Consider the following 280,613-nt stretch of genomic DNA (forward strand, 5'->3'; position numbering starts at 1 on the left):
CCACCTGTAGTAAAATGTACTTAAGGGATTTGCTTCCCTTAAGTAAGGTCTTACTTACCTTAACTGATAAGGGCAAGTTCCATTCTGAACTCTGAACATGATTTCTTTATGGACCAGGCTGTACACGCATATCCTGTTAAAATTGGCTGAAGCAGCAGATTGTGTTTTAGTACTGTATGCTGTGGCATAAGATTTAGCTCAACAGGACCTAAAGCTTAAACCATTTAAAACAGCACGGGACAACAAAAAAAAGCAAAAAAGCCACACAGCATACACTGTATTACAACAGTAAAAGTACATTTCTGTGTGTGTGTGTGTGTGTGTGTGTGTGTGTGTGTGTGTGTGTGTGTGTGTGTGTGTGGAGGGGGGGATTGGAGTGACCACAAGGTGGCAGTAGAACAGCATTCATTTCTTCTGCAGTCGAGCGAGTGACTCATCGAAGGAGAGAAGCTGCAGCCTCTCCGGCAGACAGAGGGGATAAAAACAACCAAACCTGCTGTATTGACCCCAGTCTCAGAGCAATATCTTATCTGCTAACCTTTCAGAATGGAAAGCACACAGTGGCTGCAGAGGCATCCAGATTTACTTGTTAAATATAAATAGAAGAGATCATGGGACGAAGCATCTCTAATAGAGGAGACGTAGAGGTCTGACATGCTGTCATGCTCTAAACCAGGCCAGCGGTCTATATCTTTGTTCAGACACTTTTTAGCTTGCCCTTGCTTCAAACCTTGCATCAAAGAAATCAATGATCTGATTTTGACTGACTTGTGAGAAGTGCACTGGTCAAGCCAGGCAATCCTTTGCTATAGCTGACAATTTTAAAAGCGGAAGAGATGCCCCCTTAACGATTTTGAACAAGCTCACTTACTGTGAGGTGGCTGGTGAGGTATAGTTATATAAGACTGCACATTCAAGGATGGGACAGAGTTATGTTTTAGAGGCAGTTTTTCAACTGCCTGTTCACTGTAGCAGAAATAATGTTCCACAAAGGGTCTTATAGGCTTATGAATGTCAGAAAATAAACAGAATTGTTGCATTATTTATTTCTGCTTTTATTAACTGGAAAAGCTACATTTTGATGAATATGAATCAAAGGTTGAAACTCATGCCCACTGCTATAAATGTGAGGACCCTAAATTACTATATTTATTCCCATGTTGCCAATGCAGTTTTTTATATTAACCTTTATCGGCAAATGTCAAACAATAACTCTTAATCTGTCCGTGTATGTGCACATGCTATATATCTGTGTGTCTGACTACCATGCGTGTGTGTGTGTGTTTGTGTGTGGGGGGTTATGTGGGTGGCACCTGAGAGCAATAGGACAGCCAGGTGAAACGAGTGTGTGCTGTCCAAACCCTGCAGGGGCAAGCTAATCCTGATTCCTGATGTTAATCTGAGTATTGAGCTTCTGTACGGGGGGGCCATGCTGACACCTGATGGCGTGGAGGTCAAAGCAGTGTGTGTGTGTGTGTGTGTGCGTGAGTAATGCTCCTCCTGCCCTTTCCAAATGTCACAGAAGGGCCAACTCCTGAGGAGCGGACCCATAATGTGTACCCACACCTTATGGGTTTGTGTGTGTGTCATGATAATCTCCACTATTAAGCCCTTCAAACGTATCACTGCCACTGAAGTTTGCGTATATCTGCAGACTAAAAAGGCCCGCGAACATGTTTGCTTTCCGCTTGTGTGTAACTCTTTCTTCTGCAGCCCATTCTCTATTCTCTTATTGCATCTTTAATACCCATCGTCCACAGCACAGTGCAATTCACAAACAAAGTCTTCAAAACAACATCTGCTTACCACAACATTTCAAATAGATTTTCATATATCTTTCCCCAGTGGTTTAGAGTTAACCATTGATTTATATTCATGAGCCACTCCTAAAGTTAGAAAAAAAAAAAGGTCAAAATATATTCTGTCTGGCTTTCAAGTACTTACTTTATCAAGTGAATTGACTTTTTCTTACAGTGCTGTGTAACCCTAACTGATTTTTTTCAGTGTTTTATGATGCAGAAGTGAGGCTGTTATGAAAAATTCAGTTTATACATGTGGAGTATTAAACACCGTCAGGTACTCAGAAATCCACAAGCCTGGCAAAGGATCATGAATTCCCATTAATGTTTTGATTAAGATGTATGCCTTCCCCATGTGACTAATGTGGGTGAAAAACAAAAATGAACGCTTCATGTTGGTGGATCCGGGCTAGCATTGTCCGCCTACAGTCTGTCACCAGTTGGTCCTCATTTATTTCTTGCTGCATTAAAAAAAAGCAAAGAAAGAAAAAAATAATAATTAACAGAGCTGCAGAGCTTTCTTGAGAATTGCTGACCATCACTGCCAATAAGAAACAGAAAATGTATGTGTCAAACTTTGCTTTACAATACTAACGTTTGGCTTGGACTTCTCAGCAGCATACCAATTTCGCCATCTGGGAGTGTTGAGACACAAACAATGAAAAACTGCAAGCAAACACTGGTTGACACATTCCTTCTTTGCTCTTCGTCGCTTTTTCTCATTTTTGTTCCTTCCCTTTATTTTTGCCTGTGCGAGAGAGAGAAAGAGTAAGAGTCGTTACAATCATTAAGCTGTCCAGAATTACAGGTATAATACAAGATTGATTTTTCCATTAGCTACCACACTAAAATACAGCTTTCACAAAATTGTCAGCGTCTCAAACTGAGCAGGACCTGAGGTGGGTTTTTGCAAAACAAAACAATTTGTACAATTTGGAAAACATTAGATAAAAAAGAAAACAATTTAAATGTCTCTAATGCTTCTACGGCACATGCCGTGTATGGGACATCCCGATAAAAAGGTTCATATTTACAGCTTTTAGAGCCAAACTCTGTGTGAGACTGTGACTGGCAGTGGCATTGATGGTAGGGGGCTGCACAAATAAAGCCAAAGTGCAGTTTATAAAACTGTTTCCATGACAATCACAACACGGCGGGCTGCCTTACCCTTTGAATTCCCACAATGACACAATACTGTAATTATTACAGCAACAAAAGTTCCACCTCAGGCAATTGCTACATTAGTATAAAAGAGGCTAAAACTTTTAGGCTTTACCAAGGGAGTAAAATGCCTTCAGAGTTATAATGTTACATAACCTAATGTGGTACTAATGGTTTATAAGTGCAGGTGGAAAGCAAATGGACTATGTTTCACTTGAAATATTCCAATGGTGGAACTGTTAAAGGATAAGGCTGGTGATGTTCTATATTTGTAGTAAATTAACACATTTAAAATAAACTATAACAAACTGATCCCGGCAACATTTGCAAACATATAAAGTTGAAACCTTTTTTTGTGCCATATCTTCTTCCTTTGTACCAGAGACATTTTTACATGTCACAGTCAAAAAAGCTGTAAATAGATGTAAGTGATTAAAGAAAACCCTCTTCCATCCATTTTCTTAACTGTTTATCCTGTTCAGAGTTGCTGAGCTATCGACTGAACCTATCCCAGCTGACTTTATGTAAGTGGCAGGGTACACCCTAGAGAGGTTGTCATTCAATCACAGGGGTAACACAGAGAGACAGTCAGATCTATGGCTAGTTTGGAATCACCAGTTAAGAATCACCAATTAACCTAACATGCATGACGCTTGACTGTCAGAGGAAGTCAGATTAAGCTGAAAACACAGAAAGACTCCACCCAACCAGCAGATTCAGAAAATAGATGGTGTAAAAGATGGCCATTGCTACTGCGACATCATCCATTGGTTTTCACCACAGCCAACCATCCATCCTCTTCCACTTATCCAATTCAGGGTCGTAGGGCCATCGCCAGCTTTGTTTAAAAAAAACCTATCCATCCATCATCTTCCACTTATCTAATTCCGAGTTGTGGGGTCACTGCCATCTTGCTTAAAAAACCCCTGTATGTTTAGAGAGTGTTTGCTTGAAATGATACCATCACTGGTTGCTAGGGAAATATGTGTATTCTCTGACTGGCTGGCAGAGGTTCCTGGAATTTGCTGGCTCATGCAGCACCAAAAAACTTCCTGATTACTTTGGTTGGTAGCAGATTGCCACACTTGCATGTTGTCTTTCTGCAAATACTAGCTAAGCAGTTGAACAACTTCAGAGAGGCATGTCACAATTTGCAAACAGAAGTTTAGCCTTCCGAGTAAAAGTTGTGCCTCAGAGCTGCAGCCAGCAAGTTTCACAAGGCGCAACTTTACTTTGAAGGCAAACGGTCTCCATTTCCTGTCTGCACTAGACTTTTCACTGTTTCTCTACTCTACAGAGAATAGCTGGACATTTTCTCTGACAAGGTCTTCACTTCCATTCAAACTGCGATGTAGTTTCTGTATGCGAACGTCTCTCAGTAGAATCTACCCTTTTGAATGAATTGACTTATACGTGATCCATGTTTTGAGGAGCGCTCATTTGGATCTCAGATGCAGGCTGAGGAGAAATGTTGATGTGTTTAGTTTGTTTTTTTGATAGATTCCCCTTTTTCCTGGTGTTTTCCCACTGCTTCTGCCTCACTTTTTGGCATTCAGTCAGTGAATGTAAACCATCAGGGAACATTCCAGACAGTTTTTAAGCTTGACCATCATCCTAATAAGCAAGTTGGTCCAAAATCACACACCAATCAACTTTGTCACACATTTTTAGCAATATGCTACCGATCAAAGTGATCCCAAGGAGGTTTTTGCCAACCAGTTGAGAAATGCATGCTTCTTCCTAGCCACCAGTGGCTGGCCTGTGGGACTGGGACTCCAACAACTACTCACATCTGGTTTGGGAATATGCATTTTTCCCTCATAACCAACAGCTACCAGATGGTTGCAGACTGCTCTCTAGGCCTGTGGGAGTGTGACCTTATTGACCTGATTCTACATTATTACTCTTATTGTTACATGTTCAAAATGATGATTTATTTCATGTTTAACAGCTTCTGGGTTGGTGTGATTTTACTGATCTGGAAGTTGTGTTCACCGTTATACTATTTGTCGCTCAAACCCACAACCTTTTTCTTTGTGGTCTTAGTGCTAACCACAGCACCACTGAGCCACCCACTAAGACTTTCTTAATTGTATTGAGCTGCTTCAGTTTCAGAGCTGTTAGACTCTGTAGGCTGCTTCAATGTCACAGAGTTGTGGGAGACAACACTGTGGCACTAACAGAAATGAGAGGTTGTGGTCAAATAGTTAAAAGTACCTTTCTACCTTTTCCTAAAAACTTTTTCTTAACCTCCATGGAAAACACCATAAGGTCACAGAAAGATGTGAAGGAGAATTCAGATGGACTGATGAAAAAAAAAAGCCTGTGGTGCACAGAGAAATCCAACTGCACTTGCACTAGGCTACTTAATTATGCAACAGCAGATGTTGTTTACGTGGGGCTGCTGTGGAAAAATAATGTTTCAAAGATGGACTACAAAAAATCACATCTTAGCGGTTTGCCCTGCGTGTTCTTACTGTGTCGTTTTGTGTAATTTATACAAAGTGGACAAGCATAGTTTCTCTATTTTCTCTTCCCGCTGACGAGATGATCCAGTTTGACATGTGCTTTTATTATAGCAACTAAAGCTTGTCAAACGTAAGTTGGACTACATTTTACAAGTGATAAATAGAACAGTAATTATCACGATGATATATATAACCCGTTAGCAATGATGATCATTGGGGTTTGTTTATGGTTGGGTGGTGTGTCACATTTTATGAGATAACATTACACAGATACACTGGATAGGTGGTCCATTCATGTGTCACAGCCGTGGTTGCATACCTTCTCCTCTCACCATTTGCTTTCCCTTTTCATTGTGACTCTTGTTTTCTTTACTTGTCTGTTTGAATGTCATAGGTGTAGCAAACCCTTCGTCTTCCCACAGCTCTGCTCCAATTAACATGCACAACTGTTGCCAATCAAACCAGCAGCATATCTATTGCTAGGCCTCCAGTCACTCTTATTCAGGTGTGTCTGTTTTGTGTTTTCTGCTTAGAAGTAATTTTATTTTCTTGTACTTGGACTACTCCACCTCTTCGACTCCCAGTCCAGCCAAGCTGCAACTTCTCTTCATCTGTCTGCCTGCTTCCTAGTCTTAACTTCTTCATTTGTGTACAGCTCTATTTACCTGCTTGCCATCAGCTACCAAATCAGTCCACCTGCAAGCTCTGCCAGCTGAGCCTACTGCTGTGCTTATTCACGCTCCAAAGAGCCATCTAATCTTCCTCTGATCTAGCTTGAGTGTAATTACAATAAAAACGTTTCCTAATTGACAACTTGTGTCTGCGTGTCTGGCTCGGTCCAGACGTTGTCATTCAGTTGTCACTTTTAACCTCACCTGCACCTAAAATGTGCTTGTTCACCTAATATTCAACTTACGCAAAAAAAAAAAAAAAGTAAAAGATACCCCCCCCCCCAAAAAAGCTTCCTGACAAAAGCTGGCTGCTATCTGTGATGTGCAGTTTTAAAGATGTACTGTACATCTTCATTACAACAACTAATGTGCTTGGTGCTGAGTGCCAAAAACTGGGTAGTGAAGTTGGCTTTTGGTTTTTATTGGATTTATTGATTATAGAGTAAAGGACACGAAGCAGCTGCAATATTAAAACCACCGACAGTTAAAGTGAATGACATTGATCGTCGTGTTACACCGCAATGCTCTGCTGGGAAAGATCGAGACCTGGCACTCATCTGGATGTTACTTTGACACGGACCATCCATGTAAACATTGCTAGAGACCACACACGTACACATTTATGCTTCCCGTGGCAACAGCACGCTCAGACATCAGGGCTTCCCCCATTAGGACCGCGTGCATCTCGGGAACAGCTTGAAGAACATGACAATGAGATTAAGGTGACCCAGCCTCCAAAACACCCCAGATCACAGGTCAAACATCCACAAGACCTCAAAGATCTGTTGCCAATTTCCCTGTGTCAGAGGTCCAATGTTCATGCCCTGACAGGCCAGAGGTATTAGTGGAAGGTGACCTCCACAATATTGGAAAGGCTGTTTTAATGTTATGATGAACTCATGCGAATAGAGAAGACCCACCCTGTTTTTATATTTTAAATGAGAGAAATTGGTATTTTATAAGCTAAGAGTGCCTGAGTCATCCATGGTATAAATATACTAAAAGTACTGCTAATCACTTGCTAATAAAACGACAAAAATGGCCCAGTCCCACTAAAGCCTCTCATATCCACTCATCTATTTCTGTTGTGTGCCAAACCACTACAATATTTTTGTGAAGTCCTCTTATGTTCTGGGGTGGGTCACTTTGGCTTTTCTACAACAACTAGCTGAACTCTGTTGTAACAGATGTCGTGGCAACACTAAGGGTCAGTCATTTGTGTATTTGTGATTGTGTGCGTGCTCGCATGTGTTTCTGTGCCTGTATGTCTGTGAGAGAAAGAGAGATTGTGTGCTTAATTTATTCAGGAATTCCCTGGATATCAGCTGGCACACATTACTTTCCCAGCCTCTCTCATAATCCTCTTCCCTTTTTATAAGTGTTTCCCAGACCAAAATGGAAAACCAATTGAATAATGAAGTATAATCTCATACAATACATCACATATTTTCCCTTTGCAAATGAGGCAAACAGAGCATCTTAACACACTGTTTAGTTGTGATATTAAGGTTAAAGAAAACAGTATAAAAACAGTAGAATAGGCACATTCATTTTCTAAACAATACCTTGCTATTTGCTTTATGCTTAAGAGTGGCTCTTTAGTTTAGTGGTTTGCACATTCGCTTTACAAGCATTAGATCCCTTCCTGACACAGTCCCTTTGGGGTTGTGTCAGTGTAAAAACTGCCATATCAAAACATGAGGCTGTGGTGACCCCTTGTGAATAAGAAAGCAGACAAAAATAGCTTTCTGTGTGCTCGTTAATAATTTTTGCTAAGAGCATAAAATGACTATAACATATACTGAATGTACAATTTAAAGTCATTTGGAGATATTTTCCATCCACCTGGTAAATGTGGGTCCAACAGTCATTCTCCTTTTATCTGTTTCCACCCACAAGTGAGAAAAAATAAATACTATACGTGTCATTACCCTCGATGCTCTCCTAAGTGGTTGCTAACATCTTGTCTCCTTGCAAGTAGCATCCATGGCTTTATCAAACCTTTGCGTGTGCCTGTGTGTGTTTTTGTGTGTGTGCGAAGACAAGTGCTTGCTGCTGCTTGAAACAAGGTTGATAAGCATTGGTGGGCTAAACAATTAGCTTAAGGAGGCTAAAAAAAGAAGCAGTGAAAGGAGCAGGTGAAACACTGAGCTGGTGATAATTACTGTATCTGTGAGGTTGTCACTGTGAGCGGCAGCCTCACATTACAAATGGGGCTATTCATTTGGTCAACTGCAAAATAGACAAATAAATAATTCAACACACTCTCTGCTCATTCGTAGTCAGAGTCATTACTAGAACGTTTCTAAAAATACTGACTGAGTAGTACCTAAAGTTATTTACATACTATAAAAAATATAAATTGCAGCCTGAGCAAAGCAATGAGATTTAGTTTATCTGATAGGTAGTTATAGAAACAAAGTTCATGCTGTTGCATAATGAATGCAGTCCTCAAAGAAGTTGGTGCTCCGGCCTTGGAGGCTGAATGCAAAGGATCAAGCTATCTTTGATTCTGGGTTAGATTTAAGAGTCATCGTGAGACGATGATTGCCTCTGTCCAGAGTTCCTAACTCCACCCACTCTCCCCTTCATCTCGCCCGGCTGAAGCCTCTGCGGGGCTGAGCACATGCAGCTGTAGATCATTCAGAAGACGATCCAGTAAATATTCATTTATACGCTCACAGCTGTGTATGCTTAAGCATCTAACCATGTCTCGATCTATGCATATATATGACGGATGACTTAGTGGCTTGGTGAAAGCAGTCTTTCCTCCATCTATCAAAAGATCTAAAAATCACCAAGATTGCTACAAACTGTTACCAGAGGTTTTGACATTGACATTAAAATAATGAAAAGACAACACAAAAAATGAGCAATGTTGGGTGTTGTTCATTCCCATGCTGATGCTACATTTAAGTCAAGCAGTTCATTTTTTATGTAATAATTATGAATGTCTCTGCTGCTTCACAGAATATCTGTTTTAAGATTTCATATCATTATTTTGCTTGATAATTATGAAATGATAAGGCCATTAATATCAGACAGTGCTTAGGATGACTATTGACATATGAGGGTGCTTGAATCATCCACCCTATAGTGAGTGTGAGCTGTTGCCCTCAGGCCATGTTTTCAGGGCATGTCTCATCCTAAGTGCTGCACTTAATGGTTTCACACTTGCACTTTTGCTCTTATCTACTTTTCTTGCATTACTTCTCTGATTTATTGTTGCTGTTGTTGCCCTTGTGTCTATAGTCTTCTGTTATGCAAACTCTTGCTGCAGATCAACTATTACCAAGTGGGACACTAACAATAACCTTGAACCTTTCCTAGTGACTTTGGTGTATTTGCCTCTTTGTTTTTCCCCTTTCCTTTACTAAATTCTTTTGTCCACCTACCTGCATTCTTGTGTTACTCCCTTCTCATCTCCTCTTTGCATCTTTCCTTCAGATGACTTTTTCAGAAAATTTGTTTCTTCACGTTCTGTATTTGGTCCTTCTTTGAAGCACACACAGCATAAACAAGGCCCCACACTAGTGGCCAGTTGAAATCCTATATCAAGCAAGAATGGGAAAACATTTCACTTTCAAAGCCGTGGCAATTCGTCTGCTTGGTTCCCAAACACTTACACAAGTGATGTAACGCTTGGTAAACATGCCCCTGCATCATCGCTTTGGAACGTTTTGCTGGCATCAAATCTAAACAGAGTTTCTATTTTTAAAAGGATAAAACGATCAGTTTAATAAACGAGTTGCATTTTGGGGGGTTTTCACCTTTAAAGAATGAGAAAATGGGGTTTCTCATGTGTGCATATCGTGTACACACATGGTTACACACAGCATCTAAAGTAGCAACGCAGCTGAGTTACAGCAAGGATTTTGGGATGCCTAGTTCTACATATCTGTTTAGACAACCAATAGTGACTTTAAAATGTACCCACAGGCCATCATAACAGCTTGAAAAGTACAATTTGGGAAATCACGGATGAATAAGATGTATTTCATTTCTTCATTATGTTGTTTAACACTGATGTTTAACTGCTTAGAATAACACACCGTTATTCTTTTATATTTTTATTCTTTTTTAATGTAGATCCAGTGTTTGGTTTGTGCTATTGACCCTAACTGAATAATGTTTTTAGATCAGTAAACACACTTATCAGCACACAGCTACAACCCAATATTTCAAATATAAAATAAGCCACACAAAACAAAAGTAAGACAAAGGTAAATCATTAAAGCAGAGATGTAACTGAAAAATATTTCAAGGACACACAGATGTACACATTTTCTGTATGGAGTAACATAATAGGGTATAACAGGAGCATCATAGACTGGCAGAGTTTCTCAGAAGTAAAAACGGGGAGGTTTTCAGCACTGTGTGAGAAACTGCAAATGCTTTAATAATTTAATAATAACTCTTCTCAGCCTCAAGTTGCAATGAATTTGGGAGTTTCATCATCTGTATTACATAATATCATTTAAAGATTGTGGGAATCTGGAATAACCTCTGTACACAAGAGACAAGACAGAAAACCACTTTTGTACAGACATGATCATCAGGCTTTCCTGCTGTACGGCATTAAAAACACACAGGATTGCGTGGTGGAAGTCACTGCATGCGAAACGCTTCTATATTTTAAGACACTGACAAGTAAATTTATATTGAGATTAAACTGAAACTTGTACAGTATGTTATTGGATATTTGTCTAAAGAAAATTCTTTACTTGTTTTTGAGTACTACTTAAATAAAAACATGCTTTACTCTTAATAGGAAACCAATAAAATTTCTATGTAGCTTTTTTCCCCTTTTCCAAAGTTTTTATTTTCATGTGACTGCATTGCCTTGAAGCGATGCCTGAACCCAGCTGAGCTGAACACAAACTCTGTACTTCAGACATATCAAATTCACAACTTCTGCCACCCAACCCTTCAATCATTGTCTCCTTTTAACTTCTGCTTTTTAATATCACTTTCACTTTTGCTATCCTCACACATCTCTTAACAGAACACTCTCTCACCCTCTCTCCTACACACACACACACACACACACACACACACACACACACACACACACACACACACACACACACACACTGTCTCATTTCCTCACACACAGAGCAATCTTTTCAAAATCACTTCTCACATCTTTGCCCTCCCCATTTATGAGCACTTTATTGAGAAGCGGAGAGGTGGCAGGAAAACAGACATAATTGCCTTGGGTGGTAAGTTATTGGAAAATGGATGAATTGCTTTCTTCAGGGAAGATCTGTGAGAGTGTCAGGAATAAAGAAGGCTCCCTAATAACACTGAAGGTCAGGTGCAGGGATGTTGGGAGTAAGGAGGATGAATACGCACACATAGGATTTTCTCTCTCTTCCTTTCTCCATAGACAATTTATCAGTGTGCGTTTTGATGACAATGTGTGCTTTTGTGGGGCACATGTGTATGGATAAGTGTTAAGGGTGGGGGATTTCAGCAGTTAAGGTAAGGTACCTTTTGAATGGGTCAATCAAGGTCACCCAGTGATAAATGGTGACCTGTCCAGTTAACCAGATAAGCTCCAGCCCCTTTGCAATCCTAAACTACAAAAACAGTTAGGTGGAAAGATGGATGGATGGATGGATGGATGGGTGGGTGGATGGATGGATGGATGGATATATCAAGATCTATATCTTGAATCTCCCACAATGAGATTCAGTTCCATGAAGTGTGCAGAGATACGGAAAAGAATCCTGCTGAGACAGACACACACTGTCGGCCTAATAAGAGTATCATTCTGTGGAGCTTTTATCACGTCTGCTTGCATGTTGTGTGTATTTTGTATCACTTTGTGACATATTCATTGTCTTATATCCAACTAAATCAAGTTTCGTATTAGCATTTGGGGAAGTACATCACATACCAAAGGTGAATAATTGAGTGCTGCATCTTAATAGGAGGAATGTCACATTGTTTACAAGGTTTCCGTATTGGTGTAGTTAAATGAAATGCCTCATTCTGCAGTCAGTGTTGTTTCCACATTTTGGTGCTGCCTGTGGCTGCAAAACAAAAATAAAAAGTTTTTTTGTATATTTGTTTTTTTTTTCTACTTCCAGTGGATTCTGTTCATTTCTTTTCAATAACTTATATTAGTGGTGATTTAATGAGCATATGGTCAAAACACTGTCAAAAGTAGAAATACTTCAGTCTCTAAATTGCATTTCTAAACCATGCTGGCTATTTTCCTTTACCAAGAGTTATTACCAGCCACTTGACATAGGATCAGATATTTGTTCCACCGCTACTGCTTATTGTATTATGTATATATGCTTACTGTATATACCGTAAGCATATATACCGCATACACACACAACAAGGTGGACGTGATGAATGATGAGAGTCATCTTCTGATTAAACTCAATTCACAGATGCAGTAAATATTAATAAACTTTTCTTTTTTCTTTTTAACGAGTGTGCTTTATTTTTCAAGAGTTCTCTGAAGGAACATAATACTAGTGATCATGTTCTCGATAATTAAGTCACAGGGATTATAGCCAAGTAGTAAGTGATTTCAAAGAAATCATATGCAACCTTATCCAAGAACCATACTTTATGTCACATTAAGGAGTTTCCAACCAAGATAAGTGCAGCTAAGGCAATAGGCATCTTGCTGAGATTTGTCTGATTGTTAACTGTTATTTTGAGCAAATGTTTACAAATCATTAACACTATTAAACTCACAGTATGCTCAAAACCAAAGCTGATTTCATGTAAAATATCAGGCTTTCTGCAACTGGTTCTCTTTGTGTCAAGTCCTGTCAAGATGGCACAAAAATCACTGAAATTCTGAAAAATGATACAAGGAAAGATTCTCTGCTATGCTAAGTGGCTGTCATTCTGTTACACTTAAAACATGACATGACCTCAGACTGCAGAGATCGCTTAAACCGACTTCAAACTCCAGCCCCCATCTAATCTCCAAATCAAGGTCCAAAAGCCAGGGACTGCATTTATGAAAATATTGATAAAAAATATATATACTTGAACTTGGAGTTAAAGCAATTTCCAGTAGCGCTTACTTCAAAAAAGGTGCTGAGAAGTCAAAGAATTAAGCACATATGATCTACTTAAATTGGTACCGCCTTGTGATTTCCCCTCATATAAGAGAACAAATAAGGGTTTAGTCAGGGATACCTGTGAATCGAAAGAGAAAAGGCGATGTTTTTTTAAGGGTGAGATCATAGTAATGTTAGCGAACATCCAAGCCAGGCAAGACATATTATTCACGAAGACTGAATATTGGGTTGCCAACAAAGCCAAACACACAACTTCAGAGTACTCTGAATTAAGGGAATATCTACAGCTTATACGTGGATAAGATATGAAAAAGTGAAAATGTGGCAAAAAAATTCACATATTTACCATGATTGAGATTGGTAGACCATATCTTTGTTAATGCAACAACAAGAATGTCTACACATATTTCAAACTTTGTGCATGCACCCAGGTATAGTTTAGTTGTAGGTGAATCATCTGAAAGCCTGTGGTCTTTTCTGTGTGTCCCCTGCATGACCAAACATGTCTTGAGAACATTCAAAAGATCTACTGCAAACACTCCTCCTTCTTAGATGCTCAGTCAAAGTCATTTTCATCATCATCAGCTCCTACTCTCAAATTAGTCAGTGATAACAGATGGATCCTTTATTTTTTTTAAAAATGTAAATATAACTCCATATCTCCACACCCAGCACATCCAGCAGTCCTGTGTCAGTAAGTACAATGTTTCCATAGCTAGATTTCCTGTGACCAATCAGTAAGCAGTGCTTGAGAGTGCAAGAATGCCAGAAAATGTTACAGCACCAAGCAAGCGTTTGGAGAAACAAAGCAGTCATACTAATTAAAGTGGCGCAAGGTTGGTTAGCACTGTTTTCTCAGAGCAAAAAGAAAACTGTGTTCGGTTATGAGTTCAAACCTGCAAGCTGGCTGGGGCCTTCCTGTGTCTCTGTTGTCACAGTGTGGTTTAACTCGGTATTCCAGCTCCATCCATCACTCCGGAGACAGGCATTTTAGTGATATGGTGATTCTAAAATGTCTGTAGGTGTAAAGGTGGCCCTGTGATGGACTGGTGGCCTGTCCATCCATCTGTCACTGACTCTTGCCTAATGGCAGATGGGAAAGAACAAGCATACAGGGTATATATAGAAATGGCAGTAATTCCCAAACAGTTAATAATGCTATACCTTTTTTGTAAAAAGCCTGTAATCATAGCTGAATATTGATGGTCTGGTTGATTTAAAATAAACTGTAACATACGGAGACAAAATTACAAAAAAAAAAGTAACAAATACTCAGATGTAACTGCAAAAAAGTGTGATTTTCTTTTTTAATGAGTTGGAAAAAGAAGATGGGTTTAAACTATGGAGGCTGAAGTTGAATTCACAGCATCTTAAATCCCAAGATCTCCAGCAAGACCTACAGTGGAATCTGGGATTATTTTTTCAATGGGGGTATTTTTCCCTTATGTGTGCAAACTGAAATAATAGTAATTTCCTAATCTCCTGAAAGTGAGGACAATGTATCAAGTCAAAGATTTTTCCTTGCTAATTAAAAATGAATGTTATCTTATTGACACCTGTGTCTTTATTCGATAGAGATATTGGAACGACTTGGGAATAACATTCAATAATGTCCTGTCATTTCCTTTGTCTGATATTACTGGTGTGAGATGTTTTAACTTGTCCAGGACACAGTAAAAAAGTTGGTACTACTTCCTACAAACTATATGAGAACACATGCAGGCAGGAACAAGTCGAGCTGTAAAGACCAGATGTGGCTTGAATTTAATTTTAATATTTTCTTTGAACGAGTGGTGTAACATATGGTTTCTAATTAGAGAATTTAGGTGTCATACCCCAAATATGGTGTTTAATTAGAGTCTAACTGTGTTTGCTTACCGTCTCCAGAAAAACATATTTCTAGTTTCTGTCAAATTTAATTTTAAAAAGTCCATCTTGTCACCCACTATAACTCATTTTACAATAATAGTGCTTTCTCTCTAATAGTCATATACATTCACACCCCAGTGAATACATCACAGAGCAACTCGGGGTTTATTCGGCCCAAGGACACAGAAGCAGCCGGGCATCAAACCAGCAACACTAAACTTATGAACAACAATAACATAAGTGAAGACAGTCAGCTACAAGACTTTTGACTTGCACATTATCACCCATTTCCATTCACGCTTTTCAACCCTACATCAGCTTATCGACACAAAAACCCAGAGTCACTCTAGAGCCCTTCTGGTAATTAAAAAGTGATTAGTGGTCAGAAGAGCAAATTGTGTAATCACTAGTTACCAGGAAGCTCCCCTCCTGTGTAAAGGCAGATCCCTGGTAACTAATACCTCCAGGAGCTTCGAGATGGTTTATTAGATGTATATTGTTCCCCCTAATCTAATGCATATTAGAGAAAAAAAGGGAGCTCTCACATTAACCTCACACAAACACATATCCTTGAGAGGAAAAAATCCTTAAAGGCAGAAAATGACTTCCATAAAGAAAAAAAAAATCTCTCTCTCTTAGACCCAACCTCTCTTTGTTGACATAACTAATGCTCGAAATCACAGAGTCAGTAACATTTTTTATTCCTCTAAAAGTCCAATCCCCAATACACAATGTTGAGTTATTTTGTTACCACATGTTCCTTTGTTACCTTGAACAGAAAGAATCCACTCTGTCGAGCAGCTGCCCCTCTCCAACAGGCTGACCCGAGCTTCAGCGAAACCATTCACCGTTAGATTCATCATGGCATCCTCACCATTACTGCAACCCACTGGCACATGAGTGCCTTCCATAAACTGATAACATGGTGCAAGTCTAATTTCTCCTCCTCGGCGAAATTGGATTTCACTAAATCCCAAATTTACCTCCTCAATTACTGGCTGCTTCAGGTAATGTTCAGCTTTTCTCCTCTGTTTAATTTAACACAATATTACAGTGTAATATTGTGTTTTCCTTTCTGACAATCACACTCCCAATTAGTGTGCTGATTCTTTGTGTTTCTTTTCATGCCTTGTGTCTGTCTGTGTGGTAGTTAGTGGTTAGATTTCCTTGTTAGATTGTAGAAATTAATATGTGGATATATAAAGTTCAAAACCAGAGCAGCTTATTTTTTTCATATTTAGTCTTTAAGTAGTTAAGATTGCTGCTTTTCATTTGCATACTTTCCCTAAAGACTCATTTATGAATCTCTCTGACAGGCCACCAGGAAGCGTTTCATCGCAGTTTATTACAAAAACCATATAAAACTATTTTGATGGAAAAATAGTCAGGTTATATAAGAATTCTGCATAATCAGTTATAAAACTATACAAATCTGATTTCCCTACAGGCTAGGTATGTTGAGAATATAGCAAGAGAGTAATGTGAGGAAGAGAAGCGTAAGTGAGGTAAAGAGATGCAGTGTCACAAGATGGGATTTGTAAGAGCTGAAACCTAATTGTAAGCCTAGACAGGCAATAAACAACAGCAGTGCTAATGTTCTGAGATTCTGTTTTTGTCTACAGGCAAAAGATGACACTTGCCTTCTATAATTGATCCCATGTGAACACACAACCTAACATTATTCGTAAACATCCATCTGTACCCATCTACACGTAGTAGTAGAAAGGTGGCATCTTTTCAATAGCTGATCGTCAAAAGGACAAAAAATAATCCTCAGAATAGTCAAACAGGATGATGCAATTTTAGACTATAAACAGCTCCTGATATGAAATTGTAATAACAAAGAAGCTGTAAAATTCATTCATCCTCTAAATCATCACTTGCCCTTTTTGCCCTCAGGTAGATGGTACAGTCTCCTCTGAAAGGGACAGCATTGCATAAAACAATTATTTCTCCTACATCGATTAAACCTGAAACTACAGGCATAGCAATATTTCTTTGAATTCCCTCAATCTGGCACTTAAAATTGTCCAAGGTTTTTCAAATCTTTTGCAGCTAATATGCTATATTTAAACATTTTCATTTTTTTGTAGGTAATATGGAGCTATTCGAATGTGTCTCCATACCAACATACACACCAAACAGACACACACATTTCCCTAAAAAATCTCTAAGAGTTTCTCAGTGGGAAATTGGGACAAACTGTTCTGGCAGGGGAAAACGTCTGTGCTCAGAGAGCAAAGCTAACTGTTTGGCAGCCAATGAAGCGAACGGGCAAGCTAGCATGTGCAATGAAGTGACCGCACACACACGTGTGTTCTAAAGTAGCAAGCCACAGTGGCAGATGTAAAATAAATGGGTGACATCTCACTGTAGCAGGTTCTTTCTGTGTGTTCATGCTGGTCCTATTCTCCTGAGAAATGGAGGGAGAAATGGCTAAATTTGGTAAACAACAAAAGGTAAACGAAATCTCTGTCATGAAGGAAGTTGTTATTATTACCTGAAGAGAAACAGTAACTCAATGTTTGGGAGAGAAGAGATAAGAGTTTAAAATCCAATAAAAAAAACAACAAGTTGAAAATAGGATGTTCAGGAATAAAGAAGACAAGATTTGAAAGAAAAAAAAGACATAAAAGTAGCTGGGAATAGTGAGGCAGAAAGGAGGCGAGAAGAGGAAGCATACAACAGGGGAGAGGAAGTAAAGGAAGAGAAAAGCAGAATAAAGGGATTTTTGCTTTTTGGGGGTTTTTTTTCTTACATTGGTTCAGTCTCTATTTCCCCCACTGCTCCTCTCATGGGAACTAAGTTCTGAGTTGCCTGAGCTTTTTTGGAGGTGTTGAGTGTTTACCAGTGTGTGTTTGTGTGTATGTTTGTGTCAGTCCATACATATGAGTGGGAGGTGGTAAGCTGAGCAGGTGTATGAGGAACAAAAGAGCAGGGATGATCAGTGACTCAGCTATCGCCATGCTGTGTGTGTTTGAGCACATTTGTGAAAGCATTTAAGTGTGTGTGCGCGCATGCACGCATGAGAAACAGAGAAGGAGTGTAATAAAGCAGTCCACCTGGGGGATTTGTCAGGGGAAGCAACACACTGCAAAACTCACTTAATGTACAAGTGAATATACACACTCTGAGTGAAAAACTTCAAACAAACACACACACGTGCGCACACTCGCTCTCACACACACATACAGTACTGGATTATGTTGATCTTTGTAAATTCCAGAAGGCACTCAGTAATGCAAATATGCTTCTGATTGTCTCTTAGTTTGAGGTGAAGAAGGTGTTGTTGACAAGCAGAACGTCTCCCAAAGCTTAGTTTCTATGTTTTGAACTTCAGCTTTCATGAATTGTCACTGTTGTTAAAATCAACACACACACACACCTCTCTCCTTGCCTCTTTACCTTGGCAACTAAATAACACAAGGATATGGGAGCACAGTTCAGTGTACAATGCAAACAGCAATCAAATCAAAAGCAGACTTACGCTTTCAGCACTCACGATCCCCTGATAGTAGAGATGACACTGTGTAGAAGGGAGATGAACCAAATCCTGTTCAATTCCAATTTCTCATAAAGCCACTAAGCACTGCTGTTTCACAGCGAAAACTACGGTTAACTAAATAAAAGAGAAATGAACCAGATTCAGAGCATCAGGAGACTTGAAAAAAATCCTAGAAATGTTCCTACTGCTTTTGAACTACTTGCTTGATCGCTGACGTCAGAATTTCCTACAAAGGTGAGATGCGCAGCTTGTTCTTTCAGCTTGTTAAACTGCAGTTATGCACCAAGGCTGCTGTCTGTGACATCCTCCAGTTAGAAAGCTTAGCAATGAAGGGTTTCTCTAAAAAAATTACAAGCACAATTTCATGTCTTTGTAATGATGGTACAGCTGCTGTATAGGGCTGACAGAGAGAAACAGCCACACCTTGATGAACATATCAACCCTAAACTCATTCACTGCATCATTCAAGAGGTAGTAGAACAGAGTCGGTAGAACTAGAGCCACATTATTTTCAAATATTTATTGACAAAAACTCCAAAAGGCTGCTACTAATCTCAGTAAATGCCTCCATGCAGATGACAAGCTGCAAGAAAGCAGAAAAAGTCCACCATGAAAGCGTTCTGATATTTAAGACTTCATTTTAGTAGAATATTTATTTGTCACTTCTTCAAACTCACAGCATTTTATTCTGTTGAAATATTGAAGTTGGAAAAATAGTACTGAGGACTCCTAAAAGTTACAAGTTCACTATTTAGTTATTTAATGTAACTGTGCGTGTGTGTGTGCGTACACACACACGCACACACACACACACACAATGCATGACAAACTTGTGTGTATATATTTCGTGAGTTCATGTTGAGCTTGTATCTGTTATCCTATGCCAGATTGGCTTTTGTGTGATATTCAAGATGTTTTGGAGGATACACAAATTGTAGGTAGGTGGTGTGTTGTGAGCTGGGTCATGGATATTTAAAGCTGCTATAGTCAAAAAAAACAACAAAAATAAATACCCGTAAGGAAATGCTGTCACGATCCTGGGTCTTAGGACCCAGTGTTTTGAGTTTTAGTTCATTTTGATGTTTATAGTATGTTTAGCTCATTAGGCCTCCTATGTTGATTTGCTTATTAGTTCCCCCTTGTGTTTCAACCCATGTTAAGTCTCCCCTGCCCTTCATGTCTCTCTGTGCCCCCTCTGTTCTGTTTATGGTGTGTCTTTGCATGTTTGAGTTTCTTGTTTTCTGTCACCCTGCATTGTGCATTATGTTCTCATGGTTGGTCTTTTGTTACTCCCTCTAGTCTAGTCTCTTGTGTTCAAAGCTGAGTATTTCCCTCTGTGTATTTTGGTTCTTAGACCTCTGCCTTATGGTTTGTCTCTGTTTCTTAGTTGCTGTCTCCACTGTGTCTAGTTCGCGTCTCTGTGTGATACTTCCTGTTTTACTTTGAAGGTCCATGCCTCATGTGAGTGTTTCTAGTTTTGCGTCTCTGTCTCGTCCAGTCCTGATTTCTCCCAGCTGTGCCCTCCTTCTGTGTCTCATTCCCTCGTTATCCCTCTGTGTATTTAAGCCCTGTGTGTCTTTGTCAGTGTCGTAGTCTCCACCATAGCTGTGTGATTTTTCCCTGTGGCTCCTTGTGCTTTAGTTTCCCCAGTTTAGTCTATTTTGTATTGTTTTTCGTGTCCCACTCCACGCCAGCAATAAAGCTGTGTTTTTTGAGTTTACCTTTTGTCTCTGTGAGTTTGCGTTTGGGTCCTACTTTTGCCTGCACACAGCCGTACTGTGACAGAAGACTACGACCATTACATGGACCCAGCAAACCGCTCTCAGCTGCGTGAGCGTCAGGATGCTGCCTTTGCTGAGCTAGAGGAGGAGCTCCACTTGAGGCCGTGGCGCACTCCTGACTATGGGCGGATTTTCCGAGGAACGCGGCTGGCTCTCGGTGGTCCCCGGAGCTGCCGAAAGCCCCCACCTGCCGCTTCACCTGCACCCAAGCCGCGGCCGCTTCAGGTGGGAATTCTCCGCGTCCCTTCAATTGCCCACGCTCCAGCCTCCGTGTCGCCGTTCTGCACGCCGGAGGCTCGGCTATTCTCTCCGCCCGCTTCCCCTCCCCGTAGGAAGCGGCGCACACGCCGCAATAAGATGGACCATGTTAAGCAACTCCCGGTGGTGAGTAACACTGATTATCCTTCTTCCGCTTCTCTGGACATTAAGAACAATAGACACACTCCTGATCCTGTCGATGTGTCCCTGATGGACGATGACATAGACTGGGAGAAGTTTTTTCATTTTGCTCCCTCTGAACAGGGAGAAATCACAGACAATAAGCACTCGCCAAAGGCTGTAAATGCTGTTAAAGGGAAAACTGTGAACCACTCTACCAGGTCAAACACACTCAGTTCCGGTTCCGTCTGTTCGGGTTTTGTCAGGTCCGGTTCAGTCATCCCCAAGTCAGCTCACTCTACAACTGTCAACCCAAGGATTTCAAAAACTATTAAAACAAGGACTGCTAATACTAAGACTGCAAAACATGAAGTGGACGGCGGGTTCATTTTTGATAGATCTGTTTTTGTCGACCCTGAGCCTGCTGTTTCTAAGACTGTTTTTTCTGAGCCTGCTCCTTTTCCTGCTCGTGTTTCTCCTCCCGGGGCAGCTCGGGCCCAGCGTACCTCTGCACCCGTACCAGTTCCTCGGGTGGGGGAGGCTGAGGCCCAGTTGGTCCCCGCTCTGGTTTCCAGGCCGGCTGAGGCTCTGTCCCTTTCTGCACCCGTACCAGCTCCTCGGGTGGGAAGGGCAGTTGCCCAGCCGTTGCCGGTGCCTGTTCCGGTCCCCAGGGTGAGGTCAGCCAGGATACAGCCCATCTCCGCACCCGTACCTACTCCTCGGGTGGAAGTGGCTAGTGTCCGGCATGTGCCTGCGCCCGTCCCTGTTTCTACTAAGGGCTCAGGAGAATTCGGTCTGCAATCCACACCGCCATCACTACTGCATGCCTTTCAGTCTTTAGCGCCGTTAGCCACCCAGTCCATAGTACACTTTCCCGTGCTTCCGTTAGCTCAGCCCTTAGCCCACTGTGCAGCTCAGCCAGCTCCCCATTGTTCAGCTCAGTCATCTGTTCCGTCACCCACTCAGCCTTCTGTTCAGCCGGTGGTCTCTGCACCTACTGGTCATGCCACGTCAGCTGGTGGTTCCGGAGAACCACACCAGCCTCATGCCTCGTCCGCTGGAGGGCCCGAGGAGCCCGTCCAGCCTCATGCCTCGTCCGCTGGAGGGCCCGAGGAGCCCGTCCAGCCTCATGCCTCGTCCGCTGGAGGGTCCAAGGGGCCCGTTCAGCCTCCTGTCTCCGCTGGAGGGTCCGAGGGGCCCGTTCAGCCTCCTGTCTCCGCTGGAGGGTCCGAGGGGCCTGTTCAGCCTCCTGTCTCCGCTGGAGGGCCCGAGGAGCCTGTCCAGCCGCCACCTGCGACCGCCTCGTCGTCGCCTGGTCCGGCTGCATCCGAGTCTTCGTCATCGCCTGGTCCGGCTGCATCCGAGTCTTCGTCAACGCCTGGGCCAGCCTCTGCCTGTGCTTCTGCTACGCCTGGGCCAGCCTCTGCCTGTGCTTCTGCTACGCCTGGGCCAGCCTCTGCCTCTGCTTCAGCGTCGCCTGGTCCTGTGCCCTCCAAGCCTCGGCCGGTACGCCTGACACTTGGGCGCTGCCGCTGCCTTCCGCGCGGCCAGCCCCCGGATCGCCATCGCCTGAGTCGCCGCCGTCGCCTTCCGCACGGCCGGCCCCCTGAACTGTTTCCACGCCGTCGCCTTCCGCACGGCCGGCCCCCTGAACTGTTTCCACGCCGTCGCCTTCCGCACGGCCGGCCCCCTGAACTGTTTCCACCCCGTCGCCTTCCGCACAGCCGGCCCCCTGACCTGTATCCACGTCACCGCCGTCGAGGTCGGCCCCCTGAACCGTTTCCGTGTCGTTGCCGTCCGCACGGACGGCCCCCTGATCAAATGAACTATGGACTTCTGGACCGTCACCCTCCGGCTCGGCCCCCTGAGGAGTTGTGAACTGTTCCCTGCGCTCCTGTGTTTTTGATGGACATTGTGTTTTTGTGGCTTTGTTTCTGGCCCTCCGTCCTGGACCCCCGCCGCCCGCCCTGGGTGGGTTGTTTTTGGTTTTGTTTTGTTTTTCCTGGTTTTGGGCGTCTGGAATCCGCCCTTGAAGGGGGGGCTCTGTCACGATCCTGGGTCTTAGGACCCAGTGTTTTGAGTTTTAGTTCATTTTGATGTTTATAGTATGTTTAGCTCATTAGGCCTCCTATGTTGATTTGCTTATTAGTTCCCCCTTGTGTTTCAACCCATGTTAAGTCTCCCCTGCCCTTCATGTCTCTCTGTGCCCCCTCTGTTCTGTTTATGGTGTGTCTTTGCATGTTTGAGTTTCTTGTTTTCTGTCACCCTGCATTGTGCATTATGTTCTCATGGTTGGTCTTTTGTTACTCCCTCTAGTCTAGTCTCTTGTGTTCAAAGCTGAGTATTTCCCTCTGTGTATTTTGCTTCTTAGACCTCTGCCTTATGGTTTGTCTCTGTTTCTTAGTTGCTGTCTCCACTGTGTCTAGTTCGCGTCTCTGTGTGATACTTCCTGTTTTACTTTGAAGGTCCATGCCTCATGTGAGTGTTTCTAGTTTTGCGTCTCTGTCTCGTCCAGTCCTGATTTCTCCCAGCTGTGCCCTCCTTCTGTGTCTCATTCCCTCGTTATCCCTCTGTGTATTTAAGCCCTGTGTTTCTTTGTCAGTGTCGTAGTCTCCACCATAGCTGTGTGATTTTTCCCTGTGGCTCCTTGTGCTTTAGTTTCCCCAGTTTAGTCTATTTTGTATTGTTTTTCGTGTCCCACTCCACGCCAGCAATAAAGCTGTGTTTTTTGAGTTTACCTTTTGTCTCTGTGAGTTTGCGTTTGGGTCCTACTTTTGCCTGCACACAGCCGTACTGTGACAAATGCAGACAAGTGGTTTAAAAAAATGTAATAAATAAAATGTTTTTTTTCTTAGCAGCAATTATTACTTATTACCATCTGCTTCTCTACTCTAACTTGTTGACACTCCAAACAAACAGTGGAGGAAGATTATTTATTTAATTGTTGATAATAAAAAAAAAGAAATGAAATGATTAATGACAATGTTTCATTTACATAAGCTGCCAAACAGCACTAAGCTTTAAATTAAAGTTTTCAACATGTTGGTGCAGTCTTAGATTCATATGTAAAAGATGAATATAGCAGTGTTCATGTCAGCTATTGGTTTGCGTCCCTGTTGGGATCTAAGTCTATTGAAAGCACATCTCCGGAGCAACAGAGGACAGTCCATGCTGATATGACAAAAATTGTAGGTGAGCCTGTTCTCAAGCATTCCCTGCTTTATTGTCTATTTTTGTCCTCATGAAAACATAATTTAAAAAACAACTGTAATTATGTACTCAAGAGGACTTTAAAAGATGCAACTAAATAGGGCCTGCATGTTGTTGCTGTTGTTTTATTAGTATATTTTAGGTTTTTAACCTTTATCATGATAGTGGAGAGAAGACAGGAAAACTGGACAAGGAGAACACAAGCTTTTTTTGTAGTTTTTTTAGTCATCTTAGCTTTTTGTATGATTTTTATAATATTTTGGTGATTTTTTTTTGGGGGGGAAAAAAAATAGGATATTCAAGTGATTGTTATTTATTTCTGATTGACTCATTCTTTAGGATTTGATGTAGTATGATCATACTGCATTTTCCTCACTAAGACTTCAAGACAGAAAAAAATAAACAGGATCAAGTAACCATCACAGTGCCAGAGTTGGACAGCACTCTCAACAAGAAACACCCAGAATGGCCAACTGAAGGCCTGATCCCCACAGATACCCAGAAGGGACCAGTCCCATCCAGCTACCAGTCAGGCATCATGGCAGCTAAGACGGGTGACACACCAGCTACTGGTAGATAAAGCAGTCACTTGATTGTCAGTCGAGATTGCAAGACCAGACTGGCCAACCTGTGCACTGCTTGGATTGGCTACAAGCCTATGACTCAATGGCCCACACATGGATCCTGGAAAGGCCTCGACCTGTACAATATCAACAGGACCCTTAGAGCCTTCATCAGGAACACAGTGGGATGTGGCGAACAACACTGGAGGCTAACACAAGTCATCATCAAGTGCAGAATCTACCGAGGAGATACCCTGTCACCACTGGTGTTCTGCATAGGTCTAAATTAAGGTTCTGGGAATCCAACAGGCAAATGAAAACCACAAAAAGGGTTCTAGGAAATCCACAACCATCAAATACCTGCAGAGGGCAAGCCAAGTTCTGAGGAGTCAGCTAAATGGGAAGCACAAAATCAATTTCTGCGCCTTGCCGATGATCAGGTTCCCTACTGGGATAATAAGCTGTCCAAAGGAGGAAATAGAAGCCACTGACATTAAGAGAAGGAAGCTCCTGACAATGTATGGAGGGTTTCATCCCAAACCCAGTATTCTGAGACTGTATGCTATGCGAATGTAATGAGGCTGAGGATTGGTAAGTGTTAGAACCACTGTCTAGAATGAGACAACTAATGTCCATGAGCACATCAGGAAGACTGTGTGTTTAGTGAATACCTCAGGCAGCAGAAACCCAACAAAGAAGAGGAGCAAGGAGAAGAACCATTATGGAAGGACAGGCCCCTGCACAGTATTTACCACCGGTGAATAGAGGAAGTGGCTGACATCCAGAAATCCTACCAGTGGCTGGAAAAAGCTGGAGTGAAACACATGTGCAGAGGCACTAATCATGGCAGCAAGGAACAAGCTCTAAGTACAAGATAGAGGCTGGAATCTAGCACACCAGGCAAGACCCCAGGTGCAGGCTGTGCAAAGATGCCTCTGAGACAATCCAGTGTAAAACAGCAGGGTGCAAGATGCTAGCACATGGATGGCCATAACCAAGTGGCTGGCATAGTATAAAGAAATATCTGTGCTGAGTATTGCCTGGGAGTCCTGGGGTCAGTGACAGATGTAGCTATGCAGAGTGACAGCAACATCAGGAAGAAGGAACATGAGAAGCTCGAGAAATACCAAGGGCTGAAAGACAAACTCGAGAAGATGTGGAGGGTGAAGGCAACAGTGGCCTCAATTGTAATCAGAGCTCTCGGTGCAGTGACCCCCAAGCTAGGTGAGTGGCTCCTGCAGATTCCAGAAACAACATCCAGGATCTCTGTCCAGAAGAGCTCAGTCCTAGAACAGCAAAGATACTGGGGCAGGATGCTTTTGCTCTGGTTGAGGACCCAAACTTGAAGGATAAAGACCGCCCACAGCAGCAAGAAGGGAATTTTTATATATTGCTTTCCCTGCTGTGCTAAAAATGTACTAAACTGTTACTGTGATTTTTTTATTTTTTTTTTGCAGTCATTGCATAACTTAGCTAGCTAGCTGTATAGATAAAGTGGCCGCTGTGACAGCAACAATGACAGCTACAGAAATGCTTTCATTATTAAACTGATAATGTGTATGCTGTGTCTTTGTGTGCGTGTGCCTGGTCATGGTGTAACAAAACTTTCCCTTCAAAGGATTATGAGAACTGTCATATCAAGAGAAAAATGTCATTATCGGTGTAAGGTTCTCATTTGACAGATGGGATGTGGGTGTCAATATCTCAGCCTGTGCCGATGCCGTTCTGTATGCATTTGCTGTAGGCGTTCAGTCCTTCTTACCTGCATCTCTCTCTTTCTCACGCTTTCTCTCTATGTTGTGTCATTCCTCCTTCTCTCTTTAACTATGCAGCAAATTTATGTGGTATAGTACCGAAAACTCTCAGTGGGTGGGAGAGTGTGGTACTGTGTGGGTGTCTTAGAATGAATAGAAAAGACGGCACAACAGAAAAGGAGAGGTAGAGAGTGAGAAACAGAGGCTGGACGAATGGACAGGGCGAGACAGACTTTCACATAGCCATCTGTGTAAATTATATCAAATTCTTTTGAGTAACTGTGTGTGTCTGTATCTTCTTTATAGCATATAAATAAGATAGACACAATGAACTTTATAGTTTATTGTGTATCCTTAATTAAATATACAGATACGAATGTTTATAATATAGGGTGTGTCTTGATGGAAGCCATGTGATTTGATTACAGGAGTTCAGCCCTCCACAACATTCCCAGTTTCTCATGTGGCCACTTCCCTTAATATTAGGTGTGACAGGAAGTCACATAAACATCTCCCATGCCTGCTGCTGAAACAAAGCATGTTCTTTTTGTTATATATTAAAAAAAAAAAAAAAAGATCTACATCTACTTTTTTCTGATGGCTGGTAGGGTATTGTCGTCATCCTGTCATCACACACAAGTTTGTGAATGTGACAACTCAGGAACAAGCCGATGTAAGATTTTGAAGGTGATACCATAGATGTGTCTACTAGACAGCTGAGGGGTTGCACTAAAATGATGACCTCACATCAGGTTCTTTTACTCATCAGTCACTTATATGCTGATCTGATTCTGCATTTCGATTTAGATTTTTAGTTCTTTTTCTTTCTTTTTTTTAACTTTTTTAATTTGAGACAGCTGTACCAGTTGTCTGAGAATCTTTTTTTTTTTTTAAATAGCCATCTGTTGGCCTTATAAATTATGAGTCTTGTCCATTTTTTCTCTGTGGCACTACTGACAAAGAGTAGGAGGTGGCAATGGTAAAGTTCAGTTTTACATTACCATTGTATAAATATATATATATATATTTTTTTTTTTTCTTAAATGCACATGTGCCTGCTGAGATCCATGGTGTCTGTAGGTGTGACTTTTTCAGGTCCAATGTGTTGTTTTGTTTGTTTGTGGACTCTCTGACTTAAAGTGTGACATGAAATGAATATGTGGGCAGACAACAATGTCTGGTGTTGGTAAAACTCTCGATTCAAATGCCATTTGTATTGCAATGGCCACCTGGACTGTTAAGCCTACTTTAACTTATATGTGACACAGACACAGCTATGAGCTATAGATTTACTGCTGTGGCTCATACTAGCTGCTGGTGCATGCTTTACCAAAACATCAGCATCTATTCCATTTTTAGTCAGGCTAAATGTGGACATGTTTTGAGTAGGATGTACATGCTGTTCACTACATATTGTTACTGTCCTGGTCTTTGGATTTGGCTGTCTGTTGTTTATCTTCCTGCCACTATTAATTCTTCTTTCTGTCTATAAACTCAAATCCAAAAAAGTTGGGATACTGTGTAAAATGTAAATAAAAACAGAATGCAATGATTTGAAAATCTTATAAAGCCATACTTTGTTAACAACAGAAAACAGAATACATCAACATCAAATGTTTAAACTGAGAGATTTTACTATTTCATCAAAAATGTTAGTTCATTTTGAATCCGAAGGCACCAACAGTTGAACAAAGGAGGAAAGAAGGCTGGAAAAGTCAGTGACACTAAAAAGAAACAGCTGGAGGAACATTTTGCAACTAATTAGTTCCACTGGCAACAGGTCAGTAACATGGCTGGGTATAAAAAGCGCATCTTAGTTTCTTAAAAGTAAAGATGCAACCAAACTGCATTTACATATCAAGGAACAATTTCAGAATAATGTTCCTCTATATAAAATTGTGAAGACTTTGAATATCTCATTATCTACTGTACATAATATCATCAAAAGATTCAGAGAGAATCTCTGTGTGCAGGGAACAAGGCCGAAAATCAATAGTGGATGCATATAATCTTTGGGCCCAAGGTAACACTGCAGTAAAACCCGCTACGATTCTTACACAGAAATCATGGCATGGGCTCAGAATGCTTTCAGGTTAAAGCGCTGTCATGCAATGAAGCTGTATGTCAAGATGATCAGAAGCACTGCAGTCTTAGCTAATTTAAAATGGACTGAGGCAAAGTGGAGAACTGTCCAATGGCTGCATAAATCGAAATTAGAAATTCTTTTTGGAAAACATGGACATCACGTCTTCCACACTAAAGGGGAGAGAGACCACCCAGCCTGTTATTAGCATTTATTTCAAAAGTCTGCACCTATATCAGACAATGATAGGGCAACATACTACACCTAAAGATTCAGCACCTGGTCTTGTTGATCCAGTCTTTTTCTCAAAATAGTACATTTTCTGTGATATGATGTGATTGATATGATTTCTATAATCTATTGTGAATATGATGTGGGTTTATGAAATTTTCAAATTGTTGCATTCTGTTTTTATTTACATTATGCACAGCATCCCAAAGGATTTTTTATTCATAGGACTTTATCCTGCATTTAGCCAAGTGTGTTTTCCTTTGTTTCTATCAGTTCTTTAATGTACACATGGTAGATTCAACAGTGCTTTGCATGCTTTACCCAAATTCAAATGGCTGCTTCACTCATTCATTCCTTCCTTCATTCATTTATTCTTCCTCATGGGGCCTGCTTCTCTTCATAAAATGCAACATCTCTGGTAGCTCTTGCTTCACAGTAGTCGACCTGACAGCTGTTCACCTTTTCCAGCACCTGAGTCAGCCAGCTACTGTCCTGCTAACGTCCCGGCTGTTTCTGCTCCTGAGTCAAATTTTAGTGAGCCTCAACCTGCTTCTGTGCTAACTAGCTTCTGCTTTGTTAGCTAGAAGCCTTACATTTATCGTATCCAGATTGCTAGCATATACCACAGGATCGCGCGTTCCTGAATACCAGACTGTTCTGCAGTCAGCTAGCACAAGTTGGGTTTCCTGTTTGATGATGCTCTGGAACCACCTACTTGATATCCCTACAGAAAGAGAGAAAATAAATAAATAATAATAATGGATTGGATTTATATAGCGCTTTTCAAGGCACCCAAAGCGCTTTACAATGCCACTATTCATTCACTCTCGCATTCACACACTGGTGGAGGCAGCTACAGTTGTAGCCACAGCTGCCCTGGGGCAGACTGACAGAAGCGAGGCTGCCATATCGCGCCATCGGCCCCTCTGGCCAACACCAGTAGGCAGTAGGGTAAAGTGTCTTGCCCAAGGACACAACGACCAGGACAGAGAGCCCGGGGATCGAACCGGCAAACTTCCGGTTATAGATGCGCTTCCCAACCCAGTTTCTTACTACTTTGCAGTGCTCCAGTTGATAGGCCTTGTTTCTGGAGGCCTACACCTCTTCTGGCTGAAACATCTTCCTAGCTGGGATGGTGAAAAGGGGGTCTGAAATTTAGCCTTTTCCCCAGTTGCTGATTTTTAAATCTGCTGGTGCCACCTCAGTCCACCAACTGTCTGCAAGGATCAGAGAGGCATGAGGGTCTGTGCAAACACCCTGCCAGTAATTTTTCACCTTAAAGAACACTACATGTTATAATTCTACAAAGCACCAACTATGCATGTGCCTTTAGGGCAGACTTCAAAGAAGTTTAACAGGAATGCTTAAAATTATGTTAGTTTGCCCAATTACATTTGAGCCTGTGACAATGGGAGACTTTGTATAAAAATGAATGATATTCCAAAATAGTTAATCCAATACTTTTGTTCAACTCCCTAAATTAAAGCTGAAAGTATGCACTTCAAACACAACTTGACTGTTTGTGTTGGTGTACAGTTACAAAAACATGTTGTTGTCGAAAAACGTATGTACCTAACTGTACTGTCCATATTCTATTAGAAAAGTACTGTGAGAAATTTGTACAAGTTCTTAAGAAAGTAAAACCGATTAAGAGGACACAGCGGTTATTCACAAGAATAAATAAATACATAAATAAATAAGAATTTCAGGCATGTGGTATCAGTGACAAATCAAGCTTGCCAGATTTAACTTGGCATGTTCTTGATAGGAGGCTCTACCATCCAAGGTCATATAATTTAGCCAGAAATAACAAAATACAAAGGGAAACATTTTAGTATAGTGGGTTAGTAATGAAGGAGACAGTTGACACAAAACACAATGCCAGGAAAATACAGGGTAAAATAAGTCATTGTCTTTAAATTTATTTCAAGTGGTAAGATTGATTAAATTTTATTTAGACAGCATTCATCCAGCTGACTGGTGGCCAGATGGACTCTGTAGTATGCAAAGCCAAACTCCACGTGATTTCAAAATTGTGAATTCATTTTCAGATTACATCTAAAGACAGTTTTTTTAAATTAAGAAAAACTTACTAATACACTGATGAGGATTAGTTTGCATCACCAACAATTCTAAATACTGGTCTGTTTTTGGTTGTTACTGACTTTGCATCCAATGATGTAAATGCGCTATATTTGCTTTGTGTCTATTCAGCCTTCTAAACAGACAGTAAAGAATGATTGAGATTGGAAAGAATCAGCCACAGTCTGAAAAACATCAACTTTTTTACTACTACTACTTAAGTAACTACTTTAGTTCTCTCTAAATAGTTATTCCTGTGGTTTATATTAACATAACAAATAAGCACGATGTTCCCCACAGTGATATTCCAAAAAATAAATAATTAAATAAAAATAACTTAAAACAAATTTCCATACAGAATTTGGTAACTGTTAAATCAAGTTCACCAGTTCTCATTTTAAATTTATCAGGTCAGCTTCACCATCTAATTGATGAACAGATATTAGATTTTAACATGTCCAATTCTTTACTTTCACATGGTGTCATTAGGAACAAAATGACTTTACAGTTACCTGTGAGTTCATGGGAAGGTAAAGACGAAAAAAGAGAACACAAGAGGCAGATCCGGATTTAAAGAAAGATTGTTAAAAAGATGTAAAGTGACATTTAGACCAAAGATTTATCTGCACATCTTCTACCAGCAGTCAGCAGATGTTGGCGCTACAGGTCGCGACCAGCATGGAGTCTCTAAAGCTGGCACTGCAGCAAACACACTAAATACCCCCATGCTAGGTGCATACAAGCTGATGATTAGAACACAATCTTTTATGTACAATTAAGTCCTTGACTTCTTGGACAAAGACACAATTTTTCTCTCTGTACACAATCACATTCAATTTTAAATCAAGTACAGTTTCAGATTTAATTTCAGACTTTCAAAATGCTTGCATTAACTGTTGGTACCGAGTTACAGCTATTTTTACTCACAATTCCCTTTATTCAGAAGCTCAAAATTAATTGGACAATTGACTGACATCTTGTTTCATTGCCAGGTGAGGCTAGTTCTCTTGTAATGACTCTTGTAGTTCTCTTCATGACTAATGAAATAGAAATGATAGCAGTGAATTTGAATGTTTATCTTATCAGTGTGATTTTAAACATGTGGTGCAAAGAGATGTTAGTGCAAGCGAGTTAGGCCATCATAGAGTGAAAATCCAAAACAAACCTATCAGAGAGACAGAAAATCTACTGTAATGTTTAAAAAGAATGAAAACCCTAACCCTAACCCCCATCCAAAAAAGGCCTGGAAGACCACATACAACAGCTAAAATTGATGATTGAAGAATTATATGCATGGTAAAAAAAAAAAAAAAAATCACTTCACAAGATCTAACCAAGCCAAGAACACTGTGAAGGAGGCCTTCGTGAATTAAATATAGAAGGCTTACAACAAGGTGCATACCACTGGTTACATTCAGAGAATTAGAAATCTAAAAAGAGCCAGTGTTGTTCACATTTCAGGTAACATGAAACCAAGATAAAATTGTATTAGAAGGATAGGAAGAGGGGCAGGGCGCTCATGTATGTACCGGCTCACTCCTGGTGGCTGATTGGCGGGGCCGGGCGCCTGTGGCCCGGCTGGGCTCCTTCCGGGGGGTGGGATGCCCTCAGGCCTCTGGGCCTGAAGCTCGGTCCTCTCTGGCACAGCTGGCTTCCGGCAGAGCCCACGGGCACGCCACTGCAACCCCCTCTGGCCTCTGCTCCGTAGCTGCGGGGTGACCTCTCCTTTGGGGCTCTACTCAGCTCTTCCCAGGAGGGTGGCACGGTTCCCCCCCTTTGGTGGTCCTCCTCGAGTCCTTGTACTCTGGGGCCTCTGGTTATCTGGGGCCTGGATCTCCTCCATACCTGCTTCATACCCTGGAGGATGGGGTTGTGGCTCCCCACACTCCCTAGCAGATCATTACATGGAGAAACATTCGGAATACAAGCGTGCTGATCCACACAGGTATGCACACAGGTGTACACACGGGTATTCACAGACGCGGACTACAGCTTTCTTGGCTGCTGCCTCAAAGCACATTGTGCGCTGTCTATCTTGCGTGCTGCTATCGTTTATTAATTAGTATCTACTGTTATCTACTGCTAGCTAGTTTATTGTAATGGTGCTGTTTTTTTTATTATGTTGCTCTTTGCTGTTTGCTTTCTCTTCTGTTTTTTTTCTCCATACAGGTGATCCAGGTGTTTTGTTTGTGTTTTTTTTTTCTTTCTCCCCCCCCCCCCTTCTCATTGTCTCTTCTCCCCTTTGGTTTTCTTTCTCTCCCTCTCTTTCTTTCATTCTTTCTCCCTGTCCTATCCCCCAGTCATGTCTGTCCCGTTTGTAGCAACTGAAAATAAAATAAATTCATAATTATAATAAAGGTCAATCAAATGGACCAATATGGCAAGGCCATGATGTTCCACTTGGTAAAATAAATCCGCTTGGCATCTTTCTTGGCCTTAAGACAACAATTCTGATGGCTAAAGATCCAAACGGGACACAAAAAAAAAAAAGAAAAAAAGAAAAAAAAAGAATGATAGGAAGAGAAAAGTCGGAAGAAGTGTGAGGAAAAACCCATGACAAGGACTATAACACGTTATCTGTTAAACACAGTGAAGTCACTGTTATGGCATTGGCATGGAAGGGTACCAGTGGAAACACACAAGTGTTTAGTGATTAAATTATTTCTATGACTGTAGTCGGATAATGCAGGGCTATAATCTATACTCCAATTTACCCAAATGCTGCAACAGTGATCGGACAGAGCTTCACACTGTAAATGGATAATAACCAAAAGCATACTGCAAAAGCAATCCAAGACTTTCTCAAGGCAACAAAATGGGATACTGTTCAATGGCCAAGTCTGTAACGTGATCTCCACCAAACAGAGCATGTTTTACAGTGACTGAAGACAAAACTGAATGCAGAGAGAGCCACAAGCAAGCAGCAGCTGAAGGCTGCTAAAATAAAGGCCAATAATGATTTGATATCCACTGTGCTAGTGTACAGAGGCAAAACTTCAAAAATTGTGTGACATACTTAAGTTAAATGTTCCTATAATTCAACAAACCTCAGTTATGAGGCCTCTTCTCAAATTAGGTTTGTAATCAACAAAAAAACCATGGGAAAGGCAAGAGTGGTCAGTGGTTCCTTCCATTTCTTCCAGCTATCAAAATATATATATATATTGAATGCACTCTGACCGCATTGCTCACTCAAAAATTCATCTGAACAAACAGAGGTTACATGTCAGAATCATTTACATGAAAAGCAAAGGAAGTATATTTACCAGTCTGCAGTTGGTGAGCTACTAAGCTTCATAAATACTGTCAGCAGAAAGACAAATCTCCTAAACAAAATACTAAAACTCTATAACTAAATATATCTAAATCATAGATACAAACAAACAGGATTTACTAACAAGCACATTCTAATAACTTCTTATATTACAAAATAAAAAGCATCATGAATAAAACTCATGAAGACCCTGACAGCTCATTGGGTGGTCTCAGCTTCCCTACAGTGCTCTAGCTTTAGCAGAGTAACCTCATTAAACTATCATATCAACAAACAGAAGTTATTTTGGATATGAGTTGGATCTGTTTTTTTAAAAATAATTTTAACCTGTAAACAACATTAAATAATGAGATGGTGAACAGTAATCTCTTTCATTCCCTTATTTAGCCACGTCTGAAAATAAACACTTGCTACTCTCTCTCTATATATATGTGTGTGTATGTATGTATGTATGTATGTATGTATGTATGTATGTATGTATATACAGATAAACCTGTAGAAACAAACTATCATGTTTCAGAGAACTCAGTCATGTGAGACAAAAAGACTTCATGTGTTAATGGGCTAATTTGTTTAACCTAGCACAGCAGATTGTACCCCTCCCTCTGACCCCACCTCTTGCCATCTCTCCTGTTAGACCAATCATTTGCATGCCCTCCTACAGTGTGGTCCTGACAGCTCCATCTTCAACATCCTTTGTCCAGTATATCCACCATTCCTCCTTTATACATGTTCAAACCATATACATCTTTGTCTTCTATGTTCTTTTCTCACCATATCTCACAACCTAAGCTATCTGTAGTGTTTAGAGTATTATTATAGAAAGTCAGCAGCTTCAGATGTTGTCTTGATAATCATAAAAACATAGCAACGAAAGTCAACACAAATGCACATGCACATACACACTCATGTTAGTAGGGGCACTGGGTCAATGAACACATGGCAGTAGATGAGAGACCACAAGTGTGTATGATAAATATTTGAAGCTTTGCACAGCAGATCTCTGAGCCATCAATCAATCTGTAGATTCCATGGTGATACTAAGTGTTTTTGATGGTAAGTGTGTGTGTGTGTGTGTGTGTGTGTGTGTGTGTGTGTGTGTGTGTGTGTGTGTGTGTGTGTGTGTGCGTAAATCTAGCAGTTTGTAAATGCATGTTTTTATAGATTCGTACACCATGATGGCAAATTTTCTATATACTCTTTATTCTTTCAGTCTTTTTTAAAGCTCTGAAGAGAAAATACCTCTAAAAGAGTCTTTCTGTTACAATACTAGCTTAATGATCCTTATGCCAAAAAGGGAACGTGTAGATCTTCTAACAAAGATGCTATAAGGCCAACAGGTCCACGGCTTGATCGATGTGATGTATTGGCTGTGTTTTTGGGTTTTATCTTAAGGCTACTGTCCGCCTACACAAGCTCATTAAAAACACAAACAGAAAGGTGATTCATATTCATGGGTGGAATAGTGGTTACACAATACACACTGCTACTGTGTGGTTTGTTTTTAATTGTTGCGATTATCTATTGCCATCTGAAAGTTCAAATTGATTTATGTAGCAGAAAATCATATCCCAACAGCCACTGCGCTTTCGTGCTTGTAAGTTTCCCACTCTGAAAAGAAAAGCCTTTCCAGAAATAAAACATCACACATTAGAAAAAAAAAAGCAGTAACAGGGAGTAAAATGGCTAAATGAGCATACCTTATGTAAAGCCTGACATTACAGCAACTGTAAGGTAGCATTGCACTGTGTTTTACCTGACATGCAGTTGCATGTGGTTGCTGAAAGTGAGACCAAAAAATGACAGAAATGGTGGTGTGATAAAAAAGAAGGCAAGTGATTTATTCTCCACCTTCATACACAGTTGTGCTGGCAGATGGTTTCCAAGCCTTTACAATATTGAAGAAGCGGTTACTAGTTCATTATGAGTCTACTGCTGGACTAATGTGAGGCTGCAATTAAGCAGAGCAATCTCTGACCAATATATATAATTTTATAATTAATAATTTTTCCAATGTTTAGTAATACTTTTTTTTGTTAGCATTTTCCTTAATATGTAGATTTTTGGTAACAAACAAGTTGCTTAAACAGATTTTCTGACTGTATTATAGTACTAGAAAAACAATGAGGGGCTCACCATTGTGATTACAATTTGGAGCAGGAGTTTAAAACATAAGGGTTGGGTAGGGCTGTTCGATATAACGATATATATCGGATGACGATATAAAAACGTCTATCGTTTCATTTTACGCTATCGTTTGTTTCGTGGTGTCGCAAAATAAACTGTTTACGGCAATATTTTTTCATCGTTTTGATGGTCACTGTAGTGGCTATATTAATTTCTTAAAGTTCTCTCTTTCTCTTATATTTAATATAACCACACTACTGACGGACAAGCGCCTGTTTTTATGAGTTGTGTTTAGCAACAAGGACGGTAACACCATCGCATGTCCGCTTGTTTATGTTCCACATAAGCCTTTCACAATAAAGCTCAAGATCCTGTTGAGACTTTTCAAAATAAACTGAATCACGTGAAAGAGCAGATTATTTACGGATGAGAAGTAAAAAAGAGCCGGCAGGTGCTAAAAAATAAACCTTAGACTCAAACGTTAGAACAGGCTTTTCCCCGCAGCACGCCGTGTAATAAATACTCACAAAGAAAAGCAGCCGTTACAACTTATGTCTAAAAATGTATAGTTTCACGCATCGATTAAAACACTCGACTCCAGCTACATGATGCGCAGCTGGAAACACTTCCCACAAGACGAGCTGCCCGAGATTCACAGAATTTACAGAAAATGTTACATTTTTGTGATTTAGATCATTATCGGACGATAGATGTCTTATATCAGGATATGAGATTTTGGTCCCTAGGGCTGGGGATCAGATCGGCCCTGTCAATTACAATTACAATTATAACAAAAAAAAATTATTTGTTTTATAATTACAGAACAGTCTGAGCAATAAGCTATCAGAAGAATTTTTCTCAAATTTTACACATTTATTTCTTACAATTTAAGAGTCATGCTGGCAGACCTCTTTCATTTACTAAGACAGCATTTCTTTATCATGTAGACAAACCGATACTATTCTTGAAAATACATTTCTTTTCCTTATATTAAAATGTCTCAGGGATTAAAAGGGCTGTTAAAGTTCTTTAACTGACAAAAAGGGACGTTTTGGTGGTCTGGCCCCCTTAAGATCAAACTGGGTTGCATGTGGTCCACAATATAAAATTAGAAACATGGATATCTGTAACTTCATTTGTGGCTGGTTGCCAAGAAATTTTCTCAACTCAAAAAAATGCTCAAATTAAATTGTCTTTGGGGAAGTAATGGGATAATCAAAGTCAGGCTTCATCCTCTGGGGGCACAGTTATCGTTACTGCATTTCCTTTTGAAATTATACTTGTCTAGATATTTAAGATGGACTGGCCAACCAGCCAATCAAGCTGATTAATGGGTCAGTGTGTGGCCAAACATGTTAGATGCCCCACCTGCCAAAATAAGAAAATAAAAGAAAAAAAGTTTAATAATTCCAAGAGAACACAGTGAGAATGGGGAACAGCAATTTATGGTCTCATATCAATCATGTAAAAAAAACAACAACTACACATTAAAAACACTTATTTGAACTGTTGAATTCATAAATGAATCACAGGCAAGTCAGCTATTCAGTTTAATGTACTGAATGGGGATCTAACAGATGTCTGTTCACATTCAGTACAGCAGTCTGAAATCAGGGTATCGGTACTCAGCCCAGTTCTGCTGCTCCTGTCTTGATGAGCTGAGAAGGCTGTCGAGTCACATGAGAGCTGGGATTCTTTGAGGATTTGATGATGGTGCAGTCCCCAGATTGCCGTCCTATGCCAGGCCCTGTGATTAGATAACCAAGCATGTATGTGTGTGCAAGTGTGACCTGAAAATAAAAGCTTTGCCCTTTGAAAACCTTTGATTTTTTTTTCTCATGCAGTTTCATTTCATATATTTTTCCATTAATTGTTTGCCTTCATTTCTAAATATTATAAAAATATAACATATACTATATACTCTAAGTTTCAGGCATTGACACGAGCATCATAAATGGTTATTTGGTTAGTTTTTAGTTTTGACAAAATAAACTTTGCTTAAATGACCTCTGAAAGAATATGAGTGGCAACAAACCTTGCATGAGAAAGCAAATTCCTCACTCTGTTAGACAGCACAACATATACACATGAGCTTAGCAAGATAATACAAGAGTCTTATCTCACTAAGCTCATGATATAAGGCGGAGTCAGGATGTTGGAGGGAGTTTTGTGGCAACCTGCACTCCTGTTAGAGGACCAGCACAATAGAATTTAAAATGTTACCCAAGATGCTTGTTAAATGGAAATAATTGGCAACCTTAACCTATCATATTTGTCCAGGTTGACATATCCTGCAACAATACGTTAATGATATGGGATGACTAATGCCAATCAGCTGAAGACTTCATTGCACAGCTTAAATTACGCTTTGCTTTACTTCACTCAGACACTTATGTCACATTACTTACTGGAAATGGTTATGCAGTTAAAGTAAGCAGGAAAGCCTCTGCTATTAGAGAGAGCTCTCAATGAATCCGATCAACGTCAACAGTTCTGCTGAGTGGGCTAATCCCCCAAAACAAAATTATTGCTTCCTGCTTATTAAGTATTAGCAAGGAACACTATAAAACCCCTGAAACAAAAGAGCCATTGTGATCAGCCATCCTGTATTTAAGCAGCAAGCATGTTGCTGAGGTTTCTCCCCCACTGGTAGACAGCCTATCCCACTTGAATGGCACCGAGAAAGATATGGCAATTTCCTTGGAACAAGATACTCCCATCACAAGGAATCTACACTGTTTAAATTGCTCAATAGATCTACAAGAAGATGGTGAATGGCACAATCGTGAAATGGAAGTCAAAATCACTGACAATTTGATGGCTGATTTAAAAAAAGAAATCACACCAAAATTCAGCATATTTTACACATAAATGTGCTGTACTTTACTAGTTATAGCAACAAGTACGTTGCTGTTTACTCTACATTCCTGTGTACCCCTTGTGCTTTAACAGATAGTGCATTAGTGTCATAACTAATGAAACCGGTGGGACTGAAGACGCAGACTCAGAGGATAAAAGTTAACTGAAGTTTACTTAAAATGTATTTACAATGCAGCAAAAGGCAAGGTTTGACAGGAGGATTTATAGTTAGTGGATCCAAGGCTCCAGTGCAGACAGGTCTACTGAATAATCTCTCAACTGGAATACTCTCTCAGTAACTCACTCACAATTGGTCCAGGAAACACGTACAGAGGAGAACAAACAGATAACAAACAGGTAAAGTGAGGGCAAAGAGGAGAAGCCTCAAAGTCAGAGAGAGAGAGAGAGAGAGAGAGAGAGAGAGAGAGAGAGAGAGAGAGAGAGAGAGAGAGAGAGAGAGAGAGCAAATGAGACAATGAGAAAATGCAGAGAAGATAGATATGGAGAGAATGGGTGAGCCAGCACAGGGGGACTGGAGGACCATGACAATTAGAGTATGTTCTCTTAACTTCTGAAATTCGGATTCTAATAGAGCATTTATCCTGTTAGCTGGAATATGAGATGCTTTCATATTGAAAACTCATATGATGAATTTACAAGTAAAGCAGCTCTTTAGTTTATTGATGAAAGACTTTATCATATCAACCATAGTTTAATTAACATGGGCCTATTACCTGCTTTCAAGACCACTGATGCCTCTTTCCTATGGCCAGATTAATAAAGTGCTTTGGGGTGGAGCTGATAATACTTTTGACCCTCCATCAATTAACCATTGTTATTAATTTATTTTTTAAAGCCTATGGAGCAATGGACCCATCTGTTTTATCAATGTAAAATTTTATTATTTTGAGCTAAGGAAAACTACAAAAATCTGTCATGCTACTCTAGTATATGTGCTTAAAAGCACTAAATGTGGCAGGAATAGCTCAGTAGGTAGAGTGGTCACCCCACAATGGGAAGGTCAGGGGTTTGAATCCACTGAATGACTACCCTCAGGTACCCCTGAGCAAGGTACCGTTGCCACACACTGCTCCCTGGGTGCTAGATTGGTGGCTGCCCACTGATTCACTAAGTGAATGGGTTAAATGCAGAGAGGAATTTCCCCACAGGGATCAATAAAGTATACCTTATTACACTAGAAAAAATGTCTATCCATCTGTCAGTCAGGCAAGTTCAAACTCCTTTTTGACACTGAAAAGAAGGTATATGCATCATCTACCTGCAACTTTATCAAAACAGCTATCCAAAATTCATATATATGGAGGTGAGATAAGTCACAGTTCATACTCTTCTATCTAATTCTCTGCTTTCATTATTTATGCATATATTTGTGGTAATTTCATCTGAACCAATAAAAGTCTATCTAGAGAAGCAATCTGAAAATGTACACCTTCATTCTCTTTTTTAATTACATCTGCCTCCCTCATGGCTCACTTTTCATACTTTTTTTTTTTGCCATTTTAATCAACTATAAGCCTTTTTAAATTCCGGCAACTTCAGACAGAATGTCCCCACAGCTACTTCTGAGAGTCCAGGACCTAGCTTTAAATGTAAGTACTGGAAGGATGGTGAATGGAGAAATCATGAAGGCCTTTTTCTTCTTCTAGTTTGCTTTTCAGATTGGAGACTGCAGAATGTCGCAGTCATGAGAAATTTTTGGAAGCACATACAATCTTGATAAAAGAAAAAAAAGCCCCTAAACTAAACAACTGAGTAAGTACTTCATAAAGCGAAAAAATTTGAGATTTTTTTAATGCTGTCGGACGTTTAGTAATTGTGACACGGGTTATTTCTTTTTTACTAAAGAAGTTGTGAGGAAGGAACAGACAGACTTAGGGTATCTCCTGCTGCAATCATGCAACCATTGGTAATTAGAAAATGTAAACACATTCACAGCAAAGTTAATAAGGATTACATGGTTACCCTGGAGCTTCTGAGATTCAGGATGACAAAAGCCAATTACTGGCTTCATAATTCTGCTGTGATGACATTCTGTCATCCAGACATATGTCTCATTTAGATTAACCCTCTCAGGCCCAAATTAAGTGTTTTGTTGCTAATGCACAACCAAGTCCTGCAGTGGTACTTCTGAGTAAAAAAAGACTCATAAAATATGTATGTGGGGGTAATCAGGTTGTTAGTTCTTAACTGTTGCAAATCTGCAACGTCTGCCTGGAGAGGGTTAATGACTTTCAGTGTTTCATGACAACATATCCACACCAGTGATACAACAATACAAATGTGATGTCATGTACTGTGGATGTGATTTGACACTACATTAAAGCTTGGCATGTTGGCTATATTTTGAAAGTTGCTTGAAAATTAGACATTTTACCTCTGGGCACACATGCAGGAGGTAGTGTTTATCTCAAAATTCTAAAACCGCTTATAAATTGTGACACTATGTGTCAGCCTACCCGCCTGAAGTAAAGTACATAAAGTTAGTTACGTATACCGGTAGATCCTGACTGACACTGTATCAGTGCCACTGATAATGTATAACAAATACTTACTAATCTTAGTGAAATTGATCTGTTTGACTTGATTGGAATGTCCCAAAAAAATCTGATTCTGTTCATCTGGATGTAACGTTTTCAGTGGGAGAAATGTTTCGTCACTCATCCAAGTGACTTCTTCAGTCTCAGCTGACTGCACGTTTCCCCAACCTTATAAACAGGACATTTGCATAATGACTGAAACCAGCACCATTGACTAACAATGGCCTGTGAGGTCAGTTTCATGATCATTAATATGCAAATTGTCATTCATACCATTCATAGAGAGTTGGGGAATGGCAGCAATCACAGCATTGTAAAATGGCGAAAGATGTACCCTTAGGCCCCCTCCTCAATTCAGAGATCGGGTTTCCTTTTTCACATAAATGGCCTCCTTGACTCCTCGCTCAAACCAGTGTTCCTCCCTCTCCAGGATATGTACATCCTCATAGCTGAAAGGGTGATTGCTGGCCTATTGGTGTAAATAGACTGTGAAGTCCTGGCCTAATGAGTTAACTCTACTGTGTTGCACCATCTGCTTAGACAGAGGTTGTTAACTTTCCTAGATGTATATATCATTGCAATCCTTCTGGCACTTAACAATGTACAGTGTGCTGGGGGACCGATCCTTGGGGTGGACCAGTTTTTGACGCAGCGTGTTTAAGAGTTTAAAAGACACGGTGCTTAGAGAAAATGTTTCTCAGCTGTTTCAATACTCCAGACACAAGGGATCACTAAAGGTCTTCTCTTAGACAGCAGTTGTCCTTCTCTCCTGGATCATCTGGAGCTTTCCTTTAGGTGCCTTCCCAGCTTGGAAAGCTCATGTGATGTGAAGCTGGGAAAACAACATTTCCTCAGGGCCTTCTTGATATGACGTTCCTCTGCTTCACTAGCCGCTGTTTCTGTGGGGATGGTGTTTACTCTGTGTTGTAGCATCCTAATGACACCCAGTTTGTGCTCCAGTGGATGATGACAGTCAAACCTTAAATACTGATCCGTATGTGATGGTTTATGGCACACGTCACCTTTTAAATATCTCACAGTTGATAATGGATTGGATTTATATAGCGCTTTTCAAGGCACCCAAAGCGCTTTACAATGCCACTATTCATTCACTCTCACATTCACACACTGGTGGAGGCAAGCTACGGTTGTAGCCACAGCTGCCCTGGGGCAGACTGACAGAAGCGAGGCTGCCATATCGCGCCATCGGCCCCTCTGGCCAACACCAGTAGGCAAGTAGGGTAAAGTGTCTTGCCCAAGGACACAACGACCAGGACAGAGAGCCCGGGGATCGAACCGGCGACCTTCCGGTTACAGATACGCTTCCCAACCCCCTGAGCCACGGTCGCCTGATCTCACAGTCTAAGGAAGTTAGCCTGTCACATCCTCCCTGGTGAATTTGATGTGTTTGTCCGCAGAGTTAATGGTATCAATGAACTGTGGTACATCCTAAGATTTGATTTTCATTCAGGCGTCATCCACATACCTGAACCAATAAATTGGTGGTATTCCAGGGTAGTATAGCAAAGCCCTCTTTTTCCACTTACTCAATATACAAGTTGGCCACAATGGGTGAAACTGGGGAACCCATGACATACCCATGTTACTGCCTGTAGTCCTGACCCTTGTATGTGAAATATGTGAAATGAAGCCACGAGAAGAGAAAACAAGAGAAAATAAACTTGGTCGGTGCTGAGAGTGCTCCTGTTGCTGAGGTTGGAGTCATCCAGTAATCTCTTATGAAGTACCACTCTACAAAAATAGAGAGAGATGTTACATCACAGGAGACCATCATTTCATCTGCCTCCATAATGACATCTCTCATCATCTCAACAAAATCCAAGTTGTTCTGGATGTGGTGTTTAGAGATGTCTATCAACGGGTTGAGGATCAAAGCCGGAAACTTTGTGATGTTATAGATGACTGAGTTGATCAAATAGACAAGAGGTCTTAAAGATACACCTTGGTAAACCATACAGATTTGGTTTAGCTTACCCCGGGTATACCCTGTGGTATCAGGTCAGGTCAATAGCGGACACAATATTCTCACGATAGTCTTAATAATAATAATAATAATAATAATGGATTGGATTTATATAGCGCTTTTCAAGGCACCCAAAGCGCTTTACAATGCCACTATTCATTCACTCTCACATTCACACACTGGTGGAGGCAGCTACAGTTGTAGCCACAGCTGCCCTGGGGCAGACTGACAGAAGCGAGGCTGCCATATTGCGCCATCGGCCCCTCTGGCCAACACCAGTAGGCGGTAGGGTAAAGTGTCTTGCCCAAGGACACAACGACCAGGACAGAGAGCCTGGGGATCGAACCGGCAACCGGCAATCTTACTGGTTTAGCAAACCTGAGCACCTACCCGATTCTGCTGGAAGGATGATGATGTTGTTGTCCTTACTCAGCAATGCGAGTGGCTTCCCCTCCTGCATGCTAATATTAGATGTGCGGTCCTTTGCATTGCTAAGATAGGCCAAAACTTTCACCGCCAGTTGCTCCGCTTCCACATCTGCAATGCTGTTGTTTCTAATTGCTGATTCTGTAGTTCTGTCTGTCAGACAAATTTTTCACCCACTTGTCCTTCTCTTATCTGTGTTTCAGACTTTATAATTATTTTCTTTGATTATTGTTATTCTTGGTTTTACTCTTCTTTAGTTCTCAGTGATCTTATTATCCCTCCCATTAGTATTTTTCTCAGCTTCTTTTTAGTCTCTGTTCCCATGTCTACTCTATGCTTTTCCTGTGTCCCACGTTTCATTTCACCCTCATTGCTATGTTCCCTGTCTCCCCAGTCACTGTGTTAAGCTTGCATGTCTTCAGTCTGTGTGTTTCCTGTTTTATTTTGATAGTCCTTGTCCTGCGTGCAGTGTGTCTAATCTTGCTTCCTCTTGCCTCCTTAGGTCTGATTTGTCCCAGCTGTGCTCCCACCTGTTCCCCATCCTCTCATTGTCCTGCTTGTGTATTTAAGCCATGTGTTTTTCCCTGTCTGTTCTTGCGTTGTCCTCTTACTATGCTGTGGTTTTCCCATCTGTGCTCCTAGTCAATTCCTAGCTCGCAGTTCCTGGTTTATAGTGGTTTAGTTTGGGTTTTGTCTTTCTAGTTTAGTTTTGTATTTGACATGAAGTTAATCCAGCAATAAAGCTGGCGTTTTGAGTTTATTCCTTCGTCTTGAGTCCTGCATATGGGTCCTCATCCTGCCTGCCACACAGCAAATCCATGACAAATATGAGCCACTATGTCCATCTTTTTATGACCACAGTGTAAGCATCTTCTGATTGATGCTTCCAACCATCTTCTGACACACCCTGCAACAGTAAAGTGGCTGGTCAGTGTATTTATTGTTGAGTTTTGTTGATCTGATTTGTCACAGATTCATCAGTGAACTGTAAAATTTAACCTAATAAAGATGTCAATGTGTAAAACTGGTGGAGCAAAAAACAGATGAGGGAAAACTCAGGTTTTTTTTTTTTAATGGATTTTGAGAGGCTTGCGTGCACCGCTGCCAAATAATAGCATGCAAACTGAGTTTCTGTGGACCAGTTACAATGCAAAAAATATTGAAACAGCCTTGTCTTCACCCTTTGCCCTATGTGCAATAAAAATGACTATTCACATAACATTTTTTTTAAATAAAAGAGTGGCTTTGAGGCTTTTGTGAGATTAGTTTGGGTATGGTGAAACAGACATGCAGTAGAAGAAATGTGCGTGGAGTCCTAATGTTTGTTTGCGCCTGTCTTTTAATGTGACCATGCGGTCAGCCTTGTGCCATGTTAAAAGAGACATAGTGACTTGGGAGTACTCTAAGTAACAGCAGCGGTCTGTAAAAGATGAAAAACTGGTGGTGGAGGCAGTTGGTACAAGAGTGAAAGCAGTCAAATTATGGCATTTGGTGGAGAGAAGTCTGGTGTTTGCTAGCAAATTGGCAACACTGCCTTGCAAGACTGAGCTGACATGCTAAAACCTTTACTGCACTGTCACAGGGTAAGAAATGGAAGACATTTTAATTAAAATGAAAGAGACACATGCACTGCTCATTACCAAACAACAACAACAACAGGAAAAATGTAGCAAAAAAAGTATGTTAGACAACAAAACTTGAATCACATGAGAAACATTTGTCAGTCTAAACCACAGGCAAAAAAAAGACAGATACACTGCTTTTACAACAACTCTGTGAATCAGAAAAACAGTATTGAATTGGCATGAGACAATTTGTACAAGAAGAACAGCGATGCTGCTCAGCTCATGCAGAAACAGCTTTAGCATTAGCATTTGTGTATGTCATGGCTGTAAGTTTCTAGAAACCCTTCAGTAACAATGGGTCTTGTTATGTTGTGTAGGCATGAGAGTAAACTCAACTCCTGAAGGCCAGTTGCTGGAAGCAATGTTCGGCATTGTTGCTTTTAATTAAAAAATTCCAGCACTAAAGTTCTCTCCATAAACTGGGTTCCCTTCAGTTTCTTTGTACTAATAGAGCTTTGTTACTTTTAATTTGTAAACTGGAGTTCTTAACATTTTTCAAATCAAAGCAGAGTAAAGCACAGTTAGTTTGTCAAGATCACTGGGAATTTTATGACAAGCTGTAGTCACTATTCTTTAGGAGTCTAAAGAACTGAATCTTTTTTAATTGCAATAAGGCTGATAATTGTTGTAAAAGGCAAATTACTTGCCCTTTCTAGTCTTTTTTTAATTTCTCACAGCATTGCTTTTTGATAAACCAGCCACTTCCATTCATTTCCTTATTGTCCTATAGGATGTTGTGGTACCATTTGTACAAAGCTATCCACAGTCAAAAGTTGACATGCAGATCTAAAGGTGAGAGTGCATGTGTGCGCGTGTGCCTGTGTGTACATGAGAATGAGGGGTAATTGAGGTGCTTTATCCCTGAGTTTTTACAAGGGGACTAATGGTGCATGTGGTTGCTGTGGAAACCTTTGTTTGAGTATAACAGCACAAGGACTTCCATTCCTCCACACAGTATGCATATATGCACCACCCGTGTGTACACATACACACACACACACACACACACACACACACACACACACACACAAACATTGCACCCTCCCTCTCTGTCATATGAGAGCATACTTTTTGCATCAGTGATTTAAAAAGAGGCAGCAGATACATAATAAGAGTCCTTGGATGCTACAGCAAGCAGCTAGCTTTTTAATCCGTTTTCTGCCTGTGAGGCTTGAATATCTACCAACACATAGAAGTGTCAGGGTTTTTGAATTTGGCCAGATCTCAGAATTGATGCTAAACAAGTGCAAGAAAAAGGCTTCAGTTCATCAAAACACACACAGTGATGTACACAATGTAACTCGCACACACTCACACATCTTCCCAGGTGACCTGTATTCATGCTGTGAGCGTGTTGGTAAATTGTTAATATTGCAAGGTGCATTGCAGCTTATACATTTGAATGGATCTTAAATTACATTTTAAATTTAGATGAGCTGTTTCAGTTAACTGACAAATGTGTTGTCCTGCTCGCCGAGGGAGGGCTCAGGGCATCTAGTTCCTGCAGAGGCAGTTCAGGAAGGAACAAGCAGCCAATCAAAATGCACTTCACTTCATTTTTGTGCGCTGCTCTCATGCTTGGTTTTGATAATCACACACCCTTTTCAGAGCGCTGAGAGGTGTATCATGCCTGTATGTGTGTTATACATTTTTTTTTATCCATAGCCTCTGCGAAAAATAATTAACTGTCTTTCAATCAAGCATATCCATTAAAGAAGATAATCATTCTAGCAGAAATGTAATCAGACTGAATGTTTGATGATGCTTCTGCAATTTCTTATGTAAACTTCAGCATTTACAGAACCCTCTTCTCACACAAAATACCTATTGGTTATTGTCAATAGTGTACTGTACCAACTCGGCTCTCCCACTGACTCTGTATAAATATCCATAATCTATGCAAATAATGACAAGCAGATACATGCTGCATGAAAGTATGAGCCTGTAAATGTTTGCACCCACTAGTCAACACACGAAATCCAGCCACGGAGGGGGCCACAAGCCAGTGCCAGTGGGGAGGGCTGCATCGAGAAGGCCGGAAACAAGATTTCCAGACTGGATTGGTCAGAACCCAGGTTGACGACAACTGCCTCGAGCGCTGTTGGCCTAGAAGGTGTCAGTGGAAACTGTGCCACTGTTTGCCCAAAACAAAGAAAAAATATAGGGTGAAGGCATGTTACACGACAATGGGAGTGAAGGAAAGGCAGGAAGGTGAGAGAAGGTGCATTAAATGTAGGGACTATGGCTAGTAAAGAGAAGGAGCTGGCTGAGACAATGGAGAAGAGGAAGGTAAATACACAATAATGCCAAAAGTATTCACTCGCTTCAGTTCAATTCAGTTTTATTTATATCGCACCAAATCACAACAATTGCCTCAAGGCACTTTATATTGTAAGGTAAAGACCCTGCAATAATACAAAACAACCGTAGAGAAAACCCCAACAATCATATGACCCCCTATGAACAAGCACTTTGGTGACAGTGGGAAGGAAAAAACTTCAAGAAACTTCAAGCAGAACCGGGCTCAGGGAGGGGTTGCCATCTGCCATGACCGGTTGGGGTGAGTGGATAAAGATAGGATAAAGACGATAGGATAAAGGAAGAGAGCCAGAGATTAATTATGATAATTAAATGCAGAGAGGTGTTTAACCCCCCCCCCCCCCCCCCAGCAGCCTAGATCTATTGCAACATAACTAATGGATGATTCGTGGCCACCTGATCAAAACCTAACTATAGAAAAGTAGAGACAATGTCTGTCTCCTGAATCCACATTGAAAGCTGGTGCCACAAAAGATGGGCCTGAAAGCTGAAAGCTCTGCCTCCCATTCTACTTTGAAATACTCTGGGAAGAAAAAGTTAGCCTGCAGTCTGAGCTTAAAAAATTTGTGATGATCTTTTAAAAATGAGAGCTGCTCCATCTAAAGTAGGATGGGTGCCGTCTCTTTTAACAAGACCAGGTTTTCCCCAGAGGGTTACCTAATTATCTGTAAAGCCCAGGTAATTGTTTGACATCACTCAGACAATTTAAGGAGACATGTGGCTAAACATGTCACGAGAGGACCAGAGAAAACTACAGAGTCTAATATTGGTTTGGCAAAGTTACACACTGAGCTTCATGGAATGGGTTTCCATGGCCGAGCACCTGCATTCCAAGGACAATGCAAAGTGTCAGATGCAGTGGTATAAAGCACGCTACCACTGGACTCTAAAGCATTGGAGACATGTTCTCTGGAGGGACGAATCGCGCTTCTCCTTCTGGCAATCCCATGGACAATTCTGGGTTTGGCGGTTGCAAGGAGAAAGGTACATGTCAGACTCCATTGTTTCAGTTGTTAAGTTAGGTGGAGGTGGGATTACGGTCTGGGGCTGTTTTTCTGGAGTTGGGCTCTGCCCCTTAGGTCCACTGCAAGGAACTGTTCATGCTTCAGCACTACCAGACATTTTTAAATGTTATGCTCCCAGCTTTGTGGGAACAGTTTGGGGATGGCCCTTTCCTGTTCCAACATGACTGTACACCAGTGCACAAAGCAAGGTCCATAAAGACATGGATGAGCGAGTTTTGTGTTGAAAAACTTGACTGGCCTGCACAAAGTGCAGAGAGTGATTGAACCCTATGGTTTAAGGAAATGTCACTCAAGTTTATATGCATGTCAAGGACAAGAAAATACTTTTGGGCTATACAGTGTATAATGTGTGCAGAGGAGAAGGGACCAAGGCCAGGAACATTGGAAGTGGATTCATAATATTCCATCACGCTAAAGTTACGAAGAGAAATTGAGTAGGAGTAATCTTGAAGTAAGAAGACTGGAGCAGACTTCAATAGATATATGGGTGAAAGCAACATAATGAGGAGGTATTGGGTAGGCATGGAGAGAAATTCACTAAGGCAGATGGTAGTGGCTTTTGCAAAAACAGTGGAAATAACTGTGGTGAACATGTAGGCAAGCTTTAAATGGTGGATAAGAACGAAGCATATTGGACAGAGTTCAGGGAGGAGTTGAGACAGGCTGCATGGTAGCAGTTACCAGATGACTTGTAAAGTGCTGCTGTAGTATTGAAGGGAACTGAAAATATCTGTTTTGTGTATCTGCTGGAAAGAGGAAAGAGGACAAGTAGACTTGGTAGTAGAATGAGGAAGTAAAGGATAACATTCATAGGAGGTTAGTAAAGACATAGGGAGTGACAAAGGGAGATGAAAGTAGACAGGAGTACTGGGAGGCTTAGACATACAGCAAAGAGAGAGGTGGCAAAGGTAAAGGCTTGTAGTGAGTTGTGTGTGACGCTGGACACTAAGGAAGGAGGAAAAAAACTTATCAATTGGCTAGATAGAGAGATCAAGCTGGAAAGGGAATGCAAGAGAGTCATTGAGGATAGAGATGGAAATATACTAATGAGGGTAGAGAGTGTGTTCAGAAGGTGTAAGGAGTACTCTGAGGAGCTGATGAATGTTGAAAATGAGAGAGAGAGAGAGAGGAGGACAGATGTAGAAAAGTTAATGAATCAGTGAGTATAGGGGATTTGTAAGGAAGAAGTGAGGACAGCTATAACAAGGATGAACAGTGGTCTAGTGACATATTTGTGGAGGTATGGAGATGTGTAGGAAAGATGGGAGTGTGTTGATGGAGAAGTACAGAGAAGGTCAGAAGGAGTTGCACTGTGTTTCTGTGGACGTAGAGAAAGCATTTGATAGGGTGCAATGAGAAAAACTGTGTTACTTCATGCAGGAATCAGGAGTGGCACATAAGTATGTGAGGGTAGTGCAGGACTTGTATGAGGACACCAAGACAGGTGAGGTTTGTGGCTGGAGTGATAGAATGGTCCGGCTGACAGATGAGGTCGGGCGGGAGTCTCCGTGGACTATGACATTCGCAGATGACATTGTGTTCTTTAGTGAGATTAGGGTGCATGTGAAAGAGAGCCTGGAGTGGTAGAGACTAGAGAGAAGAGAGGAATGAATGTAGAATCAAGACACAATACATCGGTGTGAATGACAGAGAGAGAGGTGTAACAATGAAGCTGGCTGCAAGGCGCAGAAGTAGTGAAGTGAACAAGTTTAAATACCTGGGCTCAATCATTCAATGCAATGGGCAATGCACAAGAGAGATGAAGAAGAACTTAAATGGTAAATGGACTGGTTCTTATATAGTGCTTTTCTACTCTAGCTGAGCACTAAAAACACTATATACAACATACCTTATTCACCCATTCATACAATCACTTTTTTCTATACTTAAGCACTTACTATCTAACATTCACACTCAGATAAATGCATTGGAGAGCCACTTGGGGTTAGTATTTTGGCAAGACCAGAGCAACCAGTGATCAAACCACCATACTTCCAGTTAATAAATGACCTGCACTACCTTCTGAGCTACAGCCACCCAATAATGGTCCTCCCTGCAGACAGGGTGGAGTGGGTGAGGACAAGTGTGGGGGTGATTTATAACAGGATAGCAGCAAGAGTGAATGGGAAGGTTTCCAAGACCTGCTGTGGTGTATAGTTTGGTGGCTCTGACACAAAGACAGGAGGTGGCAGAGCCTAAGATTCCAAGATTTTCACTAGGAGTGACCACAATGGACAAGATTAGAAATGAGTGCATGAGAGGGGTAGCTCAGGTTGAGCAGTTTGGAGACAAAGGTTCAGATAGAGATAGAGACATGGTTAAGATGGTTTGGACATATGCAGAGGAGAAATAGTTGATATACTGGACCAAGGATGCTGAAGATGGAGCTAGCAGGAGGAAAAGAGTTAGACCACAGAAGATTTATGGATATTGTGAAGGAGAACATGCAGAGGATGCTAGGAATAGGGTGAGATGGAGACAAATGATCCACTGTGGCGACCCCTAAAGGGACCAGATGAGAGAAGATTCAACCCACGTCCTTCATAAGCACTGCGCCCAAACTACTGAGGCAAATGCTGAGTTTTGTGTAGGCGTTCAGTTTGCATTCATTTGACTTCAGTGAACAAACTTCTCTTAAATCTCCTTAAAAATGACTCTATTCAGTCATTGTGCTGCCTGTATAAACAGTTTTCATTCAATCATAAAAAAAGCCAAAAAGCATTCTAATGTGCTTTCATAGCGAAATTTTCAAATATTTTAACCAAATGTGCAAACACTCTTTTCTAAATGCTACCTACTCATCACTCACTTGAGCCCTAACACCACAAATGTGTTAAAAACGGTTTATTCACCAGAAGCTAAATTGGACGGCATCGGTGGAAAAAGTGAAAGACAGACAAAATAAATAAGTCTCACTGGTCAAATTTATCTCACAAGGTGTCTCTCTGAACCACGATGTACTGTAGCCATAGCAACTGGCACCCAGCAACTCCTGAAGGGAATGAGAAAAGGATTCATGATTCATATCCAAACAACAACAGCCTGAGAATCCAAATATACTGAGGTAAACTGCCACCCCCAGACAGTCAGGCTGACAGCTGTGAGGAGGAGGGGCCAAGTAGAAAACAAATAAACAAAAACAATCACAATCATCCTCATTGTTTTCTGTTTGCCTCTTGTGGTTTCAGCCATGTTGACTTGTACTGACAAATCGCAAGATGGTAAAAAGTAATAACTTTTTCATGCCAGAAGGATGGAGAAAAGTAAGACTGGCAGCTTTGTTAGTGAGTCAGCTCCTGTGGATACACACCAAAGGACTTTCACCAGTCAAAAAAGTGTTTAAATTAAAAGGACAAAATCATGAGCTGCCTGTAGAAGAAGAGTCCTTGTTACCAAAAGGCATCTCCAGTGTTTCATATTCTCTAAGTACATGAAAATATTACATGCCGTTACACTTTTTTTTAGTCCACTTTCAGGCTTGCAACTGTCTATTTTTGCTCCAAAAGCATTTTCCAGGAAGCACAGCCACATTTACACCATTCATGGGAAGGAGGGAAGAATAAAAAGCCCACCACATACACTGCCAATGAAAACATAATAAGCAAGCCAGAACTACTTGTGGACCATATTTAGCAGAAGTGAAAACACTGTTCTGAATCATGATAACCAAGATTGGGATCTCTTCATTACCAAAAGTCCCCATTCTTGCACTTGCATCGCTATCCAGTAGCTTTTGCCACAATTTCCCTGCTTAAGTAAGCAGTAACAATCAAGGCCCTGCCTGCTGTGCCCACTATAAGGCAGCTGTGCCTCATTACCAATCAGAAGAAAAAGCAAGAAGGGGCCCCTGGGATACACTATTCTTGACTGTGGTGTTGTGTGTAGATAAACCACAGAGGATGCTTATCCTCTGTCCTGTTTGTCTCATGTTATCTGTGTCTACATGCCATTCACACCTTGCTTCTTTCGCTGCTTTGTTGCTAGGTAGCTTTGTTTCCTCTCATTCTTAGCGTTCTTTGTTTCTAGCTTTCTTTCTACAGACTTAACAATAAATTGTGGGTGAAAAACACCCACAATTGTAATTTTCTTTAACCCTTAGCGCTGTGAAATGTGTAAACTGAAAAATAAGTTTGCCTCTCGTGAAAAAAGAAAGTCACTTCTGTCTGCTCTATTGCAGATATGCCTACAACCCAATTATTGTTATGTCTCGGAATCATGCTGCTACTTATTCTTAATGTAATGCATCTTAGTGAATGTGAAAGGAACAGAGCCGTGGGTACTCATGCAGTATGCAGGTTTGTGGTGGTTATTTTGAAAACGACTTACTCAGACTGTATGACACACAGTGCATCTGGTTTTTAATTGCATCAGAAATCTTTTGATTGTACACATTTAATTACTTCTGTTTGTAACATCCTTTTACTTTCTTCGTGTCTAGCTTAATTATGTATATATATTTTTAGTTTGGAAAAATGCTTTTAGGAGGCTTGAGACAGAATTGCTTGGTGGAAACAATGGCTGACTAACATAAATGTGAATGTGTGCTGCAAAGCTGTATAGTTACATTTTTCATGTTAATGACTTGAACTTTGTTTAAAGGTTGGTGTTAGGCAAGTACTCTGGGAGTTATAACTGGAGTAAGTTTTCAGGAAATCTGTTTAAACTGTGGTCATGAAGAAACTCAAACAACAAATAATAATATAGGTTATAAGTTAGAGGTGGAGTTCTGTACAAAAATACTCTGGTTGTCAAACAATGAATACAAAGAAGTACTATTTTAAGAAATTCCAAATTATATTAAACATGAAAGCTCGGGTTATCAGTGTAACTTTGCTTTGTGTGCTGTATCTCTGCGCTACAAAATTACACAATACAGTCTAGAAGCAAAGCACATATTTCCTTTACTGATTCTTTTTGGAAGATCAACAACCTTTCATAATTGCTTGTTTGTGCACAGATAGCTCAATTATCCTTTCATAGTAAAACCAGAGCCACTTTTCTGTCCGGTGGAGAATTTCATTACAGCTTTAATGACTAATCTGTAGACAAGATCTAACGCTTGTAACTTAGTAACACATGCAATTACTGAGGATTGGGGTTCAAATGATACATATTATCTGTAATTTAATTTGATCATATGACGGATATTATTAGAGATTAGGACCAAGGTGAAAGCAGCACCTTGTGCCAGGCCACCGATTCCGTTTAGCATCCAGAGGAAATTATGAATTATTTTACTTTATTTTATATAGACAAGACACTGTATTTACACATTTTTCTTTACATTACAACCTGCTTCTCACAGCCTTCTGTGATAACTCCCATGAGCAGCACTCCCCCCCCCCCCCCTTTCATTTAGACTGTAACTAAGAAGGTACAAATATGCAGTTGAACATACAGATAATCTTTGCTAATGCAGGTTTACCAAGACAGATCTTACTTTGGTAAGACTGTACGTTATTACAAGAAGTCCACACTTTAGCTTTAAAATGCACTACAGTGCAAGAACATATTCATGGCTGTCATAAGGTTTAAAGGTACATCTTTGCACGGTTTTCTTCCTGTGGAAACGTGGGATTATTAATTGAATGTGATTCCTTTTTCAAACTGCTTTTTTTTTTTTAAATTTACAACAATTAGGTGTGATTTTTCCACATTTGGGGCAATCAGATCAGTTCTTTTCTTAGTGAATTGCGATTAGTTTGAAGAAGTAAATGAATCTTTTTTAGAAAGTAACTTGACATGAGTCTGGCCTACTGTACTAGCTCTCCACAAAAACACACTGGCAGTAATCCAGTGTCTGTCATATACACTGGTGACTAGCCTTCTCGCTTTCTCCGCCATCCCAGAGACTGTCTAAATGTCAGTGTTTTCTGTGCTCCTAATGTATTCCTAAAATAGTGTCTCCATTGCTGAGCCTCTGTGAAAAGGCACGCTGCAGAAAAGGCATAGTGAGTCTGACTCACAGCAGAGACAGCAGAAACACCATGCCATCCCAAAGCCAATTAAACATGCATGGGGGTGTACGTGACCTCAAAAAAGCCCGTGGATGGCCATTCTCTCCCCCATTCATTCCACTTTGTAGCTCACCCTCTGTCACTCTTCAGCTGAGGCTTGTCGTCTTCCCTTTTTACCAATTAAGTGAATTATTCAGGGCAGCCTATGTGTACCTGTTAAGTGTTTTTCTTCCAATGAGCACTCTCACAGAAAATTGAGGTGAGGAGAAGATGATCAAGAGCATGTATGCTGCCGCACACAGGCTGGGCAACTGAAGCAGATGAGTTGGCATAGGCATGCCCGCACCAGCATAGGTCAGTGGACGGACCCCTTTGCATTTTGATGTATTTCCAGAGGTCAGTGAGAGGCTAGTGATTCAGAAGTTAATATGATGTGACTTGGAGAAAGACTAATTAGCCTTCTATCACAGCTAGCCTCTAATAAACTAAAGAATGGCTACATAATGACAAATGAATCTGCGGATGACACAATTAAAAATGTGTAATTTAAGACCGTAAATTCCAGTGACATCTGAAATTCTGGAATGCGAGGTGATGTGCTTTATTTCATCAGAACCTCAACTAGATTCTAGTGTGGCTGGAAAATGTCCTGCTTGTGCTTAACAATGCAGAAGAAGGAAATGGGATGGAAACATTAAAATGTCATACCGTATATGGATGGGCTAAATTTCCATCTTTAATCAAATTCATATTCAGCTTTAAATGTCATAGTTGCTTAAATTAACAGACACCACAATGTAACACCAGTTTCACAGTGGACGCTGCTTGTTGCCATGCCATTCATTCACGTTTATTGATAACTGACTAAATTTCACTGAAATACTTGCTTCTACATAAATAAAATTAAAGATGATGATGGGCTAAATTATTATTATCTAATTTTGTCAGTAACCAGAAAAGAGGCACTCATAAAACTTTACAGCTGTTTAGCCAACATGAAACAATACATGTATCAAGGGCTAGCTTACACCATGGAGTCCTACTCTAAAATACTGTCATAGATTTAACACTGTCTGTGAACCTGGATTCATGAAATATATGTTTAAAGTTTCTAGAGCTTGTGTAAAGACGTCTTGTACCAATATAGAATATGACTACTGGTTTTGTTGGTTGGTGGCTGCTAATAGATTACACAATATGTTTATGTTAGCTAACTAGTGATAGTGATAACTCAGCAGAAAACAAGGTAACAAAAACTCTTAAAAGCAGTCTAAGGGAGTAACTTTTGTAAGGTGGCTGGTTTAAACAATAGAAAGTGGTTCCTTGTTGTTGATTAGCTTAACTGAAATGGGAATATCCACATGTTAGCATTACAGCTAACAGGTAGATTTTCCCATTTCTCAAGCACTTTATGCATGAGGACAGTGTAGAGAGAGAGCTTGTTTGTGTCAGGTCCACTGATGGAGTCAGATCAGGTCAGGTTGGGTGTACCGAGAGGCACATTCATAAACTTCTCTACAAACCCAAACATTACCGCTAACAGGTGGAATTTCCTGTTTCAGTTTAGCTAGCCAACAAGGAAGAGCCAGTTGCTGCTAAAGAAACAGAGAGTGAAAGTGAGCAGTACAATTAGTTTTCTCATTGTTGCAGAAAGCGGTAATACAAAAATGTCACCCTTGGACTGATTTTAAGTTTTCTTGTTTTCCACTGAGTTATTAGTTCAGTCACTGGTTAGCTAACATAAACTAATGTAAGTCTACTAGCACTAACCAACCAACCAAACAAGTGATAACACTTACACAAAAGATGACACTTAACATGCTCTAAAACAGGGGTGTCAAACTCAAATACACAGTAGGCCAAAATTCAAAACTGGAACAAAGTCGTGGGCTAACGTTAATATTTATTGAAATATATTTATTCCTCCAGATATAAGAATGAATCTTTTCTTATGGACTCAAACACGTTTTGCTGAAAAACTGAATATGGAACAAGCAAAGCTTAATACTAAACAATATATATATTAGCTGTATAATACCAGTAGGCCAGCTCTGATAGTAATTTGGTATGGCTTCGCGGGCCAAATGTAAGTAGGCTGCGGGCCAAAATTGGCCCGCGGGCCAGAGTTTGACACCTATGCTCTAAAACATGTAAACATTTATTTCTTAAATCAAGCTTCACAGGCAGAGTTAAACCTATGGCAGTTTTATAGAGTAGGGCTTCATTGTCTATGCTAGCCTAATGTTTCATGTTTCTACAGCTGTAAAGTTTTGAGTGCTTCTTTTGTGGTTATTGACAAAATTAGATGATAATGGTTAAGATGAAGCCATATTTCTTTCTTTTTTAATGTAGAAGTAACTTTGACTGGCTTACTTTTATTTATCTTTATTTATATATTTTATTTCAGTGGAAAGTCAGTTATGAATGAATGTGAATTTAAAGGTAGAGCTCAAAGATGGATATGACCGGTGTGTACTGAATAAAAAGTGACAGAAATGGATTGCTCTTCCCCTTATACGTCACTGTCCTATGGTCTTTTTGTTCTGTATGTATATGTAATGACAAAATTATTTATCTTGTGTACAAAACCTCCCCAAAACCCCTTTGATGATTTGTGTGGTGTGAGAATCCATTTGCTATGCAACTGGTGTGATCACATTACAGGATGGTTACACTTTATCCAGAATTATGTGGCACAGTGGCACAGCCTTTGAGCATGACTTCTAATTCTTTTTCTTTCTTTCTTTCTTTTGCCTTCTTACCTTATGTAATTTGAATTTTCATATTGCTGCATCTACAAATAGTCATAAAGAACTGAAAGAACATTTCTGAACATTTTTTCAAAAAATTCTATTTCAGCAACTATTTTAGGCTATAAGTATCTTTCCAGAAAGCATTAGTTATTCCACACTTTTCCCTCTCCTTTATTTATTTATTTTGGTAGTCTGTGCACTACAGTTGCCACATTTAGATTCCCTCAGCTTGCCAAAGACATTAATTAATCATAAACAAATACAATAAACAGAATGATTCCCTTTAATTTATATTCCTGCTCATCCTTGCTGTCTTATGCCTTTGGTGTGTGAGCTGAGTCTGAGAGACATGTCACCTTGTAAGACATACTGAATGCCTTCCCTTGAAGGAGGGAAACAGAGAGAGCAGGAAGATAACACAGCCAGGCAGCACTAACCGATCAGAGCACTCCAGCAGAGATATGACCCACATAGCCCAATACTCGTTTAATCAGTCTGCTACTGGCAGAGGAAAGAGGGAATCGGAGGGAGGAACAGGGGAAATTTGAGTGTTAGGTGGCTTTAGTTAGTTTTAAGGAAACTAAAATACATTTATAAAAAATTTATCTTTTCTCCATTCTACTTGTTCACACTTTCCTTTATTTTTGCTCCTTCCTTTATTGTTGGTCTCCCTACTTTTCTTATTTTTCAAATCCTGTTGCTGTATTATTTTCTTTTATTTCCTGCTCATGAACTGAATCTATGATCAAACTAGATAAAAGATGGCAAAAGTCTTAAATAATATAAAGATGCTGTGCAGAGATTGCACCCAACTGAGTAACAAGAAACATTTGTGGGGGCAGTGCCACAAATAAAAGGGCATGTAACCATTTCATTAAGCTTTTCATATCGTGGCCCAAGTGCATTTTTATTAAATTAAATAACTATTTTTTTATTATTATTACAAAAATAAGGGGACTCTATTGTAGGCCAATGCAGATTATTAACTGTTTGACATGTGACAAACAATTATTTTGTTTTTTTAAATTCCATATATTCGTAAAATGGTCTGTTTAGCTACACACCAAAGAACAAAGCTGATGTCAGTGTGAGCGAGATATTGTTAGTATAGGCTGGAATCTTTTTACACTAATTGCTGTTAGTTTTTCTTCACCATTGTAAATATACCCACATCATGGTGGTAGTTTGTTGTGGCTTCACAGGATTTGTTTAGTAATACTGAACCAAGAACACCCACCCTAACCAATTAGTAACCAACCGTTCTGCAATCTGAGCTGCAGCCATTTAGAAAATACAAATTTATTGCTGGCGAAGCACCTCCAGTGGTTTGAGTTTTTATCATCTTAAGTATACACAAGTGAAGAATAACAGTTTCAGATCTGTTTATGCAGTAAATTTTGCTCCAAAATGTTTCCTCTCATTGGAATAAAATAAACTGTACAGCTATGGTTATAAATTTGACTTAATATATGCAATAGACAGCTGTGATGTCTTTTTGCCAGGATGCATAAGGATGCCAAGATGCATAGCCTGTACAGTGACTATGGATGTGATACATGATGTGTCCAGCATGTCCAAATTAACACTGTCAGATTTGATTTCAACACTATTAAAGTGTCTATATGGGTCCACACCAGAGAGTGTTAATTTAACTCTTTTTGGACAGTTGGTACGTTAACTCTGATTTAGTGTTAAACACCAAATCTGTCTGGAGTTGATAATTTAACACTTGCTAATGCTAACTAGGTGTTAAGAGTTTATATATTAACTCTCAAAGAGTATTTTAGTTTAACTACATAAGAGTTATCTTCTAATTAATTCTAAAAAGCGGGAATTTTACTGTTCTGAACTTCTAGAAATTTCTTTTGGAAATAAACGTTTACTAAAAAGATGCAATGGTTTTTGAAAAACATTTATTCTGAACTGTGCACCACAATTTCAAAACATTTTCTGAAAGATGTAACAGTGTACATGTTCTCACTTTCATTAGAATTGTGTTTATCAAAAGGTCTGACATAGGTGAGCTGGTAAATGCAAATAACAGCATTCTCATCACTTATTTCTTCAATACAATATGCATGTCCTTCATTCATCACTTTGTGGAACTTCAACGCACTTCTGCTCTCCCCCATATTCCATCTTCACAAGCATATCCTATGTGGAGATTGAATAAAAATTAGTTGACACTAATTAATGGCACAAATCAATTGCTAACGTAGAACCCAGTCAGGACATCTTCTACTGCTGTTTGCTCGGATTTTTCTTTTTATGGGAGATAATTTTCAGGCTTCAAGTAGCACCATTATACCAACATTTCACATTCTAGACATTGTTTTAGGTGTATTTGACCAAAAGTTTGACTGAAAATTCACATGCAAGCTTTTTTTCAAGGCTGTGGTATTTGTCCACAAACAATACCTTTCAGCTAGCTAAAACAGAATATTATGCTATCACCGAGCAACATGGCTAATGCCTTTCACACAGCTTTGTCTCAACTCCAAAAAGCCACAGAAGTAAAAGCTAATAATAATAATTGAAACAATCTTTGAAAAAATGACTTACCAAGCATGGCAAACAACTCAAATATGTAGAGCAAAATGTTCTGAAACGGCTTCACTTCAGCTTCGACTGGAGCCTATGGTGCTGGGGGCGGAGTCTGTGAATTTACTCTATTGGTGTCATAGCCCCTGTAGGAGTTCAGAGTTAAGAGGTCAAGAGTTAATGTTTCCATTGTAACACCTCCAGATTTGACAGAGAAACACTCATTTTTAACACTCGATTTTAACTACTATCATTTTACACCTCAGAGTTACATTAAAAGAATGTGACTCTACTTAGAGTAAAATTAACTCTACTTTTGCAAGAAGACTACTAACACCAAAACATTTAACACTTTTGAATTTGCTGTGTAAGAGACACCATCAGTATGTGTTGCAATAATACGTTACATGATCTGCTGAGTTTGCAAGTTTGATCAGTTATAAAGAAACACATTACATAAAAGTTATAAATTGATTTGCATGTCCTTGAGTGAAAATAGCATTTGATCCACAAGTAAAACATGATGTTTCTTGTAGGTGGTCACCAGGTTTGCACACATCTCATCAGGGATTTTGGACCTTTGTCTTTACAGAAACACTCAAAATCATTTAGGTTTCTTGGCTGCTGCTTGGCAGCTCCAATGTTTCCATCTCCGTGCTTGACTGTGGGGATGGTGGTCATTGGGTCATACTCAGTATTGCGCTTCCTCAAGATATGGCAGGCTGCACGAATGCCAAAGAACTATGCTTTCATCTGATCACAGCAATTTTTGCCATGCCCTCTCTCAATAATTTATATGTTCACTGGCAAACTTTAAATTGGCCTCTGCATGTGGCTTCTTAAGGGGAGGACTTTGCAGATGCAGCAGGATTTCAGTCCATTACAGTGTAGTGTGTTACCAACTGTGTACTGTGGCTGGTTTTCCAACTGCCTTCCGATAACAAACAAGCTCTTCCCATGTATGTATGGGTTAATTTAACACCTTTCCCATAATCATCTTCACTCCATGAAGCAAGAACCTGCATTGAGCTCCAGACTGAAGGTGATTGATCGTCATTTAATATTTCTTCCACTTCTAAATAATCACACTGATAGTTGTCACCTTCTCGTCAAACTTCTTGCTAACACCCTTGTATCCCATTCAAGCAGATCTACCATGTTTTCCTTGATGTCCTTTGACAGCTCTTTGGTCTTGCTTATGGTGGTGGAGAGTTTGGAATAAAAGAAATTGATTCTGTGGACAGGTATGCTTTATACACATAATAAAGTTGATTGATTGATACATTTTTAATTCTGAGAGCCAGAATTCTAAGAGATCAAATACTTATATCACTCAATACAAATCAGTTTATAACTTGTGTGTAAAAAAAAAAAAAAGTAAGGAGAGAAACAATCAAAAGGACTGTAAGTGTGTGTGTGTGTGTGTGTGTGTGTGTGTGTGTGGAACAGCAGAACATAGCCAACAGGTTGTTTACAAATTAACTTCATACACACTCTTAGGCCTGTTGCCAAATTAGAGGATGTTGAAGCTTCTCACTCCTGCCCTCCAGAGACTACACTAGCTGGAGAAGGTAACTAGCCATTCCTCAGTGGGGTTTACCAAAGTCCACCCAGGGAATCATTAAGAATTTCTATTGCTGGGCAACACTAAGCACATGGGCCCTAAGGACAAGTTAGCAACTTCACCACATTAAGTGGGTGGAACTGTGTAAATGTAGAGGGAACAGACTACATGGAAAAAACTACATATACAAGTAGACCAACACAATTCTGGCTATGATGCAGCTACTGGGAAGGACCTTGACAATTGAGCAAAATCCAAAATGTAATGTGAAGACCTGAACTTTTACAAAGACAGGACTACGAACTTTAGTTTGCAAAAGACAAACAAGTAGTCTGTTTTTTTTTTATGGGAATCTTTGAATCCAGTGCCATTGCCACAGGCTTATAAAATTGAGCACTTAGCCATGCAGCCTACCTTTAAAAACATTTGTCTAGGAATAGATTGATCTAAGAGCACAATGAATTTGAGCGTGATATAATAAAAGGATGTCAGCAACTCAATAAGGAAAATTTTCCTTAAATATTAGATTTATTATTTTTTATATTAGATATTTTTCTAGATATTCTAAGATCAACTTTACTGGTATTTATACAAAGTGAAAGCTTTCAGAAACCATAGTTATTCAAACCCAAACTGGGTTTACTGAACAAATTAGGTTTTTTAGGTTTACTTGAGTCATTTGTGCTGTTTTAAGAAAACATAAAAATTAGATTTACTTTAAAAAGTTGTTGCACTCAAGTGTGTAAAGTAACTCTGAAGAAATTGGCTGTTTTGTACTCTAAAATGTTTGATTCAATGACAAGCCACTGAATTAACCTGAAAGAATAGAGAATTTTACTGAAATAACATCAAAGAAACTACAGAGGACTCTTTAAAACTGACAATGTAGAGAAATATTTTTTATGTGATTTGACAGGCTAATTCAATGACCTTGAGCGACAAAACAAAACAAACCTTTTTTTTCCAAACCTCCTTTGGCATTAACATCAGTACAAAAGCTGTGTGCTGGGAGCTTTGTGGCATCCAAGGCCAGGAAGCAACTGCAAGTGTATTGTGTATGTGATCCAGTACTTTTGTTTATATTGTGTATGGACTACAGATGGCACGATACCACTTTTTTATGTCCGATACCGATATCATAAATTTGGATATCTGCCGATACCGATATGAATCCGATATAGTGTTTTTTAATCAACAAAACTGTTTTTTTAAATATCTTGCTGCATTTTGTATAAGTTCATACTCAAGTTTAAAACAACAACTACACTAAAGCTATTCTGTTATACCTGTATGCAAAAAAAAAATTTCATAGTTCAGCAATACTGATCAATCTAATAAACTTAAACCTACACCATCCTCCCTATTCTGGTATTTTAAAGAGTACTTAGCGTAAATATTAAGCAACCTAACTAATAGGGTTCCAACTCCCAGCAACAACAAAAATAAATAAATAAAAAATAGGGAACCACCCCTCACGCTCCACCTCATGATGCTTAATCGACGTAATCAACCTTGATTTGATGCAGTGTGAAAAAAAATGCACAGAAATCAATTATTTTTCAAGAAATATTAAATAGATTCAACATCTTTCTTCAACAAATTGCAGACTGCACAGATGGTACCTTCCCAAAGGAAAAAGTACTATAGCTTACTAGGGTATATATATTAGACTTAATAGTCACTATATACAGTAATTGACTTCTATTCCTTTTACATCAAATTAAAACTTTGGGTGTCAGATAATTATTTATTAAAAGCTCGACATTTTAAATGAGAATAAGAAAGAAAAGTATGTCTTTGTGCCCCCTTTTCCCTGTTAATGCCCTATCAGCCCCCCTGGCTAAACTTTGCTAGATCCGCCCCTGCACAGTTACCAGCGTCAGCTACGTAGAAAAAGATCCTGGAGTAGAAAGTAATATTAAATACATTCTAACAACAGCTGATCAAACTTAAACGTGCTGCTGTTGTTCAGCCGCTGGTTTCCACTTTCTGGTGCAAAGTGGGCCAAAAACAAAGAAGCCGATCAGCTGATCATTAAGCAGTTTCATGATTGAAGTAGCAGCAAGAAGAGGCAGTCGCTTGTTAAGCTTAATGCAGGAATGCTTTACAAACATTCAGAGATGGACTTACACACTTGCTTTACTTCTCTCGGTGATAACTTTGTCGGAGATGAAATGCCAGGTTGCTAGCGAAGCTCCACATGCTATCCAGACCACCGACAGGTCCCGCATGCCACAGCCGCTCTATCACGTGATGCATACTGCTCCAACGTGCTAACGTTCTGAGGTGAGTTACGGCGTGTTGCAAGTTTTGTGAGGTGCTTTCGTGATATTTAATGGATCGGATTACATTTTTTATTTTTCTCCGATATCCGATCCAGTAATTTAGGTCAGTATCGGACCGATACCGATACGTAATATTGGATCGGTCCATCTCTAGTATGGACCGAATAAACTTGGAAGAAAGCCGGACCAATTTAAAATATTAACTGATTTCCACTTTGATAGACAGGGAGAGAAAATGTGCAGCAGTGAGTTTCTGCTGGTAGCGTGATCACCATGGGTTACTTGCAGAGGTTCATATCACACTTAGTTTTTGTGAAAGTAATTATTCACCAATCACATTACCCTTGAGGTTCAGTCCTTTATATGTATAGAATATGTAAATATATGTTAATCTCCAAACAATGGAGAACTAATGTATTCACTGACAGAAAGAAGTCTTCAAAAATAAATTGCCTAATATGATTCTGTAAACTTCCCACACACTCAGCTATGGCACGCAAAAGCTTTAACTGGCAGAAGCTGTTCTGACAGATCGAAAAAGCAGAATTTCACCTGAGAACCAGATCCAAATGCATGCAGCGAGATGTTTGCATACTCAGTCTCACCAAATGGTCAGAAACACACATCTGAAGTGAAAACAGTGATGGGTTTAACTCTGTGTTTGTGTTTAATTTCAGCATAATCACTGAAAACACTCAAGAGGCAGAAACCCGCAAAGCTATGTCAGTAATTTATTTGTTGGCAAACAACTTTCACTGTTACAACAAATATTAGTTATGAGATCATTCAACGTGGAACCCATACAAAAAGAATAAATAATTAGCAGTAATATTGTAATAATAATCAAGATCATAATAATTTAAAAAAAGAAATGAAAAACCCCAAAAATTAAAAAAATTAAAAAAAACAAACCCAGTGCCACTTTATTTACTCCTGCCAGCTTTCTTTCCTCTGAGCTTGTTTTGCTGTATTTAAACCAATAAACTGATAAATAAATAATTTCTCTCTTGGGGACATGGCGGGGTTTGTGGAATACATGTGCAAGCTACACTTCATACACTTATTCATTTTCCTGCTAAATAAGTAAACATTGGCTTTCCACATTGGACAGTGCTCTTGTGTGCAGATTTTTCACATTTTCAGTACACAAATATGGTGTAGCCATGATATTTCATTGGTAAGACTGACCCCTTTGTAAAATAGTAGATTCTCTGAGCATTTTTCTGTACAATAAGACCTCAAACAGCACTGTAAGTTATTATCAGTTGCTAGAATATTTGGCAGAGGATATGTTTTTAAAAACTATTTTTGTGCTACGTCTTAAATCTGGCGTCTTTGTAATTTTTCACACCGAGGCCCCTCGCGCAGGGACAAAATGAGATGAGATCCTCTTCCATCAAAAGTCTAAAATGTAGCATTTCCATAGTAATCGCTTCCTTCGTCTCTTAACTACTTCAGTTTCCTGCTTGGTTTAAATCTACACAAGTGGCAAAGTATATAGTAACAACTAATTTGCAAAATGTACGTGACAGTGGTGCTGCTATAAAAAGGACCAGGATGAAGTGTGCGTAGGGTATATGCGTATTAATTAAGGGGTGCTTGACCGCCTCTGCATTACGAGAGAGTGACATGAAAGATTGTTTCTTGCTCGTTCTGCAGTCCTCTCGTGAACAGAACATATCATTGCATTTCAGAACGTTTTCACACACAAAAGGTTTGCAACTTAGGATTATAAAATAAAAGACTTGGTCATATGCAACATTTGTATCTGTATCTGGATTCTGTACAATACATAGAAACAGTTTGTGATTTCTTCATAATCCTTTGATAACGGAAAACTTTTACAGAAGAAAGGAGAAGAAACAGAACTTTTTTTTTCACTTCAGTCTGTTGTAATATGATCTTCCTTCTTTGTTTTCAGTGAAATACACAGTAGCCACTGTCACTACGACTTGCAGGAATGTTACACCAGCCCAGACACAACTCCAGTTTAGCAGATACGAACAGGAAGAGAACTTCGAACATCAGTTTGATATGGTTACAGTTCAGCCGCCCAAATAATATCAGTGGTTCTTTTTCTTTTCTTTTCTTTTTTTTTTTTTTCTTTTTTTTGGGTGATTGTTAGTGAGGGCATATATCATACATCCTTCACTTGATTGGCAGGTAGCGGTGCTTCTTTGGGGCCAGTTTATGCTGTGAACACCAGAGTCTGACGTCCTGCTCTACCCTTTATTGTCGTGGAAACGTCATCCAATGTATGCGTCTTTAAGAGTTAGACAGACAGACAGACATACAGACAAACAGACAGGCAGCTCTTTTCACCCAGGGCTGGGGGGCCTGGGCCCTGTTGTGGTGGTAGTGGAGACTATATGCTATAATCTGCTAGAGGTCCATATTGGTAAACTTGTAGGGCTACGGTCAATCCGAAGATTCCAAATAAAAGTAACAGGTACGGTAAAATTACAGAATCCCTCCCCGTTCCTTTTCTGTTCTGAGTTCAAACATTCCATTCTGGCTTGATGTTCACAAAAAGTCTTTTAGAGCTGCCCTCTCAGTCTGCACCTTTTATGACAGTACATTCAATCCCTGCTTTTAACTGGCCAGTGATGTCTCAATCATATTGTCATGGGCCGCCGTTAATGTTACACACAGTACCTCAATCCAGGGTCGGGCCAGCTCAGTCTGTCAGTCAACAACACAGAATGTTTTCACTGAAAGGTTGAAAGTGTAAAGGTGGGCTGGGGAGGGACAGAAGTCTCGACTGCCTCTATAGACTGGTAACCAGGTGAGAAGGGTCTACAGGCGGCTCCTCGGGTGATGAATCGGACTCATCCTTGCTCCCAGAGACCATATATCCATCACTGCCACCACGGCCCATGTGGTAGTAGCTCTGCAGCTCGTGAAGGTGATTCCTGGAGCCCAAGTTTGGCATGCTCTTATAATAGACATCATCCAGTTCAGGAGCAGTAGCACTCTTACAGGGCTGTAGCTCCCCGGAGCTGTCTTCCTCTCCGTCTGTTAAACCATTCATCTGCCCATCTGGGAGGTCCGTCAGCACTGGCATGCTGGTGTAGAGTGAGTCTCTGTGGTTTGGTGAGTGCGTGTGCTCATCAGTGTGCTCGTTTGTCAGCAGGGGAAAAAAGCTCTCGCTGGTCTCTTGAGGAATGCGCCGTGGCCGGGAGAAACTGTGAGGTGGCGGTGGCGGCGGGGGGTGGCTGTCTGGCGGAGGAGGCCGTGGCGGCAGGAGAGGTGCATTGGACTCCTCTCTGATAATCTCCAAACCCAGGTTCTCCTCATGGGGGAAGGCTACAGAGTTGTCTAGTACCATGGGGCCATTGTCCTCTTTACTGCCTCCCACACATCCACCAACTCCACTGCTGCTGCTGCTGCTGCTGCCCCCTGCCAGGCTCCCTGGAAGAACCAGGCAAGAATCATATTACACCACACATCTCAACATGTTAGCCCACTGACGTTAAATCATTTTGAACAAAAAGCACTGCCACTGCTACCCAAGGCAGAAACTTTAGCATTACTAGTAAAACAAGTATTCAATTTTTTAAATTGTATACTTTATTGACCCCCGTGGGGAAATTCCTCTCTGCATTTAACCCATTCACTCTGTGAAGTTTAAAGTCCCCACTCTAATTTTCAGAAATTAACAACAGATTAAATTAGTCCTGCTATGTGACACCGGACCCAAAGAGAGCGATTTAAAGGATGTCAGCTCATTTGATGTCATTGTCCAGGTTGTCTTGCTTTCGAAATTACAGTTTTACTTGAGCTCACCACTTTCAACAGTGCAATTTTCGCCAGCATCATATGTCTGTTATCCAGTAAAAAAAACCAAAACCCCCCCCCCCAAAAAACTACTGTCTGCTAGATCTGCCCACTACCAAATGTCACACAGGCAAAGCAAAAGGAAAAAGGATCAACTTCAGGTAAATCTACGCTTCACAATAGCTGCCAAAAGTGTAAAAGTTTGGTATTGACATATCAGCTGTGATAATATGTCGCAGTTGTTTAAGCTGTCTGCGAACGGTTAGAAATAATAATTATTGTAGATTTTAATATGTTGCTCACCACTTCTATTGTGCTGTTTTGTTGAGTTCACCTGAACCCTCAGAAGGAAGGGTTACTGCAAATCATTATAAATGACAGGCTTTTGCTTAATTCAGTTTAATAATCACCTGTCTGCATAAATCATTGTAACCAGATAAAAACCCAGATTCTACTCATTCACCCACAGAAACAAATAAAAAGTGTTTACACGCATTTATAATTACTCTAAGACTATTTTTGTTGTAGTGAGTTAACAAGCAGTGCCACTTAATAAATCGAAATATTTACATCTGTTTATCAAAACCTTCAATTATATAAATGAAACCACATTCACCTCCATTGGCCATGCTGCTGTTCACCAGTTTGTTCATGAGGTTGTGATTGCGCTCCGTGGTTGCTCTCTCATGATTGTTGAGGTAAGATGGGATATAGTTGGACGTCAGCTCCTTGAGGATCTTCTTCTCTAGAGTTGTCTCCTTGTGGTTGCCGTGGGTGCCGTAGCCGGCGCTACGGTCGAGGATCTGGACACAGTCGCTCAAGTACTCACTGCTCGCCATGCTGTAGTTGTTGGCATGGTTACCATTAAGAGGGAGTGTATCCATAACACTGGAGTCTCTTGCGTTGTTCAGGATGCCCTCTGAGAAACAATTTTAAAAAGTGCTAATTATTAAGATGTAAGAAAAAAACAACTCCCAAGTGGTTTTTTTACAAATGAAAGATTTTAATTATTGTTTCACATCGTAGTGGGTGCTGTGAATTGAGGATTAAAAATTAGCAATGATAAATTTCTTGGAAAGAAAAATGCTTCAAGCGTCCATAATTCATTAAGGAGAATCTTCATAAGTACTCTTCTTTTTCAATTGCTGCTAGCACTACAACAATACAAAAAGAAAAGTTAAAATTTCACTGAAAAATGTTTTAAGTAGAACTTCTAGTAATTATACAGGAGTTATTATCACATCTCATCTCCCTGCTGGTCGACTAATACTATAGATACTGTATATCGACTGGAAAACTTTTTGGGGAAAAAAGGTTTTGCATAGGTTGGATTTAAAACATTAAATTGCTTTAAATTCAAGAAAATAATTATGTAGCTGAAGTAGTTTGAGTAATAATGTAGTCCATACTTGTGTCTCGGTATGGTGCTAATGGACAGCATGAGGGAGAGAGAGAGAGAAGAGAAACACAGATGTGAATTTAGACATTGACAGAAACACATTTCAGCCACCGTTACATCAACAATTGCTCAACAACTAAAGGCAAGTTGACAAATTTTAAACACAAAAATCTTACATAATCATTACAGAACAAAATATCTGTGCTTTGTTATAAAGACAGAGAAAGAAACAGCATAAGAATCATATTTAAAATGCTATAAATGTAGATATTAAGCTTATGCAGACACATGCTGTTGCACAAGCAACACAAGGCCAAAATGACACATGCATGTAAAAATAAAAATAAAAGTAAATCTAACATTCATATAAAATGTAATATATAAGAAATATTTCATGGTTCACAAGTAGCTTTTTTAAGATATAGCAAATCTGCAAATAGTAATTTAGATAGAGTTGTATGCATATATGTACAGTTCAGTGTCATTGATCATCTCACTTGGGAACCATAACATGCATGCATCAAAATAGAAAGCACCTTTTAAACTGAAAGAACCGTGCAAACTAAATCAATAAATAGATAAAATGAAGCAACTCTATGCTACATTTAAAAATGTTGTTCATAAATGGAACATCAGCCACACCTTGGGTGTTGTACATGCCCACAGCTGGGTTGTTATAGACTGCCGAGTCCCCCAGGAGCGTGTTATAAGGATTGTTAGTACCATGGGGACGAAGGAGAGCATTAGTTATAAGATGATTAGCCATGGCTCCTGGTACAGGCAGATAGAGAAAGAGAGAGGAAAAGCAATAGCCAAGTCGAGAGAGGAGGAGAGAGGAAAAGCAACAGCCAAGTCAAGAGAGAAAAAGAGAGAAGCACTCAGGAGAAAAAAAACAGAGTGGAGATAGAGGTTAAAGGAGAGAACATGTAGCCATTGCAGAGTGGAAGTAAGCAAGAAGGAAAAAAGAAGAAGGGAGAGCGAGATGGAGAGTGAGTGTGTGGAAGAAAGAGGGAGAGAAGAGGACAAGTAAATCAAACAGGCTAACAGTTCAGGGAGAAAGGCAAGAAAAAGCTTGACAAGTCATTCTTGCAGCCATTGCATACAGGCTGAGGGAGGGAAAGGGAGAAGGAGACAGAGAGAGAGAAAGAGAGACAAAGAGAGAGTGCCATAGCTTGGAGCAGACTGTGCTGCAGTTCAATACGCTTGAGCAGAGAAGCATGACTACAGGACAGTTAATGGACAAAGGGGCCACAGAAAGTGTTTTCAGTGCATTTTCTGAGAGACTGCTCATATACACATTAAGACAATGCAAAAAATACAGGCAACAAATGGGCACAACAGCTCTTATGCATTCATCCTCATGATGCTATTGACACTGTATGAAGCAGGCTGTGCTACTGCTGTCTGTGCATGTCATATAGCTTTAAAACAGAGAGGGGAAAAACAGGTTCAAATATCTCTGTGGTTTCAGCATAAACTCAAAGCAAAACATGATAAGAAATAATTATCTTTATCAGTTTTCTTTTCCTTTTAGTACCTTAGCAGCACCACTAATGAGGTGCAGAGATGGCATTATACATGACCAACCACTGTGTATGTGACGACCTAGTGGAGAGTCTGCATCATGCAGTTTTTCTTTTTGCTTTTCTTTTCTGCTCTTTCTAGCGGCTTCAAATGCAATCTTGCTAATATTATACAGTTGTCACTGACTGTGTGGGATCTGAACTTATGGTTATGTAAACTAGCTACATCTACGGATGCATCCCGTACCCAGTAAAATCATGTCTAAAGGCTAGTAAATCTATGAAAAATATAGGGGCACAGCAATTTTTTACTTCCCTAAGGCATTTTTTTTCTCATTTCTACACAATGTAAACTATAAACTTATGATTCCTATGCCATTATAACCCAGCATTTAAGAACTACATAAGTCATATATTGTCATAATATTCAAAAAAGGGGAATATATGCATTCTAGATCCTTTCAAATGTATGACTACACAAATTATTCATCAAAACTACAAATTACGGCGGCGTAAGAAATTGTAAGCTCTGACACATCAATCTGCTGCAAAATGGTAAAGGTGGAGGGAAATTTGTCATAGCTGGACACACTGAAATGAAAATCACGTTAAGGATCTGTTATCTTTAATTACTTGAACTGATCCCTCCTTTTCTCGGTGCTGCCAAAAGTCAGCCACCGCTACGTGAATGCATGAGTTATTTACTGGTTGATTATGTGACGTGACGTCATTAGTCTCAAGCTACTGGAACTATTGTTGATCTTAGTTTTGCGGATGTCATCTGTAGATTTCCAGAACGTGTGTGTGTGTATATATATATATATACACATGTACATGTGTGTATATATATATATATATATATATATATATATATATATATTGCCTTACTTTAACCTTCCTAGTTTCTGGCTTACGTAAGGTGTTTAGTTGGCCATGACAAAAAATTTAGGTTGCTTCTCCTAATGTTGTTACTGCACAAATGAACCAAAGAGAAAATGATTCCCTTTTTTTTCTCCTTCTGGTCAAGCCTCCAAACAATCAATGTGGCATGTAGCTCAGTGATGCGCCTGTTTTACAACAGACTCTGTGAAAGTGTTGCCACATACACTAAGTAATATAACTACACTGAAAAAAGGCCTTGTTGGATTTACTTAATTCAATAGTGGACACTGGTTGCACACAAATGTTTTGCTTTGGCAGAAACTTAAACAACTGAGTTAAATCAACACAACTTATTCATATTCAATAACCCTGTGCATTTTGTGTTGATACAACGCGATTGAAACATGTTTAGATGAAGTAAGTTAAAGCTCTTGGAATATTTTAATCCTTCACAATTTTGTCATTTTATTTTAACACTATTCAATAACTTTTACCCCAGTACTACTCGGTCACTTAAATACTACATGTTGTCTTCATATTACATAATGTTCAACAAAGTCTAGAGTCTGGTTACCATAAAAATTGAATGGATCTACAACAACTACCATCCTCCTATCTTTATCCTGGTTGCAGGGGGGCTGGGGCATGAAATCCTGTGCAGTGTCGCAAGATTTAACATTGCTATATTATTGACTTACTTCACTCGAACATGATATGAAGAATTTAATCTAGCCTCTCTGCATATAATGTAGTTTCTACACTATATAGTTACACTTAACTTTAAAGCACAAGGCAATTGTGTTAAATACACACAAGATGCTTACATAAATCCAAGAGATGGCCAATCAATTTTTTTCAGTGTACAGCTTCTTTAGTCTGACTCTGTTATTGTAAGCTGGTACTGTCAGAGTTTATTAAATACACATGTGAAAACAGTATTAGCTGATAGACAATTATCTTTTACTGCTAGGGTTCCAGATGAAGTGCATACCTTTGATTTGCAACCCACACCCCCCTTTTTTAAATCTTTTTTTACATTAAGTAACAGCTACATTTTGAATTAATTGAGAATATCATAGAGTGTTTGAGTTTCACTAAAATGAAAAACAGCCACATACTAACAACTGACTCCTCTATTCCTGAGCATACCACAGAACCTTTTTTTTTTGGGTCATTGCTGTGTAGGTCTCTCTTCTTCATTATAACTTAAATGACCTGGGCATAACAAGAAGTCGGTCTCTTATCTGACAATCCAATTTATTCCATTCCACCGTTATCCAATAAGTCAAAGTATGTAGTTATTTCAACATCTACTGGCTAAGTAGCTCCGTGTGGCATTCTTTAAAGTGTGAGGGAAGGAGGAGGTGCGGGAGTCTTAAGCCCTGCCTCACTAAGTGTGTGATAATTCAAGCGCTGACACGCACCATGTCTGCTTTAGTATCAATCTGTCATGCTAACAGCTTATTAGTGGCCTGAAGAAAGTGAGGGGCCACACCTCAGCTTAGAGTCTAACAAATGGCAGCATGTGTTCTCGTGTGTGTGTGTGTGTGTGTGTGTGTGTGTGTGTGTGTGTGTGTGTGTGTGTGTGTGTGCACGTATTTCAAACTGTGTGGCCATTTGGGTATCTATGCCCTCATTACCCTAGCCCTCGGATAGCCATACCCATTGAGTTCATTCCTACAGTCCATTACACTGTCCTACTCTGAAGGGACTGCAATACACAGCTCTAAATAAAGTAGGGATACACTGAACTGGGCTTATTCATTTAAAAGGTTTGAGACTACAATAGCATACAAATTCTCAGGTGCAAATCCTGCAAAGTTTCGCTCTACTTAAAATGAAACGGGATGCTATGTGATGAGTAATGCTGTGAATTCATCTAAAAATATAACATTAATTTGCATAGCACACTGTATTATAACAAAGGTGTTATGGTGTTTAGTTTAAGTCCTTAACACATACTAACTTAAAGGATTCAAACCTACAGCAGTTAAAGAAACATCTGTCCTTGCAAAAAGAAGATTGGTGCTACAGCACAGTTAGCGCTTCACTCTGTAGATTTAATATTGTGACAATAAAGTAGTTTCAGTTTTGACGGGAGCCTGCCCAGACCTCTCCTTCCTGCGAAAAAGCAGCTTTTGAAGCAGCAAAAATAAGTAAGCGATATTTACACTATCCTGCTAATCTTCCGATCTTCAAGAACAAAATACCATTATCGGTAGTCTGGACCGCAGCTACTTTGCTAAATGACAGCGTATGCTGCCTGTGCCTCCCGCTATTAATAAAGCAGATAGGGTGACAGTGATGAGGATGCAAATTGTAGGTATCCCGTGGTTACCTCTGTTGAGCGTAGCAGAGCTGTTGATGTCTCCAGTGATGAAGGAGGACTCCTGTTTCCTCACAGTGTCATTCCACATCCGCCTGATACGACTCTATACGCATGAGAAAAGAAGCGAGAAAGAAAGAAAAGGGTAGAGACGGTATGGGCAAATTTGTAGAGGGGAAACAATAAAATGCAAGGGAAAAGAAATCAAAGGAAGAGCCAGCAACAGATCAAGGGAGAAAGGACACGACAACAAAGAAGGGAGAGAAATATAGTGAGAAAGTTATAATATATGGGAGGCAATTGGCAAAAAAAAAAAGGATCAAATTAGTGCAGGAGAGGCAGTAAATGGGGAAAAAAACCCAAAGCAACATCCGACAAAAGAGAAACAGGTAGGGAAAAATAATCATACATCAGTGTTTTTTGTACTCCATATACATTTTTTAAGCAACATTGTCTGTCACAGTCAGGGTTTTGGATCTCACACTTTCAACAAAACATCCATATTTTAAGTAGAGATGCACTGAATGTAATTTTACTGGACTATTGCATTTTTCTTTACTATGCTATGTTTTCTAACCTTTCTTTCGTGGAGAATTTCCATTTTTGCTCATAATAAAACATAGAAAAGTTTTTGAAACAGTCAATGTTTTCCAATACGACATCAGGTTACTGAACCTACTATCACTCCCACTCCAACAAACCCATAATCGAGTGCTCCAGGTTACTGGACACAATATTGAGCTTCTTCATTTACTGGCAAACAGTGCCAACAACAGTATATGATGCCAACTGAGCTGGGCAGATCGTGTCAGAGTTGGAGCTAATAAATGCTAAACAAAAGTTACTCTGACTTTGCTCTTATTGCAGAAAAGAGAGTTCTGAAATTACTAATGGATTGGCAGAACTATGAAAAAGAGTACATGGCAGATGGCTACACTGGTAGATTACTGGCAACTGAGTTAGCAGTATGAGGAAGCCAGATACATTTACAGCTTATAAGATATTACATTTTGCTTCACAGAAGTAATATATCTGCACAGCAATTAAAGTTGTTTTTGTTGTCTAAGGTGCACTATCGGCTATACCCTTGATCGGATATACTAGCCGACTGATCGGTGCAGCTCTAATTTAAAGCCCCAAAATAAACCGAATGGCATTCCAACTTAAAGTCGCATTTAATGTGTTTGCCTAAAATATGAGACGAGTTGAAAGTGAACAGCGATGATCCAAAACCCTCATGGCGTTATCTGGCCTCACCTGAGAATCTGCTGTGCTGTAGCGTCCAGGTGTGCAGGCAGGTAAGCTCACCTGTGAGCCTGTGGAGTAGCGGCCCGGGGTCCGCGAGGTGGTGGTTTTACTGGAGGAGGATATAGAAGTCTCCACGCTCTTGCCGCTGCAGCAGTGGGTGCGCAGACATTTGCCGTACTCTTTACGCACCTGGGCCCCAGATGGTGGGAGGAGGAAAAAAGCGTCAGAAACTGTAAATGCACTCTCAGCCAGCGCGTACAAAAGAGGGGGAATTGATTGATGTTTTTGCTTTGACGTTGCACATAATGATGCATATTTTCAAGATGACAGGCCGAGAAAGAAAAGACAAACTCTTCTTCTACTCAACTTCCTTGTGCAAACACTAAACCCATAAATTTAGACATTAGAAGATTAGCTCCATAAACTTTCCCCCATCAACATCCTCCCCAAGCTGCCACATATTCATCTAAAATGGACATATTCCTTAGGGGGAGATGTGATGCACTTGTACACACAGAACATCTGCATTTAGATCCCAATCAAGTTAGAACAAATACGACTGTAATTGCTTTTTAACAAGCTCGTCGGACTGGCAGGCATATATTGCCACATGCTCTGTTTGAACAGCTGTGTGGTGAGTTGCTCCATGCATCTTGGGAGAAACCAAGTTGGGTCGCAGCCAAAGAAAACCTCATCATTGTTCTGAGGACATCTCTCTGGATACCTGATCCCGTGACCTAGCACATACCTAAGTATACTGTGCACACACACCACACTTGTTTACTGGTCATGCACTTGAAACTAAAAATTGTCTGTGGGATGGCAGCCAGATGAGAGTATTAAGCATTTGATGAATCTTCTTTCCATATCCTACTCCTCTTCTGGAGTCCCAGGCACTGACAGTGTGTGGGAGACTGTAAAAGTATCCCGGTGTGTGTAGGCTCTTCCTGGAAGCCACACATAACTCAAGTATAAAAAAAGTACACACATGTGCTCACAAATGCCAGTAATCCTTTAGGCCAAGGAAACCCAAAAAAATATACTGAAGAGTTTGTTTTGGGGTTTTTTTAAATTATAGAGGACTTGAAAGGCGAACCGTGTGTTAATGTGAGTCATAAAATCATAAAACTCACTTGAGGAAATTACTTCAAGTTTCAGGCAATTAGACTTCAAAACACTCATGCATGTCCTCTTCCTGGGTCCAATATTTAAAACAATTAGAGCTGAATATTATCAAAGTGTATAATATGCTATTTCAGGTGCGATGACCCTGCCTGATGATGGAAAACTTTCTTTGCTGCTGCTAGAAGAAGTAAGACAAGCAACTCAGTTTGTTACCTGCTGCCTCAAGGCAAGACAGACAGTGACAGCGAAAGAGAGTGTTAGGTAGCAAGAATGAAAAGGTGAGAGAATTGAGCAGTAGGGATACTGAATGACCAATCAAACCTCTGTGACAGCTCTGCAGATATTTTTGGTGTCCCTGTTGATCGTTTCTGGCTCGCATGTGTGCCTCTGTGTGTGTTTGTATGTGTCTGTCACACTGGCAGCTTCTGTCTAGCTTTGTGCCTCACCTTTTTCTGCAGTATGCAGTGGAAGATGAAGATAAACATGCCCTGCAGAGAGTTGAAGATGGTGAAAAGGTAGGCCATGATCACGGTGCTCTCGTTGATGTACATTAGCCCGAACGCCCAGGTCAGACCGAGCAGACACAGCAGAGCTATGGCCCCGATCACCCAGGACCTACAGGAGAAGACAAACAGTGAAAAATGAGAGATGCTCGTCCTGTTACTGTGTGTCATTATCAAATGAAATTCAAACATGAGAAGTTTGTCTTTTCCCCCCGTGGTGAAAAAACTAATCAGTCAAGGCTGACGCATGAGGGACCATGAGACGATAGAGGGGTTAGAAAGGGTTCATTATGAGCCCCAACACTGTAGGAGTAGACTGGAGGAAACAGCGGGAGTTTTGCTTAAAAGAATTAAAGCCTTATAAAAGGGTTTAGAGGAGGCAGTGCGAGTGGATCTTTTCATTTAGATCCAATCTCCAGAGAGCGAGGAGAGGTTATAAGCGAGCTGACGTCAGCCACGGGTATCACGAAGAAAAGCATTCTTCACCGAGCACACTTTTCCCAAGCTGCAGCCAAACTTTCTCAGTCAAAGTATATGACAGGAGGTAAAAAATCATTTTCAGGCAGAAGTAGGTCCTGAAGTCTGTTAGCGCACTTGTGACTATAACAGTTTAATGGGAGTAGATTTGATAAAAGTTTTTAAGGCTGCAAACCTTCATTTCAAATAAAGGCTATGAAGAAGTGAGTCATAAAGGCCAAATGTCAGAGAAACTTGGTCATGCGGAGGCATGTGTATGCATCGTAAGTCCTTGTCTGAGAATGTGTGTGTGCGCGCACGTGTGTGTGCATGCGTGTGCGTGCGTGTGTGTGTGTGCGTGCGCGCGTGTCCACGTGAGTGTCTTCATCGGGCAGTAAGCAGAGGGACATTACGGCCATTATAAATGACATTTCCCACTAAAGGTCATAGATTTGTGTCTGCCAGAGCCGAGATGATAGCTGTTAATTTGATTGGCTGACTGGGCAGTGATCACCTCTAACACAAGTGATAGAGACAAAGAAAACCGGCAAGGAAAGAGAGAGCAGGAATGGAGATAGAGAGAGTGAAAAAACGCAGCGGGAGAGATATTAGGAGAGTCATGAGGAAGGAAGACAGACAGAGGAGGAGAGTAAGTGAGTGAGACTAAGGTGATTGATTCGATGTTTCCCTCTGTGGCACCATTCAGGCGAGACAGAACCTCCAATAAAGCTCGTCTGACGACCCTCTTCAATAAAGGGTATGCTCATCTCTCTTTTCCATCCCACCATTTCACCTCTTCCTCCAGCGTTCCCTTGAGTCATGGTTTCTCTCTCAGCTCTGTTTCCATGAATTCACATCTCACCTTTATAATATTTCAATAGCACATTAGGTCTATAGGTCACAGGACCTCACAAATCACACACGAACAAGAAATCCATTTTACAAGACAGGTTCACGGTTAATTTAGGTGTGTGCATAGACTACAGGAAGACTCCACAGACACATGAATAACAAGCAAACCAAACAAAATGTCTCTAGGAAGACAACACTGATTGGAGAGTGGCCTTACCAGAGCCAATCCACAACAAAGATAACTTATGATGGCTTGGAGTTAGAGAGACAAAGAAAACAAAAGGAAGAAAAAAATAAGACAAAAAGAGCATGATGGTGATTAACGAATAAATGAACCACAATAAGACATGACTAATGAAGTGAAATAGATTAAAATCTAGACAGCCTTCAGTGTTCTCAGAAAGACTAAGGAAAGTCATTAAGAAGAGGGGGGAAAGATCCAAAGCATCGTGTTTTAAACGATTCTTTGATTTCCATCTTTCATCAGATTTTTTCTTATTAGAGTACTTTTTCCTGAACTGCACTAAAGCAAAGATCAGCTGGCTTCGCCTTTGCTTCTGAAACACTTCCTGCTTGAAGTCCTACTTAAAAACTGCCTCCATTGGCAGTAATATTTAAATCATATGAGAACCGAGTCATTTTTGGGATTTACATTATAAATTCTGAGCTCAGATACGCGTTGAACTCTGAGCCAAGGCATATTGTTTGAATTAGACTGAGCCTTTTTTGTCTTGAGCTGGACTCGAACAAGAAATGACACAATCCCGATTAGTTAGCTTGGTAGAAAGAGTTTCAGTATTTAATGGAAGTGAAGTCATATTTCAGTGGCACCCTCTAAGGGTCTCTTGAATAATAGGGACATGCCTGAGAATAATGATTTGAAGAATTTAGAGGGTAGCATCTCAAAATTATGTAAGATAAAGGTGAAAGGCGCTCCATGCGACAGGGTAGCATAAAAATGTAGAATTAATTGAATAGTTCGACTTTTTGGGAAATGTGCTCACTTTCTTGCAGAGATGAATGTGAAGATTGATGCCACTCTTGTGTTTGTGCAGCCATGATGAAGTCGGAGCCAGCAGCTAATGAGCTTAGTGTAAAAACAATACTCCTGGTTCTGTCCAAAGGTAACATTCTAATGCTCACTAATTAGCATGTTATAGCCTTTCGCTGACTCCATAAACAAAACAAACTGAAACCAACAATGCGATAAATTCAGAGATTGTGTCTCTCTTGCCTGAGAAATAGTATTGTACCTTACCTCCATAATTTGTGTTTATGCTTCCACTTATATATAAATGATACAAACAACAAAACATAAAGGCTTTAACTGAACTAAAGGTATCAACTTGTAGCTTTTGTTACCATTGGGCAGCGCCAGGCTTAGTGTTTCAACCCTATTCGAGTCTTATGTTAAGCTAAGCTAACCATCTGCAGCAAAAGTACTGCGCAAAAATTTAGAGTTATGCCTCATTTCTCTGTATTTTGCTAGGAAATAGGAAGAAGTTGAATAGTTGAAGTGATTTAATGAAACGTGTGCAAACACACATACAGTATAAAAGGCGAAAACGACGTTTGTACAAAGTGAAGTGAATATCCATTACGCCGACCTTTATTCTCTAACATAGCCTGAACTCTCTTATGCAAGTTTTAATTCTTTAATTAGTCTTCAGGAATAGTTCTCCAGACTTCTTGAATGACATTGAAGGCTCTTTGGATTTTGGCTCTTTTCTGTTCTCTGTCAAGATGATCACACACGGCTTCAATAACGTTGCGGTCCGGGCTCTGGGGAGGCCAATCCATCACTGACAGCATTCATTATGTTTTTCTCTATCCAGGTATACTTTTAATGCACTGCCAGTATCTTTGGGATCATTGTCATGGTGTAAACTGAAGCTGTTTCCTAACAGGAGTTTTCCAGATGGTGGATCAAAATCAGGTCATACTGTAGAAACACTGTTGTACTTTTCTGCGAACATCCTCAGAAAATATTGATAAAGATTAGAACAAAAAATGTGTAATTTTGATTCACCACACCTTAAGACCTGTTGCCACTGATTTTCTCTGTTTCCTTTCCTTATGACTTGCTTCTTGAAAACTATCCTTGCACCGAAACCATTTCTGATAAAGCTTTAAATAATAAACGACGGATCAAATGAACAGCCAGGTGTATTTTTGACTTGACTTTACTATTTATTTGCTGTAGATAGTTTTTCTAGGCCTGCTACTTCTTTTGTTCTGCCCTTGTCCAGTTTCCTGTTTCATGACGCACTGCACACCATTGGAAGTCTTTGGGAATCATCTTGAGAATGCCAGTTCATTCCTTGAATTAGTCTGTTTATGCTCAAATGACTCATAAGTCAATGTTAAAAAAAAACTAAACATTTAACTGAAAATGGTCAGGTACAAGGACTGGATTAAAAATGAGTGCAAAAGCATTGGAAGACCTTTGGAAAGCTTGGAGAACTATTGCTCAAGACCCCTTAAAAATGCCGAGAAAGTTTGGATTCTTAAAATATAAAGAAAAAAGGGCAGTTTCACAATACTGTTGTGTCTTTTTCACAATAATGCTTATAGATTGTACTGTACAGACATCTGTCTTCTATTAGTCCTCCCTTTTGCAAAAAAAAAAAAAAAAAGCACAGTTCCCAAATGTCAAACTATTCCTTCTGCTTTATTCACACAAGCATGCATAATCACAAATCAGATGCACAAGTGTAGTAGCAGGATTGAAGAACTTACTTGATGTTGTCCAGACACCCAGAGTCTGGTTTGAGAATGGCCGTATGATGGAACATCTTATAAAGAGCGATGCCGAGGAAGATTACATTCAGCTGAAACACACAGACATAAAATCACACAAGGTAATTTTCTGCAGCAAGTAGCCTAATTAAAGACACAATGTCACCACAGCACTCACACAAAGAGTGATTCTTTATTTGCCTCTTCAACAGTAATTGGCTTAGGGACACCCTATCAGGCCCTCAATCAACAAGCCTTTATGTTCTCAAAATACAGCAGCTTGAACATCAGGGAAAATTTCAGCAGTTCGGGATCATTGTAACAATGGTAACCCAATTCTCATAGATGTGTTCTGTTCTATTGGAGTACTAATGCATAAAGAGGGTGGTTTAATAATGACTGTCTGAAGCGATACACTGGGTCTCAGAGGCTGTATACATTACCACTAGGTGTGGTGTCATAACAGTGCAGTCCCACCTGAACTGCTCCCCACATGTACATCCTGCAAGATCTGTGATAGCCTGCCTGACATTTCAAAAATGAGTACAGTGGATTGGTTCACAGGCTACTGGGAATACGTCTCATTGCTTTAAATGTCTTTGTATGTGTGTCTGCTTGATCATCAAACTCTATTCCTGTTGTAGTTTACTTGTTCGAGATAGGATGCCTGTTCCTGCTTCTCTGAACATTTTGATGACTGATGAAACATCAATCATTGGCAAACTTCCCGGGAGACTCTGTTCTCCAGTTTAATGTTCAATTTGGTGGCAAAGCAATAAAACAGCTAGATCAGGAGGAAAAACAGCACACAAATGAGTGCCTAATAGCAACATAACCTTGCTGAGTTTTTATCATAATCTGTGTGACGCACGGCGGCTTGCTCTCCATATCCCCTTCGAAGATTTCCAGGTTGCAGGAGTACGTGCCCGCCTGAGAGTTAATCCATGAATGGGAGTTATTAAGTTGACATATAGAGTTGCTTCCACTTTTACTTGCACTTCTGAGGAGCTCAGGCAAGCCTTGTAGGAGATTAACAAATACCTTAATGTGAGCCATCACTGCTGCACGAACATCTATAGATCTACCTACTCATAGATGAAGTGCTAAGTCAAGGGTGTGTGAGTATCCACGTGTGTCCATCTCACCATAATGATGAGTGTAGCAGGGCCTATGAAGCTCCAGATAAAGTAAGTATCCAATCGCAGCCAGCACCTAGAGACAGGGAGAGACGGAGACAGAGAGAGACGTCACGCACGAGGGACGCTGGGAAGAATAAAGGGGTTAAAAAAACATGTTCTTTAGATGGATGTAGGGTAGCAATCAGAGGATAGGACATGCATCACGGTTTCACACATATAATCACTGACAGGACGCAAGCTGGAGGAAAAAAAAGGAGCACATTATGACACGCAGTATATCAAATGCATCACGACAGAGCGAGGACAAAACAGAACTGGGGTGGATGTAAAAAGTGAAAGAGATGAAGAACAGGAAGAAAGGTGTTGCAAGATGGAGGAAAATAGCCTATACACACACCTCGAACATACATCACACACAGAGGGGGGAGACAGCGAGGGATAAGCACCTGTGATAAATAAAGCTTTACTTCTCCCTAAGGGCACAGATATATGACATGGCCACATCCTGCAGTCGCAAAAATATGACATGACTGTGTTCATTTGAATACTGAGTTATGGATGCAGACCTCATACGAGGCTATTTATGGAGTCTGCGGATGGCTGTGTTGAGGTTAAAGGAGAAAGGAGGGACACAAGTGCATGCACATTCAGTGTGTATATGCACACAAGCACACTTTCAGAAGACACGCATGAACATATAACCACAAACACACACACACACATACAATCATTTTGGACCACAAGGTTAGGATTGGTTGTAAAAGATATACTGCTGTATGCAAAATTATATAACCCCAAAACACCTTGACTCATCAACTGCAGCAAGCAGGGGAAGGAGAAGAAGAAAAAAAAGAGTGCCCTCCACTGAGGTCAGACCCAACTAGTTGCCGAAAAAGAAAAACGGCTGGAGCAAAATGGCCAACTGATTCATGACCAGCTGCTTTTGAATTATTAATCTTTCAATTTCCACCACATTAGAGAACCCTCCATTATGGGTCCCTGACTGTGTCACAGTATCCTCCATTAGGGCTCCTTTGCTAACTCGTAGCCACCTTCATTACGGTACATGAATGAGACTCAGTGCCACTGGCTACTGTGAAGAAGAACAGTCTGTGTTATGTGACAAGGTGACACAGCAGGAATGGCAGATGATATTTTCAAAGGTTTTGTCTCAATGTGTTATGTCAAAAATGATACACAGTGTCATTTTCAAGCCTGGGCTGATAAATGGATCGTGTAAGTTCGTTTCTGCTTTTTAAAAATTTCCAATTTCATTTACTTTTCAGATCCACAAGGCCCATGGGGCACGAGGACATGACGAGCAAGAGCATTAATGGCCTGGATGCAACATTACAAAAGAAAATATTATATTCATGCATTTATTTTTGGTTATGTGCACCTTTTACATATAAGCTCTGCTTCATTGTCCCAAAATATTTCACATCATTTTGCATTTAAAGTCACAGCAGTTGTCTCAGGTCCTTTACGACACTCTGTTTGTGATTATTCACCCAAAGCTTGGCACTGAGACTCTCATGTTTTAATGATCATCAGGCAATGAAATATTGATCTAAGTGGCATGAGGACTGGTGTGGCTTGATGGTTAAACACTGCTAAATTCAACCCTTCCCTCGTCTTTCAGAGCTGGTCGAGTAGAGTGTAGCTTGTGGAAAGCTGCAATGTCAGAACGACAAAAGGTCCCCAAATGACCAGCGACTGGGAGCATTTTAGAAGGTGAATCATTTATATCTATAACCACACGTCATTTTTCACCCTCAACACGGAGCGACTCATTTATAAGCAGCTGAGGGATGAAACACCTCTAAAGCTGTAGCCTTTCAGTGCAAAGTCCACATTGTTAGTGTTTAGTCTTATGATTTGAATGGAGAACAGGTTATGAACATGACTGTGCCTTATATATATTATATATGCAATATACATTTCATATGCATATGTACTTAATAATTAGAATGTTGGCCTCTTTTCAGAGTCAAAGCATGAATGAAGTGTGCAGGTGAAACTCTTACGTTCACTCTCTTTGAATCTGTAGTTTGTGTATTAAGCCTGTAATGAGATGCTGCCTGTCCTTTCTTGGATTCATCCTTTTTCTAGGGTTATACAAGTCAAGCATGCACAAATACGTTACCTTGTGCTTTTAATGTATGTGCTTTTAATGTATGTGCTTATCTTCCACTACTCTTCTCCAGAGAAGCTGGTTTTATTTTAATGCGCAAGCGTAAGCCAGTGTGGATGTGTGAACATCCTGACACACAAATCCATCTTTTCCTATCCCATCCCTCCATTCTCACACTTAAAGCAGTTTTTTTTCTCCCTCGGCATACTCCACTGCACACCCCCTCCTTCTGCCCCGCCTGTTAAATCCTTCCATATTCACACATTGTTGCTGCCATGCTCATGCAGGCACTCTGTGGTGCATCCTCCCCCTGCGTGTCCCCAATACTTCTCTACCACTCTCCATCCTTCTTTGCCTCTCTCTCTCCACTCGTTCTCTCTGTATTGACTCTTCAGAAGTGCCACAGCTTGTTGAGTCCACTGTGGCAAACGCAGCCAAAATGACAGCAGGCACTCCAGCCTCCCTCCCTTTCCCTCCCTTGCCCCGTCATCCATCCTTCCTTCACGCATTCTTCAGCAGCATCCTTACACTCGGTCGGTGCCGTAGCTCCTATAGTCCACAGCAGCGGAGACGGCCACTATGACAGCAGGTACTCCATATCCTGCCAGGTAGAAGTACTTAGTCCTGGAGTGTTCGCTCTCAAACACCTCTACCAGCATGATGTAGAGCTGTACCCCTTCCAGGAACATCCAGGTGAACGCTGCCAAGAAGAAGAAATGGAGCAGGGCCGCAAAGACTGCGCAGACAATCTGGTGAGGCAAATAAAGGATTGAGAGGGTTTAAAAATACAGTAACATTAAACTCAGGAAATATTTATTGTGCTGGACACTTGCACTGATGAGGCAGAAAAATAAAGATGCAAACAGTACAGGCAGTAAGGGTATGAGTCAGATTTAGAAAGCAATAATGTATCATATTCAGTTAAGGAAGAAAACGTAAGTGATTAAATATTGGACAGCCACTGCTTGAACAGGTAAGGCAGGGGATAGAATAAGGCAACGTGAAATAGAAGTCACAATCATAGTGTACTATGACAGAAATTTCAGGTGGCAGAATGACAAAAAAAGTAAAAAATCACTTCAAAATAGCAATATTATTGGAGACCCCGCCTCGCACTTCACTCACAGTCTACAATCTACAAGTCGTCCAGGAAGATAAATGAGAAAATATAAGTGACATGTTAGCGCCGCAGCCCGTGCTGATTGACCACATTTCAAAGAGATGTAGCGAAGCACTTTCAAAGGGGGCTGACAATGAGTTGTTGAGGAGGGCGAATTACTTGCCAGCGCTGTTGAAAATACAGTATGATTTTTGTCAATGCCAAAGATTAACAAAATAAGTGGAACTGCTGCAAAAATGACTCAGCATCTTGGTTTGAAAGAGACAAATGAAAAATCACATAAAAGTTGACAGATTTCGGAGCTTGAAAAAGAAAAAAAAGCTGTGAAAACATACAGCTTTTTTACGCTTTTACCAATGCAGAACTAAATGTTTTACATACGATAAACACTGTGCTTGTTAACATACTTCCTAGAGAATTGCAATTATCAAACACAAAACACAAATTAGAACGTTTTGCACCTACCAGAACTAACCCTGCGTTTTATACACTGAAAGTGAGTAAATCTATTTTAAATGACGTGCCAGTGAACAGTGACGGACGAAAGACATGTAAGTCTTAGAGTGATAGATGAAAACCCTGCGAGAGACTGCTCATTCCAAAGAAGAGAAGAAAAAACACAGAGGTGCAAAGAATGTGAATAAAAAAACAAAAGCCAGGGATCAAACCTAAAAAGACATTAATAATTTTGGCAATTCGATGGCAAAGAAAGAGTGTTGATTAAGAAAAAGAAAGGTGCAAAACGAATGAGCGCTGAAACTTGGTCAATCATGCCAATGTTCTAATCTAAAGAGTCACTCCTAAATCACTCAGTGGAAGCGCTAACAGACAGACTTTTATAATAGAGGAGTTTGCAACGAGAGACAATTACCTAATGTCTGAGAGACAATGAGTTTAGGGGGTGAGGGAGTCACTCATTTCCATTTCTGATGATCGCAGAGTGTAGCTTTCACAGGCAAAGGCGCACACATGCATGCACACACAGGTAGAAAAAAAAAGTGGCTGCTTATGCAAAGTCATTTAGTTTTCCTGCTGGAATTACTGGATTAACCGGCTTCGAGCTAAGTGATGCTGAAGATGTTAATGGAGGTCACGAATAGTCACCGGTAATTAACGGGAGAACAACACGCAAATACAGCAGCACACATACATGCAAAAAAAAACCCCACAAAAACAAAACAACATGATCCCTTCCACGCAAACACACAGACAAAGAGAAACGCACAAGCGCCACGATCAAAACGCGCTCTCCATCCAATTTGCTTTGTCTCTTCATTTACAGTGAGAAGGTTTTCTCACTGAAAGCTCAGCAGGATGCAAATGCTTCAAGGTGTTCTGAGGCTTCTTGTATACTATGGGGGAGGTAAAGGATACAGCCTTGAGCCTTAACTTACAGAGAGAAGTGGTGAAAAAGCTCGTCCTTTCCTGTGTGTTGATTATTATTTAGGTGTCCTTGTGCAGAGATAATAAAGGCGAGAATCTCCTCTCAGAATCTGTCCCATAAGATTTGTGTGCAAAACGCTTGTACCCAAGTGAGGTTTAAAGTTCTAATCCATGACTGGCGTACTGAATGCGGACCATATGGATTATACATCTTGGGCTATGACTGGAATGCACACCATGTGGATCCCCCACTGTTGAGCCAAAAAACTGCACTGCACTGAATTCCTTCAGGGATAGAGTTTGATTGGTTGCTTAAGTGATACGCAAAGAAAATGCTTCGCAAATTGTGTCTCATGATTTTAAAAAGCCTCCACGCTCTCGAGGGAAGGGCTATTTGTTCTGAGTGTCACAAGGACTTGTGCAGTTAATGATGCATTTGTTGTTCTGAAAACGCACATTTCTATTCCACATGCAGAAAAACACAATGATGTTGCAAATGACACTACATTTGACAAACGTACCACTGCGACCAATTAGGCTAGAGCTACCATTACGCCTGTGGAGAGTAGAACCATTCTTAAAATAGTATATAGAGCATATTCAATAAGTTAGCACTTTTGCCCACAAAGATGTGACTTCATGAAAAACTTCTATATAAATGTTTACCTGGATCGCAGGAATCTGTTTAAAATAATTCCCAGCTTTGCTCTAGATGTTTCACTTGGACTAGTCTGTCTCTGAGCCTGGTCGAGAGCAGATAACTGCTAACTAGTCAGTAATGCTTAGGTTTAATCTTACTAAACACATCTATAATAATGAGATAATTAGTAATAACTAAAATTATAATATATTCTATCTTATATTGTACATAAATTCTGCTTCACTCAGTCTCAGGGGTATTTGACAAATACGAATTGCCTACTTATAAGGAGGGAAAATAAAGAAAATACATAACACCACTTGACCAGAACTTTCAGTGTCAAGAGTAATTTTTTCAAAATAGCCATCTTTAATGGTCTTTATTTTACCTTGCTTTTGTACAAGGTAACTCTACTGTTGGGTACTGATGTATACAGACTGAGGTCACAGCTGAAATCCAACCGCACTGAGGTGTTAATCGAAAGCAGTCTGAACTCATATTCACAAATCGGCCTCATATGAGCTGCATAAGGTTTAACGCATTATATGGCAGATCTTTGTGGGCGCTCTTTGCATTGTAAATCATGGCTGACTATGAATGGATTGCAAAGCAGGCAAATTAGGTTCTTTTTACATACGCACAAGTACGTACATGATTTTGATGATGGGATTACTTAACATGTTGAAGAAAAAATAAATACATTTAATTTTGCAAATTCTATTGCATAGAATAGTAAGAATATTGTTTTGTTTCACAATCACTATGAGAAACGACGGCTTTGATTTATTCCAAAGATCACTGTTACTGTACAACATCTCCTGTTTTATTCAGTAGTAGCACAAGTGTGGTAAACCACTGACACAAAGTTAATAAACAGTCTGATGATTTGTGGTATTGGTCAGTGGATAGTTATGCCAACATGTGCCGTGGACTTGTCTGAATTTATGGTCAAAGTAATGTTCTTCCATACGCCGCGTATACTGCACACACTCGCATAAGCTCACACAGGGGAACTGGACCCTCACCGGCTGGTCGGCCTTGTTGATCCCATACAGAAACAGAGACTCAGCGATGAAGAGGCTGATGCAGAGGTTCTTGTGAATGGTGTTGCGATCGCTCTGAAGCCCTCTGAAGAAGCAGAAGGTGAAGATGCAGATAAGCAGGCAAACCAGTGACAACAGGATGCCCACCCACGTGATGACATCCAGGAGCACGTCGTGCATGCTGCCTGTTTTCTGTGAAATGTGCAAACAGAGAGACAAGTTTAAGTTGGTAATTCAATAATAACAATGTAATTTACAGCTACTATAGCTATGCATAGCCTTGGTATGCTAACATCATACATGAGTCATACTGTTGTAAGGTGAAACAAACTGTAGGAGCAGACAGTTAAATCTGTGTGTCGTTGAGCGTTCAGGGCCACAGCGTTACGCTGTGTTGCACAGGTGTGCTGGCTCTATCCATCAGTGTCCTGCAAGCTGGCAGGTAGAGCAATGTTCAACCTAGCACTGTTGTGATGGATCTACTGCTCAGACCCTCACACTGCGTTCACACAGAGCAGCCGAGCTGGCTCTGACCATGACCCCTTTGGAAGTAACACACATCCTAGCCCACGGGGAGGGAATAGGTGTCGCGCAATATCCAGAGTTACAAGGGCTGATTTGTGTAAAGAAACTTGGTCTTAACATAACAAAAGAGAGAGAGAGACAAAAAGTACTTATCCCACACATGGCGGGAGAATAATGCTTTTATTAACCACCCACTAAGGCTCATGGATATCTAAAAAAACAAACAAACAAAAACATGTTTTCACTGTCTGATCAGTCAAGCATCACTTTTAGAATGAAAATAAGACCTGAAGCTTATTTTTGTATCTGCTTTAGTAATCCAGAACTCTGAGATGTTTGAAGTACATTTTCCCCCTCAAATCAATGTCATCATGCAGCTTGACAAATCAATTGTAAAGATTTTCCCTGCCAACGTGGATATTCAGACTCCAAAGATTCATAATTTACTTTTCAGATGTTGTGGTCTTTCTCTCTTCTTTTCTTCCTCTCCTTCTATTTTCAGAATATGTTGACCAACCACTGCTAATCAAATAATAAATAACTGACCCATAGATATTGCCCACCCCCTTCTGGCATGCACAAGCAGAGAAAAATGCCTACCTTGACCTCCACGTGGGCCATGAGCACTGCAAAGCTGGTAAGGTGGGTGCAGGAGCAGCTGGTGTGTGTACGATTGGTGGCCAGCAGACGACAGTCCTGCGTAGACCAGAATCCCGTCATGGTGCGCTTGGAGTAGCTCCAGAATGAACAGTTGGGATTGAAATTCTTTTCTGAATGCTGGAAGATGAGAGAGAGAGAAAGAGAGGCAGAGTGTGATTGAGAGAAACCCAGACAGACAGGAAGGAACTGAGAGACAAAAAAGCAGGAGGGTTGGGAGAACACGGGGATGCAGAATAGATACTCGGTCATGGGTAGGTGGGAGGCAGAAAGCATGGAGTGGTCGGTGAGCCAAAAAAAGTGAGAAACTGGTAGGAGGAATTGGTGGAAAAAGGATGTAGAGGAAGAAACACAGAGACAGAGTCAAATACACACAGCAACAAAACAACAAACAGAAGGGACTGAATGTGAGATTGCAGCAACAAATAAACATAGAGGCATGAGAGGAGGTGACAGAGCTGCGTCCATGCTTGTTGTGTGAGATTCTGGAGTGTAGGAGCTGTTTGTGTTGTGTAAACTGATGAAGCTGTGTGCGTTGGGTTGGTAAAGCTACTTTCAAAAAGAGCAAGAGAAACAGTGAGGATTTTTGTTTTTTACTGCCAACTAGCTGGATCACCAACTGGATAAGTATTTGCTTTTTGGATGCGAAACACAAAATAAAACCGTGTTACTGACCACCCTAATTCATACTTATGAAATTCTTATAAAGTTATGTGGAATTCAGTCTGCAGTAATTGCTAATGTTATGATTTGGTCATTTGGGGCAAGTCAACGCGAGTCGAGCCAAGTTAGTACACAAGTGATCAAAAATGGCTGCAAGACATTTTGATGTTTGAACATCATCCCGCAATGACACAGAAACAACGTTTTAATATTTGAGCCTTTCCAGGGTTTCTATACATCATGTTTTTGTCTGAATCAGGCCCCAGTTTCATGCCTTATGTCTTTTGCTCTGGTTACTACTACTATTACTGCTACTATATACTGTCATTAAATGCAGGAAGTTTGGACCCAAATGCATACTGCAGAGGTGAACTAGAGGTTAATATAAAACTAGCCTTTATTCAAACTATTTTAGTCATATAGTCAGGGCTGGATCAGCTAACCCTGAGTCACAGACCCAGGAACATGCAATATGCAATGATTTAATACGGAAGTCTGAAAACAACAAGTTTTCTTCAGTTCTTTTTAGACTTCCCTCACTTTCTGTGGAATTATGCACTAAACTAAACTAAAGTACCGAACTAGATCTCTTTTTGGCTTCATAAGTGCCATAACTCTTTGTTTTGTCTACAGATTCAACGAGGAGCTGGTACATTACTCTGAGATTTTGGTCCATGCTGACATCACAGCATCATCCAGTCGCTGCGGATTTGTCATCTGCACATCCATTATTCAAAGCTCTGAAAGGCGCTGGAGTAAAATCTGGTGATTGTGGATTGTCGTGTTCAAGAAATTAGTTTGAGGTGATTTGAGTTTTGTAACAAAGCGTGTTATCTTGCTGGAAGCAGTGATCAGAAGATGAGTACACTGTGGTCATGAAGGGATGGATGTAGTCAGCAACAATACTCAGTTAGGCTGTGGCATTTAAAATGATGCTCAACTGGAGCTAAGGGGGGCTAAAGTGTGCAAGAAATGATCCCCCACACAATTACATCACCGCTAGCCTGAACCGCTGATACAAGGCAGGATGCATTTTATGTTGCTTACACCAACCCATACTATCTAAATGTACTGGCAGAAATTGACATTTGGCAATATTTTCACAGTGTTCTCTTATCCAATTTTGCCTGAGCCTGTGTTTTTGTGTTCTCAGCTGACAGGTGTGGTGTTCTTCTGTTGCTGTAGCAGCAGGACATTTTCACCCAGAGAATTGCTGCTTACTGGATATTTTCTCCTTTTTGGACCTTTGTCTGTGAACTCTAGTGATGGCTATGTGGAGAAATCCCAGTAGATCAGCAGTTTCTGAAATTCTCAGAAGCCCGCCTGGCACCAACAGCCGTGCCACGTTCAACGTCTAAGTCACTTTTCTTCTGCTCCATTCTGATGTTCAGTTTGAACCGCAGCAGACCGGCTTGATCAAACCATGTAACCGGCTCATTAGATATTTGCGTTAATGAGCAGCTAGACAAGTGGTCCTGATAAAGCATCCAGGGAATATTTTTGATTCCTCTTTTAAAGCCTAACCTGCACATATCCATTTTATACTCTTGTTACCTGTACCTTTCAGCAAGTATGTTGTTGACCTCACCTACTTGCTGAGTGGCTGTTGTTCCTCATTGCTCATCTTTTCACTCTTCACTTTCCTCTTACCCCAACTGATAAAGGCAGACAGCCGCCCACCCTAAGTCTGGTTCTGTCGCAGGTTTCTTCCTGCTAAAAATATTTCTTTTTTTCCTCCCATATTGGAGAACTGCAGGGTCTCTCTGCAAATATTGTCAGTCTCGACCTTAAAATGACCTTTAAATGACGTATGATTTGGCATTACATGAATAAAGTAGAATTGACTGGAAATAAATCTTTTCTTTTTTTTTAATTGCTTAAGTCTGTAGGTTGAAGCAAACATTACTCAAATCGGAGTAAGTAGTCAATTTTCCGGTAAGTGTTTCCAGCTGTGGTCAGTCAGAATTTACAGCACCAGAACACTATACATGCGAAGCTTTGATGGCGTAAACTACATTTCTCATATTGTTTCCTATAAAGCAACACTTTTTGGCACAACAGTGGATTTCTATGGAACAGAGGAATTAAGATTTTAAACTTCTGGCTACAAACCTTCAATTTCTAGCTGCTTTTGGTCTTTTGTGAAATCTTTTTTTTTTAACTCACCTGTAGATGTTTGACAGTGAAGACCACAGGCTCTGACAGGTAAACCTTATTGCTGTCCTTGTTAATGGATGCGGTGATGACCGGGGAGTTGACGATAACAGAGTAATTAGGATAGATGGCATCGCTGCTCAGTCTGACGCTGGCGTTCTCCGTGGAGAGGTAGGAGCCCAAGTTCTTGTACATGACAAACACCATCCTGATCTCACCTGTACGAAAGGGACACGAATAGTGCACTCGATAATTGTTGTAAAGCAATGATGACAGAAATTTGACACTTCAAGTGGGTGAGAAAAGAAGATTGAGAGGCACAGAGAGACAGAGATCACAGTGAGAGTAAGTGCAAGGAGGAAAACATGCGATTTCTCTGCTACCATTTCTGCCATGCTGTTTCAGAGTGCTGGCTGACAGCTGGATGGAGTTTCCGTGTTGTTCCGACTGAGGGAATGTCAGGTCTGCGAGGTTCCCATCCGTGCTCAGCCTGGCTACTTCCAGCACTGAAATACGTACACACAAGCACACATGCACACAAAACACGCACGCCCTAATGGTAAGTTATAGCATAGCGCATTACATCAGATTTGTTTTGCAGACTCTTGTAATAACCATGTTTTCTCACTAAGTGCTTCACAGCACAGCACTGGCATGAGTCCCGAAACAGTTTCAAGCTTCTCCTAAACATATCAAAGTGAAATAATGTACATTTTTTCCCCTGCTAAAATAGGTAACAATGTCTCCAGGCAACTGCTCCAGCACTTTGAGGTAGATTATCCGGCCTCCTCTGTATTGTAGGAATTATTTCAGCGTCCAGGTTCGTTAGCACATTCCTGATTACAGCTGTGTAATGTATTAGATAAAGTTTCTAATTAAGAACTAATTATACCTTTGGTGTGTTGCTATCTTGTGTTTCTGAGCAAATTGGTGATTTAGACTGATGCTTTCATGGTAAAAGAAAAAAAAAAGTCCTACCTCTCTGATCAAATAAACAACACAAGGACATCTCTGATGGAGATGAAGGTAAAAATGGGAGGCAGGGTGGGATAAAAGGTGGAAAAGGCAGACAGACGAAGAGGTCGTGGAGGAGTGGTTTAGAGAGGTAAAAAAGAGGGTAATCAGAGGAGCCGAATGGATGAGATAAGCAGATACACTTAAAGGAGAGGACTGGAGTAGAAATAGAAAGAAGACTATGTTCTCTCTCAGGCATATGATAGATAAGGCTTTACAGACAAGAGATACTAACGTATAGAAACGAGCAAATGGAGGATGAGTGAGGAAGATGGACATGAGCATAGACGTGGGTATGCATAAAGAAAGAGGAACATTGGCTGAGACACCCCCCACCCCCACCACCACTTCCACATGAGCTACGTCGACCCACCCACACGCATGCATACACATGTACACACGCATCCACACCCACACACATCAGCGGGGTATCAAAACACGCTGAGTCTAATCTAATTAAAGCATCCTTGTCAAGACAATCCTCCTCCTAAGAAACACACTTGTTCATTATCGTTATCACACGCGCACGCTGTTACCGCTGCGTTATCCTTTCAAATCACTGTTTTGGTTCTAATAATAACACTATTTATTCATCTGCTCAATACAGTGGCTCATAGTCGCACGCACACAATCTAACACAATAATATCACTTACAGTAGCTGCTGTGGCTCCTTTAAAATGCGTCAAATAATTTATTCTTGTCACTCACTCTCATCTCAAAGACTTGAGAAAAGAAAAAAAAAGGAGGAGGGAGCTTAAAAAGTGCACGGGAGAGAGCGGAGGAGAAAAGACTCAGAGAGAGCAGTGAGGATGAAGGGAGAGAACGAGAGAAATGACAGGCTGGTTATGAATAAAGGGGAGAGATAATCATGGTGGATCTGCCCACTGGATTAGCTGCGAGGGAAGATTAACAACACAAAAAAAGCAGAAATTTTGCAGGAAAAAGATCACTTCCTGTTTTTTAAGTTCCTCGGAGAGGCAGTAGCCTACATCTCCACGACTGTTTACGTAATCACATTTATTTAGTGTGATCAGGAGAGAAAGGAAACACTGGAGGAGATGCAAGTTTGAAATTATGCAAGGTGAAACTGTGTAGGATGTCAGTTGTTGAAATGGACTGTTGTACTTAAACTTAAGCGAGAACATAAAGTCGTGTTGTGAGGAGTGACTTTGAGGAATCTTAACGGTCTTTGATTGGAAATGCAGTGATTTTATCATCATTATCTGTGACTGAAATAGCTGTAATTTCATTGCCTACTGATGTGAAAGTGAGCAAAAAGACCCCTCAGAGCATCATTTGACATTCCACCACCGCCGCCGCCCTCAAGCACGCGCTCATCCAGTCTTCCTTCTTATTTCGTTATCATCTTTATTTCTTCCTCCTCCATGGCTTTTTATCTCTGACTGAGTAACATACAGATTTGGTGAGTGTTGGTAATGGGGGAATGGTGCGGAGGAAATGTTAAAAAAAATGAAATTGGGTGGAGGGGCGGGGGAGTGTAAACAAGAGGATAACCAAGGGAAACATAACAGATTGCAACTCGCTGATCTGAGCAAAGATGAAACGATGCCTCTAAGTACATACTCCATGTAAAGAAATGAAAATCAAAAAAATTTTTTACTCTCCATTAAAACGCGCTTATTCCAAGGTTTGATAATGAGATAAGAGAAAAGAATATGAGAGAAAAAGAGAAGAGAAAGGGGGAAAGTGATGGACACAATGCTATAATAACTATCTGTGTTCTGTTTTTGTCAATTCTGTCTGCAAGTTCAGCAAAGAAAAATATATGGAAACCAATTCATCTCTGCATTGAAGTCAATATTTTTCAATGAGATTTTCACGTTGATGTCTTCACCATGACCTAAAGCTAGCATGCAAAGCTGTATGCATTCTGTTGTACATGATGCTCTGTATCAAAATATTTAGACATTCAAAAATATATTTAATCTCTTGCAAAGGAAATGCATACTAGGAGCTTTAGCAGCCCAACAGGTATAAGATTGTAGTGCCCTTTTGTGCACAGAATTGTAATTGCTTTGCTGGAATTAATAATATATGTGTACACAGTCTACTTACAGTATTAAGAGGATTAAGCACTATAACAGTGGGATCAGTGTAACAGGTTGTTATGCTTAGTCCAGTCACATAGTCACATATCAGTGATACCATTTTGAGTCTTCAAGGAGTCCCTCAACACTCAGTGTCCCAAAATTCTGACACAAAATTCAGTGTTGTTTAAGCACTTTTTTAGCATAATGGCTACTATCCTAGAAAAAGAAAGTGTGCTCTGTTGTTTACCCTTTTTATCACTTCAGAAAGCAGTACTTCAGAGTTCATATACTATGTGATATGTTTATGTTTAGCACATTTATTGACTGTAAAGCCTGCCATGTTTTTTTATTACGTGTTTTTTGTTTGTTTTCTGTGATCGGATATTTACAGAATAGAAACCTAATGTTATTAGATTAATATTTTTTTTCCTTTGACTGTATTAATTCACATCAACATTAACTTGTTCAAGTATTCATGCAATCTTTTGTCTCAAAACTCTAAGAAATAACACACATTTTGTTAACATCAGTCAGCCAAAACATCAAAACCTGGATGCAAACAGACAGGTGAAGTGAATAATCTGCCACCTTGTTAAAATACTACTCTGGCTATTCTCCTCTGGTATTAGCAAGGCATTTTTGCTCTAAGAACCTTGGGCCCTGATAATTAGATTTTATGATTTTTTATTTTCATACGTACAACTACTGTTACAAAGGAAATGTTCTGCAGTGGCCATGATACTCCATGATACACAGAAGGACAGTGCAACACAACAAATCACAAAAACTGCTCAGCAACAGAGCCGCAGTCATTGTCAAACATCCCAAATCACAATACAACAGCATCACAGCAATCCGCAGGGCCCAACGGATCTGCTGCGAACATCCCAGCAGATCCCAGCTGTATCCATGCCCCAAAGGGGCCGAACTGTTTTGGCAGTATAAGAGCAAACAAGGATGTGGTTTTTATGTCATAGCTGAACAGTATACGTTCATTAAGTGAAGGAAGATGCCATCTTTTGACATAATGTGAAGCTAGATACTAAGCTTTGCCTCTAATCTGTATTATGAAACATAGATCTCAGACATTGGGTTTGATAATGCCTGCTGTCAATGTTGCCTCTTACTATGATATTACATCATGTTCTTAGATCTTCAGCAGACTGAGCTCTTTCATGTTATTATAAGTTCTGCAAGAGGAAAAAACAAAAAAGAAGAAAAAACAGTGAAATCTAACAATTTCTTTCTAAAAAAAAAAAAAAAACAAGTTATTTCTTCTAAATACTTTGTATTTAGGTAAAGACGATGAGCAAATACTTTTGTTCCAGTCAAATCCTGCTTTGACCTTGTCCAAGCACCAAAACCTAAGACTTGACTGGCTCCCTCAACTCTTATGACCCAGTGTAAGAGTTGGAGGTCTGACTACAGGCTATCTCAATCGTCAGCGCTCACAAGGTCCAACTGAGTTTAGAGGACAGGAAGGATCCTAACAATGTACTCACGGATGTAGTCATTAGTCTCCTGCACAGTGTCAGTCTTCAGGAGGTTGTCAGCCAACATAAAAGCCCCGGTCTCCACGGTGTCGAGGAGCAGGGTAGCCGAATGAAGCTGCTCACTGGTGGGCAGTTCTCGCCACGCTTTCTCAGCTCGTGGATGCAACAAATTATTCACGGTCTCCACCATGGCCTGGGGCAGCAGCAGAGACACAGAGGTCACAAAGAGGAAATGAACATATTTACCACTTATTTATTAAAGGAATGCAAATCCACTCGTAGTGCAAATAACACTGCTACACACCAACTACTGAAGTCAGCTGAATGCATCAGCGAGAATGCAGTTGATTTTCATTTATCATGTTAATAAATCATGATAATCAAGACCAAAAAACTGTTAGCAATGCAAATGTGGCATTCCCATGCAGACACAACAAAGACAAAAACAGTTATTAAATCTAAAGTACATCTTCAAAGTTGAACTCTACACTTTTTAATGTTTATTACACCCTTTTCTTCTCTTTGTGTGAGGATGCTGTGATAGAAAAGCCATCACAGATGTTATGAAAATCAAGCTAAGCTAATTAGCTGATTGCAATCACCATGTGTCGACACCCCCAAACCGGGTTCAGTTTCTTTCTCCCTTTCTGCATTTTCTTTTTTTCACCCAAAGTCTTATCTTCAAGTTTGAAAACTTGTGCTTGAGGGTCTGAGAAGAAATTAGAGTTTTATCAGATAATGCCTGCTGGGTCATATCCAGCTGTGCAGAACGGGTTTGAATCCAAAAATATGACCAAATTAAACGGAAAAGTGTTGGCTCACATAGATGAAATGTTCCCCATAAAACAATGCTTATTTTGTCTCCAGCTCATACTTTTTTTTTGTTATGCTTTTAAGAGTTCACCTCCTTATTTTCAGACATGAACGCCACACATACAGCGCAGACACGCACACACATCTTAGAAGACTCTGGGAGAGATAAAGAAACAAAAGAGAAAAGAGAGCTGGAGCAGAGGTGGATAGGAAGGGGAGGGCCATGTGAGAGTGATAAAACAGTCCAGTGAGTCCATGGTGACAGGCCTCCACTGGGAACAAGAGAGGTGGAAAAGCGACTACGGGTACTATCAAACACACACACCTCACACTCCGGTCTGTCTCTTTATTTTCTCTTTCGCTCGCTCTGTAAACCAGCCTTTCTGCAAAGAAACCCCTCGCTCTGCCTTCACTCTTTCAATGCTCCTCTCTCTTGAGAAGCGTGGATGGCAAAGTGGGAAAAGTAACACAGGTGCGATTATACAAGCTAAGGGGGACTTCAGCGGGGAATTGCAAGGGCAGGGAGGAAGAGTGAAAGACATCAGTTTATTGGCATTCACACATCCAGCGTTTGACTTCCTTTTTGTCCCTTTCACTCAGGGTTAAGGAGAAGTGAGGGAGCAGGAAGGAGGAGAGGAGACAGAAGCAGTAAACGATGTGTTTTGTGTGCGCGGTGGATAAGTAAAGCCTAAAGAAACAGTGGAGATGATGACTCATGCGAGTGTTGATGGCATGCGCTACAAAACACTTGCCTTTTTGAATATAAACTAATCCTACTTGTTGTTTCTTTATCCACGTGTAGTTACAGTATATCTCACGCAAGAAAAACTGGTGCTTAGCCAACAAACTAATATGATAATATTATGTCCTCTTTTAGCACTAGCAGTTAATTAGCTGGGATGCATATTGAATGAGTTTGGGAGGGCTACATGTAAACAAGAACTAATTAATCCACTGCTTCGGCAAACAACCAGAATAAGCAGGAGAGGATATGCAGCACACACGCAAAACATACAAACCAGTATCCAAAAGAAAAAAAGTTGGTTCACTGTGTAAAACGCAAATAAAAACAGAATGTAATAATTTGCAGATCACTTCAAATCTGTATTTAATTTAAAGTAACACAAAGAGAACATGTTAAATATTGGAGCTGAAAACGTTTCATGATGTTCTTTTTAAAAAAATAAATACTCATTTTGAATGTCAACAACTAGTAAAAAAAAAAATGGACGAGAGCAAAAGAAGACAGGAAATGTGAAACATCTTGCAGCTGACAGGATGTATTAAGACTTTTTTTTTTTTAAGGGAAGGCCAATTCAGCAAAACAAAAACTTGAAAAATACAACAAAGGAGGATCTGAATCATGAGGTAGCAGAAATAATTTATCAAGCAAGACAGGCAAACGTTTTATTTTCAAAGCAGGTACTGCTTTTGTCATTTCCCAAATGTTTACAGTGTTAAGAACAAGCGATTTAACAATGCTAAATTGGTGACATCAAATAAAAATTGAACCTATATATAACAAAAACTAAATACATTTTTTAGACTCAACCATTGTCACGCTGTCTTGCAAATCGTTTGATTCACATTGTGCACGTCATCTGTGTAAACCAGCAAATGTATTTCTATATCCACTCATTGATACTTTGACAAGAAACTACAAGCTTCAGTTCCTTTCAAAGAGAAATTTCTTAGTTATTTTGCCCATTAATTCCCATTAGTTATGAAATCCACATTTAAGACATTAAAGTATTAAAATCTGGTACCAACCAGATGGGGAAAAACACCAGCAGTCAACTAAATGATTATGATGCTGATTATAATCAAGCTAATACCGAGACGATTAACTCGTTGTCAGCAAGTAGTTCAATAATCAATGAATCATTCGAGCCATTTTTTGAAGCAAAACATTATTTGGTTTCAGCTTTATAGTTTTTCACACTTGTACACTTTTCTAACATTTTAAAATGTTATTAGTTTGTTAATTAAATGATTAATCTTAAAATTGTTGGATACTTGCAAATATCGACAGATAGACCCTTCAAACATCTCTCAGTGATTAGACTCTTCCTTTTTGGAGAGCATATCTAAAACAGCAGTGACAAAAATGTTAAAAATGCATGTGCATTGTGCAAACAAAAATCAGAAGCACTTCTATCTTACACTAAGCATTGTGGTCATAGCTAAAGCAGGAAGTTTTCTTTCCCGAGTGTATTCTTCCCGCTCCATCTGACTTCTTTTTAGGGATACTGCCATGATCTGCAACAAACTACCTTAGCATATCCATAGAAACGATATTTGAAATTTCATGCATCAATCCATCCATTTTCTTATTTAACCTCCTGAGACCCGAACTCTTTCATGGCATGCATTTTCAATTTCTCTTTGCTATTTGGGCTGATTGGGACCTGATGAATGTAAAAACAAAGAATTACCAGATTTTTTTTTTTTTAACCTGATTTTGTCTCTGAGAAAAATGAGATCCACATATGAGGACATTCGTTTTATATTTTGATAGAACAGTGCCAGCATAATGTCCTCGTAAGTGGACATCAGGCCCTTGCAGAGCAAAATGTAGTATTTTGGTCTAGACAATCCAAAATGTGATGTCCACATATGTGGACGCCAGGTCCTAGGAGGTTAATAACTTTGTTAGTTATTTCTGTGATTGATTTTATACTTTGCTATTTACTTTTGCCTATTTGTATTATTTTCTATCGCATCTGTTGTTGGGTAAGAGTCGGGGTACACCCGGAACAGGCAGGGCGAGCACAGAGGAGTCAGTCACACTCACATTCACACATTCACACCGATTTAGAATCACAGATTAACCTTAGGATATCATTGGACTGTGGACGAAAGCCAGAATAGCTGGAGAGAACCCATGGAGGCACAGGTGAAAACATACCGTCCCCACAGAAAGGCCCCAGCTTGGATTTAAACCCATTACATTCTTGCTGTGAGGTGACAGTGCTAACCACCACACTGCTGTGCTGCCCCGGCAGCAAAACCATGCAATGAAGTTTGTTTACAATCAGAATTTTATGTGATCTGTGCTTTATGAGAAAAGGATTTTTAACTTCTTCAGCTGCCTTATTGTCGCATCGAGTGTGGGAACGTGTATGTGCATATCTCATAAATATATGGTGTAGAAACATATTAAAAGGGACTGAGATACATGCTGCATGTAACGTATGTGTTCTCATGGCTGTGTGTTCAGTTGAGTGTGTGCACAAGTAGCTAAGAGAAGACTTGTAGTGCATCATTCTGCTCCACTTGCTGTACAGTAGCCGAACAGGCAAAGAGAGATGCTCAGTGGAGAGGATGTCCTGTAGACATGGCAGATATGAATGCAATGGCGCAGCTTTTCATTCATTCACGCGACTGGTGCTTCTCCCAACCGCTCACTTTGATGTGTTTCAGATAACCCCATTTTTCTACTCTCATTAAACTTTCCATTGCTTTTTATTGAACTTTTGATTATCGTGCATTTTCAATTTCATATAATTTTTTTTTCAATGAAATTTAATTTAATTCGCTGGCACCGAGATTATATCTGAAGAGGAGAAAGATAGGTAAGGAGAAGAAGGGGTATGATTTCCTTGAGGTCCAGACATCTCAGCATCAGAAAGTCAGAGATAGAATATATGCTTGGGTGCGCGCGTGTGCGTGCGTGTGCGCGCCTGTAAGCTCTGGTGACATTTCTATCCGCACAAGTATAAGGACTTGAGGGCTAAAATAGAGACAGGTTTTTTTAGGGGTCTTCAAAGAGGGGAGAGACTCTGCAGAGACAGATAAGAGTGTCATTCGTTTGTGTGTGTATGAGTGAATGTGTGCGTGTGTGAGGCCACGTATTTGCAGGGTAGGCGAGTGCATGCGTGCACACATATACACAGCACGCATGCACGTACTCACATGCACACACCAGTAAATGGGGCAGAAGCGAAATGCTTTGAAGCGTTGGGGTAATCCAGCGTAAACAGCAGCAGCAAGACAGACTAGAGCTGGGTTGGTCTCCTACTCCGAGCTACACAAGGGGATCGCGAGCACACGCTCGAGCGCGTGCACGTGGATGTACAGTATGTGCACACTCATGCACGGTAACTTGTAACCTGAAAGAGTTAGGACGTCTTGAAGCACGGAAAGATGTGAGACTAGAGAAAAGAATGGAATTTTTCTTTTTCCCCTTTTACTCGCTTGGATGAGCTCTGAGAAGGTGCATGTTTTGAAAATGTTTTCATCAGAGAAGCAGGCTTATCTGTCAGTTGTTGTTTGAGTTTGTCTTCCCTGACAGGATGAGTTTGCAGCTAAATCAGGCTTTAAATTCACAGCATGCCATGTTCTGACCTGCCATCCATAAATGGAGGGCAAATTAGACATTGTCATTGAGCATCGCTGTCTTCTCACTGCCCCCTTCATTGTTTGGGGTTTGTTTTTTTTTCTCTTTTCCTCACATTGCTGTTTCTGTAACTCTTCTCTTTTTCTGTTTAATTTCTGGTCCCTCCTTCCCTGTTTCTCATTTCCCTTCTACCTTACAGACTCTACCCCCCTCCATCAATCCACCCTAAAGCATCAAAGCCTCTCCACACCACCAACTTCATCATGAATAAATTGCCAATTTAGTATACATGAAACGAGTCCCCAGTTCCCCAAACGAAGTGAGAGAGGAGGAGAGATGGAGTGTGAGAGTGAGAGCGGAGGAGAAAGAGCGACAGAGAGAGAAAGAAAAGGAGAGAGAGAATTCAATTATTTTTTGTCTCTATTAAGAACCCAAACCTCCTGCCCACTCTCCTCACTTGGCAATTAGTGCTGTAGATAATTAACGAGAAGAGGGCAGCACCACACCACATCCCTAATCACGCGCATTTCTATCTGGCAGAGTAAGGGACTGTTGGTATAATTTTGTTTCACATTACTAAGGCTAATTATATAATCGATCACTCCCAGCCCCCTGCAGAACCCAAAGTGTGTGGTGGTTTTGATTTTAACCTGTAACAAGTTGTCTAAATGGTGCCGCTCTCTGAAACATGGCACTTGCATTGGATTAAGGAGACACATCAAAAAGTCTGACGGTTGTGATGTGACAGCACAAGATCATTGTTGAAAATATATTTATATATTGCGTGTGTGTGCGTGCGTGTGTGAGTTGTGTGTGTCAGCTTGCATATAGTCCTAAACCATGTTCTGTGATGTGACATTGCTGACTGGTGCTGACGTTAAGACTTTTCAGGGGGAGAGTGGGAAAAAAGCCTGCATCAGGAGAAAAAGAGCTACCCCATCACTGGTGTGTGTGTGTGTGTGTGTGTGTGTGTGTGTGTGTGTGTGTGTGTGTGTGTGTGTGTGTGTGTGTGTTTGTCAGGGGTGCCGACAGAGAAAACGAGACTGCAGTCTATCTAGTCTACAGCTCATTGATGAGGAAGGTGGGGTCCTTTTGATGTTCTGAAAAGTGATTTTAGCTGACCAGAAACATGCCTAAATGATGGTAGATTGTTTTGTTAGCGGTGTCGGCCCATGGCGTCAACACATACAAACATCAATACAAGCAGACCAGCAATGAAAACATGAAATGAATACTGAGCCACAAACATAAAGCCTCTATTATTTCTAAGGCAGCGAGGCCGTGATCAACAAATATGCAACAGCATATCCATCATACTCAGTTCTTTCTTTCTGATGCACCAACACAGAGGGCATTTCATTGAATGGAGATGGATAGCGAGTCGTTTGGTTTCAGGCGGGCCTGTTTACAATTCTGCAGACAGAACTGCGAAATAGATGAGCTATTATTGATATTGATCATGGCCTCTTATCAGTACTATCGATTCTGACTGCAAGAAAAAAAAATTAAAGCTGAAAACAAAAGAATGTCAGCAAACCCTTTGAGGAGACTAAAACTTTACCGGGAGACACAAGTGGGTAGTCCCCCCTGTTAAAATGGCCGCCCTCTTCAAAGGGTTGGGTTGCAAACCACTGGACAAATGCTGCAGCGTAGAATTCGAATTCTACACTGCAGCATTGTAATGTGTGATCACATGTACACACGCAAACACAAAAGCTTGCTTGCTAGATTACATGCTGAGCGTTAAAAAGAAAAGAAAAACACGTGGGACTGTGGTGTGGCAAAGTAATCAACCATACCGGGAAACGGAAATACCTGTGCGAAAAACCTGCAGGACCTTTCTCTCTTCTGAAGCTGCAAATTCAAACAATTCAGCTGTTAGCGATATAACACCTCTCAATCATACACACGCGCAGACACACAAAGACAGTTACACCCACTTCATTACTACTGCATGAAAAAGGCTTTGATGGTTAAAATATATTGTTATTCTCCTCATTCGCCTCCTTTTGTCATTCCTTATACTCTAATTGCCTTTCATGCTTTTTCCCCTCTATTCTTCTTCTCCTCTTTTCTTCCAGATTGGCTTAATAATTTCCTCTGTTCCTCCATTTCCCCCCCCACTCATTCTGTGCATCTACTGTCAAGTGAATTGATGGCATTAATTACTGTGCCACTCGTGCGTCATTGGTCATATTTGATTTCCAAACAAATATTTGCATAATATGCTAGCGTATTACTCAGTTAGATTTATATGTAATTGGTCCATTATTGAAATCAGGAGGAACACTTTTCCTTTTCAATGGAGGGCTTTTTTCCTCTCTACATATCTAACAGTTAACAGGCCATTTGGTCAACAGCAAAACACAGATTAATTGATTCCACTTACACTTGCTGCAGTATGTATCGACTTCCCACATGTTAATGAATTACTTAGAGGAAGGAGAAGAGATTTAAAGTGTGTGATAGTGAGACAATAAGAGGTAAATGGGGAAAAGCGGAAGACAACACCGACAGAGGGACTCGGATGCTAAAGCTAAATAAAAAAGGCAGTGGCTGCCAAAGCGGTGGCAGCAGCTGTCAGTCCGGTGGCTAAACCCCGCCTATCACCGTTGACCTCAGCAGAGACAATCAAGAAACAGTCCAGCATCCACTCAATCAGTCAATTAGCCAGCCAAGCCAGCCAGTCAACCATTCCCCCGTGATTTAACACACTTTAATTGAATGCCTACATGCCTGCATGGCGCAGAACTAAATTTATCTACAGCCATAACAAAACAGATCCTTTGCATACTTGGAATCGAGTTTCCATTAACGTAATCCCAAAGTGAGCGCTCGAGCCTAATTGTCAACAACGTCTTCGGAGTTATAGCTCAAAGCCTGAAGTTCATTAGAACAACGAGCTACGGCGTAAAACATGTCCGTATGTTTTAATGAGAATAACTCCTCGTGGCCTGAGATGGACTTTTATTAAATTTGGGTCTTGCTCTGAAAAGAGTTCAGGAACTATGCCAAAGACTAAAAGCAGTTATCTATCAGCCATAATGTCGAGAAAAACTTGTTACAAAGAGCCACACACAGAAGAAGATAAAATACTGTCTAAAAGCAGCTATTTATCATTTTGAAATCTACAGCTTTATGTATGGCTCTTCATCAAACTCTGCACGGAGAGACTTTCCTAACCCCTGAGAATGAGCGTAAGGCAAAAATACTAACAACTGTTGCTTTTCATCTTACTGTTAACATCAAAGACTCCCTCTATCTGCTCCCCTCTCTCTGTCTCCCTCGCTCTCAATTCTCTTTCTCTTAATTTACTTGCCTTTAAACTGCAAAACCCCTCTATCCTAACGCTTGCAAGAAAACGTCGATTTTACTCACTCACTCGCCCTACATTTACCTCTTATTTCTCAAGACAGTACCTTGGTGAGGCTGCGGGCAGCACTGTCCTTGCCCCCAGGGGTGAGATTTCTGAGTTGGACGTCCAGCAGTTCGACTAGTTGGACCATGGCCCGCACTGTAGATGGCACATCGCCAGGATGCAGAAGTCCTTTGGTCTGCTCTGCCAGTTCCCTGGCTACAATTGCTGCCGTCTCGCCCGACCGAAGCTGCATGTCAGAGTGGATGACAGGGTATGGGAAAGTCACAATGTGCAAGAAGAGATGGATGGCAGTAAAGAAAAAAAAACAAATAAAACAAAAAGGTGAGAAGTAAAGGGAAAGTTTGAGAAAGTAGAAAAAGTTTGTGAGGGCATTACAAGTACACAGTGAGACAGAGGAAAAGGCAACAACGGATGGAGAAGTAACAGGAGGGGGGAGGACGGATCGGCAGGGAAGAGATGTATGTGCAAAAGAGTGGAAGTTGAAAAAGACACAAGGAATAGAAAAAATAATACATTTGCAATATACTAAGCATATACTAAGCTAAGCATTATGTTATAGAGAGAACTCCTGTTTTAGCACCTCAGATTTTCTCTGTTTTGTCATAAAAAATGGGGCAGCAAAAGTATAAGTAAGTACCAAACGCATTTTCCATAAAAAAACGATGCACTGTATGTAAATAAGCCTATCATGAGGTCTGCTACCCTTTTAAGATAAGAGCCCACTGTGAATTAGGGATGCTATTGAACATTTCCTCTTTCCTACAGCTATGGCATATCCCTCAAATCTCTAACACGAGTTAGGGTTAACAAATGAGGATGGATACATGGCCTAAATCTTTCCCTGTGACCAGTGCCCCTTCATGCGTGAGAAAAATTGCTCCAGAACTATGTTCATCATGCGCTAAGCTTAAACTGGGGCTTGATAGGAGCCACGAGGTCTGGGGGTAGCTTTCAGACTTACTTTCTGCATGATGTGGTTGACCCAAGGTGACGTGCAATTGCTGAGGTCAGGGCCTTGGGTATCCCAGTGGCCCAAATGAGCTACGCACATGTATGTAGCCACGCCTGCAAGATAAGCAAAGGGGAGATAATATGACAGCGCTGACATTCACAAGGAGAAAGGAAGACTCTTGAGCTCCTTAGGGTTCGCTAAGCATTTTGTGTTTGCCTGTGTGTGTGTAATTGGTGAATCATTACTGATGTGTGTATTAACTGACCCAAACACGAATATTTGTCCTGACAAAGTGTTGTGTATGTGTGTGAGTGTTATATCATTTTTCCAATAATTACTTGGTAGGAGAAAAAACAAAAAAAAGTAATATATAGATTATCACACACACTGTTACCATGTATAACTGTTTATGCGATAGAAACTATTTGGCCTCCTTACCCAGTGTCCCTACAGGGCACGGCTGTTTGGCCGTCTGGCCCTGCTGTGTGCGAGGCCACGATATGTCGGCTGTCACTACTGGATTACAGAAGTCTTGAGGAGGGAGGATTGGGGGCTGTGGGGGTGCTGGAGGGACTTGCACTGGAGGGGATCGACCCCCAACTTTCTGATTGGTGTCAGGAATCTGATTGCTGTCAGACGATGAACCTCCAGGAGGAACCAGAATGGGCTGGCGGACAGTGGTGGTTGTTCGATACCGCTGACCAGGGGATGTAGTCAGTAGAGGCCTTGGAGTGGTGTAGGAGGGGGGAGACCGTGTGGTGGTGGCGGCACGGCTGGTAGATGAAGAGGAACCTCCCCCACCAATTGGTCCCCCTCCTCGGTTTGGGGGGATTATGGGAGGTGGGCGAAAGTCTAGGAGAGAGGAGACTGGTTAAATTCACAAAAACACACAAAGCATGAGTTCTTCAACGAAAAGCCAGAAGGAAAAATATGTGCTGTGCACATTTGTGGATCCCCACAGTATTAGATTACAGGTGGTTTTGTGAGCCCTGGAGGCTAGGGCTTACGCCTTCAAGGTTCATCCATGGGATAAAAAACATAAGATGTACAGTGTTAAAAGACCCATCCGCATTAGCACCAAATGATTCGAGCAATCAAATAAGCATAAATAATGTAGCAACGGACACAAACACATTGCAGGGATTTGTTTACACGGTGCCAAATAGCTTTGACAGGGAGTAGCTCATGTTTCTGATGACTTCCCAATGTTAGTGTTTCATCCTTGTCAGTGCGGTCATGCGCCAGATCTTTGTGGGGTTGTTTCCTACTATCGAGTCCTATTTATTACCATCAATTGCAGGACATGTTTCTAAACAGTTCAGCCAACAACACTTATAACAGAACAAACTTGAACGTGTGTGGCAAAGTTGGGTTTGTGAAAAAGTTTCAGTGTATAAACTGCAACTCTCCAGCTCAAAGCAAGACCAGTGATTGGTTTTTCCCTGCATCTGTGTTTCCTTTGGGGAAACTAATGGTTCTTGCTGCTTAACCTGGCAGAAAAAACATTCTTTCAGTGGCATGCATGATTCATAGCACTATGACATCACAAGAGGTAGGAAGGCCACTTAAATGCATACGGCACACTCTTCTATTGTCAATATTTAATTGTAAAGAGGTTCAATTATTCACATTGACCCTGTTTAGGGGACAGAAATAAAGAATGAATGAATGAGATGATGGGAAGCGTACAGTATGTTGGTGAAGTGTCTGTGCCATTGTGGATGCAGAGGCTGTACCAGTCTGTCTCACTCTCTTTGCAAGATCAGTCTTGCACGATTAAAAAACGATATGAAGAAATGAACAATTTTTAAATTTGATTTACAGTTAAATACCGTACACTGGAGGAGACTAGTCTCTAAAGCTTAATTGTTACTTGCCTTTTACAAAAGCACAGATTAGTCTCATCCGCCGCACATTTACTATACAGCTGAGCATATTTGTATATGTAAAATATACACAAGAGCACTTTTTAGAAGATTGTAATTACAGACATCTGTCTATTAAGTTTACATATTCCACATTATGTGAGTTGCCTTGTCTCCAAACTACACTGTAATAATTTAATAATATTGCACTTTTGCACCTGGTATTTTTAGATTCAGCTACAACTTAGTTACTAAACAAAAATCAATAGAAGATTCTAAAAATGTGTTCTGGCTTCACCCTGCTATTCAAATCCCACAGTGTGTGACACGCAAACACACACAGCACAGATCACAAGGCAACTCAAATATGAACTCTTCAATTTCACGTTATGCTACTTTCTTCCACACAAATATGTATTTTCTAATAGTCAGCTTGTAGACTTTTTTTTTTTTAACACACAAAGCAATGATAACCAAAAAGCTGTTTAGAGAAGACTGAGCTGCACGTGCCTTCAAACATTTCGTATTTCTGATTTCTGGTTAACAGGGTTCTTTAAAAATTTTCCGTTTAAAAAATAATAACAATAAGCTTAAAAACTGCCTTCGTGCTAAAATGATTGATTTCAAAATTTTCAGGAGACTTGTGTTTCTCATTGGTTTGCCTTAGGTCATAATACGTATTACACGGTGGTCACTGACACTGTAGGGTTGCAGATGTTTCACTGAAGACGTGCAAGTCTGACATGAGCCTAAATATAACTCCACACGTGTGTGTGTGTGGCAGCTGTTTAGCTCTTACTGATTTTAATTTCATATTAATTTTCCACTGATTTGAATTAGACAGTGAACCTACGCGATAGACGTAATAACAAGTGAAACAACCCATTAAGTTATAAATGGACTGTGGAAAAAATTAGCTTTACTTTTTGCATTGTTTTAATAAATGTTGTCTATTTTAATTTGTTCCTTGTTTTTGGGTAGGGGGGTTTGTTGGGTAGATGTGAGTGGAGAATAAAGTGCGAGTGTGTGGGTTGTTGTTGAATGGAGTGGGTGTTTACATTGTTTCCTGTGAACTAAAGTTGTCCCTTCCTGTGGATTTTTTTTCTTTCTCACTTTAATTAAAAGACACCGGGCTGTGCTTCTCTCCATCATTCTGTCTTCCTCCCTTTCTGTCTGTCTGCTTGACTGACAGCCATCTTACATCCCGCTCCTCCTGTACGTTCTGTTCTGTTCCTTCACAACTCAATGGAGTGTTTCCGTACCTAAACTGTGCTGCTCCCCGTTCCTGAATCACTGCCGCCCTGCCTCATGCATTCTCCACGGAACATTGCCATCAATCATGCGTGGCGGCAGTGGCCTAGGGACTAGCTGTCAATCTGCGTGTGTTTGTATGAGTGTGTGTACTTATGAAGCAGAGACAGAGTATGTGTGTGTGCCTATCTGGACTCAAACGGGAAGCTCCATTAGGGCCTCTGCCACAACAATAGAAGAGTAATGGTGTGTGTGCATGTGTGCATGTGTGCGTGTGCGTGACTGAGGTTGATGTCTGCTGTCATTCCAGTACAGGGCAGCAAACACACTGGCTGGCAGCTCCGGGTGAGGTAACACAAAAGTCTGCAAGCATCATAGGTAAGGGGCCACAGCACATCGCTCTCTATCTCTCTTCCTTCCTTCCTTTCTTCCTTCCTTCCTTCCTCAGCTGTTCTTTTAACATTTTTCACCCGATCTTATCTCTCACTCATAACTTTCTTCCACTATCTGAGACATCTTGTAGCCTTTCTCAGCACTACTTTAAATGTGCACTGCACTATGTTTTCTTATTTTTTTAGTTTTCTCCTCCTTTTCCTTGTTGTTTTGCAGCATTTTGGCTAAAAACGACATTCTAATGCTATGAATTCATCACCGCCATCACTCAGGATGCTGTGTAAGAGACCGTAGGGAACTATAGGAGCATGACATAACAGGTCCATGAAACATTTATGAAGAAAGAAGGCTAGAGGTTGCAGTTGTGGGGACTGACATATCTCCCCGCATCGAAACAGAGGGAACCTTGAGGAAATGTGCCGTGACAACTTCATGATGTCAGCTAACCTAAACACTATGCTCTTTGCCAAAACTGGTGCCACAAAAACACGCTGACAAATTTAGTACAAGCTCGTCACTTAAGGATTTTGCACGTATCTAAGCCTTGCACATGCTTGTGGGTGACATATTTTAACACATATATATTTTTAGGGCAAACCTGAGTCACTACCTTACCTGCCTTTGCTTACCAGGAGATGAAAAATGGCCATTGTGCAAAAGAAACAAGATTTTCTTCAGCGTCTTAAACTGACCAATTTGCTGAAGCCTGGTCTGCAATCGCTCCTTTTTTAAATTGAATTAACTTTCTATTTAATCAGTCATTCAAATAATACATATTTGTGCAACAATGCGATTACAGTTGCACTGATGAATAAGATCAAATAATTGCCGAGCTCTAATCTCATTCAATTCTACTGTGCAAACTCCATCTGATGAGGAAGCTCGCGTAATATAACTGAAAGCAACAGATCAGTTACTAATGGACCCAGTGGGCTCGTAGTTGTGCTCTCTGTTGCTTCCTCGGACAAGAATAAACACTTAATCTCAGAAGTGCCTGAAATGCATCTACACTTTCATGTCAATTGCCAAACTCCATCTGAAGAACATTTGGTATTCTATTCTATTCTATTCTACTCTATTTGTTTTTCTGACCTGTAGCAAGCCCAGGGGAAGGTGAGACAGAGACAATGGCAGGGTGGCAGTAAACTTGTTCCTGAAGTTGTCATCTGTCACCACACTGGAGGGGCCACAGAGATGCTGTCAGTCAGCCTGGGATGCTAGCACATGATCATCTGACATGCAGACAGGCACTGTGTTTGTGTTTGCGAGTGTGTTTGTGTGTGCCGTGATGTTTTTCTGTGTGGGTAAGACTGCCTGTCGCTGCCTCTGCTCTGTTGCAGAGAATGCTCTTGTTGACTTCTCACTTGGTAAACAGAGGGATCGTAAATCCACAACACAAAAGGTAGAAGGCAGGGAGGAGAGAGGAGAGGGAAAACGAACTTCCCCTGGCAAGTTTCCCACACTGTCAGAAAAAAAATGGCAGACAGGCGGCAAGAAGGAGAGGCAGAGTGAAACGGAAGCAAAGAGGGACTTGAATTAAGGGAGAAGTTTTGCAGAACTTGAATGAAGTGTCTATTACATTATCGAGAATGTGAGACGATTTAGTGAAAATCTACTGCATCCGTGCCCTCACACATGCAAACACTATTCTGAGCAGTGGGGAAGGATGAATCTAGAGGGGTAAAGGCAAAATGAATCTGACTGGGGGCCCAAACGCTTTCTAGGTTTGATGGTAGCACACGCGCTAAATGGAACTGCATACAACGATAACATGCCACCCCTATGGCTGAAGAGCACACACACACATAAAACCAGAGCTTGTGGCGAGTGGCTCAAGTCTGCTGATAAGACAGAATGGAGCACTTCAAAGTAGCGATACTTTCAAGATTAAAAACGAAAAAAACCACACATACACAAAAACAACCCCCACTAATAGAGCTTCACTCAAAATGGCTGCCAGGGACCCGCACCACGATCTACAGCTAATGCTTCACATGCAGACACATCCCTGCTCAGCCCTGTTGGCTTTCCAGTTGCATAATCATGCCATCCCTCTGCTGAGCTCTAAGGCACCTGCAGCAAGTTTTCCAATTACATGCTTCTTTCTTAATCAGAGGAAGCTCCCTTGTTCAAAGCAAAAAGCTAACGGGACAGACCAAATTGTCTTTTTTAACTCTTTTTTTTAAGTTTTAAAATATAAAGATTCATCAGCACATTCCTTTAGAGCCTCAATTGCTCCTTTTCCAGGCAGGCTATAAACTTATGTCAGTTATATGAGCACTGCGATGAAAATTTATCTATAAGGCATCTAGTAAAATACAATGAATATATTTGAATGGGAGTTGTTTGCTTTGCCCCATATCTTTCAAAATTAAGGGCAACCCTGGTTGGCTTGCAAAGGTGAACCCAGGCACAGTTCAACTGGGCATGTTGGGTATGAAATGCATGTAGCGTGATCGCTATCCAAGCCCAAACATGGATCTACAATGCTTCCTCGATATGGCTGTATTGTTGTTAACTACAAATATGAGCACAAAAAGCACATAAGGTCGTGAAACTTGTACTCTAAAAGCGTATTTTTTTTCAGCCCTGCATTTGTGTTTGTGAAAGAGAGAGAAAACAAGCACAAGACAGGAATCCATACGCTGAGCCAAGCTGATGGAGATTTGGGCCTAGATCTTCGAGGCCAGTGTGAAAGCAGGCCAGCAGTGGGGTCGGGAGGGGGACCAGTCTTTCTAAAGGATGGTACACGGCAACCAGTCTCAGTACTCCGTTTTTTGACCTGCACATTTAATGTCAAAATGTCAAAAGTAAAATCCTAATGCACATATGGGGACATGCTCCGATAACTGCTATTGTTTCTGTTTACTTTCTGCTGGGCTGTGGATTTCCCTTCCACTCTATTGTCCAAGCTAGGCCTGCTTAATTTGGCATCTGCTCTTTGGCAGGAGGAAAGCAGTGCTGAGGCCAAATGCACGCAGAGGGCCTGGCAGAGGCTATCCAATCGATAAGGACACACTCCAGGCAAGGAACAGGTGCAGCAGACTCTCTGAAGCAGAGCTCAGTCTCTGCTGAGATGGCTGTGCTGTAATGTTTTTGGGAGTGAGGGAGATAGGCAGCGATTGAGGAGCCGGTGAAAGATGCAGGTGTAGAAGACAAGAGTGGACAAATTCCTCAAAGTTACTATCTAATAAAGCATTTGATATTGGTGTACAAGAACGGTGTTATGAAGAGAGCGTAGAAATGATCGGTTTACAATGTACTATCTAAAACTACGTAGACATAAGTAACAGTTATATTCAGTAAAAATGACATATACCTGAAAATGCTTAGATGCTAGGACTTTTCACTTGAAAGCTGCGTTGTAAATTACTTTTACAAATCTTTCTACAAAGATGGGCTCAAAAGATATTAAATTATAAAGTTGTCCCTTTCTAAACAATCATAAAACAAACTAAGTAACCTCCCTTCACTTTTGCAGAGCTGTGTTATCATGTGATGTGAATAACTAAAGGACCTAACAGACTCTTTCTCACACACACACACACACAAACAGCTTGCTTTGACAGGCCAAAAATGTTCTGAGGGTTAGTCTAATCAGTGACCTGGTGGAAGATGGTCTCCACTTCAACCGCTAAGTATTTTTCTTTCTCCCCTTAAGCTGGCTTCCAACATTTCCTGCACTGCTAAGCACTGCTGCTTGATTGCAATCTGGTGTCAAGGAGAAAAGGAGAGGAGGGAAGAGGAAGAAGGAAGGGGAGGAGAGGAGAGGAGAGGAGAGGAGAGGAGAGGAGAGGAGAGGAGAGGAGAGAAAAGGAAAGGAAACAAGAGGAAAGAGGTGGACTTCCTTAGGAAATGTAACTATGCAATTTCAGCCATTAAGAGTTCAAAGGTCAACCTTTACATCTTGTTAACCTGACAGTATTGAAAGCAAGGTCATCTTTATATAACAGAAGTAGTGTTTAATTACTCTCAAGGACAGATCATTTTGACTCTCCGGTGTATATTGTGTTGCCTAATGGTTAAACCACACATTTTATTTTATTTTCTACTTATCTATTGCTTAAAAGCAACGTGCCAATGTGAGAATTGTATTTTTATTACTAAAACACTTGGAAGTAACTGTCAAACAATATGCTGTCTTTTTGTCTTCTAATTAACTTTTTTTTTTCTGGAGCACTGCTCTCCAGTTGCCAGAAAAAAAACAATCCACCAGGATTACTCCAGAAAGTTTCGCGCAATGTTTCTTTTTTTTAAAACCGATTTCAGTGTGTTGCATCTATCCCATAGAATATGCAATCAGACTGTCAGACATGAAATTAGGACCTCGGGTAGATCACAATCCTAAAGAGCTGCGAGTTAGCACTAGAAAGAGTATATATAGCACTTGTGAGAGTGCAGTAAGGTGGAAAAAAAACCCCTGCACAAGACAAAATGAGAAGAGAGTGAAGACAAGTAAAACAAAGACAGAGAAGGCAGTGCTTCTTAGTTTTAGCCATGTTTTTCCCTCCTACCCCGTAGATACAGATAACATGAATAATTTTGTGACTTTGTTGGGAAAACTTTTTAAAGTGTGGCAAGGCAGACTGGAGGTGATAAATTATTCAAATGTTTCATCGGAGCCATGCCGCTTGCATAGGGCAAGTCTCTATAATATGCATGTAAGAAGACGTGATGAAACAACTCCATAAACAGTAGAGAATGAGAGAACGTTTGGGGATTGTGAGGGAGGAGAAAAGGGTGATGCAGAGACAAGTGACTTTGACTTTACATAGGCATTCAGTAGGACTCTATAATATATAGATCTAAAGGACTCTCAATGAAATAGCGCTGTGTGATGTGGGAACCGGTTGGGAGCAGAAAAGGAGGACAGATTAGGCGCTAGATAAGGAAGACAGAGTGAAAAACAGAGGAAAAAAACACTGAGTGAAAGAGAAAGACGTATGAGCAGGATGGAGGAAATGTTAAGAGTCCTGTCATTGTGAGGGCATGTGTTTGTGTAAGAGGCAGGGAGAGGAAGAATGTCGATTTAACAGAGAGAAGTCCAAACATTAACAATAAATGCAGAGGGCACAGTTTACTTTCTCGTTAGGTACCAAGGGAGAAATAAAATATGCATTTCAAAAAGAAAAATTTCTGCTCCGTGTTACATCAATGACGCGACAGAGAAAACCTGCACATCATATGTTAGCCCATGCTGAACTAAACCTGCTTTATTTGTTTCTCCCCTGCGATCCCCTTTAAATCCGTCAATGCGATATATGAAACTAGGCCTGACATTTTCAGCACCGGGGTAAATAAACATGACCTTTAAATACCTCAAACATTTCAGACTTCTGCATATTGTGATAATTTTCTAACATATGACTCGAATTAAGACATGGTATGTATATATGATAGAGAAAATATTAATTTAGGTACTCAAAAATGTTTAGGTCTGATATCCATTGTGTCATTGTTCACGTGTTCGTTGTGGACATTACTGGTGATGGAAGCTGTGTTGAACGGCAATCTTTCCAAATGCAAATAAATAAATAAATAAAATCAAACATGGTTATATATGGGGATTATATTTCACATAATATAAATCTTTCTCTTGTACCGCCCTGTGATCCTTCCCAGTGAATCAAATCAAACACACTCAAACTGCTGCATAGCTAACAAAAGCTAGCATCTAACTAGCATACGTGGCTGATGTTGACTTCAACACAACCTCCTCACTAGCTTTCTGTGGCTTTTGACCAAATATATTTGTCAGAGTTCATGCTTCTTTTGTCTTTAGGGTGTAGTGAAACGGCGAGGCTGAAAGAAAAATAGGCTAAAGACGTGTCTTTGCTGTTGCTTTGTCCAAACAGGTGAATATAACAGCAATCAATCACTGGAGGAGAACATCAACAACCGCTCCATCGTCTGAAAACACAGCTGTCTTTTTCTTATTCGTGACTGACGTCATTTATACGTCATCAGTGTTTCTGCAATTGTTCTCCCTGCCAGTGGAGGGAGCAAAAAAAAATCCACACTGCATGTTTAGCTGCTAGGTTGTTTTACTAGTGTACAATGACCTCTGACTGCGCAGTAGCCTAATTCAGCATGCTAAAATAATATGATTATAATATATATATATATTTTTTAACCACGGCCTAATACAAGTCTGTTTATCTTTTCCATTTTTGCTTTAAATAAGAGTACTTTTACACGAGTTCAGTCTTTCAGCATACCGTCCCTGCCCTGTTGTTCACATTGAAATGTGTGTTCCAAAAGCAAACAGTGCAAGCACTTCAGACTGAATTCTTTTAAACCATTTGCCTTTTGTCATCCGGACACAACAAAGTAATTGGTTCTCTCTGCGTTGTACCCCAATTACACTCAGCTCTCAGTGGCCTACCTCATCCTTCTCTCCGAGCATGGCCCATTTCCTGCCTCATTTTATATCTTAAGAAGTCCATATGAGCCGAAACAAAAACAAGGCGCGCATTAAGCCACATCAGTAATGAGTGGAAACCCTCAGAATGGCTCTTTTTCTTTGGTCTGTTTCCTGGACTGACTAAGAGACATGTGATCATACTCACAGCAGTATATGCTGAATGCATTTAGTTAGTGAATAAAATGGTCGAATACCTTCTCTAGTTTTGGAAGGCAGGAAGGGCAAAACACTGTGCCAAAATGCAACAAAATAAAAATTTAATGAGCTATTGCCTCACTTTAAGAAGAATGAGAGACTCGTGCAGTTAAGCCAGTTAAATTATTTCTTGTCTTCACTGAGTGACGGAGTGAAGCGAGGAGGAAAGTAAAAGTGCGGAGCAGCATTGATTGTATGTATTTATCCCCCGCTGGTCAGCAGTCTGGCTTGTTGCTGTGCACTGGAGGTCATTCTTCACATTGAATCTCCATTGATCTCCTCTTTAGAGCCTCCTGAGACACCCCGAGCTCTATTATGAGAGTGTTCACACTCACCAATAAACACGAATGCACGCTCATGAATAGAGAAATAAACCCGTACTGTAAGTACATTAGCACATGGGTATGGATATTATTATGCATGTCTAAACATACACATAAGCATATTTTTACACCATGGCCCCCTTCCACATACAGCACACTGATCAGTAGAAACCAAGTTTAATGCTGCCTCTCTCTATAATTTCTTGTACTGTGCCTCCTAACTGCTTGTAAGAGCATGCGTTAATTCAGACATCATTTAATAAGACATGCAGCCAGACTGCCTTGACCACTCCATAGAAAGGTGCTGAAAGGCAATTACGCTGGGCAAATAGCCCTTCAGGCTCCAGGGGCCTAAGCCCTTCCATCCAGAGGGAAGGAAGAGGGGAGGGTGTACTCTAACCTCACACCAGAGTTATATGAGTCACCCTCGGTTAGATAGACAGAATTCCTAGTGCTTTTAAACAGATACAGCAATTCTATTTAAGGTGACTCATTGTTAACCCTAATGAGTCACCTTATCAGCTGGATTTATGACCCTGTATCGAAATACTTTGACCTTTATTTGACCTGATCCATGTATGACCCCACCCCCTACGCTTAATCATGTAAAGAATTTTGATTGCATCTGTTATTTCTGACAGGAAAAAAAACACAAAAATGAACCAGGTTTGCGGTGCCCAAAGAATTTAAAAGCTGCACTGGCTGGAAAAAGTGTCCTTTTGTGTACTCCGGTGTCAGGCTGTAATCATCTGCTGCTGTAATACAAACAACCTGTCTCTCAAGACATATATCTATTAAAATTTAAACTGCTTTTGTCTTTTAAAAGTAATAGTTAGCTTTGCGCTTTAGCACTGACACAGGGAAATTGCAGATTTTAGTCAGTTTGCATGGTGAGAACATTTGGGAGCAGATACATATGAATGGATAAAAAGCAAACAAAAAAGTGCATGTAACGGCTTAAAGTGTGTTCAGATTGTCATCTTATATGGATGTGAAAGCACCATCAGTTCTCCCGTCTTCCACATACTCCTGGCTCCACTCAAGAGGAATGCATTATGATTTGTTAAGCAGCTGGGGAAACTAAAGAGAAAGCTGGCAAGTGGTACATTAAGAGCCACAAGGCATTTACGGCATTACATCATTGGAGATAGTATTCTTCTAAAGGTAGAGATCAAGGTAGCCTTTATGATATCTTTTTCATTTACGCGTAGAGGAATCTACTGCCATCTGACATCCACAACTTCAGTGGCAGTGGTATATGTAGGACCAGCTGTAAACGTTTTTCTTTTTTGACTTCTGAAAACATGCAGATATCACAAGTGGGGTGGTGGAGGAATAGTCGTAATTGAGAATCATGACAGCACAGATGGTGCTTTCCTTTTTCTTCCTCTTCAAGTTATTTTGAACAATTAATTATTGGAGGCAGATTACTGCCTATAAGTATTCCTTATGTCACAAGAAAACTGTTTTATTTTCTTTAATGTTAGCATTAAAAAAGCCAAGGTAGTTCACTCGAAGATTTAAAAGAAATCACATCACGGGCTAGTCATCACTTTCAGTACCAAAGACATTTTCTAACCGCCATAATTTTCTTCTGGCTCACACATATAGTAACGTGAAATTGGAAATCATTAAGGGAAGATGAAAAAACGAGGTGGAGTGATGAGAAAGAGGTAGAGAAGGGAATCTTAGACTTTGGCTTGGACCTACCATTGTTGCCGAAGTCGAGCGAGTACTTGACCACGTGGTAGTTATTCCACACATACAGCAGGTTGTCTCTAGGGTTGTAATCCACTGCAGCTATGTACTGGTAGGAATTAGGGAAGGGTATGTTAACCGTCATTTCTTTCCCCTTATCAGTGTTGTACATGTAGTCAATCTTGTTCCCCGTGCCTTCGTTGTCATCATCTTCATAGACGGTTTTGACAACATAAAGGACTCCGCAGATCATGAACGCATTGGAGGCAGAGCGCTTGTCGTAGCTCGTGTCCCAGGAGCCTTCGATGCGCAGGGTGTAGGGATTGAGCTGGCTCACCACGATGCGCCCATTGTTCTGCTCCGTTGCGTAGATCACCCACAGACCGTTCTCATCCACCGCCAGGTCAATGTCCGACTTGCCCCCCCAGCGGTAGGGCGACGTGTCGTGGTAGTTGGCGCTGGCAATAATCGCCTCACCGCTCTTGATGCGCGTGCGCAAGTCAAACTTTACGATGTTGCGGGTCCGCTCCTTGTTGAAGAACAGCGCACCGTCATAGACGACAAAGCCAGTGCCGTCCACGCGATGCGGCAGTTTGTATGTGGTGGTGGGACGGCCTGCGATGAAGTCCTCCTTCGATGAATACTCAGTCAGCGTGTCCGTGCGGTATGGTGTCCAGGGCATGTAGTAGATCTTGTCAGAGGCCTGCAGCGGGTCTTTGCACCAAGCACCAGACTGATGGTCCGATTCAAAGAGATGTTCGCTTTGGTAAACTCCCCGAAGAATGCCGGGGCACAGAAACACTGAGGAACAAAAGAAAACATTTTCACATTAGATAAGTTTAAATTACACGGCTGATGTAAAATGTCAACTGTTCTCAGTAGAGTTCCTGACAGAGCTTTTGAAATGTTTGCCTCCATTCATACGTGTTTCTAAAAAAACATAACAGAGTATTTTAACTTAACCACCGGTGAGTGATGATGACATGATAGGCTTACTGTGTTGTGATTTGGATGTTGTATAGTCACTGTCATTGTTAAGCACAGCAACAGTATGCCTTCTATTCAACAGATAATACGATACTCTCACAGCGAAAAGATGAAGAGAAAATGGCACATTTTGTTCTACTTCCACCCTTTCCCTCTATTCCCATTTCTCCCTCCCTCCTCAGCTCCTCATTAGTCTCACAGCTCTTTCTTCCTTTCTCTCCCTTTCTATTTCTGTCAGGAACAACCAACTGTAGAACCAAACACATCTTTTATTGTCTGCTGTTTTTGCAGTTGTTACAATAATTCTTTTCCCACTCCACGCTCACTATTCTCCTCTTGGAATACTGGGGTCATGTTTTATGAGGGATGTGGGAGAAGTAGTAAATTCTGGGAAGCCAGTGCGACAAGAGTCATTGGAACCTTTGTAATTCAACTGGAATGTTGTCACATAAGCATGCATATATATATATATATATATATATATATATATACATATATATATATATATATATATATATATATATGCATATGTGTGTGTGTGTGTGTGTGTGTGTGTACAGAGCAGATCCACATAGAGTTGCCAGATGTGCACTGTGGCTTTCCCATTCTCTCAAATAATATAATTCCAGATCCCACGCATGAGGCTCTGACTATTGATTGAATTTTCACTGGCTATCTGTTTTCATTTCATGAGGGAAGCATTTTAAATATTAAACGTCCACGTAACTCTCTGATCATTGGCTCGTCACAAAAACGTGCTCGGCCCATTGGAGAGTTGGTTAAGAAGCATTCTACACATACCGTGGAATAACGTGAGCGGAGTGTGTCTAATGAGAACCAGTAGTTCTAAATTGCTTCTATATGCTGAGATCAAGCTGTCTTAATATAGCAGCAGTGACAATGAAAGAGATGTCATGCTGCCACAAGGTACAAAACGCTTCAAGCGCTGGCATCAAAAAGTGACGCCCAATCCCGGATTTTGAGCATGTGCGAATGTGGGCGTGCTTGCTTCACAGACTTACCTTTTTGTTCTACTTCTGCACCAGCCATAGGCAAAAGATTTGAAGAAAAAAAGAAAGCACAAGAGCGAGAAAGAAAGAGATAGAGACAAGAGACAAAAATAGATTAATGATGCAATAATAAGGAAATCATGATAATACAATCTCAGATCTCCATAATCGGCCTCATATTTCATTCTAACCTTGTGAGAGTGCCAGGATGCTCTCCATGTGTGATTGGTAATAACATTACATAAGCGTCTGAGGAGACTGCACTGCAATGGGGAAGCTATTTGACAGTATTCAACTCACATATGTTGCACACGCGCATGTGGGCAGACAGAGATGCACATGTAAGGCAGACACAGAACGAGGGAGGGAAGACAAAATGAGAGGAAACACACAGGAGCATGGCACAACACGCTGAAGCACACATGTTCACGCTGTCCGCGGTGGTCCTCAACCCGGTGCAGGACAAAACAGAGCAATGCAAAATGACCTGAGATAATGAGCTCTTTAATGTATGCTAATAGCGGCGGCGCAATGAAAACCAGAAAATTTATTTGATTACTGGGATTGTTTTTCAGTGGACCAGCCAAAACTGCCACATTAAAATGCTTTCTGGTGCACGGTGGGTGAGCTAATGCTTGGTGTATGTCATGTCATCTTGTGTGAGTGATGAGAGTGAAGGCATCTCTTGGGCAAGCAGGAGCATACTAAAGCATACTAAAAGAGCTGGCTTGCTTCAATCCCAACACCGGTTCCCAGTCTATTACATTCAAAGCATTATCCTTAAAAATCTGCGAGGATTGTTCATGTTGCCCGGCAATGAAATGTGCACAATTGCCTGGAACCTCTTAAACATATGAATTCTATTCCACCTTGGTCCCAGAGGGACTGAGTGGAATGTGAACACGGCAGAAACGTAATCCTGCAGGCAGTGCCCTTGTGTCTTTCAAGACTTAGAGACCTGCTGAATGGAACTAGTCCCATGAGAAAGGTGTGTGTGTGGGTGTATGTGTGGGTGTGGGTAGGGGAGAGGAGAGGAAGGCAGAGTCTTCAAAGGAAAAACATTTGGAAGAACTTCCAGGACCTCACATGTTTACATATATCACAGATGCACTACATACTGCATGCTGCATGTTTTAATTCTTTACTACATTAAACCCCAAACTTATCCCCAACCACAAGGCATACACAAACACATGTGGCACACAGAACACACACACACCTTCATACACAGGCAACCATTAAATCCTAAGCTCATGAAAAATGCATGGTAACTGGCGCAGCTTAGCACAACTCCCGATAAATAAGCAATCTCCGAAAGAAGATCATGTTAAACCTAAAACAAGTGTGTACATCCGTGTGTGCACGTGTGTGTGTGTGTGTGTGTGTGTCCCTGCGAGGTAAGATATAAAAAGGTTCGTCACAAGAAAACAGTTCCCTTGTGAGAAAATCTTGGAAAGAAAGCAGATAGTCTGTCTAGGCAGAGGGGTGTGCACGACGGATATTACACACACTCACTCACACCGGCATCCGTACATATAAATAACACAAAGAAAGGCATCGCGGTGGAGAAGACGAGGATTAATGACACCAAACAATGAGGCCTTCACATTACCTCAGGCTCTTACGGAGCCTCGCAGACACAGAGGAAAACACACAGAGTTCAAGGTTGCCAGCAACTAATAGATTTCAAATGAAAAAGTGTGGCAGCAACAAGTAAACCAAATGGCACACAAAATGTCAGACAAATGTCATTCAATTTGTACTGCTGCTTGTGTTTCACCAGATTAATGGATATCTCTGTTGGTGAGCTCATTGCGGAGTTGTTCTGCGGTATCTCTCTTTTAATCTTGAGGACAAGGGTAAGAAATGAAAGTTTGTCATAACAGTCATTGATTTTTTTTTTCCTCTCCAGTGCAGACGGTCTGACAGAGCGAATATAGGGTGGTCGGATATTTATTGAAACCTCAAGGTTTTCTCAAGGGCAGCTCGAGCATGCAAGATGATGCAAGAGATGAAAAGTCTTTTGTGCTACTGCTAATTAAACTGCTGAGTGTAGCTAAAAGAGAAAGAGGAGGGAAAAATATGGACTTATGACAACTTGCCAGAAACGCGTCCTTGTTTCCAAGAAAACGTCAACAAGAAAGCATCTTCTCTCACACTGTGTTATTCATAATTGAATTCTGCAGAGGTAGCGGCGTATTTTTATCTATCCAGTATCTTTGACTGATCATTTGCAAAAACCACTAGGACTGCACTATTGAATATTTAGCTATGCAGCTACTGTGAAAAAACAACAACTAATTTATTCCTAGCATGGCTTTGAATGAATATTAGCAATAATGCAAACTGCAACGGTGTGTTGTGAGGATGTGTCGCCTGACTAGTTTGATTTAATAAAAATCATGTAATTATTCATTAATATCTTCAGTAAAATGGTCTGAAAAAATCTGTAATTATACAAACAACGTTACACCCATACCTTGCATGCCTTTCGTTTTAGTTCATTTCTCTGTTTTCTGTTTTTATTTCTCCTACACCCACCGCGCACACACACACACACACACACACACACACACACACACACACACACACACACACACACACACACACACACAGAAGCTGTGTTAACCTAACTGTGCTGCTGTGTAAAGATAATTAGCATTTTTATTGAAAATGTATGGTTTATTAAGTAGGTATTCGTCTAGGAGGGAAGACAGTGTGTGCTCACAAGTGTGTGTAATGTGTGTGTATGCGTGGGGGGGCGCCGACATGCCCGTGTGCGTGTTTCTACAGACAACGAGTGGCGACAGCAGCCTTACCACTATCATCTCTGATCTCCAATAAGCTCAGCCGGCTAAAGCCCAAGGTCGTTTATGGGCGCAGACGTTTTCTACTTTCTTTCTCTTTTTCATTATTCTATTCTTTTTCTCCTGTCCTCTCATCCTCACCCGCTATTCTATTGCATTATTTCATCCTGTTCTTTCACCCCTCCCACTCGCCTCGTTCATTCTCTCCCACTACCTCCTCTGTATCTCTCCTACTTCCCCCAAACCAAACCCTGTCCACCTCTCACCCTGTGTCTTTTATCAGTTAATTCATTCTTTCTGTTCCCTGTCTGCTGGCCTCGTCTAACCTATTTCTCTCTCTATCTCTGTTTCAGCTGTCGCTCTGCCGTCTCTCCTTCTGTCTCATTGGTTCCTTTCCCATCTTCCCTTGCTCTCTCTGGGAAACAAAAAAAATGCCTGCATATGTGCCCACATAAACATACACACACACACGCATATACTGTACATGCATGTACAGAGAGAGACACAAACGAACAAGCACCCCCCCCCCCCCCCCCCAAAAAAAAAAAACATGCACATATACACACACACCCACACAAGGAAGCACACACAGACGCACACAAACAGGGCTTCTCATGTCACTGTGATGAAGTTATTCCAAGGGTCCAATCTGACAGAAGTCTTTAATTGGACAGACAAGAAGGTGATTTTATCTTTTAATTAGCTTTCCTATTGAGCCAAGTTCTATTGTCTAAAATAGACTGCATGGGTATTGCATAACATATCACTGGCTTTTCTGATTAATACACTAAATGTGGGAGTAGGCTAATTGCTTCATAACAGCAGCCAGGAGAGCCAGGGTATACCACATAAAGATGAGGAAACGGATAGACATAATCCTAAGTGTTCCTGGCTTTTTTAACGGACGAACATGAATGAAACAATACGTATCATGTGTCTGCTCTTCAGCAACACACATTTGCTGAGATTGAATCTGTCCACGCACCAGAGTTGCCTTGGAGAAGTACTTTGTACAGCGGTGTGTTAATGTATGGATATTTATAGTCTGCCTGCAGTGCGATGAGCAAGTATACACAGGTGGCTAATTACTGCCAAAGCTAGCTGGCTAGTTTGGCACACGACTGCCACACACTCGTACCACAGAGAGTCGGAGAGAGAAAGAGACAGCACTTGATTGTAGCTTTGGACAACAGCCAAAAACCTACAGTGCAGTGGAGAGAGATGAGGAGTTTTGAGGGGTAGCGCAAGCCAAAAAAAATCCTTGGGGAAAAAAAATTAAATAAAAGGAGGCGAGATGGAGGAGCAAAATTTCCCTGAAAACTGAACCGCACATAATTAAATTACCTGTTTTACAACCCACTTTGAGAATTGTTTACTATATCTATGCAGAGGGAAACGCACCTACTCTACTCGATTGGCAGCGCTCAGGAAAAGTATGCCTGCGCTTTAAAGTCGATCGGCTCATTTCCTTTCCGTGGCGGCTGGCCTGTGATAAGCAACACCTGGCCTTACAGGTGACTGCAAGGGTTCAGGTGGTTACACTCAACAGACAGCACCGCCACCAGCGCGCTCGGCATCAGGGGAGATCTGCTCGAGTGGATCCCTTGACGTTATAGTTATCTGAGCGCACAAAAGCCAAGCCTGCTTATAAATGATGACATATTAAAAATGCAGCTGGTATTCATTTCAGAACAAATTTCATTACACTATCATATAGTGTATCTATCATAAAAGCCCCTCCTCTGTTGAGCCATCTTGATTTACAACACTTTGCAGATATTTCATCACTTATTGTCTAACAAAATGCATCTTTCACGACAATGCCGCTGGCAGCATTGATTTGCGGTGTCAAACGCGCCAGTGTGAATGTTGACGACTGAAACTCCAGCCCAAATGTCAGGAGTGCCTTCTTCTAAGTTACAAGCAATATTATGACTTTTAAAAAAGAATTGATTTTATAAATATTTGATCCATTCCGTGTGAAGGTTATGTGAAAGGTTTCACTTTTTTTATACATCACATTTTTCCCCTGTTGGACTTTTCCCATGGCTAAGCACACACGCGAGCAAGGTAGTGTATCACACAGCTACCTGATCCAGCCTGAACTCTTCAGTCAGTACACAGCAGATGCTAATGTACTGTCAAAAGCTCTCTCTCTCTCTCCTTCGCTGTCTTTTTCTCCAGTGCATCACCTCCCTCTCTCCATCCCTCCCTCTGTTAGCTGAGCTCGCTAATGACTTTGATTTCAGATACTGTGTATTTTCGCGGGGACACTGTTACCCTGACTGACCCATTGTTTATCAGATCCAAAAACACAACTCATCTCCTTTTGCACTCGGTCGTTTTTTAAATCACTATTCTTTACGCTGACAAATCCATTAAATAAGGGGCGCTGTATTTTCAAGCAGGTGTGCGGTTATATCAAATAAAAACACGGAACATGCAGACAAGTCTTGAATGAATGAGAGACGAGTGAAAACACACACTGCTGCAGAGTCTTTTTTGATGCCTGCGTGTATGTGCTGTGCGTGCGTGGTGGGGCATTAAGCAGGTATCAGGTTGTGTTTCCATCTGCTCCAGAGAGGGCTCTGATAGTCCTATTATTTAATCTGCTGGTCATTCTAGACGCCAGGCAAGAGCCGTTTAGCCAGACATAATTGAATGCTTCAGTGTGGGAGATCACCTTGGCCGTCTGTATGGACTGCGGTGCCAAGGCCGTAGACAAATCTAAAGTGCATCTGTTATTTCTTACTTTAGGAGGGCTTTTGCATAAAGCATGTGTGGGTTATGAGGGCAAAATTAAACTTCTTTACATCTCTTTGGAAATTGACTTTTTGATACAAAGAATGCAGAAATAAGCTTTTCAGTTCCAACTCTGTATGTCCTCTTGACTGTATTGCTTAGAACTGTTCTACCACAGTCATGTTTATAGCTTTACAAGCCAGACATGGCTTGTAAAGTCAGGTAATATGAAGAAGAAAACAATTAAAATTAATCTCCAATCCAACCTGACAGCAATGTTTGAAAATATCAAGCGGCGTTTGCTGATAAAATAATATTTTGGCATCGTTACTTTGTTCACCTGAAATTTTTACTTAATGATTAACATACCTCTTCTCATTTCATTGGAGGTGCAATGTCATTTTGATGCATTCCCTTTTCATCTTTTATGCTTCACCTTACTTCTGTCCGGTTTTGTGGGTTTCACATATGCAACTGCAGCCTGAACAAAGTACCTGTAGATGCCTGTTGTGATGGGGAAATGACTGAGGGGCTGGTATTCGCACGAGATTTAACTTTTTCATTAAACAGACACAACCAGCTGCATTCTAACTTTGCTGGAATGTACTGAAAAATAAACATTAAGGACAAAAAAAAAAATCTAATCCACTAAGTCATCACGCTGATCCCTTATGCATTTGTTCTGAAGCGAGCTGTAACCCACATTCTAGTGGAAAAGATTTTTAAAAAGCCACACGACTGTTTCACTCTAGTGAATTTCCCCTCTCAGTCTCTTACCACCTGGTCAAAGGTCACATCACCATCTGTAATCATCTGAGACTGCCCTTGTTTCTCATCCTTGCTACCTTTGACTTTCCCGCAGGGGGGGAGAGGCATAAAATTATAACTTCCACGTAAAGTTACTGTGGGATCAAGCTGCTGAAGTTTTTGCTGTGAATGCTGCTGCCTGGCATAACAAAAACTGCAATTTATTCATATACTGAAGAGTAGTGAACTATTTAAAAAAAGAGAGAGAGCGAGAGGGTACTTACTGTAAGGAACACACTCATACTGGACTTCGAGGTATTTGTATGTGCCGGGGCAGGGATCGGGAAAGACGTCGGGGCCGGCCACCACAGCACACTGCGTACGGTTGTTGCATCTACATAGATAGATGGGATAGATGGATAGCGTCAGTTGAAAACATCCACAAATCAATTGAAAGACCTGTAACATGATACAATTCAGCGGCACCACAAACTACATTTTCCAAAATGATCGCGCAGCTGAATCAGCCTTCTCTAAAAGGTTTAAAACAAAAACGGAACACCACAGCCATCGAGGAGCCGGGATTTATTGGAGGGCTGTTGTACTGGAGTTGCATCATTTTTTTTTTCAGCTGGAGCCCAAGCACGCTACGCCGCAAAACGCATATCCTGATATCATGTGATATAATGTAGAGCGAGATCTATTTTATCCGCCGAGTCATCCTGACACTCGAGAGTCTTCTGTGCTTAAGGACCCTTCATGTTGACACCTGAAGTGAACATAACAGTAATGGATTCACCAAGTTCACTTGTACACAAAGGTGGCCCACAATGGATACAGAAGTGCTGTGGCACAAGGACACTTCTGCGTTGAATGTATGTGGGTGTCTGTGTGTACCTGCACGAGTGTGTGAAGCACTGACGGCAATAACCTATACCTTTAAGATTATTTTGCCCCAGACTTTAGATAATTAATTCTAATTACCAGGGGGCCCTCTCCTCTGACACACAAAAAGTAAGTATTACTCACTCTTATTAACACAGGTTATGCAAGGCAGCACACGATGTAGTATATACCCTGTGTGTCTTTTAGGGTTTCTGCTTACAGGTGTGTATAAGAGCACCTGTGAAAATACATACATGACATTTACGTGTCAGTTTCACTGAACATTTCAAAGCTGCTCGTCACAACCACAAAAGATTTGCTGGTGCATATGTTATGATGATGCATGCATGTAATAACATAAAACACACACTTTATCTTTATCTTCCAAGTTTAAACGAGCTACAAAAGCACACGACTGAAACATATTTCTTATACAAGAATAGCAACAACAGACAAATGAGAAAAAGCTATTTTTAAAATGCTTTCATATTAATTAGCACAACTTCTCTTTCCCTCTGTGCACACCTGTCATACAGAAGACATTTACATTCAAAACATTCAGATTCTCCCATTGAGATATTTTTAATGAGCCTACAGAACCCCCCAAGTCACTTTTCCTACAATACCATTCAACAATTTGCATAATGAAATATTCATAGGAGCTAATTTTATTATTAGTTCAATATTCACATGTAACACAGAGAACTAATGTAGCCTAGAAAGAACTAACTGCCTTAATTTTTTTAGCTCGGCGTCTCTCGCTGACCAGCGTGTCTCAGATCACATGAGGGTTTATTGGAATTTGTGATGGTTTCAAAGTCTTTGTGTTGTGAAGTCTGTCATAATCTAACAATACCCACCCATCTTCTCTCCCTCCTCTCTTTTTTCTCGCCTCTGTGCTTTTTAATTTCTTGCCCTGGTACCTTCATCATCGGTCACCTGTCATCAGTGCGAGCTGTGGGCTGGGGGGGGGCAGGGGACACAAAACTGACACAGTGCCACAACTTTGCTCACAGCACCCACCAAAGGTCACGAATGGCTGGCACTCACTGGTGAATCAGAGCACAAAACTCCCTTTAACGACCTCACATAACTTTCTAAAGTTAAAAAAAAAAACCCAACAACTAGCCGCTAGTTATGATGTCTTCACACTGAAGAGACACAGTGGCTGAGAAAGCCACATAAGAAAAGAGATGGAGCCAGCCAGGAATTGCTGTGAATTTAAGCTTATTTGCTGAAAGCACAAATGAATAGCCAACTTTAATAGCTTCAAAAAGTCACAAAACGCATCTATCTTCTTATCACCTGGGCAACTTAGAGCTCGTGTCTGGAAATATTTGCGGTGCTAGAGATGTCAACTTGATGAATGTTTTTTTAGTTATGTTATGTTTCGAGTGTTTGCATGTGTTATCGTGGGCTGCGGCACTTTGAACTCTCCGATTCACTGAAGTGACAACCCGTCTGAAAAAAAAGGAGTAAAATATTCCCATAAATGTTTATGTTCCATGTCTAAGTCCTGTAAGATTTCCATATCTCACACGATGATTTACACATGGAAGTGACATCACCTTTGATCACCTGTAGAATTATTTTGTGCCAAAAAGTGCAAAAAAGGTGCCACTTTCATGAGTAAACCATAATATGAGACACAAATATTATAGAAAACACATAATAGTGAAAACATTAAAATCGAACAAGTTTTTTTTTCTGTTTCTTGTACATATTGTTAAAACTAACAACTGAAATCAATATATATGTAATTTATTACACTATATAGTGTAATAAATTACATTAAATCATGTATGCCTGATCCAGGGAACACGGGCTGAAGAAAACAACAGATAAAAATGAGTTTAAGGAAAAACTGAGAGACATGTTAGGCTTTGCAGTAGCCATGGGTATAGGTAATTGTCAATATATTTCTGCTTCAGGTAAAAAAAAAATGGCTCAGGGCTCTCATGGCTGAATCATGAGCACTGAAGGTTATGGACTATTATCTTAAATAAAAGCTATCGAGCAAAGATTTGGCATAATCTTCTCTTGCGAGCTATATCTCTCTGCTATCACTCCTTCTTTCTCTGTCTATTTCTGTCTGCACTACCTTTTTTCTTCCTCCCCACACTATCTAAGCCAAGATAATAAACCAATTTCTTTTTTCAGCCTTTGTCCTCATCCTTCCCGCCTAGGAATTATTCCTCACTGTTCCTCCTTCTTTGTCTCTCATTCCAACTGGCTGTTTTTTCCGTCTGTTTATCTGTCTTAAACCCACTTAGCTGCAGTTTCCTAAGTCACACCCAGATATATGTGGTAGGCCGCTTATTGCTGCTGCCGTTCTCTCTTTTTCTCTCCTCTCTCCCTGCTTAATACTTTTCTCATCCCCGCCTCCCTCAGGGCGTCATCTCCAGCCTCCCCCTGTTTCTCTCTCGATCCCTCCATCCTTAGTAAAGCCTCTGCTGACGTCACCGTTCTGTCTGAGCCAGTAGTCTGAGTCAGGTCCAAAAAAGACTCCCTTATGTTCTCAGTACCTCCATCTCATTCTTTATTTGTCAACATTACTCTCATTTCCTCACTGCCAACATGTTTATCCAGAAGCCTAACAAAACACGAGAACATCAGCAAAAATTTACAATTCCTGTCCTCTCTGCATTGTGACCCATGATTAATGGAGGAGATGCAGAACATGCGCACACACACACGCGCACCTTTAGAATTTATTTTTTTCCCAAACACCAAAATGGCTCTATATATTTTTTTCTCTGTGTTTTTCTTAGAGTTGGCAGAAAAGCTCCTTTTTTTAATTAGCATGACCACATCAAAACAAGGCAGTGGCCTGGATACCGCCTGGCCCGCTGGCTTTCTTCTTTGCAACGTGCAACACACACATGCACACGAACAAACTATTCACTAACAAAGCCGAGCTGTGGCAGGCAGGGAAAGAGAAAGCTGCTATGCTGCAGTGGGTGCTGCTGTTGTTCTTGTCTCTGATGTTTTTCACTTTGTTTGGCAGACCTCCCTTCACTCCATCTCTGTCTCTATCCCTCATATAACTGACTGATGATTTGATGAGGCTGACGCTGCCTGTTGGAGCGTGTGTGGGGTATGTTTATGCATATGTGCAGGCGCATGTATGTCTGTGAGCAGATGCAAAATGGAATAAATATTTGAGTGTTTGTCTGCGAGTGTGTGCGCATTTGTGCGTGTGTGAGTGTGTGCGTGTGCTAGAATGCAGATGTGTTGAAGAGCTATATAATTACAGAACAAGAGAGAGCTGGGAACTAATCCTTGTGAGTTGAAAGAAGTGTCTGAGAGTGAGTGACGCATAAAGCTTCTCCAAAGTCCTCTGGAATCAGTGTTCGAATACAGTGAAACCACTCCAGAGCACTCTGTGAGTCATCTACAACTGTTTGTGAACATGCTTAACACACACAAACGTTCTGAATATCATTAATCTAAAAAACCCCAAAAAAACCCCACTGAGCTTAAAAAAACAATTAAATGAACTTGAAGATACTTGAACTGGACTAATATAGACATACATGTATAGAAACTACTCATTTCTTTATGTTTTTCTAGGAAAATGGGAAATAGAAACTGACTTTCTACTATTCCAACAGTCTTGAAAGTTAATACTTTGTACGACCGCCTTTATTATTCAACACAGCCTGAAATTTCTTTGACAAGCGTTCTTGTAATTTCTTTAGCATTCGTTTTCCAGGTTCCTTGAAGGACCTTCCGAGCTCATATTGGGATGTTGGCTGCCTTTCGTTTCATTCTCTGTCAAGATGATTCTTCGCTGCTTCAGTAATGTTCTGGGAAAGCCAATCCGACTGTTCCACTGTGTGTTTTTCTATCCAGGTATGCTTTTACTGCATTGGAAGTGTGTTTGGGATCATTGTGATGCTGAAAAATGAAGTTGTTGCCAATCAGTTGCTTTCCAGATTGTATTTCATATCTGCATTCATGATTCAATCAGCTTTGACAAGATCCCCAACACCAATGGCTGAAATACAACTCCAAACCACGAGAAAGACTCCATCCTCTTTTACAGATGGCTGTAGACACTACTTGATCTTCTCCATACATATTGATGATATGAACCAGAAATTTCATATTTAGATTCTGCTCTCCACAAAACCTGTTGCTACTCATTTTCGTCCATTTCTTGTTTAAGCGTCTTTTCTTTTTGACCGCGTCACTTCCACTGAGACTATTTCTGAAGACCCTTCAGTGAACAGTCATTATTTTCCCTGTGTCTTAAGGATGTTTTCTCTTTTTTTTTTTTGTTCTCCACTTGTTCAAATTCCTCATTTTTTTAAAGGCTGCACATCATGCTGAGATATGCCAGTTTTTCAGCTAAAAGCTCTTTGGGAATCACCTTGTTAGTTTAAAAATCTTATTTTATGCCCTTTTCTTAGACTCAGTTAAAGAAATGCAAATAAGTTTCTGGTCACCACTAATATTAGTGACAAAGTGACAATATATACCATTTAAAACTGCTTATTTGCTAACTCGTTTGTTATGCGTAGACAACCCTGGTTAGTCGTTTGAGTTAGGTGCCTTTTTATGCTTGAATAATTCATAGGTCAGTGTTATGTGGCTTAACCAGTAAAGCACCCATTCCTCTGAAAATGGTCAGGTACAAGGATTAGGATTATTACAAGGAAGAGAATATTGGAAAGAGCCAAACATTCGCAAATAATGACGACATGTTACAGGTAATGTGTTTCTGAGGGACCATTTCAGGTTTAAGAGATCAGTAAGATGATAAGACTCATGTATCCCTTCATGCCTCTGGCTAAGGCACACATAATGCCAAAAGCTGGAGCTCTCACAGTGGATGTCTAAGTGTTAATGTAACATTTGTTTGCAGCTGTGTTGCCATCGTGGAAAAGTGCTCATTTGCAGCCACTTCAAAGCCATACAATTTTCTCAAAGAAAATAATACAGTAAGGTGGTGTATCTTAAGCTCTCAAAAGGACAATTAAGTGCCAAGAATAAAACATTTATGTGAGTTAGCAAAATATGACATAAACTCTTCTCTCTATCATCACATATTGAAAATGAATACCACTCAAAAGTGGTGGCTCAGGGAGGTTGGACATAGATAAGTCTCAAATGGATGATTCTGTGTCAGCATTGGCCTTGCAAGGTTCAGGGATTTAAAACAGGAGATGGTGTGTTAATGTAATTTCGACCCATTAAATGCAAAATTTAATAAAATTGGTAAAAATATCGCCGTTACCACCAGTACTGTGTTTCATCACAGTTGTTTACAGCACAGGGTGTGACTGGGTGCAGTACCTTTTTAAGGAGCAGGCTCTATTTCAGAAACTTTAATACGGCCTTTTTGTAGCATCCATTTGTCCCTAATGCAACTATAGACACAACTTGAACTCTCAGTGATGACACTAAAACTATTATATAATACAGAAAAAACTATTAAATAACGAGAACTATAAGTTATGTTAATTTCTAATTGTTTATATTTACATATTCTTGGAGGATTTTGCAACATGTTTCATAACTGCATTATTGAGCATCTTTCCTTCTTTCTTTTCACACCTGCAGAGGCACTGATGGTTTAGAATACTGAGACATCTCCTGGTAGATCTGCCTAGGAGTGCTGTGCAAAGCTTGAAGCATGCAACACGGACTCGTGGTCTGCATAATGTCACCATTTTATTTTTGTCAGCTTGTTCACCCACACTGTGACGTAACTTGCAGAAAGACTGGATTTCTTTTTTTTTTTTCCTTTTTTGACAGCTGGACAGCTACACAAACCCAGAATCAGGCAGTTAGTGGATTCAATGATAGAAGAGTCTGATATGGCTCAACACAAAAATATAGACAAAAATATAGAAATCTACCAAGAATGGTCCAGTTCCTGTTGCAAAGGAAGCGGCATTTTGTTCTTAAATACCCCATCAAATTTATCTATTGCTATGATTTGTAACACTGGTTACTGTTGCAATAAATCACATACATTTTGTGAGCTTTTAAAATATAAAGAAATTCAACTGAAATCTACAAAGTAGCAAAAATTAACCAGTGTGAGTTGAGCATTCTTGTGTTTGTGAAAGTAAGGGGGGGGAGCCCAGAAGATGATTTCAGAGTGCTCTTCATCTCCTGTGCGAGTTCAGGAAAACCCATTTGACAGCAGATAGAGCCCATTCACTATATCTCACAACAGGATAAAAACCTGTTAGGCTGACCACTCACTCTGCCCCCCTCACACATCACATATGAGATTCCTCTTCTACTGGCCTCATTTCTACTTTATTAGCTCCCTGATGTGGTTATACACACATACACAGGCCTGTTTGGAGATGGACAAATGGAGTGATGGGAAAGGATGCCTAAAAGGACAAACACAAAAGGCAGGACGTGTGGAGGGGTGCACAGGAAATGTGATTTAATATATAATTGAAAAATGATGCTAGTGTTGTGAGTGACAGAGGTAAGGGAGCAAAAGAAGGTGCCTATATATGTGTTAGTGCAAGCCTGAGCACATGTGTACCATGGGGTATCGTGAAGCAGATGCAGCACATCCTCTGCCAGCCCCACCACACCACACTTATGAAGAAATGACAGATCTGCCTCTCTCTTTGTCTCTCTCCCACACACATAGACACAAACATTCCTCGGCAGTCCCCGAATGTGTTTCTGTCAGCTCTCGAACAGCCTGTCAAACAAGCCACAGGTAAAATTACGTTGTTTTCCCTACTGGGAAAAAACTTTGAAATGTGCTACATTATTAATATTTGGTTGGAGGATGCCACTCTCCTGTTTTCTCCTATATCTGTGTGTCATGTGATATTTTTAACTTTACAATATTCAATGCACAGTATAATATGGGATGTTGTTATTACTGTATGCTGTATGTGTGTAGCTCCTGTAAATGCAAAGCACCGGCTCGTTTACCTGTCATTCTCATCCATGCACAATAAGATATAATATGAAATGTATCCTGATAAAAAATGATCATCTAATTTTAAGTATTATAGACTTTATTTACACATAATATTATATACTTCCACCAGATAAACCTCTTCTTATCTTAGAAACAGGTTTTGTTCCTAAAAATTAAACCTAATTTAAATTTCAGCTCACTTAGTACCGTTTTAATTTACGCCCCTTGAGCAGTTATGATCTTAGGAAGATTAGATATTAACTCTGCCATTTAAAAACAGCATGCACTTGGATTTGCAAATTTGAGTTTTTTGTACCACTTAAGGAGAATGAAAGCAGATAACTGTGTTGTTTGCATAAAAAATAAATGCAGCATTTGATAAGTATCACAAAGATCAAGAAGAGCAGTGGTCCTAACATCGACCCCTGGGACACACCTCTTTGATACGGGAAGAAAAGAGGAAGAAGATCCAGCAAAGTGGGCCTACTGTGTTCTATCTGACAAGTAATTTTAAAAACAACTGACAGCATTTCCAGAAAAGTCATTATTATATAGTTTATCCACCAAAGTGGCATAGTCAACTATGTCAAAAGCCTTCAGCAAATGAAGAAAAGCAGAAATGTTGTATGTTCCGCAGTTCATTGCCTCAATAATGTAATTTACCTCTTAAATAGCTGTGGTTATTGTGCTGTGCTGTTTTTTAAAACTTAGTAGTTAATATTTTCTGTATTTCTGCTATAGGCCTGCAATACCCTGGCAACCTGCCTAGGGTGTACCCCTGTTCTAGCTGCACAGGCTCTAATACACGAAACCCTGAACTAAATGGATGCATGGATGGATAATAGTTCTGCTATAATATCCGTAGCTAACTTGAGAAAATCTAGATCCAGTTTTTCAGAACTTGCAGTCTTATTAGCATTCAATTGCTTTAAAGCTCTACAGATCTGTTACATCGAAAGGAGAAAAGCTGAAAGACTGAGCCATAGATTCAATAAAAAGTGCTGCAGAGTGAGCCTTCTGTTCAACATCCTGTTTTAATTCTGGATGTAAAGTGTGCTTGAACATTAAATACAATTTAGATTCTCAGTGCAATTCAACAACCTGCATTCAAGTCAGCAAAATCAACCACTGACACACTTCTGTGAACAGATAAAACATTCTTTAAAAATTAGCTACAGTAGTTGTAAGCTTGCTCTCATACAGAGAGCCATTTGTATGCAAATGACAAATGGCACACACATTTCTGAGTCTGCATAATGCCTGTGACATTGTTAAGATAATATATGATTTAATAAACGATGACAACACTATCAGATTTCAGTATGGCAGGTAGAGATGTCATATATTAGTTTTTTTTCCATTTCTTATATGTCAGAAAAAAAGAAATGAGTATAATTCCAAGTGGAACGAGACCGAATGTGTAATGCATGTTAATTCATTGTTTAGAAGTGGCCTAGTTTGGGAGTGTATGATATATGTTATGTGTGTGGATAACTAATGATTATTACAACTAAAAGACTGTTTAATAATAATAGTAATGATGACAATGTATGTCTTATCATAAACAGAGGCAAACAAACCCTTTTACCCTTCTAGCTTCTGAGCAGGCTGCCTGCCAAGTATAGTTTTTGAGCTCCACCGTCTCTCCTTTCCTCTTCCACCGGTAGCCATGGCAACTTCCACATCGTCCGATTCCAGGACACACTCGGAGAGTCTTTCTCCTGATTCCACCTAGTAACATTCCTTAGCTGATATCCCTATGTCTCTCCCAACCTTGCATCTCTCTAAATTTAAATGTGACACCTCCAACTCCAACACATTTTAATCCAAACCACCTGCTTACACGAACCCCAAATCCTCCTAAAAGCTAAAAGATGAGCGTGTTTCAGACAGATGTGCTGTCTTCTTGATTGGTGAGACGCAGAGGAGCGTGCAAGACACCATCACCATCAAGACGACCGAGCAATGCTACATCAAGTAACTGACTAGTATAATTTAGTCAGCCTCACCTCATAAAAAAATATGGGATGCTGTGCTTGTGCAGGGGAGACGAGGGCTGTTCCTTGTGTCCTGGTTTGGATTTGTGCTTCACTGTCAGCGTCAAAGTATCGAGTCAGTCAGGTAGTCAGTCAATGTCTACAGCAAGCCAGCATGTCTGAGGCACTGATTCACGTGCCGTGCTACTCTCTGGATGTGTCAGACTTTGTGTGCATGTGTGGAAGAGAGAAAAAGAGAAAGCGTGTGGTGTCTCAGGCCGTTCTCAGGCAGCCATGCAGCTTTGGTGCTCAGTGAAGCATGATAACGAAGGTTAGCAGAGCTATGGTGAAAGGAGAACAGGGTCAGATGGTGGAGACTTTGACATGTGGAAATACAGAGGTTTTGGGAAAAGAGAACAGTTGTCAGTTTGGGTGAAAGTATATTTGCGTGGGTAGACGAAGAGGAATATATAAAGAACAATAGAAAGAACAAGATCATTGTTAAGATTATAAAAGACCCCGTGTGTTCATTCCTGTCACATATCTGAGGGAAAGTTTCTGTCAGTGTTTCAGTGTGCCAGAATCAGTCAGTCTTTAAGTACGACTTTTCCTATTCGTCTATCTGTGTTTGCGTGTGCGTACGTATGTGTGTGGGTCCTAATTACCACACTGAGCAAGGGTGACAGTTGGGCCCCCAGGGTGCCGCAGGGCATCTCCTGTAGCCGTGGCGACTATGTTAGGGTGGTAGCACAAGCACAGACACTTTCATACACCAACATGCACACACACACATACACATTAAGTAGGACATTTCCAGATATGACCTCATTCAGTGGGAAGCAGGGTACAGTTAATGGAGGGAGGAGAGAAGAAGAGTGAACAGATTGAGACAGAGCAAGTCAGAGATAGATATCATAACAAGATATAATTGTTAATATCCTGGTGAGTCCACCTCTGCAAGAAATCTCACACCCAGAGAAGAAACACAGTCACAGTCTCAGTTTCTGTGGTGAAAAACTTCAATTTAGCATATTGTTTTTGGAGTTGGAATCACTGGGCTTTAGATTAATGTAATGTTTGGAGCATTTATTTATCTGCCCCTCTGTCACTATCTGTTCCAGCTCTCTCTTCTTATCCTTCAGCTTTTACAGAGATGGATTATATTCAAATAAGAAGTAACATGACGTGCAGGTATGCCTGGAAAAAAGTGCCAGACTGCATGGCATAGTTTGCTGGTTAGAGAGTCTGAGACTGCAGCACACAGCTAACACTAGACTGCAGTCTGCGATTCAAGTGGTTTTCTATAATTCAGAGAGTCAAAGGAAAAGAACTTCAGAGGCTGCTTTAGAGTCTCCCACGTGTGTAGTTCAAGCTTGCTAGTGCATGCTCAATAACACATACGGACTCGTATGCAAATGCATACAGCTAAAGATGAACACACTCAGACATGTTCACACACAACCACATATTCAGTACATATGCACACAAATACATTCACATGCTACACTACTAGCCTGGAGCTTTGAAGGCTTAGATGCAGTTCTAAAGAGAAGGAGAAGTTGAGCAGGCTTAAGAACTAAGAAGAAACTCTCTATTTCTTTCTGAGCGCAGTATGTGTGTGGGCAAGAGAGAGTGTGAGTATGCATTTAACAGCTGCCACGTGCTTTCACATATGCATGTGCGTGCCTTCATCTGCATGTTAGTACGCAGTGGTGGTGTTAATATGTGTTTTTACAGCCATAGTGCACCTAGAATCTTTGGGGACACACTGAAGGATTCATCTGGAGACCTGGGTTGTCACTCTGGCCGTCAACCCCTAGCATCCTGGTTCAAAACAGGGACAAAATATAGAATTCACTATAAAAGACAGGAAACATGTAACCTATAAGGCTTTGCATTTTAGCCTCAACCTCATCTCTCCCCAGAGTTGAGGAAAGAAAAAAGCAAATGGAAAAACAGGAAAGCCAATGAAAGCTAAAACAGATGGTAAGTGAGAAAGGAAGAGTGACAGTGAGGGTGGGAAACAGGGGGTGAGAAGCAATTTGAGGAATGAGGAGAGAGTAGAAAAAAAATACCAAGAATGGAGTGACAAAAATTGAGATATCAAGAGGGTGACAGATGGGAGAATAATAAATGAAGCATGTTGTTATTTAACACATCCAAAAGAGACGGGGAACAGAGGAGAAGGGAGAACAACTCCCCACCCTTGTCTCTCTTGTCAAAGTGCCTTCCCTTTGTGTTGAGAGGCGTCTTCAATAGGCATGGAAAGGGAGAGAAAACGAGAGCAATCGAGAAAAAGAGAGGTGAGAGCGGGAAAAAAAGGCTGAAGGGCCAACAAGGTGACAAGGTGGGAAAGGTGGTATGGAGGTATCGAGGGAAAGCCTGTTTGAAGTCCAGAAGTAATTTTCTATCACGATAGCTGTGGCAGAGGCAACAAAACAGAGTTTGTGTGGCCGTGTGTAACGTCCACACATTCTTCACACTATCGACACTTGCAGCCTCAAGTGCGCGAATGCATGTGTGTGAGATTAAGAGGGAAAATCTGAGAGAATGTGCTGAAAGGTACTTGGTCCAATTCTGTAGCATCTCCAGAGAACTCATCAAGTCATTTTTATGTGAATAAATCACTATCCCTGAAGGCACTTCGGCATTTTGGCTCGCAGCTCTCTCCCGGTGTAGAACTGCACACTCAACCATCAAATGTCTCCTCATATAAGTCACTTGTGACACATATGCATGCAACCCAGCCACACCCTAGCACTAACCGGTACTGTGAAATTCATCCTGACATTTAGGAAAATAAGTATGAAGTGCAGTGCCAGTGGGGTGAGTCTAACAAAGAATGAAAAATTGAATTATACTCACAATGCCTTAATTTAATATCAAAGGTAAAACCTAAAAAAAGAAATAATTAAGCTGCAGAGACCTTAAAACAAAGGATTTTCAGTAGTCGTTTTCAAATAAAGGTGCCTCTGTTCAAACCCTGATAAAACAGAGTGAGTCACTGAACTGAGGCCACTGTATCACTAAAACAGATTAAGCGTAACTTTCATGGCCACGGCTTCGTTTCCCCTTCAACCCAGTGTATCCCAATGGGGAGATAATCTGGGAAATGCAGCGGTATCAGGTCCTTTCTAGGTTGCCTGAGAAGCCTTGTGAGACCCTCTGGAGATATGAGGCTTTGATATCAAGACCAATTATGTGGTATAGGCGCACACATCCACGCACACAAACATTAGCACACACACACACACATGCACACATTCACAAACACATACACACACTCATACATACACACTCATTGGCCTTGGAGAGTGGTGGAGAGGAAAACAAAGAGAGAATGTGATACTGAGGAAACACTGGGCAGGCGGAACATGCTCTGATTTTATCAGCCAGTTGAGCGGAGCTTGAAAGCCAGAGACGATACAGACATAGAGGCAATGAGAGAGTGGAAACAAGACAGGCTGAAACAGACTGAAGAAAATGGATGTGAGAGTATGGGGAAGAGTTGAAAGTATATACATACACACATCCCCGGTCAAACTCGAAATTGAAGCCTTCAATGCCCGTTAACATGCAAAAACACACACAACGAACATGTGCATGAGCACACATTAAAAGATTCACTGTCAGCATTTATGCCAAACATGGACACACTGTATGCAAGAGCATATCCGAGCTTTGCAGAGTATTGTGCACGTAGACACAAAGGCTGACTCGCGGCATCTTGGAACTCGCAAACCGTTCACCACAAATATATGTGATAAACAGTTGTTTCCGGTCTGAGTCACCTCCACAGAGAATCCCTCAAGATTAAGTATGGCCTCTGGCTCTGCTAATTGGAGCTTAAAGTCTGGTGTAGCCCCTGGGCAGTGTATGCTGTGTGTGGTAGAAGCCATGTGTGTGTGAGTGCGCTTCCGTATAAATTATGGATGGAAAGGGCTGTAGGAAAGTGGCCACACAAGCTTCAGCTGCCAGAGCGAGAAGAGAGACCAAGCTAGGCCAAAGCAGTCGCAATGAGAGCACCACCACATGACACAGACAGGTGGTTTGATAGAGAAACAGAGCAGGGAGACGGACGGGGAAAGATGACAGCAATATTGAGATGGAAAAAAGATGAGAGAAAATAATAGGACAGCAAGAAAGAGAACTGAAAGTGAGATTAACGCAGGACCTGGAAAATCCAGATACTAATGGTGACATTAATGAATTATTTATAGCCAGACATTCTCATTACAGAGCACGGTGCTTTCCCTTTATTGCTATTTTTGTCATGCTATCATTTGCCAACTAGCTTTAACTAACTACCTGCCAAATACAAAATATATGTAAAGTGCAGAGACCACAACAGCATTAAAAACCATTTCCGGTAAAATAAATCACAAGCTGGGTTCTCTTTTCTATTCTGCTACTCACCAAATAAATGTTAGGATAATCAGAGCAAAGTACCTGAACATGTTAGATGTTAACTAAAACAGCACTCACTCGTGTTAAGTATAGACTCAAGTGAGGAAAGGAGATATGAAAATCTATTATTATTATTTTGCAGCCCAAATATAAAATATTGTATTTTTCACAAACACAGAAAAAGTGGAAAAATCAGTTGTTAAAATTTACAAAGTAAAGAAAATTTGCTGAAGCCTTAATTTGTGAGCTCCATGTATTATGACATAAAATGCTGTATGGCATAATATATCATTATAATGTTTTTTTTAAACGATCCATATATTACAGCCTATTGTTCAATGATAATTTTCCATGGAGCAGACGCTGAGATTGCTGTGTTCCTTTCAGCACCCTCAGAGGAGGAGGCAGGCACACCAGAGAGATGTGCAGGAGAAGTGTCACCTGAGTCACTTCCATTGTCTGATAAGACTACACTGGTTTCTATAAATAATCCGTCACAATTGTCCTTTTCCCCCATTACAGTTTAGCAGTTCTGTCATTTTATGCCTCTGTTGTTTGGTGTAAACTTCTTGAAAGTGGGTAAATTCATAGTTAAATCAGAACTTGATGTATATATAGTGTATTGTGGGAAAAAAAACACAAGGGGGGATTTCGAGCATGGTGTGGTGGATCATTTTCCTGCTGCAGAACCCAAGTGCGCTTAAGCTTGAGGTCAACAGCAGATTGCCGGACATTCTCCTTCAGGATGTTTTGGTAGAAGCAGAATTCATGCTTCCATTAACTGCAACAAATCTTCCAGGTCCGCACTACCACCACCATATTTTACTGTTGGTTAGGGCTGCCACGATTAGTCGACTAGTCACGATTACGTCGACTATCAAAATCGTCGACGACTGATTTAATAGTCGACGCGTCGTTTGAAGCTTTGTAAGATCCCAAAAGACGCAGGAATAAGTAGTAGGATTTAAGAGTGTAATAACGGACTGAAACAGAAGATGGCAGCACTGCATGTACAAGGATGCCAGCTGCCGTTAAACCCCGAAGAAGAAGTAGCTCTGTCCCAGAATTCATAGCGCAGCCCAGCTCAGTTTCCAATAACGGCAGGAGCTAGTTAGTTTTAATATTACTCTTATTATTCTTTCTGGGTCACAAAATAAACGTTTAACATATTTTCAAGCGAGAATGTAGCTGTGTAAACCTCAAATATCTGCTCAGTTTATCAAGACACCACATATTTTCAAAAGCGCTTCGACGTTTTCGGAGACGTCTGTTACCCACCAGCTCGATAGCTAGCCGGGGGCAAGGCTCACTAGAGCCCGTGAGAACACCGGACTCCCGGCAAATCGTTTTCAAACCCACCACCGTCTTTCGCTACTCAGGTTAAACATATATAAGTCACTTAGATAACTTAAAAATGTTATTGTTTGGCTTTTTTTAGTATTTTATTTGTTCCTGAGTAAATCGGTTTGGCTGAGATTAAAGTTATAGTTTTTACACAGCTGAATAAACGTCAAGCAGACAACTGATTATCAGAAGTGTGAGATACTCGAGAATATACTCCGGTGTCCCGTTATATTTTAGATAGCAAGGAGTTTATTAAACTTCACTGAAACAATCTGCAAATTTCATTAAAATTTAATAAACTATCATCTTAGCTTTATTTTTAGTTAGCACATACCTTAAACACTTCAAGCTGTAAGCTAATGATAGTTATACAAGAGCAGATGCAGGCTGGTGCGATAAGCTGTACATTTTACGTCCAATGGATGCACGATCTGATTAGTTGACTAATCGTAAAAATAATCGGTGACTAGTCGACTATCAAGATAATCGTTTGTGGGAGCCCTACTGTTGGTGCGAACTTCCTTTTCTGACATGCTGTGTTAGTTTTATGCCACATGTAACGGGACTCAAACCTCCCAAAAAAGTTCCGCGTTTCTCTCTTCAGTCCACAGAGTATTTTCAAAGATGTCTTGGGGATCATTAAGATTTTTTCCTGCAAATGTGAGACAAGTCTTTGTGTGACTGTTTTCTCCTTGAACTCTCCAATGGGGGGTATTTTTCCCAGTAACTTTCTTATTGTTGAATAATAAACTCTGACCTTTTGTGACCTCTTGGATGAGTCGTCGCTGCGCTTTGGGGGTCTTTTTGGTTGACCAGCGACTCCTGGGAACCACTGTTCCATATTTTCGCCATTTGTGGATAATGGCTCTCACTGTGGTTTGCTGGAGTCCCAAAGCCTTCAAAATTGCTTGGTAACCCTTTCCAGATTGATAGATGTCAGTGACTTTGTTTCTAATCTCTTTCAATTGTGACATGTTGTGCTGCATTTCTCAGTCTGCTTCAGTTTGTCAGACAGGTTCTGTTTAAGTGATTACAGGCAGTAATCAGGCCTTAAAGTGGGAGGGAAACTTAGCGTTGTAAAAGACATGGTTAATCACAGTTTATTCATGATTTAACAAGGTGGGGGCAATCAAGTTTTCACACAGGGCCATACCCCTAATGATAAAGCCCTTGATTTAAAAACTGCATTTTGTGTTTACTTTTGTTATCTTTGTGTAGGGATGGGTACCGGTTCTGACATAAACGGTAGTAACCAGACCGAAAAGCAGCGAACATTTCGGTGCTTTATTTCGGTGCTTTTTTTTCCTGAGATGACATACACTTTGAATTCTAGCCAATCATTTTACGTTTCCGAGGATAGTAGGCGGGTCCAGGTATGTACGTTCTTTTAGAGCAGAGCTACAGATTAAAAATGCCCAAGGCAAAGCGGTCAAAAGTCTGGCTGTACTTTACAGCAAAATATGCAAACTCAGCAGCCTGCAACAAGTGCTTTAAGCTGATACTGTGATACTGTCAAAGGAGGTAACACCTGAAATCCGATGAAACACCTGGCGACGCATAGCGGGGGTTTTTTAAAGCCGAGAAATGCGCCGTATTTGATAGCTTGCTGCGAGACCTCACATCGAGCACATCTACTGCGGGTGGGTTGCCTGTTATCGGACCTGGAGTTAGCAACATCCCCCAAGAACCCGAAGAGGAGAGTGCTGGCCCCTAGCCCTGCCAGTGTAGCAGAAATGATGACGGATGATGATGGCAGCAGCAGCAGCCGTTCTTCTCTGCGTGAGTAGCTTAATGTTGTTCGTGTGTAATTTACGTTGAGTAGGCTAACCACGTTATTACATTAATGCATGTAAGGTGAACTAGCAAACACCGTCGTAGTTACATGCGGCTGCCTTCTTGTTTGATGGCAGATACTCCCTTCAACCTGGCCAAAAAGGCTAAAATGACCAAAGAATAAGTGGAAAACAGTTAAACATGAGAGGTTTTTGGACAAAGTTTGTGTTTTTTCCATTGTTTAAGCACTGCTTCCAGCCAAGAGTGATGCCATATATGCCACATAGCTGCAGAAAAGGCTAACATTGTTATCTTTTTACAAAAAAAAACAGCTGAACATGAGAGGTTTTCAGACCAATTTTGTGTTCTCCATTCTTTAAGCACCGGTTTGAGCACCGTTTAAGCACCGGCACCGTTTCAAAAGTACCGGTTTGGCACCGGTATCGGATAAAACCTAAACGATACCCATCCCTATCTTTGTGTAATATTTACATTTGTTGATCTGATGATCTGAAACATTTAAGTGTGACAAACATATAAAAAATCGAAAATCAGGAAGGGGGCAAAGACTTTTTCATACCACTGTACTTAATGAGTATCAATACACCTACTAAAGATAGGATCTCTGGGGTTTAGAGTAAGTAAAGCAATTCAGACTGTTCCTGTCTTGGCTCTGTCTTTGTGCCATGAGTCAGCCTTCAACACGCACCAAAAGGATACCATGGGACAAACTTAATTAACAAAGCAACACAAAGAATTAATTATGTTCACTGTGGTTGTCAGTTTTGGTTTTACAGTTCTTAGAAAATGACACATCACACATTCACTCAAACACGTACATACAAACTGACCTGAGTGACATGATCTTGTATGCATCAGGCAGGTAGCACCGCGTGTTTTCCATCTGGACGGGGTCCGAGTCGCAGATCTTGTCATCAGTGCGGCCGTAGTTGGCACTTTCAATCATGATGACATCTGTGCCTGGGCAGCGTAACTCAATGGGGTAGGACTCACAGGACAGCTCCCTGCGGACTACTGCCATGGGGATGGGGGCACGGCCATAAACTGGACAGAAAGACATATGTATTGATATTAAGTCTTTGTTTGGTGAAATACTCCAGACGTTTTGGTAGAGCCATCTTTAATTTACTTGGACTGCAAGGCCTGAATTATTCAAGAATAGGCTGTGTTCAACTGAAATTGCATTTGTACCCTTGTCATATAGACGTAATTATTCAGACTATATGAAAACAATAGCATAACAAAAGACTTCTTATAAGGGCACGTCCACTGTCGCGAGTGAACTGACTTGGTAATTAGTGCTTTGCAGTTAGCAGTATTGGACATCATTCTAGATAGAGAGTAATTGCCTGGCAATTTCAACAGATATTTAGTGCTGCAGATAATATTCAAAGATGGCAATGCCTAATTATTCTCACAAGTTGCAAATGTGATGCAAACATCCACTACGACTGTACTGTAATAGGGAACATGTCATTAATTTCAATGAGTCTGAAGTTACTGAACATTCCTGATATTTTTTTTACTTCACTGGCGGACGCTTTTGTGCCACACAACTCCCTTTCATCTAAAAACAAAATGAGCAAAAATCAGAAGAAAGGCAAACTCTTCTCATCAAAAGTATTCTTAACAGTGTCATGATTTTGGATTCTTCTTGTTATCGCGATTCCATCACTTCTTTTATTTTAATCCTTGCTTCCTGTGGATTCCAGTTAGTCCCCGCCAGCCAGCCCCCCAATGCCACACAAATAGTTTAAAAAAAGTTTTCTCCTTGCTCATAAGCATTTGGACTTTTCTCCCCTTTCTCTCATTCTTTATTTTCATGTCCTGCCAAAACACCTTATACATACCTCCATGTGACTGAAGCTATTACATAGAAGTGCAGTGACAATAATGGTGTGGTTCTGGGTGTTTGTGTCGCATGGATTATTCTTCTGAGGTGCTCAATTGTATTGCCCATGTCTGAATCCACCTAACCTTTCCATAATAATAATGCAGATTTTATTACACACACACACACACACACACACACACACACACACACACACACACACACATATATATATAGCACTGCCCATCTAGACCATCTGAGAATTTTTGCTATACAGGGTGCAATATACATATTATGCATTTCCCACTTGAATAAACTAATAACATTTATTAAATCTACACAAAACTAATGTGGAAGCTTGCCAGACCCAGCGCTCTTTTTGGAAGAACATATCCTGTCAAATCATTTCTTAAAAGCAGAGAAACAAGCACATGTATACACACATGAATGTACGGACACAAAAGCAATTAAAAAGACACAGACATACAACATCTGTGTAAAGTGAGGCAACGCTCCCTGTCATGGTAACCATAGTAACCCCGTCCACCCTCCCTTGGCTCTCTCATTGGTTAGAGACGCGTCATGGTTACACAAATGCAGCAAAGAATCTGAATGAGCTCAATGACACTGTGCCCGGGCTCAACTTAATACTGCCCTTCACCACATCACAGACACACAAGCACGGAAGCACACGCACACACGCGCGCGCACACACACACACTCATGCATACAAATGCTCGGAGTGATGGAATGTAGAGGTGGAAATTCACAGCCAGCCAATATCAGTGTGGTGTTGGTACCTGAGGGAAAAACATTGATAATGGCAGGAGGTAGCTTAGAGATAAGACTGATATATAAGTGGCATTTACTGAAAATGTCTTCTCTAATGAACAGACACATGCACACACACGTATGTATACCACTGCAGGCCATGATTAGACCTTAAGCACACATTCAGACAGGATGTGTGTCTCCAAAGTAGCTGAGGATTTAACAGGGCATCATGCAGTTTTGTCTGTGTAAGCAGGGGGTCTTAGTGCACTGGGTCATTACTGTGTGAAAGTAAGTGTCAGTTTATTAGTTTTTCAATGGCTGCATCATGACTCTGTGAGCATGAATATAAATTCTGAAGTGAGGGTTAATTGGAGCATGCGGGGATCAATAAACAGCATCGTAAGGCAGCTGTCTAGACTAGCATTGGATCAGATGTCTTACAGTGTTGCCTTACAGGGTCCCCTTTGGGTATGAAGCAAGCATTATGACACAAACTCACACACACACTATTCAAATGAGGGGTCTATCTGTATTCCCATTAAAAGCCACTCTGCCTTTGTAAGCAGGAGTAAATGAACTGACTCGTACATGCCATCCTGTCTCGTCTGTCACATTTTAATTTATCTTATTATATCAGCTGCCTCACCTATAAAGCTGCTGTGCTTAACCCATCTCCAAAGGACCCTCTACACATATTTCTGTCACCTGATACACATGCATTCACTCGCACACACACACTATGCGCACATATTTAGCTGTCTGTCTTTGACTACATGTAATAATGTGTGAGCTGGCAAGTCCATGTTAATGTGTCTGTCATTAGTTGTGTAAGTGGTGACAGAAACTTGGCAGCAACAGACAGTATGGACAGTCTTATTCAGACACTCTTATTGCCTCGGGGGGCTGAAACAAAAGGATATTGATTTTTACATTTGGGCCAAGAACAAGAGAGTGGCGAAAGAGGTGGATAGATGGAAAGAAGGAATGGGTGAAAGGAAAGAGGAGAGAGATTTAAAAGGTGATCTCTCACTTGAACTGCCAAAGCTTTTGGCCAATGCTGATGTCTTAAATGTGGGGTGCTTTGAGTTACAGGGAAAACAACTTATTTTAAGTGCATAAGATATTCTAAAGGTTAAGGCTAGCAGTACCCTCATTGTTTTATCAATATATATATAGATATATTCATATATCTATCTATATATATCTATATCTTAGCTTGATCATTGTCAACCACCAGGGGGTGTATCCCATTTTGACCTCAGTAACCTCCAGCCATATTTGGCACAGATGTTCCTGTATACTATGTCAGCCGCTTGGTTATGGGGTCCCATGTATGTCCTGCCTGCTAGCATCTCACAACCTGTTATGTGCTGGATTATCTCGGGGCATCTTTGCACAGCCTGCACCTGGGATCTTGCCTGGTGTGGTAGACCCCAGCCTCCATCAATCTTGCGCTTGGAGCTTGTGTCTGTGCTGCCACAATTAGTGCCTCCATGCTGTCTTTCAGTCCAGCTTTGTCTAGCCATTTAGGATTTTTTTAATATCACACCCTTCTTCTACCTGCCAGTGAGACCATGGCATGCAGTAGCATGTCCATCAATGAATCTTCCTCTTCTTATGCCTCTTCTTTCTTGGGTTTCTGCTGCCTGAGGTATTTACTAAGCACATGATCAGTTGTGGCCATCTGTCTGTGTGCTAATGGATCTTTGTTCTTTCTTTCCTGGATAGTGTTTCTGACACTCACTAGTCCTCAGCCTCCTTCTTTCCGCTTAGTGTACTCTTCTGGGGTTCCATGGCGATCAGGCCTTTTCAGCCTCCGGTTAGCCATTCCGGGTACACCTCATCCATTAGCAACTGGTTAATTTGTGCTTCCAGGGGCTCACAAAATGAAGTAAATCCTTGAGCCAGTAGGTGTGGATCATGCCAGAGTCTGGTGCTGTTTATTTTTCTTGGATGGTGACTAGTGAACCCAGAAGACCGACAGACACAGATTGGTTACCTAAATGGAGATGACATAAATGATGACACTGCCGCGGACTGCCAATAATTCATACTCAGCTAATCCCAACCAGCCACACCTTTACCTGTGAAGCACAAGAGTATAACTTGGATGGTTCAGTGGAGAACACTTGGTTTATTCTCCCAGCTTCTGGTATAACTGTTCAAGCTAATTGCTTTAAAAGGTATACCAGAAGCCATCACACTTCATCACTCCTTCCTGCAGATAGTTGGCTAACGTCCCTTTGTTCTGCCTTGATCTTGGCCACAAGTCTTTTTCTCCATGGAAGATACCGCTCCTTGTGGCTGTTGTTAATCTTATAGAGTTATAGGTTCCCAGCTTAGCCATGGTCTTCTGTTTCAGGTCAGCTGCCCTTGCATTTAATCTACCAGTTGTTTTCAGGACTTGGTGCCCAGTCTTGGAGAGTGGGGATGATGACATTCCCCCTCAGACCTGACGTCTTTGTGTTGTAGGTCACTCAATGTGTTGTACCTCAGTCTCTAGTTGCAACAGCAGTTGTTTTTTGCAGATGTTGATGATGTTGCAGCTAATGATTCGAAGCATACTGCATCATCTGTCAAATATGGTGGAGGGTTAGGCATGAGCATGTATGACTGCCAGTGGAATTGGGTCACTACTGTTTACTGATAGTGTGATAGCTTATAGAAGTAGCAGGGTGAATTCTGAAGTGTACAGGCCTAGACCCTCTGCTCAGAATAAGCCAAATTCTGCAAAACTGATTAGACAGAGCTTCACAGTGGAAATGCTTCACACACAAGTTCCTTAAAGGAAATAAACTGGATGTTCTTCAGTCAGTCACCTCCATCCAATAGAGCGTATAAAAAACCCGTAAAACCCTGCCAAAAAAAAAATCCAAAAAACAAACAAACAAAAAAAAAACAACCAAAATAATTCCCAGATTCACGTTTAAATGTCTTTTTGTTTGAACAATCCTAAAATAATATGGGTCTGTGGAGAAGACTGAGTGGTTGCTGTTGTGTGCCCTCAAGCTGGTGTCCTTGTTTCAGCTGTACAGGTTTCCTCACAAAGCAAAAGGAACATACTTTGCATACATCAACTCATTCTTTAGACATCGATGCAAATATATTTAACTGAAACTCATCTCTTCCTGCAAAACTAAGCCCTTGGTGTTTATATGCCTGACTATAAGCACTCCCTGTGTGCCTTTTAATTGCATCCATTAGTGTTTAGGTGGGATTTCTGGCAACGTTGGTGCAAGTACATGCTTGATGGTGTGTTTGTGTGTGTGGTCCAGGAATCACTTGCTGTAGAGACCTACATCTATTTAAAATGTGGATACATATGAGTGTTTGTGCGTGAGTGCATGTTACAAAGTTACACAATGTGAGTGACAGGAGCTATTAATAGGACCGAGTTCAAATGGGCCAGAGCTCCCTCTCAGAGTCTTTTAAACCTATAGTCATGTAGGAAAGGAGGAAATATAAAGTTGACCTACTGGACTGCATCTGCACTGAACATTTTGTACGTGTGAAAAATTTCTGTGTGTGCAATAAAATGGTGCCCTGAGTTTTGATTCTTATTTTTGGTTTTATTGTTATTCTTTCTTATGCTCATATTTTCATGGTGTCCTCATTGTCTCCCCATCTTGCCCATCTCTGTCTGGTCTATGTGTTTACACATTTGTCCTACTGGTTTCCACTTACTGTCTTATTTTGGTGATTGCTTTTTCTTGTGTGTCTCCTGTGCCTTTGCCTCTTCACTCCTTTATGATTGTCTGCGCTATCCTGATTAGTTTCACTCTTGTTTTATATATCTTTACTTGTCTATTTTTCATGCATTCATTATTTCAAGTCTGGACAATCTTAATTCATTATTATCAGGTGTCAGGGAATAGACAGAGAGACCACGTTTCCTCTGTATTAGCATCTCTTCATTTGCTCCCTGTTAAATCCAGAACTGAATTTAAAATCTTTCTCCTCACACACAAACTCTCGAATAATCAGACCCCATCATATGTTAAAGACTCATAGTATCATATTATCCTAACAGAGTGCTTCACTCTCAGACGGTGCTTACTTCTGGTTCCTAGACATTTTAAAAGTAGAATGGGAGGCAGAGCCTTCAGCTATCAGGTCCCTCTCCTGTCAAACTAACTCCCAGTTTGGATTGGGGAGACCTACGCTCTTTCTACTCTACTCATCACGTTCATTTTTGATAAGCTTATAGCACGGTTCTGCTGGAGGTTTCTTCCAGTTAAGAGGGAGTTTCTCATTCCCACCATTGCAAACTAATTGCTCATATGGGGTCCTTTGATTGTTAAGGTTCTCTCATGAATACTGCAAGGTCTTTACCTTATAATATAAAGTGCCTTGAGCCATCTCTTGCTGTCATGTGGTGCTTTATAAGTAAACTTGAATTGAACAGTTGCCACCTTGCTTTGTAATCAGCCCATGCTGTATGTAGTCTTGTGCATCCCTTTGTTGGTTTGTCTGTTTATCCGCTGTGTGTCGGCCTCCTTTATCCCATCTGTGTTGTTTCAAGACTCATTTGTATCCTTGCTTTTTGTGCCTGCTGAGTAACAGCTCTTTGCAACAAATGCTATTTGTTTTTTGAAAGAAGTCCAGCAATAAGCCTTTATTTTAGCAGACAATTGTGACTGTTATAAAATTAACTAACATTACCTATTGCTCTTATCAATACAGTTATTAAAAACGCAGACTATAGCTTAAAATAATCAACAGCTGTTTTATGACCAAAACGTTTTTCTTGCTTTTGCCAAATGGACTTTAGTCACATAGATATTTGACTGAAAATCTTTAATGTAGCAATAGTAATAATTGAGCAATACAACACATTTCAATTAACAAATTAAATGTAGTTTTTTTTTCTCCTTTTTTGGTTAGGGCAGTGCAATGAGTAGTGTGTCCCTTACCAATGGCTATGGGGGAAAAGAAGGTTGAGATCAAGAGCAGGCATCTGGTCCACATGACGTCTGAGGATGACCTGGAAGTAGATATGGAGGTACTTCCTGCTGAGCCCAGACGGTCTTGTGGCGAGCTGTTTATATGTCACAGCTCAGTCTTCCTGTCACCATACAGACCTGGGAATTGATACACAGAGAGAATCTGCTCACTTGGTTTGCCATACGTATACACATTAGGATGCTTTATGTAGGCCGCAATACACAGATTTACTAACTATTCCAAAATATGATCTTTTTCTTATTTTTTTTTTCTTTCTAACAACAAATAAACAAGTAAACAACAACTGACAAAGTTTATCCAGCAAAGAAGCAGATTTTCCTCAAAACATTTAACTGATTTATAGTGGATGGACATTTTAACAAACTTCAAAATAACAAAAATCATTTCCTTAAACAATAATGAGAGAAAGAAAGAGAGGACTAAATGACCAACACTTGTACCTCAATCATATTTTCAGAAAATTAAAAAAAAAAGTCAAAGAAGACCAATTTTAAGTGGATTTGCCTGCTAGGTAAGTAAATGATATTCTGCAGACACACAGAGAGGACCTACAAGCACATAAAACTACAAGATTATGGATTATGAATGTATAAAAACACTTTGATAACATTTATTGTATAGTTTTTTATTATTAATCTCTGTCTCTCTTCCACGGCATGTCTTTGTCCTGTCATCCTCCCCTCACCCCCAACTGGTCACAGAGATGAGCCTTGTTCTGCAAACCAATTTCTTCCTTATAAAATTGAGTTTTTCCTTCCCACTGTCTCCAAAGCGTTTGCTCATACAGGGTCATATGATTGTTGGGATTTTCTCTTTATTATTTTATTACAATGGAAAGTGGCTTGCGGCAACTGTTGTTGTGATTTGGTGCTGTATAATTAGACTGAATTGAATTCAATTAAATTAAATAGCTTAGGGAGTTAAAAACTTCTGTCCAATTTGTGATTATTTTTAAGATCTGCAAATTAATATATTCTTCATTAGGTCATACTAAATATCTCATCTGCTTTAAAAGATTCTAAAGGAATTAAAATCACATTTTTAAGCTAAAAAAAAGCCATGATAGTGTGTTAAACACAACAAGAACAGAATAATTTGTGCAAATCCATATTTCACATGGCAACAAACCATATCCCGATTAATCCATACACAACACAAATCTGCCTGGAAAATGCAAGACTAATGTTATATGCAGACCTTGTCTAAAAGAAATAGTAAAATAATACAATGGTGCTTAATGTTTGCATAATGATGCTTTTATTAGGATTCACTTCACTTAGTATTACACATCAGCATCAAAGTGTGAAATGTATTGATGTCCCAACCTAATTGTTCATTTCATGGTCCATCAGCAACAAACAATTAATACAGGGATGGTCTCTGAGATAAGTTATAGCAGTGACAGACTGGTAAGCATCGTTTCTCCGTCTTTTTTCTGAGCAGATTAAAAAGACCAGCACTGTTCAATCACTTGCTCACCGCCCACTCACTCTTATCTCAACTCAGTGGCTCTCTTTGTTTTTTTGCGCTGCAAAATTCACGTTTTAAATAGGAAAAGCTGCAACATTTACATTTAATTTGCAGAATTATGTGTGTATGTCAAGTTTAAAGTGTGCATGACATAAAGGATAATAAAATCTTCACACAATCATCCTTTTCAAACAAACATCAATTTCATCAGGGGAGTAGTTCTAAGGTAGCAAAAGCCATCTTTGTGCCTAAATGTTCACCGTTCTCAAGGGAACTCATACTCAGCTCCGGAAAAACAAGCACATCAAGTTTGTAAGTGGGAGCGAGAGGGGCTGGAGAAATATGCAACAGCCGGGGACAGATGGAGCAAAGCAGACAGCCACAGCCATGGGAGATACATCATGTGTAACAGAGACTATTGATCAGTGTGACCATATCATTTTTGTCCAGCAGAGACTGAGACAATAGCCAGCTATTTCCATCATGTCATGCTGTGAAGGCAATATCTGCTTTGGCACAATCCTCTGCCTTTGATATTTCTTATAACTGATGTTATCAAAAGCCTTTTAATTTATAGAAAATGCCAGAATCACACAGGCCCTTTTTTATACCAGAATCACACAACATATGTATAACGTATCTTCAGAGCATCTGAAATGACAAAAAGCCTCATCGCAGACCTGCAAATGGGACAGACAGCCACCCAGAGGCACATGCACACTGCAGAAACACACAGACGATGAGGCCTGTGTAGTCATCTGGCATTTTATTGGTTCTGTTCTTTTTTGTATGTCAAAATAAATCCTTTAAATTGAAAATTCACTAAAACTAATGATAAAAACACAAGCCAAACCTAATTTAGTGAAGTCTGAAAAGTTGTAGAAAATTCAATTTGCATTCCAGCATAAAGTAGTCAAGCATTTTATCCAATCAGATTACTTTTATGGAGCATAATTCTTTAGAAGAAGAAAGAAAGAAAGTGTGTACATTATTGTACTTTATTGAGTCCCGTGGGGAAATTGCTCTCTGCATTTAACCCATTCACTCAGTGAAGCAGTGGGCAGCCATTGGGCGCCCGGGGAGCAGTGTGTAGGGACGGTACCTTGCTCAGGGGTACCTCAGGGTAGCTGAGGAGCTACCCTGAGGTAGCTCTGGATAATGGCAGAGACTTTAAGTTTTCCTTTGATAAGTCTGTAAAAACTTAACAGACGCACTTAACTACAAACTGTTTTTTTCTTTTGCATTCAGAAGAAACTAATTGTTAACTGTAAGAAACTGTTGTTGTTTTTTTTGTGATTTCTAGTTTACTACAAAAAAATCATTTTAAAAGTATATAAAATGTATTGGTCAGCTGACAATAGGTGGCAAAACAACTAATTTAAGTAAGAAAAGTCAAAGTTTGAATAATTTTGATTTCTCAAAACTGTCTGTTATAATCGACTTAATCCTTCTACTTACAAAAATCCTTCAATTTTTATTTTTAATCTACAAACCTATTCAGCTTTCTAAATACCAAGCGGTGCAGCTGATTTCATTGGAGTGTGATTGCATATCTGTTAACAGTTCTTGACAAATCCCTAATGGCACTAAAGTGATAGACTCACAATAGACTCCTCTGTGTTATTCTTTCCTCCACTTAAACGACCTAACAAACTGCCCCATTTTGATTGATTGGCCCCTAACTCAGTTGAACATGAGCAATCTGACCAGCTGTCCCCAGCTAGACAGAGAAGGCATACACTGACATATGGCCGGACGCCACCAGCCACAGCATTCCGCTGTTTCATAATTCAAAAGCTATTCCATCACCCCGTATGCTCCACCAGCATCTCACCCATCAGTTAATTAACCCTCTCATTTCCTCCAAGCACACGGTGGCTACACAGACAATGGCTGCGTGTCAGTCAAGTTATGTTCATAATTCAACAGGGCTGCATGCTCCCATATGTTCAGATAATGACAAAAAAACTGTTCCCTCTACAAAGTCTGACAAGAGCATAGACAATAATGATTGCCCAAAGCATTGCCCTGTTTTCCTAACCTGCTTCCTTTAATTATCCTAATGTGTTGATTGGTTAATATATAATGAGTAAACAGACAGTAATGGTGCTAATTATCAGGACATATGTGAAGCGTTTACACTCTGTATTCATCAGAGCACATAAGGTTTTGCAAACATCACAGGCCCCACCTGAACCTGCTCACTGCTAAAATTATGAAAATAATCAAATCTTTTTTTTCTTTTTAATGAGCTCAATATTTCCAATCCTGAACTAGTTCTATCTCACTGGAGATGCTCTCTAGAAGATAAACAGCATCTGCATAAAACTGAGCAAAACATCAACAAAGAAACAAGATCAGACTGGATCCAAGTCTTTGGATGTACCTGCCGTTTCTATCCATCTCTGCTTAGTCATATCCGCTCAGCAGACACCTGCTAATTATGCTACAAATATAAACACACACTACATTTTTCAACCTTGGCTATTTTGCCACCGCAGTTTTCCCAACATCTTGAAGAAAAAAATAAATATATAATGTTATAACTGCACCGTTAATGCAGTTAACAGTCTCAACAACACTGTATTATTTACTGTATCAATAAGACAATCTTCTCCACATTAGTCTTACATGTATGTGTGACGTGGCCTTGATGTCCCATGTTTTTCTGCCCTGAATCTTCATTTCCTACAGGGTCGGCATTAACATAGCTGTCGCCAAAGCCGCCACACTCACACAGTCTATAATGCATGCATCCATGAACTAATTGATGTTGGGCTGATTCTGTGCACAAGGCAGCCTGACCCTACTGAGTGTGTCTGTGTGTGTGTGTGTGTGTGTTAAGTTCCCTAACGAGAGTCCTGCCTGTCACAGCACTCCTCATTCGGGGATTCTCTCTATCACTAATGAATGCTGACCGGACTGGGCTACCTTGTCAACACGCGTCACACGCACATGCACGTGCCTTCATACACACATTTTCACACACACACATGCTTATCACTAGGAGACCAGATGCCCTACTCCCTCAGCCTCCAGGCAGAGTCTCAAATGTGTCCATGTTGCACTTATCCTGTGAGCATGCCTTAAAGAATACCGTGTTGAAGTATGAGTATATGTGCATCATATTAGGCTAGCAGATAACAGATGGATTGCAGTAGTTATAAAAAAACAAACCATAGAGAGCAAATGAATACCCGTTTAGATACTGTACTAAAATCAGTATTTTGTAATCTATCTTTGCCTGTAGTTTTGCATTCAACATAATTATAATGAAAGAAAATGGTTCAAAAATAAAGAAAGAAAGAATAGGAGAGAAATGTAAATGCATGCATAACCTGCTGAGTTTTTCTTCTTGTACTTATCTATCTATCTATCTATCTATCTATCTATCTATCTATCTATCTATAGATACATATATTTGGTGTGCTATGACAGCAGAGGAAGAGGACATCTTGTGGTTTTTTTCTCCTTTTTTCTTCACTTAGTTTTTGTTCACCTGTTCTTTTCTTTCCTCTTTTTAGTTTCTTCATTTGTTCATTCTTTGCTCTGTTGGAGAGAAGTCTGAGCGGAACAAAGCTCAGGGGGCTATGCACCATGTTCAGTAAAATGGCATGTGTCCGCCAAGCTACGGTAAATTACCTCCAGTTGGCTTGCTAGGGTAACCACCATGGACCATTTCTACGTGTGTGTGTCTGTGCGTGTGATGGAAAGGGTTGGAATAAGGTTGTGTGGGTGATAGAGTGTGAGTCGGTATAGGTAGTGTTTCAAATTATCATGAGCACAGGTAGACAGGCTGGGAGAATTTTGATTAGAGTGACCATGCACACACAGACACAGACACACACACACACATTTAGGTAGCTAATTTGGCGGTGTGGAGCTGAAGAGATGACTAATCAGGATAGAACCTGGTGGGAGTCTGGCCTGTGGCCTATAATGAGAGACATAAGAAACAAGCACACACATTCAATCAACAGGCGCGTGTATACACACTCATAGCAATTATGCACTGTGCAAACAGACTAAAGACATTCACATGCAGCAGGCACGCACGCATTCAAACACAGACCAGCATGAGTGATTGTGAATAGAAGGTCCTCCCTCATAATTGCTTGGTGCTGATGAAGCCTAAGATACTGATTAGCAGCGAGTGGCCCCTCAGTGTGACCAGAGGCTCGGGAAAAACATACTGTCAACTCCCAATAATGTGAATGTCTTGACGTGTCAACCACAACATGTATTCCTACTGTTGCATGTGTATGCATGTTTAGAGAAAGGGGGAGTTCACATACAAGCCCCCTCGCACCACATTAAAATCACAATTAAAATTAAGTCAGTGTCTCGTTGAGTTTAGATCTGGCCACTACTAACATGTGACAAACAGTCATGTCAGCTCATGTCTCTTATTTTAAATCTATACATTTGGTCACTGCAGCCAGATGCAGTATGGTTAATACCACTGGACATTTGTTTTTAGCATGCACAGTACATACATGCAGTCGAGTGCACACATGTCAGTACTCGGATGAAGGGCAGCTTCACTGTAGGAATGTGCACAATTGTCACCAGTGCCCCGAAGACAAGTGGCCTAGCTAGCAATTTATACAGTGCCAGTTGTAAATCCTTTGTATGTCAGTAGCAAAGAGCTGCAGAGTGCTTCAGCGTCGCCTTAAAGGTATAGGTCACCCCTACATCAGTATGGGTCACTGTGGTCTCAATTTGACATCCTTAGTGAAGTTGAACAACAGCTGTTTAGTATGATTTTTTTTTTTTTTTGCTCATTTTTTTTCTTTTTTTATAGCAGCAGGGAAGTCTGTTAATTTAACTGCAACATTTACTCTGTTTTAACATGTCATGATCAGGGATAAAGGCCTGTGGCAGAGCAGATCATGGCTAATTCAAGCCACCTTTATATTTTGCATGAGAAAAAAACATGCAAAGAAGGCTGGGCCGCCCTGACAGACTAGTTTCCTCTGTTGCTGTTCAAAGAAGATTCAAGATTTTTCCCACAAGTACATTTTTATTTTTTAAAAGCTACATTTTCTTTTCAAATTATTTTCACTCATAAGAGTTCAAAGCTTTGGGCTAAGCACCTCATCCTCTCCATCCATGTTAGACATGCTATGCCCGTCAGAAAATTGCGTCTAGGGAGTCTCTGGCTTTGACCGGACCACTGCAGTTTCCGCATGGCTGCCTCTGGCTGCTCTGAGAACGCTCACAGAAATCTGATGCACCAAAACCAGCCTGAAAATCCACCACCAATGACCTCGTCTGTAAGGCACAGGCGTTTTGATTCTGTCTGCCTGGCAGCTAGATACCACACTCTGTTCTGCTCTGCTTTGCTCTGAACTTTCTAATGCTCCAATCTAATCAACTCTATATGCCCTCCCTCCCTCATGAGACAAGACGGGCTAAGGTGGAGACGTGCAAGCAAGAATTGAGATAGGAGGAGAAGTGGAGAAGTGGGGAGGGGTGGAGAGAGGAAAAAGACGAAGGATTAAAGAGGAGGGAAGAAGATGGAGGAGATTCGTGAAGAAGGTCGGAAAGGAAAATGGCTAAGAGAAATAGAGATAGAAAGATGGGATAAAGCGGGAGTGACACAGGGATGGAGACAGAGAGGATGGCAGGAGGCAGTGAGAGAGAGGGAGTGCCAAAAGCGATCATAGCGATTTGAGCAGAATATTAAAGCAAGTTAATAACATAAGGCATTTATCTTTTTTCTCCTCCTTAGACTCTGCCCTAAAAGATTCGGGTTTCATAAAACACAGCTCTCTGACACTAGATAGTGATATAAAAAGTTCAACTGTCAAATGTGAAAAGAGACATAAAACAGCACCAGTTCTGAAAGAAAAAACACAATAACTATGGGTGAAAACTAAATATAACACAATAAAATCACTTTTTTAAGACAAAACACAATAACTATGGGTGAAAACTAAATATAACACAATAAAATCACTTTTTTAAGACCAGCTTTTCAAAGAATTTCAAAGAAACACAATATCATGCCATGGAAAAATAAGCAGGCTAAATCAAATCAATTACAGTAGCAAATTAAGGCTAGCTAAGACAAAGTAGACTTTTTTGACATGCTTAATCACTTTAAAATATTTAATTTATTATGAGACAGATACTGATGCTGTTACTATCTATAATGTTACAGGGGGAAAGGTAACTAGCTAGCCTGGCTACAACAAAGTCTTTTTGGAAAGACTCTCGAGAACATGTCAAACTCATCTTACATCGGGGTAGGGCTGGGCCATATTATACCTTTCACGGTAATACCGGTATAATGTTAGGCAACAATAGGAAAATGAAATATCGCGATAGAATGGGAGTAAAACGCGCATGCGCAGTGCCTTTGTTTTCATACGCACATGGCCGATTGTTGAGTGAAACAGATGAACCAGAATTGGTTTGTAAAAATGATGCAACTTCCGTGATGTGGAACTGGTTTGGTGTTTGTCCATCAGATACACGACAAAGCACATTTTTTTTGCAGAACATGCAAGCGGCCGTTGTTATTGTCGTATTTGTCGGACTAAGATGCTCTTAAATCTGGGAGTAATCTGGGTCCTAAACTCTGTATTCTTCAGGTCAAACGAACACTGCAGCATCACTGAGAGTTAAAAACTGTCTAAATTCTTTCATCTTTAATAAAACTATCAGCATTGCTGCTTTACCAGGTGTAACTATAAAGTTTAACTTCCAGGCATCCATGAAAACAAAAGTTATTACATTTAACGGAGTTAAAAGTTAGCAGGAAGCTAGCGGAAGTTAGCTCGCTAGTTTCGCTAGTTACCTAAGCATGATCTAGCATGTTCTGACTGAGAGATTTCTGAAAAAATTCAAACGTACAGCTCTGCTATCACTTCCAACATAAATGAAGACAGGAAACTAAACAGCAGTGACGTTTGTAGGGTTACTGAAGTTGGGCTAGCTGGTATATAATGATGTGTCGCTAGCGACACAGCTATGTTAGCATAACATAAACAGTGAAGCTGGACGAACACTAACACTTTTCCACTTATAAAAGTTAACATGAAGGTTCCTTATGGTTAGAGACAAATGCAATTGCATGGCAGGATGCTGTAAACGGACCAAACTTCAGTCAGGAGAACAACTGAGATAATCCATCCACAATACGAGGTTAGTCATTAATATACTGCAGCAACATGGGAATAGAGCAGCTGCCAGAGAATTCAACATTAATGAATCAATGGTACAGAAGTGGAGGAAGCAAGAAGAATGAGTTTAATAAAGTTTGATTTATCTGACTGCTTTGTTTCGCTTAATGTGCCTTATAATCCCGTGCAACTTATGGTCCGAAAAATGCGTACTGCACACTGCAGTTTAATGTTGCAAAGCACCTCTTTTTAACTTCAGTGGATATTATACATGGTTATGCTCAGGATATGTCAGCCCATTTCTACTGGAAATGCCTTTTGGTTAAACTTTCAGCAAGGAATTTGCATTTGCACTGTTACATTTTTATAAAGCTTTAATGTACATAACCAGCTTCTTGTTTAAGTGAAAATAAATGGAAGGTTGTCTTTTTGCGCTAGTAATGTTGTGGAGTTGTATTTTGTCTCTCATCAATTATATCGTCAGTTATATCGCTATCGCAAATTTTCAAATATATATATTGTGATAAATATTTTTGGCCATATCGCCCTGCTCTAATCGGGGGTCAAATACAAGCTATTTGGATGTTAAGTGGGCTGAACTGAAGAAACTCGCTTTTACATCAGTCTAACAGTGTTTAACTACACATTAACTACCCACTGTACAAAACAGACATTTCTATTGAATATAGTGAAAGAAACTTTTCTGTCATCTAATCATTTATTTATTACTTAATTACTTTGGTGTAATAAGAATAGCTATTGGGGAAGGTCTTTATGAGCAGGAAAAGTTATAAAACTTATGAAAATACATTTAAAAGTACTAAATTTATCCTCTATCCTTCACATTTTCCAATGCCACCCATTGGCCAGATTTTAGTCTTTGCCAAAACCCTCGAGGCGATTCTGGTTTCAGAGTTTCACACCCAGGCTGTATAAGATTTGTTTATAATGTGTCTGGGAGATATGCGCTTTACAGATTTTCTCTTACTGTAAAAGCTATTTAAAGTTTCATAATTGAGTAACAATTGTACAGTAAATAGCTAGGTCATGATATGTTCCAATGAGATGAAATCTACCCATATACTGTCTGCAGATGGATGGTGTTTATAGACAAGTCCATCACTTCCTTTCAAACCACGATTTCAGCAGTCACAAGGAGGATTTCGTCTTACCGTAGGGGGGAATACATATTTTTCCTTAGCAATAGGTGGTTTCCAGAGGGCCACTGATCAATCTGTAGGCCTGTATGACTGGAGGGCTTTAGCAATTGTTTTCCCAGTGACTCCCATCAACCTCTTGCCACCACTCTCAGCCATTCGGGGAAAACTCATTTTTCCCGAACGATTGGTGGTTGTCAGTTGGATGCTCACCACTCTCTAGGCCTAAATGACTGGAGTCTTATTCACTTGACCCTACATTGTCACCATGACTGTCACACATCTAAAATAGCAGACAAGTTAAGGTCACATGGTTAGTGTTCACATGTCCACATAACCTTAAAAAAGGGACGTCAGAGCACCATGAAGCACTTTCCTTGTAAGAAAAACATAGGGTAGAACAGATCAGGGGTTTAGGTTGGGATAAGTTGGACACATAGCATCCTGGGCTTCCCAGTCAGATCCAGATGTGGTTTAAAAAATAACATCGCAATGGCAAAAAATGCTCAGCTTGAGGCTCCAGAAAAGGATTTCACAAACCAATGGGTTAAATCACAATGGCGATATCCATCATTTACAGGCAATCTGTGGGCTTGCCATCACTGTAAGTGATCACTCTATTATGACCGCTGAGTATGGGAACTGCTAACCCCTTCAAACTAGTATATTCTCACATATGTGGAACTGCAGCTCGTATGCTGAGAAGTATTAAACAGCCCACTTGGCGGTGTCGAGATTCACCAGATTAGTCATGAAGAGCCAGTTTACTCAGTTCTCGACAGCTTTTAGCGCCTGTTAGTTTTCATTTACAAGAAAAAAACATTTATAGCTTTTTCACTCATCATTTACGCTCTTGACGCAATACTTTAGCTTGCAGATGAGTTAGAGTTTTGCTAATTCAATGCTAAGAATACGCAGAATCAACACAATTATCAGTGAAAACTGATTTCATAACTTATCTGCTTTATACAACCCACAGATTAATGTGGAATAATGAGGAATACTATTTTGACTCCCACCTCATACAAGCAAATTAGGTTAGTTCACTGAAATACTCAAAACACTCAAAATATATCAAAGTACTCAATGCATAGAGCAGAAGTCCGGTTTATGGTTGGCCTACTTTTAGGCTTAGCTAATGAAAAAAACAAACAAAAAATGAATCCATACCCCAAAAATGGCTGTGCCCCATGCAAATATCCAGATAACAAGCACACAGTCCTGTGCACACACGCGCATGTAGCCATTCAATTCTGCATGGCATTACAGCTGAGTTCCCCCATAAGAGCGGAGTTAATAGTGTACAAAACTTCCTCTGATACAATCAATTATGTCAACTACAGACACAGTGATGCTGATTCCGGCGCCACTGATGTTGTTTTCCTCCTTTTGATTCATCTGTCTTCTCCTTCATACTACCTTTTTTTGCTCCCCCATTGCCGTCTCCCTCTCCTACTCCCTGTCACTGCTCTAAACCCAGTACTGTCACAACGGATCCATCAAAGGCATGCCTTAAAGCCAGAGGCAGCGCGCGGCAGAGTTTGTGTATGCGTGTGATTGTGTTCGCGGGTGAAGAAGAGAGAGAGGGAAAGGGAGAAAGTTGTCCTGTACAGTACAGAGAACAGCCACCTCAGCAGTGAGTGATGCTGCATTAAAGCGGAGGCAGACAAACAGGGAGCAAACGACTCTCGTGACCTAGATTTAAACCCCCGTGAACGAGCTGGGCTTGGTTAGCAAGAGAAAATGCTCAAAACCTCATCTTACATTTGAGCTTTATTATCCATTTGTCAATTACTTTTCTTCAATTCTGTTCTCTCCATCCATTTATTTTCATGGCCGACTGCTATCCTCCATCCAGCCTTGTTTACTTCTTTGCGTGCACTCTGTCTCTATGCTTTTTTTTCTTCTTTCTCACATGCTTGCATGTCCTTTCTATCCTCTGCCATCCACTTCGCCATGTTGCTCTATGAACATTTAATATTCTCATCATGCTCAGGTGCTCTACACCCACTTTTTTCCATTTTAAACTACCATAAGCTCACATGAAAGAGACTGGTAGGACCAAAATAATGAGACTCCTGCTACTCTAATTTTAGATCCCAATACTCTTTCAGAAACACGTGCATTCAAGTATTTCAAAGATTTGTTCAGAATCAGCAAACTTCAAAACTCTGTGGTTTCCACTGATTCAGTTAGGAGGGGAAAAAAGTGATTTTTGCATAAGACATTAGGACCAAACCTTTGCTCTTGCATTATAGAGCAGATATGAACTGTGTATATCAGAGTCTTGAAATATTTATTCAAAAAGGCCTTTCTGGGGTGCTTACAGTGCTGTTCATAAATTAAAAATGCATAAGCACCAACACTGGTGTATAAATATAAAAGGAGGCACTTAATGTTGGATTGTCTGACTGCTGAGAAAATGGCATCGGAAGCACAGAAAGATCTACCTAAGAGAAAAAGTACATCCGTTTGCAGACTGTCACCTTGACTTATGTGTAGGAAAATGCGCTGGTGGACACAGATAGAAATTTCTCCCTTCACATATCACGGAACACATTAAACATTACAGTCTTTTTGAGTCACTATGACTGCAATGCTGCTCAGAGCCGTGATGCGTATAAAATGTCTCATGACAGATGTCCACACTGATATGGGAGTATTTGTCAGCAAACACTTTTGTTAGATATTACATTTTCACTTCTCCCTGGAAACAAAAAAAATCTAAACTGAGGAAGAGATTCTCTTCAAAGTTTACTGGGATTGAGGAAGCACAGTGGTGGTTATTCAGTGCTAGAACATTACCTGGAACATTATTACATAAAAATCAAGACTTATTACTGTTCTCTGCAGGACTGAGGCTGAGCTTTAGTTTTCAGTTTGCAGGGCAAAATGGTTTGAATCCTAACCCTCATCAGTTTCACAGAGGAAGCTATAATAATCCTTCATGTTATCAACATATGTTAAGGACTTATTCTGGAGTAAACCTGCACCCACGTGAATTGCATCTGCCATTTTTACAATGAGATTCGATTCAATGAAATGCAACCAGTGTTTCGTGATTGCAGGGCGACGTGGATATTTTTTGCACTGACTCAAACCACAGCTGTTGCATTTTTGATAAGCTGCATCCATCACTTCTCCAAAATAGCATAAAACTGATGATACAATGAGCTCCAGCAGGATGTATGGGTGGTGATTTTGAAGCAATCAATGGGGACAGCAAAGGTAAACACAGTGCTAAATGTCAGCTATGGTGATTGCGCTGCCACAATATCCCCTCGGGCGGGAGACCCAAATAACCAAAATCAATAATCTAATCATTTCATATTCAAATCACGCAGGGTAGAGGTCTGGATCTTATTGCAGTTTCATATCCCTGGTGTGCTGATATATTCCAATCAACAAACCAGAGCAAGCAGATGCATTTAAAATAGAATGATTCAATGAGGCTGGTGGGTGGTTCACAATGTCTGAAATAAATGTCTATTATTTTCAGTCGGCATTGTTGAAACACATGCAATATGCAAATCTACATGTACATATACTTTATTTGTTATCGCTGCAATATAATCGACACATTTGAGTATGTGTAATAACAATGTAATGCCCATTTGTGTTAAAAAAAATTACACATTAGTAAGTACAAATTGACAGAATAAGTTATTTTTATAGAGTTACAAAGTTCAAATAAAAGAAACCCAGGGTCTGCAAAACTATTCTCACTTGTTTCATCAATGCTTTATTGTGCCAGTAAGAAATATATGATCAAAAATTAATCTTATGCTGCTCAGATCTTATATTCCGGTTGTAGCTAGAAGTCTTCAGCATCGATTCCCTTTCATAACTGTAGTCATTCTGGACAGATCCACGTTCCTAAAACATGAACTGAATGTGAGGATTACATTTGGATCCTTGTGAGGTCTGCGACTTTCTTTACAATAACTGAATACACACAGCACATTCACAGCATTTAATCCTCTATGATAATGGATATATATGTAGATTTGAAATGTGAAACACTGGCACGCAGCAACAGGTCTGCTTTTAAACTATTAACTAGAACAGTAAGATTTTAATCTCTGACCAATGCGTCTTTTCCAGCTGTTGCTTTCAAAATGCATTAGAGTGAAATAAAGCATATTTTATGGTTTAGATGTCTGTGTGTGTGTTTAACCGTTGTCGCGCTCCCAAAGGTATCAAACAAGTCTGCTTGCACGAACAGAGTTACGATAACTCGTGGTTTTTGTTGGAATCCATGCTGATGCATCCAAATAGAACAGCAAATCTCTACAGTATACGATAGGGATAATTGAACTGGTAAACACACACATGGAAGGAAAACATCTGCGAGTGCATCTGCTCATCATCATACCAAGCCCGTTGGAAATCTGCATTCTCAATATAGTCTACTTTATACAATTAGCACTGACTCATAAGCAAAACATCCCAAATAGGAGAAGACACAGTAGGGAAGAAACAGTGATAGTAACTGCCATAACTTGTTTTGTTTCTTCGCACAAATAAGACGGCTTATCCTTCCTGGAATACGGTGGCCTTAAATAGCTGCCTTTTTTTTCCAAGTTGTTGACTGAGAGCATCTCTGTGGGCTATTCCCTGTTGTCAAGTGTGTGTGTGTGTGCGTGTACTTCTGTGTTGCTGGGGGTTGTACCAATCCACTCAGGTGGCAATGTATTTGTGCTTGTGAGGGGTATACATGTGGGTCTTTGTGCATTTACGTCAAAACCGCATGTGTATTTGATTATTCTGTAGGTGTGTGTGTGTTTGCTCCCCAGGTGCACTCGCTTGATCTTAGGAGGGATGAAAGAGTGCATAAAGGAAAGAATGATACTTTAAGCACAGTAAACAGGATGCAGAGCCACCAGACAGCGGCAAATATCAGACAGCAAACACTAAGTCCAACAGAATTTCTCCAGACTGTCAGGTGTGAATACACCAAATCAGCAAAGAAACTGTAAACAATCAAAGCTGAAATAATGGCTGAAAATGTAGCACGTTTGTAAGCTATCAAGTCATGCGCTTCATTTAGCCTGGCTCGTTGACTGGGAAAGAACTCGTTCATGTTTGCCTCAATGGCTGAGCAGGAAAGAAGGGTGGACCACATCCACGCATTAACTCAGTCACACCTGGGAGCTCGTTCAGCACAGCCGCACAGTCTCACACTACCGAAGTCGGAGCTGCTCCACCGAAACAGTTAAAGGTTAATGCCCATAGGTCGCAGCCCTGATGGTAGTTGTTGAGGGATTTAAACTGCCGGGATTTTTCCAGCTACTGTACCCATACAGATTTTAAACCGTGACCTTTCAGTCACAAGCTCATTTCCTCTGAGCCTATCTGTCACTGCGGGTCAATACGTGGCTGGTGAGGATAAATGCAGAGATGGTGTAGACATGGTCACGCAGTCTTTTATCATATTTTTTAACATTTTATTCTTTGTTAATAGATGAATGGAACTGCAACTAATGATGATTCATTATCAATTATTTACAATACGTTATCTGTTAAAGAAAAGCAGATTTGTAATTTCTCACAGTATGAAAATATATGCTGAATAATGCTGAGTAATTCATTGCATTCGACGAAAACACTTCATACGTGCAAAACGAAACAAAAAATATGCCTAATTATTTGATGATTTGCTCATTTGATCCATTTACAAATAATAATTAGATTTAATTTTGCTTGTTTTAGCATTTTTAGTAATTCAATGAAGAAAACAAAAATGTGTTTATCTAACCTTACTTAATCTTGATGAAATTCAATAATATATATTATATAGCCCCATTAGAGAGAAAGAACTCCATCCTCATCTCCCAGGTCTGGAACTTCAGAAACATCTGTGTCACATCCAGCCCTGTGCATATTTTTCCGAGTATGCATTGGATGCGTGGGTTTTCGTGTGTCTGTTTGTGTGCAATGTGTACACAGAACAAGGCTGAGTCTAATTGCGCAAGTCCATCTGCTGATTTTGGAAACATGGCCTCTATCTAACAGACACAAATGGTACAGACAAAAACACACAAGCAAAGACAACACACATGCGCGCGTGCCACAAGTGCCTGTCTCAAAGCCTCAACTTGGACCCTGGATAATTTGCACCCATTTTATGGCAGCTGTGTGGACCGCATTGACTGGCATGGTTTACAATATGGGCCCTATTGTCTTCGAATAAAGGCCTCTCAACACAAGGCAAAGGTCACGTTATAAGACAATGAGCCTGCACTCACTGGGTGGCAGCAAGGGAGATGAGAGAGAGACAGTGTGTGTGTGTGTGTGTGTGTGTGTGTGTGTGTGTGTGTGTGTGTGTGTGTGTGTGTGTGTGTGCGCATATGGATCTGTGTAAGAGAGATTGAGAGAAAAACAGAGAACAGAGACTGATTTGTGTAAGTGGTGTTACAGCTGGAATTTGAATTATCTTTGTATTTTTCTCAAATTAGTTTTTTTCTTCAATCATAAACTTTCCACAATATATTTTCTGTGTCAGGTTTCCAGGTGCAAAGCTTGTCAAGACTGTCACTTTTCTTAAATTCAGTTTCACACTTGATATTTAATTTTTGTTAACTTTGTAATGAGTGACTATATTGTGCATGACTGCACCGTATCTCGCATTCATCTGCTTGTTTATCCAAGCATTGATGTGTTACTCAGTATACATGTAATGACTGTTTAACCAATGACACTTCACGGATATGTTTTCAGTCTGCACTCTCATTAGAAATGTGGTGATTGAAGGTTGTGTGTTTGTTCGTGTGGACCAGGAAACACCTGTTTGACGCAGAGAAAAAAAAACACATCCCCCATACGAACAATGATGTATCCCATTTCCTGTTGTTCTTTCTTTTTTACTTATTGTCTCAGTGAAATAAAGACAAAATGCGGCCTTGCTGTCACAGAATTAGATTTCAAAGCAAGCATTCAGAGCCATGTGAGAGTCAAGGAAGGCAAGCATGCAGAGTCACAAAGACCAGACAGGAAGGGCATTGAGGTGGTCACACTCACATATGCTGCCTACACAATCAAAACTCAAACGGGCGTGCACACAATAACATTCTTAATTACACAAATGTTATCATGGCTTGTCTTTTATTTCATATCCATGCAGTCGGAAACTTCAGTGAAATGACAGATTAAACTTAACAATGTGACACAGAGACCCTAAAATAAGGGAAGCAGAAGGAGTTTGAGAGAGAGACTAGCCTCATTCTCATCAATTCGATCAATAACAAATAGGATCCCACATGTAAACATGACCTCAGGGCTTTTTTACAGCAAGGATGCAATATATTTTTTCCCTGAGTAAAAAAAAGAAAATGTAAAAACTGATGGCAACCAGGATTCTCTGATAAGCTGTCAGTACCCAGGAACTGCACCCTCCTCGATTACCAATAAACTGAATGTGCAATTCATCAGCCCAACTCTAGGAGACAGTATTTCTAATTAAAAGGAAGCTCGTAAATTCGACATTTTACAGGTCCTGCTCAGCTTGTAAATACACTGTAAATACCCATGCTGAGTGGCTTCATGGGCAGATGAAGGTCTGGATTTGTGGCAAACTCCAGCTGATGCCTTCAATGAACACCAGGCTGATTGCAATTAATTCAAATTCACTTTTATTCCCAATGGGCTAACGGAACCCACTATCTTTACATATCTAATTCTATTCCTGTTGCATTCACTGCATATTGCGTGTTGGTCTGTATTCTTTTTAAAGCTTAGTTAAATCTGATTGGATTAGCAGTTTCAGAGGACGCATTTGTTGGGCCAATTAGAGCACTTCCTGGCACAGATGGAACCATGAGACCTCCGGGGAGAACACTGGGTCATATTTGGATTTTAAAAAAGCATAATGTATACTGTAGAGTCGGCAAAAACAACGCACCAGGTGTGTGTACATATGCGTGACTATACCCGTGACTTAAAAAAGCCTGCTGTAAATAAGAACGAATTCTGAGTCAACATCCCTGGTTAACCACTGTTTAAAAATTGTTACAGTGTGAAATAGTGTGCATTTAATCTTGATGCACAAATACAGACACGCGTGGCATTTTCTTACCTGTTACTGGTGTACTTTGCTTTGTCAAAGTGAAATGAAACTGGTGAGAATCACATCTCAGTGCCAGCCGGATGTTCCAGTTCTGCAGACACGGGGGAGAGAAGAGGGAGGGACACAAAGGGAGAAAGGAGGAGAGAGGAAGAGAGAGAGAGAGAGAAAACGGTGGGGGTTATTCGAGCTCAGTGAACTGAAATCCCTGTCATTTTTTACAATAGAGACAGATAGCTATAATATGTGGTGAATGTGGGGTGCAATGTGAATAATGCCCCCCCCTCCAGATTGTGTGAATAGCCATAACCCACTCTACACAAGAACCAGACAGTTCACAAGCCACTTTTACTTCTGATTGCTTGTTTAGCATTCGTGTGTCCTTGTATGTGCATACACGTGCACACGTGTGTGTGCGTGTGTGCTCTGTCTCATAATGACCTCTTAAGTGTCAGGGTATCAAAGTCTATAATGGTCTGTCTATGCACTCGCTGGCAGTTTACAGCTAAAAAGCTCTCTCATGCCATGATAACTGGTTTATATGGGTGGCATTTCACAGCCAAATGCCAGAGACACTTTTCAGAAAGGGAAATTGTTAGCTCTGTTTCCAGAATTCAGAGAGGCAGTTATGCATGGTTAGTGTTACATATCTTTTTTTAATTTGTTTTTTGTTCTTTTTTGTATTTGTCAATGCATCTTTGTTTGTATTTTTGTTTTCACATCTTTCTCTCGCACACTCTCTCTTTTGTTATTATTATTAAGATTAGAAAAACCTTTTTTCTTTTTCCCTTTTCTCTCTCTCTTTCTCTTGCTCTCCACCTTCATTTCCACCTATAATCCCAACTTCTTTCGAGATAAACTTTGTACCAATATAACCAACCTCAGTGTGTGTGTGTGTGTGTATTTGTGTGTTTGTGTTATTACTCTGTGTACAGTGTCTGAAATCGCACATGGTTTATTTATGGGGAGGCTGATAAAACGAAAAGCAACAGTGTATATACTGTTTTGACTTGAATTTTCTTTTAGACAGTCTTTATCTGTGTGCATTTTCACTGTCATGCAAGACATTTGTCAGCCGCATTAACACACATCCATGCAACGTGTGAAACCTCTGTGGAGCGCTCAGGCAGGGCTGTGGAACTGGGTCTATCAGCCAGTAAAGCAGGCCATGAGCAATGTCTCTATGGTTGGGTGGGCAAAGACAACAAAAGATGGATTCACTGTTCTCTGTTAATGTAGTTGCATGTGTCTCTATGTATTCATGTGACTAAAGTGCAGGAATAGTGCTACAGACAACAGAGAACTAGTGAAATTACGTTTGGTTTTAAGCTCCTTCGACTATCCATCACCCTCATTCGTATCTCCCTTAACATGTTTAGTCACACAGAGATGATCAAGAATGGTGGAATCAGCAAGTAAGGAGTGTTGGAAGAGGGATCGAAAAGAAATGGGATTGAATGTAAATGTGAAGTGGTGAAAGACCATGTTTGTGTAAGCAAAACAGGGGAAGGGATTTTTTCATTACAACTCATAAACAGTAGCAAGTGCAAAAGAGGAAAAAGAAACAAAGATATAGCCAGCGCAATAGTGAGAGCACACAACACTGGTACACCACCAATTTGTTGCATCCCTACAGAGGAAGTCTTAAATAAAGTCTAATTTAAGTTTCCATGAAACACACAGGGAAAACTACAACTAGATAAAGTATATTTTTGGTATATTTTTTCCTTGCAATCACTAACCCTGTAAACACTGGAATTACATTCACACTAAATGTAATTTACTTCCTATTTCCAGTGCCATTATAAGAAGTAATGTTCCCTTATTTAATTTGGAAAGTAGGTATGTTTAGTATGTGTTTGCTGATGGGCCCATAATAGAGCTGGTACCTGAATCAACACGTAGGATAACTATACCAAAATTCAAAAAATGTAACAGTTGCTTTCTGTAGTAGTTACCTTAGGCAACGTAAGTACAGAGGCTGTATTGTTACAAAACTAATGGTGGCAGCATATGGCTACAAGCATTGTATTCTATCGTTGTATGCTGAATAAGAAGGGCTGCCACAAGGACAAGAAAAACTGCAGATAGCAGAGGAAAAACGACATAGAAGACTGAGACTAATGCAGCTGTTGTGATAGCTCCATCAAGAATTGAGTATGGAAGTGCTTTGGGTTCAAGCAAATGACCAAGGTGTGATAAGCTAATTCATTCACAAAAAGAACTGTACAAACAATACTATTGTGCTTTTCAAACCAAGGGAAGAAATGATTCCACTTTAGGGAAGCACGTAAATTGAAAATTGGGGAAGCAACCAAAGAATTGAATCAGACTAGGAATCAGTTCATCTTTCTTACGCAATCCTGAAATAGCTCTTTTATTTCATCTTTTTTTTTTGAGAGAGAGAGAGAAGGAGAGAAAGCTGGCATCACCCTAAAGTCAAACATGTTCCAAAGGCTAAGTGCTAGCTAACTTCAAATGTTTAAGCTAATGTAATGATGCTAACTTTATACCTCAGGGTAACAATATAGGGCAGTTGAAAAATTTCTAGTTTCTCTCTTTAGTTGCTGGTGAGTGTTTCAAGAAAAGAGGGAAAGGGAAAAGATTTAAAACAGTCTGAGTACACTTAAGGTGATAAATGCAGGACTTTGATCAAATGAATGTAAGAGGGGCCTCAGATAGAGAACAGTTGTAGCTATAGCTTCAGGCTAAGCAGGGGGACTGATCAAGAGGACTCTGGGGAGGGGGTGAATGAACAATGGGTGGATGAGGTTTTTTTTAAGGTCTCAAGGCTCAATGTCTTTCTAAAAAAAAAAAACAGAGTAGATTCTACATGATAGATGATCCCCATTTTCCCACAGTAAAACAATTGTGTTTTCTATTATGAGAGGTAGTGGCTGTATTGATGTCCAGTGTCATCCCCATTATTCATCAGCTCTCCGTATGTAATTAGGATGATGCTACAGTATGCTTTCATGATGATTTTTTTCATGTATTACGCTCTGTAATTATGCTTTAAGCGACCAATTGCATCATAACACAATGGAAATTGTGCTGATGCCTGTTGGCGGAGATTTATGGCAAATCCAAGCCATCCAAGGCCTTTCTTTAAAGGGCGGAGTCCCCTATATATTCATTTTAAAACCGCAATTCTCTTCCTGTCCTTCAGCAGACTCTCTATAAGCACGGGGAATGTGGAGCAATAGTGTATATGGTTTACCCAGGCGTAAAATTAAAGACTCTTCTCTATGTGGCCCACATAAATCTTTGAAAGAGGGAGGGAAAGAAAAAAAGGGAATCAGGAACGTAGGTGTACATGATAAATAAAACTGGTTGATTTGTCCAGATACTGTGAACCACTGAACTGTAATCAACTTTGCTTAAGTCTGGACAATGAGATATTTCAATGCATGATTGCACAGACACATTCAGACATTTCAGGACTTGCATGCACCACATATATCATTTTAACCATTATACATAGCTTAGAGTAATTCCCAGACATATGTTTTCACGCAGAGATTGGTTTTAAAAGACCAAATATAATTTATCAAACACTTCCTTTACTCTAAATATCCTCTTACACTCTTCTAGGTCCATGTACTGAATGTCATCTCATTTATCACACATACAGTCTGAGTGAGAACCAATCAGAGGGTTCAAAATGCATGTAAGCACACTTAAAGAGACTAAGAGTACAATGTCTCACATGGTTAGAAAATAGACATGCGGTGCATGGAAGCTATTGCTCCAGGCCAGTAAGTCGTAGTGGTAGTCATCTGTCTTTCGCGACACTACCATGTATCATGTAAAACTGAGACATGGCAAAAAAAGCGTGGTGGTTATATGTCAGATGAGTAGCACTGAACTGGATAGATTATTTTAGGCTCATATACGATGTGTGAAAGTAACCTAGTAGGTTTAAGCTCAGTTCTTGATTATTTTCTTCTTATTATTTTCTTTTTCTTCTTCAACCTTGGACAGAGTAAAAGGCTATATTCACATTCCGCCCGCTCAATAACACTGGGACTGAGACAAAATGCCGCAAATAATGTAAACATATATTATCAAGGCATTGATCATTGCTACATCTGCTAATATCTTTGTTCCATCAAGAATGACTATCTAGTCATCCTTGCCCTTCTTCAGCCTATCATACTACACCAGCAGCTAAGCTCCAGATCAATACTCCCTTTCATTCACACTCCCAAAGACTTGGAATGAATATGCTATTCGATATCAATCATGATCACAACTGTCCCAATGAACAAGCACAAGAAATGACGGTTTTGTCTTTCCTTGTCCCTTTTTCTTATTTACCATCAGATGACCAGTCCCATCAAAGTGCTTCAAGTCAGATCTTTCAGCCTGGTTTATGCTGAAAGGAACCAGATGAACAGGGAGTGGAAGATCTATGTAATGCAGTTAAAGTAAAAGCTCAGTAAGCAGGAAATTTAAGAGGGGCCTGGGGATGATGGTATTACAGCAGACGCTGATTGTGGACAATCTGCTGAAGAAGGAAAAGATATGGAAAATATCACTGCATGCAGTATTGTAGATATAAGAGACTCGCACCTCTCGAAAAGGATGAACTGAAACTATTTAACAATATGAAATCATTTAAATGTGCAATAAAGTGTAAATGTTACTTGTAACAGTAAACAGTGCTCAAAAAACAATGAAAGCAGAATTCCCCTTCTATTGTCTTAGCACCTGAGTCAATGAAGGGAACCAACCAGTCCTTTATTTACACCAATGAATAAGCCTTTAAACAATCCTACTTGCTGTAGTTTCCTCCATTGATAAGAAATGCTGTGTTATACGATGGCGCTGAGAGATTTAGGCCCCCAGCATTGTGATGACCTCATTGTTCATTGCCCCATAATTCAAATCTATCCGCTGTGTTGCATCACATTGTGTATGACTCATTTCCATGCAACCTATTCTCTAAACAACCACGGCCTCCTCAGCACGCTATAGTCAACCACTCAAACAACAAAGCAGAGAAGTTCCCATCAATACTGTGGCGACTGGCTTGACACTTAATGCACACAACAGCAAACAATGTTTAAATGAACTGATGGGTGATGGGTGCTATTGTAAATGATTTCCTGCAGAGACCAAAATAATCGGCAGACCTTTGAGTGGGCTTCTTACAATCACTCTGGCCTTGTACACTGATTCTCCGCTCGGCTCCCTAATGGCACTGTGTGTGTCACTAAATATACAGCTGCAGGCAATGTCTATGGACGTCTCTGTGTGAGTGTGTGAGCTTATGCATGCGTGTGTTTGCATACAAATGTACGTGTGTTTAAGAGAACCAGAGAAAGTGGTCGGAGCTGATGTGTACATTATTAATGTGTGTTCAGAGTATCTGCAGGAAGAAATTCATGTGTATGTGTGCATTTCTGTTGAGTGGTGACAGCTCTGAGTGGTGCACGGGGAGGTGAAACACACAGAGGAAATGTGTGAAGATACGTAGACTGGAAGGACAAGCTCTCGCTTTGTAGAATAATAATAACAACTTCATAGTGAATGCAAGCTTTTAAAAATTGGTGGGCTGTGGACACATTTAAAAAGTAACAGCTTAGTCATAGACATTTATTGCAAGCTATTGACTTGTTTGACATGACCAAAGGTTTCAGCATCTTTCACTCAGTTCTTCCAGATAATGTCGATACTGTTTTTTTCAATATTTTACCACACAACAGATATCATTACATGGAAAAAGTAACTATATCCATGTCTTCAGATCCTACTATTGCCCCCTTCAGTTGAAATATGTTTAAGGGTTTGATTACACCATAAATATCCTATAAAACTCAATTTCATCTTTGCAAGCCATGGTGATTTCTCTATTGTCCTGTTCAACTTCAACTTTCAGACATATCTTCAGTCTTTGATATAATGCAGAATTCATAGTTGAATTACTTACTGCAATCTAATAATGCCAAACAATTCTATCTGTCCAGAAAACATAGTTGCAAACTGCCTTTCTAGTTTGGGAAAACCATAAAATATGATTAGCAACACACCCTCTTTGACATCAATAGTTACTTGTGGAGCCTATAAGATGAATGTTTGGCCTTCTTGGAAGCTTCTTTCTGCATGAACACTCCACTGCTGGGATCTGTTTGTTAGGGCTGCAGTATACAGGACAAACTCTAACAACTCTGAGCCAGCTATAGATGAGTTTGAGTGATGACACTATAACAAAGACTCTACATGTTAGAGGTCGGCCAAATTGGGATCCAAGCTGAAATCTTGATTCTCATCCTGAACCTTGTGTGATGAATCTAGATGTCAAGTTTATGTTTAATTTGTCTGAAAGCATCATCTTCATATTATTTTATGCATTAATACTGTTTCAAGTGTTTGTTTGTCTAAATACGTTCACAAGGTCAACAACTTTCAAGGGCTGTGCGCATCTTTTCAAAGAACTGTAGTTTGCTGGCTTATATCAAATTTGGAGAGTAAAGCAGAAAAAGCCCAAAGACATAAACACAAACATTAATTCTCTTTATTCTTCTTTGAGTTACTAAATTTCCAGTCATTGTAAACACACTTTTCAGACTGTTACCCATAATAACGGTGCACAAACTGAATAAATGTACCATGAACAGCCTCCTCTCTCCTCTTCAAGACAGCACTATATGTGCAACCAATAAAACCATGTTAAATAAAACTCAATTGTGACAACATAAAAGTTGGGTCTCAAATAGATTTTACACTGACTCAACAAACAAGACAAAAAAAGTCAACTGGTCAGAAAAACGTATACACATCTGGCTTTGAAAAAACATAACTGTAAAATCTGACATTGATTTTCCCCACTTAAGCACCTGAAATTGATTGCTTAAAAGGAAAGATGGTGCAGTGCAAGCCATCAGCCTGTTTACATTATTATAACGATGATGGAAAGCGTAGGCTATTTTATGTAATGTTCAATCTCTTTAGGAGTTTTTATGTTTGGAAGGTAGGGAAGAGCCAGAAAACATCACCACAACACATATTTATATTATCATAATAAATGGCTGAGGGGTGATCATTCTTAAAATTGATTTACACTGATTGATTTCTCAATTATTTTTATCCCACTTGAGCCTTTTCACAACCCAAGGTCCTTGGGCTTGTTTGTCTGTTATAAAATTGTTGATTAAAAACAAAATGCAATCAAACCTTAAGGCTGGTTCAGGGGTGCATCAAAGAACATATCACTTTTTATCCATATGTCGACGAGGGACCCTGCTGTGTCTCTGAACGCTATCAACTTAATAAAAATTGAAAATTAAAAGAAAAGCAGCAACATCGTGGTTCTTGAACATGAATCATACTGGATGTTTTTCAACATATTCTAGTCTCATTTTAAATGGAAACACCCATAAAGCTTCCTATAACTAACGATTCTAGCATAATGCATATTTAATGTACGAAAATAGCTTGAGACTGCCAGAAAATAGTCAAAATATCAATGTTTGGCATTTTTCTTGAAAAATATCTTAGATAATACGTTAATTTTCCTTTACTGAGGGGCAGCCTTTCTCAAAACTGATTTACACTAATTGATTTCTCAGTAATTTATCCCGTGTGAGACATTTCATAGTCTATGGTCCTTGGGCTTGTTTGTCTGTTAAAAAGAAACTTTGATTAAAAACAAAATGCAATCAAACCTTTAAATTGGTTCAGAGGTGCATCAGAGAACATCATTTTTTTTAATCCATGTGTCTACTGACCCTCCTCTGTCTCTGAAAGTTGCTAACTCAATGAAAATTGAAATAATAAAAGCAATAATATCAGGTGATTTTTTTTTTACCCTGGAACATAAATCAAACTGGCTCTTTTGCAACACGCTGGGGTCTCATTTTATATGCAGCTTAAAGCTTCCTCACTAATGATTCCACCAAAGTTACATATTTTATGTATGAAAATAGAGACTGGAAACTGCAAGAAAACACTGATTCTGGTTTCCTGATGTTCACTGACCTGATTTTAAGTGACCGCCACATACTGGAAACCCACATTTATTAATTCACTATCATATTAGCAAAGAGAATCAAAGGGAAACTGAATTTTAAAAACTAGAACTCGGTAATTTGGGGCATTTTTCTCGATAAATCTCTCACGTAATAAGTCAATCAAAACAATCAAAATAATGCTTATTAATTTTCATTTACTGAGGGGCAATCATTCTCAAAACTGATTTACACTGACTCAATTACTTTTAACCCATGTGAGGCATTTCACAACCTAAGGTCCTTGGGCTTGTTTGTCTGTTATCAAAAAATAAAAAAAAGCTGTTGATTAAAATTAAAAATGTAATCAAAGCTTTAAGAGATGCTTCGAAGAATCGTGCCTGAATCCCTGACGAATATCCGGGTGTCTACTACTGATGGTCCTGTGAAAGCCCTCAATAAAAAAAATTTTTTTGCTTTGTTGTTTTATTTAAAAAAGGAAAACAAAAGAATTAACATTGGGTGAAAATTTTCTCCTGAACATAGATCACACTTTCTCCCTGTCAATATGTTCTGGTCTCACTTTCTCTGCAACATCCATAAAACGTATTGCCAAATGATTCCATCAATATTTCTTCTTTCATGTATTATTTCCAAGTATTCACTGACGTTATTTCGGCTGACTGGAACTTAATAAAAATCTGAATTTATTTTTTACAGCTAGATCTAAATAATGTTTGGCATTTTATTTTCATAATAAGTCAATCAAAATATTGCTTAATAATTTTTCCCGTACGGAGGTGTAATCATTCTCAAAACGGATTTGCACCGACTGATTTCTCAACTACTTTCATTCCACGTAAGACGTTTCACAACCTAAGTCCCTTGATCTTGTTTGATTTGTCTGTTTGAAAAATCTTTGATTGAAAACTAAGTAATCAAGCCTTTAAAATAGTTCAGGGGTGCTTCAAGGAACATGTTGTCTATTCTGCTATAGACCCTCCTTTGTCTTTGAAAGCTCCTAATTAAATCAAAAATAGAGTTCTCTTGAAAAGTAAAAAAAAAAAACTTTTCAAAAGTAAACAAAAGTGATAACATAAGGTGAATTTTTCTCATGACCATGGATCACACTTGTTTATTGTACATGTTTTAGTCTCATTTTATACTTAGGAATCTTTATCCAAGTTATCTATCTAGTGAGCCCACTGATATTATTTATTTCATGTATTATTTCCAAGTATCCATTCACTCACCTTATTTCAACTGACCAGACATTACAAAAAGCCCAAATTCATTATTTCACTATCAAATCAGCAAAAAGAAAGCAAAATGTGCAGCTATTTTTTTAATTATTTTTGTTCAATAAAAAATCTAAACCAAAAATAATACATATTAATTCTAATTTAATTCTGGTTTTCTTCACAAACTTTACAAATATATCCTCTATATCTGAATTATCACTATATCCTCATCCTAGTGAGTTACAGTGAACCATGTGCATCATCTGTTTTAAGCCTGCGCTTTACAATCACTAGATGATTCTGTATCATAGTGCTGATGCGGTTTAATGGTATGATTATAATAGAGTGCTCAACAATGCAAAAACCACTGAGCAGAATGACAAAATGTATCACTTTCAGCACCATACTAACAGCCCCATAGCACACTGTATAAGCAAGCAGACCAACAGTGTGCCTTTTTTCAGCCTGAAGGTACAGGCAGATAATAAGCTGTGGTGGTTCAAACAGAACATATTTCAAGAGGTTTTTTTTAGGTAAAATAAGACATCTATGTCTGCGGGACTATTCTAGGAGATCATAGCAGCACCGAGTCTGTGAATGCTCTGAGATCTGACTATCGTCTGCTATGTCTGCTATTAGCTTTCCCGTTTTCCGAGCACATATCTAATCAGAGCTCAAAGTAACTGTGGGCCCGTCTCATGGTGAAACTCTGTTAGGGTTCGATGTTATGTGAGGTATGTTTCACATATTAAGAGAGCTGGTAGTCTGGTGCAAAATGCAGAAAACTAGAGTTATTGTTTGAGGGAAGGAAAGGGTAGGAGGAAGGATGTGTTAACACATGGCCAGAGGTTTAGATGGCAGAGGAAGGCAAGCAAGGACCTAGTCTCATTGTTTTAAAATGGGAGATGTCGTATAGTGCAGGAAAGGGCTTTTGAATTAGGTTAAGCTCAGCACACAAAGTGGGGCTGAAACCAGGAATGTGAATCATCATCACGTTATGAAACAGAGCACTGAAAGTCTATGCTTCTGTTATCATTGAAAATAATGTTTTATTATTACAGCGCTAGGATTTGTTGTTATTTTTTTACAGCTCAAGCCAGGAAAGCGACAGTTTATTTCTACAGGAAGGCTGGCTGTCAACCTCGCTGAGCATAATAAACATCACCTTCTATCTACAAGGCTCTCTAACACAAACCTTTACTTTGCCATGCATAATTTAACTAAATAGAGAGCCGAATCCAAGAACCTGATTCTTTTTTTGCAGAATCACTTGTTAAAATGCTTCTGGGGAAATCTGTATTTTATTCTGCATGCCTACTAAATGGAATTAATTGCACAAGTGCTTAAGTTAGACTCTCTATTAACCCTTGACAATATAAATAGAGACTTTAGTAAGCAAGCATGCTAACACTTATTACAAAACTGATTATATGCCTGCTTGTCTTAATAATCCCATGTGTATTTGTGTGTCTTGTTGTCTGTCTGCAACAGATTATATTCTCTGCCAAGTTGTGTTTTCATTTCTCGAGGTTTCCATGTGAGCAGAAGATGCTTAACATACGATCCCTTATTTAAATTACAGGCTGCTTCCATTGCAGGGTGAGACACTGTTATTGGAGCCTTCCAAATCTAAATCAAATATTGTGTTACGGTAACAGTGCCAAACAAAGAAAGTGAGGCCCTGGTCATTCAAGCAGAACAAACCAAATTAGCACAACCCTCCTAATTCGTTCCATGTTTTCCCCAGCAAGGAGCTTAGTATGTCTTGTGCATCTAAACAGAAAGGAATCTGTGACCTAATTAAAAGAAGACAGATAGACCCACAGTCAGCAGAATGCTTGATTGCTGCGGTTGCACATTAAACAGCTTCAGGTGCTTCACAACATCAGTGCTGCGTGAGTGCCATTACTGAACGTGACCTAAGATGCTCTTTGACACATCTCGCATTCACAGTGTGATGTGGCTCTCTCTCCAGAGAGGCAGACTGAGACCGTCAGAAAAGTAAACCAAAAACATCCCCCGCAGCAGGTGTGATTTTGGACAGGTAAACACTACTGAGTCCCCATCTTTCTTCACTGTTTTACAACTAATCTGAAAACAAACAACGAAAGCTTAGCAGACACCGACAATAAACTGCAATATTTGAAGAGAAAGCTATATTCTTACAACAGTTTGATGAATATTTACTGTAAAACGAATAATCGTTTTAGTCTGTAAAAGCAAAGCAAAGAACTATGGTAACACTTTGATATAAGCAGAAATATTAATGATATCCACAACATTCACAGTCCTTGAGCGTCCTGGAGACAGAGCTGTCCTTTAACAGATAGAATGGCAAAAATGTCTTCACTGTAGACAGATGCACATCATCCAACGCTGACTATTGCTCACCTGCTTGGTGGATTCTGTTGAGACACCTATCTCAGCCGCAGCACTGACTCAACACAACGTCAACCAGCAACCTACATTTTATCCACCCTTTGTTTAAACACTGAGATCCACACAAAGAGTTTACACTGAATCTCTTTGCTGATGGCCATTTGGGTGCTGAAAGTCAAAAGGGCGAGCCTACAGCTACCCAAGCAGACACAGAACGCAAATGACTATTAAGGCTGTTTTAACTGTCAGACACCTGCAAGTATTTGGGAGGCAGACAACTTACAATGAACCATGTTGTTTATTATCAGTGTGGCTTTTTTTCTTTTCTTTTAAGGTTTAGGCTATGTTACTACTTCATTTTTCTTAGGGAGAGTACACGTCTGCGGTCACACGAATCTGACACAAGTTCATATTTATATATATTTTTTAAATTTATTTTTTCAGCGTGAGGTCAACATCGATGGATTCTGCCGCCTTCACAGTTTCACATCAAGGTCATCTGCAACCCCGGACGCCTCTTCTGTAAATAAGAGCCAAAGCTTTCACTCATATATCCGCATGATTGACGTATCCTGAGGTGCACTGGCCTGCTGGATATTCCTTCTCTTACAAAGCCGTTGGATTTACTCTGGATTTCAGACTGCGGTTGATCAAACCAGCACAGCCCCCAAATAAGCTCTAGCTGTACTCAAATGACAACCACATAAAACAGGAGAGGAAATACTGATGAGGTGAACACTTGGTCTGTCTGTCATCTATCATGCCAGAGCATGTGATTTGTCATTACGCCCTGCAGTGAGGCAGGTACTTGCGGCTACAGAATAATAATTATGTGTACACCCTGGCCGAGAAGATGTCATGGGATAATGTGATTGCATTGATTATATTCCGGAGCGGTTATGGGTATCACTGCTTATTACTTCGCCTTAGCGACGTCTCACATCCTAGCGACGCCCATGCAGCCACAAGCCTCTGGACCATCATCTGTACAAATGCTGGCACTATATTACATTTTACCCAATCGTCCATTAAGGCCAGTTTCCGCTCCCCGTAAGTACAATAATGGCAGGCCACATTCCCATGGGCACCAGTAACATCCAAAGTCAGCGCTTTCGGAGCAATTCAGTGACACGGTTTGACATAAAGCCAAGACGTTTACCAGTAATGTCTGGAAAAAATTCCCATCATTTGTGTCGGTACACAGAGCGGGCTCTTACCTTATCGCCAGTCGCAGCAGTATAGGCGCATGTATAGCTTACACATCCAGCGCAGAGAAGAGTCGGGAATAACCTTTCTCCTTCTTCTCCTTCTTTGCTCTATACAGTCACCAGAACGCAATTCTTGTGTACAAACGTATCTTCCTAGTCGATAAATTTCAGTGGTTGGTTTGTGCCTCGACTCCGGCTCTAGTTAATTCTCGCGGCTGCAGAACGACATTGGCAAGTGTTCCTGAAAGAGGGTATCGAAATAAAGAAGCCGAGGGTGTAACAAACCAATAGCTGCGTGCTTAGTATCCCGATCAGAGCTCGCACAGTAGGAGGTATCACGTCCGTCAGTCCGTCCAAACGCACTGAGTCCAGCGGAGCGCCGGAGGAGGACAGAGGCGTATCTCTGTCTCTCCCTCTCTCTATCCGTCTGTCTGTATCCCTTCCTCCCTCCCTCCCTCTCTCTTTTTATCTTTCTCGGCTGCCTTTATGTTCTTAGTGACTTCTGCTGAAGTCCACGGGCGCAGAGCGCAGTGGAGCAGAGGACCGTGGTCGGCGCAGAGAGAGAGAGGGGTCAGAAATGACAAACCAATTTGGAGGCGCGGTGAATGCTCGGCTGATCAGAGCGCAGCCCGGCGCGAGGAGCGTTGCGTTGCAGGCGGGCGGGGAGCAGGGTGGATGGAGGGCTGGGGAGAGGGTGATGATTCTTGCCTTGGGGATGCAGGGAGAGAAATGGGGAGACGAGAACTAGGGTGTGCAGTGGAAAACAAGGAACTGGATCTGGCTCCTAAATCTCTGGACCTAGAGCTCCACCTGCCGTGTGAGAACACGTAAGCGTTCCCACAAATTCCACATTGTTAGCTAATCAAGAGGGACAAGGGGGGAAACCACAGGGCTTGTTTCGGTTAATCGCACCATGGAACCCATTAAATGATTTTGCTACGGTGACCTGCAGAAGTTATCCATATGCCTACAGAAAGTCAGACTATGAGTTGAGGGGCTGTTTTACAGATCAATCCGAACGGGTTTTCCCTGTAGCGGAAAACCTGACATTTTTTGGCACAGCAAAAACTTATTAAAACGTATTAAACTCCAAATAAATTTGTAAATTTATTTAATTTTTAAAAACATTTCTTAATTGAATCAAATATGGTTAATGTCCACGGCCTACTTCACCACAAGGCGTATAGGCCCACATAAACGTAAACTGGTTTACAACAACGTCAACCATCATTTTCTCAAAAGGGTTTACTCTAAAAAGCATGCGCCCTACTGAAATGTGCTGAAAGCAACAACAGAAGATTCTTTGCAAAAGGAAAAGTAGTAGCATAATAATGTAAATCCATTAATAAATTAAGGTAACATTAAATTAAAATAACGCATTATCGTAACTTTTCTATATGAATGAAAAGCGCGACAGAACAGCTACGAGATGAAAGCGTGGTTAAAGTATTAAAGTAGATACTAGGTTTGGGGGAAAGCCTGTGGTTTGATTCTTCTAACAAATGTACTGTATGTAACATCATGATGTTATTAATAAGCGTGTGATAAAGATTTCAAGTTCCCCATAAACAGTTTCACGTAGCCTACAGGGACAGCAAACAGATACTGAGGGTCTTGATATGATGACAGGAAGTCAAAAGGAGGAAAACGCCGTTTCCGGTCATTTTTGGCGAGATCTCCAATTGGATCTGTTAAAAATTGAAATAATGTAAAGGCTTTTTAAAAACAGCCTCACATACATCCAAAAATGTAACCGAGGCCACACACCGCTTTGTTTCTGCGATGCCAAAAAAGTTGGAAACCACAGTGTTGTATTTGAAAATCCTGTTATGTCATATAATGTCAATCATGACTTTATAATTAAACAAAAAATTAAAACGTGTTAGCTTGTGTAAAATCTTCATCTTAGAGGTAACTATAGGCTAAATCTGTCAAAGAAAGTCTAATAAAGCTAATAGCGTAGAAAGTAGCAGAAACCATAAATACTCACCTTTATACTGAGTGGCTAACTTAATTATTTCCCACCTGTGGCTACGGGATTACTGATGGCTAGCTCTTTATCAGTAGGGATGAGCCCTCTGCGCCTGAAGATCAGAGGGTGTGACATGCGCACTGCACGGAGCGCTCACAAGCTGCGGACACAATGCAGGAAAATAAAGCCCAGAGCTCTCTTCTTGACATTTCCCCGTCTCTCAATAAGCTGTTATGACTTATTCCATTAGGACAGACTAATTTTTTTCTACTCGACAAAGGCAAATCTGTCCCGTGTACTCTCGAAAGTGGTGTGTGTGCTGTGCTTGGAGCTCAGTGGGGACCTGTTGATCGTCCACAGGCGCTGCAATGGAGGTGAGATGAACCTTTCTGCACATGGCGTTTCAGTGCTATGGATAAGAAATTTAAAAAAATAAATAAATAGAAATTACCAGTGTGCTCGATTAAACATCAGGTGAACTGCTAATGGGGACGTGTAATTCTACTGTAAACCATTAATCTCTAATATATTTAGTAATATTTGGAAGCTGTCAGCATTGCTTTAATATCAGCAGGGACAAGCTAAAGATTTAATTACCCTGCCGTGAAGGGTATGTATTACTGCGCATACCTCTCTTGCCTATCAATGGCTTCTAATTAGATTTAAGATGAGTCGTTGTCATTTCTAGTCGATCGTTTTGCAAATCAAATCATGCCACTGGCATCATGCTTCGAAGCCATACAGACTGCCCCCCTCCTCCCCTCCTCAAGTCAGAATGATGGAGGCTATGTGTCGCTGTTAATTAGCATCATTGGTTGATAAAGCCTTTTGGAAAAGATTTAAATCCCGCTAAAGAGCATTAGGTGACAAGCAAGGCGCTTGCAAGCAAGCATGGCACGGGCCTACAAGACGTAGGGTAAAAACGATACATGCTGCTAAACAGGTGTAAAAAGACACAATGAAGTAATATTACATTGTTACAGGATTCATAATTCTCTAAACTTTATTGAAATCATCTTATGTTTTCATCCCTTTCAGTTTCATTAAAAATGTGAAAAGGAACACATTAAAAAAATCTGCACAATCACCTTTGTTTTTATTCATCTTGCAGTTGTCAAACAGACAAGTATGACATTTAACTGAGGGAAGAAGCGGGAGGAAATCTTCACTCATACCGATCTGTGAGGCAACGATGGAAATCATAGGTAAGTGAATTCAAACAGCTGAAAATGTAGAGCACTCTCAGTTACCGCTGTCAGACTGCACACCACTGCCGTCATTAAGCTCTTACAATTAAGGTGTCAGGCATGTCTGCCTCAGCCAGACAGTAAGGGAACAGTTACACGTGCAGGTGGCGAAAGAACTCACAATCTGGTCAGTAGTCAAAACTTTGCGGTGAAGAGTTACGGGGTTTTAACCTTCTGCCAAGTACAAGAGGAGTTGTGGCAGTTGTGGCTTGTGGTCATCAGCTGCTACTCAGCTAAATAAACAAGGGCAGTATGACCTGATGAAACGCTTCATCGTTCGCTCTGCGGTGAAGTCGAACGCCTCCTTTAGTATGATGAAGTATAGGTTTTTGTTGTTTGTGTGTGCGTGTGTAACCACTTTAATTCAGTTTCTGCCTCCATATCAAGCCACAGATTTTAAATCAAAATAACTCACACAGGCAGCCTTGGTTCATAGATTTTTCTTTTCAGACAAGCACTCGAACCTCGAAAGCACAGATGTTTTTATTGTTTACTCTTTTGCTTTCCCACCGGTACTAGTAAGTGTTGACATTTAATAGCTTAATATCAAATACCTGGCTTTGTGTCACGGTCTCAGCAGCTGCCACAGCATGCGAAAACTAATGCAAAGCCAAATGGGATAAATCCTGTTTCTGAATGACACAAATAATCTACAATTTCTTCGCAGATACCCAGTGTGCCTTGGCGGCGGTGGAGAGACTGCAAGCCAAATTGAAGGAAAGAGGAGAGGCCCCCACTCAGGAGAAGCTATCCCTGCTGAAGACTGTCCTGCAGAGCCCACTGTTCCTTCATATACTGAGCTTACAGCAAGCTCAACAGAAGCCTGCGGCGAAGGTATAGCGAAAAGCCAGAATGTGTGGGCGTTTGGTACATTTGAATGGTGAGGAAGGAGCCCGGAATCATTCCCAAAATACTGAATGCAGGAACCAGACTGGATGAGTAATCAGCTTACCTAAGCTTACCACTAAAGCCCTGAGAAAGAGGGAGAGAGGGGAGGAGGAGGGAAGAAGTGGATATATCAGGTTGAAGAGTTTACAGAAGTCGTCTGTAACATTGTCATAAGTTTTGAGCTGATGTGTGTGTCTGTTTGTGTGTGTGTCTGTTTGAGTTGTGAGGTATACAGCTCTGGATGCCACTCATCCAAGAGTTTTTATGCGTACAATCCTGCACTTCCACGGCGCATGTATCTGCGTACTCATTTGGTGTCTACCAGTTGTGACATCCTCTAATAGGCAAAGTTTAAACACACAGGGAATATTAGATTACCATGTGGTTTGGGCTTGTAGCGTTCTGGCATCTTTGCATTCTGGGAAGCGCGGCACTGGAGTGTGTCAAAGATCTCTAGATATTTTTAACAGGACAGACGCTGACATGGTTTTTATTAGTTGAGATTCTTTGCACATTTCTTTTTTTATGCATAGCATTTGGAATGTGAGGGTAAAGTTTCCTGTTGGTATGGTTTTTTTATAGCGTTCTCTCTTTAACGCTCTTTCTGCCATTTCAACAGGTGTCAAAATTGTTAGGATAGAATACAAATCACAAATAGGCACCCACTGAAACTTGCTTTTAAACTCTGAAACAGAAAACGTTGCAGACAAAAGAGAACACTTTTGTGGTTATGTGGTATTGAAAAGAAGCCTTTATCTCAGATCCTTAAGTTTCCACTCTGCAATCTTTTCCCTCTCTGCTCCATTTTACATCTTTCTGTATTTTTTCCCTTTCAGTTAACACACATTAACCCCACCCCCACCCAACCCATTCTTCTCTCTCCCCTCTTCTCCTTCTCACATCTTTCTCCATTGTCTCACATTGGCCTCCTTTCTCAATTGCTCTATGCTTTTTGATTTGCCTCCATCGCTCTCTTACCATCATCCTGTTCCTCTCTGACTGCACGTCTCCATTCTTCAATTTGTGTCAACCCCGTCACCCATCTTCCTGTCACCCATCTTTTTTTCCTTCTTTCCCTTGTATCCTTCTCTTATATATCCTCTCTCCATGCACTCCACCCAATCCATCTCTTCTGTTGCTTCATGCATTCAATTTAAACTCTTCCTTCCTGTTGTGTAAATCTAAACAGGGGAAGGGCATTTCCAAGTCCGTGTCCATGAACTGTGGCCCATGCCAGGGTGAAGCACTGGGCACAAAGACGCTGAGCCACAGCGACTCGTACACATGGGCCGTGGAGAACAGAAGGTCCAGCTCTGCCAGGGACGGCAGCATCTCCTCTCATGGCTCACAGGAGCTGTCCTTCTCAGACATCTACCCAGATAACTATGTTCCAACTGAATCTCAGGTATATAAAAATAGCCACGATAAAAGAGAGGTCATTCAGGAGTAGTTTAGTATTAGGGAGTCTTTTATTTTCAACATGCACAGACTACGAATCAATCAAATGATTTCTTTTATTCGGTTGTAAAAAGGAGCACATTACTATTTGAAATGTCACATTTCACATTACAGAATATCTCTTTGCATTTTGTAAGTCAGGCCCAGTTGGCTATCATCAAATGAGAGTCTTATCTGATCATAAGAAGACTTATCAGTTCACTTAATATAATTCCAGTTTGCTTTTATTTAACACACGGCATTTCTTTTAGTACTGCACTCCACCTCGGATCTCCCGTACCATGTCCATGGGGAGAAACCTTTCTGCTTTTGCACACGAGGTACAGAAAGCCTTGTATATAATATTTATGTATCTCTTATGTATGTAAAAAATAACTAAGAAATAACACCTAATACTCTTCTCCTTTTTCAAGCATTTAATGACAAATTATTTATTCACTCCCCCTTTTCTGTCTCCCTCCCACTTATCGTAACCTTTGCCCTGTTAGAGGCGTCATGTGGAGATGATAGAGCTGACCAATGATGGGAAAGGACTTGGTTTTGGCATCATAGGAGGACGGAGCACAGGGGTCATGGTCAAGACCATTCTCCCTGGAGGAGCTGCTGGAAGGGTAAGTGTGCCTGCGACTGAATCACATAGCTAAAGTTTACATATCCGTTTACACACAAAAAATCCTTTTTCTTTCCTGTCTTGTTTTTATTTTCACCATTACTTAGATGAAAAGACTAATCAAATGGAGAGTCAAGCTTTGGTTAGCCTACTCATAATTCAAGTCACTGAACTGGAAAGAAGCACAGAAAGAACCATAAATATAATATAAAAAGATTAGAAAGACGAGAAGCAGAGGGGAATGCTAGCTTGTTCGATAATACAATGAATCCTCTTATGATCAATTAATGAATTATTAGTCCTCTCATTTATCTAATTTGTACACAAATAAAATGGTTCAATCAGCGCAGTGTTGGAATGATGTTTTTTAGCCAAGCATTGTTATCAAAACAAGTTTCTTTTGCTCATCAGGATAAGCGCCTGCACAGCGGAGATCAGATCCTGCGCATTGGCGATACGGATTTGGCGGGCATGAACAGCGAGCAGGTGGCGCAGGTGAGGCGTGATTTCAAATTATAATAACGCTTTGTGAAATTGGTGATTAAATCATTGCTTAATCTGTTTTTGCGGTTTCACTGTTTTCCCTGTTTGAGAATAGGTGGCTTTTAACTGTTCATCTTATTCATTTATGCTCGCCTGGATAGGTGCTGCGAAATGCTGGTACCAGGGTGAAATTGCTCATTGCCCGGGATGGTCCTAAGGACAACCACTGTTCCTCCCCTGTCTTCAACCAGCAAAACCTGGATGGCGTGGTGGGTGTATATGTGTGTGTATGTGTGCCTGTGGAAGAGAAGGGGTGGGAGGGGAGGGGTATCAAAAAATATTACAGTGTAATTCAAATCTAATTGATTACTCAGTGATTTAAATGGGGAGTCAAATATCTTTATGCATCTGTGCCAGCGAAGCTGGTGTTTTTTGGATATTCTGTCCCATCTTCCTTTAGTACAAGGAAGACCTGAATAGGTATATATTAGATGCAATGGTCAAAGGGCAGTTTCTCCGTGTCTTCTCATGTCCATCCCAAATTGATGATTGTAATGTGTTCGTAAAATCTGTAATTTCCTTACGTCATGCACAAATTTTTATTATTCAATTATGAACCGATTTAAAATAGGTATAGCTCAAAAATTCATATGCTAATTATGACAAAATATCACTCACATGTGCAATGGGGTAAAATGATGATGAGATTAGAATTTATTACCAAAGGACCACAAGTGAATGTCACTTTGATATAAAAATGTTCTTTGAAAACACTTTTCCTTTCTGCTGTGCTGTAACTTAGGAACAGAAGATGAGGTTGTGACCGTATCGTGACACTAATCTTTGGTGCCCACCTATTAAACTCCTTTAAATATCACGCTATATATTAGGCTGTATAAGTCTGGACAGACGTGGCTGCAAATGTCATCTTGACTGGTTGGTGAAGGCATACAACTGCAAGGTGGTAATTATGTTTTTTTTTCTTCTGGACTTCTTTCCAGGTCAGTGACTTGAATGATGACTATGAGTTCAGTGTGCAGTTCACTAAGAACAATCGGGGCCTGGGATTCAGCATCTCTAGCTATGTAGGTGACCTAAACTCAGGTAAGTTTCATCTTTATCCAATAAAAAATAAAATACAGTGCCACATTTATGCAATCAGTTCTCAGTTTCATTTCAGATTTGATATATTTCATATATTGTTCTTTCCTCAGTATACAGTGCTGGCGTGATGGTGAAGAGCATAGTAAAAGGCAGCACTGCTGATCAAGATGGACGCATACACATTGGAGACATCATCTTGTCTGTGAGTTTCTCTTTCTCGCTCTTTTAACCTACACTGCCATTAAATCTACTTGTAGTTGTGTACATCTATACTACTCCATCCACATCTTTTGTCACCTGACTCAGGTCGATGGGGTGAGCCTGCAGGGCTGCAGTGAACAGCGTGCCATGGAAGTGCTGAGGAGGACAGGTCCATTGGTCAGACTTAGGTTGCTGAGAAAAGCCGTCCGTCTTAGTAACATCCTGCCTCCAGTTCCTCCTCTGCAGCGCCTCCGACACTCCCACAGCTTCCATGAAGGGAATCCCTACAAATGGGGCCTCAACAAGATTCAAGAGACAGGTGATTTGTGAAGGGGAAACACATTGGTTCAGCGGTGTCACGGTGAAATCATTTTTGTTGTACCCGAGAAACTCAAGAACGTGTTGATTATTAATCTATAATTCAAAGGATCATTGATTCACTGGTGCTACCTTCATAGTTGAGTTAAACTGTGTCCTAATTAACTTTGTAATATTGGATCGGAGTATGATATTGAATATCTGTACTGATGTTGAGCTTGCTTGCTTGATTGCTGGGGAAAAACCGACCTTTTCTTTTGTGTGTTTGTGTGTTATGTCTGTTTGGATCCCTGCACGTGTGCTCAAACGTCTCCCAGGCATTTGCTCTCTGCGTGAAATCTCCAGGAGAGCAGCATACGCCAGCAGACGACCCAGACACGATTCCAAAAACGGTAAGCTCCGCTTCCCATACTGCACTGCAGTCTGGAACTAGATCATGGGACTTGGTGTGATATGCTGATTGGACTCAGGGAACAGCAATGTGCCAGTGAAGCGTGCTCTTTGATGGGAGTCTATTTATAGTATTGTGCAATCATGTGTTTATCCAACTCATTCAGCTGATTCCAGATGATTTGTCTCTCACCCCGCCTGCATATATGGCTTTATTTAGACAAGAATTTTTGGGCTTGATTAGAGAGCACAGTTAAATAAGCCCTGATTGCTGTGAGGCTTTATTAGATGAATGAGAAAACATTGGTTTGCCAAGAAATCACAAGATGGTGGATGTGAATATGCACATCCTATGTGCCTGAGCTGTGGGTGTATGTTGACATCCTGCCTTGCCACAAGTAGAAGGATGCTGTCATCTCTCTATAATACAGCCAAGTGGATTCTTTCATATAGGATCCCATTATTTATTGATTGGGTCATCTGGGGGCTTGAGGTGATTTGAATTGGTGTGTATGTGCCTGGGTTCATATATCTCTACATATGTGGGGTGAGGCAGATTTTCTGTATGTGCACATTTTACAGATGTGAAACTGACTCCAGCTGAGGAGGAAAACCTGAGAAAGAGGTGGCAGCAAGCAGTGGGACCGCGATATGAAGTGGTTGTAAGTGTCACTGTAATGCTGACTAACTGTCACCTGACTAAATTTAATATATAAACATGTGTTTTTACATTTGTGAATATTTGTGTATCAGTACACAGAAAAACAACCATTGAAAAATCACAGTTTTTTGACGTAACAATGCTCAAACGTCTTCTCCGTCAGACATAGCTTTAAACGTAGCTTTCTTTGTTTTTTGTTTACTTGCCATTTATTTTCCACAATCTCCACCAGGTTTGCCAGCTGGAGCGATTCAGTGAGACAAGCGGTCTGGGCATCAGTCTGGAGGCTCGGGCAGGGCATCACTATCTGTGTTCCATCTTACCCGAGGGGCCCGTCGGCCAAAGTGGCAAGATCTTCATAGGAGACCAGATATTAGAGGTAACTCTGATACTTCAGGCCCTTTCAGCCTCCGTATGTGGAACTCATCATTTTCTCATTTGATAACAATATGAGATTATGCAAACCAGGTTATAGTACGATCTGTGTGGAACTGATTGATTTGTCACGACTGTGAGTTATTTCTGGATTACTTATTATATAAGGTTCCATCATTGATATGTTTTCATATCATATGGTTTCATACCACAGATAATCTTCCATTTTTAAATATAGTATGACCAAATGATTGATCTTGACAACCATTTTCCCACTGACTTCTGTTGGTCAGGAAGTATTTTGAAACCACATCTATCACCACTTAGTGACCCTCATATAGAATGCAGGCTTTAGGCTCTTCTCCAATGGTTTAATTTTTCAAACCTGTAAGCTACGTCCATGTTTTTTCTGGCTTTTCTTCTGGCTTGTGATTGTCTCTAAGCTCTGCATAGCTTTAGCCAGTTATTTCTTTAAAATGTCCACGTTCGGCTGGGTGAAGGTGATTCAAGTGTCTGATTAGTTCGTTTGCCACTTTGCAAAGACACAAAGTTGGCAAATTGTTTTGTGAAGAGCTGCTACATTAATGACATGTTGGAGTGCATCTGTGAGTGTGCACGCTCATTTACATGTGCTACTGTTGACATAGTGCACATAAAATGGATGGGCTTGTGATTAAACATACATGAGGCTGACCAGCCAATCACCAGTCAGAACAGAGAGCACAGTAAACGTAGTGTTTTTAGCTTTAGTTGTGCACATGCACTATTGGACTTTATACCTGGAGTGAGAGGTATATGTCATTTTCTGTGGAGTTTGAATGTTTTCCACTTGTTTGCACAGATTTTCTCCTGCCATGCAAACACATGCTAGGTTAGTGTTGCTCGTTTGGGCCCAAGCACTAACAAAAGAAATTCTTAATCTTTAGAGTTTGACTTCCCTTTTAAAGATTAATAAAGTGGTAATGATAACATACACTCACCAGCTGTTTTATAAGGTCACGGTGTGTAGTACGGGTGTAGTGAATTGCATTACTTTTAAAAGTGTTTTCTGAATTAGGAATACCACCACCTTCTTATATGGTCGCTATGGCTCAGCTAGATTGGAGAGAAGCGACACAGAAGCAGATGTTGTCAGTTTCACTAAGGATATTTATTGCTCAACCACAAGATATAAGAATCAAAAAATGACTTGGAAACAAACTACAGGGACAATATGGCCTGTAGGTGTTTCCAGATCAGCAAAAGAAAATAGAAAGTAAACACAATCAACTCTCTGCCCAAAACCACATCTTTTTCGCTAATGTCTCTAAACAAAAGGACAACTAAAGTGTGTGTGTAGGTGTGTGTGTGCGTGTGTGTATGTATGTGTGTGTGAGAAACATGTCTCAGCCTCAGGCAGTAACAAGCACCTTGAACATTAACTGTAACTAGTATCTACATCCAACCTTAAACTGTATCATTCGAGTTTCTGCTTGTAGCATACATAAACCAAATCAAAAGGCATTGAAGGCCACCTGCTCACATTATACTGCTTTTCAAATCTAAAACAAATACTTCAGCAACCACGTAAATCCCCTTATTGCTGGGTTGGACTGGCAGGCTCCTGTCCAATCAGCAGCGTGTGCAGCCCGGCACTAGACCAACACTAGTATCAGTGCCACAGTGTTTTTCACTGTCAGCTGCTGCCACTTGCATTTTATCCTCATCAGGTTACTGCAAAATACATCAATTTAAAAAAGCATGTATTAAATGTAAGCTACAGTAGTCAAGAAGGATTTCAGCAATGCCATCCGTTAAGAAAAGTGAAGAAATGTTTAAACGACGGGCCTACACTGGCTAGAATCTAATAAATATAACTTATTAACTCCTTTCTCCTTAAGATAAATTTCACAGTCTAAATTTACTACATGTTGCCATGGTAAAACATGCCATAAGACCTTCACTGATGAGGGTTTTTTGTTTTTGTCTTTCATTACTCACACACCCACATAAATCTGGATCAACATAGTCAGAGTTGATTGATCAGCTGCCTGAAACTTTTGCGTTTCCCATCTCAGGGTTAATTAACTCAGACTTCGACTTGGGGAAACCTCCAATCTGGAACAAATTGGGGGGAAAGGCAAACGCGTTAAAAAAAAGAAAAAAGGAATGAATCTAGGAATTAAAACGAAAATGTAAACCCAAACACGGCATATCCACTTCTCAGGGGACAGGTCCCCTCACATGTATCACTCATTATGATGAGGAGTCGGATGAACTCTTGGATGAATTATAGCTGCTTTACGCTGCTTTATAGACACACTCCAGATTGTCTTTCATATCTTTGTGGGGACAAACCGACATCTGTGACGCAGCTCGACCCTTTGATCTCCTTCCCATGGCTTAAGTGATGCCAAAGCCATTGTTCATCTCTGTTTTTAAATGAGCTTCACCCGGTTGGGTTATTGCTTCCAGCTTTAATTGTTTCTGCTGTGACTCGATGTACTGCAGCCAGCAATTTCTCCTTGATTCACAAAACAGAAATTTCAGCCAAGTATGCTCACACACATGGACAGAGAAACGCAGTTAGGGATATACACAAACGTCAGATGATTTGCAGCCAGCACTTTATGGGAAAACATTTTCACACACAGCATCTTTAACCTTGGGTACACAGCACAGTAAAGAGCACATTTTTTTAAAAGCTACAAACACGACTCATCCAATCCCTGACTTCGAGAACATGTATTTTTGAAATAATTTGTAATTTTTATGTATCTTGCTGGCAGGTGAATGGAATTCCTCTCATCGGAGAGACGCACAAGGAGGTGGTCAGTATTTTGAAGGAGCTGCCAGTGCACGTATACCTTGTGTGCGCTCGCATTATACCCCCTTCAGTTCCCAACAGTGATGAGGAAGACGATGATGATGTCTGTCTCAGCCTGAAAGAGCTGCTGGCTGGGTTCAATGATAAGGTAGGGACAGCCTGAAGAGGCGGTAAACTGAGAGGAGTAGATTTAATATTGAAATCCTTTAACTTGAAAACAGCATGAATAACAGTAGATCAGCATGGAAAAAGAAACTGATGTGCTCTACAGCTGTAAATCATTCTACATTTTCTGCTGTCTCTCTTCTTTCCGTTTGTTCCAGTTGGACCAGGGTTGTGTCATTCCCTGTCCTACAGCTGAGGACATCACCAAGCGTGGCGTGCCCCCCATGTCACCTCCTTTGGCCATGTGGGAGAGAGAGGCTCAGGTGGTCGAGCTGGAGAAAGGAGAGTCGGGCCTGGGCTTCAGTATCCTGGACTATCAGGTCAGAGACATGCCTCTGAGCCTTTCTACAAATAGAACTGGCTGTAATAGGCTGCAGTCTAAGAATATCAGTGTTCGAGTTTCTCAGTGAATACTAAGAAAATGGAGGAGTTGACTTCTGTATTCTGTAGGGAAGATTTTTGTATTTTGTGTTTTTGTGCTCTAAATCACCAACACGTTGAAGTGCCCTGACGGTTTCTATTTAAATGTTAGATAATGAAACCTTTTTACACAACAAAAAATCAATCCTTTCAAAAGCTTTCAAGCTATAAAGAAAAAGCAACTGTAGCTGGTTTCCCTTCTGTGAAGCTAACCAATGCTTTTGCTTTTCATGTGTTAATTAAGCCCTCGTCACTTTGTTTACCTGCATTTACGCCTCATCTTCTCATTTTTCTAGTTTAACTTTAATTTTCTATGCATATTTGAGCAAATCTTTCTTCTTTCCGTTTAAATCTAGGATCCAGAAGATGCTTCTAAAACAGTTCTGGTAATCCGGTCTTTGGTGCCTGAAGGTGTAGCCGATCGGGACGGTCGCCTCCTTCCTGGGGACCGGCTCATGTTTGTCAATGAAACTGACCTAGAAGGCTCCAGCCTGGATTATGCTGTGCATGTCCTAAAGTCCACAGGCTATGGCCCTGTCCACATTGGTGTTGCCAAACCTCTGCCGGTATGTGCAGATAAATCATGAGGATTTATGATTTTTATTACTGTACAGTATACATAAAAATTCAAGTACACCCCTTTGCCCTATAAAACAGTAAATGATTAATGAAATATAGGCTTTTTAATCTTAAGTATATTTAAAAGCAAACCAACTGAAAAGACTACAAACTGCAAACTTAGTGAAAGAAAAGTGTGATCATTTTGAGCAAGCTGATATATATGATTTAAACATAAAGCTAAAAGCAGGAGCAAGGTTAAATACTACCTGCCAAAACTAAAGCTTTTTGAGTTTAATCCTGGGTTATAATGTCCAGTTCAACATGACACTGCATGGAAAGAAATAGTCTGTTCTCAGGATTGCCACATATTTGCGTTGTTTGTGCCCAGGACGATATACCAAACATAATAAAAATAAAAATATGCAAAATAAGTAAAACGCCTAACTAATGTTTTACTGTTGGGCCTCTCAAAGTAGTAATATTGGAAGCAATATTGGAAGATTTTAAAATTTTGATTGCTAAAAATGTTTAGTAATATTGCATTGGAGCTAACTTGTATGCTGTGATAAAGTCAAAAGCAAACTGTGTATGAATAAACGGCTTATTAGATCGTCACCTACAGCTAATCCTGCAAATACTTTATTATACATTATTTATCATAATGGTCCAAGTATATGGAAGTTTACCAGACAGTGTGCCATGTAAGATGTTGCCTTCCATAATAAATGGTATGGTACATCTTACATGGCATATACACAAAAGTATTGGGCCATCTACACATTATGGCTAATTTATATTCAGAGTCTTTAGTGTAGCCTACACAGGTGGCTGTATGTTTGTGTATGATTTTCCATTATACGTTAAGTGAAGGTACCAATCATAATCGTTGCATGCTGCATCCACGCATGGTGTATTTACATTTTTAGAGAGGATTTTAGGAGGTTTGTGGTTGTGATGTACTTACATAGATTAAACACAGAAGCATCACACCTACAGGAGCCACTTGACCATGGAAACCCATGCCATGAAGCTTCCAGCACGTAGTTTTTGTGCTGATGTTAATGAACAAGGTGGTTTGGAAGTCTGACATTTCTAAATCAGCTGAACCTTGGTGACTTTTACACAATATGAGTCTCAGTACCTGGCAAAGCAACTCTGTAACTGTATACAGTGTTCCACTTTGCAGTAATACCACTTCCAGTTGATTGTGGAATAGCTAGGATAGCACAAAATTCACAAACTGACTTGTTGCAATGGTGGCATCTCATTACAGTTCCACACTCAAATTCATTGAGCTCTTTACGTTCTCAAATGTTTGCGAGGCTGCTGCATGGTTAGGTGCTTGTATTCTGAGTCGTATTCATTATCACACATTGCACATTCAAAACATACTTTCAGTTCAAAAGATATTTTATTTTACTGTTATGACTTCATTAAATCTTTATCAGTTTGGCAATGTATAATAAAATGTATTATAATTTACAGAGATATGCAAGATCATTACTTGCATGTGTGTTTTCTCTTAATAAGCACTTTATGTCTTCTCCTTTTTGTTGTGGACTGTGGCTTAGTAACAAGGAAGAGAGAATCTAGTTACAGGCCTTCTGAATTTTTAATGCTGCTGAGAGATAAACACAATGCTCGACCACTCTACAGATGGACAGAAGGGGAGAGGAGTACAGGGTGTCTAATTTATAGTCACCCCCTTTAGCCTGTTTGCTTCGATGCAAATTTACTTTTAAAGCAACACAGCTACTTTGGCCTTTATTTTTTCAAAGTCCTAAATTTCAACTTTTGAATATTGTATTCTCAGCTGGAACTGTGCGGTGGCTTAACTCCCATCTCAGAGAGGAGCACACGGGCTTCCTGCGACGACAATGACAGCCACACTCAGGTCAGCCTGGTAGCTGAAGCAGCCGAGGCTAACGTCAACGCCACCGCTTCAAACTCAGAGGACAACAGCACCAGTCAGCTGTGTTACACGGTATGTTCAGCTAAACAAAATTAGCACCAGTCATAAAATGATATTTCTGCCATTGGACAGTACTTGATAAATGCTTTTTGCACACTTTATGGGGTAGAAAAATAATAGAGAGGTAGAGTTTGTCTATGTTTGGGGTATTTGCACATTTATTTATTTGTCAGCAGAAAGCAGAAGAGGTTGTCTGGTTATTATGTGTCTGGATTAAATACAATTTTAAATAAAGTTTAAAATGTGTTATTTGGTCCTTGATCTTAATAATATTTTGTATAATCATAAGCAAAATCCTTTCAGGATGCTTGTCAATAAGTATTTGCATACTTGCAGTATTTGCATAGTATTTGCATATTTGCAGTGACACATACAGTGAAACTGCGGTGGTCTGGATCTGTAATCTGTCACAGAGGAAACATTGCTCATTACCATGCAAACCTGAGATTCTGTGGGTAGCCATTTTAGTTGCTCTGAAGGAGATTACCATGTCAGTGTGTGTTCGCTTCATTCACATTCTATAGTGGGGTCAAGAGTCGTGGCTCAAGAGTTGGGAGGTCGCCTTGTAATCGGAAGGTTGCCGGTTCGAGCCCCGGCTTGGACAGTCTCGGTCGTTGTGTCCTTGGGCAAGACACTTCACCCGTTGCCTACTGGTGGTGGTCAGAGGGCCCGGTGGCGCCAGTGTCCGGCAGCCTCGCCTCTGTCAGTGCGCCCCAGGGTGGCTGTGGCTACAATGTAGCTTGCCATCACCAGTGTGTGAATGTGTGCGTGAATGGGTGGATGACTGGATATGTAAAGCGCTTTGGGGTCCTTAGGGACTAGTAAAGCGCTATATAAATACAGGCCATTTTACCATTAGACCTGGCTGTATCAGTATTACTGGGTTGGGGATAGAGAAAAGTACTCGGTGTCACAGAGTTGTTCCTGCATTGTGGCCGCAGCTCAGTCCTATTGAGCTGGCCTTTTGTACTCTACTTTGCTTAATTACCAACAATTGCCTCTCAATGAAAAGTGCTTACTGCTTGCACAGCTTTGGCACATGGTCGAACACAAGGACATAGAGTTTTGTCTCAGGCTCACGCACACACACAAGAGACTTGGAGCAAGTGTCAGTGTTTTCATCAAAGATGGGCTTGTTGCAAAAGGTAGCCTCAGAACTTCAGTGCTGCTTTTACTTTATGTAAAGATTCAAAGAAGATGTCTTTGTTGCCGTTTTTCTTTGTGAAGTGCCCAAGGGGACATTAAAACTCGAACTTTCTGCGTGTTTTACATTTAAGAGTAACTCCAAAGGCCTCAACCACAGAGAGTTACAGTAATAGCTCTTTGAAATAATTACTGTGTCATACAAGAATGCTGGTAGTGGTAATGATAATTTCACATTTCAGTGCCAGGTTATCTTTACAACACAATTCCTTGTTGAAGTCTTGATGGTGTTGGCTGTGAAGGGTCCATTTCATTTCTTCTCAGACACCACTGTCAGGTTGACATCGGTTCTTAGTGATATTAAGTGTCTTTACTGAACTGAGTCCCATTAAAGATGCTGCATATACTCACGGACACTAGATTAGGTAAACCTTTCCAGCACCAGGTTGGATTGGTAGTTACCCTGTGATCATCAAGGGATGGACATGATTAGTGATAATACTCAAGGAAGGATGTGAGTTTTAAATGATGCTTAATTGGTACTAAAAAATACCCCATACAGTTAGATCTCAATTAATCAAGGCAGGGTGGACCTTTCGTGATGTTTACACCAAATTCTGACCCTGCCATCTGAATGTCAAAGCAAAAATCGAGACTCCTTAAACCAGGAAACATGTTTCCAGTCTTCTGTTGGTGAACCTATGTGAACTGAAGTCTCAGTTTCCTGTTCTTGGCTGACAGGAGGGGTACCCAGTGTGGCCTTCTGCTGCAGAAGGCCATCTTCTCCAAGGTTTAAAATGTTCTCCATTCTTGTCTTTTGCATACTTTGGTTGTAATGGGTGGTTATTTGAGTTGCTGTGGCCTTCCTATGAGCTTGGCCATTCTCCTATGACCTCTGGTTTGAAAAGGTATTTTCACACAGAGAACTGCCACTCCTCCTATATCTCCTTATATTATATATATATATATATATATATATATATATATATATATATATATGTATATGTATATGTATATGTATGTGTATATATATATATATATATTTTCTCATTGTCTGACCATTATCTATAAACCCCAGAGATGCTATGTGGGAAAACCCCAGTAGTAGCAGTTTCCTAAATACCTGTCTGACACCAACAATCATGACAGATTCAGATGATTTGATGATTGTGTGACTATGTCATTTTTCACCCATTTACTGGATGAATCACCCAAACAATTTGGTGTCTAGGACAAAACATTCACCAAACGCCTGCAAAATTATTGACCTTTCGATCAGCCTCCACTTCACTTTGTGTTTAGTTGTTTTAAAAGATGTTAGACTGCTAGTGTGCCAAACTTGAACACTGAAAAGTTTATGAATATAAATCTGTTAACACTGTCGTTGTTAGCGTGGAGCTGTGCTGCATTATTGTTCACTAGCATGAAAACACACTTTTATGCTCTCACTCACCCATGCCCCCTTGTCACTCTCTCTCTCTCTCTCTCTCTCTCTCTCTCTCTCTCTCTCTCTCTCTCTCTCTCTCTGGAACACCAGCTGCATCATCGCTTCACCAACATGGACGATGACGACATGCAGCAGCCGCCACCTCTGCCCCCCCGCACCAGCTTTGAGAGGACAATCACTGTTGTGCGGGGCAATCGTAGCCTTGGTATGTTCTCCGTCTTTCTCATGGTGGTGCTGTCTTGGTGTGTGTACATCGCAGGCATGGCGATAATGACACTAATAGGAGGCGGTGATGACGACTGCCCTGAAGAGGAATGATGAAGCAATGTGTTCCTCATTCCTGAGAAAAATATGATCCGTGTGTGTACCGCATGTGTGTGTGTGTGTTTGAGGTACGAAGCAATGAAGTGGCGTAAAAGAGAATGAAAACGTAACATTGATTTAATAAATGACATATTAATTTGAATGTTGATCCTAATATATGATTATATTTTTTATACTCCAGTTTTGAGACTGCATTGTCTTAACTGCTCCAAGAGAAAGTCTGATGTTTGGCTCTTCAAACACAGGAGGCGAACAAAGGGGGCAAAGCAGTTCTGCTCTATGCAAAGTATAAGGAAACAAAGTCATTTGTATTCTCCAAACGTGCTAATAAGGCACCACACTATGTGTGTGAGTATGTGTGTGTGTATGTGTGTGAAAGTTTGAAATTATGCAAATGTTCACAGGTAGAGAATATCAAGGTCATAACCTACAGTCTGTGTCTGTGTGTTGCACCACTGTATTCTTTGGTTTTTACCTGTTTAAAAATATTGTAGATCCTCTTACTGAGATATTTATTGAAGTTCTGTCTTCTGGATATCCAAGTATGGAGGGTTTGCATATTTAGTTTGTTTCTGGTTTTGTGAATTTACATATGTTTGATCTGAGGCAAAAGCCTCAGCATAGACAGGGTTACAGTGTTTATCCATAAGGCTTGAATATGGACTTATTTTTATGAGCAATGGTAATGTAGTGCAACATTTTTTGTGCTACTTTACCAACTTTTCCAATAGGTGCCATGTGCAATGCGATCCATGACTATGACTTTTTACCCAAGTGAGACATGCACATACCGTATATGGCTGCTTCAGGCTAGAGTTTGGATATTCTTTAGAGCAGGTTGTCAAAGAAAAAGGTTTGATGGTGTGAAAAGGGTTTTTTTCTTGCCTTGCTCATCTAAAACATGACGATAAACAGCCAATTTAGTGGTTGCTTATTCCTGGCGTGAACCAGTTGGTGTGAATTTGTTTGACTTACTTTTTGATGAGGTTTAGATTTCCATGTAGAATATTTCATTTGGATTTTACCGTAACGTATTTTAAGCATTGTTTTGGCAGAGTTTGTAATGTTTAAATCTGTCTGGTTAGAGTGTCATAGTATTGAGCACGTTTAAAACATTCACCATAATTTCTTTGAATGTCTTTAAAACATGTGTCTTCTGTTTGTCCTGTCAAAATCGGTAGCTATGTCTTCTGTTGACTGTATTCCATGCACTATGATTGTATTGTAATTTGAATGTAATAAGAAAAAGACAATAAACTATTTATATGATGAAAAATAAGCACAAAGTCATTTCTTTGACGAATTTCAAATTATGTACGACCATAGTGTTGTGGATTGTAGTTAGATAGCAACGTAGTACGCCAGCAGCTATAGACCAGACTGCCTAATTCATTGCAGGCTGGCTGGCTTCCCTTTCTGTGGTTTGTGTATGTGCGTGCATGGGCGTGCGTGTGTGTGGACGCCTGATTTACCTGCTTCTGTCTGTTTGCATTAATGAAGTGTTTGTGTAATCCTCCTAGTGTCCAAACTGATAATGCCAAAGTCGGGTGTTTATGTGACAGGCATGTGTTACTCGTCAGTCACCTGTGCCCTCTGCCCTCTGTGGATGTGAGTGCGCATGACGGTCTTTGTGCACCTTTTGTGGGTGTGACTGTGAGGGATGATGCTGTGTAAATGTCAAGCATTTGTAGCCATGTTTGTGTGCTAATCTGCCTAGTGTCTGTCTTGATTATGCTGATTATACCACTGTCAGGTGTTTGTTTGGGCGACTGTCTCTCTGTTTGGCATGCATTCAAAGCAGCCTTAGCCAGCCCTCCGTTCACCTGTGCTTTTGTGTGCTTGTGTGTGTGTGTGTGTTAATGTGCGTGTTGGCAGGGATGACAGTGAGTGCTATCAAGGACGGTTCAGGCATGCTGGTGCGCAGTGTGGTCCAGGGGGGGGCTGTTAGCCAGGATGGCAGGCTCGGGGTGGGGGACGCCATCTTGGCCATCAATGGAGAATCTACCTCCAACCTGACCAGCGCCAAGGCCAGGGCCATGCTCCGCAGGCACTCCGTCATAGGTCCAGAAATGAGGTAAGGAGACAGTCACATCCCCGCAGCCCACCAGAAAACATGGTCAAGCTCAACAAAAGTGCTAAAGCACTCTAGGGCTTTTTTTTTTTTACTGTACATAACAGAACCCCTTTTTTCTCAAGAATCCTTAATCCCTAAACAAACACACTGTTTGACTGGCTGTGCAGTATTGTTTACATCCTTTACAGTGTTTCAAGTGCTGCTTGAACCTTTGGATTTCTTATACTTAGTAATTGTGCTTGCAAAATTATTTTGACGATTGTGGCTCGAGTAGAGTAAGTATATTAAGAAACTAATTACATTTCTGAAGGTCTCTTGACAAAAAAAAGAGAAGACTTGATCTTACAGCAGAAATATCCCAGGTGCAAATGAAAAAATGAACTACTTGTATCAAGCTGTCTCAGTTTCTTGCTCCAGGTGGGGTGTTAGGTATTTTGTGGTACAGTGACCTACTGGGACATTTTCATAAAAACAAAGAGCCATTGTTCTTGTGAAATGCCAAATTATCTCGTTTTAAAGAGCACTCACAAAAATATATTCAATATGGCTAATTAGACCTCTATTCAAGTTAAAACTGGGCTAAGTCACCGCAAAAGAACCTCTGGAATTGAGGAAGATGTAGCTTCTCAACCTTAATGTAGCAAAACTGTCAGATCATTACGATAGTCAAGCACATGCTCTAGTACACATGCCCACACAGTCCCCAGTGCAGGTCATCCATGAGAAGTAAAAACACCTGAGTGGACAGTGCTACTCTTTTTTTTTTTACCCCTAAAAACGACTCACCTAAAGTATACACAAAACCTAAGAAATACAGACATTGCTGTTCTGCTTATTTCTTTCACTAACAGAAATAAGCTTCTACACTTTTCCTGCAGACTTTAATAAGACTGAAAGTGTATTGCAACTACAGCTGATGTCATCTTGTAGACTTCAGGTAGCAGGTTTAACACACTTTCACACAGGCTTCATTTGTCAGGTTTGGAAGCTACATCGTTGTTTTATAACGTCTATAAATAATAAAAGAAACGGGGAAAAAAATCAATAACTACATGTTTAGTTTTTCACACTTTTTTACACTTTATTTTAAAGCCTAAAGCTACCCATGGCAGCTAGCTTCACTTGATTTAGCTGTCTTATTTTTTTTTACATTACATTCAGTACAGCTTTTTGAGATTACTTTTTATTTCATTTTACTCCAAATTACAATAACTGTATTTTTTGAATTGCTTATTTTGATGTTTTAATATTTTTGCACAGTGTAAAAGGCACAAAAAAGTCTTGATGCTTGCTCAATCATCCAGGTAAAGAAATATCAAAAAGTTGATACGTCCAGATGAACAGAATCATCTTTCTGGGATGTACAGGGATTTTTTTAGAACTGTACATTTTTTAAATTACATTAGAATTTTTCTGCATTTACAAAATCTTTACTATCACATCCAAATTGTGGTCAGGTACAGCAGATTATTTTTGCTTCATCCAAAGTTGGGTCAGTGTCATACAGATAAAAGGAATCCCAAAGTCACTCAAACAAAGCTTCAGAAGTCCTTTGTGGAGAACAGGCTTTTATGATACAGCAGCAAGATTGAAGGCACTCTTGATTAAAATGCATACAACCTCCCACAAGGGGTATTTAGAGGACTAAAGGAACAAGATTGTCTGGGATGATTCTCCTGCACATTTCTAAGCACCATCTCTGTTGAGCACTGCTTATTACTTATCAACTGTCTAAAACCAGTGACAAGGCAACACGCTGTGTGTGCTTCTCAGCTAAATACAGAGATGTTCCAAATGTAAGTGACTTGAGTTTAGGGCAGTGATTCATCTTTCTGCTCAACAATGATCTGAAACAGACAGCCATGATAGCACTAGTGTGGTTTCAGGTCAGGTCAAGGACAGTCTTTAAGTTTAGCCTAAAACCACTTCAATATCTGTGGAGAAAGTTCAAGACGACTGAAGTTGCTTGAGAAATCTGCCAGAAAAAATGGGATAACTGCCCAGACCCAGCTGTGTAGCAATCCAGCGTACAACTTAGACTTACCCTAAAATCTGAAATACTTGAGGCTATAAACTGCTGCCAGAGGGATTCCTTCATATTTCTAAATTAAAGATCAGAAAATGTTTGTGCGAGATTTTAGTTGTTGATCTTCCATTTGCAAAAATGTCTAAAATATGTTTTATGGTTTTATCATTCTCAGTTATTGAGTATGTAGTGTATGCATACACAACAGAGAGGTTCCAAGTGTAAGTGATCTTAGTTTGGTGCAACGACTTACCTTTCTGCACAACAATGAACGGAGGCATACAGCCGAGGCAGCATTAGCATGGCTTCAGGTCAAGTACAGGGCAGTCGTGGAATCATCAAACCAAAGTTCTGGCTCAGCCCACATATGCATTTGTGTAGAAAATTGAAGATGACTGAAAGAGCTTGAGAACCCTGTCAGGAAGATTGGGATAACTGCCCAGATCAAGCTGTGTAGCAAACTAGCTGACTAAAGACTTACCCAAAAACACTTCAGGCTATAGTTGCTGCCAAAGGGAATATTCATAGTTCTAAATTAAAGATCAGAATGCTTTAATATTTTTCACTTTTTGATTTTCAGTTTGCAAAAATGTCTAAAATATATCTTGATACATGCTCAATCATCCAGGTAAGTAAATCCCATTCTGTTCATCTGGACGTAGTGTTTTCACGTTTTCAATGGGAGAAACGTTTTGTTACTCGTGACTGACTGCAGGTTTCCCCAACCTTATAAACAGTACATTTGCACAATAACTGAAACCAGCCTACTGACTGAACAATGGGCTGTGAGGTCAGTTCCTTGATCATTAATATGCAAATTGTCATGACCATTGATCAACAAACACCTATTAATGCCCATGAGTATATTAATGATATAAACAATGCTCCATCCAATATAAGTTTTATGTCATAGCTGCCCGTAATTAACAGTATTTTTAATTACCATAATGTTTCTGTAAAGCTTAATCCACCATTCAATATTATTTTTGATTAAGATGCCACATTACATTTATTTACTTGCATTTCTAAAGAGAAAACATGTGACGCTTGAATTGATACGTTTCTGACTGAAGTCCAGTGTTCTCAGATTTCGGTATAAAAATGTGCGTTCAGCTGGTTATTTGCCAAATAACTAACAATATAATTATTAGTTTTAAGCACTTTCTGAATTATTTGTGTTTTCTTGTTTTGTGATAGGTGGTTTAATACATTCATTAAACAAGGCAGATGCACAATTTAGGTTTTCGGATTTTCAAAAGTTTTTCAGGCACCACTAAAAAAAGAAAACTGTTTGTTTACTTAAAACTTGTGGTTCAAGGCCTCAGGCAATTACCAAAACTATAAAGTGAGTGTTTTTCCCAACTGAAGAGACCCCAGTGGGTTACAGTAGTTACTTAATGCAATTATTTGCGTTGCATTTATGTGCACTTTCCGTGCTGTCATAGTTTAAAGACAGTTTTCTTTGAGAAACAAGAAAACCAAAGGTATTAGTTTGGAGAGAATGTGGAACGGTCTTTTGGGAATGTTGAGAACAACTGCTGAAAAAGTAATTGACTACCATGCATATATGTTAGATCTACCCATGCAAAATGTAACAGCCTGCATCTGCAATGTGTACAAGCATGTCATCAATATCATCATCTCTGCAGTCACATGACTTTGACCGCATCATCACCTATAAATGATCTCGTCTCACTTTGGATCTCCATTACCACCTTGTTTTTTTTTGACACTGCAGTCATAGCTGACTGAGGCAGTGCAGTCATGTTAGATTAGATTAGGTGATGAAATTTTAAAGATTGCCTAAGGGGAAATTGGATAAATTATTACTTGTTCTAACATCAGCAGTTATGGCTCCACATTGGCAATGCTTGTTTGGCTGATTGGAGATGTGCTCCACCCCCACCACCCCACTGCCCTGCAGAACACCCACTCACTTTCTCCCAGTCTCTCTTTCTCTCTCTCCCTCCCTCTCTCTCTTCCGCTCTGTGTTGCATTTATGGGCACACACATACAAACATTAACACACATACCAGCCTTTCAATGATCTAACCTCCAAAAACACCTTTTCCTGCTATGGGAAATATCTCTGAATAATTCATCACTCATCTCACCTTGAACAGTGTGCTTCTGAATAAAAGAACGTTTTAAAGAGCCTCTCATAGATGCGCACACAATACACACGCGGACGAATACCCACACGCGTTTTGGCTTTCTCTATCATATACACACAAAAACACTCATCAGTATACACATACCGTGTGCTCACACTGCCTACTCCTAAACAGCACTTCAGATAAACTAAGAGCGAGTGGAGGCAGATGAGTTGCTTTGGCAGCCTCAGAATAAGACACATAGACGGGTGAGGGCTTGTCACCATCAAACTGCCTCCTTTCAGACAAGACAGGCTGTCCACATGGCTCAGTCACAACAGCTTAGTGTAGACTACCGTGTTCAATCTACCACCCTGAATGAAACATAGAAATTGGCTTTTTCAGCAGATTCAAAAAGCATGTCTGCTAGTAGCATCACACCGTGTAAAAAGAAGAAAAATAAAAGTGGGAGGAGGGGGCTGAATGATGTCCTTGACATCTTTTACAGCATGGCTTAGGCAGATCTGGGATTATGTAAAACAAAAACGCTGAGAAGATTTTTCCATTTTTCAGATGGAACGGGACACGTCTGTATTTTCAGAGCTCTAAAGATCGTTTGACCGACAACTTCAGTTTTTGTTGTGGATTAGAGGTAGTTTGTAAAAGAAAAAAAATTCATGTATGACATACAAAAAGGGTATGTTTTTAGTTGCTTAGCTATTATGTGGTATTTGTCCATCAATATGGCTTAATTTGTCTTCAGTTCAATGTTAAATTGTCAACAAGTAAAACTGTCTGAATAATAGTGGGGGTTTTTGTTGTTAGTGCTGTTGCCTCACAGAAAGCAGGTCTGGGGTTTGAATTCACTGGCTAGCTAGGACCTGTTTGTGGGGCGTTTTCTTGTCTCCAGTTGCCTCCCACAGTCCAAAGCCATGCATGGGTTTAGGTTAATTGGCAATTCTTCTGCAGGTGATTGCAAGTGTGAATGCTTGTCCGTCTTTCCACGTTATCCTCTATCTATGATAAACTGGTGACCTGTCCAGGAGGTACCCCACTTTTTCCCTATGACAGCCAGGATAGTCTCCAGGCAAAATGATGGATGTACAGTGTTTTTTGACAAAATGGACACCTTACAAGGAAGCAAAATTTCTGAGAACAGCCTCTCTCCCCTATATTCTTTAGCCTAAATTGACTCAGACATGTCTCCATGCTTGTAGGCAAGCTAGCTGGCTAATAGTCCAAGCTACTTGACAGCAGAAGCGGTTAATTTGCATTCTGAGAGAAGTGAGTGATTTCATGAAGACTGCCATGATTTGTCAGTTTCTGTTTGGCAAAATGAAACAGCGAGTAACACATTTCTTTGCAGTTTTATTGGCTCTGGTTTGCGTGTCCTGCTTTGATACCACTGAGCAATCACATAAGAATTAACGCTGGAAAATAAACTAAAGACTTCTGGAAGTCACCACATCTAGCTTCTTTATAAACTTAAAACAAAAAATCTATAACTTAATCTCTTTTAATAAATTAACTAATTGACACATTTTGTTTTATCTGTTATCTTTTGTGTGGATTTTGGACACACTGTTTCCCCCTGCATGAGCTTTATGCTTAGCTAAGCTGGAGGTTGCTTAAAAATCCTCTTTATAGAAATGAAAATGTTACTAAACTCATCTTATCTTGATAAGGCAGTGAATAAGAGTCATTTTAAAAACTTGCCATTACTTCAGTGGATAAAATGCAATTATTGTCTTATTCAACTGATATTTAATTTATGATTTATAGAAATTTCTCACTACTGGGACTGTTTTTTCATTCCTTAAGAACCCATTGCTCATTCTTTGGTGAAGAAGTAAAGCAAATGTGCTGCTGAGAAAACAGTGTTGATAAAACTTAAGTAAATAATGTTTATAATGCTTTCACCCCGTTCCCACACTTCTTTTCCCACATTCCCCTACCCCCAGTATAACCTACGTCCCAGCCCACCAGGTGGATGAACACCGTACTCGACTGTGTTTGCCCCCTCTGGCATCAGTTGCAACAGAAAGCCCCTCTTCCTCACCCACTCTAGCGACTGCTTCTCCGGAGCCAGCAGCGGACCCAGCTGGATCCTCGAGTCACCCGGCTTTGTCTATGCTCAAGCTTTCTTCCTCACTCAAGTTTAAAGCCACAACTCCCGATCCAACTTCAATCAGATCTTCTGCATCCTTCAGAACTCCTCATAAAGACCCGGTCACAGTTCCAACCATCAGCCCAGCCTCAGACACGAGGTAATACAAGAGCCAGAGGTCTTAGCCTATTATTTACGGTCACCTAATCCCTTCCCAGTTCCCAGAGTGCAAGATAAACCTGTCTAAAGGTTTATTAGACTTCAAGGCTCCAGTTTTATTACAAGTTGATACATTTGCTGCAGGGAATTCAGACTAAGAAATAGCTATACATTCTTTAACACTTTAACCATAGGCTTTTGATTGCTGTAGCAGCTATGGTTTTATTACTGTAACACATCATTCAGTTACCCAGCTGCTTAAGTCATGCTAATGATCTGAATTATGATCTGACACTTTAATTAACCGTATCCATGAGGAAACAATTGTTTTCAGAATGCAGCCAGCTCAGTGTGAGTCTCCTCCAGCACGTATTTTCTCTTCTCCATTCTTCTGTGTTGTAAAGGCAAAAGCTTCTCTCACTGTTGAATCTCTGAGTTATATTTAGCTGTTCGCTTATGGATCTCAGTGCTGACTGTCAGCGAAAATGAATTGTTTCGCTTCTGTCTGTCCCTGCTTTCACTCTGTCTTCGTACCTCTGCCTTTCTCCTCCCTCCCTCACTCCCATTTTTCTCTGCAGCCTTTTCTTTGCTCTTATCTTTCAATGTGTTGTCTTTGTTTCTTTCTCTGTGTGTGCTTACATCTGTCTTTCATTTCTTTCGCACTCTCAGTCATCTTGCACTGGTGTTTTTCTCTTCACCTCATTTTCCCTCTCCTCCCTGCCTGGCATCTATCCCCCTTCTCCTCGCTCCTCTTTCAACCCTGGTCGAACCATTTGTTCTGCCCTCTTCTGTAACTTAACTGGCTATAGGCTCCTGCTGTGCAGATAGCACCACTATCACTCACATCCATGTGCTTATTACAGCCCTCCACCGTTAAACATATTCATGAAAAATTCTCTGCTTTTGTACCTTTTTCTTCCACTTTTGCAGTATATGTGTGTGTGCATATATATATATACACATACACACACACATATGGCAAACATAGAGGCACTACCTCATGATCTCATCTAAATCAGTTTATTTTCTCAAGGCCATCAAACACAAGTGACAATTGGCCAGATGCCTCAGTGTGTCATTAATTAAAAAAAGCTCACCAGTGTGCGCCCCAGTTCTGCTTGTGTGATGTTATTAGATTATTAATTTGTGATTGTTAGATTGGGAATTATCATAAGCTTAAAGTTTGTTTTTCTCCCAGCAGACTAAAAGCAAATAACATTTAAATTTATATAACACAACACAAAAATGTTGATTCTCACTTCTGAAAGTTATAACAACTTAACAGTTGGCATTTTTTATGAATAAATAAACTGAATAATTCATTCATTTTCTGTAAATCCATGTTATATCAATAGATCACTTATCAAAAAGTCACATAATTTGGTTGCCTGTGTTTGTGTGCATACAGTCACAGTAAACATAACAACAACATGTAATAGAAACATTTGCAATTAGAAAATGTTGTATAATGTATGTAAATAAAATATGTCTCTTTTTAAAAGGTATGGAGCTATACACTGGGCACATGGATGTGAAAAAAAGAATTATGGAGTGTATAAATATTCACAGTGTGTAGTTTAAGAGGTCTAAATCTGCATGGGTAATAGTCCCAAACGTGTCAATTATACCACAGATTTGGATTCTTTCTTTGTTGGGCATTTTGTTCTTCTCCTATTGTATTTTATATTCAGAAAGGTGCCTGTAAATTTAGATACTTTAAGTCATTGTAGCACAAAAATAATCATTCAAAAACATACATTAAAACCTGTTATATAAAGTAATCTTTTTGTTCATCCCCAGCGGGCAGATAGCAAAATCTCTACCTCTGAAGAGCAAAGATGGAGACATTACAGCAGAGAAAAGGGACAATGTTAATACAGGTGGAATGGCATCAAAGCCAGACGTGGAGATAAAGGTGGATGGTGCAGAAGAAGGAAAGGAGGAGGAGCTTCTTTCTACAGTGTCTTGGGACCAGCCTAAAAGGTTAGTGAATTTGTCATCTAATAATTATCATGAGATATTATTCAGATTATTCAGGCAACTTCAGGTCATGATAACAGCAGTGCTAATGGTGCACAACAGAGTCTACATGCTCATATTTCTTGGGTTTAGAGAAAGCGACTACAGTACAGAATTTCATTTTCAGCTTGCATTTATTGCATTAAAGAATGCGTCCCGCGTTGATACAAAAATTGCACTGCATAAAAAAGAAGAAGAAAGAAATTCATTAAAAAAAACAACTATTCTGTGTCTCCCTATAAGTTTTATTTAACTAAATCATTGAATCTCCATCTGCAACACTAAGCAGCAGAGACTGAAAAAAGCAAAAATACACATTGGATAAATTATGCATCGCTGTTTTTAAGATACGTAAAGTAAAGTTAGAACAGTGTTCTCTGCAGTGTTTGGTAATGTTTCTTGCGTTACATTCTGTGTTTCAGTGTGCGACTAACGCGAGCACCAGGTCAGTCCCTAGGTATCAGCATAATGGGAGGTAGAGGCATGGGCCGAAGACTGAGCAGCGGTGAGATGATGAGGGGAGTCTTCATCAAGAACATCAGCGCAGACAGCCCGGCAGCAAGTAATGGGACCCTACGGGCTGGAGACAGGATACTGGAGGTATGCGAATGCCTGGAACTGACATGTGTGTTGGTGTGTAGCAGAGAAGGAGGCGCAGTTATCAGAAATTGCAGGAAAGAGGTGCGTGTGTGTGTGTGTGTGTGTGTGTGTGTGTGTGTGTGTGTGTGTGTGTGTGTGTGTGTGTGTGTGTGTGTGTGTGTGTGTGTGTGGGTACCCAGTGGTGCTTGTGTGTGGTAGAGAGAGAATGTATTGTGCATACTTCATGAGCATGCATTTATATAATACACACTGTGTATGCGGTACTGGAATTCAATATTGTTTGTGGTCTCTGCTGTATTAAAAGGTGCCAATTTGATTGTAATATGACACACTAATGGCCAATTTGTTGTTTAAATGCCCATAAAATGTTATTCGCAGCAGCCCGTTATTTGTTATTGGTCAAAGATTGAAGGTTCAGCTCCACTGTCATTATATAATACAGGACTGCACAATAAAATGCAGTTATACCCCCCTCCGCCATAACATACTTGGTTATTCATGCATTTATCCAATCAGGTAATCATGTAGCAGCAGTACAATGCATAAAATCATGCAAATGGAGGTCAGGAGCTTCAGTTAATGTTCACGTCGCACATCAGATGGGGAAACACAGTCAAATTGACTTTGACTGTGGCTTGATTGATGGTGCCAGATGGGCTGGTTTGAATATTTCTGAAACTGCTGATCTCCTGGGATTTCTGTGGATGACAGTCTCTAGAGTTCATCGCGAATGGTGTGAAATTTTTTTTCTGAAAAAGCATTCAGTGAGCACTTCTGTGGACTGAAAGGCTTTGTTGATGTGAGAGGTCAGAAAAGGTCAGTCAGACTGATTGCAGGAAACAGAAAGACAGAAAAAAAGTAGCTTAAATAAAAATTCTCTGTCCTTAAAGAAAAACACACATTGTAAGCACAATAGCATCAGAATTCACAACATGTCATGTTGAGGCAGATGGGCTGCAGCAGCAGAAGACTAATGTCAGGTTCCACTCCTGTCAGCCAAGAACAGAAATCTGAAGCTGCAGCGGCGGGCACACACTCACCAAAGTGAAGTGAAGACTGGGAAAACATGCCATTCTGCTGTATTAGGTTTGAGCTGTGTGTACAACACTGCAAGATAAAAGAAATTGTCAACTGTCAGAAATTTTGATATATAATTTTTCACTAGCTGTCTCTTTGAAAAAGACAGCCGACAGCATTGCAAATAAATGGGCATGGCTATTTTAAGGCAACTTGGATTTTAGATGATCAATGTGTTCTTTAAAAACAGATCTACACTGATCTGATCTGAAATTGTATTCACGTGCAATTTTGTTGATGTTGCTAAGGTATGTGGTGTGGACCTGAGAAGTGCCAGCCATGAGCAAGCAGTGGAGGCCATCCGCAGAGCTGGAGACACTGTGACCTTTCTAGTGCAGTCTGGACAAGACGGATCTCAGGTACAGCACCAAAAATAGCAGATTTTTGGTAGCTTTATGCATCTTGCAGACTCTGTATATTCTGGCATGCATGCATGAATCTGAGTCTCCTGAGGCTTCAGATTCTTTCACATTGAATCTCAACACTCAGTAAAGCGAAGGTGCAATGCATATTCTATTGGAAAGCCCCACCAGAAGTTGCAGCAGCGTTGTGCATGGGCGTTGCATTATTATGTCTTGTGGACACAATGCATATTAGGTAAAAATGCATTTGACTGACAGAATAAGTAATTATTCAGCATTACGTGTACAGTTTTATAGAAAATAATACGCCTACTCTGCGTCTTGTGTTTCGCCCACAGTCTCCTGCTCTCATCAACCATGAAAGACTAACTCCAACACTGCTGCCCAACTCACACAGCAGCAGGGTAACACCGCTCTACTTCCTATTTTAAGCTTCGCATTAAGGTTTTTCCTGTTTCAATGGCATACGTAAATCTTATTTCAAATTTACACCAGCCTTGATATAATAGTGCTTTCCACTACTTTTCTAGTATAGACAATCGTGTCCATTAGAATATGAAGTACTGCTCGTTGGAGCTAAAGAGCAGTAGCTACTTTTCATGTTTTTTAAAGGTTGCGACCACATCTTTAGTTTTCACTGGGAGAGAACACAAGCTGTGAAGTTCTCACTTTGTGTTCCTACACAGTTACTGATATTTAGCTGTGTGTTGCTGTAGTGTATAGAAAATGTTTCGTGCACACTATATTATATATAGATAGATGAGTCATTAACACCTACACAGCAATCCAAAAAGGAATGGGGAAGCTTCAAAGAGGTTTTTTTTGAGACAGGGATTTCTTTTTTCATAGATATAGAGCTATGTCTGTGTTTCCCCACATGATACTAGGAAGCAGAGAACCTTGGTGGTCTGTTCCTTACTCCTTCCCCTGCAAACCCCTTCATTCCCACCCCGTTTAAGGTTGGTGCACTGTGAGTGTGTGTGTGTGTGTTACCACAAGTGTGCCACTGTCATGGTCCTGGGCCGTGTTGGCCCAGTATTCTTAGTTCTCTTGTATTTTTGTATTCAGTTCCCTGTTTAGGTTATGTTTCCTGAGTTGCCCTGTTATGTGGTTCCCTGTGTGCTTTCCCTTTGTGACTCTCACCCCCTGTGTGCCCCTCTATGTATTCATGAGCCCTTGTCCCCTTTCGTGTTTTATTCCATGTTTTCCCCAGCCTGTTATGTCTGTGTTCTCCCCGTGCTCTCTCCTCCTGTCTGAACCTCTGTACTTCCTGTTTTACTTTGACAGTCTCTCGTCAGTATGCATCATGTTGTGTTCACTCCTGCCCTGTCTCGTTATGATTATCTGTGTCAGCTGTGTTCCCCGTGTGCTCCCACTTCCCTCGTTAACCCTCTGTGTATTTATGTCTGCGTCTCCCTCAGTTCTGTGTCGTAGTCTCCCTCATGCTGCGTGGATTTCCCTGTGTCTCTCTCCAAGTATTAGTTTCTTGTGCCCAGTTTAAGTTTTGTATTTTCCTGTCATCTTGTCAGCAATAAAGCTGCCTTTTGAGTTCATCCCTTGAGTCCGTGAGTTTTGCGATTGGGTCCTCATCCTGCCTGCCACACAGCCGACCATGACAGCCACACTGTAAAAGCACTCTTGCATTTACATCAAACCAACTTCCAGAAACTTAATTAACATGCATTTTTGTACATAGAACCCTTGTAGTCCCTCGCAGCTACCTTGTTTGTTTAAACCCTTTGTTTTTTGCCTTTGATGGAGATGCATGCCTCTAAATAGAGTCAGCGCATTCTTTTGAAGTTATTTTTCCATCCACTTGTAAGTTAGTTGCAAAATAATGCATGATTCTGGTCATCTTTCATGTTATTTTTAGCTGACATTAAAACAGCGTTCATTAATTCATCCTCTTCATCAGTTATTTCCCAGTGCTTTATCAAGCGCACTGAACAAGCCTCAGGGGTAGTCCAACTTATGCCTGAAGGACCCCTGAGGCATCTCAAACTCTCCTTGTTCAATAATGCAAAATTTGTCCCAAGGTACCTTCACCAGCATCCAATAGAATGGATCAGAGAAGCCCTACGAATTTCACAACAGCAGTCACAGGAGCAGCTGAAGATGCTGACGACTCTGGCAGAAGTAAGACTCCTCAAAAGCCTATGTGCCATCCCCATCCATTATAGATTTTAATACTGATAAACATTTTCTGACACTCACAGTTGAATTGTCAAATTCTGGGACATACTTTAGGCCATATGACACTTAAACCACCTGCATTTCAAGCCAGTTTGCATAAATAATGTACCAAGAACAAATTAAAGCCTAAAAAAAACGTTTTAGAAATATTATTCAAGAATAGCATCATTTGAAAGAGTAACATTCCTCTGTATGAATACATTTTAGTTTCTAAGTAATTTTTTTTTCTGTCTCTTTTTTGGCAGGAAAAAAAACTGTATTCAAATTGAATCTACTGTTTTATTTCTTACGAGCGTAACTATGAGACATGTTACCTCGCCTGGATTAGGGTTATCAGGATCCCACTCTGGAGCTGGCTCTAGTGTGTTTGAGCTTCAGGGTGCTTTATACTGTTGATTAGTAAAATAGTGTAAAACTATTAGAAGGAAACTGTGTGTGTCTTGCACATGCACACAAGCAAAGAAAATATGAATCCATTCATTAAAGCGTTGCCCCATGATGCTACAAGTGGTTTGAAACACTTTGTATGCATATATAAATCACAGTCGTGGCTCTATATTCATTTTTCCTTGCACAGTTGTGCATGCAAGGTGCATACTATCATGCTGTATATAGTCAGAAACACCCTCAATAAGTCCCTTCCAGGCATAATGCAGCAGCCCACACACATTCCCCTCCAGGGTGTAATGCTTTTCCCCATGTCTCCATGTGTCACTCATTACATGTAGTTTGCCACACTTTTTTTGGCTTAACAATCATATCATTCTCCTAACAATTTTCTGTCTGCTAACTGTGTCCTAGAAAAGATGCTTCAGCGTTATGGCAGTCTGTCTGGAAAGCTCCAAATGATTGAGCTAGAGAAGGACCCTGCAGCTCACGGCCTGGGAATCAGCCTCACGGGCAACAAGGATGACTCTAGGGCCCGTATGGGTGTCTATGTGGCAGCTATAGACCCTCTAGGCCCCGCTGGTTTAGATGGGAGGATACAGATCGGGGATGAGCTTCTAGAGGTAAGGAAGACAGGCTATGGGAACAATATGGAAGAATGAGTGAGTAGGGATTAACAGATTAATGGTGTGAGATTGAAGACTCCAAGAATGGGTTGAGCCATTGGAGAGAGACAAAATAGTGAAGTCAAAAATTAAAGCAGGAGAAGAATAGAAGGGAGTTGGAGACATGGATGAGAGCGTTGAGTACCTGCACAGTAGATTTATCATGCAAATTACCATTTGAATGATAGTTGGTGCTGGGCCGGATTTTTGTAATGAACAACCGTGTAATAGAGATGAGGAGGAGAGTAGTGGGAGAGGAGCAGCTGATGAGTCGGCGGGGGAGGAGAGGTTAGAAGGAGATGACAGAAAGGAAGATTAATGTAGAGGTGAATAGAGGGGGAAAGGCGTTGTTGGATAGGAACTACATGACGCTGTGTTTCTTCTAGATTAACGGTCAGATTTTGTACGGCCGGAGTCACCAGAATGCCTCCGCCATCATCAGTAATGCTCCATGTAAAGTCAAGATCATTCTCATCAGGTAACATGATTTCTTTTTGGTTTTACACACTAAAGGTTTTTGTAACCTGCTTCTGGAATCATTGGTGTTGTTTTACCAGAAATAAAGCAGCTCTAGGTGAAACGGTCCAGGGACTCAGGAAAGACTGTGAGGACACGATCGACTCCCAGACTGACACTGGAGGCTGTGGACAAATCTCCAGTGACATTGAACACATTATTCTACCTCAGGTACAATACATCCAGTAGGTCTCTGGCTAACCACTGTCAGTTGTCTGTACTGCAGTTGCACATTTTTGTGTGTCAAAGGCAGCCTGATAGCAGGTACTTTTGTATCAAAATCTTGATAGATAGACGAGTGTCTGTGTAATTGTACAAAATGAACAACATGTAACTTTAATCACAAAAACACATTTTGCAGGCGTGCTGTTATTGGTTTCACTAGTCTCATATTTCCATCTCCGTACCAATATTCGCCTCCATCCATCTCTCATACCCAATAGTACTGCCATCCTCTAACTCCCTTCTCAAGTTCATTCATAAACTTCAACTGGTTCAGAATTCTGCCGCTTGGAGCATCACCAGACCTCCCTGCATTAGTCATGTCACGCCTGTCCTTCAGCAGCTTCACCGGCTCCCGGTTAAATGTCGTATTGATTTCAAGATTCTGCTCCTCACCTTTAAGGCAATCCATAACCTCCCTCCACAGTACCTCTCTGAACTCCTCACTGTCCCTTCTGCCCTTTTGACTACACTGGGATCTACAACCTTCAGTTTCTTTGCTCCTCGCCTCTGGAATCCCGTCCCACCAGACATCTGTAACACTGACTCTCTTAACACTTTCAAATCCCATCTTAAGTGTGCCGGTTTAGCAAATTTGGATGAGCAGGCTGTATGGCTGAGAGCGGCTGGCCCGGGTTCTAGTCAGACCTGTCCGACCCCCTTCCTCTGGTTTCCTGTCACTCTTCACTGTCTGTCTAATAAAGCCAAAAAATCCCATCTTAAAGCACACCTCTTAAAACTGGCACAGTCATTTTTTACATATGAGTATTATTGTGTTTAAGTTTGTTTTCTTACATAGTTGCTTCTCATTCCAGGATTATGCAGGTCTTGGCCTTTGCTTGGAAGAGGATAATTCTAAGGGAGGACTGGTGGTCACGTCCCTGATCCAGCACGGCACTGCCAGCAAGGTATGACATCGTCAACAGGATCATATGCCCGTATATCATCTATACTATTTATAAGTATCTATACTATGTAAGCCTTTTAAGTAATTTAATCATTTTCAGTTTTCTTTTTGGTTCTCTCTGAGCAAATTTACTCTGTAATTTTTAAATGAATAAAAATGCTGTTATTAATAAATATGTATTATTCCTTTTTTACCCACAAAAGTAGAATCAATTGCAATTTTGGCCTTCACCAGGGCAGAACTCGTCTCATAACATATTTGAATTATAAAGGGTTTGTACAAGTCTGATGTGATGGTTCTGCCATCTTGGCATTATGAATATTATGTGAAACAGATGATGGTTGCCATTTTTTCAAGTGATGTCATCATGTACTAATACGTTTTCATGTCCGGCCTAAGGGAACAGTTATTCATATATTTGTCCAGAGGGTGTACTTGATTTTTAATCACACTCGCCCACCATCTTTCTTCTACACACTCACTTTCATACATTTTGCTTATCTTACATATTTTATTCATGTCTCTTTATGCAGGATGGCAGGATAAAGGTTGGAGACAGAATTGTAGCAGTGGGTGATGAACCCGTGGCTGGACTGTCAGTAAAAAAGGTGCAAGCACACATGCGGGCTGTGAAATATATGCTCTTCAAGGTCAAGTTGATTTAATGATTTATGACTCAGCTGTCTTTTTCGTATTCAGGTGTCCAGTTTGATTCTCAAACACCGGGTCACTGTCAAGCTCTCCATCAACCGTTCCAAGAGTCTCTCCTCCTCCTCCTCCTCCTCTTCTTCTCTCCCTCTCCCTACATCACTCTCCAGTCCCCGCTCACTCACTCCAGTGTCCTCTCTAAGCCTTCCTGTCGCCTCCTCCTCCTCTTCGTCTCTAAAACCCATGCAGACCTCTCCAGTGGAACGGTCTGATTGGCCAGGATCAGCTCCCACAACTTCCGACCCTGTCAGCTGTCCAATTGTTTCAGGAAAGGAAACTACCATAGAGATTTATAAAGGAAACCTAGGCCTGGGTCTCAGCATTGTAGGTGGATGTGACACTCTGCTGGTGAGAACAGCTAAATGATTTTTAACATAAAGATTTCGTTATTTATTATTTGTCCTTGTGACATGAAGGTGACTTTATATAATTTTTGTTTATGTTTGCAAATAAAAAATCCACAGATGGAAGCAAAGTTTGTACTCGAATTAGGCCAAAAAGTTGTGCATTTGTTTGTTTGTTTGTTGTTTCAATATTCAGTTGTGGAGTTGTGTAATGATGGAAGTGGTTTCTGGTTTTTACACCAGGGGGCAGTAATAATCCATGAAGTGAACGATGGAGGAGCAGCACAGAGAGATGGTAGACTGCAGGCTGGAGATCAAATATTAGAGGTATAGCAGTGATACATGTGCACACAAACACCAGAACAAACAGCAGTGCATGTGAATAAGTTATTTCTAACCGCACAGCATTTATTTTTATTTCTGTTTGTTTTTGCAATATTTTTCAGTATGAAGAACGCAGCCGTGATGTATCTGTGTTCTTTTTTATTCATGCACTATTTTTTTCCAATTCAGAAACTCATTTTTTGGGAATTCAAACTCAGATTGCTTTGCCAGATATAACAGAATCAAGCTTCAGTTTATAGTGAAAACAAGAAAGTCACAGAAATGAAACAAACAAACAAAGAAAACCTGAAAAAAATAAATCTGCCTTAAAAATTGTTTACTCACATGATTTAAAAGCGAGGGTTTTAAGGTACACTGCTGGTTACAAGCTCAAAAACCTGTTTTTATAGAAAATGTGGTTCCCAGGAGTTAAAAATAAAGACCTATCCTCAGGGTTTTATTTAAGGTCCACTACTTTTTGCTCCTTATCTAAATGAAACTGGGCTGTGATGCTTTTACACTAATAATACCATCTTGGATGCTACTGATCCCCCTAAAACCTTCTCCAGGGGACTGCTTTCAGTCACTTCAGAATATCAGTCTTTAATTTGAAGTTTGTACTAAACTCCAAAATGAAAAAAAAAATATATGTACAAATGTTAGAGAACAGATTGTCCTACAAAACACATGAACATCTTGCTCAAAAACTGGATTCTGGATAAATTAGATTCTTATACCACTACACTACCTACTATTTAAAAACAAACAAACCAAAAAACAGACAAATGATGATATTCAGTGTGCAGCATATTGTGCACGAATAACTATAAAGATAACATCTATGCAAAGATATTTAACATCTTTGCTGTTGTTTAGAGGTCATTTTCCTGATAACAGCTCATTGGAGAGATCATCACACAAACACTGAATTGGAAAACTGGCTTCCAGCCCTGTACGCATCACTACTAAACAAACTGCAGTACGACTCGAGAAACACTTACAGAGATACTTGTTGAACTGAGAGACTGTAAAGCTCTGGTAGCTTCTGTCATCTCTCCTAGTTAAATAGAGCAAATAAAATAAATAAATACAAAATTCTAATAATAATCGTCTATTTATCTTACCACTTATCCAAATTAGAATTTGCAGAGCGGCTTGAGCCGGTCTCAGCTGTCATAGAATTAAAGCGTTAGTACACAGAGGATAAGCAGGATTTCTCCAGGCAACTACAGAGATACGAAGTGCATATTAAAAGTATACGTTTTTACCTGGGCACATCACCATGGCTGCAGGCCTAACCTGCTACGGTTTAGGTTATGTTCACGATAAAGTCACCACCAAGAAAATAGTGTCAGCATTCCTGGAATTTCCATGTAGACTAACAAGCATTGCAGTCTTTATTTCTATGCAGCTTTATTCCTCCTTCCAATTTTACACCAATTTTATTGTTATATAAAGATTAATATATGATACTAAAGCAGAGCACCTAGAGCATTTGTATTTTTATAACTATACGCTATAATAATATCTGTAATCCATCAGATTTGCGTGTGATTTAATGATAGAGCTCTCATACTGATACGTCTGTTCACTTACATAATTGGCATTTTTCCTGCATTCTTTTCAGTTTCAAATAGTCTAGACATTAAAGCACACACATTCACGAAGTGCTTTTAATGATGCACTTCTATTCAGTGCTTTTTCTCACACACACACTAACGCTGTATTGAGTGCAGCAGCTCTGTTGTTTTCAGTCTGTATTGTGTGTTTTATCTTACTATGTAAAATCAGTTGCTTTTCTACTTTTCTACTAGCAGACTCTTCAATATTTTATATTGGTCATATATTACTGCCAGTATAACACACCCTTACTTACATTGGTAGACCACGGGTTAGCTTGTCGAGTTCATAACCACCATCATGTGACTGCTTAGCCTAATGGCAGTGTTAGGGTAAGCTGCGTAAGGAAACGGAAGCTGCTAGAAATAGAAAAACAACCACACACTCTCATCTCCACACTTACAGATAATTACGCAATCACCAGTTAATTTAACAATCATTTCTGAACTGTGAGAGAGAAACTGACATAGGTACAAATGCCACACCTCAGACCTTCTACCGTCAGTGTTAACTACTGCACAGCCTGATTTGTATACACTGAAAGACTTGTTCCTGTACTTCTTTTTTTTTTTTTTTTTTTTTTGCCTGTCCCGTTTGGCTCTTTTGCCATCAGAATTGTTGTCTAAAGGCAAAGAAAGATGCCCAACGGATTTACTTTACCAAATTGACCATCCCAGCCTTGCCGTAATGGTCCATTTGATTCACCTTTTATTGTTTATTTTATTTTCACTTACTGAATACGGGACAGACTTGACTGGGGGAAAGAAGGGGAGAAAGAAAGAGGGAAAGAGAAACAGCTGAGAACGGGGGAGAAGGGCAAAAGACAAAAACCAACAGAACGGGCAGAGAAGAAAAAAATGCATATATCAATCACCTGGTTCACCTGCTGAGAAAGAAAAAAGAAAACGAGCAGAAGAGAACAAGAGTAATAGAATAAACAACATCACAATGATATATGGGAATATGACAGTAAATACTAAATATTAAACATTATTGTGCAGCACATAAGATCAACAGAACACAGTGTGCTTTGAGGTAGGAGCCAAAAAGGGTGTAGTTTGTGTGTGTGATCACCCGTGTGTACACCTGTGAGCATGGACGCGCTTGTTTTTTTAAAAGGTTCCTTCATGCAATGATCTGCTAGAGGGTGTGGGGGGGCCACAGCCCCGTCCTCCAGGGCATGAAGCAGGTGTGGAGGAGATCAAAACTCCAGACATCCAGAGGCCCCCAGAACACAAGAGACCAAGGAAGACCAACAGAGGGGCAGCCGCGCCACTGTCCCAGAAAGAGCTGAGGAGAGTCCCAGATGAGGGCTCACCCAGCAGCCGCGGAGCAGAAGCCAGGGGGAGTTGCAGTGACGCGCCCGTGAGCTCCGCCGGCAGCCAGCCGTGCCTGAGTGACCGAGCCCCAGGCCGAGAGGCCGGGGGCACCCCACCTCCAAAGTAGCCCGAGCGAGCCCCAGGCTCCAGGCCCCGAGGCTGCCAAGGAGTGAGCCAGTGTGTACCTGGACGCCCATCCCCGGACACAAAGAACCACCAACGCACCGACGTCTGAGGGAGTCCGCCACTGGCAGGGGAAGTGGTGGTGGGTGGAGATAGGCCTCCAAACCTCGCTCCGGCAGGCCGCAGAGAATGGGGGTGAGAGAAGACTCCAAACCTCCCTCCACCCGCTCATTGTAGTGTTGATGCATGTGTGTTCTAAGGTGCATTTAAAACCCAGGAGGGCATGGAGCTACCTGCCAGAGAGCAGCAGGTAAGCTCATGGTCCCTCCTGCCAGCCCTCAATGTCTACGTGTATTTAAAATTGAGAGGTGGGCAACGACGCCAGGGGTGGGGTGTACACCCTGATGGTAATTTGGATTCCATGTATCGTGCCCACCCCCAAGATCCTATATGTATGTGTAATGAGAGTGTGAGTAATGTGAATGTCTAAGTTGTGGGATAAAATTGAGGCAGAGGCAGCCATAGGGGGACGGGGGGGGGTAGCCTCCTCTGCACCCTGGTGACATACCCCTACTCCAAGGTCCTGCATGTGTGGGTGGTTGTGGTGGAGCGGGAGGGGGGAGGCAGCTGGAGATGGGGAGGAGGGGAAGGGAGTGGCAGGTGACCCCTCCCTGGGGCCAGCTCCCCCGCTGACCCCAGTAGGCACCCCCATACTCCGCGACCCGCCAGGGAAAGGGGGCCCAGGCCCATCCAGACCGGGGCCCAGTGCAGCAGCGCCTCCCGGCCCCACAGAGCCCGGGACAGTCCACCCAACCCCACCACAGAGAAAACTGCACCCACCCCACCATCCACTCATCTTCCAGACTACATAAGACAATAAACGCCCAGGCTGAGATCTTCCTCCACCTCTCCTGTATCTCCCCCTCCTGCAGAGAGAGTTCCTGAAGAGAGGAAAGCTCCTGCAAGATGTGACAATCTCCCCCACCAGTTGAAGAGCCCCCAGGTGGCTCGATGCACCGGCGGCACCCTGCTCCAGGGCTGGGTCCCCATGCACCCACCCGCCCACAACCCCGGCAACACACCAACCAGGACCCAAGCCCCCGAGGCCCGGCCTGGGCCCCAGCCCAGAGACGGAGCGCCCCCAGAACCTCACGCCCATCCCGGACCCACCCAGGGGCAGCCAGGCTACCAGGTCAGTAACCCACGTCCGTTAGCACAGACCCTCCCCTAGCCCCGCTGCACGCAGCCACGTGGAAACAGTCACCCGAGAGCCAAAAGAGCCCCCAACCGGACATGACCGCTACCCCGGGTTGAGCCCCCCAAGGAAGATGCCTCCGGGGAACCCCCCGACGCCCTAAGCCTGTCCCTACCCCCACACCAATCACAACAGTGAAGGCGGGACCAAACTATGACCCCCCACCCCCACTAGGTGATGGAGCTGATCAAAGGAGCCCAGAGCAATTGATCTGATGTGGTGGCAGAGGCTGTATCAAGACTAATGTAATCTAATAGATAATTTCTATATTGGTTAGAATTAAGATTATTTTTATTTTTCCAGTTCATGAGGACTGTTTTCTTGGCTATGCATAGGGCAGTGAAGATCATATGGGCTATATTCTTTTCTGAAGTGACATTATCTAAGCTGCCCAACAAACACACTAAGGGGGAAGTTGGAATGTTAAATTTCAGACACTTCGATAAGTCCTCACATATCTCGCGCCAAAACGTCTGAACTGGTGGACAGAACCAAAGAGCGTGGATATAATTGTCCGGTGAATTGGTTTGGCAGTGTGAGCAGTTGTTGGTAGACGTAAAGCCCATCTTGAACATCCGATGACCTGTATAGTGCACTCTATGTAATATTTTGTATTGAATTAATTGAAGACTGGGATTTCTAATTAGATGAAAGGTTTTAAGCAAACCTGAGACCAGAAGTTTTGGTCTAAGTTAACTGATAAATCCGCTTCCCATTTTGCAATAGGAAGTGATATTGATTCATCTGTTCTAGAAAGCATTCTGTATATTTTGGATAGTAATTTGGGGGTTTTAAGAGTAAGAAATTGAACCACACTTGGTGGTGTTTGTAGTTCAACTTGACCCGGTTTAAATTTCTTTTTAACTATGGATTTAATTTGTTGATATTCTAAAAATCTTTTCTTGTTGATCCCATATTGTGTAACTAGTCCATCAAATGAAATAAATTCTGTTCCTTCTAGTATATGTTCTAAATATTTGATTCCTTTACCACTCCAATCTGAAAAGTTTATCATATTATTGTTATGTAATATGTGATCCTGTACTTCCTGAACAAACAGAATGTATTTTCATGCATCTGTTCCCCTGTTTCTCTCACTGTCGCTGTCTTCTAGGTAAATGGCATAGATATGCGGCAGGCCAGTCATGACGAAGCTATTGCCGTGCTACGGCTCACCACCCAGCGTGTCCAGCTGTGCGTCTTCAGGCACCAGGAATCCTACAGGGAGGAGGACCTGTGGGATGTGTTCAGCCTGGAGCTGAGGCCTCGTCCTGGAGAAGGACTGGGCTTCACTACTGTGGGGAAGAGGTACAGTCAGGATGCTTTTATCAAGTTAGAAACCTCCAACTTGGTATGTTCACAGCAGGTTTGAGCCTGTGTTATCTAACACTGTGCTTTCAAGTACAACAGAGACAAAATCAAATTTTGTTCAGAACCATCGTGTTCGCAACCTAGGTGATGTCACCTGCTGAAAGAGCCTGAAGTCTAAGAGGCTGATGAAGTTGTTAATATATCGGCTTCAAATATAACATATGGCAAGTGGGAGTACTCCTCCTCGCAACTTCTGAAGATGAGAAATAGGTTAAAAATAAATAAATGTGACTTTGTTAGTGAGTGATTAGTCTTGTTGCCTATTTTTACCACAATTTTATTCTTAATCAACTTTTGTTTGTAAGCTGTAGTTAGGCTGGTTAGTTAGTTTAAATTGCAGAATACCTGTTCCTTTTAAATATAATTCCGAAAATTATATTCTAAAAAAACAAAAAACCCTTTATAGACCCTAGTAGATTGACTGTTTTCATGGCAAACTCCTTTGACGTGTTCTGTAACTACTTCACAGATCTCTCCAGCATTCGATAATTACCATAAAGGTTAGATAGGGTCTCACTGCAAAGAAGTCGCAAGACGCATCATTTTCCAAAGAGCTCGGGTGCCAATTTTCTCGCAGCTTTATGTTTTTGCACAATCAGGTGTGACATTATGCAAAACAGCCGGTGCACAGGTCACATTATTTATAAGCCTGGGGCAGGCACAGCTTTTGACCTCTGTTTTCTTCCAACAGTAATGACACTGGCATCTTTGTGTCAGATATCATCAGAGGAGGTGTAGCAGATTCGGATGGCAGGTTGTTGCTTGGCGACCAGATTCTGTCAATCAATGGGGAAGACGTGCGTGCAGCATCACAGGAGCGTGCACACACGCTTCTGCAGGTCTGCCGTATTCACAGTTTATAAATAAATGAACATAGGTAGGCATTTTCATGGCCAGCGTCATTATGTGAGATGTGTCACTTTGCTCTCAGAGTTGCAGTGGAGGAGTCCACCTGGAGGTGGCTCGTTTTAAAGCCGGGGTGCAGTACACACTGCGGAGTCAGGTAAACTGTTTATCTTGCCTACGTATTTCTTTAGTGATATGATTCCTAGTGAAATTATAGTTCAGACTGTAGTTTGTAGGTCAACTATTGCGTTTATACACCTATTTTAACGATATTACTCTGTGAACGTAGGAGTACCTTAAGTTGTGTTTTATCCAGAGCGAAGACTCTGACTGCTCCACGCTTACACCCTCAAGTGTATGCGATGGTTCTTTTGGCCACCAGAGGGAGACAGATAACAAAATAGAGAGCTACAGTGAGTGTCAACTAAGTTCTCGAGTATCGTCTGAGTTACAATGTTGAGTCCAACAATTTGCTTTGAATGGAAAATATACTCTTGCATCTTTTTATCCATAGTTATGTGTCATTCTCTTCTGCAGCATTCAAAGACTCTGACATCAGAAAAGTGATAATAAAAAAGGTAAAACACTCTTATAGTAATAAAAGCATTGTCTTTTTGGACCCCATACTGTACTGGAGAAACTGAGTAGTGATAATTTAACTTATTTTTAGAAGTTACAAATTAGTATAAATTAGTTATATACTGAAAACAACCTGCTTCCTGACTGGATATCATGCTCCTGTAACGTTTGGTGTTTATTTTATGCTCGAATCTGCCATTTGGAAAGGTTGCAAATGTGTGTGTTTGTGTGTCTGTGCGCAATCACTCCAGGGTCCATACGACTCCTTGGGCATCAGCGTAGCTGGAGGAGTGGGCAGTCCCCATGGCAACCTTCCTCTTTTTATTGCTACCATGGATACCAATGGACTTGCTGCCAAAACACAGAAATTACAGGTGGGGAGTGACCATGTATATACACCAGTGCGTGCATGCATGTGTGTCTCATGTATGCTTCACATTGTGACTAGTCGAGTGTGGACTGGGCCTTAAATAAGGAAAATTGCACTTTCTTACTCTTACTGTGTCCCTTAGAGGCTGAAACATCTGCAAAAAGCTGTAAACTTAGACTCTCTGGTATGCATTGATGAATTTAAGGGAATCATAAAAAATAAGGTGAAGGAGGCACAAGATACCTTTTTCTTTAGAGGTGACTGTTGTTTTACTGTGTATTCTTCTGTAATCGCAGAGTGCAGGAGTCATTTAGAATCTGAAGAGGCCGTTTTTCCTGGTTAACTAAAGGTTACCAAAATGAACTTTTCCAACACTGAGACAAATATATGGACTGCCTTGACTGTGTTACATATTTATTGGAATAGAAGTCGATATTTTTACATCATTTTCTTCCTGAAATACATCTCATAAAACAAATATAAAGGTTGGAATAGATCGGGATGCAAGGGGCAGAGGACATAAATGTTTCTCCATGATCAAATTACAGACACATGTAACATAAAATGCATTTTAGACATAAATATTGAAAATGAAGTGACATACCAAAAGTAAACCTTTATGAAATCCTGAAGAAAAAAGATAGGGACAGAAAAGAAAAGGAGACTTTGTAGGCAAAAAGGAAAAGGGGGGATAGTGTTAAGTCTAGGACAAATGTGTGTTTGTGTTTGTGTGTGCATCATCTAGACGGGAGACAGGATCCTCAGTATCAATGATGTTTCCACTGAGGGAATGACTCATGTCCATGCTGAAGCCCTGCTCAAGAACACCACTGGAACCATCATTTTGCAGGTACTGTCACAGTGAGACATCCAGTAACTGATATGTAATGCCTGTAAAGGCAGTAAGTTTCTGTGTGATAACGTCAGCAGGTTTTAGTTCTGTTTTGTCAGAGAAACACAGAAATGGTTCACAGCCAGCTCCCCGTAGGGCTTTTTATCTTCTTCCATATTTCCCCAAGACATAATTTTACATACAGACAACTAAAAAAAAAAGAAGTCTTTAACAAAAAGGAGGCCCTTCATTATCAGCATTTTGCACAGTCAGTGTATGTTAATTTCAAGACAACAGTGTTTATGACATTGATTTCACACCTCTAAAAAGACTTCTGCTGTAAGGGAAAAAACTATATTTGTGTCTATGGAAGCGCATGTCGCTTGTTTTTGGCAAGTATTTTGTGTTTAAAATAAACATCAAAAGGTTTTAGACTTGTATCACTCCTACTCTGGTAATATTTGGATGGGCATAAGACCGCTGTTGCATTAATAAGATATTTGATCATTGTCCAACTATAGAAATATTAACTTTTTGCAGAAATCCTGATTAATCTGTTGTTAGCACAACTTCTTCTGGATAAATTTGCAATGCATCAGTTTTGCAGATTTGTTTGAGAAGCTTGTATTTTTTGTAGACATGTACTATACACTAGCTCAAATGTTACACGTGTTCTGTTATAATGACTTCTCCTGTGTTGGTTTCATTGTTCTTTCATTGTCTTTTATTGAAGTGAAACTGGCACCTCATGTAGAGTGGTCTGCCAGATTGCCTACTCAGCATAAATAGGCATTTTCAAAGTGATGCTCTGCATACTCCTAAAAGAAAGCTGTGAAGAAAAGCACTCCTGTCTTGCTGATGTCAGTCAGGAGAAACTCACTGTTCTCCAGAGTAATCGCATAAAATAATGAGATATATTTTTAATTACATGTTACTGTCACTATTTGTAGATGTTTTGCTATTCCTTGGATTCAGGCTGTCCTGTCCTGCTTGGATTCAGGCTGTCCTGGTCTCTTCGTGTAGTCCTAAATGGCTAAAACCTTTACACTTTGCACTCATAACATGCTGTTTGTGTGAATCTATGATTGTCTAGGTGGCAGCAGCTTCTCAGGGATGCAGCACACAGAGTAACAGCGATGTGCGCGCATGGTCATTAGGCCAGCCGAGCAGCCTGCCCTGCTTTCACAACAGCCTCTGGTAAGAAGTGGTTCAGCTAACAGTGTCATTTCGTTGTTCTTCTCTCCACTTTAATTAATGAATAAAAACAAAAGCAGGCCTCAAACTTTACTAAACAGTTGGTGCAACACTTGTTTTTAAATGCATGCACATCGGTGCGCTCAGAAGCCAACATCCATTGTTTCGCATCGTATTCTTTACAGCGCTCGCATGTATAAGACCATCACTCTGGAGAGAGGCTCCTCAGGTCTCGGCTTCAGCATTGTAGGAGGTTTTGGCAGCCCTCACGGAGACCTGCCTATCTACATCAAAACTGTCTTTGACAAGGTGAGAAAGCATCTGCCAGGTCTCCTTTTGTTGTGAAAACCAAAGAGTTTTAATGTTGGGAAAGACAGTTTAGCAGCAGTCTGTATGTCACTCACTGAGTCACTCCCTCACATCTTCTCATAGCGTTTTCTCTGTTCAAAACAAAACTTTCTCCAATCATCAGCAATTCGGGTAAAAAAGCAGGCAGCAGGCAGTTTCACCGTGTGTGGTTTTACTTTATATGCGTTGTTGTTTTGTGACTACCTATGTAAGCCACATAAGAGACAGAGATTCTTGTGTGGTTTTAAGTTATAGTGCCTTTTTTGTAATTCAACACCAAAAATAGCAATTTGTCCCTAACGGCAATGCTCAATGTAAGAAACAAAGCAAAAAGGCCACAGTTATAACTTGTTAAATAGCTTTTGTTTTGTAACAGGTGGTAAACTCTTAGTGCCATGCTCTAGTAAACTGCATTATGTCAGTTTTTGCATGATTGCTTTCCTTTGTTTTGTTTCTTGATTCTATTTCTGAGCATCTGTTGCGACCAATTCCTTTGTGATCATTACAAACATTCATTTAACCTCACATTCATTCTTTTCTCCTAACATATGTGTTGCCATATTAGCGTTTAAAAGCTCTTGTTGACTTTGTACTTCAGGGTGCAGCCATTGAGGATGGCAGGCTGAAACGTGGCGATCAGATAATTGCTGTTAATGGACACTGCCTGGAAGGTGTGACCCACGCTGAAGCTGTGGACATTCTGAAAAAGACCAAAGGAACTGTCGTCCTCACCGTGCTCTCATGAGACAACTGCCCACTGTACCTCAAGTTAATGACATCTTCCTAAAACAGCTCTGGAGGGCTGTGGTTGTTTCCTATAAAGCTGTAGAGTGATTCTCCTCTTGTAGAGGGCACTCTACATGTCAAAACAATACATATAATTATAAGAAGAGTCTTTATTTTAAGTCTAAATTAAATTGCATTTAATTTGTGAACTCTACCTCCAACTGCAAACACAGCTTTGTTGTATTTACACTCAGTATTTAAAAATATAGCAGAGCATGTCCAGTTAAATCCAGTTAAGGAGCCGGGTATTGGGTTCGCCAAGGCCTCCATCTTGGGCTTTGGGGATTGGATGCCTGAGTCCAGTCTGAGTCCCTTCAGAATGACCACTAAGCTCAGTCATTCTGGAGGGACTCAGAGTAGAGATGCTACTCCTCCAGCCCAGAAGGCCTAGAATGCCATCTAGGTGGGGCTTTTTGTGGCACGTCTAACTGGCAGGAGACCCCCAGGGTGGACGCAGGACACACTAGAGAGATTTTATGCCTCAGGTGGCTTAGGAAAGCCCCAGCAAGAGCTGGAGAAGGAAATAGCTGAGGAGCACCTGAGACCCTGACCCAGATGAGTGGAAGAAAATGGTTGGATGGATAGTTTAGCATTGTTGTGCATTATTTTTCATGTAAACACACTCATCAATACGTTACATGTTCATACTGATATATATAATTGAAGCCTCAATTGACGGCAGCCTAGTGCTGGATTTTGATTATTACTTTAACAAACAAACAACTCCCAAGACTCAAAATATGCCAACTGCTTCTGCCAATCTTTTGTATGGCAATAGGATGTCTGCTTTGAAAGACTGTTGTACTTTTCTTTTCATTGTTGTGTTCGAATAATTAAAAATGTGTCATGATTTCATGAATATTGAATGTCTTAAGTGGCATGTTGATAATTAGCAATGATAACCACCTTATGTTAAACGGGACAGAGAATAGGAAAAAATGCATTTTGCTGCATCTGTTAGAAGCAGCTGCTGAGTATCGACTGTTATTTACCAGTGTAGTATTAATCAGTGTTTTCATAGTCTTCAACTTTAGCAGCTGTTTTTTTTTAGGACTTGATTTTTGATGTTAATAGTTCAGTGTGAAATTAGACACCGTCTCCGTTTTATATAAATTTATTTACCTGACTTCACACGGCTGTGATACTTATGTTTTTGTCGCTGTAATTAATTTCATTAATATAAGAAGTCACTTCACACTTACACACATGGATGCACACACTCGTTTTCATATCTTAGTGAGGACATCTAATTGACATAATGTTTTCCCCAGCTGCTTACCCTAACCCTTACCATCATTTGTATTTGTCCTCACAAAGATATATAAACATGGTGCACACGCACTGGTATTGTGTAACCAAATGTTCTGTAAGTGATCTTATTAAATGTTATTTGTTAAAATTTTGTATCCAAAACCTTTTGAAGTTCAGGACCTTGTGTTTCTGTTTTTCTTACCTTCTGATTTATCTCCGGATGCAATGTGTCAGTGAAAGAGACGTTTTATGTTATGAGGGGTTTTTTTCATCTTTTTTATTAATGAATATCAACAAGTTATATTTTGTGATTTCTCTCACCGAGTAGGATAAACCTTTTTTTCTTTTTTTTTTCAGTTTTCAAATTTCACACATGCACACCACTCACCAGTATCTGAGAAAAGCTCTGAACTGTTTAACAAGGACAACTGAGCTGAAAGTCACATTTTTAATGGATAGAAGAAGCAAGAGTCTTCTTTTCTTTTTTCTTTATTTTATGTTATTTTTTTGCATATTTTTTGCATGTTTCCAAACCAGTGAACTGAATTTCGCCTTGGAGGTGTTTTCCTGTAGCGGTTATGCTGTATGTCTTTATCCCTCTCTCGCACTTTTTCTCCACCTTTGTCTGCCATGAGTACGTATGCGGCATCACTCACGTTTAGTCAAGGTGACAGGATGAAGTGCGTGTCGTGCTTGGAATGACAGGCAGCTCTGAATTACGGAGGAGTCGTGCGGAGAGGAGAGAAGAAGGGGGATGAGCTAGATTAGAGAAAAGGCAACATTTTATAGAAGGCGGAGAAGATCAGTCTAAAGTTTGGACAAAGACGTTTTAAACCTGAGGTCCGACAATCACAGAGGAAGAGGAAACCTGTGACTTTTTTTAAAGGAAAATCCTCAGTACTTTCACTTTAATTACCAGAGTTACTGGTGACAACTTGATAAACAATACATTTGCACACAAATGTCTCATTTAGGAAATAGGAGGTATCTAGGGAGATCCTGTCTGGAGCCTCGGCATTAATCAAAGCCATCTGTTCACATTGCAAGCTTTATTGAAACCCAGCCATCGCGGTCTGCTTTATCCTTCTCCAGATGAACAATTGCTTCCCTGCTGGCCCAAGGAGAAATGGAGAAACGGTGTAATGCTTTTTTTTCCTTTTTTTTTTGCATTTCACTTGGATCTTTGCTATAATATAAGAATGATAAACATCATATTTGGTATTTTTTTCACATCCACAAACATTTGACCCCTGTGGATTTCCAGTTTCATACAAATAACTGACAGGGAAGCAGATGAAATTACATCTATTTTTTCTTCTTTTTTCTTTAAGAGGAAGCAAAAGGACTTATCTGCCGTTTTTGTTGTTGTTGTTGTTGTTTTTCAAAACCAGCCTCAAATTTCATGACAAACATTTTTAAGGGGAAGAGCTCCAGCCACAGGGAACAGGACTTTTTTTCCTACCCTTAGTCATACACCATGTAGCACAGTAACTTCTTTGGCTGCAGAAACTGCTATGCATTTTTTCTGCAGATGACTTTCATGAGAGCATGCTTGAAAGGCACTAATGAGCCTCTCTCTCTGGAGGATAGCAGTGGCCAAATGATTGTTCTATGTGTGACTGTCACATCGATCCATATTCATAAACATAGGGGACCGTGTCTTTTTGCTGTCAGTGTAACCTGGTGATACAGAAAGTACAGCCAACGGGTCCAAAAAGTCTTCTTCTCCATCCTTTCCCATGAGGTCCTTTTTCAAGATATCAGCATGCACTGCAAAAATATCCTTTGAAATTCACTCCAGTCAGTGCTGAGTGTTAAAATCTTGATTCCCATAAAGCAAAATGTCCCAAAATATCCCAAAAGGAAGAGTTAGGTGCCACTAAGTCCACGTCATTCCCATTAAATGAGCGAATGAGCAGGGCTGAGTTGGCATTTGGCACACAGACACAAAAAAGCGTGCACGGTGGTGTGGCTTATATTCAGTGACATAGCCTAGCAAGAAATAGTTAGACCCAATCATGAAACAGCAGGCAAACACTGGATGACGTCATCCGATTATGAGTTTGAAAACCGACCGAACAATGCTAATTAATTAATTAGTTAGTTAATTTTACATACGGATGTTAAAATACAAGGGTTTCCTCTACATATCATATCTACACACACCTGTACTACAGAAAGAAAGTAAATTTCAAGTGATGAAAGTTCCGTAGTCTACTGTGTAGTTTTTACAGAAATCTTTTTAACGCTTATTCAATAAACCACTGAATTTCTCACGGTTCACAAAAGCTTATTTCTGAAAAATTTTTAGATACTCTGAATAAAAAAAACATGTCCGTTTTTAAATGTCCGTTGATCACCCTCGGCTTAAAAATCTTCAAATTTGGGGACACTGTGGTTAAGTAAGTGTTTGTTTTGGGATGGGGAGTTTCTGCTGAAAATGCAGCTTCACATCAAAAAGATCAGACAGCATCTCCACCCTCCACCTCCATGACGCCCTTGCTGTAGGTACGAGCTTGAAGACTTGCTGTAAGCCTCCAAAGTTGCAACGTAGGATCATAAATTGTGCATACTGTGCGCCTTCGTGGTAATTAGGCATGCAGTGACAGGTGGCCGCCTTTTGTGACAGACAGGACAGGATTATTTATTTATTCAAGGCAAACGATATTATGTATGTAAAACTATCACACACACCCAAAAAAGCCACAGTTATAAAAATTAAAAGTAATAAATCTGCGCCAAAAGGGCAAACTAGTCTTACAACTCGAGGGTACTCGACCGCTGCTTTGTTTTTTTTAATAGCTTATAGGTGTGGACAGTGTAGCAGTTTTATGGTGTCATGGAGATTTAAAATTCCACGGTGCGCTTAAAGTCATATTAAGTTTTGTCTTTGATATTCCCTACATGCAGTTTAAAAAATTAGGATACGAGTGTAAATGAAGAAAAAAAAAAACCGATTTCCTCCTTTCGCAGTAATCCTTTAGATCCACTTGAGGGCGGTACATCTGCTGTTTTGAACACATGGAAATTTGCATGGGCTTGATTTGAGAAGTAACATTACTCTAAGTGGTGTGATTTGCCAGTTGGCCTGAGGCTTGAGACAAGCAAATTTATGCCTGCGGCAAAAAAGGCCTGTGGTGTTTTCATAAAATACTGCTTGTTCACACAAAAACAGAGTGAGTTAAAAGTTTAAAAAAATGAAAAGGAATAGAAGCATATTCCTATAGAAAGACATCATTTCATCTGCACGGATAAACTTATATTTGTCAGCTGAAAATGGGCAGCGAGGTGGAGTCACTAAATAGTGTAGCTCTGACATGTAGCTTTGGAAGGTTCAGTCCCAGTAGCTGCTCCTATGCTTGCTGTGTACTTATCTGAGCACTGGATATCAGCTCTTGCAGTTATTATAATCTTGGCTGCAGTCTGAAAATCTACTGGATGTGCTCAACAAAAGATCCGCCAGACCCTCTCTGCTTTTCAATTCATAAATGCAGACACACAATTATGCCTGGGCTCAAAACCAGTTCACCTTTATTAGAAGAAATGGAGGAATAATTAAAAAAAGGAAAACAAGGCAAATTTATGTATGTAAATGTTGGGTCCTCTCAAGATGATCAAAAATGTTAGACAACGGACTGTGATTTGTCCAGCCTGCGGTCTTCCTCTGAGTAGCGTCGGTAAATTTCTGCCAACAGCGGCTCCAGGGCCTCGGCAGAGCTGTAAGAGTGAGAACGCATGGCGCAGGCTATGACGATACCAACCACCACCACAACCAGCACTGCAGCAATAACGGCTACGCTGATGATCTCAGAGAGAGTGAAGGTACGAGCTATGAGGGAAAAGAGCGGACGGTTATGAGCAATTCCTGGATTTTGTGGATCTGCACATGCTTACACGTTCTCTGCTTCTCACCCGGCCACTGGACCTCATATGAGTATCCCAGGTTTTCTGGGGCAGGCACAAACATCTCAGCATTGGTGACAGGCGGCCAGAAAGGAACCATGTTGAACCTGCGGTTGTGTCCAATGGGAGCGTTCTCATCGGGGTAAACAGTGTCACCTGAGAGAGTGAAGAATATGTCAATCCATCCATTCATTCTCCAAAGTGAATTTTGTTGTTTGAATATTCGCAAAGGTGTACCCGGTTGATGCCTGCGGAGCCACTCGTCAAAGACTGCATCGGTAAAGGTGTGAAGCAAGACAAAGATGGGATCATTGGGTAACAGGTGAGTCTGTCCACCCGTCCCGTTGAGGAAGAGGTGGGCCAGATTGTGAAGACTGCGGATCACTGGGTCGTACATCCCCTGGGGGGCGCTGTAGCCTTGAAATTATGGAACAAAAAAGGAGAGAAAAAAGGAAAACGTTTAATGAAGACTCTGATTGACCAAAATTAGGAACAACAAATGTTGTGTTGGAGCTAACCATATGTGCATGTGGGTGGAGGATTGAGTGAGTGTTTTTCTGGCTTTGTGTTTCATCTATACACTCACACAGTATTCAGCAGCTTTATTTTCTGAGCTGAGCCCAAGTGAAACTGAATATTTCCTTGGATTGGGTTGATGGGAGAATGCTAAATCTCAACTACTGCTTTGGCTCTAACCTATGAGTCATGTTGAATGTGGATCACCTTCGATGGTGTTCCTGAAGCTCTCGGAGGAGGTGGAGTAGTAAGGAGGGGTATCAAAGGTGTTGATCTCCAGACAGTCCAGCACATCTTTGGGCTCCGGCAGCCTCTGCACCATGGGCCGCGCCACGTTGCCTGCTGGGTTCCTCCTGATGGGACTGCTCTCTGTGCCTTGGAGATGAAGAAAGGACTCAATAAAACTAGGTTGAGTGAAATATAATTAGTTTAAAATAATAAAGATAACTTCTGATTACTGGCACACTAAGACCTAAGATCAGGCACAAGCCAGAGGTCCCTACAGATATGGATTGATTGAAAATGTATTATTTAACCACCTTCTAACTCTGTGTGGGAGACTCTACTAGTTTGATCAGCCTTAAACATGACAGGATGGCAGTTTTCTTTTTTAATTATTCAATAAAAGTCAACAGTAGTGAGTGGGAGCTTTGTGACTGAACAGAAGTTTTTTTTTTTCTTTTTTTGTCTCTCTTGCATGTATGATGTCTTTCTCTTTTTTCAGGCTTTCTCTCCTACACACAAGCACATAAACAGAAGGCTATAACCGAGTTGTCTGTCTGTTTGAAGATTATTCCCTCAGATCAAAGGAACCAGTAGACTGTTAGATTCCTGTCTTCAACAAGCGCATGCACAAATGAGGCAACCCCCTTAACCCAGTTAAGGAGATGTTGCTTGTTGACGCAGGAAATACCAGGCCTGTCATGACTCTCTGGGGGGAATAACAAGATAGATCACTCACATGTTGGCCACTCACGTGTTCAACCTGTTACCAAACACTTTTTTTTCTTATGACCTCTTTTTATAAGTTTGTTGTTGAGGCTCCACGGGGAAAGATGATTGCCTATTCCGAATGAAAACCAAATCCTTTATAAATTAGGTGCATTTGAACACTGAAAGAAAGGTAGTGAATTAGGCTTGTAATCTGGTGCCAGTACGGAATGAGAGCCAATCCCTGCAAATCTGATCACCTAAAGTCTAGGTTACGCAGCGTTATCTTAATACTGAATAACAATTCTCTTATTCTAGGTTAAATCTTGTGACCAATCAGGAATTAACACTGAAAAACTAGGCTGATTGAATAAAAACAAAAAAATCTTTCAAACCGCAGTATTTAGAGATGCAGTGTGTAGTACTCCAGTTACACACGGCAACAGAGAAGGCGATGTTTAACAACTAGAGCAGTTTCAAACAAACTGAAGTAATAGCGAGCAATATCGAATTTAGCACAACAGCTGTGAGCTATTATTTATAGCAGCCTATGTTCTACATGCTCTCTTTATGAGCTCTTTGCCCTCTTTTCTGATGCAGCTGAGACGATGCTGTATGTCAGCAGCGCTCGGCTGCACGGCGAGGTATAGTGTGTGTTTCCGTGACTGTCTTTACTGTTGCAGATGGTGCCCAGAGTGTCGTAGTCATCCACACTCTCGCAGATGACCCTCCACTGTGAGAACACAGAGTTGGGGCTGATGGAGCTCATATCAAATGTGCTCCTGGCTCCCAGCAGGTCATCTGTGCAGATGTCGCATTCGCTGCCTCCAATGGCGAAGTTCCAGTAGGGCAGGGCAAAGGTGGGGTTGCCCAGCATGTCCTGTGAAGATCGAACAGGGGAAGGAGGCAGGTGTTCAGGGAAGGACTGTCTGTAAACAAACTGCTTTCTTGAATTGTTTATTAGAAAAATATGCAGGTTGGTCCTTTTTCTTTTTGTCCTTTATGCGCCCTATTTTTTTGTCCCCTTCCTATATATTCCTGCTTTTGTTTTGCCTTTTTTATTTCCTCCTTGCATTAACCCATTCTCCTTCCGGCTAGCTTTTCACTCGGTGTCAGATCTTTTATTTTTCCATCACCACTCCTCCTATCCTAACCTCCTCATCCATTTCTTTATCAGCCCAGAAGCTTGCTGTCTCTCCTCTTTTCCACTACCACCCCTCTTTCTCCCTGCCTTCTCTCTGCTCACCTGCATGTCTCTCTCCAGTTGCAGCAGATGAAAACGATGCCAGGTGACAAAACCTGGGCCCTCGTGGGAGAAGTCTACACCTCCAAAGCTGGTCTGGCCTGGCCCCAGGTACGTCTTACTGACAGAGTAGTAGTGACTCCAAACAAAGTAATTATAAATGGTGATGTTCTCAAACTGTGGGGTGTTGCCATCAGGCCCAAACAACTCCTGGTACCTAAAGATAAAGGGTGAATGTCACGTTGTATTTTTTCCTCCACATTGCCCTGCCTGAATCCTCCAAATTCACCCTGATTGATTTGAAGTAAGAGAATGCGTGGCCTTAGATGAACTATGCATGTGTTAAATGCTCTGCTGTTGCATAAAGCTTTGTAATCTTAGTAGCTCTACAAAGTGTTTTTCACAATTTTGTTTTCACTGATCCATTCAAACACGGCTTCAGAACTTGGGGATGGTACTGGTGAATAACTCACTAATGGATATATAGATATTAATACATATTTTATTCTCTGTAGCTGCAATGCATTATGTGGCATGTAACTAAGAATCTTGAGCATGACCATTAATAACAAGGGGAATTTTAATTGTCTGATCCAGAGGTTAAGAGATTTTCTTTGAGCTGCAGTCAAGAATGGTTTCAAAAATTAACCAATTGCAGTCCTCAGCTGATTTAGAAGGAGGTTATTCACAGATTCAGAAGACTGTAATTCCCTTTACTCGTGCCAAAAGTGATCATTTGCTCAACTTTCTACAGCTTTTAAAGAAAGCTGCCATGAGAAATCCTCTGATTTTACAAATAATTTCAAAAACACAGCATGTGGCTCAGCCACAGATACTGCACATATATTTCTTTCAACCGACTCAGCTGAGTCTGAGCGTGCAGGTCCTTGGGCAAAACATACTGTGTTTAGAATCACTGTTGACCAGAGAATTACAAGGTAAAAATCAACCCTTTAAAATCATCTAATTGTATTCAGCTTGATTATCATGTTATTTTTTCAATATACCGTCTTGTACAGATGATGAGGTCAGGGTGGACAGTCCTCTTAGCTTGATCCAGAGCATTTACAAACGCCTGCTTCTCAGCTGTGCTCATCTGGATGATGTTTCTCCTTACTGGGGAGAAGTTAATGGGGTGAAGAGAGAGAATGAAGTGTTGTTAAAGTGTGGGGGAAACGAAGGAAGAGTAGAGAAAAGAAAGTGCTATTAAAAATTAACACTTTTTTCCTGCTCCTAGCAATAAATGCTGCCTTCATTCCCCAGGCTGATGTAGACCTGTGAAATCTTGAAGGACACGGTAGAAGATAGAAATTTTAAGTCGTCGTGAATTTTTAGGTCGTAAAAAAGCATCTGCTCTCTTACCCACAGAGATCCTCTGATCACAGTTTGGTCCAGTTAGCCCGTGTCTGCATCGCCCACAGTTGTAGCCGGTGAAATTCCCATTACATCGGCAAGTGCGATTGAAGAATCTCAGCGGCCACCTCTCTCTGTCATCGCGCCCGGCATAAGGGTACTGAGGTCCATGGCGCCGACTGTCAGCCTCAATGGTCACACACTGGCCTCTTCCTGTGCTGGAGCCACACTCGTCTCCTGCTACCCCTGCAGGGGATGGGCAGCACTGGCCGCTCTGCAGCCCCTCAGGAGTGACACACTGCCTCGGGAACTGGGCCAAGGTGAGCGTGGCACACAAGGTCCCCACCAAACCCACACTCCACAAGCTGATAAAGTAGAGAATGAGGTGAAGTAAGGAGTTTTTTAGGGCCATGCAGTAATTTAGATGTGAGAACAAGGTTGGAACAAAGTGCGTGGAAATCTTTTACATGTTGAGAATTGCTGTTATACAGGCCTCCTTCTTTTTGAAAGGACTTGTCTTGTTCACGGTTGTGAAGGACCAGTGACCGTCCCAGAACACATTTAGCAAGATGAAGATTAAAAAAAAAACATCCCCACATACACGCCACATCCACTGAAATTAAGCTCTAGAACAACTTACTCAGTACGTGTTCTCTTGTTAAAGCCAATTGTCTTAACATTATTCCAAAACTTCAGTTCTTACACATCCCTGCAGGCAGCACAAGTCATTATTTATAATTCACAAAGCCATTAGCTTTCAACTCTTACAAGTTCAGAAATGCTTTCAACAATAGACAGCAGGCAATGATTTGCTTGAACCTTTTTTCTTTTTTCTTCCTTTTTTTTGCAGTTAGATTTGCATGCCTTTTGTGCCTTTTGAAGTTTGTTGATTAGAAATGAATGAAGGAGTGGCTAATAATTTGTAATTATTATGAGCAATTATTTAACAACAAAACAGCACCTAAGAAATGTTACCAATATAAAAGGGGGAATAGCTCCACATGTTTGAGCATATTACAAATATTTGAATGCACGACTTAACTAGTCGGCATCACCTGCTGGGTTCTGTGAAAATCTGCTCTGTAACATCATATGAGACAAAACTTCACTTCATCTGCAAAGATGTAGCGCATTAGTCCAATATGCACTTTTAATTTGTAAAGGCGCTAAAGCAGTCAGTCATACCGCCGAGTTGTATGACTTTTTGGATTCTACAGTTCATTTGGTGAAAAAGGAATCAGTATCATTTGTTCCCCTACCTCTGACTGTACATGCTGCTCCTCTGTTTGCAGAACTGAAGTCCCCCCCAAGAATCAGCCCGTTGCCCTTCTCTGTCTTAAATAGCTATTGAGCACATGAGCAGGCCTTTGTGGAGCTTGTGCAAGGAGAAACACACACACACACACACACATACCGTACACACGTGTACACTTGAGGGTACTTGAGTTTTTTCAAAAACTCATTCATGAACCTTGTGATCATGGACCAAATGACGCCAGACTGTGGATACTCACACAAATATTTGATGACATTCATGCTGAAGTCTTACAAGAGAAAATTTCTGGGGTTTTAGCCAAGTTCTACATTTATGTAAATCATGTACGTAAGTAGAAGTTAGTTCCATAATTTTGTTTTGTTTTTGTTTGTTTTCACTTTGTTTCTGTACACTCCAAAAGACGATTTTCAAATTAAGCAATCAAGACGTGATTGAGTACAGACTGTTAGCTTTAATTCCAGCAGTTTTACAGTATTTTTACACTAGCACTTCAGGAGATGCAGCAAATTTTATGCACAGTCCCTCGTTTTCAAAGGCTTAAAAATAATTGGACAATTGACTGACAAGCGGTTTCATAGTGACACGAGGCCTGGTCGCTTGTTGTTATTTCATGATAAATGAAGCAAACATAATATCTGAAGTTGATTCAAAGTCCTAAGTTTGTATTTTTGTCACTTTTCTCTGTAGACAAGGAGGTACTTATCACTCTGAAAAAAATCTAAATAAATCTAACAGAGAGACAGCAAAAACTTTAGGAGTGGCCAAATCAACAATCTGGTGCATTCTAAAAAGGATTTCTGCATTTGCCAACACAGCTAACCCAAGAGGCCTGAAAGACCATGCATAAAGTGGATGATGACAGAATTATTTCAACTGTTAAGAAAAACAACTTAAAAAAATCTAACCAAGCTGGGAACACTCTCAAAATATTAGTGATATCATTGTTAACGTCTACAAACATGAAACGCAGAGGGTTTACAACAAGGTTCAAACCACCGGTTACACTCAAGAACATGAAGGTCAGATGAGTGTTTTTTAGAAATCCTCTGAAAGAGCCTGCACAGTTCTGAGAAAAAAAAGGTCAGATGATAAACTTGCAGAAGAATGACGGGAAGAGAAAATTATGATAGGGGCAGGGTTGTGGTGTGTGGTGGCCAGTGGAACCCGGCACTGGAGTTTATGGATCTAGTTGCTTCTTTGGACACTTAATTTTGTTCTACTCAAAGCAAAACTTATAATACACAAGTCAAGACTGACGCAGAATAAAAAACAAATCCATTTTTTAAAAATCGTTTTACATTTTAAAGACTTTTCAGATGAGGCACTTCATGCTGCAGCCAGCATTCTCAGACTTCAGACTTGCTGATAAAATGGGATGATTGCTCGTGGCAGTTCAGCAGCTTTGTACAGCATGAGCGATGTGGCCACTTTGAAAACCATTGCTCAACAATTCCAGTGCAGCCTAAAGTGTTTATAGACATCAAACTACTAGACAGCAGTAGATACATAAAAGGTTTATCACATTTGCACACTTGCACATGTACACAGTATTTTCAAACACACGTTTCTCTGTTCACTCAGTCACACAGTCATATATGCCAAAATCCAAAATTGTTAGGCTTTTTTTTATTTTATTTACACATGCAAAAACACAAATAAAGTCATATGCACTAAGTGTAAGATGATTATACAGTAGTTAATACACTTGGGAATGTGAGACAGTCACTACTGGGTTTGGTTAGGATATGAAATTTTTGTGCTCACTGAGCTTAATTTAGATATAGCATGAATGAGGAAACAGTTGGACCCCCTAGAGAAAGGAAGTCCTGAGGTCTTGTGAGGAATTTGGTCCTGGTCCAATATTGGCCCACTCATCTGTAGAGCTGGGTGGGAGGTCTGACATAGCTATTGCATGCTCATCTCCTTGCTGGTCATTTATTTTGGCCAGGGTTGAAGCCATATTAGCTGGGTCAACTGCAGCCATCCTGGTGGAAAGGACAAAAGAGCAGTTGGCAGTGATTAGACCAGTTGAAACAGGAAAAAAGGAGAAAATATACAGCCGTCTGATAACAGGAACAACTCACATTGTTGTACAATGGTATAATATTAGGTTAGTGCTAGCAGGAAAATGGGATAAATTTCACACAAATGAGAAAATCTATTTTGCTTCACGCAAAAACAAAGACAGGCACCTTTCAAGCGATGAAATCGGAACACACTTTCAAATGGCTTGTTCGTAATGGTTGTCAAACTGCTGTTAAGTATGCCGCTCTAAGCGAATGCTAATATTCTCACTGGAAGGTCTGTTTATTTAATGATTTCCACACCAGATGGAGAAGCTTACAAACTGTGCTGAAATGAGATACCTGGGAGCTAATGACACACCTAGATACAAACAGATCACTTGACATTATTGAATAATTGCAGGGGATACCGTCCTGGCTGAAATTTTTAATACGTCCTAGTAGACTACCCCTCAAGGGCAACAATGCGGCTGTCCTAAGAGCATTTCCATTATGTTGCCTGGGTGCTGAATATTTGCACGTTACCCAGAATGCCTGATGAGTTTAATGTTCACACAGCTGCTTTGGGTTTTGTGTTGGGCTCGGGTGAGGTTTACGTTGGTTATTGTCAAATGGATATTAAGACATTTCTGTCCTCTTGTCTCTGACTTTCAAGGTGATGTGCATCATGCATTCAAGTGTGGCAGGCAAACATTCAATATGGATGGGAAGACTTAATAAGAGAGTGGGGCCTGTTAGGCCGAAATAGCTAGGCTAAAGGTGATCGTGTTGAAACTACCAGTCACTCAGATAGGAGCTGGATTTGGGTTACAGTTTAAAGCTCACTGAAAAATAATTTTAGAGCACTGTGGAGTTTTTTGTTTGTTTGTTTTTGTTTTTTGTTGAGCTGTTTGCTTGAAGTTCCAAGGATAATGAAGTACGATCTTTTTTCTGCGGCTATGATTTCAGCCAAGCACCCACTGAATTGTGCGTCAAAGACAGATGCCGTCCTTTCAAGTGAAACCTCATGGACACCAAGTTCAATGCAATACCAAAGACTTTGTCCCAGCATCTTTTGTTCAGGTACAGTTGTTTACAGCCACCTTGACTCTTGAAATACTTTTTTGGGGGGAAACATTTATTGCTAAAGAGTTTAAAAACCAAAAAAGTATTTAAAAAGCAAATTTTGTTTTCTATTAACAGGAATTTAGGTTCTTCTGATGACGACTGGATTGTCACTGCTGCTGCAAAGTCTCTTAACAAGGACACATTTCAAAATTACTGTGTCGACTGTTTAATAATTCAGTGTTGCTTTGTTATTGTCTGTGCAAGGCAGGCATCACATTTCTACTTGTGTCTTATACACATTCACTCGCTGAAGCAACACACAAATACACAGACTCTCAATCTCTAAAATCTCTGAATTTTTAGTATTTTTTGTTTACAGTTGATTGTCACCACATGCATATTTTTCACATGGTCTCTCACTGCAAGCACACAACTGTAGCTTAATTACTGAGCCAAGCCCACCGGTCTGATTAGCAAAAGCAGTGGTATTAGCCAGTAATGCTCTTGGTTCACAGGACTCACATTCTCATGTGACATTTTGAGCAGAATCCCGGGGCTATTACACTATAAAAGCGCCAAGAGGGAATCAGCTGAGAAGCACACAACTGGTGGCTCCTGACCTCCTATGCAGGTCAGTACATGATATTTAGGCAGGTCACAATGGAAAAGTAAGTAAGTGTAGCTGAGGAAAGAAATCAGTGAAATCTTGTATCTTGTAATCTGTGATGAAGCCTAGCGAAGGCTGCCAATAAAATTTAAGCTTTGTTGCATTCGATTATTTTTAAAGTTTAAAGTTAAGATTCCATTTTAATTCCGCATCTGTGAAGGTTGTTTGCACCTTCTGCTTGCTTGTCAGTCCTAAAATAGTTTAAGAGATGTCACTTTGTATAAATGCACAGCTCAAAAAAGTTAAGGGATCACTTAATGCATGCCATGTCCATGGAGTCTGGTCAGTAGCCCACTGGAGATCATTTTGTAGGGCTCTTGCAGTGGTCCTATCATGCAAAAGAGCTGATACCAGTCATGCTACTGGGTCGAAGCCCTGCAAAGCTGTTCTTGTGTAATGGTCAGTATCTCTTTCTCAGTTCTGAGACTGTACAGGGAGACACAGTGAACCTTCTTATGGTGGAAAGCATGGATGTGTCCTGAATTGACTGCTGGTACTGTCTCATGTTACTAGCAGTAACAAGGACACTAACAAATAGAAAAACTAGGAAAAAGGGAGGAGGGAGGGATAAGAAAACCATTCTGTTTTTAGGGAGTCTTGTTATTGCCTCTGCAGTACGCCTGTTGTCATTTTCATTTGCACCAAAGCAAGTGAATTGGATTCACAATGGTTTATGATTTCTAACAAGACAGATTGATGTCCCTGAAGTTTAACTGGCTCTGTGTTATACTGTGAAAAGGAAGCATTACCTTAATTTTCTTTTGAGCAGTGTAAGAAAAAATAAAAAGGTTGGGAAGAGAGAAAAAGGCCAGGCTTAAAGAAGAATGTGAACACTGTATATTAAATGTTTTGAATGCGACTTTGCAGTCAGCAGATCTCAAGTCAAATAAACACCTGTGGAAGATTGTGTGTTAGGTTGTGTTAGATTGCAAAATGACACAATTCTGGCAGCATTTTATGACTCTTAATGTTGTCCCTTTCCTTTATTTTTGCAGATACTCTCATGTGTGCTGTACGCATCTATAACACTGCAAGAAACACTGGTGAGAACATACTGTTGAGGGTCACCATTGCCCGCAGGCAGTGTATCATCACTGTAGTCATCTCCTGTAGTTGCCTCTGGTTCAACACACTCTTCCTCACATGCACGCTGTCGGGGCAGGCTGCTGCACGCACACAAACACATAAACAATATCCCTTTATCACTATTATTGCTCTTCTTGCTTACTCTTGACCTTCTACAAATTAACTGCACGTTGCAATGAGTCATGTAGAGAAATAAAAAAGTAGCCAAGTATATAACTGAAGCAAGACCATTCTCTTTTGTGAACAGAGGAGGAAATTCTGACCCAACACTGGATACAGTGGTCTGATTTCATCATGTATCAGTGTTGAAATGTTACCTTGAGCTCAGGCAACATCTAAAGCAATCATGTGCCAGTTCTGCTCTGAGTCCCATCTGTGATTGTAGCACTTTTGTTGTTACAGGTAGCAATCAAATGGTTTGTTTCGGATATCAGAGAAAAAGAAGTGGAAGGTGGCTGACACTAGTGCAAATGCAACAAATGTTAGTTGCATTCACGTTCACAAAAGTAATTAAAAAAGGAGGGGAGTCTGCTTTACAAATACTGAGTCAGACAGATATTCATGCAATGGTATTGTACAAATTTGTGTTGTAAAAGAAATGTACTCTAAAATGAGGCTGTTTGATGTGTAGTCTAACCTAATCAAAGCATAATAATGGAAGGCAGGCTTTAAAGGAATACTGCTGGCCAGAGATTAACAAGAAAAGCATTTTTGCTAACAAGCAAAGATTAGAGCTGTAATTTTAGGAACTCAGGGGCTATAAAAGAACTGTTTTGAATCAATGTTCCTGTAGATCAAGTACACAGAAGCTGGTGCAACTTACTTGTTTTTGTGACTACGTTTGACGATATAGATAATGATGACAGCAGTCTGCAAAACCAGGAAAACTGCAGCAGTAACAGCTCCGATTTTCCATGGTTCCAAGCCTAATTCAGTTGATTCTAAACAGATACAATAAGGCAGAGAGAGATAAATTGCAGGGCAGAGCAGGTGGAAGCATTAGATTTAATACAAAGTTTGACATACTTGTGGCTGATGGGCAGCCACAAGTATGTCAAAGTGTCCAGCAAATGTACAAACAGGAAGCTCTTATATGGATATGTGCAGTCTAATTATACATGATGGTTTTTCATAGAAGAAAAGACCTTTTGTTTTTTGCCACCGCTACGTCATTTTAAACAATCTGCCAGTAAAATTGTGCCAGCCCAAACTGGCATGTGTCTAATGGCACTGGCTCCTACAAAAAATATGAAGCAAATACAAGAGGCAGAAAACAGCATGTTGTAGCCTGTGTGACAGGAGGGTCCAAACTTTCTGGTCTTCCCCCACCAGTTAGGGTATAGTTAGCCTGCACAATTGCTCAGTGGAATGGAAAAACATCAAGCTGGCCATCTGCATATTTTGCTGGCAGAATCATGATAATGATCTGTTTTCTTCTTCTTTATTCTGCCCAAGTTTTTAATGTGGAAAAAAACAAATCTCCTGTTGAATATTTCCCAAACTATTTATAGCCTAGGATGTGTTTCTAAAAGTGTTTGAGAACTACAGCAAATCTAATATATGACTTTTGGAGGGAAAAGTTACAGCTGCTATTGTAAGACTGCTGTAAAAACACACACACACACACACACACACACACACACACACACACACACACACACACACACACACACACACACACACACACACGCACACACGCACACACACACAGACAAAAAGGTGCAACAAAGCCTAGAGAGGTCAGTCCCAGGGCAAACGCAAAGATCACCAATCAATCTACCATGCATGTCTTTGGGCTATGTAAAATACATAGTTATCTATACTGTAAGTTTAGCTTTTACCTGGATCTTTAACTAGCTCATTGGTCTCCCCCAATGCCTCTCCTTCAGTCCTCGGGTGTTCGGCTAGATCATCATTCATAAAATTATCCAGTGTAGGATGGGCATCAGCTGGGTCATACAGGGAAAGGTCATTGGTCGGGGTGATGATCTCATTGCTGTTAAATTTCTCATCATCTAGGTTTCTTTCTTCAGTCTCCACATCAATGAGGAATAAATCCACAGTGGAAGCCTGGTTCTCAGAGCTCTGCAATATGGTGGTTTCAGCACCACCATCAGGTTCTGGGCCAGAGATCCCCACCACATCTAGAAGTGAGGTTTAGTATGTGACACACACATGAAAATGAAGAGTAGAGGCCTAGACTAAGGTTTTGTCAAGTGGAGCAGTGGAATGTAGAATAAAGTACAGATGTGCCATAGCTAAAAGACCCTGGTGGGTCGTGATTTGTATGCATTTGTAGCAGAAAGTGTCTTTTCTTTTTTGCATAGGTCTCAATGACCAATGACCGTAGAGGAATGGAGGATTAAACTGGTAAAGGATTCATGTTTGTATCAATGTACTCAGAGTAGAAATGTCAGATTTTCTGAGCAAACAGAGCAGGACTAGCCAGTGTTAAATATTCTTATTTACATTATAGGGGTTTTCGGACATAGTCCAGCCTTTTTTGTTGCACTAAAAGCTGTTATAGTCCTAATTTAAGGTCTTTAAGTATGTTATGATGCACACAATGCAATGCTCAACCAAATCTGCTGAGTCTTATGCAAATGCAATTTTAAAGACCATGGCAGTTTTAAGTTTTTGTGACCCAAATTATGAGCTGGTTCTAGATATTCTGCATTTCAGATATTTAACAGAGACAGATGAACTAAGATTAAAGTTAATATGACAGATAAAACTTACTCTGTCTAAAAGATGAAAGATTAAAGACTGAAACCTTATTTCTTAGTGTAGGTTACACTTCAGTTCCTGTGCATTTTCTACATTTTTGCAACTCTACCTCACCTTGATCCTTTTTTGTACTGTCAATTGAAGTCTCCGAAGCAAGCTGCTCCTCTTCTGCTTCTTCTTTTTGGCCATCTCTTTTATTCACGAGCACCACTGATTTCCTCTTGATCACACTCTCTCCATCTCTGTCATCTACTTTTGCTTCCCCCACAGTTGTACCTCCTAATTCTACCTCTACTGAAGCTCCTTCCTCCACTAAATGACCTTGTTCTTGTTTTTCTTCTGGTCCATCTGGCTCTTTAGCTATGTTTACATCTTCCTCCTCAAGTATTGGCTCTCTGACTGCAGTTTGTGTGGCTTCTATCTGATAATTGTCCAAAAGCAGCGCTATTGTCTCACCTGCTGTTTTGTCTAGCCAAGTTTCTTTCTTATCTCCTATTTGTTCCACATCAGCCTCTCCAAGATTGAGTTCAGGCTCTCTGTGTACTGCCACCTCCTCAACATCCAGAGTTTCCTTTGTCTCCTGTATTTCTGTTAGTGTTGCACCTTTTTCTTCTGAAAGCACAGCCTGATCTTTGTTGTCCTCCTGAACTTTTGCCATTACAGCTGAATCCTCTCCTGTCTCGTCTAAAGTGGCTCCAACTCCTTCTACAACCTCATCACTGAATTCAGTTCCTAGAGTCTCATCAATAACCCTCACAGTGTCTGCTTCTCTGACTCCAGTTTCTACACCTGCTGTGGTTTTCTCCACAGATCCAGCTGCTGTTTCATGCTCTTCCATGACAACTCCTCTATCAGTTACATCTTCAGATGCATCCACCCCTGCTTCATCCTGCTTCTCTTCAACACCAGCATCTTCTTCACTGATGCCCATATTTTCATCCTCCACTTTCTGCTCCAGCACTTCTGCCTCAAAGTCAGCTTCTTCCTCAGCTGCTTTCTGGACTGTGCCCGGATCCACTTTTGCATCACTCCCTCCATCCGCTTGTCCGAGAGCGACCTCCACCACCTTCTCCAGCAGTTGTTTCAGCACTTCCTCTGTCCTACGACCCTCCACTTGCTCTGAGGCTTCCTGCACAGCTTGCTGCACCTCCTTCAGGCTAGGAGGGGACAGTACTGCTGGTGCCACCCCTGCAGAGGTTAACTCTGGTTCCTGTGGTGAGGTCCGTCCATAGTGGGTGCCCTCAGTGGAGGACTGGATAGACGTCATCAGACCTAAGGACACAGTGAACAAACGGGAATATAGTACGTTTAATGACATTTAATTTTTTTTTTTGATAGTGATGAATATTGATAATTTAATATACCTAAGGACTAGTTACTACATCTTTGTATATAATATGCATGACATTTTCACATGTAATGAACATATAAAGTATATGTGGTAGCATTATCTCAGATTGCCAGTGAATCAAATCTAAACACATCTATTTATACTTGTTCCTTCACTTTGTCATACTATTATTTATTCATTTTGTAGATTATAGTTAATTAAACTAGTGGTTTGGAATCAGTAAGCAGTTGTGACTCATTCATCAGAACATCTCTGTATACATAATCACACCTATCTACTACCTCCCTACCTTGTATTATTAAAACCACTAGGAATCCTTTCAAAGCGCAGTACTCCATGTGTACTCCAAATGTGTACTCCAAAGCAATCACAGTAATTTCCAGGAAGATCCTTTTAATGTCTTTTGTTTCTAGAAATCTTGCTCAAAATGCCAAGTGTGAGTGTGTACACCATCACAAGACATACACTGAGACTCCGGATGGTTGGACTGCAAATACCCAAATGGAGTGTGATCCCAGCAGGTGACGAAGAAATGAGGGAGGGTGGAAAACAAACATTGCCATGTTAAATATTGTCACCTCAAGGTTTCTCTGTACCACCAGGTGTCCCTATGGTGTCGTTAGATGAAGTAGCACCGCAGCGCTAAATGGTTTTGAGGCTCTTACAAGGGTTGTGGTGAAGCATGGACGGCATGTCACACACACAGTGAACTCTGGAGGAGCAATTATAAGGAGAGTGTGAGTGATGCAACCATTTAGGCCTGAAACAGTGCTAGAGAAAGCAGAGCTGAGTTGGAGCCCAAAAGACTACAAACAAAATTTCACAATATTTAAAAATATTTAATGAGTTAGTTTACAGAGTGAAAAAAATCCCTTATGTTACCAGGTTTTTTATTATATAAAGCATTTGTTTCTACTAAGATGCCCAGTTCTCTGTTATCAGTCCGATGTGCACAGCTAGGATGTCGAACAGCACAGTGATGCCTTATGGTTTCCTATTGTTGCATCTAGGGTGTTTCTATTCAGTCTCTTGATTGCATGATTAGTGTGGAAATCCAAGGAAATTGGAAGCAGGTGTTTCATTAATTGGGTTGTTTCTGTGAATGCACATAGTGTATGGCTAGAGGCAATGAAAAATCCCTAGGTGGGTTTTTTTTATGCAGTTTATTTATATTCATGTCTAGGTTAGCATCACAGAGGCACTCCAAGAGCACCAAACACCCACTTGGATAGTTTTGTTTTTTATATGCATACAGTCATTGAAGTAAGCATGCATATCCATATTGTAAAAGTACAACAGCCGAATAAAGTAACCAAACATTGTTCTGTTACTACACCTAGTTTATCACATGCTACCTCCATATATCTAGGGCTGCTTAGGTTGTCCACCTCTATGTTACAGACAGCAATATCTCAGGACTTTTTGGATGGTTGGATGCATGTAAAGCTTGACTGTGGTGATCAACAGCCATTTGTGTCTTTCTATTCATGCATGCATCCTAATGACTTTGCTTGCCTCTGATGTTCTCTATTGACATTAGGAGATTCAGATTTATGTCTTTGAGTAAAGAGACAAATAATCTACAGTGACCAACTAATTTATCGGATGACCATCAAATTTTGCTAATGCTTGAATTTGTTCACTGTGCTTTGCAAACTATAAATGCAAAACGGTCAAACTTTCTGATTGTAGCATGCTGATGTCAGTGCCATAGCTCAAAAAACAGCACACAGCACTATGTCTGTGAAGTTTGTTAGTTTCAAACTGAGATCAATCATTAGTAAATAGTAATCTTAGCTGAAGAAATAAGACCAATGTACTGCCTAAGAAGACAGAAACATGACCAAAAAAAACCCAGCAAATCCAAGTCAATGAGATTTTGATGAAGAAAGCTTCTGCTGCTCTCTTGACCCAGTGAGAAGGGTCACCACAGCAGTTTTACACCAGATCTCCTTGCTTACACAACCCGAAAGGGGATTTGCATCTCTGGCTGGAATTGAACCAGCAACGTTTGCTTTCCAGGCAAATGTGTAAACACCACACTATGGAGCATATTCAGTGTGGTTTGGATTATATGACATCGTATGCACTTTCCATCTTTACACTTTAAAATAAGCTGAGTAATTTCATTAGCACAATTTATCGTCATGCTAGATTTTCGCTATCATCTCAACTTTGGTAGCATGACTAGAGCCATTCACTAAACATAAATACCTCTATTCATTCACCCCCACGTCAGTGTGTACTGGAATGTAACATTTTTTTTACCCCACCGCGACACAAGAACACATACCACCACCACCCCCATTCCTCGACCTCTGTAAGAAAAAGTAGTGCCTTTGATAGCTCATACCGTAGCTGCATTGTGATCTGCCTAATAATAGTAAGACTTCTGGGAAGCTTTAATGTATCTTGCTTTTCAATGAATCATCTGATCCTCACCAAAGGCTACACTGATTCTTTCACCACAGGACCAGCATGGCAAAATGATAAATTCCTGTCATCGAACCAGCAAGATTCCTTCATCTACAAGTTTATTATCTTTCAGACTCATCAGTCTATTGGTCTGTTCTGAGTTATGAAACCAAATATGGATATAATCATGTTTTTTTTTTTTTAAAACAAAACAAAACATCATTTTATGATAAGAATGTGTCAGTGGAATTCTCTGTAGTTCTTTGTGTTGCTTTTGAAGCCACATGTAGTGCTGCGCAGTGCTCCCTGCTTCATTTTGATTTTCTTGACAATTCACTGCCAAATCTGCACTTCTGCATATTAAAGACACTCTGTGTCAAAACAAACCAGAGATAGAAACTGAGACTTGGTTGCTTCAGAGGAGCAAGAAGACATAACTCAATTGTTTTGTTCTCTGCTTTCTTTGTTTAATGCTTTTAAAGTCTCTTCAACTTTTACTTTCTGATCTCGCTCGCTCTCATTCGTGACTCCAGGAGATTTGGTCTGAAAGGTTAATACAGTCACATGAGCTTCACACTGTGCTTTGTGCTACCAGGCAGTAGCACCTCATACTTAGCTTGTGACTAAGTCTGGGAGAGGGGGATTATTACCAAGATGCATACTGTATGCATCCTAACACATATGTCTGATAAGTTTGATGATAGCTTAAAATAAGACAAATAAATGTGGGCAAGACACAGGTGAAAGCAATCACCTAAAATCAAACCAAACGATGTAGAAAAGGATAACAAGCAAAAGCTAACTCACACATGAAACAGGAGGAACACAAACTTGTCTTACTAAACCACAAGAAAACCATGACAAGGCAAAAAATGAAATTAGATCTTTATTAATGTGAATGGTCAGTGACCCATAGTTGACACTGTCCCTATTTATGCAACGGATTTCCCCGAAGGTGAATAAAATAGACCTTATTCTATTATTTTATCTTATTCCTGTCATCTTACCAAAGGGAAACTCTAGAAAGTGCACAGCCTCTGAAGCTGCTCTGTGTTTAGGGCTGAGGGCAGCAGCACCTTGTGCAGTGCTGTGAGTGCATAAGAGCTGCTATCTGTATTTTGCATGTCAGTGTTGGAATTTCAGAGGCGGTCTCTATGAAGAAAGGGCAGTGGAGGTGAGGAAACCAACATTAGCCTCTACCTACACTAAAATGACCCATTTGTTAGCAGCAGAAGTACTAGAAAACAATCACTTTAAGCACATAGCACGCAGTTTTATGTGGTTCTATATTGTTGATTTGAACAGAAAAGACTTACAGATTTCAATCATTCACAGATGTATATTAATTTCGCATCAAAAACGTTAACAAAAATGCTCAAGAAGCTTTTTCTTTAAGAAAACAGTGTTTTAGGCTTGAGTCATTGACACAAAAAACCGATCAGAACATAAGGTCATTATTGTCAGGTCTACATTTTCAGATAGATGTAGCTCCACTCTAGGCTGTATCATTTTTATGCAAGAAAACAACAGCAGCACTGTAGACTCCCTAATGAGTGTCATGCACATAGAAGGAAAACAATGAATTTACTAGTTTTGAGACATTTGCCACATGTAGGCGATCCACGATCAATTTTTTTTAAATTTGTGTCTTTCTTTTGTGTGTGTGTGTGTGTGTGTGTGTGTGTGCGCGCGTGTGTGTGCGTGTGTGTGTGTGTGTGTGTGTGTGTGTGTGTGTGTTTTACAAATATTTTATGTCATTGTGGGAAAGGATTTGTCCTCCCTTATTTCCTGGAGTGATGCACTTCTTCAAAATATGTGGTCAGGGTCAAAGAAAATATTTTTCTAAAATGGAATGCACTTGCCCTTAAGCAGGTAGAATAACTGAAAACAATGAAGTGAAATTAAGACAAAAAACGAGCCCATGATTTTTCACAGTACTTCATTTATTACACCATTAAGCTACACAGTCTAAGCATGTAGTTGACTCCTGCATCATCTCTCCCAGCCCATGGAAGACAAACTAAACAACAAAGAAATGGATAACATGTGAAATGACTAGTATGAAATAAATCTGAATTGTTATATTATCAGAATATTTACAGTTGCTTTTGCATGTCATAAACGGTTCAAGTAAGTAACGTTAAAGTTGATCTTAAGTAGTAAAAAACACCAGTTATACAAAAGACAACAATATGCTGAACTTAAAAAGACTCAAGATGTTTGGGGAATGTAAGCTTTGATTTGCTTTCTTGTGTGAATATATTTTCCACATTACATCAGGGAATTCCCTGAAGCGGAGTGCCAGCAGGATCACACCGAGACTAGATGCTCATTCAGAGCAGGGCATCATGCTTGAATCATAGGTTAGTGTATCACAGGTTAGTCATAGTTAATCTTCCGTATGATTTTTCACTCGGTCTGGAAGTACTTACCATACCGAGTACAGATCTGGAGATAAACAAACATTTTGTCGTCTAAATAGAACAATGCTTTTGACTGACATTGCAGGGAATTGTTTGAATTTCTAAGTCATTCCCGACACAGGGAGGCGTTCCATTTCATCAAATCTTTTCCTCTTCTATCTTTTCTCTGCCTTTTCTCCATTCTCTCTCTCTCCGTCTCTTCCCTCTGTTTCGCTGTCTGTAGTTTCAGGAATTTTTCAAAAGGATGTTCACCAAATATCTAGGACATCTTTTTGGGTCACCATTAAAATGATCCTCCAAACTTGTAAAGCATGTGGGGAAGTTACCTTTTTTTTTCCTTTTTGCATATATGGAGATCTGAGCCTTCCTGCCGACACAAACAACAACAACATCAACCAGTACCAACAACAGAAATAATGTATGCTCTCATTATTATTCCTATTTAGAGTTCTAATTTATTCGGCCTTAGTGGGGAACAGCAGTTTCAAAGGAAAAACCATGAAGAGTGCCTTGTTGATAAGGCACGAAAGTTAAGTCAAATTATTCAGCCTTCCCCTCTGTTTTTCCCCCCTCTCGTTTTCTCTTACTCATGAAAACACAAGCACACACTCTACATGCACACATCACTCAGCATCCCCACTTCAAGCGGTGACAATTTACAATTAATTAGAGAATCCATATTTTCTTGCTTGTTTATGCTTTTGCAAACACTCTATGATCTGCAGCTCAAAGCAGAGCAGCGAAGACAGAAGCCCAAAACCTTCCCCCGTCAGCTCCATATGCTTGGAACGTGCTTTATCACCCAAAGATTGACAACCCAATATGAACTGCCAAATAAAACATCCCAGTCACTCCCCCTCATAAATGTACACCCAACAGCAGAGTAGAGCCCCACTAGTGATTAAGTCATCACTCATTTTGCTTTCATTTTCAATTGTTGTCTTATTTCTGAGAGGGGGATCTCTGACTGGAGCTCACTCGAATGTGGCTTACACTCGTGGTTAAGACATCTCACCCAAAGTGCTCACACATGTATCTTCAGTGCGAGCACTTTGGGTAAGAGAGAACTGCAGGGAGGAAGAGGGAGTTCATTTTCAACTGCTTTCAGCCAGTGTTCTCATATGCTCACACCATTGTCTGCCAACATACAACAGAGTTTCTTTCTCTTTCTGTGATGTTAAAAAAAGAAAAACAATACCTCCCTGCACACTTCTGCTTCTCCTTCTAAATGGAACACTTATATAAGGCACCATTGTGGATTACATAAATATCTCAAAGTTATCAATATTTCATCCTCTGTGCGTTTGATGTGTTTAGTAATTGGATATTTATGTTGTGGGCTTCCTCTCTCAAACTCCCCATTGCACTTTGGTATTTGTGCACATGCGTGTACGTATAGTACATCTCTAGCTGCACTGTATAGGTGTGTGTTTGTTTTCATGTATAATGCATGTGTGCGTCTGCATGCCAACATGCACCAGCAAGCATATATTTGTTGTTGTTGTTGTGTGTGGGCGTGTGCATGCGTGTTGTTTCCTCCTTTTGCTTTTGGAGTTTTCTTGGAAAGAAGGTTGACTTAGTGGTGAATTCATTGGAAAGAACAACTGCAAAGTGCGTGTGGGTACAGATGTTTGTGCATCTGTTTCTATGGCACTCTGAACTCTCTGTAATTTTAGACAGGTAAAGTCAAGGAGGCCACCCGGCAAGACAAAGCAAAGCCTGCGAGAGAGCGTGCCTCTCTCTCTATCTGTGTGTGTGTGTGTGTGTGTGTGCATGTGCGTGTGTGTGTATTTTGTTTTTTTCTGCTCACGGTGGGATGGTCAAGTAGAGGAGAGGACTGGGAGGTTTGTCTGTCTCACTGTGATGTCTCCCGGGGGCAGAGAAAGCTGGTTGTTCTTCTTTGATGAAGACAGAGAACAAGGACAGAAGAAAAAAAGGGGGAGGAGAAGAGGAGGAGAAGCACTAGCATGGGACTCCTTAGTGGGAACTTGAGTCTAATTAATGTTTCACAATCTTGACAGCTAATGTGACAAAAGAACTGTCTGTGTTTAGAAAGTATCTGACAAACCGTTTAAGGACTGATCTAGGTACAGCGTAACACCGAGTGGTGGCTGGCAACCGAATGAAATATCAGAAGGAAAAGGGTGAGGGAGGAGCACTGTGCAAGTAACGGCAGACGTATCTAGATGTAATTCCCTTTTGTCACCAAGCGAGGGAGCTGTTGGGTTTGATTTCAGATATCCCAAAGGAATAGCAGGACTAGCCTGCCAAGACAAAAAGGAAAAGAAAAAAAAACAGAGATGGGAACAGAGAAGGGAGGGAGGGAGAAACAGTGAGACAGAGAGGGAGAGGAAGCAAAAAGGAGACTGACTAGTACCTTCACAGTCCATTACATCACTGTTCTCTATGAGAATACTGCTCTCTAGCTTACGTCAGTGGGAAAGACTCCAATCACACTTCTGGTACAGGAGCAACACCTTCATCATGTCACAAATCCAGTCCTAGACTGCTGAAGCTACAGACCTAACAGTGGAGGAGATGTATGGCACACCTTCTATGCTTGTGAGATTTCGTGCTTTGGCATTCAAAATCCATAAAGATGTTAAGGATAGTGTCGCTTAAAGGACTGCATTAAGCGGGGTTGGTAAACATAAGAGCAAATGCAGCTCCTCATAGCTATTCTGGTGTTGACAGCTTTACTGCTCATCAGACTAACAGCACCTCTGCCCCACTGCTGATGTGCCTGCTTACCTGCCTGCCTCCTCAGCAGTTCAGCAAAAACTTGTCTCAAAGTACCAGAGAGAAGGGGAGAGGAAAAAAAGAGGCAGCACCAGAGTGCACAACTGAGAGTTGATATGCAAAGGGGAACGTGATGGCACATATAGGTATTATTATGAGCACAGGTGTGACACATACATGTAAATGTGGTTGGGGGATACAGCCCCCGTATGTGTGAGCTAATGATTCCAAACACTCTTCCTTTGTGAAAGGAGCTTAGTGCCTGGAGGTCCCAGATAACCTGTTTGTGTGTTTTTTGCTGTGGCTGCGGATATTCCAGTCTTATCATCAATCATTAGACTTTCTCACTGGCTGTTTGAATCAAGTTTACCCTGCTGTGAACACATTTAGTGTAACAGGATCTCTGTGTGTGTGTGTGTGTGTGTGTGTGTGTGTGTGTGTGTGTGTGTGTGTGTGTGTGTGTGTGTGTTTGAGTGAGTGCGCACATGTGTGAAGGTCCTGCTGTGAACGCAAGTACAGCAGCACTCAGCACTCAGCACTGGACATCACAGCAGGCAGCACCTGAGAGAGATTGAGAAAGTGTGTGGATGCATGTGTGTGAGTGCGTGTGGTTGGAAAGGGCTGCTTTATGAAAAGGTGATGGGTGGGGAAAGAGGATAGGAGAAGGGAATGAGAGTGCATTCACCACTGAGAACCTAACAGAGCTGTGCGGTAATGCTTGAGTTACATATGGTGCATCGTTCCACAGGCACACATGAATACACATACACCTACAGTCTCAGTCCAGGTGCAGTGGCTGGTGTCTGCTTGTGATGAACCATCTACTCCCAGGCAAAAATAGGTCAGACAGCCTCAAGGCCTCTAGAGTAAGGAAAGCTGGCCCTTTCTGCAGCTCTGTCCACGTCATGCACGCTCCCACACACGTTACATCAGGATGCTCAAAGTGTAAATTATACTCAGCTTACAAGTATACAAAATTAACTTGCTCCCTCATTTGGATGCAAAATCCATAACTGCACTCATGCTGTCCTTGTGTCCTTTCACTGTCTCCATCACTGTCTCTGCAGCCGGATAACGAATCCTCGTCATCTGCACACACACACACACGCACGCCTGTGTATATCAGCGTGCATTTACTATTTGCTTGCCACCTGTCAGGTCTAAATGTAAGTACAAATACAGTAAGTACTGTGACAATTTAATCACAAGGCAATACAAAACATATAAGCACAGCCCCTTACCTGTCAAGTACCTGTCACTGCTGCAAACATAATATTATTACTTATTAACATTCCAGTGGGAGAAGGATTTGTTGTGCTTAATTACAGGCTTTTGGCTGAAATTGGCAGTTAAAAAATACAATTAACATAAAAATACTGTGTTATTATTAAACATGTTAAATAATTCGTCACATCAGGAGACCTGGTTTGCAATGATTTGCATTAAAGATTGTGGTTATACAAACTAATGACACGTGTAAGTATACAATTTGCATGCAAGTATATGAGTGAAAAGAATCTAGCCATGCAAACTCGCAGTTGGGCAAACACTCCCATGCTTTGGAACAACCATTTAAACCTGACAGCCTACAGAATGGCTGAATGAAAATAAAACAATACAAAATGATCAAAATATGATTTGCTTATCAGCATGTGTACTGATAAAGTAAAAAATCATGAAACCTGGAAGAAAACAACTCTTCTCGGTGTCAGGATTCATATTTGAAAATACCCGTGAACAGACAAATTGCAAGTGTATCAAGTATAATATGTTGGTTGCAATCTTTTGTTTTTATCCTTATGTATTTTTGCATCCATCCATCCATTTTTTAACCATTAACTAGAAAGAGGTAGGGACAGATCGGCCTGGACAGGTCACCAGTCTATCACAAGCCTAACCTAGAGAGGCACTCTGGAATTAACAGCACTGACAATTAACAAAATAAGTTTTTATAAGCACTTAAATCAAACATGTTAATGTTAAAATATATTTATTGTTGTTTTTCTATAAACTTTGCAGTTGAAAAAAACAAAAAATCAAAATACAAAAATGAAGCACATTGTTGTTGGTGGTGTTGTTGCTTATTAAAATGCAAAATTATAGTTGTTTGCTTGCGTTCTTGAAGAGAAAAATGTATTTTTTTGGTTGAATATTGCGCTTGGTTAGTTTCCGACTTCTCTGAGAAGTCCAGTGTGCCGGCTCACCAATGGTAACCACTGCAACACATTATCATGCTTTCATGTAATTATCTTATCCAAAAATACATTTTTAACTTTAAGTCAATGACTTGTGGTTTTGTGGCAGTTTAAAATGATAATTTTAGAAACTTAACCCCTTAATTTCAAGTGTATCATATTTGATAGAAAAAGTTTTTGTGAGTTATTGTGACTTGTATATCATCCGTGGGAGTTTTAAAGACATTTTTAAGCAATAATAATAATAATAGTAATAGTAATAATAAAATTTATTGTTTTTTTTAATAATAAATTGCAAAAAAGGCAGATGTATCAAACATGATGCAAATTAAAAACATGCAATAATGCAAGAAACATTCCTTTTAAATGCTTGATGGTTCAAGCTTTAAAGGATTAAATTGTGATTTAATCACTACTTATACAGAAAACAATTCAAAAGTGTACCGATGTTCACCAAATTCAGCTTTTAATTTCAAAATAATCAACAACACTCTGTTTATACAAGAATTTCTGTAACACCCACATTTCGACCTGCTGAAAGAAGTCAGCGACATTAGTCAACAACAGTTATATCGTGGTTTTAATGTGGTGTCTACTGGTCCGACACAGGCAAACTAACACAAACGCACAGACAGTGCCAAACCCCCTCTCTTTCTTTCCCTAGTCTCTGTATCTGGAATTGGGATTAGCACTTCTGGGTGAGGTATGGGAATGAGGCTTACCTGCAAGTTGGAGCCTAGTGCTCAGTTCCTCAGCAGAAGAGAAGGAGATTAGCCCAGCACGTAAACATTCTGGGATTACTCACTACCAAGGATTAATGGATGCATGCATTTTATGTTATGAAATTTATATACTCTCAAAGCAAGGGCCTTCTCCCTTCATGTTCATGCTGCTTACTTGCACTGAGATTACCCCAGCAGAGAGGTGGGGTACTTAGAGCCTTTCCAGTGTGGAAACTAACGGCAGGAGGATTAGTCAGCAAATCTAAATCGACACATGACAAACCGCTGCGATATCGCTCCTCCGTTCCTTATTTGAGTTGTGCTATTTTGTTTACTCACAGGTTGTGCCCATGTCAGTCAGTTTGTGGCTATTTGTTTGTTAGAATCAATACTGCTATTTTTTATTCTGTTTACTTGTAAGTTCTGCCCAGTCAGTGAGTCGGTGGCTATTTGTTTGTCCAGAATCAATATTTTTGTTACATCCTCACCTGCTAAGCAAAGCAGCTGCCATCACCGGGAAAAGACCTTATGTAACCACTCATGGAGTCCGCCAAAATGAACAGATGAGTTACTGTAGACAAAAACATATTTGTGTTTACGTGTGTGTGTGTGTGTGTGTGTGTGTATGCATGTGCTCGCATGCATATCGCCAAGGTTTGCTCTCATTTCTGCAAGAGCCAAATCAGGGAAGGGCAGTATTTCGATGTGCCTCATTTGAAGTACAACTTGGAAATGTAATTGGTCTCCCGACACACACAATTGCATACAAACACACATATGCTTGGTCTTTAACTTGCTCATTCTGTTTTCCATGCCTTTGAACCCATCAGAATGCATTAGCCAGAGAACAAAGACTGTGTACTTTGGGTGATGTTGATTAGTCAATTACACAACAGGGAGCATGATAAGAAAACTCTGGTGGATCTCATGAATATAATGCCTCATTATATCCTCTACCAACTGTTTCTCTTCAGAGGGTTTCCCATACTTTTACACAGTACAACCTGTGTTTGGATAGTAGTGTAAGTGTCAAGTTCATGCTTTATTTAAGGATGTAGTCCAACATCACAATTAACAAACTTGCCCCAGGCGGCTTTGCAATTAACAGTGTAGTAATATGACAGCACGGGCAAAAAGACTGACAAAATATAGGTAAATTATAAACATGTATGAAAGGTATAACCCGGACAGCAGCACCTTTCAATGCTCCTTAGTTGCATTATTATTATTATTATTATTAATCAAAACAAGGTTTCTCGCAATCAAATTCTCAAAGCATTATAATTGCTTACTGAAATTTCCTCTCGTAGGAGAAGAAGAAAGGAAATAGTTTCCTTTCTGCAACAGCGGCTCAGTCACAGCAACCTAATAAAATTGTACAATAAAATACAATATGAGCTCATCTTTCCTGCAAATCTGTTTTTGGTCCCTGGATACATATCTCTTGACTATCTGTCAAATATTAGGTCAGGCATTTCAGAGGAGCCTTCTTGTTTTTCCTTATTCTCCAGCTTACTGAGGGAGACATGAAGGAGCATCTTCTCCCTGCTTCAGGTTTCAAAGAAGTGTTACAGCTATGCACTGGAAACAAAGCAAATGTTTTCATCTCGACTTTTAAGAGAACCTACTTGCTATTTATATCCCGTCACGAGCAGAGGAAAGATGACAGCGCTCTCATTTGCTGCTTTCTTTCTCTCTAAAATTCCTCTGATAAAAAAAAGTAATCAGTCACTTTCTTTCCTCACAACAGCCCTCGCTGTTGCGTAGCGTTGGCACGACGCGCGTGTCAGTGCGCGTGTTGTATCTTGTAAATGTGCGTGTGTGTGTCTGTGTGTGTTCTACTTGGATGACAACTTCAGCATATCAAAGGCAGATCACACATGTAACTTTGTGAAATACACAAATGCATGTTTGACATTACATTTCAAATAAAGTGTCATTAGAATAATATTGGCTAACAAAATGAGTGCTTTCTGAGACACTAGGCGTGAGGAGGATTAAAGTAGCAATTCTGCTGTTATGCTAAGAAGGGTGGGGAAACACAGAGGCTCAAAGGAGGAAACAGCGAAGTGAGGACAGAAAAGAGGACAGAAATATATAGTCTGACAGGTGGCTGACTTTTTCTGCAGTGTTCCTCCCTGAAAAAAATAATAGGCCACTGTATAAAGAAAGACATTTTTTTTAAATTGGTACATTACAAAAAATTATGTTGGCTACAGGTTTTACCAGTATCTCTGCATCTTTTCAAATACATACCCTGCTGATAAGACGGTATAGCTAAAGATAATGTAATTTTAGGAAAATGTGTGCTTTCACTGTTTTATTTTGAAGCTGAAGGGTCACAGATACAAACACTTCCATGAGCACAAACCAAGAGTAGCCTGTTGCAAAAGTCCTTGTACCGAGTGCTTCTTAAAATGTGGTAGGTGTCACAGTTCAGCTTTGTACTGTATATCATCCCTTCCACCTACATATGTCCTCACCTCAGTTGTCCTTACCTACCTGGCACAGCCCCCTCACATGGGGAACCCAATTCCCCCAATTACCTCCCCTGTTTATATACTGTTCTCTACTTGCCTGCTAATTTTCTGGACTTTCATAGTGCTTCTGTTTATTGCATTTTTCATTAAACCACTTAAGAATCATTCCTCCCTTGCTGGGGTTATCCATACTTGGGACCTAGTCCTTGCTTTACTAAATGCCAAGGGAGTGGAGGCACTGGGGTATCGAAACCTATCGTTACTTGATAACATAGTTCCTATAGCTATGATTGTACATGACTGAATAAGAAGGCTTTGTTGACAGCTCCTTCACTGTACTTAAGACATGTTTTTTTTATGGCTAAAATTACATTTCAACTAGATATCAGCATATCAGTATTATGTAAAACATTATGTACAGGTGGCATTCTTGATAAAAAATCACATTCTTGATAATATTATTAACACATTAAATTCTTTTAACTTGTTTTTCTACTAATTTATACAATGTTCCTATTAGTTTTGACTGGACCTCTTCTAAGGCAAATGAAAAGAAAAATTCAAGAAGAATAATCTCTGCAACAGTTACAACAATTAATAATGATTTTCCGGCCATTGAGTGTAACACATCCTCATATAATGGGATTAATTTAATTACGCTGTTTTCTGGTTGTTGCTTTGCCTCTGGGCTCCCTAACTGTTAAGTTCTCTCGCTCTATCTCCCCTTGAGGAGCTCTGTAGACTTAAAGATCACAGACCCTGAGGAGGATTTTAATGGGTGCAAAATGAGCATTTCTTTAGGCAACAACTCAACTTTCTCCCACTCAGTAACTTTCCTGGAGCATTACCTCCAAACCACCAAGTACTTCTTCGCTGTTGCTTACTCTCTTTGTTTCATGCACAGTCCTTCCACCGATGCCCACATCCTGTCTTAATAGTAAGTGGAGAAGAGCTGGGAGTTCTTCTCATTGGAACTACCTCAAAGACCGTCTGCTGCTTAATTATCTTTAGGGTTTTGTGGTGTTTTATACTTCTTATAGACCCTTCACCGTAGAGGCAGTAATGCAGTATAGTGTACATACAGCTTAGAAAGTAGCCTGAAATAATATTGTTAGAGAGTGTCCTCTTTCAAAACTACAAACATGAAAGAACCCCTCTGGTCATGCAGACATCCCTGTAGTATTAAACATGATTGGCTAAATAATGTCATTGTGGTGTAGCATAGCTTTATAGCATCTGAGTGGAGACATAGATGAACAAGTATACTTAAGCCTCCAGCAAATGTTGGAGATGTTAGAGTTGTTAGATGTAGCGTTAGAGGCAAGGGCCCATTTGCATATACACCTATTAGCCTTGGTACAATAACCTTAATCTAATATTATGCTGGTTCACCTTGTGCAGCCGAAGGCAATTGCAACCCACTGGGGCATATAGATGGAGTCTCTGGGGACATCCGTGGTGTGTGCCACAGTGATGTTCAATCAGGACTGAGATCTACAAGTCTTGAGGCCATTTTCCTGAGATGTTTTTATAGCATGGCTTTCCAATAAATATACAATAACCGTAAAATGTTTTCTCACATAAAAAAAACTGTAAAAACAAAATCAGAAAATATGGCATAATTTTATAACTATGTGATTTTTATTTAATAAGTAAATCAGAATCAGAACAATTTGATAATCCCTATGGAGATTATGTCAATCTACAGGCATTAAAGAAGTGGAAAAAAAACTTTAAACAAAAAGTAAAATAAGTATAGGTTCTGTAATTTTATGTAAAGGTGTTTGTTAGATAACACATATCTTGTCTAATTTTGAAGTTTACAAACAAGATGTTAAATACATTTTTAACAAGTGTATAACATCTAAAGCCAACAACAAACTGTGGAAATCTACTTTTTACAATTGAAAACAGACATAATTACTGTAACTTCACACTGTACCTTATAATAACATTACTGACCAAAACTATTAAAATTACACACAAGTTATAGTAATAGAAATGGAAAGGGTACTATATGTGGACAGTACAGCCTCATGAATGCCAGGAACCAAGGTTATAGTGCGAAACTTTGCATATTAACTAGATGATAAATACTTCTATCTTCACCTTTTAGTAGTTGTAACATTGTGGCTGGTTGACATAGCTCTATGCATACTAAGAGAGACAAAGGTGAAGAGGTAAATGGCCTGTATTTATATAGCGCTTTACTAGTCCCTCAGGACCCCAAAGCCCTTTACACATCCAGTCATCCACACACACATTCACACACTGGTGAGACACTCTGGGGAGAGGCGAGGCTGCCGGACACTGGCGCTACCAGGCCCTCTGACCACCACCAGTAGGCAACAGGTGAAGTGTCTTCCCCAAGGACACAACGACCGAGACTGTCCAAGCTGGGGCTCAAACCGGCAACCTTCCGATTACAAAGCGAACTCCCAATTTACAAATCTCAGTACACATTTGTAAATCATATTTCACAGAAATAAACTGAAATATTTTTACACACGTCTCCATACAGATCTTCAAACATTTCTGTTGCATTAATCGCTCCAATGAGTTGGGATCAATAGCCATGAATTCTTCAATATGTAACCTTAGCTTAGCAACAGTGCGTGCACATGGCATGAGTGAGATATTGGTCACCTAACACTTATCAACAAAACACTACTAACTGCAACACACATACTATAACAGTAAAAAAACTTAAGGGTGTAGTTTGTGGGTGTGATCACCCGTGTGTACACCTGTGAGCATGGACGCGCTTGTTTTTTTTTTTTTTAAAAGGTTCCTTCATGTAATGATCCGCTAGAGGGTGTGGGGGGGCCACAGCCCCGTCCTCCAGGGCATGAAGCAGGTATGGAGGAGATCAAAACTCCAGACATCCAGAGGCCCCCAGAACACAAGAGACCAAGGAAGACCAACAGAGGGGCAGCCGCGCCACTGACCCAGAAAGAGCTGAGGAGAGTCCCAAATGAGGGCTCACTCAGCAGCCGCGGAGCAGAAGCCAGGGGGAGTTGCAGTGACGCGCCCGTGAGCTCCGCCGGCAGCCAGCCGTGCCTGAGTAACCGAGCCCCAGGCCGAGAGGCCGGGGGCACCCCACCTCCGAAGTGGCCCGAGCGAGCCCCAGGCTCCAGGCCCCGATAAGCGGTCGCCAAGGAGTGAGCCGGTGTGTACCTGGACGCCCATCCCCGGACACAAAGAACCACCAACGCACCGACGTCTGAGGGGGTCCGCCACTGGCAGGGGAAGTGGTGGTAGGGGGAGATAGGCCTCCAAACCTTGGAGGGCCTAAGATGTCCCCAGAGAGGTGGCGCCTGATACCCAACCTGACATATAGACACAGAAATACAGGCACACACATATACAAACATCCATTCCCACCCTCATGCTCTCATATGTACTTACTCCACACTCAACCAACGTGGAGACAGACATAAAGAGACGCTGTACACACGATCACACTCCCCAAGCGTCCTCTACAAACCGGGTCTAGGTACCCTTGCCCCTGGAGGGGGGAACTGCACCCAGACCCAGGTGATGTTACCCTTTTCCCTGCGGTGGGGGGAGGCAGACCGCCCCGACTCCGCAGCAGCAGGAAGGCCCCACACTCCAGACCACAGTCGGACGGCCAACTCCTCCTCCTAGCCCCCCCGCTCCAGCAGGTCGCAGAGAATGGGGGTGAGAGAAGACTCCAAACAGTAAAAAACCTAAAAGCCCTTCCTTCATTTACAAAAACGTTACATAGCTTAAAGTAGAATTTTCTGTATTCCATATTTCACCACCAGTGATATCAAACTGGCCGCAATACACACAGTTTACACGTGTAAGCTGAGGTGCACAATCTCATTTACAAATAAGAAACAATACTAGTAACTGAATTGTTTATTGAAAGCCATTAATGAGTCCTAGCATGGAGGACAAGGTTGGTATATAGGTGAGCTGTCACATATAGTCGTCATATCTTAACTGCTAAAATCACATTTGCTACACAGCAGGTGTCCTCCCCCATCTGCAGAAGGTTGTTGTTTTCCAAAGGAGTTTCCCATTTCTTCAGTCATTTCTGCTAATCCACTCGCATGCATTTTTTTTTTTATTTAATCTGGACACTTATGGCCTCATAATGGTGCCTGTTACACTGGCACCCCTACAGCGCTTTGTGCATGTGCTTTATTCCATATGATATCTGCTAAAGCACAGCTGCTAACTTTCTCTCTGTTGGCACTTTTTTAGTTTCTCTTTCTGATCTGCTGGAAATGACGGCATGCTCAATTCCAGTAAAAGAAAGTTGGAGACACTGAAAATATGCAAAACATAGCATAATTTACTCTTAAAAAGTGATAACACAGATCAATCACTTGAGATCCTCAGTGGTGCTGCTTTTGCTTTTTAGCCCAACTTTCACTGATTTTTACTGTGCATAAAAACTCAGACAGCAACAGCACAGAAGCAATTAAACAACAACAAACTTGATCTACTGATGATCTGCTGGAGAGTCGAAGCATTTCACATTGTTTAATGCCGTTAGCCAGTGTGCAAGGGAGTACACATGCTAAAAATAAGCCCTCTAGCTTGTTGGCTCTGCTAATCCTGCTGTCCTGTTTCATTCATTAATTGCCTGTCCTTCAAAAAGATTAACAAGAGATCAAAATCAAAGACTGCTCTGCTCTGCTTGTTCTTCCTCTCATGTTAGACTGAGGGCAGACACTGCAGTGACTCGCTGTATCTCATCTTGAGCTACAAACAGGGTACAAGTACATGCTGCTAACTACAGTAGATATTTCTGCAACACATTACACAGGCATCCTTACCACAGCATCATGGCAGTTGCTTTTAGAAATTCTTCCCATTAAGTTTAATACTTTTTTTTGTGGTCATTAATTTTTAGAAGCTAAAACCAAAAACTACATAATATACACCAAAAATAGACATGTGGCTAATAGGCCATGTTTATAATGTTGGCATCATTATTATCCTTGGCAGAGATCATCTTTTATGCGCTATAATTTTTGGTTTGCAACAATACAACTATTCTACAGGGAGGGCCATTTATATGGATACACCGTAATAACATGGGAATGGTTGGTGATATTAAAGTCCTGTTTGTGGCACATTAGTATACGTGAGGGGACAAACTCCTCAAGATGGGTGGTGACCATGGTGGCCATTTAGAAGTCGGCCATCTTGGATACAACTTTTGTTTTTCCAATAGGAAGAGGGCCATGTGACACATCAAACTTATTGGTAATGTCACAAGAAAAACAATGGTGTGCTTACCTTTGTAAATATTATACATTTCTTTCACTGTATAGTGATTATATTGGATTTTACCATCACAGAGCTGTGGCAAGAACATGCAGCCTTCACTGGTTGTGTTTCAGTCCAACATACTGTTGTCAGGCAACAGAAGACAAATATGTAAATAAGCTGATGATAATAACTTTGGCCATATCTGTTAAGGCTAAATATTCTCTTCTGCAAAAGGGGTCTTGTAGCCACCAACAGAACATTTGGTGTGACATCCTTGTGGCTGACACATTTTAGACTTAGTTCGAAGAGGCATCTCTATCAAGTAAATAGCAACGACAGACTTCTGAGTCTTACCACAAGAGGTATGAGGTCTGTTCAGCAGCCAGAGCAAGTGCTATACACAGGATTCTAACCAGAAAGGTTTGTTTAGAGACAGTCTTCCTGATTTATAGAGGAGAAACACAACGTTATCTCCCAAAACAATAAAAAAAGAGTTGATTTTTTAAAATAAATGAACTACATTCATAGAATCAGACTCAGATGAATCTGTCATCTCTTATAAAGAGCTATGTGTGTTTTTCAAAATTTGTTGTTGTCTAGTTTTTATCTGAACTGTCTGACTGATTCTGATTGTTTTTTTTATATATATAATTTAGTGCAAAATTCATGTTTATGTTGACAAAAGGAGCCACAACCCTGAATTTTATTCATTATTAGACCCGAGCGGCTTCTCTCAAAATTAAAAAAACAAAACACTGACTGTTTTAATCATACCCTTGATCTTGTTCCCGTTTAGAGGTATTTCCTGAAAAACCATAATTATTTCGATTTTTTAAAAATTATCCTAGAATTAACCAAAATTGAAAGAAATCATTACTTCTTTCAGAGAGCAGCTACTCTCAGTAAATGTTAAGCCCACACAGCTTGATTATCTTGTCTGAGAAATAAAGCAATTATCAGAGAAGTCTGACTCGTGGTGCAAGTCACCAATGAAAATCTAAAGATGACACCATGAAAGCACGTGATTTTCCAAATACACTATTTAAATTATTTACATCAAAACAATCCTCTCTCAAGCTAAGACTACTACTCATTTGTTTATTAGAATGATAGACGAATAATTAAAAATAATAATAATGTTGTTGCTATGTCTAAATGTCCTATTATTGATGGGGGTAAACAAAAATAAACCCTGGCTTCTTTCTAGGCTCTGTTGAGCCTTGCATTCCTTCAACTCAGTAGTTATGGCTTCACAAGTCAAATTTTAACCAAATACACCAGGAAATAGTTCATGCATACTATGTTGGCTAGACAAAATTGGGACTGTGTCACCATGGCAACCACAAACAAAGCAGCTGTAGTCTTTACTTACCCAGTATTTATACCTATCATAACCAAGTCATGTTTAGTCCTAAACCTAATCAAATGTCTTTTTAATAGCTAAAAATAAGATAATATAAATGATGTGTGAATATCTGTAACATGTACGGGTCAAACTTGTCTCGGGTGTGAGTGGTGAAATGATTTGCTCCACCACTGACCCCTCCATCCCAGAAAATGTGAACTTTTTTGCCTTTTTACAGTGGAAGATATTGATTTCGTGTACATGGACACGAATCAGTACAAATGAGACTGGACAGATGAAAAATCTTGTTCAGGGACATGAAAATGACATTGGAAAATTCATGTTTAGGAACATGTTACATTTGTGCCCAGAAACACAAATCAGTGGATTAGTGGTTGTGACTATTTCACAAACAGAGACTGCTTGCCCCATCTTATCTTAAACCCTCATTATCCCCATTGAGCTTTTGGCTCTAAGAGTGCAGGCTTAATTGTGCTGTATCCAAAGGTACAGTGTAGGATGAGCCTTCAGCTATCAGGCTCCTATCCTGCAAAACCGGCGCTCAGTTTGGTTTGCAAGAGACAGTCTCTCCCCCTCTAATTTTAGGATTAGGCTAAAACTTTCCTTTTTAGTTAATGCTGAATCGGGTGACAATTAACCATCCCTTAATTCTACTGCTATAGGCTCAGTCTTCTGGGGGACCTGCAGTAATGTACTGAGCACACTGCACTCCCCTCCTTTACACTCCTCATGTCACCTCATGCAGCTCTTTAACTTTTGTTTATGCTTTCTATGCATACTCGTTGCATGTCTTTAATATTGTAGCATCTTTAGCTTATAAAATTGAGAGCAATGAGAGGAGTGACGTGAGAAAAGATGGGATCAACTCAACTGAAGGTAAATTGGTTGTGGTTTTCTTGCTTCAAGGTCCAGGTTTGCCATGAATTTCTGAATTCCCTTTCGCCTTCTATTACAGCCCATTCAGAGGAAAATTTCAAGTCTGCAATTGTTGTGCAATGTCCAGACAGTCTTGCAGATCAGAGTTCACTTTAGTTCGACTTTGACTGTGATCCTTTGCTATTCTGAGGGAATCCTTTCTGGTTTTAATTAGAGGGCATTAATTAAATATCTGCAATCCTCCTATTATGTTATTACATTGCAGGTTTTTGGAGAAATTTAAAGGCAAAATATCAAATAGAATTTTACTAACAGCTTTGCAATAGCAATAAATTACTGGTGACATTTGAAAAAAGATGAGAGGGTAACTAATCATGACAAGATAATAATAATCATGAACATAGTGAACACAGTGAAACTTGCTGTCCTCAAGAGAAAGCCTTTCACATTCTTCCCACTCAGCATGCGTGTGTTGATTTGCTTCTTCAACTTGGCAACCACACGAAACATTTGCATGTTTATACACTATATTTGGTTATTTTAAATGTATCCTTTACTATTTGATAGCAAAATCCTGGTGTCTGGCCTGTGTTTCACACTTTTAGTGATGTAATGTTTAAAACATTTCCTTCCATTCAATCCAAAGTCAGATCTTTAGAAAAAGACTAGATGTTACTGGTACGTCACCTACTTTCAAAATGCACAGAGGAGAGGTTAAAGTCTGATGTGGTTAAATATTCAGCATCACTTGTAGTGTAAAGAACAATTTTCTTATTTGACAAAGATGTGTGAAGCATGAGTTCACACTCATTCTGACTTTATCTGCCAAACTATTACTGTGTCATGTATTGTTTTGTAAATCTGTGCCAGATTTGGGAAAAACAAATCCTCTTGGATTTCCTCAGAGCATAAAAATTGAGGCCTGAAAACAATATTAAACATTAAATCACATCAGTAGACTATTAAAAGTAAAGCATTGCGTGATTCTGTATTTTTGTAGTTATCTGCATAGAGCAGGAATTATATGTCATACTGCTAACCATATTTTTCACAAGCATATCAGCGCTCATATTATCTTTTCCCTCTTCAATGCAATGGGATTATAATTTTAGTACAACTTTGCTGTTGGCAATCCAAGACCATTTAACTAATCGAAGATTTAATGGCAGCTGTAATGTAGGACTGCTAAACTAATCCGCGTTAGGCATCGTGGCTGCAGAAGTGACAGTAGCTAAGATAAAAAGCTTGTAATGCTTGTAATCCTTGAAAAGTAATGCCAGCACAGTACACCAAAACTGGAGATGTTAAAAACGTGCTTTCACACATCAGCAGTGATACGTGCATAAATTATTTGGCAGGAAATGCTTCAACACAGTTGCAATGTGATTATTATGGCGTACAGAAGTAAGAAGTAAACACAGATCATTAATCTTTTTTTAATTTATTTACTAGCACAAATAAAAAAAAACTAAAAAACAAACAGCAGCACTGAGTGTCATCAACTTCTGTTTGTGGCTTTTAATCAAGCTCATTTTCCCGTATAGTAAATGGAGTAAGCTGGTTTTCTTCACTGCTAAAATTCCCCTTAAAGAGTGTCTCCTCGTGCACCTCTGGAATGCTCCTGCCACTGATACTGAACCCTGTGTTGAAGGTCCGACCTGGGAGAAATGTGCCAATGGTAATGCACAAGAAAATTAAGCAAGCACTGGCCACAGGCTGCAAAACAATGTAGGCTCTTTCACTTAAACACTGATAATCTTTGACATACGCACTGAGTCAGTGGGACCCAGATGTTGATGTTTAGGTGCATGGTGAAGTTGGAGATGTTGCAAGCTGCCAAAATGGACCTTGGATGTCTGTTTTTTGTCAGTATACTCATGAAAACTTTTACCCCTCATACAACAGGTGCACTTTCTAAGATAGATAAGTAGATAGATGCAGCTTTTTGTGGCATGTAGCTACACAATATTAGGGAGGGGGGTTTATTGTTATGGCTGATCATATTTGTTGTATTAATTACTGTTCTATAAGTTTGCGGGTGCCTTGTTGTTGAAAGAGCTTTCAAACGTTTCTGCTCTGGCAGTTAGGACAGGTGTGATTAACAACAGTTTTGTCAATTTCATTTTTTCAATAACCCTTGTTGCACTGATTAATTACATTCCATACATTGTGATCACTCATTCTCTTATGGGGACATTAATTTCAAGAGACTTACTCCCTACATTTATTATACTGAGTATTTTCTCCTCTACCTCATAACGGCTGGAAAACCATTCTCTCTCACTGTGATCAGTGAGGCCTAAAAAGAGTAAGCCTTCTTCTTCAAAGTCCCAAAGGTTTTGTTCATCCATTAAGCCAAACAAGTGGGTTTGTAAATGTTAGCGAATGCTGCGCTACTCATCTAAAGTTGTGTCTCCTATCTTCTTCTTCTTCTCTTCTTGCTTGAACTTTCTAGTAGTTATGTATACATGCAAATCTGAAACTACAGTTTTGGTCAGAAGTTTACACACACTCATTATGGACATGGCTGTCGTGGTAATTGCTGAAGTTCTACAATATCTAATGTTGACCAAGCTGAGGCATATTAACTTAGTGAGCGTGACTGACTACAAAAACAAAATTTCTTGACGCTGCTCATTGGACTGAACAATACTGAGAACAACTGTCAACATCTGGAAGAAAAGCCGCTAACCTATCATTAACTGGAACACCAGAGTCACTGTCCACAGTGAAGCTAATTTTATATATCCATTCACCAAGAAAGAAGACCCCGCTCAAAAATTGACACCTTCAAATAAAATTTATCGCTGGCCGCATGGACAAGCCAAATGCCTTCTGGAGAAAGGTTTTATACTAATTCCAAACTGCCATAGTACGGCTGTGTGGCAGGCACGATGAGTACCCAAATGCAGGACTCAAAAACTAAGAAAGCCAGCCTTATTTTGCCGTATGAAATAACACCAGATACAAGAAAAATATAACTCAAACTAGAAACTGGAAGACTGAGAAGCCAGAAACACAGAGACACTCAAATAGCAAATAGCTACATAGGGTAGTATGATGGTACAACGCAATGGACAGAGGAAAACACAGGGCTTAAATACACAGAGGGATAACAAGGGAATCAGACACAGCTGGGAGTAATCTGGCATAACGAAGCAAAACTGAATATACTGAACACAGGACAAGGAACTATCAAAATAAAACAGGAACATAACACATTCACAAAGACGCAGACCTGACAATGAGACATGGAGACATGACTGGCTAGTGGAACAGAGGGAACATCAACATGGGTAAAGCTTGTGGAATGGCCTTCCCAAAGGCCCAATCTCAACCCTTTTAAAAATTTGGTCAAGGTGCAGCCCTATAAGTGACATTTAACCAAATATTACTGGGAATAAAATATTAAGCCTGTGTGCATACTTTTGACCGTTTGGATCATAGAAAATCTAACATGAATTTAAACTTGTGCACCAAAAGCAAGCAAACAAACAAACAAAAAAAGCCACACATTATCTTTATCCGTGCTCATGATGAGTGTATGTAAACTTCTGACCAGAGCTATACACAGAGTGTTTGTTTTTTGCTCCCTTTGAAGACCATGTGCACTAAAGTGCAAGTCATTGTTCTTGCAAATTCTTACTGAACAATTTACATTTGAATTTTCATGGATGAAATTTGTAAACACAGGTGCATTGCTAGGTGTCCCACATTCCAGTATAACACATTACTATAATCAGTGCTGCTGTCATTACTTTAAAAAGTTGCTTCTCTTACAAGTAATGACTTTTCATAAAAGGAATTACTTTCCAGCGAAAGTTATTTGTATTACTCCATAAAATGACATGAAATGCATTGTCTTATAAACACCACTTAACAATAAAAACATAGGCTCCAGTCCCACATACCAGCTTTGGCTCTTTGCAAGCATCTGTGCAGATGGCATGCTAAGACAAAGCTAGCAAAGAACCCAGAGTGATGTTAAAGCTCAGTGTTTGCTGACTTAATCCAAGCAGTGAGACACTGAACTTCAACAGGTAACCAAAGCAATGATGAGCAGTCAGACTTGTGGCACTGAAGCCCCCATTTCTACCTCTTCATGTTTCTAAAATAGAATCATGATAGCGATCACTTTGACATCTCTTTGGGCTGGTTTTATACACTTTTGTTTTCAAACTTTAACATTAAAAGACAGATGTTGTGTGTCTTCATTAGGTTACAGGTTTGTGTTGTAGCCCAAGATTTAAGTTGTTAACTGGTAATTATGTGACAGTGCATTTCACAACATGTTAGGGACCAGCGTGAAGGTAAAGTCATGAGAAGTGTAACCAATGACTTTCGCCAATGAGTAATTAAGTAATTAAGTAATGTACTGCTAATGCCTGTAGCAGTACTTATAAGAAAAGTAACAAGTAATGTGTAATATGTTACTTTTATTGAGTAGTGACCCCAGTACTGCAGAGGTGTGGTTGTTAAATTGATTTTTCCACTTTTCCAGGTGTGCAAATTCAAACCCATCATTTTAAAATTGTTTAAATGAATTTATCAACAACAGTCTCTTGAGTCTCTACATTAATCTAAACTGCCACAGACTGATTCTTTCAGATTTTTCACCACATCTACAGTAACTGTGAGCCAAAACGTTTAAAACATTACTGATTCAAATACTTGCATGGTGTTTATTATTCATTAAGCATAAGCAAGGCTTGTGTGTTGGTCTACATAAATTATTGTTCATGTATTTGGTGTCAGATGTGAGATTTTTAACAGCTAGACCATGCAGTGTTTGCTACTAAAACGTACCTCCTCTCACTCCATTTAGTTCAACTGCTCCTGTCTCGTAATTTCTGCTGTGCATTAAACCTGAGTATCCCGTTTTCAGTGGAAAGCAGCAAAGATTTAACTCTTCTCAAAGGTTTCATCTTCATGTCACCCACGAAAAATCAGATCTCATTGTAAAACAGCTGTAGGAAACACTCTCCAATAGCAATTTTATGATGATTTTTGTGGTACTGTGCTTTATTTACTTTTTATCAAAAATGTATTTCTTCCAGAACTTGAATGAATTAACCGGAGAATATTATCAAAACAGACACAAACTGGCACCACTGTGACTTGAAAAGAAAGATATTCCCTTCTGAGTCCGTGGTAGGCACAAGCTGGTTGCACATAACTATAAAGTTGGAGATATGCAGTAAAGGACCCAAAAATGTTAATATGCTGAGTAATCCTAATTGATCAGTAGGATTTTCCTCTTTTACAAGCATTTCCCATATGCTTTTCACATGTCTGGACAGAGGCAGGACATGGAGTCAAAGAAGTCCTCTTTAAAACTTCAATCAGAGAGCAACTGGAAAGAGCTGTAATCACAGGGAGTTCATTTTTGGTCCCTAAAAGATGGTGTCCAGTAACCAACTGTGAGCGGCAATGACAGGAAAAGTAGAATGAACCAAACTGGCTGTTGGCTTCTGATTATTCCATTTTCAGCAGAGGTGTAACTTCTAGGTGACTTGTATAACCCAGTGCAGATGTCATATGTGATGCAGTTGGGTGGATGACTGAATGTTTGGGTTCCTTAGGGACTAGTAAATGGTAAATGGTCTGTATTTGTATAGCGCTTTACTTGGTCCTAAGGACCCCAAAGCGCTTTACACTATACACAATCATCCACCCATTCACACACACATTCACACACTGATGGCAAGCTACAGTGTAGCCACAGCCGCCCTGGGGCGCACTGACAGAGGCGAGACTGCCGGACACTGCCGCCACCGGGCCCTCTGACCACCACCAGTAGGCAACGGGTGAAGTGTCTTGCCCAAGGAGACAACGACCGAGACTGTTGAAGCCGGGGCTCAAACCGGCGACCTTCTGATTACAAGACGAACGCCCAACTCTTGAGCCACGATCGCCACAGTAAAGTGCTATACAAATACCATTTTACCATTCTATACAATGCCATTTTATTCTACTTTACTTTTTCTCATCACTTCATTTTGCATTTTGAATGGTTCTACAACTTGAGCCTTGTTTAGTTTTAAGACTGGATGAATCATGTTAGCTGTATGAGCAACACATTCACAACTGATCATTTCATTACATGAACACTTAAAACAATATAACAATTTGAGAAAATAGCCCTTTGCAACTTAAAGTGGGAGGAAAAACCGCTCAGCGACATCACTGACATTACACATTATACTGACATTACATTCATTACTGCATGCAGTATAATGAATTTCTGAATGAATGTCATTTGAAGAGTCATTAGCAATCAACCAATTCTGTCATTTATGTATGACGATGCGTTTTTATAATACATATTACGTGTGAGGTTTGCATCTTAAAAGAGTGGATTAAATATACTTCTGTCACAGTGTTAAAGGTTTACAGATGTTAAGACATAGATCAGTTGATTGTGATTATGTGACTGTTATGTTGTTACAAGCTAATGAAAAGATGCTACTGTAAATCTGTTGTCACATGAAGGACACATTCAAAGCCGCCGGTCTGTTATTACAGAGAGCTGCCTGGTTCTTTCTCTGTAACTCAGCTGAGTGCAGTTTCTGATGACTAAGACTGAGAGAGACTGTTCACTCGAGACCCTGCTCACAACCCTCCACCACCACTACCACCACCACCACCACCACTACCACCACCACAGCCACCTGCTTGTCATGAACGAAGTCTTTGTGATTGACACAACTCCCTCATCTGCCTTCTCCTCACGTCCGGTAAACACCGTGGCCAAAAAGCAGTGACCTAGTCTCTTTGATGAAAGCAGATGATAAACTTGATAGTAAAGTGTTTCCAGGGATGGCATTTTCATTTTCATTTTGAGCTGGAAATCATCTCAATTAAATTGGCAAATTACAACTGCTGTCATTGACTCACAGTTCTCCTTGAAAACATGGGAAATATCTCAAAGTCATTTTCACACCCTTGTCCTTCTTTGAAAGCTTCTATTCTGTACTTGGCAACAACACCGTGTATTTTACTCTCTCAAACAGGATACAGAATTACAAACACACCAATAAGCTATATGTCAAGCTATGCACCGTGCATCACAAAGTATCACGCCACAATGACAAGGTGTGAGATATAGCTTCAAACCAATATTAACAAAAACATCATAAGCTTCTCATATTGTTCATCATCATGTGCATATTGTGCAGGAATAAAGGAACCAGTTCATTTGATTTAACTGACAATAATTAATACTCTGTATGCTTGACATTTTCAACCTTTCCTACTAATAAATATTAGAAATAAAGCATACTGTATCTTCCTGGTTGTACTTTTTATTAAAATCCAGTTTTTTCTTAGTGTTAGTAATTCAGACGGTTGCAGTATAGTACTTGTAGGTGTGTAGATGTACGTATTATTACCACATACCCAGGTCGTTTGTATTAGGCTATGTATTTGGTATTCAAGTGGTAAAGCAATGCAAAGCAGTCACTTGGTTTTGTGTTTCTTGCGTTGTTTTGTTGCTTTATTTTTGGAAGGAAACTAAAGGCTTTAAGTGCAGCTGCAGGCTGGCCTGTTGGCAGCTGTATGCTAATGGCTTGCCTTGTTTGTGACTTTGAAATCAAAGCAAGTCTTATTCTGGTCAGTGCTGGCCTTAAGGCTGTCAGTTTTACGAATCTAGTGGAAAAAGAAGCAAACAGAATAAAACAAATGCAGTTGCTAACAAAATGGAGATTTCTGGCAACACTCGGGAAACTGTATGCCAGGTATATGCTAAAGCCTTGTGTTTAATTCAGGTACAGAGGTTCCAGTCATAAATGTTTTGGCAAAGTGAGTACATCATGCACAAACAAGACATTTAGAGCATAAGACTCCAAAACAAAAATAATGACAAAATCCCATGACGGCTGATGCAGATGAAGTGATCGTCACTGCATTTTTCTCTAATCAAGTGAGTTCTGTCACTTTTTCTTTGCATCTCACACTTCCTTACGTTACCTTCCTCCCTGTCCCAATTCTTTACCTTTCACTTTCTTTTTGAGAGCTTTTTACTCCTCCATTCGTTTTCTATCTCTGAATCAACTCCCCTTCCATCTTCCACTTTCTCTACCTTCCTCTGTTCTCTATCTTTCATCCCTCCTTCCCTTCCACTCCTTGTAGGCTGTGATATGTAAATGCGCAGACAGCTGCTCTCATTCCCCGAGTTTTGATTCAGCCGTTGGCGTAATTAACAGCTCTGCGAACTGTGACTCATCCCGAACTAGGTGAGAGCAGCTCTGTCAGCCAATAAGCGCATTCTTTTTCCCTCTCTGTGCTCTCTTCTTTATGTCACTCTCGCTTTCTCACATGCAGCGACACATAAACTCACAATGCAAAGTATTATTCATTTATTGGACACTTGCACAGCCATCGCCAGAACTAATCATCTGGGGTCATCTCCCAGCAGCTGACTGGTGCATTGTTTTCCTGCTCTCTCTTTTTCCCCTAAACTTCCTGTCATCTTCTTTCTCATCTTCCTCTTCATCTCCGTTCTCTTTTCGGCTACACCTTGCAGTAACTTCTCTGCTCTCTGGCTCTCTTCTTTTCCCCAAGCCTACTTATCTCTTTAATGGGGATATCAATTAACATTGGAAACTGGGACCTCAAGGCCCCTTAGAGAATTAATGCATAACATCTTAAACCACAGAGACAGGCTCCAAAGCGCTTGCTCTCCTGCACATTTTCTTTTTTCCCCCCCTTCTTTCCATTTTTTATATGATGCTTTGCTTCTGCAAAAGAAATAATATTTCTGCGAGCACTCATTCTGGGCTTGTTTATACAGTAGCTGAAAGTTTCGTGTCACATTTTCATCATTTGGCAGGGGTCGGCGAGCAAGATGGAACACCTATCTCAGTGTGTTGCAAACCTATACTGTGTTTCAACAACATGGCAGGTGTTGAAATTGAACTAAGGTAATGGCCTAGAATGCATGAGTGCAGTGAAGGCAAAAATATTTTATAATTATATTTTTAATATAAAATTACTTGAAAAACAGAATAAATATTTCCATTTTGTTCCTAGTAGGACTGCATTGATACAAAGTTTAATTTAAGATGTTTATGATTTTTTTTCTTTTTTACCGAGGCCATTTCCCCTGCGGCTGTAAACACACATGGTAGAAATACTCCTGAGTTGAACAAAATAGCTTAGGCTTCAATCACACGATTGTAGAGAGGCTGCTGGTTGTCACAAAGTGAAATTAGCTGCAAAGAGGGTGCTCCACAAAAAACAAAAACACCTTTTGAATGGTTTGGTTGTTGGCAGATAGTAGTCACACTTCACAGTTTCACTCCCACTTGGAGAGTGGTTGACAGGTGTTTGCAGACGTCTCCTATGAAAACTACAGGACTAGCTGCACTCTGCTAGCAACCAAAGCAATCACAAGGATATTTTTGGTGCAGAACCATATGTCTCTTTGGAAATAGTTTCACCTCGTGACTGCCAGAAACCTCTGGCAACCATTCATCAATGTGTTGCTACATTTTCCTAGCGAATGGTGGTTGCTAGATGGTCACTGACCCTTGTCTAGGCTTGTCTGACCAGGGTCTCAGATTTCAGTTTTACACATGTGAGAATCAGCTATATATAGTGATCTATAGCTTAAAATGTAATGCAATGTAAGGCTGAATGGGAAGCTTTCAAGATAATAGATCCAGTCTGACAGAGTTCAGTAGGATTTCTTTAACTGCTGAAATAGATGCCAAAGAAATAGATGATCAAAAATGATCTGAGAAGCTTGTTGCAGATTAAAGTTGCAGATCCTGTTTCTCTTTGCATGGTCACATTAATGAACTAGTTTGTTTTAAACCAAACCATGTTATTTTCTTCAATTTAACCACTTCATTTTAGTGCTTACACCTAACAATACAGTGACAGAAAAGGTAAGAGATAGGTCAAAGTAAAAACAAGGTTTGCAGGTTGATATTCTTCCTCGTGCCGGAAAATTATGCTAAAGCGCTGTCTTGGTGCATCGGAAAATGACTCTAAGGGCCTGGCATTAAAATAGCGAGAACAGGATCCTGAAGAAGATAGTATGTGATGAATGATCGATGAGAATGGAATGTGCAATTTTAAATAAAAGGTAAGTTTGTAAGGTAATTTGGGGAGGGTTGTTTTTTTTGTTTTGTTCTCTGGTGGGGGGGGGGGGGGGGGGGGGGGGTCAATTGCCCCAAAGATAACATTGCCGTAAAATGTTGGTTTATCCCAGGCCATGTACATTATGATTAATTATTCCTGTAAAAGAAGGAGGCTCGTGGTATGAAGAAACCATGCTCTGGAACCCACCATAAACCCGGGCCTTCGCACCAAGACTTTACACAAACACCACATTCTGTCTGCTGTGCATCTGCTGGGAAAGTAACAACCTAACTAAATAAATTAATAAGTCACCGTGACATGAAACCACCCTCAAACTTTACATTTGTTCTCACCGGGTATTATGATGACAGAAGCGGGTGAAAACAAATAAAAATATTCTTTAGGTGACTCCCAGGAAGATATGGTAGTGTCACACCGTGCCAGCTTTTTTTTTTTTCTTTACTTGCAGACATGTCGACATGTCATAGCAGGGAAGTCGAAGGTGTATTTTACAGTATTTCAGTTAAGGAAGATCCTGCATTCATGCATGCT

At 40.5% G+C, this 280,613-nt stretch overlaps 4 protein-coding genes and 1 long non-coding RNA gene across 6 annotated transcripts; 1 reads left to right on the top strand and 4 right to left on the bottom strand.

Moving 5' to 3' along the window:
* Positions 1-59,609: 59,609 nt before the first annotated feature.
* LOC146572697 (uncharacterized) lies at positions 59,610-60,426 on the bottom strand. Its single transcript, XR_014892929.1, has 2 exons — positions 60,080-60,426; positions 59,610-59,671 (listed from the first exon to the last, which is right to left on the bottom strand). It is a non-coding gene; the product is annotated as an uncharacterized LOC146572697 (long non-coding RNA).
* A 4,198-nt stretch (positions 60,427-64,624) lies between these two features.
* On the bottom strand, positions 64,625-151,670 carry adgrl3.1 (adhesion G protein-coupled receptor L3.1). Its single transcript, XM_085277009.1, has 24 exons — positions 151,514-151,670; positions 144,826-145,039; positions 126,964-127,073; positions 120,396-120,410; positions 118,399-119,187; positions 106,676-107,089; positions 106,247-106,350; positions 105,326-105,511; positions 103,722-103,760; positions 96,764-96,947; positions 92,579-92,701; positions 92,208-92,413; positions 89,322-89,498; positions 88,179-88,388; positions 84,539-84,759; positions 81,883-81,949; positions 80,738-80,829; positions 76,634-76,802; positions 75,072-75,251; positions 73,827-73,920; positions 69,726-69,854; positions 69,094-69,111; positions 68,301-68,603; positions 64,625-67,318 (listed from the first exon to the last, which is right to left on the bottom strand). The coding sequence occupies exons 1-24, from the start codon at positions 151,566-151,568 to the stop codon at positions 66,675-66,677; spliced, it is 4,743 nt and encodes a 1,580-aa protein (XP_085133135.1). The 5' UTR covers positions 151,569-151,670; the 3' UTR covers positions 64,625-66,674.
* A 32,594-nt stretch (positions 151,671-184,264) lies between these two features.
* Positions 184,265-233,590, top strand: LOC146572699 (multiple PDZ domain protein). Of its 2 annotated transcripts, XM_085277010.1 has the most exons (44): positions 184,265-184,510; positions 185,248-185,341; positions 186,051-186,217; positions 187,461-187,676; positions 187,981-188,049; positions 188,218-188,340; positions 188,751-188,834; positions 188,984-189,091; positions 189,824-189,926; positions 190,037-190,128; positions 190,233-190,446; positions 190,763-190,837; positions 191,418-191,497; positions 191,729-191,875; positions 194,640-194,825; positions 195,001-195,162; positions 195,619-195,828; positions 197,637-197,807; positions 200,476-200,590; positions 202,585-202,783; positions 208,864-209,169; positions 210,969-211,151; positions 211,610-211,787; positions 213,113-213,223; positions 213,565-213,630; positions 214,114-214,185; positions 215,263-215,362; positions 216,221-216,429; positions 216,858-216,949; positions 217,029-217,158; positions 218,025-218,117; positions 218,650-218,724; positions 218,816-219,172; positions 219,412-219,495; positions 224,924-225,117; positions 225,872-226,019; positions 226,112-226,183; positions 226,316-226,439; positions 226,564-226,604; positions 226,857-226,979; positions 227,721-227,825; positions 228,901-229,004; positions 229,187-229,310; positions 229,948-233,590. In XM_085277010.1, the coding sequence occupies exons 2-44, from the start codon at positions 185,329-185,331 to the stop codon at positions 230,092-230,094; spliced, it is 5,772 nt and encodes a 1,923-aa protein (XP_085133136.1). In that variant the 5' UTR covers positions 184,265-184,510; positions 185,248-185,328; the 3' UTR covers positions 230,095-233,590. The 2 variants fall into 2 exon arrangements, with proteins under 2 accessions (XP_085133136.1, XP_085133137.1); XM_085277011.1 differs by lacking the exon at positions 214,114-214,185.
* Positions 233,591-234,878: 1,288 nt separating this feature from the next.
* tyrp1b (tyrosinase-related protein 1b) lies at positions 234,879-240,634 on the bottom strand. The gene is made up of 9 exons (XM_085277013.1): positions 240,591-240,634; positions 239,341-239,696; positions 238,986-239,094; positions 237,982-238,195; positions 237,411-237,615; positions 236,013-236,180; positions 235,527-235,706; positions 235,299-235,445; positions 234,879-235,215 (listed from the first exon to the last, which is right to left on the bottom strand). Exons 1-9 carry the CDS (start codon positions 240,602-240,604, stop codon positions 235,010-235,012), a joined length of 1,599 nt encoding a protein of 532 aa, XP_085133139.1. The 5' UTR covers positions 240,605-240,634; the 3' UTR covers positions 234,879-235,009.
* A 481-nt stretch (positions 240,635-241,115) lies between these two features.
* LOC146572701 (uncharacterized) lies at positions 241,116-249,889 on the bottom strand. The gene is made up of 6 exons (XM_085277021.1): positions 249,799-249,889; positions 248,273-249,430; positions 247,273-247,575; positions 246,255-246,372; positions 245,401-245,511; positions 241,116-242,592 (listed from the first exon to the last, which is right to left on the bottom strand). Exons 1-6 carry the CDS (start codon positions 249,845-249,847, stop codon positions 242,418-242,420), a joined length of 1,914 nt encoding a protein of 637 aa, XP_085133147.1. The 5' UTR covers positions 249,848-249,889; the 3' UTR covers positions 241,116-242,417.
* Positions 249,890-280,613: the final 30,724 nt, after the last annotated feature.

The sequence above is a fragment of the Mchenga conophoros genome, linkage group LG6 (genome assembly GCF_057382185.1).
Source record: "Mchenga conophoros isolate Kocher_MC1m ecotype Shallow Benthic linkage group LG6, M_conophoros_male_GT1.1, whole genome shotgun sequence".
NCBI lineage: Eukaryota > Metazoa > Chordata > Actinopteri > Cichliformes > Cichlidae > Mchenga > Mchenga conophoros.

Coding starts and splice junctions, on each gene's coding strand:
- adgrl3.1 (XM_085277009.1), bottom strand. CDS start 151,568: ATGTGGACCAGATGCCTGCTCTTGATCTCAACCTTCTTTTCCCCCATA. Junction 145,040..151,513: donor CTTTTCCCCCATAGCCATTG/GTAAGGGACACA, acceptor CTTTCTGTCCAG/TTTATGGCCGTGCCCCCATC. Junction 81,950..84,538: donor AGCTACGGCACCGACCGAGT/GTAAGGATGCTG, acceptor CCCTGTCTCTAG/GTGCTGGCTGCGATTGGATA.
- LOC146572699 (XM_085277010.1), top strand. Junction 219,173..219,411: donor GTGGATGTGACACTCTGCTG/GTGAGAACAGCT, acceptor TTTTTACACCAG/GGGGCAGTAATAATCCATGA. Junction 226,020..226,111: donor GTGCACACACGCTTCTGCAG/GTCTGCCGTATT, acceptor CTTTGCTCTCAG/AGTTGCAGTGGAGGAGTCCA.
- tyrp1b (XM_085277013.1), bottom strand. Junction 238,196..238,985: donor CTCATCATCTGTACAAGACG/GTATATTGAAAA, acceptor CTTTATCTTTAG/GTACCAGGAGTTGTTTGGGC. Junction 235,707..236,012: donor CTTCAGGAACACCATCGAAG/GTGATCCACATT, acceptor CATAATTTCAAG/GCTACAGCGCCCCCCAGGGG.
- LOC146572701 (XM_085277021.1), bottom strand. CDS start 249,847: ATGGAGTACTGCGCTTTGAAAGGATTCCTAGTGGTTTTAATAATACAA. Junction 249,431..249,798: donor AGTGGTTTTAATAATACAAG/GTAGGGAGGTAG, acceptor CTGTGTCCTTAG/GTCTGATGACGTCTATCCAG. Junction 242,593..245,400: donor GGCAATGGTGACCCTCAACA/GTATGTTCTCAC, acceptor CCTTTCCACCAG/GATGGCTGCAGTTGACCCAG.